The 288,358-nt window shown below is 39.6% G+C and overlaps 3 protein-coding genes across 3 annotated transcripts; 2 read left to right on the forward strand and 1 right to left on the reverse strand.

Annotated features, from left to right (window-relative positions):
- The first annotated feature begins 10,674 nt into the window (after nucleotides 1-10,674).
- Nucleotides 10,675-85,408, forward strand: ALG13 (ALG13 UDP-N-acetylglucosaminyltransferase subunit). The gene is given in 30 exon segments (XM_082864773.1): nucleotides 10,675-10,789; nucleotides 11,744-11,906; nucleotides 12,938-13,076; nucleotides 30,190-30,204; nucleotides 30,206-30,327; nucleotides 30,330-30,409; nucleotides 30,412-30,561; nucleotides 31,120-31,203; nucleotides 33,227-33,277; nucleotides 34,037-34,083; nucleotides 35,500-35,572; nucleotides 40,659-40,740; nucleotides 40,941-41,103; nucleotides 43,233-43,308; nucleotides 44,607-44,715; nucleotides 46,322-46,386; nucleotides 46,711-46,811; nucleotides 47,837-47,964; nucleotides 48,719-48,965; nucleotides 49,543-49,656; nucleotides 49,842-49,998; nucleotides 50,367-50,487; nucleotides 52,986-53,018; nucleotides 53,115-53,170; nucleotides 56,884-56,955; nucleotides 58,234-58,402; nucleotides 66,522-66,707; nucleotides 71,079-71,119; nucleotides 72,880-73,063; nucleotides 84,528-85,408. Coding segments are annotated over 30 exon segments (3,372 nt in total). The 5' UTR covers nucleotides 10,675-10,708; the 3' UTR covers nucleotides 84,791-85,408.
- Nucleotides 85,409-102,060: 16,652 nt separating this feature from the next.
- TRPC5 (transient receptor potential cation channel subfamily C member 5) lies at nucleotides 102,061-236,442 on the reverse strand (the record flags this gene model as incomplete). Its single annotated transcript, XM_082864935.1, has 10 exons — nucleotides 102,061-102,753; nucleotides 104,534-104,623; nucleotides 105,463-105,504; nucleotides 105,741-105,944; nucleotides 139,907-140,102; nucleotides 150,470-150,792; nucleotides 155,203-155,342; nucleotides 156,707-157,043; nucleotides 208,692-209,213; nucleotides 236,065-236,442. The coding sequence occupies 10 exons, from the start codon at nucleotides 236,440-236,442 to the stop codon at nucleotides 102,061-102,063; spliced, it is 2,925 nt and encodes a 974-aa protein (XP_082721061.1).
- TRPC5OS (TRPC5 opposite strand) lies at nucleotides 197,636-197,962 on the forward strand (the record flags this gene model as incomplete). The annotated part of the gene is made up of 1 exon (XM_082865474.1): nucleotides 197,636-197,962. The coding sequence occupies one exon, from the start codon at nucleotides 197,636-197,638 to the stop codon at nucleotides 197,960-197,962; it is 327 nt and encodes a 108-aa protein (XP_082721600.1).
- Nucleotides 236,443-288,358: the final 51,916 nt, after the last annotated feature.

Consider the following 288,358-nt stretch of genomic DNA (forward strand, 5'->3'; position numbering starts at 1 on the left):
TTTCTGCTGGCTGATTTCTAAGATATCTTCAGCTGAGCAGACTGGAGGATTCTGTAGAAGCTGACCAACACAAGTGTAAAGCCCTACAGACACTGATATTTGGGGTCTCCCATTAAAAAGATTGAATTTCTTTCCAGTTACTCCCCAGTGAAGCTCAACAATCCATAAGTCACAACAGTGGAGACAGAACTTCTTTTTTGTGCCTCACTCTTAAATATTTATGGCTGACCAAATCCCTAGATATTTGAGTACATTTTCTAAAATGAAAGACAGAGATCAAAACAACAACAGCAGCAGCAACAAAAGTCAAAGAGAAAAGAAACAAAACTATAATAACATCTTCAGAGAAATGAGGTGATACTAAATTCAAGATACAAGAACAGTGTTCTGTAAAAATGGAACTTTCAATGAATGAGAAAGAGCTCTTAGGAATTCAAAATATAGTAGTAATCTTAAAAATCAATAGAAGATTAAAAATTTTCAATTGATGAGCTCTCCTAGAAAGTAGAACAAAAAGAAAAAGAAATGGAAAATAGAGAAAAGATGAGAAAGTTCAAGGATTCAGTACTGGAGGGCCAAATTGGACCAAAAGAAGTTCCAGAAAGAGAGGACAGAAAAAGCAGAAGGAAGGAAATTACTAAAGAAATAACACAGGAAAATTCCTAGCACTGCAGGATATGACTATCAGATTACAAAGGTCTATCATGTATCCAGAACAGTGAATGAGAAAATAATTCTCAGTAACATACATCATAGTGAAATTTCAGAAGATAGAATAAACAGAAGATTTTAGAAGCTTCCTGAGAGAAAAAAACAGGTCATATACAAAGTATCACAAATAATATTAGGAACAAACTTCTAAACTGTATCCCTAAAATCAAGAAGACAAGTTTTTAGGGAAAAATCATTTCCAACTGTGATAGGATGAATAATGCCTCCCTCCAAAGATGTCCTTGTCATAATCCCTGGACCTGTGGATATGTTACCTTACATGGTAAAAGGGATTTTGCAGATGTGATTAAGTTAAGGATCTTGAGATGGGTGATTATCCTGGATCTTCTGGGTAGGACCAATGTAATTAAAAGAATTCTCATAACAGGGAGGCAAGAAAATCAAAGTAAAAAAAAGGAGATGTGTAAACTGAAGCATGGGTTGGAGTCATATGCTTTGAAGATACAGGAAGGGGCCATGAGCCAAGGAATGCAGGTGGCCTGTAGAAACTGGAAAAAGGAAGGAAAAGGATTCTCCTTTAGGGTCTCTAGAAGGAAACAGCCTTGCTAACACCTTGACTTTAGCCTATTGAAAATGAATTCAGATTTCTGGTCAAAATAGAATAAATTTTTGTTGTTTTGAGCCACTAAGTTTGGAGTAATTCATTACAGCAGCAATAGGAAACTAACAAACCAACCTAGAATTCTATATCAGTCTAACAACTGGATGAGAGATTAGAACAAGGTGTTTTCAGACATGCAAAAATCTCGAAAAAATTTATCATCTTTCTCAGGAAGTTATTGGAGGATATTTGTCCATCAAAATGAGGAAGTTAAAGGAAAAGTGAGGGGAACATAAGGTATAGAAAATGGGATCCAATACAAGAGAAAGGCAAAAGGAATTTTCAAGATAACAGTGAGAGGATACCCCAGGAAGACGGCTATTCAGAAAGATAAACCAGCTCAAACTGAAACAGGATAAAAATCCCTATCACAGACATCTTTAATTAAAAAAAAATTAAGTTATAGTTACCCTGATGTATTTGAACATACAGAGAGGAGCTGTATGGATTTCTTGGGAAGACCTGTTTGGGTATGAGTAAGTGATAGATTCAGAAAAAAGAATCCTAAGCAAATAAAAATTAAATAAAATGTAGCAGAACAAAATTTTTATAGGATAGGAAATGTAATAACAAACTCAATACATGGTTAAACTCTGAATAATGTTTACAAAGTCATAGTAATATAATCACTGAATATTGATTTTACCAAAAATTTGGGGAGGAAGGGAAGTATGTGTTTATGGGTACATAAGAGAGTCAAATTGCCACCTCTCATAATAGAAAGTCAATAGATATTATCTAAAAAGCTGAAAAATCAAGAAATAGCTGTGGAAAATGAATGTTGCCTGCCATTTCAGTAAACAGAGGGTGTTGCAGCCATCAAACAATCAGCCACTGCAGCCCTCCCCAACGGTGCACCCTGAGGGGAACTGAGAATGGAGAAAAGCAGGATACTGGCCCCAAATAGTTAAGATGCATATCAAAGGAATAATTTTGATGAGCCCAGACTCTTGCATCTTCCCATACATAGAAAAGCACTAAATTCATTACCTTGAGATGTCTGTTTTTTTGTGATTATCAGTAACTTTTGATATTCGACTACATGTTTTTTTGCTTTTAGCAAAAACTGCTATATATCCTGGCTCCTCCCTTACCTCTTTGGAACAGTTCCTCAGAGCTATCTGAGAGGCTGTTTCCCAGGCTACAGTCCTCAATAACATCCCAGAATAAAACATAACTTGCAACTTTCAGGTTGTGTGGTTTTTTTTCAGTTGACATAGCAATATAAGCGTGTTATCGATACACAGAAACATGGTAGTAAATATTATAGGGAATAGCTAAAATTGTTTAAAGTTATTGTCCTTTGGAGTGAGAATCAGGAACGGAGAGGGATAGGACAGAGAACTATTGTTTTTTACTGTACTATTTAAAAAAAAAACTATGTACATGGTATCAATTTAATAAAATTAAAATTTTACTTAGAAGTGAGTTATTCCCATGAACAATACATTTTTGTGCTTAGCTTAATTCATCTAAGATGCATTGTGGGCATATTCTAATCTAGAAAGCACAGTTTTTATGATAGGTAAAAATCCTCTTACATATATTGGCACATTTGCACTTACTCAATTCTTGAGGGATACAAATAAAAATCGTTGCTATGACCTATAGGGCTTGTTTAACTCTCTAATCTCATTGCATGCCACCAATTCCTTTGCCTATTATGCTCTACCTACACTGTTGTTTTTCATTTCTCTTTTCAAACAAGAAAAGCACCTTTCCTGATGACCTGTCCAGTCTATTCACTTTGCTTGGAAGGCTATTCCCTCAGTCTTCTCCTGGTTGGCTCCTTATCTTTCAAGCCTCAGCTTAAATGTCACTTGCCCAAAGAAGCTTTCTTTGACCATTGAATCTAAAGTCGGTTCCCACGCCACCCCACCCCTCCTGTTATTCTCTCTTGCATTGCTCAGTTTTTTATTGCACTTTATCACAACATATTTGCATGCTTGTGAGTTTTCATTGATTCTAAGCTGTCTAGTCTATCTGTGTGTAGCAGAGGGACCTGTACATAGTAAGTGCTCAATGAATATTTTTGAATTAATTTGTTTTTATTAAGTGATCTGTCCATACCTCTGATATTTATAGAGAATGGAATGTTATACTCTGTAGTTTTTGCTATAAGTTAGCAAAAATTAGATAGAGGATTAAGTAAAAACAAAATAAAACAACTCAGACCTTTTTGAAAACTTGAGTTCTTGAAAAACATCCAAGTCTTAACATCTTTTGTCTCATCTGAGTACTAGCCCTCTATCATATAATGGATTCTAAACAATGTCTGGTATTATGTTTCATTCAGTATAGTCTCCTTTAATCAAACATTTTATCATTTGTAGTTAAGCTGATTATGATAAGTTTACGAAACAGGGGCTTAATTAACATCACTGATCCATACAGGAGGCATATACTCATATAATTAGGATCACATAAATGTCTTTCCCTTCTTCCAAAAATACTTGGTAGTAAGATGTATAACTTAGTCTTATAGTCACAATAATAGAATTAAATGCTTCATTTAGGTGACTTAAAAGAGCATTTCATGGTCTTTGATCTTTGTCTTTGTAGCCTAGGAAGGAATGTGAGGTAAAAATCACAAAGGTTCATTTTAATTATTTAAGTAATATTGTAGTTTTGATATGATTTGTAGTGTAATTTTTTATAAGCAGCAATTTCATGTACAGATAGGATTTGTAAAAATCTTTCAATTTCAGTCTGATAAAAAGAGATCAGACATGTAATTTGTCTACCACATTGCTTGTCACATTAGGAGTCTTCAATAAAAATTAGCTTTTTTCCCTGCCTGTGAGAACTCAAGTAGTGGTACAGCCAACTCTCATTCATTACAATTCATTAACACCTCAATTTTATACTTGTGTTTTTTTAACCTAAGCCAAAGACCCTGATCTGATTTATTTGAACTCATTGTTTCTGCTTCTTCATATTTTCTTTCATATCTTTTTTTGGGTATCCTTTTGAATCTTGATTTTATCAGCTCTCTTGCACACTCTTGGGTAAATGAATTATTTCATTCTACTCACTAGGATCTTGAAGAAACTAGGAAACCTAGTTGGAATCTTTTAAACATGGTTGAAAGAAAAATATCTATTAGTAAACTGTAGAGGAGGAAAAAAAATCTTTTTTGTCCCTCTACCCTTCCCCAGGTGGGGCCTTGTAAATTAGACTGACAAAAGACAGATTAACAAGAGAACAACAAACAGAAGTTTACTAACATGTGCATCAGGCATACGCTACATGTACTCAATGATGAGTAACTGAAAGGGGTGGTTAGAGCTTGACCTAATACAGCAGCTTAAAATAACAAAAAAGTCTTAGAGGGCTGACAAGACAAAGGAAATGGACTTTGAGTTTTTGGGGTGGCAAATTGGGAGAAGGTAAATATATGGGGGAACTAACGGATCATAAGAGCTAGTTAGTAAAGTTTGTTATGTAGGTTCCTCTGATGCTGATTCCAGGCTGTAAGGGTCTAGAGCTATCTCTGGTGGTTAACTTCTGTCCTTCCTGGTACAGAGGGGAGGTGCATACCCTTACAACTACCACTTTTAGGCAAATAAGGGTAGGGCAGAGAGTTTTTCTTGTATCTGCTTCTTCTCAATTGCCTTCAGCTCAAAATAATTCTTATGTCAACGTGCCATATTTTGCAGTAGCATATTCTGCTAGCTCTTTAAAATTAAACAATTTTCTTTATGGTTCTCCAAAAATTGACTCTATTATAGTAAAATTTTGATGTGACCAGTGTAGGCAAGAAATAATTATTTTTGTGTCCCTAACAGTAAGACAATTACCATCAATAATATTCGGAAGGGGGAGGAGGAAAGGGAGAGTCAAGTTCTGGCAACTCTTCAAGAACACAATGGATCCACAAAGCAGAGATTAAAAACAAATGTTTTATAATATGCAACTTCTCAGCTTTGATAAAAGACATTTACTTTAATAATAAAGGATATATAGAAACTTCTGATGAATGATGAAAAATTAAAGAAATAAATCTAAACACAATAGTTAGGCAGCTCAAGGATTCTATAACGTGCTGTGTTTAAAAGATTAAGAAGAAACATTTCTGGTTTTTCAGACTTTAAAAGTCATATTGCTGTTATTACTTTATACTATAATATAGATACCAATACTGTAGGCTCATCATTAAAGGATAAGTCAGCATAGTATGCCTTGACAAGCATCTGGAGGGTTGGATTCAACCCTCTGCTATTATTATCTTGGGAAAAAATCACAATCTCTGTTTCCTGAATCTCTGTTTCTCTGTTTCCTGTCCATAAAATAGGAACAGGAAAATCTCTGTTTCCTGTCCATAAAATAAAACCAATGAATTCCATGGTTTCTTAATTCTAAAAGTTCACAGGACTGCCCTCGTGGTGCAGTGGTTAAGAATCCGCCTGCCAATGCAGGGGACACGGGTTCGATCCCTGGTCCAGGAAGATCCCACGTCGCAGAGCAACTAAGCCCGTGCGCCACAACTACTAAGCCTGCGCTCTAGAGCCTGCGAGCCACAACTACTGAGCTCACGTGCCACAACTACTAAAGCCCCCACACTTAGAGCCCGTGATCCACAACAAGAGAAGCCACTGCAATGAGAAGCCTGTGCACTGCAACGAAGAGTAGCCCCCGCTCACTGCAACTAGAGAAAGCCCGTGTGCAACAATGAAGACCCAACACAGCCAAAAATAAATAAATAAATAAATAAAATTAATTAAAAAAAAATAAGTCCACAAAACTTTGATCAGCCTATGAACAAAACCATATATTCTTGAGATAGAAAAGGCACTATGTTTTATTTATTGTTGTATTCCCCACAGGGCCTAGCATGGTACCTAATAATGTAACTCTTTTTTAGTTCAATAAACATTTATTTTATGTCCCTAGGTTCCAGGGACAGCACTAAATTCTGGAAATTCAGAGATGACTTAGACACGGTCTCCACTCTTTCAGGATTTTACGTTCCAGAGGAAGAAAAAAGTATACAGGTAATTTAAACATCAAGAATTATGACAGAGGTAGGCAAAGAACAATATTTGCACATAATGCACATACCTTACAAGGGTCAGAGAAGGGCTTCTTGGAGGAACTTGCACCTCTGCTGAATCTTGAAGGATTAGCTAACCATATTGATGGGGAGGGAGAGGAAACAGCAAGAGCAGAAACAGAAAAATATAAAAAGAATATGAATAAATTAATATGGCAAACATTCATCACAATTTCATTCTGAATTATTTAAAAAATAAAATAGATCCTCATTTATATAAAACCAATATGAAACCACCCTAACCATAAGGATAACTAATGCTACTTTATTTTCCATATTTCCTTTAGATTCTCAGCAATAGCTCTGTGTTTATTTTACTGGGCAAGTATATACGATATTTCTTCTAAAATGCATGTCAGAAAACCTGGGTTTCATATGTCATGAAAAACTGAAAGATTTTGAAAGGGGGGGAAGAAAAGGATTACTGGGTAGCTTACAGAAGGCTGGGCATTGCCTAGTACATCCTTCCTGGTTATCTGACTCTGTAGTGTTCTGAGCCTTTCATTGGATTAGAAAGAGTCCTGGAAATCTTGCCTCAGTCCACTGGTGCTGTCTGAAAGTTATCTAAGTGATGTCAACTCAGAAATCTATTCTTTGAAGTGGCAATCATGTGAAGTACCTGGTAAGGTCCTTTTCCATGAGGCTCTGAGATTGTTCTTCTTTGTTGAAGATACAAATTCTAGCCTGTAGTAGAATCTTCGGGTAAGCTTTAGAGTAAAACAAGAACATTAAGAGATTTAATGGCTGTGGTTAATTTATTACTATTGCCAATTCTATCAAAATAGAGGAGCCGTATTGGAGTCCAGTATGTAACTATTTCATAGGAGTTTTGATGAGCGTAAAAGAGTATTATGGAGGGCACATCCATCATGGAGGGCACTGACAAATTGCTGGGGACTTCCTGTAAAGCATGCAATTTCTGAAATTTTTATACTAATATTTTACCAAACAAATGTAATTTAGGAAAGGCTGAATGTCCCTTCTGATCTGACAACTTTTCCCATGCAACTTTACTATAGTAACAAATTAAACAAACCTAATTATTTCCAGTATCTTTTTTTATAAGGTGGCAGCGCAAATCTTTGTGATTCCAAAGGCCCTCTGAGAAGTCTTAGAGGTTTTACGCATAAAAGTTTTAGTTTTATGTATGTAATATATTCTGAAAATTTTATTTTATGTGTCCTAAATTTAGGAACTGATTTTGGGAAGACAAAATTAAGGGTTGTCGGAGGAGATTTGGTCACTTGATTAGGTAGGATCATGAGTGACTGAGAAACAATGCTTCCCTTCCTATTTAATCCAAGTACAAATAATGCGTTTAAAAAAAATACAATGTAACACTATTTACACAATGTAACACAATGTTACACAATGTAAGTGAAGAGTCGCGTTCTATGGGTATTTTCCCCTTAAATAATCAGGGACACAAAAAGACAACTTACGCGATAGAAGATTATTCTTGTAAGACACAGAATCTTTGCTATTTAGGCAGATTACATGTAAGGTAAAGAATAATCTTTCAAATCGTAGGTGGAACCATTAATTACTAAATAAAGGAAACAACCCCATCTAAACTGCGGCCTCTCCCGTTGCGGAGCACAGGCTCCAGACGCACAGGCCCAGCGGCCATGGCTCACGAGCCCAGCCGCTCTGCGGCACGTGGGATCCTCCCGCACTGGGGCACGAACCTGTGTCCCCTGCATCGGCAGGCGGACTCCCAACCACTGCGCCACCAATAAGCCCAGTACACACTTTTTTAAAAGGTGCTTAAAGATCCTGGATATTATCTTCAAGCTGGCATACCAGGAAGCATAGTTACTGTTGAAATAAAGTTTGTCAGAATGCTGATTTAATGTAGTTGAAAAGAAATTTACATTTTTCATAATCATAAACATTTTTAGAAATAATGTTAACTTATTTGATAAGTTAGCCTGTGTAAGTTTAGGAAAAACACACCCAAGTAAAATAAAATGCATACTTAACACTGACAAAACAGAGAAAAGACTTAATTACCAAAATTTTATATCAATTACGTAATCTTGGGTTCTTAAATCGTTTCTGGATCAATTTCTGCAAGAAGATGTTTTAGTAAAGTCTAGAACATTTAAAGTATTAATGTAACCAAGCTAGGGCTTGTGTGCCCATGCCACAGGAAGCCAAACTCTGACAGTGGGAGTTTGCAGCAAAGTAAGGGTTTATTTGCAGGGCACCAAGCAAGGGAGTGGGATACAAGTCTCAGATTCACTCCATCTTGGTCTCTGAGTTGGAGATGTTTTGAAGGGGAAGAACAAAGAAACTGGAATTAATCATTGTCTTGTGATATTTCTGTGACATTTCTTAAGCATGATTTCATGAGTCAAGATGTCTCTGGTTTAGGATTCTCTGGCCATGTGGTCCATGGCTCAGGGGTCTGTGAGCTCATCTTGCCCTGGAGAAACAGCCTGAGTTTTTAAGGTAATGATGATATCTATAACAACAGCAATTTTAGTCACCTGACTCTGGTTGGTTAGTGTTCAGTTAGCATAGGATTGAGGTCAGAGGGCACAAGAAAGGGAAAAAAGTTTTGAATAGAGAGATTAATCATTAACTCGGTAAGGAAACTGTTTTAGCGGGGCTCAGTTTCATCAGATATTCAATTTTCTTATTTTCTGGAAATTTAAGACTATTCAATTTCTGTATGTGCTTATTCTCTCTATGAGCTTATCAGAACAGTGCTCCTTTAATTTATATCTTCCAGATATAGGAAAAGATATCATAGACACAAGATCTTTCTGAATTACAGAATATTTTGGAATATTTTTTGTCTTTATATTCCAATAAATATTCATACTTTATTCCTCTTATTGGGCAGAAAATATGCTTATATTTTATTATTTAACCATGATCTTTCTACATTTATTGTTATTATGAAACTAGTTTTATTAATTCATGAAATTTGGTATCAAGAAAGGGGTAGAGCATACCACCCCTCAAAAAGACATGTACTCAAGCTACAAGATTTAGAGAAACAGTCTTGTTAGAAATAGGCTTAATAGGTTTTTTTAGCCCATGTTCTAGGCTTAATTCACCTCTAATCCTTCTCGTGTTAAGAGTTTCTTCTCATACCTTCCCTTCTGTATTTAACCAGGCAGAGCAAAACATCCATATTAGCTAAACTGAAATTTTAAGTAGGAAATACAGAAAACATTAGAATGAGATAAAGCAGGCAATGATCTTAGTAATGGTGGTAGGACAAAGAAGAGGAGTCTTGAGAAATCGCCTCTCCCCTACCTGATTGCCTAAGTATAATATATATGTGGTATTTATTCATGCTAATGTATAATTTTACATTTTATTATAATTTAAATTTATGGTAATTCTACGTTTTAAATGGTTCAATGGATGGGTTCAATGACAGAGATGTAGGCTTCAGGCCTTAAAGCCTCTCTTTTTTTTTTTTCTTAGAGAATGGACTTGAGGATATGGGGAGGGGGAAGGGTAAGCTGTGACAAAGTGAGAGAGTGGCATGGACATATATACACTACCAAACGTAAAATCAATAGCTAGTGGGAAGCAGCCGCATAGCACAGGGAGATCAGCTCGGGGCTTTGTGACCACCTAGAGGGGTGGGATAGGGAGGGTGGGAGGGAGGGAGACGCAGGAGGGAAGAGATATGGGAACATATGTATAACTGATTTATTTTGTTGTAAGGCTGAGGCTGACACACCATTGTAAAGCAATTATACTCCAATAAAGATGTTAAAAAAAAAAGCCTCTATTTTACACACAATGCTTGCTAATGGAGCTTACTGTTTCTCTGCAGCTTCCAAGACTCTGTAGGGCTCTGGTTTCTTGAGAACCACAGCTGGAAGAAGAGCCCAGGCTAATGAGCGATTTTTAAAAGGCACTTTTTTTTCAGATGCCCTCAACATACTTGAAGTAAAACCATCTCTCAAATGTATCTTGGCTAAAGAATCCCAAACTTCTATATCATTAAAAGAGCTGTGGTACCCGAACAAGGATGCAAACACAAAGGTGTGAGGCTTCATGATTATTTTTTTAAACCCCACTTTTGAAAAAAATAAATTTGTCAATTGCCCACCTCCTTAACTGTGAGGGTCCCATGAGCTTCTACACGCAAAGGGCTTACAACAGTGCCCCGCACATAGGCCAGGAGCATTCTTTGCTCCCAACTCATCCCCGGCGACACAGTTCAGGTGGCTGCTGCCCCCTGGCGGCCACGCCCGACTTCCGCCTCCCGCACCTAGAGCCGTTGCGGCGTCCACGTGGTGTCCGCTACGTCACGTCCGGCCCTTGATATTCGTGGTTGTGGGTCACGCGCGATGAAGTGCGTGTTTGTTACTGTAGGGACCACCAGCTTTGACGACCTTATTGCATGTGTGTCGGCGCCCGACAGTTTGCAAGTGAGTGGGGAAGGCGAGCGGGAGGCAAGCGGGAGGCAGGCGAGCGGCGGCTGGGCTCCCCGCGCTGAGCTCGCCGCTCGCCGCCACCAGCCTGACCGCTAACCTCGGTAACCTTGCCTGACGGTTGCACTCGGGAAGAATCCCTGGCAGCTCAATCTCTGGTGCCGCCGCCCATCAGCTGGCTCCTCCCCGCGCCTGACTGGGCCTTCCTCCAGCTCCCCCGGTGCTTGGGGTCCTCCGCCTCCTCTTCCCGTTTCCTATAGCCTTGCCGGGCCGCTCCTCCCCGTCCTTTTTCCGGTTCCTCCTTTCTCCCGGATTTTCTCCGCGGATTCTCCGTCTCCGCCTCTCTTCCGGCTTAGCCTCTCCTTCCAGCGGCTCCGCCTCTTCGAGCCGGGGTTCCGGCCCGCCTCCCGGGCCCGTGCCTGTGCCCGCCTCGCTGGCCCCTTGGGGCCGCGCGGTCGACGCGCTCCGTCGGGCTCTGCCCTGCCCGACCCGGCCGGTCCGCTCGGCGCCCTGCCCCGCCGCGCTCGGGCCGAGGCCGCCGTGCCTTACTTCCGGCTCAGGCACCCTCGCGGCCGGCGTCCCCCGAGCGCGCCCTCTCCTTAGGGCTCGTGGTTCGCGCAGTCCCAGCCGTGTGCTACGACGACGCTGTTCCTTGCTCTCCCTCCCTAGTTTGCGACGCCTTTTTCAGAGTCTTTGCGTTGGTCTCCAAGTTCTTGCTGGGCTATTTCTGTCACGACGGGATGAGCTGGGGCGTTTAGGTCCCTTAGGGCTAGTGAGGTGCCAAGTCGGGGCCCGGGACGGGGGGGAAAAGGAGCCATTTGAAAAACTAACGGGCTCCAGTTCGACTATTTATTCGGCAGCTCGTGCTCCGATTGGGTGGTTTGTTGTCGATATTACTGTTTTTACAGTAGCCTGTTTAAAAGGCCCGCTTTTTCTTTTTTCCCGTTTCAGATAATCCAGAGCCTCGGTTACAACCGACTTGTCCTACAAATAGGTAGAGGAAAGGTGGTACCTGAACCATTCAGTACGGAGTCATTTATTCTGGATGTTTACAGATACAAGGATTCATTGAAAGAAGACCTTCAGAAAGCAGATCTTGTTATTAGTCACGCCGGTAAAGTGCCGTAGAACTGTCCGGTTTGGTTTTTGATAGACAACAAATAAGAACAAAAACTCGAACCTTTCTGATGTAAAATAAAATCACTAGGGTAACTCACCGGTAGCCATTTTGAATAAAATACTGATTGCAATATAGCAGTCGGGAACATTATTGGAGAGAATTTATAATTCTGGGTGATAGAAAAATGGGAAATCAATCACTGAAGGCCAGCTTTACAGTTTACAGAACTGTAAACTTTAGGGTTTACAGAAACCCTAAACACAGGCAAAATAAGTTATCCAATGACATGTGTCAAGAGTTGTCAGTGGGAATTAGTATCTGGGCTTAGGTCTGCAGGAACGTTCAGCCATCTGATTGGTCGGATTGGTCATTGAGAATTTGGCTTTGGAAGATTTTTTACATTTCTATTAAAAGGTTAAGTAATTTGTCCAGTCAGTAAGCGGCAGACAGATAACAGTCTGGTGCTGGTATCGTCTACCCAAAAAGGATTTGTCTGCTCACTTAGCAGTCCCCTCGCTCCCATTTAAATTATCTAAATGAGTTTAGAGTTAAAAGTTGAATTGACCCAAATATTGTATATATGCATGTTTGTGGAGATTTATCCTTGACTCTTTTGACAAGCAGCCTCATAAGGAGTGGTCAAAGTTTTCCTTTATTGGTGCTTGTCACTACTGAAGGCTTGCTTTTTTACTTGTGTTTGAATAGAAGTGCAGTATGGCTTCATGTACAGTATGTTGAACCTGAATCTTATTTGGATTCAAGGCCCATGCCCAGGGCATACTACTAGAGGGCAAGTTGCAAAGCACTGATATTGTTGGCAGTGATAAAGAATGTGTTTTTCAAGTCAGGTTTGTAACACTAGAGACCACTCATAACTGTTTTTTGTCATTTTGGATGTATAATTAAAAGGCTTGATTTGTAGTGTTGCCAACTAAATTTTTCATCTTTTGAGTTCTAGTTATAAGGCCTGGTGAATCACTAACTTTTTTTTAAACTGTGTTAACACATTTGGTATATTTTTGTAGGTGCAGGAAGCTGTTTGGAGACTCTGGAAGAAAGAAAGCCACTCATAGTGGTTATAAATGAAAAGTTGATGAACAATCATCAGCTGGAATTGGCAAAGCAGCTACACAAAGACGGGCATCTCTTTTACTGTACCTGCAGGTATACTAGAGACTGATTATTTGACCTCTTAATTCCTTCCTAGCTATTCTTACCCACCTGCCTAACCCGCCTGTATCTTTGATCTCTTACCTTCTCCCACTTAGCAAACATTTTGATTTTCTCACCTGTAAAACCTGATCATTTGTCTTCTACTTTGTGATATCTGTGTTGTATTTCTTTCAGTGTCTGTGCTTATTTCATTGCATGTGAATATCTGAATGTGTGTGTGTGCACGTATCTGTGTGTATTCATCTGGGTGTGCAGGTCTCTGAGAATATAAACTTTTGTGTTCATTATTTTTCATTATTTAAGGAAGGCATTTGCTTATTTTTAATTAAGGTTTTGCCTTCAGTAAATCCACTGGAATCCCTAAATTAAATTTACTCATTCATTTATTCAACTATATCTAATACATGGCAGGCATTGTTTTTGGTGCTGTGGATAACAGTGCTAAACATGACGTAAAGTCCCTGCTTTCATGGTGCTTATGTTCCAGTGGTGGGAGATAGACAGTAAACAGTTCATAAATAAGCAGTCGAGATAATTTCATATGGTGAAATGTGTTATGAAGAAAATAGGGCAGGGTGATGTGATAGCTGGGGTGAAGACTAATTAGAATGGTCGGGGAAGGCATAACTGGGTATATGACATTTGAGCTGAGACCTGAATAACCAGGAAGATCCACTCATGTGAAGCTGTAGAGGCAGAAGGAACAGCAGCAATTGCAAAGGCCCTAAGTTGGGAATGAGCTTGGAGTTTGGTGTGTTTGAGGAACAGAGGGTTAGTGTGGCAGGAGTACAGTAAGCAAGGGAGAGAATGTAGTATGAAGATGAAGCTGGGTGGGGATAGTTCACAGAAGAGTTCTGATTTTATTCTGTGTTTAATAAGAAGCCATGGGAGTATTTTAAGCAGAGGAATTGCTTTATGGTAAGGAGTATTATTTTCTAGAAGTATATTAGAATTCAGCAAGAACTGATCAACATCACAATAGAAGGATGAAGAAAATTGCTGGTTTTCTATTAATTTTTCTTCAGACACTAGAAGCTTGCCAAAGGGTCAGGTCAGTAATTCCCAATTGTTGGACTTTAAAAGCTATCCTAATTTGATGTTTTAAAAAGAAAAGACCTCATAGAAGTATTACAAAATGCATATTTCTTATGTTATAATAAATTGAAATTAATTTGAAAATAAACCTTAGAAAAAACTGGTTAGAACATAAGCTTTTCTTTTAATATTACTGCTTCTGTGTCTTAGGCACTCAGTAAATACTTGTTTATTCATTATTTATTGGGCACATACTGTGTGCCAGGCATTATTCTAGGTACTTGGCATCATCAGTGAACAAAAACAGACAAAGTTTCCTATTCTCATTGATTGTTCCAGGAGCAATGGTTGGTGTCCTAATCCCCATAATGATGGAGGAGAGGGAATGTCAGGGTGGCTTTGTAATATAGAAGCGATTCTTAAAATATTGTGAGTCAGGGGAGAAGCTAGATAATCAGAATTATGTGGGCTTCAGATAATGGGCATATCTGTCCTTAGGTAGTTGAGATTGTTAGGGGTTAATACCATTTTTGAAGAGGAATCAATGTTCATCTTCCTTGGTTTATGCAAGTCAATTTTTCCAGACACTTTTGATGAGTATTTTCATTCTAAACATTAAATCAGCTTCGATTTTTATGTTAGTACATTAAAAAGGGGAAAACATTGATTTCATAGACACATCCTGACTCTACTCAGGCTGAAAAAGGAGCTGTACAAATCTCCAATTTTTTTTTTTTTTCAGTTTTAGAATTCTTTTTTTCTTGTATTAGTTTCAAGAAAGTTGCACACGTGGATGCCATAAGGAGAATCAATAATTAGTTGTATTTTTATTTTAGGCATATCATTTATTTGCCCCAAATGTAGGCTGGATGATTGTCTGTTCTAATTTAAGTGGCTGGTTTAATTAAATTTCTGAAGTAATAGTTTTATGTTGTGGGTCTGAACCTTATTTCCAACGTGCATAGCGATTGTATGTTGCTTAGTTATATATGGATTTATGGTAGTAAATTACTAGCAAAAATTATTTCACAATCTTCGTGCATGGTCTAGTAGTCTCCCCAGCTTATTGTTCTTGTCTTGCAGCTGTTACTTTTGGTTTCATTTATTCTGTTTTCATAAATTGAGTTTGCTTCAAGTTATATCTGCCCAGTCATGAGAAGTGTTCCAAAGCCATGTGACCACATCTTTCATGAATAACATTTCTGAAATATTTCAGTTGATGTAAAAGATAAAATGTTGAATTGCTATTGACATGTAATGCGCTTTGTATTATTTTATTATTATTGTGTATACCTATAATATTAAAATACATTGAAATTCACATATACAGGTTGAGAACCATCACAATATTCTTGGAAGTTAGATTCAGTCATCAAATGGGCAGCATTGAATTATGGAATTTTCTCCCATATTACCTAATATTTTTCTTCTTTTGTTTTAGCATGCTTCCTGGGCTGTTACAGTCAATGGACTTTTCAACACTGAAATGTTTTCCTCCTGGCCAGCCAGAAAAATTTTCTGCATTTTTGGATAAAGTTGTTGGATTACAAAAATAAACACTAAACACTCAAACTAAACACTAAACTCTCAAAGCTTTAAAAACACCCCTCAAATTCAACTTATGGAATGTGGTTAAATCAAATTAAATATAGAGTATATATTTGTAGAATAATATAAATTAATAAGTCTCCTACATCTGTAGAATGTATAGAAAATTTTATGGTGTGAATGTTAGCATTTGGGTCCAGATTCTAATTGCAGTTTCACAAATTTATTAGATTTTTCCCTATTCTTCATGTTTTAGTAAAAGAAATATGTAGTGAGCATTCACACGTTTTATTCTAGAATCCCAAATGGATTTGGAATCATGAAAAAAATGAATTAAATATGAAAACTTTGACAAAAACCTCAAATGTAGTTAATTTGATATTAGAGTAAAAAATGAAACAGTAACAAACCTGTAAAAAAAATTTGAGTCAGAATCTTTAGCTTCATAATCCAAGGAACCAAATTAAAAAAAAAAAATGATGGATTGTGTTCTGTGAAATAAAAAGCTCAATAATTACCTTAAAAAGATTAACTATCAAGTCAGTTGATCTGTTGTACTTCGAGAAACTACTGTTATCGTGAAGAATAGAGGAGTGGATGTGTTCACTGTTTTCCTGTAAAATATGAATAGAAAGTGACAAAAATAAACTTGTCCAATGTCAAAGCTTTACTGGTTTGAGAAGAGTAAATCAAAAAGCACTTGTGCCAATAGGACTTGCTGTTATTTTTTAAGGACCCCCCCCCAACAGTGGTGTGGAAACATTTACTGTAGCATCATAGAGGAATTTATGCCCTTATAAAGTTAGTTTTACAAATGAATAAATGATCTGATGTGTGTAATGGCCTAAATATATGGTTTTAAAATTCACATAACTCAAAATAGATACTTTATGATATTCTGATTATGGTGAGTGGTTTCAAGATCTATAAAATAAACTAGATTATCCATAAGTATTGATAGTTTTCTGGTAGAAAGTTTAGATATAATTCATCCATAAAAATAGAGCATTCACTATAAAGATTCATTTTTTATTGCATTATCCCAAAATGTTGAATATTCTAAACATTTTACTTGGGATGCATTATATAATGTTTCTGTAGATTTATTTTCCTGATTGTGTTTTACTTAGGCTAATATTAAAATAAATTCTTACTAATGGTAGAAGGTGGTGGCTGAGAAGTACTCCGGGTAGCAGGAGGATGCCAACTTGGATTAAATTTTGCTGAGAATAACCTAAAAAGTGAGTAATATACACAGTTGAGAATTCATAGCACCATAATCATAATTGTATATTAATGTTAACCTAATGCTGTAGGAAAGGCCCTATTCAAATCCATAGAGAGAATTTCACTTTTCTGGCCTCTCTTTTAAATATGTTTCTCTAGTTTGAGAAAAAATGTGGCTTAAAATTTATGTTGATCACTCAGTCTTTAATTATCTTATGTCATGAAGGATTAACCATAGAGAATCAGAAACAAATGAAAGGGTCTACTCAAACATTAGACAACTAAAGAGCAGCATAGGGCCCCAAATCCTCTGCTTCTTTCCCACAAGAGCACATAACCCAGATTCCATTATTTCATTTAGCAGAGGCTTAAGCCAGTGGTGTCAGTTGTGTGTAGTGACATCTCTTGACTATACCTTTGTAAAATTTTATATCACTTGTGGGGTTTAAAAATCAAAGGATATCTTAGAACCATTTTGATTTGGCAGGAATCCTCAAGATCATGTAGTCCAATCCCTTCATTTCACAGATGAGGAAGAAGGCCAGAGGTTACAACTTGTCTAAAATAACAGCCTTTGGCAGAGCTGCCACTAGAAGCAACTTCTTGACTCGCAGTCCTGTGCTCTTTCTACCATACCATAATATATGTTGTAAGCTTTTTGTTTCTTTATGTTTGTTTGCCTAGTATTTATTTTAGTTACTTTAATCCCTTCCAAGGGAGATTTTCTTCATTTTCAGAAGTTTAATTATTTTAGAAGGAATTTCACAGTTCACTAAATTGGGTTTTCCTTTGGTGTATTGCAACCTTAGCTGGGACTTAGAAACCGGTGATTCCTGAGTTTTTGGAATCTAGCAAAATGCCACGGTATAGCATTGATACTAGATTGAACAAATAAAGACTTTAAGACAAAGAATTGTAGATTTTGGGAATTGGTAGAGAATTTTAAAAATACCTAGTGCAAACCATTCATTTTACAGATGAGGAAAGAGGCTAGGATAAATTAATTGCCCAATTAGAAGGGTATTTCTAATTGGTCCTTAAGAAAAAATTCATGGTAATCAAAATTCTATTTGAAATATTTACCCAATAAAATTTGTTTAGTTTCATTACCTGACAGGGCTTCAGATGTTTGAAATCAGTGTATAAGTGCAATGCAGTTTATGTAGCAGTTTTCTGTTGAGAGGTATTTAGATATCCAGGGATGAGGAAGTGAAAGAGAAAGTTTAGTAGCTTGAGAAATTCACATCATTGGTATGTGCAAAGGTGGACAGGTAATAGAAAGTTGATTGATGTTGGAGTAGGTGAAAAGTGATGTGAAGTTATAGTATGCTTGGGAAGTAAGGATTTTAGATGACTACATGCTTATAATTTGGAAGGAAAGAGTAGGATTTGGTGTTAGGTAAGATAGTACAACTGATGAACTTGATGCACAGTTCTGTAACATTGAAAAATAGTCATCTCAAAAAGTGTTATCAAGTGATGCTAGACACCAAGAACCTGTATTAGAGCACTGCTTTGTATGCTTTTAAAGGCAAATCATGTGGACACAAAGGGCAATATAAAAATGTATACCACTTTGATAATTTGAGGAAATTTTTCAAGACTAAGGATGTCAGGAATGACTAACAGTAATATAGATATTTTTCTTGGTTCTTTATTATAGTATAAGCACTTAATCCCTGTGATTTATTAAAAATAGGAAATTATCAGAGATGACCAAAAATCTTCATGTGGTCTGAGAAATGGGATGTATGGCCAGATTACTTGAAATTGTATTTTTGGGAAAGATTTGCACACGGTGGTCCTGATAGCTGTGTGGTAATCAATTTTCTGCTGAACAATTAGTACCGTATTTTTATGGGGGAGTGGGGAATGAAAAATAACAGTAACAGTTAACACCCTTGCCTGCTTAGTGTGTATCATGTACTGTTTGAAATATTTTACACAAATGAACTCATTTAATCTTTACAGTATAACTCTATGAAATAGTTACTGTTGTTGCATTTTGCAGATGAGGAAACTGAGTTCAGAGCATAATGTGAAAAAGGAGTTAACACTGGGCTTCCCTGGTGGCGCAGTGGTTGAGAGTCCACCTGCCGATGCAGGGGACAAGGGTTCATGCCCCGGTCCGGGAAGATCCCACATGCCACCGAGCGGCTGGGCCCGTGAGCCATGGCCGCTGAGCCTGTGCGTCCGGAGCCTGTGCTTCGCAACGGGAGAGGCCACAACAGTGAGAGGCCTGCGTACCCGGGGCGGGGGGGGGGGGGGGGGGGGGGAGTTACGCTACTGAAGTATCCAAAAGATGGTCTGGGAATTGTAATTGGAACACTGAATTCCAGTATGTTTCCATCATTTATGGGGACAGGAGGACTGTATATTTGAAATCAGGAGACTATTCCAAAAAATTTAGATTGTATGGTAGCCATGGGTATGTAACCTATTTCAGTTTTTACATTGCTATTTAAAAGCATACTGATCACTACTCATAAAACTCCTGTGGAGAAACTCCCAGTCATTTACCTGTTTGCAACTTACTTACCAGGTCTTTTGTTTTCTCTGTAAATGTTTGTGTTTGGGGCTCTATTTTTGGTCCTCCTTGTATATTTTTTTCTTGGTATTTTCATCACTCCCAGGGTTTCTACTATTGACTCCCCTATCCATCCCCCAACTGTGATTTGAGCTTCTGCATGGTATTTCCAGTTGCTTATAGGTCATGTCACTGTGTTAATTCTCTTAAGCACCCTAAACTTGATATGCCCCAAACTAAAATCATATTTCTCCTTTTCATCCTTCTGAGATCCTTATCTCTGTTAATGGTGTCACCATTTAGTCAGTCTTCCAGGCTTTAATTCTTACAGCTCCAACCCTTTATATATGATTGGTCACCAGGTACTCTCAGCTTTACTTCCTAAATGGCTCAAGCCCATTTATTTGTTTTCTTAGTTTTTTTTTTAAACATAAGTGCATGATAAGAATCTACTTTTTACATCAGCAGGACTCAAGACATGATTCCTGCTCTGGAGGAACTCTTAAGTATAGTTGAGGAGGAACTATACATTCATGTATCCTCTGCCTGAAAAACAGTTGGTTATCCGTAAATGATAAACGCACTTCTGTAACTTAGTATTCTTTTCTCATCTTGGTTAGGTATTGGGTCTAGGAAACATTGTCATGCACACATTCATTTCCTACTCTCTTTGACTTGACTTCAAAATATCTAGTATGTCTCTTGTTCAAGAGAAAGATGTGACCATCGCATTATGTGGTGAAGTTTGTAGGATCAAGCATCTATAGGAATGGCATCTAAAACATAGTAGTGCTGATCCTATGTAATGTTCTAATGGTATTTAAGGGTCTGTCAAAGAACGGTTACCTGTTGGGGATTTTCGGACAAACATGGTGTTAAAAATCAGAGGTTTATAAACAGCAGTAGCTATAGTGTTTTCCAGTAAAAGATTATATGGAGAAAGGTTTAGGATAACCACCAAATCACACTTAACTCCTTGTTAAATGGTTAATTCCTTACATGAATATTCTAGCACAGTCTTGTATAGTTCTTTGAATTCTTATGATTTTTGTTGGTGGCTAGATAAAAGGTGAGCAAAACAATCTAGCTTCAAACGGGAAAGTAAAATACATGTTTCTTGACATTGATATTGATTCTTAAAAAATATTTTGAGGGGTTTTTATACCATCATGTCTCATCTATTTTAGTATTTCACTTCTAGATCCTTATTGTCTTTATGAATTTTTACTGTATCCTGGCTGAAATTATCTATTATGATTGACACTCTGTCATGAATTTTCCTTTTTTTATGTCCTCCCTGTGTGCCCTGCGTTGGAAGTGCGGAGTCTTAACCACTGGACTGCCAGGGAATTCCAGTGTCATGATTTTATTTTGATGGCTACAGTCCTGCTTTCTGAGGCAGTAGTTCTTAAGCTTTTTTGGGGTCATGAAACCCTTCAAAATACTTAAAACTATTGCTTCTCTCTCTACTCACACATACACATATTTTGCTATGAATTTCAGGGAATTTACAGGTACCTTGAGGCCGCCCCAGGTTAAGAATCCCTAGACGGAGGCCAACTTCAGTAATTCCTTGGTCATTGTTCATTAATATTTGATGGTAACTGTTAGACTCCTTTATAATTAAACCCTCTGATTAAATACATTTAAGTTTAGTAATTTCCAGTTTTTATAATACAACACAAATTATAAATTTTTCTCTTCGTTTAAAACATGCCAAACAACATATTTTGACACTAACCTTAATACTTTAACTCAGTATCTATAACCCATAATGTCTTGTGTAGTACTGTTTCTAATTGATAAAAGGAACTAAATGAAAATTATTTTCGTTTGTAGTAATTATTTTAGGATATATTACATTGGGCTATCTGGTAAAGCAATACAGTGTTGTAATTTACTCATTTACTGTTAAGTGTGCTTCTAAAGTATTTGCTGAACTGATAGTCACTGTTAGAATGATGTCTGTGAGAGGCCATATATTGCATCTTTGTTACTGTTCATTTCCCCTTTTGTCCAGAACATGGTGGTGGTTTTTCCACTACTGTATGAAGTGGGTGGATAATACACTCCCCAAATTTAGGAGTGAAAACCATTCCTAAATTTTCAGCCTAAGTAATTTTCTGGATTTCAGTTTTTCCATTTGTGAATTAGTAAAACTAGCTTTCCTCATAGGTGATTTCTAAGACATAAAAACAATTGTGTGGCATATTTGAAAATAAAAAATGTTGAAATAAGACATTTTCTCTTGGTTAGAGTTTTTGTTTTAAGAAGTAGGAATAGGCTTAGAGATATTTTCCTAGAATTCACAGTATATTGTCCTAAATGATACAGAAGGCAAAATCTTCATTGAATTTCATATTTAAATTCATATTCAGTCTCTAGTTGGGGTTGTAGTTAGAGAATTGAAGTTTACTTAGAGGTTTAAGTGCCCGAGTCTTTTCAGTGCATCAAAACAAAGAAAAGAATGTTCTGGTCTTTATTCTCCCTTTCTTCAATCCCCTGTCTGTCTATAGACAGATTGGACACTGCAAGTAGCTTAAAAAAAACAACAGAAAGCAACCTTCAGTATTTCTGTGTCAAGATGATATATTTTTAAAGAATACTGTTTTCCTTTTTTTCTAATCTGTATTAGAATGCTTCAGGTGGAAGTAGGGAAGAGAGGGAAATGAAAGCAAGTGGTTCTTGGTAATGTTTCTTCTGTTTTTTATATCTGAGCAAGAATAACTGCTCTGGGAAATCAGTTCTTTTTCTTTATTGTCTCCTTGAGGAGGTTGAATAGGGCCGTATTGGCCAAATTTTGTTTTGGGACCATTGTATTTCTTTTCCTCATTAACCTTGCTTTGCTAGTTCTGTTTAAATGTTCACCATGAAAGGAAGTGACAGGTTCTAGTTTCAGAGTGCTGTTAAAACATGTTTTAAAAAAAGACAGTTTACCATTATATTTTTCAGTAATGAAAGACCTTAAAAAGGTTCTGTAGAGTTGCAGAGCAATTTCCCCCATTGCCCCCATGTTATTTGGTACTAAAAATAGTTAAATGATTTAGTATTATGTTTTTAAAAAAATACTAATTGCCTTTTCAGCAGGTTGTTACAAGTCCTTATATACATGTATCTATTGTTAATTTTTTCAGCTTTGTTGAGATATAATTGACATGTAACATTGTTTAACTTGTATATCATAATGATTTGATGTATGTATATAGTGAAAAATGGTTACCACAATAAGTTTAGTTAACATCCATCACCACATATAGTTACAAATTTTGTTACCTTTAAAAACGTAGGTCTGTTTATTTCGTTTGATAAGGTAAGATTTATCATTCATTTTTATGTGGGCCACAGCCTCACAATTTGCCAGGATGATATGTTAATCCCCCTATAAGCTATTTTTATGGTTAATGTTGATCACAAATTTGATCATCTAAAGGGAGGGCAAATCTGTTACCCACCACTGAATCACAGAGAATCACAGTTCCTTAGACCGGAAAGAGAGCTTAGAGATCATACAGCCCATCTCCTTTATTTTACAGATAAGGAAACTGATGCAGAGATTAAAGTGGCATAACAAAGTTCATAATATTCTTTTCACGGTACCATATTGTCTCTTAGAAATTAAAATAACTCAGAAGCATCATTTTTATACATTTACAATTATACATTTGCAACTATACCATATACACACATTGTCACAGACAATGTATGCTGTTAAAAAAAAATTCCCGGCATATACCTCATATAATTGGTTGCGACATGAAGGAGTGTTATCTTAGAATTAAAACTATCAGTATTTATATGTTGTACTTCAAAGAATTTCCCTACTTCATCAGTGAAAGAAGAAATAGGCAATTCCAGTTAAAACAACAAATCCCATTTTCAAGTTGAATTACAGTATGGAAAGTAGTTGTAAAATTAAAGCACGTCAATTTTATGACAGGTCAAATGATAATTATTTTAAATTATTTTAATTTTCTTCTATTTGTTTTATTTTAATCTGTACCCACAGTACAGTGCTTAAAAGGTCTTTAAGGCAATTATTTTTCTTCCCATTATTTTCAAGAATTCAGGTGAAATTGTTCTGGTTCTTACCATATTTTTTTCTTTTTTTGACCAAAGAATAATTTCTTAGTGAACCACTTTATTTGGCAGGTAGCAGTTAACAGCAGTCAGTACTTAAACACTTATGTGCTACGCACTTGACATGCAGTATCTTATGTAATTATTCCAACAACCTTAGATTTAGACCACAGAAAAATTCCTGGAGTAACATTTCTCAAACTTTGAAAAAAAATTTTTTTTTTAAACTTTGAAAATTTGAAAGCAGTAGCTGTAGCACATTAAAAACCATTAGTAACTTGAATGCTAAAGTTACCTGTTTAACTTTGACTTGGCCTTTTCCTAAACCATTTTTCCCCTTACGGGAAAGACCAGGTCAAAGTTAAGCAGGTAACTTTAGCATTCCTTGACTCCTTCAATATTGCTAATGGGCATATGAACCTCCAAGACAGGATTATGGTAGGTGGCCTTGAAACTCTCTTCTTAGGAATACTTAATAACTTGTGGAACACCTTGTTCTAGAGCACTGGTTCCCAAAATGTGGTCCTGGGCTAGCAGCATCAGCATCTCCTGAGAACTTGTTAGAAATGCAAATTCTTGGGACCCACCCCAGACCTGGCTGAATCAGAATTTCTGGGCATGGGGTAATCCTTTTTCAAGCCCTTCACTTAAGAACCAACCACTGTTCTAGAGGTTTGCAGGATTGGAGTAGTTTGCTGTGGAAAAATAGCCAGTTTGGATTTCAGTGCAATAGATATTTCAAAGGACACTATTAAATACTATGAAATTGCTTTCTGTTATATACAGGATGAATTCTAGTATTGTCCCACAGGTCTTTTTTAAAAAGTCCTATTGTACTAATTTGGGGAACATGACTTGTACTTAACCATCTCTGAGTCCTTGTTCATATCTTTTCTTCTTTAGTATGCAGTTCCTCTTTATAATAATTATACAAGAATCAGGAGACAATATATAGTTCTAGTCCTAGTACTATTGCCAATTGGATGTGAAAACTTGGGTAAGGCTTATAATTATTTGAAACCCGTTTCTTCATCTGTAAAATAAGAGGTCCCTTTTAGCTGTAACATTCTACTTATCATTTATTTTCCCAGTTTATTATGCCAGTCTGTTTCTTGCTCACTTTATTGAATTTTTAATTTTATTATTTCTTAATACGTGTAAATATATAAAATTTTAACTAGTTCTACAAGGCTTATAACAAGAAACAGCAGTTCTATGTCCCATTCCTCCCCATCTCTAATCCTGCTTCCTGTAGGTAACCATATTACATTATTTTATATGTTTTATAAGTGATATTTTCGAACTTGTTTTTTAAATTTAAATATCATCTGTAGACTTCCTACTGTGGAAGAGAGGCTTTATCTCCCTCCTCCCTTGCTTCCACAGTGGGAAGTCTACAGGTGATATTTAAATTTAAAAAACAAAAACAAATTTAGTTTATCAGTTATGGTGAGATCTGTTTTCAGTGTTGACATTATTATGATTCTTTGAGTACAGTATTCACATATGAGCCATGTAGTAAGTGTTGATTGATTACATTTCTATAAAACTGTTTACCTCATTTCTGTTTTTTCATTTGCTCAGTCTTCTATAGAACTATTCCCAAACTCCAACAGAGGTGGCCATCTTTCCTAGTATGTTTAAATATGCTAGGTTATCTATGACTTTTATTATTATTTATGTTTTACTATGTCTGTGCTGGAGTTCTCTTTTCTTTTACCTGAACTGGTTGTTCTCTATCTAGTCCTGCTTAAAAGTCTGTCCTCCTGGGATTTCCCCTTTATCCTTATCTTAAAAATTCCTTTTGCTTCTCTTGTGTTGAATCTTCTGTTTCCAGGATTCTATGTGCCCCACCCCTTTTTGTGGTTTAACTTCTTTGTTTTGGTTTCAGATATCCTCCACTAGCTTTCTGACAGTAAGGCGCATTTTTTTAAATCTTTCAAGTTTGAAAATGCCTTCTACTCTTCCATCTGATTGATAGGTTGGTGTATAGAGTTCAAGGTTGGAAATAATTTCCCCTCATATATTGAACTTCATTGTTTTCTAGCTTCTAGTTCTTCTGATGAGAAGTTTATTGCTATTCATATGTGTGATCTTTTAAGACCTGTTTTTCCTCTCAGAAAGCTATAGAATGTTGTTATATGCATTGCAGATCATCTTTTTTGCTTTCATTGTTCTGGCTACTTCATGGACCTTTTCAGTCTAAATATAGACAGTTATATCCTGCAGTGCTAGAATTTTCCATACATCATCATCATTATTTCTTCCTCTCCGCTTTCTTCATCTCATTTTGAGACTCCTGTTAGTTAGATATTGGCTTTCCTGAATTGATCCTCTAATTTTCTTGTTTTTTCTCTCCAACCTTGTCTGTTTTGTGAGCTCCTCAACTGTAAATTCTGTTCCTTCTACTATTTTTGTTTTATTTATTTTTAAATTTAAATACAGCAAAATTAGCATTTTTCATGTACAGTTCTATAAATTTTGAAAAATGCATAATCGTGTAACCACCACTACAATCAAGATACAGAACTCTTCCACCACACCCATAAATCCGCTCCTGTCATCCCTTTGTAGTCAACCCTTTCCTACAATGCTAACTACTGGCAGCAACCAATCTGTTTTTCCTTCCTATGGTTTTGTCTTTTCCAGTATGTCATATAAATGCAGTCATACAGTATGTAGCCTTCTGAATCTCTCCTTTTGCTTAGCACAATGCATCTGCGATTCACACATGTTCTTGTATATATCCATAATTCATTATTTTTTATTGTTGAGGAGTATTCTGTTGTATGGATGTACCACAGTTTGTCCATTCACCAGTTGAAGGATGTTTGGATTGTTTCCAGTTTGGGAGGAATCATGATTATGAATAAAGCTGCTATAAATATTCATGTACAGGTTTTTGTGTGAAATTAAGTTTTCATTTCTCTTGAATATTTACCCAGAAGTGGGGTTGCTGTGTCATATGGCAACTCTTTTTTATTTTATAAGAATCTGCTAAACTATTTTTCCAGAGTGGCTGTACTATTTTATATTCCTACCAGCAACATACGAGAGTTTCAGTTGCTCTGCGTCTTTGTCAACACTTGGTATTGTCATTAAAAAAAATTTATTTTAGTCATTCTAAGATGTATGTAGTAGTATCTCATTAAAGATATACAAGTGGCCAATAGGCACATGAAGAGATGCTGCTCAACATTATTAGCCATCAGGGGAATGCAAAACAAAACCACAGCAAGATACCACTTCATACCCACATAGGATGGCTGTAATCTAAGAGATGGACAGTAAGTGTTGATAGGATGTGAATCGGGAATCCTCATACACTACTGATGAGAATGAAAATAGTGCAGCTGCTGTGGAAAGTGGTGACAGTTCCTCAAATGGTTAAACATAGAGTTACCATATGATCCAGCAACTCCATTCCTGGGTATTACCCAAGAGAATAGAAATGTCCAAACGAAAACTTGGACACGAATGTTTATAACAGCCTTAGTCATGATAGTCAAAAAGTGAAAACAACCCAAATGTCTGTCAACTGATGAATGGATAAATAAAATCTGCCTTAACTATACAAAGGATTGAAATACTGATACATAGGTGCTCCTTGAAAACATCATGCTAAGTGAAAGAAGTCAGTTACACAGAACTGTATATTGTATTCCATTTATTTGAAGTGTGCGGAATAGGCAAATATGTAGAGACAGAAAGTAAATTGGTGGTTGCATGGAGTTGGTGGGGATAGGAGGATTGGAGGCTGATGGTTGTGGGATGTGGGGTTTCATTTTGGGGTAATGTAAAATTGTGATGGACATACAACTGTAAATATACTAAAAAACCATCGAAATTCACCTTTTAAGTAGTGAATTGTATGGTATGTGAGCTATGTTATAAAGCTATTAAAAGATCACCAGTTTTAAGTGTACAGTTCAGTAATTCTTAGTGATTATGCAAAGTTGTGCAAACGTCACCACAAAAGAGTTTTATAACATTTTTATCCATCAAAAAAGATCCTTTGTGCCTGTTTGCATTTAGTACCTATTCCCATCTCAACCCTAGGCAACCACTAACCTGCTTTCTTTCTCTGTAGATTTGTTCTTTGGTATATTTCATATAGATGGAATCATATCTTTTGGAATCATGCCCCTTTTGCATCTGGCTGCTTTTACTTAGGATCCAGTTTCTCCACGTCCTTGCTAACACTTGTTATTGTCTGTACTATTTATCATAGCCACCCTAGTAGGTGTGTAGTGATGTCTCATTGTGTTTTTTTTTTGTTTTTTTTTTTTTTGCGCGGTACGCGGGCCTCTCACTGTTGTGGCCTCTCCCGTTGTGGAGCACAGGCTCTGGACGCGCAGGCCCAGCGGCCATGGCTCACGGGCCCAGCCACTCCACGGCATGTGGGCTCTTCCCAGATCGGGGCACGAACCCGTATACCCTGCATCGGCAGGCGGACGCTCAACCACTGCGCCACCAGGGAAGCCCTCATTGTGGTTTTAATTTGCATTTTCCTAATGACGTTAAACACCTTCTTACGTGCTTATTAGGCGCTCCTATATCTTTGGTGAAATGTGTAGTCAGATCTTTGCCCATTTTAAATTGTATTGTTCTTTTCTTATTGTTGACTTTTGAGTTCTTTTATATATTTTTGATACAAAGTTTTTTGTCAGACATGTATCTTCCAGTCTGTGGCTTGTGTTTTCACTCTCCTAATAGTGTCATTTGCGGAGCAAAAGTTCTGAATTTTGATAAAGTCCAATTAATCAATTTTTCTTTTATTATATCATATCTAAGTTCTCTTTTCCCAACTCAAGGTCTTGAAGATTTTCTCCTATGCTTTCGTCTAAAAGTTTTGAAGTTTTGTTCTACATTTAGATCTTTGATCCATTTTGAGTTAATTATTGTAGAAGATGTGAGGTATAGGTTGAGGATCATTGTTCTTATTTTGCATATGGATGTCAGGTGTTCCAGCAGCATTTGATAAAAACACTATATTTTCTCTATTGAGCTGCTTTTGCACCTTTGTCAAAAATCAATTGACTGAATTTGTATGGGTCTATTTCTGTGTGTTTTCTTTGTGTGTTTACTTTCCCTTTCCTCTATCTCTCTTTGTCTTCCTGCCTCTAATTTTTCTTCTCTTTGTTTCCTGCTCTTTCACCTATTTTCTGATTCTCTCTCCCTCTCCCAGTTTTCCCTTCTTCTATTCCCTTTTTCAAAATGAAGTGTATGGGTTAATATTGATTGAAGCTTTATATACCATATTTTTAGTATAAATAGCAATAAATATGAAGAATTTATATTTTTCTCTACAAGTAAAAAATGCCAAAAATGAATTAACTTTTTCACTATAATTCAGTTTTTCTCAGTGAATTTATGGTCTTAAAGAAAGATGGTGATCCCTCTTCCCAAACCATGTTTCAGAACTTCTGCACCAGTGTTTTGGTTTCTTTGAAAAATAAATTAGTCAAGGTGATTTCAAATTGGCATGCTAAAGAAAGTCAAGATTTTATTTTTTCTACCATGCTTTTATTTCATTCCTAAATTGTAAAATTGATTATTGATGCTTTTCCTGTTGGAGGCAGTCATGATTACTACTGGAGCCACAGATACCAGAAAAACAATTCTGAAAGCAGCTTAATTTTGCAGCTTCTCCAAAGCCAGCTTTAGATCTATTTATTTCTTAAAACACTTAGAAAAAGTAAGAACGGAATTGGATTTTGGCATTTAAATAACACTTGACAGTGAAATCAAGTAATACAAGTGACCAGTGCTGTTTTTGAACCTTACAAAAAGTACAGTCGTATTTACTTTGGTTTTCTCAGAATTAAGAGCAGTTTTTCCAGAAAAGTGCCCTAAACATTGAAACATGCCTCTCATGTCCAACACCTCTAGTGTGGTGCCACAGCATTTTAAATGTAGCCTATTAGCAAGTTTGTGGGTAAGATATTTCTTCCATTAAGCTTCATTTTAAATTTTCATTGTTTGCATTTTCAGAGAAAGACACTTTTTGCAATTTCTCTTTCTGTAAATGTTGTACGGTAGTTTGGAGACATTAGTCAAGAATTGTATTAGTGTTTTCTAGCATAACTAATGGATTTAATTTCTGTGGTCCCAGCAGAGGGTTATTATTATTTAGGAGAAATAAATGAGATTACTTAAACATCATACCTGAAATATCCAGATAACTTGCTTTGGCCCTTTACTTTGCTTGAACTGTGACCTCTGCCCTTTTAGATCAAGGGAGTCCCCCTCTCCCTCCCATTTTCTTTGTTTCTTAAGATAGTCTTAACACAAACGCTTACTCAGTTAATTATGTTCCAATTTTTTTTCCTCTCATCTACATGAAACTATGATGGGAGCAGAGAACTTGGGCAGAGACTGGTTGAAAATTCGGGCAGAGATCTTAAAGCAATGTACTGTGGGTTGGGCTGCATCATACACACCTGAGCCTTATTGCAGTCCCTTTGCAACCTCGTGCAGCAGTTGCCTTGAGTTAAGCTGCAGACTCGGCTTCCTTTTGGTCCCGAAGCTCAGCTGCTTGTGCATACTTCTCTCAACCTTGGGCTGGTTGGGTTAATCCCACCCTTCCCCAACAAGGTAACTCTGCAAGTTCCTTCTCGCTCCCACATCTCCTTCTCAAGTCAAGTTCTCTATTCCTAGGAGCATCGGCTCTTCCTCTTCTTTTCACAGGGTCCCGACTTATCCTGGGCCAGCCCTTTGCTTCTCCTGCTCCTGAGAAGTGCCAAGATTGTGCAGCGCTGACTCCAACTGCCTTCTCGTGCCTAGACTTTGGGCTGCTTTCTGGATACCTGCATAAGCAAGCCCTGTTACTGCTACCCATTCCTACCTGCACCCTGCTTTTTCCTTCTTGCCACACCTGTGTTACTTTCTCCCCCTCCCCAACTCCACCCCCTGTGCACAATGCATAAAGGATGGAAAAAGTACTGCGGCCAGAAGTCTCTGAATGAGGCATCAATGGATGAATACTTAGGCAGCTTAGGGCTGTTTCGAAAGCTGACTGCCAAGGATGCCTCTTGCCTCTTTCGGGCTATTTCGGAGCAGGTAAAAGGAAAACAAATACATCTTCTTTATGCTGAGTTTTTGGAGTTTGAGATTTGGCACAGTTCTGTAGCTAGAAGACCTGTAGCCCACCCAAACAGAACAACAGAAATTCCCTTTTCCCTATTTAAAACATCAGGGTCTCTCTACTTATTAGCTTGGTGCATGCCTTTGCTGATTAGTTCAAATATATTGCTGTGCCTTTGCTATCTTCTCTGTTTTCTAAATGCCACTTTGGAATGTAAGAGGTAAAGTAATGGGGTTAAAGAAAACTTTGAAATGTATCTTGATCCTTTATAAGCAGCACCTTCTTCCTCTAAATTTTATGCCTAAGGAAAAATTTATAGTAGTAGAAAGGGGGGGGGCATGACAGAATCATACCTCTTCTGTATCGCTAAAGATGACAAAAACAGATTTTAGTAAGATCAGGACTTAATTTCCCAGTTTCCTACATATGTTCTGAATAAGGGGAGGACTTGAGTGTCCAGTTCATAGTTTTGTCTTAGAAGCTTCTGTTTCAAATAACTGCTGACAGTGAGCTGGTCTTTCTCTTCTTTTTAGTTGTTTTGCAGCCAGGTCCATCACTTGGAAATCAGGAAGGCTTGTGTCTCATATATGAGAGAAAATCAACAAACGTTTGAGTCTGTAAGTAGAATACATACCCAAGGGAGAGTTGCTCATAGAATATGTAGCAGGTAGGAAATGAATTTTGAGTGCCTACGCATGAATATTATATCCCGCAATCTCCTCTCAATAGCAAATATTTAATTTTCAGTTGGCTTCCTTCCTCCTAGCTAGTAGCATGCTTCTGGATCTTCTCCCAGAATTAGATTGTTTTGTACTTTAATTAAAAATTAAGAAAGTTAATCTTTATCCTTCCCACTATTTATTCACCCCCACACCCAAAAAGTCACATTGTGACTGTTATCCATATCACAGTTCTCTTAAACAAGTAATCAGTTCACGAGGGGTTTGGCTATGTTAATATTTTTAAATGTGTATTTTTAAATTTGTATAAATGGGAACCCCTTGTGTTCTTTCTTAATTCTATGCACAGTGATTGTCAGCCAGTCAACTTGAAGAATCTTGTAAAACTTAACTCTAAGGAAACAACTTATTCCTGAACATGTCTTTTTCATGTGACAAACTGGTAATTGGAGCTCTGCCACTAATGATTAACTTTAAAACAACTTTTAGAAGGCATCTTCGTATACGTTGAAGTATTTGAATTCTTGTTAACAAAATAAGGTTTTATCAAGGTCTGATTTGAAGTGCGCCCTTTCCTGTGGCTGTTGTTTTTTTTGTTGTTTGTTTTTTTGTTGTTTTAAACATTCCTAGCCCTTCCAGTACTATTTGTTCTCCTGACTATATTATGGGTATTTGCCTGCTGTTCGAGGTTTACTCTTAATTTTCTCAACAGGTTTCTGTGAATTTTAAAACTATATGAAGCCTTCTTGATTTTAAAGCTTATTACCTTGAAGTTAATTAGTGGTCACCACACCTGGGGAAAGGATTATTTGTGAAATTACTTCAAATGCAAGACCATGGTGTAAAGCAGTGCATCTCAAGTATTTTTGTGCATACAAATCACCTGGGGATCTTGTTAAAAAAACAATTCTGATTCATTAGATCTGAGCTGGGGCCCCAGATTTCAGCAGTTAAATTCCTGAGTGATGCTTGCTGTTGTTCAAGGACCACATTTTGAGTAACAAAGATGTCTGTAAAATTTTAAAACCACATGGATGAATCTCAGATTAATTATGCAGAGTGAAAGAAGCCAGACCTCCCCAAAAAAGTACATACTGTATGATTTCCTTTATATAAAACTCTAGAAAATACAAGTCAATCTGTAGTGACAGAAAGCAGATCAGTGGTTGCTTGGGGGTTAGTGAAGTTATAGAGGGGCACAAGGAAACTTACGGGGGTGATGGATATATTCACTATCACGATTGTCATGATGGTTTCATGGGTGCATACGTAAGTCAACTTATTTGTGCCATTTAAATATGTGTGCTTATTGTATGTCAGTTATGCCTCAAAACTGTTTAAAAAGGAAACTGAGAAAAATTAACATAGTTTTTTAAGTCTAGTGATATACATGCATGGAACTAAATGTATATTTCCTGAGTTTAATTTTTATTGAGGTATATTTTACATATCATAAAATTCACCATTTTAAGTTTAGTGTTTTAAGTTTTGGCAATAATATAGTCAAGCAACTGCTACTGCAGTCAAGATACAAAATATTTCCATCACCCAAAAAGTTCCCTTGTTGCCTGTGCTTTGTTTGAAACTAGTGAAATTCCTTTTAAAGTTCCTCAGTTTAACTTTGTAAATGCATGTCTGCTGTCAAATTTGAAATCCTTATAATTATTGTGCTTGCTTGATTTATGAAAATTGTCGTTACTTAAGTTGGCATTTCAAAAGAAACTCCAAAGGCATACTGTTTGATGAAATGCACTGGTATGTGGATAAGCCAGGAGCAGTTCCTGAGATAGTCTTATAGTCCAGCTTTTCTCCACTAACTTTTGTGTATGTACAAATCTTCTTGAGGTGCTGTGCAAAGTAGTCATTTAATACCATAATTGTTCAGCTGAACAACAGCAATATAATCAGATTTCAGTAATGCTATGTATTTGGTTAAGTCAAGTTTGTTTTATTTTTGAAGTATGTGGAGGGATCTTTTGAGAAATACCTGGAACGGTTGGGAGATCCCAAGGTAAGATCAAATATGGGGGTTTAATCTTTTCAGAGTATTTGGAATAGTAGCCTAAGTATCATTCAGCTGTGTCACTTTAGCTAGGCCCAGTCTATTTTCTTAAGTAGCCAGCTGTGTTGAATCAAATAGTTCTTGCAAAAGTTTAGAGGCTGGGAATTGACCTGTTGTTTTGTGTTGAATATTGAAAATTGTGTGTTAACAATTTTATCATCTATAGACTAGTGAAAGAGTATACACTACTTGGGAACAGGACTAACCCAAGCCTTTTCACTTTAATGGGGGAGGGGGGTGGCAATGAATGTTACTAGGTCATTATTTTTTTTATTAAACAATTCTCCTGATTTGTAGTTATCCTTCTTTTATGTGGGAGTAAGATTCCTAAACATATTAAAAATAATTTTATGTGATTAAATTAATTCCATAGTTCTGGACTTAACACATTTACTAAATACCCTGCTAACTTCGTATTCTTACACTAATTACATTTTTATTGTGTCTTTTAAATCTCCCATGTTCCTGTCCTTGTTACTTAATAGCTAACTAAGAAGATCTTTAGGTCCAATTTTTTCTCAGAATAAGTTTATGTTAATAAGTAACTATCACAGTATCCCAAGCCTCAAAGCAAGTTATAGTGTGTTGTACAAATTCTTCACCTACAACAGTGCTAAGCATCTAAAAAAACAATTGTTGAACTTGCGAAAACTTTTACCTCCTAGATACAGAATGCTTTTAAAACCTTTATGCACTGTTTATGTTTAGGAAAGTGCTGGCCATCTGGAAATAAGAGCTCTTTCTCTAATTTATAAGTAAGTTGGATCTCTTTTTTTTTTTTTAAGAGAGAAAGCATGTGTGTGTGTGTGTGTGTGTGTGTGTGTGAGGTTTCTAATAAAGTCCCTTTAGGATTGGGAATATTTGAGATTTGATGTATTGATAGTCAAATGAAGTGGTCTAAGCAAAGTCAATGGCGTAATTTTGGGGTGGAGAACTTCTGCATTTGTGTCCGTTTGAATGGAAGAATAAAGGGCTTTAAGAACTGCTAGTACTATTCCTGTAGAAAATCGGAATACTTATCTTAGAATTTTTGTGTATTTAACTTTGTGCCTTTTGTGCATGTGTGCTCATTGGGGCAATATCACTTCCAAGAGGGTAGAAATTGTTTCCTGAGGACAACAAATATTAGATATTACATTGGTTTATGATCCTTCAAAGGGTCACAGTATGAAAACAGATATACAGTATATCTGTAGTATTAAAATTTTATAGGGAAATTAAGAAACGTATTTTTTTTAAAGGCTCTTTAGAGAGGCAGTAATGGTGGAAAAATTTGAAAAACACTACCCTACTGCTTTGGAAGTTCTGTTTTGGTCTTTAAAACTGCGAAAGTGGCATTTCTGAAAGCAGTAGGTTATATAATGTGGGTTAGAGGCTAGTGGGAATCTTGTTCATTTAAGGAGTTGGATCTGTGTAAGACTCCTTCACAGTTCTTAGGATGGTGAGATAGCATATACCTTGATAGAATCAGAACCCTCTTGTATGGGGACTTGTTCAAGTTACTGTTTTGCAGTCTGCTCATCCCTCACTAAATCCAGCAAGAAGTAGTACAGAAGAGGCATGGAGCAGGCAGCTAATCAGTTGTTGCTTTTAAATCAGGGACAACCTTTTGAATTGGCCTGCTTTTTGTTATTTTGTATGGCTCTTGGCTAAGAATGCTTTTTAAAAATTTTTAAATGGTTAAAAAGAATCAAAAGAATAATATTTCATGGCATATGAAAATTATATAAAATTCAGTTTCAGTGTCCATAAATAAAGCTTTCACGTACATTTGTTTATGCATTGCCTATGGCTGCTTTCAGGCTACAAAGTCGAAGTTGAGCAAATCATATGGCCTGCAAAAACCATGTTTGTTATCTGGTCTTTTACCAAGAAAAATTTGCCAACACCTGCTTTAAATAAATGGGAGCCTCCAAAACTTACATTCCTACAATTGGCAATTTATCTTCTTTATTCCTCTTTTCCTCAAATTAAGATACATTTTAAAAATGCATAGGACTTTAGGGACAGTTAGCTGTCTATGTTGAATTAATATTTATCCTCTTAAACATTTAGGTTATTTTAGATGAATAAGGTAGGCAGTTTAAAAGCACAAATCTTTGTTCTTATAACTATTTCTTGCATATACTGAATTGTCTCTTCTCATCCATCTTTGTTTTCTACCCATGTAGTCGAGATTTCATTCTTTATCGCTATCCTGGCAGGCCTCCAACTCATGTCACAGATAATGGCTATGAAGACAAGGTAAGAAGATAAGTGAATGTTTACTAAAATAAAAAATTGAATGATGCTGCCAGCTTATCATTAAGAAATCATCCTTTTAAACCTAATTAATGAAAAAATAAGCACAGTCTAAAAGCCAAGCTTTTCTACAACTAGCCTTTTCCTCTCCAGTTAGTCAGCCTAAGTATTGTTAGCTATCTTTCTGAACAAACCTGATCTTGTCACTCCTCTGTAATAGGAAAAAAAACACCCAAAACCCTAATTGACTCTCCATTGACTAGAAGATAAGGATCAAACTCTGAAGCTGGACATTCAGTAACCTAAAGGGTCCCAAACCTTCTTTCTAGCTTCATTGTACTTCAACCTTAGTACATCATGTGTCCAGAGAGTCCAACTTTCATGCTCTTTTCCTTTGTATCTCAAATGTTAATTCCTTTGAAACTTTACCACCTCCCCTGGAGTTATTTCCTCCCTTTTTGTTCCCCTAGCATCACCCAGGTAAGTATAGTGTTTATCACCTTGTATATGTTTTCATGTCTGTTTCTCTCATTAGTCTGAAAGTTTCTTAAGTGCAGGGACAATGTGCTACTACTGTCTAGTAAGGTGCTTGGAAAATAGTAGGAGGTTGTTTAGTTGGTTGAGAACTCTCAGCAGGTAAACAGATTGTTTTTTAGCCTACAGTTTTTCTTCCAAAAAGTTTTTAAGAAAAGCCTTCTATCCAGATGATTTGATTAGTGAATGTAGATTACACAGTATTTGAGTTTTGTCTTGTTTCATACCATGGAGCAAAATTCAGGCAGCATTTTGATGGTAAGATAAGACTAGATACTGGTAGAACTGTTAGAATATTACAGTAATCTAGACAGAAGGCCTGAACTAGGCAAGTGGCGTTAGGAATAGAAAAGACTGAATAGGATGCAAGAGATAACTTAGAACATAAGTATAAATTGGGGCATGTTAATTATTTTACTGATGGTACTGCCAATTTGTTCAGTAAACATTAAGCCCCTGTAGTGTACCAGGCAGTTTACTAGGTTTTGGGGATACCACAGTTAATACAGCAAAATCCTTGCCCTCTAAGGGCTCAAGAGGCTATGAAGACAGACATGTAAATAACTACAGTGAAGTGATATGTTTTATAATACAACTATATGCAAAGAGCATATAAGAAAAAGCCCTTCACTGTGCTTTAGGGAGTTTAGAAAGTTTCATGGTGGTTGTGACATTTAAGTGGAGTATTAAAAAAAATGAGTTTAACAAGTATAAAGGGCAGTCTCTTCAGAGGAAACACTATATACAAAGGCATAGAAGCAAGAGACCCTTTGAGGCCAAGTAGCTGGATGGGGGGAAGACAGTGCTGAAAAGATAGGCTAGAGGGATGTAGTAGGCTGTGCCAATAATTTGGCTTTTCATTGTACAGAATAGACAATTGAAGCTTTTTTCCAGTATTTTATTATGAAGGTTTTTCAAACATACAGAAAAGCGAAAAGAATTTTATATTGAGCATCCATAAGCCCACCACTTAGTCCACTGCTAATATTTAATATCCTGTTTTGTCACATATCTAACCACCCCTCTATCCATTCATCAATCCATCTTAAGTTTTGATGTCTTTCAAAGTAAATTCAGACATTAGTATAATTGTCCCTAAACACTCAATTCAGAGTTTTTAAGCAAAGGTGTGACATAATCAGACTTGTTTGAGGAAGAGGCGTGTTAGCTATTGTGTTTTGGCAACTGTACACAGCATTGTCTGAGATGAGATTTAGACAGTTAGATCTTTACCAGGAACCTTTAAACCTGCAGTTATTTTTTTTCTCCAACATTTTATTCTGAAAATTTTCATACAGAGAGAAATTATAAGATTTGTATAGTGAACATCCATATTCCTACCACCTAGTTCCTATAATTATACAGCTCTGTTTTCAAATGAGTCTTATACATTTTACAGAGATATTTTTGAGCTAATTAAGGGGAAAACATCACCCATTGGGAACCATAAGAATACAAAAATGTAAGACCGTTTTAGTGTGTGCAGCCATGAGAATATCATGTGTAAGTCTCATCCATACATATATATAGAGCTAACACTTAACAGCAGTTGGGTATTTGCATTGCACAGGATACTGTATATATGTCTGATTTGGGAATGTATAAAGCGAATGTTAGTTTGTATTGAAATTTAAGTATGGAAGAGCCAGGTGGCAGCAGGGTACTTTTGTTGTGTGACACCTTGCTTTGCCTAAAACTTAGTTGCTGTATCAGTTCAGGCTCCTAAGATTTATATTTGAATTGTTTGTATTTTCAAAAATGACTTTATTAAAAGCAGTGAACATTATTAATAAGCTTTGCATAAAATATATTTTAGAGCACATTTTTGAAGAAATAAATACCTAATGTTCACCCTAGTACCTTTCACCTTTTTAGCTGACTTAATTCTGCATTTTACATAGTTATCCAGTGTCAAAGTGAATGCTACTGGAAACTAGCCATTTTCACTCAGCCAATTTGTTCTATCTAGAAAGAATAGAAAAACACTATATTTAAAACAAAGTGAAACGTGTATCTGGAAATGTAGAGTGAAAAGTCAAGTTTCTGTTCATGCTTTTCAATCTCATGTGCTTCAAAGTAACAGCTATTAAGTTTGGGTGGGTATCCCAATTTCATTCTCTATGTATTTATTCATTTATTAGTTTTTATGTAGATGGGCTCATATTTAACATTCTGTCACTTGTTCTTTTCAGATATTTATCCCCATCAGTAATCTAGATCTGCCTCATTTTTAACTAGTTTACTGCCATTACATCCCACCTTCCCACCCCCAACAAACACACCACCCACAAGTATGTATGAGAAAATTATTATTTTATGTTGAGATACCACCAGGAACATAAAAGCCATCATGCTTAGTTTTGCCTCTTCCAATCAAAATAGAACTTCTTGCCACTTCAATAGAGAAATTGTATACTCATCTTTGTTTTCTTTCCTGCTTATTTAGTCATCAGTTCTGGTTAGCTGGGTTCCTTTAACTAATCCTTACTAACTGCCTCTGGTTATTAACCTTTCTTTGTTGGAGTTTCCAGTTCTTCTAGTCCAAAGTACAAAAGGCTTCTCAGCTCAAAATCTGCTCACTGTTCTTTTAGATTAATGAACTCCTCTTAAATGCAAATACCCCTTGGGGGTGGGTGAAACTTTGCAACTTAAACTTTATTGTGGGTTACTTTAGCTTGATACTCCCTCTCAGTACTTTGAAATGGATTATACTGATAGAGTTGTGATTGCAAAAAAAGACTAGGGAAGAATAATAGACCTGCGGTCAGAGAACTTGTTCATTGGGAGAAGTTAGCCCAGGGTAGTGTAGGAAAGTAGAAAAAAAGAGTGCTTACGATAATTTTCTGCCAAGGAAACTTGGTGGCACTATCCTCTCATAGATCACAGAGAATTGTCTTTAGTACCTCAGGTTGTTTGCAGAGATGGCTTCAAAATAAAATAGACTTAATCACTAGGGATTACATCCTTTACACAAGACAGAGGTTTTTGAAGAAAAATTCAAAAAGGTTTTGGACCTGTTATATAAACAGATTTCATCACATGGAGCCAGGGAGCATTTTTACTGAAATAATTTGGTTAGTAAGCCTCACCTCTGAATGTTGTTTGAAAAAACTAGATATTGAAGGAATCAGCTAAGAGATTAACTCATTTTATAGCCATCTCAGTGCCTCAGTTCTTTAAGGAAGGCTCCCATATAGCATATTGATATATTGCTATTCAATATAGTGGATAACATTTTGAATAAATTGAATGAAATTCCTCCCCCCATAGTCTAAATTTGGGATATTTGACCTGTTTTCTCCATTTTTAGAAGTTCAGCTGGGTCGTTTGACTTCTGTTAGGCTTCCTATTCTATTTGCTCAATTTGTAAAAGTTCCCATCTTTTGCAAATTCGTAAATCGGGACTTGTTTGGTATATTATCAGGAATGTGATTGAGGCTCACAGTGTTGCCTTAGCAGTGATTTTAATCTTGACATTTAAAAGTCACTGTCTTACCTCCCTTAGCATGATAATCTCTAGGTCCATTCATGTTGCTGCAAATGGCATTATTTCATTCTTTTTTATGGCTGAGTAATATTCCATTGTATATATTTACCACATCTTTTTGGAAGTCAACCACATACAAAGATGGTAAGAAGGTTAAAAGACAAAAGTAATAAAATATCTATATCCACAATAAGCATTAAGGGATACACAAAAAAGGTGTAAAATATGATGTCAAAAACAGTAATCATGAGGGAAGGAGAGTAAAAATACAGGGTTGATAAAATGCATTTGAAATTAAGAGATCAGCAGTTTAAAATAATCATGTGTAAATATATATATATATATAGAGAGAGATTGCTATATATAAATCTCATGCTAACCACAAACTAGAAATCTGTAATAGATACACACACATAATAGAGAAAAGAATCCAAATGTAACACTAAAGAAAGTTATCAACTCGTAAGAGAGCAGAAGAAGAAGAAAGGAACAAAAAAGAACTACAAAAACAACTCCAAACAATGAACAAAAATAAAAAAGGATGAAAAATTGTGTCAAGAACCTGGAGTAACTAAAACTCTAATATACTGCTAGTATGAGTATAAATTGCACAACCATTTTGGAAAATGTCTTTTTTAAAAAATTGAAGTGTGGTTAGTTTGCAGTGTTATGTTAATTGCAGGTGTGCAGCAGGGTAATTTAGTTGTACATATATATATATTTTTCAGATTCTTTTCGCTTATTAAAAAAATTAAAAAAAATAAAACTCACTGTCAAGAAAATCTGTTTGTGGCATACAGCTTTCATTTATCTGTACTTGGATTCTAAACTCACTTTTTCCCCAGCCTTACTGAGATTTGATTGACATGTATGCTAAGTGAAATAAGTCAAACAGAGAAAGACAAATACTGTATGATATCACATATGTAGAATCTGAAAGTCACTTTTTTTAAAAAGCAAATTCATTTAGTTTATCAATTTCTGATTAGCAACTTAATTTGAAGTATTTCATGGTTGTAAGATATCTAACATTCACTTAATTGTTCTATGTGTTTTTCTTTTCTTCAGATTCTACTCTGCTGTTCAAGTAATGGTCATTACGATTCAGTGTACTCAAAACAATTTCAGTCAAGTGCAGCTGTTTGTCAAGGCATGTGAAGGCTTTATAAATGTTTGGGTGTGCTTTCAGATGATTTGTTGCCGATCTTTAAATTGAGTGGCCCACCATAAATAGCTCTTTTAAAACTTTGTTGGTACCTATTGAATTCATATACTGGGTTATAGCTATTTTCACATTGTTATAAAAATTCTTATTTTGACAATTGGAGTTTTGGTCATTTTTTCCTTTAGCTGTATTGTATGAAATTCTCTATAAAGATGTGTTTGTTGTGGATGAAGAAGAGTTGAAGACTGCAGTTAAGTTGTTTCGAAGTGGTTCCAAGAAGAACAGGAACAGTGCTGTGACTAGCAGTGGGGATGTCCATATTAACTACAAGAGTTCAACTCAGGATAGGTAATAAAGGGAAAGGGGATGTCAACTACAAGATCATCATGTTTCTGTGTATCATTTGAAAGTGGAAGGGACCTGGCAAGCTTATGACTTAGTGTATTTATACACAGTCATCTCTTGACATTTGTGGAGGATTGGTGCCAGGACCCCTGCAAACACCAAAATGCTTGATGCTCAAGTCCCTTGTATAAAACAGTGTAGTATGTGCAGTTGGCCCTCTCCATATCCATGGGTTCTGCGTCCACAGATTCAACCAATTCCATCCGTGGCTGGTTGAATCTGTGGATGTGGAACCCGCTGAAATGAAGGGGCCAACTGTATATACACACACATGTATGTATGCTTGTATGTGCAGGGATATACGTTTTTTAATGGGGGAAGAGAAGTTTTACCAAAAGATATGTTGCATTGCGAAATGCTCAGGCTTTGGGGGTTTGGCCCAAGTCAGAATCAGTTTTAAATTTGTTTTTCTCCTATTAACCTGTCTTGTGTCAATTTTATTATTAGTCCAGCCACAAGAACTTAAGACGGGTAGGGGGGAAATTTCCCCCTCCTGACACATATCTCAAGTCTGACTCCAGAATCAGTTCTTTAATTGCTAGAAGAGACTTTGGAACTATAATCGCATGATTCTCAAACTTATATATGAATTACTTAGGGCGCTTGTTAGGCAGATTTTGGGGCCTCCCTTCAAAATTGGAGGTCAGAGTAGGGCCAGGGATCTACTTTTTAAACAAGTACACCCAAGTATTCTGATAGAGGTAGGCCATGGACCACACTTTGAGGGAAAAAAACCTGATTCTAAACCAGCACCATCATTTTGTAGATGGTAACTGAGGTTCAAAGTGGTTACTTGACACATACATCCAGCTAGTAGAAAAGAATCTCAGGCTAAAGGGGAGTTTTAGGAGCTTTTAGTGTCTGCCTTTGGTACTCACTAGGAGTATACATTGTGGCCTCTGAGGAAGCAGCTATTATTGAACAGATTTAGTCAAAAACTTTGAGATAATAAAGTAGGTGTTGTCTTATATTTCTCCCTGATTCTTCTGTCTGGAAATTCAGATAGGCTTGGTGCTAGTCAGATATAACCTTGTCTTTTTGTTGTCTTGCAGTTCTATTTCTTGAATGTTTAATGCTTTTTTTTTTTTTTGATAAAGAGGGTTTTTTAAAACTTACAATCGGCCCTCCCGATCCACATGCAGAACCTGGGGTGGTGGAAGGCTGACCGTGAGGGACTTGAGAAACTTGAGGATTTTGATATCTACCAGGGGTCCTGGACCCAATCCCTCATGGATACCGGGGGATGACTGTATTAAGGAATGCGGGGGGGGGGGTGGTGGCAACCATATATATCAGGGTAGAAGTTGCTTCATTCTGCACTGATTATTTGTATTAAGAACTTGAGGCTTACAGAAACTAAAGTAGTAGGAAGGCAGGGTGTATTAGTTATCTGTTGCTGCGTAACAGTATTTCCACAAACTTGGCAGCTTAAAACAACATTCTTATCTCAGAATTTATGTGGGTTAGGAATCTGGGCACAGCTTATCTGGGTCTTCTGCTTAGGATCTCACAAGAATGTAATGAGAGTTTTAGCCAAGATTGAGTTCTCATCTGGAGCTTTGGGGAAGGATCCACATGGTTCTTGGTAGTATTTGATTCCTTGCAGCTGTAGGACTGAGAACTTCAGCTTTTTGCTGGCTGTCAGCCAGAATAACCCTCAGCTCCTTGCCACATGGGGTTGGTGAACATGTCTGCTTGCTTCCTTATAGTCAGCAAGAGAGAGAGATCAGCAAGACAGGCACTACATTCTTATATAGTGTAATGATATACATCCTGTCTATTGGTTAGACGCAAACTTGGAGGGAAATCATACAAGAGTGTGAACACCAGGAGGTGGGGATCATAGTGACCATCTTAAGATTGTGTCCCCACAGGAGGTATGAAATATATAGGAGGTATTTGTAGCACGTACTTAAAAAAAAGAAGCATAAATGTAAATGCTGGGATGAAAATGTATTTGCCTCATTTTTAGAACTGAGCTACTTTACCACTAGATGGTGGTATAGTCATTAGACTTACGACTTAGCTCCTGCGTTTATATAAAGCTCTTTGTTCTAAATCTTTTCAATTAGGACTGAAGAGTGGGGTGCCTGCTGCAATGTTGAAAATATACCAGAGGGGTACAATCAAGGAACAGAAGAAGCAAAGGTTTGAGATCTTCTAGGGCAAAGAATTTTCATAATCTTGGCTTGCAGTATCATAACTTAAACTAGTTAATGTCAGATGGTCCATTTTAGTTATATGGGGTGGGGGAAGAGCTGATGTTTTCCTTCGTGTAAGTCTTGATCTGAAATGTAAAATGTGTGCTTAATGTTCTCTGAATTTTTGTTCCTATGGAATTGTAAATTTTTTTCAAATTTAACTCTGAACACTTGAGAAATTTCAGAAGCTGTTGTTTTCAAGTTAAAGTAATGTTAGAAACCCAATAGATATTTAGTTTGTAATCAGTCTTCTGATGCTGAGGTTTCTTTTTGTCATTAAAGAGAGTAAGGTTTATTCCTATTTTACTCAGAAAATAGGTAGTAATCCTAGTTGGAGAAACAGGAGGAATTTTACTACCTGTATAGGTCTAATATCAAGCAGACCTTCAGTTTGAGACTAGCTAAATAGGGCAAATACTACTAGAACAATCTCTGTGTATGCCCCCAAGTGCTGGTAATTTGGAAACAGTATGGAATACCATGAAATTCTAGGAAAGCAGAAGAAAAAGATAATTCTTTTGGAAATTGTAGCAGATTTTGACCAAAATGAAGTAACCTTTTCAGATTTGTCTAGGTGTCTAGGGTACAGAAACACTTGCACCTCTGTATGCATATTAAGATGAGACTTGTTGAATAGCCCTGACTGAATCTTTAATTCTGGTCTGTGTTGCATTGATTTATGTATCTCCTGAGTTATTGGCTGCTTTAGACAGTATTTCCCTTCTGCCATCTATAACCTTTTAGATTTCTGCATATTGCTTATTTAGACTCCTGATTTTTAAAAAATACAGTAAAATTTATTGTGGCTTTTCTTTTTTTTTTTAATGAAGGTTTATTTATTTATTTAGGCTATGTTGGGTCTTCGTTGCAGTGCGCGGGCTTTCTCTAGTTGTGGTGAGCGGGGCTACTCTTCATTGCGGTGCTCAGTCTTCTCATTGCTGGGGCTTCTCTAGTTGCGGAGCACGGGCTCCAGGTGTGCGGGCTTCAGTAGTTGTGGTGCACGTGCTTAGCTGCTCCGATGCATGTGGGATCTTCCCGGACCAGGGCTCGAACCCATGTCCTCTGCATTGGCAGGTGGATTCTTAACCACTGTGCCACCAGGGAAGTCCTATTTCTTTTAATAAAGAAGGAAAGGCCTATATGTACATAGTTTTAAAAAAGGAAGAAAAGAACCTTATTTCTTCCTTCTTCATAGAATGAAGACTTAAGGATGGTGAGTTTGTAGCATGATTATTTTTGTTTTAGACTCCAGAAAATCCATCAAAGATGCTCTTCCCTTATAAGGTGCTCAAAGCCCTGGATCCAGAAATCTATCGTAATGTAGAATTTGATGTTTGGCTGGACAGCAGAAAAGGTAATGAAACATCAACAGGATATTTTTGAATCCTGACAGATCTAGAATAATTTTGCAAATTTTTTTAATAAGAGGTGTTTTCAAACCACTGTTATAAAAAAAAACCCACTTTTATATGTTTATATGGTACTTTTTAGCCTACTCAATACATGATTTACATCCAAAGGAGGAAACAAATAGGTTTAGAACTGGGGAGGGATCTTTTAGAGTCTGATGTTCATCAGGGACTTCAACTGTGCAAAGACTGTGTGTCTTTAGATAACTTTAAGAGTACCAGAAACTTGTAAGTGGAAATAAGTTCATCTTAAGTTTAATGTGTCAAGACTGCCCTCACTGATAGATGAATAGGTCAGGTGTTGGCAAACTATGACCTGTGAATCAAATCCAGTCTGCCACCTGTTTTTGTATGGTCTGTGAGCTAAGAATGGTTTTTATATTTTAAGTGTCAGGGAAAAATTAAAAGAACAGTGTATTGTGATACATGAAAATTATATGAAATTCAATTTTAAGTGTCCATAAAGTTTTATGACAGACTTGAATAATTGCAAGAGTCTGTATGGCCCACAAACTTTATTTTTTTTAATTTATTTTATTTTTTTTGCGGTATGCGGGCCTCTAACTGTTGTGGCCTCCCCCGTTGCGGAGCACAGGCTCCGGACGCGCAGGCTCAGTGGCCGTGGCTCATGGGCCCAGCCACTCCGCGGCATGTGGGATCTTCCCAGACCGGGACACGAACCCACGTCCCCTGCATCGGCAGGCGGACTCTCAACCACTGCGCCACCAGGGAAGCCCATGGCCCACAAACTGTAAAATATTTACTATATGGCTCTTTACAGAGAAAGTTCGCCAACCCTTGAAATAAGTAATTGTTTCTCTCCCCTTATAAGATAACTAAGTTGATCAAAGTAGGTCTTAAAGTTCTGCCATCAAGGTAGCCTTTAATGTTTCATATTCAACTCCTTGAACCTCGGCGGTGAACCTAGGTATAGTTAATAATCTAGAATGAGGTTAATACCTTGTGGAACACAATGAAAACACAGTTGATCCTTGAACAATGTGGGGGTTAGGGCTGCTGACCCCCTAAGCAGTTGAAAATCCGATATAATTTGTAGTCAGCCTTCAGCATTCCCAGTTCCTCTGTATTCTCAGTTCTACATCCTCAGATTCAACAACCTTGGTATTTGTAGTACTATTGAAAAAAATCCGCATATGAGTGGATACATGCAGTTTAAACCCGTGCTGTTCAAGGGTAAACTGTATTGCTTTGAAGAAGCTACACAGTGGTTTTTTTTTTAAAAATTGAAGTGTGTTACTTTCAAACTGTACCTTGTTGGTATATGACCAACTCTAAGATTACAACCTCCCAATTTCCACCTGTTTGTGTTTTATAGCACAAAACTATTCTGGCAGGTCTCCTTAGATTGACCACAAGAATAACCCATCAAGAGTGATGGAATGACCCGTTAGGACATTTTCCCTCCAGATTTTAGCTTACAGTGGTAGCATTGTCAAAAACACTGTGGTAAAAGTAAATAAGAAAATGAAATGATGTAAAACAGCAAAGGAACCAGTTCGATTGAGCTTGAATCTTCATTTTCTTTCATAGAACTTCAAAAATCTGATTACATGGAGTATGCTGGGAGACAGTACTATTTGGGAGACAAATGTCAGGTTAGTTCCTTCTTTAAAGAATCAGTAATTTGTTTTTCTGAGATTGTGGTTTTAGTCATTAATATGAGTTCAACAAAACTAATTTACAAAATGCTAGGATTTTTTTAATGTTTGGTTAAATTTTAATTACAAACTTGTGATTAGATGTAACACTGTTTCAGAATTTGCAGCCTCCATTGAACTGGACTGGCAGTGTTGATTATCAACTGCCTTAATAAGTAGATACTGAACTTCACTTGGGAGGAGAAGTAGTGTTTTTGTTTGGCAAAAGCCAGATCTGACTCGAGACTAGATGTTTTCTTACTGTCTCTTCCCCTCTTTCAGGTTCATTTGGAATCAGGCGGAAGATATTATAATGCTCATATTCAGGAAGTTGGAAATGAAAGCAATTCTGTAACAGTCTTCATTGAAGAATTGGCAGACAAGTAAGGATATAATAATTTGTTGAATTACTAAAATCTTTGGCTTTTGATGCCTTTTTGTAATATTGAGAGTTACCAGGATGCTAGTAAGAGAACCAAAGTTATATCTGGTACTGGCCTAAGGTGACTTATCGTCAGTTGTAAAAGCATATGGTGAAGTGTGAAATTTCAGTATACCTATGCATAAGTTTCAAAATCCTGGGTAATAGCCAACTTATTAGAAATACTAAGTACAACAGAATTCTGATATAAAACTATACTAACTGGAAAGCTAGTTTGCTAACTGAGCCTCTGCCAATATCAAGATAGGCTAGTCCATCTGTTCTCAAACTTTAACATACCCCAGAATTACCGGGAGAGCTTGTTAAAATACAGATTGATGAGCTCCACCCCCAAAGTTTGATTTAGTAAGTTTGTGGTGGGGCCCAAGAATTTGAACTTCTAACAAGTTTCCAGGTGATGCTAATGCTGTTGGTCCACTTTGAGAACCATTAAAGTAGGTAATGCTGCCCTAACAACCAAAGACTCTTGGCAACTTAAAAGTTCATTTCTTGCTCATTTAGCATGTTCATAGTAGGTCAGCAAAGGGGACCCAGGTTGACAATGGCTCTATCCAGACATATGCTGCCAGGATCACAGGCAGGGAAAAAATGAAAACATGACGAACTGTGTGCTGGTTTTTAAAGCACCTGCTCAAATTTTCCTGGCCAAAATAGGTTACATAACTAAGCCTAAAGTCAATGGGGTGAGAAAATATAATCCTTCTTCAAGGAGAGGCAACAAATATTTGTAAATTAGTCTACCACAGTCTTTCCTCCTGAGCATGATATGTGCTACAGACAGCTGTGAAATTGTACAAACTGCTCTTAGGTTTTTTAACATAAAAAGAAAACCTCAATGAGGAAGCTAGTGTTAACAGGTTTAAGTAGAAAACACTTGAAAATGAAGCAGGAGGGATCAGGTATATGTATCAAATGAGAATTAAGTCTGTGTTGCAATGGCTTAATGGTGGTATCTTTACGTTTAAGGTATGTTGTTCCACTGGCTAACTTAAAACCAGTTACACAAGTGACACCTGGTCCTGCCGGGAATGTTATACCCAGTAGGAAAGGAAGAGGTTACCAGAAAATTTCCTGGGGCTGTGTCCCAGAAATGGGTTTGTATGCTGAAGGTTTTATTATTTCCTCTTGTATTTACCTACATTGCACTTTAAAAAAAAAAGCTGGAACATTAAGTCTTATTCTGGGTTAGAGTTTCTCAGCTTCAGCACTACTGACGTTTTAGGGGGGATAATACTTCGTTGTAGGGAGCTGTCCTGTGCATTGTAGGATGCTTAGCATCCCTGGTCTCTATCTACTAGATGCCAGCAGCATCCTTCTCCAAGTTATGACAACCAAAAATGTCTCCAGACATTGCCAAATGTGCCTCAAGAAAGGGAGGGGCAAAATTGTCCCTGGCTGAGAACTACTGTTTAGGTGACTTTGTTTAAGCTTAAGGTGGAGTGGCTTTTAATTTCTAAAACTTGAAGGAAAAGATTTCTCAAAGAACTAGGAAAACACCTCATAGAAGCAGCCAGAGAAGCTGGAAGCAGCCGTCTTAATATGTCTATTAATAGATGTAATTTTTTGGATAACAGTAACGTAGATGACTGGATGACCGACTCTATGTTTTGATGACCAAAGTTGCCTATACTAAAGGTAGTGCTGAGATGTCCATTGATACAGAAGTTACTTGCTGGTTTTGCCCTTCTGAATGAAAGACCTAGTACATCCTTTGAAAATACAGAAGTTCCTTCCCTGTATTCATATGGTTTTCCTAAGTAAAACATCTGAGAGTCTTAGACATTTGTGGGAGACACTGGACCTTTTGCTTTGGTTTTGAAGCTTATTGCTTCTTTGTTTGCTTGAAAGCTATGTCAGAGATGGACGTGAAACAACGGAGGAAGATGTTCAAGAAAATTAGAGGGAAAGAGGTTTATATGACTATGGCTTACAGCAGGGGAGACCCCCTCCTCCCACCCAGGCTTCAGCACAGTATGCGTTATGGGCATGATTCTCCAATGCACTACTCACAGACAGCTGGCGGTGTTACGTCTAATGAACATTTTCATCCTCAACATTCATCTCAGGGACAAGGTCGGGGATATGGGATGCCCAGGTAGGTCTTAACTGACTTTCAAGATAATGTACATCTCTGTTTAGACATTGGAAATAATTCCTGGGCAGAATTACAGTAGAATTTAGAAATATCTTAATAGTTTAGATTTCTTTTATAATCTCTGCCTGAAGGGAGCGTAACGGATGGAACTGATGTATACTTAAATTCTTGTCAAATTTATTGAAGATTTGTATTCTCATAGTCTAGGAAAATACGATGGAGCAGTTGAAGAGATCCTAGAAGATAGAATGCCATCAAGCTGAGTGCCATGTATATGGCACTGTGTCTGTCAATAGCGAATAGGCCAAACCGTAATGGGAAAGAATATAAAAAAAGAATGTCTGTATATGTATACCTGAATCACTTTGCTGTACAGCAGAAATTAACGCAACATTGTCAAGCAACTATACTGCAATTTAAAAAAAATGAATAGGCCTAATGTCAGTAGTGAGGAAAGCAAAGCTCTTTCTATGTGGTCATTTTTAGAAGGATATGTTAATTCTATTTAACTACAAAGACTGATTACTCAAGCACTAGTAAATAAAGAGTTCTGGTTTTTTTCCCCCTTTATTCTTAGAGATTCACCTCGCTTTATAAACAGGCACAACATGGCAAGCCCTAAAGTTGCTTTTTACCCTGGCCCAGGTAAAAGGTGCTGCCAGAGCTATGATAACTTCTCTTATAGATCTCGGTAAGTGAATTTTAAGTGTTGAAAGAGAAAATGAGTGAGTCTGACTTTGTTGCTGTGCAGTAAATATATGGACTAAAATTTAAAGTGTCAACATTGAGATGTTTGAACTGTTATTTAGAAATTAGAAACAAGTTACTACCATACTTTATCTTTTTTTCCCCTTCTCACTCTGCAAACTACTTAAGTTCCTTTAGACGTAGTCACCGCCAGATGCATTGTATGAATAAAGAGTGCCAGTTTAGCTTTGTTCCAGAGAATGGACAGATACCCAGGGGCTTGGAAGAAACCATTACTTTTTATGAAGTTGAAGAAGGGGATGAGACTGCTTATCCAACTTTACCTGTAAGTAGGTCAAAATTTTACTCAAAAAGCTATTTACTTTTTTTATTGTACTTTTTTAAGTGAAGGTAATATGGATACATTTTAGCTGTTTTACAAATGACCAAATAAAGCCCCTCCTGGAAAACATGAGTTTTCATCCTAGAGCTTTTAAAAATTGCAGAGAATGTGTTTTTAAGCTGTTCTTATAGAGGAGGAGTAGAGGTGGACAAATAATCTTGCCTATATAAGTATGGGCTAAAATCTTCTGTTTTCTTGATCATTATTTCCTCACATATTTTTGATTCTAAAGTAAATTTAAAATATTTATAGCTTTTTCTCTGACTATATAGGGAGAACTGCATGTGTATGTGTGTATTTCTTTGGTACAGAATCATGGAGGGCCCTCTACAATGGTTCCTGCTACTTCGAGGTACCATGTTGCAAGGCGAGGACATAGCTCAGGCAAACAGACTCTGAATTCAGAGGAAGGTGATGGCCAGAATGACAATGGTGAGTCAGTTCCAGTTAAATATTTTTTTAAAAGATGATTCTTGTGGTATTAGCACAACAAGGCTAAAGTTTTGGTTTGGGGGGGTGGTCTCACTCTGTCTGGCAACTCATTTTGAAAGAGTTATCAGTTCTTGTATCAGAGCTTGCTAGGTTTTTGAAGATGTCTTGGTATTTTTCAGAAAGACAGACTTCTATTTCTGTAGGCCACTACATTGTTAAAACTTTCAGCTCTCTGCATAGGTCTTCAGTGAGTTTTGATTTGGTGAGATTTCAGTATGGAAAATATCTGTTCCTTATTAGTGAGGAACTATTCATGTTGTCCTCGCCATTTGTATAACTATTTTAGGCTTTTCATGTGACTCTTATTTTACAAGACTGCTGTGAAATAATTTCGTTGCCCAAAGAAATCTACTTGATCTATAAACATTACTATTCATTGAGTTCTAATGGCCATGTGCTGTACTAAGCAATATAATATTTTATCACTCTGAGGAATGTGGTATCTTTATTTTATTATTTTTTATTAAAAATTTTTTAATAAATTTATTTTTATTTATTTTTGGCTGCATTGGGTCTTTGTTGCTGCGTGCGGGCTTTCTCTAGTTGCGGCGAGCTGGGGCTACTCTTCGTTATGGGGCATGGGCTTCTCATTGCGGTGGCTTCTCTTGTGGAGCACGGGCTCTAGGTGTGCGGGCTTCAGTAGTTGGGGCACGCGGGCTCTAGAGCGCAGGCTCAGTAGTTGGTGCGCGCGGGCTCTAGAGTGCAGGCTCAGTAGTTGGGGCACACGGGCTTAGTTGCTCTGCAGCATGTGGGATATTCCTGGACCAGGGCTCGAACCCTTGTCCCCTGCATTGGCAGGGGGATTCTTAACCAATTCTTCCCACCAGGGAAGCCCTTCTTTATTTTTTATATGAGGAAATTGAGGTTCAGAGGGTAAATGACATGGCCAAAGTCATACTTTTGGTAAGTGGCAGAGATTTAATCTTTTTTATAACAGTTTTATTTAGATATAATCTACATACTATACAATTAACCTAACGTGTACAATTCAATGTTTAAAGTGCAATTCAGTGGTTTTTAGTATAGTCACAAAGTTGCATACATCACCACAATCAATTTTAGAAAAAGAAACCCTGTACTCATTAGCCGTCATTCCTCATTATCCCCCCAGCATCCCCTCCCTCTGCCCCTAGTGGTAGGTGACCATCAGTCTGCTTTCTGTCTTAATGGATTTGCCTATTCTGGACATTTCATATAAAAGGAATCATGCAATATGTGGTCCTTTGTGACTGGCAGAGATCAATTTTGAATTTGGGTTTATCTGACTCTAAAGCATGTATACATAACCTTTATAGTTGTTAGAGTGCCTCTCATCATTGGGTGTGCTTATTTTTTTTTACCACTTTTCTGTAAAATGAAATATGCCTACTGAAACAATTCTGGAGGAATTGGGTAGATTAAGGAGGTAAGAGGCAGTCTGAATGATTTGACTTACTGGTCAATGTATTTTCTTGTGATATTCTTTCTGCTACTTATGTTGGAGAAAATAGATATTTCTAAGAACTTAGTGTGCATGCATGTGCCTGAGTATGCGTATTCTCTGCTCTTTTACTCAGTATGACCCTTTTACTTTTCCTTTTAGCACAGTGGGTATCTTCATATGTACTGTTCACCTATAGTGGCATATTCAGAGTAACCAAATATTCATTCTCACCTTAAATCCTGTTGTCTGGAGGGTTACCTGCATGTGTGTTGGATAAGTGACATGTTTAAGAATCAATCCAGTTTTGACCTTTGGGGTGTTATTTGCTGGAAAACTGTCCAGTTGAAGATTGACTTTCTCTGAATTTCAATGGTGTAGCAATCTTAGAGCAAAGTACTTCAGTCCTCTAAGCCATATTTTGAGAACAAACTGATTGTAAATGTATTATTTACCTGAATCAGGCTGAAAAACTGATGAAGCGTGCCATATTCCTTTAACTTTCACCTAAGCAAACTACTGGTTATTATACTCAGATTACTTTATAATCACCATTTACTATATGCCAAGCATCATGCTATGTTCTTTTCACCCCACTGTGAGCTAGGTACTGTTAACCCTGTTTTACAGTGAAGAAATTAAGACAGAAAGATTAAATAACCTGCCTAAAGTGATATAGTTAATCAGGATTCAAATCTAGACAGTCCTAACTCCAGAGCCAGTGAAGTTAATCACCATACTCTACCACCAGAATTGGACACAAGTGGGTTTTTCACGTCTGTCTGAACTCTTAAGAACTAAGGGAATTTTCAAAGGAGAAATTTGTACTGTTTACAGCCAGTCTCTGGCTTTAATATCTGTTGAGTAGTATGAAAGCTCAAATCACTTGTTTCAAGGATGTATACATTTTAGTTTTGAACATATATCCATAAAACTTGAGAAGAAGCAAGTGCTGGCCATCTGGTTCTCTGAGCAAGAATTCCTACATAAACACACTTTTTCTGTCTTTTTTTTCTAGGGGGATATCATGAAGAATATATTTATCCTTCAGGTCAGTGAGATCTAGGTAAAATCTGATACTCATTATTTATAAAATTTCAAACTATAGAATAGTGCTCATTATTTTTACTTTGGCTATATCCTCTAGAACAAGACTATGAAACTTCAGGTGTTTACAGCACAACTGAATCTACAGCAAACTTGGTAGGTATTTAATAATAATGACAAACACATATAGCTCCTGTGTACTAGAACACTGTTCTGAGTGCTATACATATAAATGTATTTAAATCAGAACAATCCTATGAGGTATTAGGGTATCATTCCCATTTTGTAGATAAAGAAATTAACTCATCCAGAAATTAACTCATCCGAGATCACACCCCTTCTAGAAATTATCCTAGAGATGTTCCGAATATGTGTTGATACAAGAGGAAATTTGAACATTGGCGATGATGATTTTTTTAGAGGATTTTATCATGATCTTTCTAACAGAGTAACAATGGGCCATAAATCTCAGGTACTTAATATAACAAGAGTTTACTTCTTGGTTATGCTACATGTGTAGTGGAGGTCTGCAGGAGGGCTCTGCTTAGGGACTTAAGCTGATGGAAGCTCCATCCATGATTGCTAAGGCAGGAAACAAAAGGTAGTGAATGGTGCACTGGCTCTTACAGTTTCTACCTGGAGATGACACATATCACTTTCTTTTCCATTTCTTTTTTTTTTTTTTTTTTTTTTTTTTGCGGTACGCGGGCCTCTCACTGCTGTGGCCTCTCCCATTGCGGAGCACAGGCTCCGGACGTGCAGGCTCAGCGGCCATGGCTCACAGGCCCAGCCGCTCCGCGGCACGCGGGATCCTCCCGGACCAGGGCACGAACCCGTGTCCCCTGCACCGGCAGGCGGACTCCCAAGCACTGCGCCACCAGGGAAGCCCTCCATTTCTTTTTCATCGGCCAGAGCATGTTTCTCTTGAAGGCTCTAACTTCTCTGTGCCTAGAAGTCAAAAAGTTGGAAATATTTTAACAGCACTAAGGATTACAACATTCAGTGGAAACTCCCACAGGCAAAATACTTCCTTCCACCTCACGAGAGGCAACCCCAGAATCCCCTTCAGTGTGATTAAGCTCAGAGCCCAGGGTTTCTGGGAAGTGTGTGGTACTCTTTGTATTGGTCCAGATGTGGCTCCTCTTGATCTGGAGGCCTAAACCAAATCTACAGAGTTATTTACCCCCTACACACCCGATCTCCAGTGGTAGAGCAGGGACTGAAAAATTGCAGTAGAACTTCCCATTCAGATGCAGGGAGAATGGGAGAAACAGTTACTGGCCCATAGCAATTCTGACATCATGCTGGAAAGACATTTTGAGGGCCCCCAACCTAGGCATGGGGACTGTTCCCTGGAGAGGCTCCCTGGTTCGTTGTTTTCTGGGGCTCTTGATTACTCCAAGGCCCTTCCTTCCTTGGCTATATTTGAAGTAGGCATTGGAGAATAATCCCTCTTGGCAACTGAGCAGCTTTCTCAGCCTGCTTCTTACTCATTGAAAATTGAGGGCCCAAGGGTGGTTTTATCTCAGTTGGATAGTTTTAGTTCTACTCATGGTGTCTTTGGCTATGTGAGTAACTTATTGTGCAGCTTCTCTGATTCCTATTAGTTTCATTTGCCAATAGCCATACTGACAATTCTTTTTTATAAATATACTACTTAGATTTGCTATAATTCTTTGCATTCTTATCCCTGTCTCTACTTGATTGCAAATACCTTTAGCTTATCAGGCATTGATGAAAGAGCCATACCTTTGAATACTTTTCCATGAGCCATTTTGTCCAACTGCAAGGATTCATTGGGTGTTATATCCTTAATGGGACTCTTGCTTTGAGATACTTTAGTGCAATCATATTTTAACAATGATTTGAGTCTTCCTTCAAGGCCGAGTTTTACCTTCTCTTTGTTGTTCAAAGCATTTATCAGTTTTATCTTTTAGAGTTTTGAGTTGAAACGGTTGCCTCTCCAAACCCTACAAGTCCTAGTATCAAGGACTCTATTCCCTTTCATTCCTGCCTACAAACTACTTTTCTGTACACATCTGTCTTAAAATACCTTGCTAAACTCTGCCAGCAGTAATCAAAACACAAAACTAACATTCTGTTTTCCAAACCTCTTCCCTTAAGAGCTACAAATTCATAATCTCCTTCTCAAGTTAGGTTTTTGTTACAGCAGCACCCTAATTTTAGTTACCAATTACTGTTTTGGTCAAGCTAGGTTACGCTGCAGCAACAGTCCACCAAAATCTCAGCGGCTTAACACAGCTGTTCTTGCTAATGTTATAGGTCCAGTGCAGGTTGGTAGCAGGCCTTTGTTCATCAGAGTCACTCAGGAACCCAGGCTGATGGACATGTACTTTCACAGTCACCTTGGCAGAGCTGAAGATAGGGAATTTAAACACTGGCTCTCAATATTTCTGCTCATATTTCATTGTCCAAACAAGTCATGTGCCCATACCTAATTAGATGAGGCCGGGAAGAGCAACCTACCCATGTACCTAGGAGGAGAGCTGGAATATTTGTGAGGAAGTTGAATGACTACCCTCTATTCTCTGTGATTAATCTTAACTTTGATAGCTTCATGTACTGAATTTTTGTTTTTACTGTTTAGGCAATACATCTTAGGAAGGTGATGAAAACTGTGATGTATTATTCTCTTCCCATTATTTCTCCTTTCCTTCCTTTGCCCCTGCTAGAGAAATAGTTTTTCCTCTCAGTCTGTCATTACTATTCTCATATCACATGCTTTTTACACCATTTCTTGAAATAGCCACCCAAGTTGAAAAAGCAAGTAAAAATCTCGCCTTCAGGGATGACAGGAGTAGACACTTTCTTTCTGTCCCTTTAATCTCACTTGTCACGTGTTCCTTTTTGTTCTGAACTTACTTTATCATACATCCCCAGTAGGTTTCAGTCTCTTCATGACATGCTCCACTCCCACTCTCCAGTCACCAAGTTTCTAAGTAATTTTTCTAAGTAATTTTTTCACAGCATTCTGAGGGGAGAAGAGCAATGCAGGACTTAAAGATTTCCAGGCACAGAACCTTCTAAGAAACTATGAACATTTTTTCTTCTTAATTCCACGCCCAACTCTCGCCTAAATCCTTCTCTAGAATTGTTTAGAATTAACACTGGGCCTTCTGAGCCAGGGCTAAAGTTTGCTTTTTGGCCGGTACTTGGGCTGTACTTCAACACAGACTTTTGAAACATGCACTCTTAGGTCCATGTTAAGTTGGGCTTGTCTTTGTCCCAATGTGGTTCCTCTTGTTTCCTGTGATTGTTTCACCTGATTTCCTCTGTGTCCTTATTACCAGCTTCTGCTGCTAGTTTATTTTTCTGTCATGACAGTCTGTCATGCATAATTCTGAGCCTTTTAAAATCATTGTTACTTTCACAAAGACAAGGTCTTGAGCCAAAGGGGAATGGTGTTTGGATTATACTACATCCTGCTTAGGTAGGATGCAGCTGACCAACCAGTTATCCACCCTTGTCCCAAGCTGTTCCTTTTGATGGAATGCTTTCTTTTAGCAACACTGTTGCTGGCCCTACTGATTTTGAGCTTTTTAAGGCAAGAGAGGACACTGAGAAAGTGTTTAAATTACAATTCTCCATTACATTTTAGTATCTACATTGGAACTAGAGTTGGATATGGTCAGGATTTCTGTAGACGGGAAATAGAACAGCCACCTAAGTCAGGCACTAGGGTGATACCTTTTGGAGCATTATCATAGTAGCCCCCTCCAAATTTGAATACTTTTAGGACAGATCACTTTCACTTATCTTTAGGAGATGTTGAAACAAAGCAGATCTTTTATTGATGTATTGTTTAATTTCTTGATTTCCCCTTATTTGTACTTCTGTATTCATTAAAGTCTCTTCAGGATAGAAGACCATGTCCTATGTCTCCTCATGATACAGTTACCTCATACAACTACCCCCAGAAGGTAATCTTTATAGTTTTATTTTACAGTCAGTTGCAGTGGCCTAAACAGAAGAAAATGAATTTTTTCTTTTTGTTCTCTGCCCTTCATCATACTTCAAAGAAGCTGCTTATATTCTTATGTTAATTGTTATTGTACTTCCTGGTGCCTGGCACAAGAATTAGTAAATTTATTAACAAATTGATGGAGCATCTGCTGTGTTCCAGACACTGTTCTGTGTGCTGGCATTGGACTACTCAGTCTACTCTGAACCTCTTATATAATGAGTGAGTTAATATAAATTACCTGTCAAGTCTGTGCCATTTCCTGAAACTTAAAATGTAAAGCTTTCTTATAGAATGGGAAGCTGGCATCAGAAAGGTAGCTGAAACCATAGGAGTAAATAAGATCATCCTGGAAAAAGGAAGAGATTGAGAACAGCATCTAGAACAGAGCCTGTGCATCACCATTTAGAAAATGGGTAGAGAAGGAATAGCCAAGGAGGGAGGAAAAGCAGGAGAGTGTATTATTATGGAAGCCCCAGGAAGAGAATGTTTCAAGGAATAGTCAAGTGTCAGTTGCTGCCAAGCCGTAAAGCAACATAAGGACTAACAAGAGTCTACTATGATTTGTTGCCATGGAGACCACTGTGACTTTGAATACAGTTTCTGAGAACCAGAGAGGGTAGCAGCCACATTGCAGTGGGTAATAAGAAAATGGAGACTACGGTGAGGACAGGGTGTTCATGAAGAAGAATCTGTTATCATTTATTGAACATCTTTCTGTGCACAGCCCTGTATTGGATGCTGTGGCCTAATCAGAGAAACAAGTTGCAGTCTCACGAAGTTAAAAAAAAAAAATAAGCAAAGAACATTTTCTGTTTGTTTTTTTTTTTAAGTGTGCGTGGGGAAACATAGATGCATGTAAAAATAAATATGTACTATAAATTCCTGGATAGTATTCAGGAAACTCAGAGGTTACTTGTTTGTGGAGAGAGGAACTAGGCAGATGGAGGACAGGGGTTGGAGGAAACTTTTCATTGTATACAATTTTATACTTGGTTTTTGAATCATATTAATGTATTACCTTTCCAGAAAAATATTAAAATAAAAAAGTAAATCTCTCAAAGTCATCTGGGGTCTTCTAAAAGAAATAACCTTCCTGTATTAGGTTTACATAAATATTGGCTTCTTGGTGTTTTAGTTATTAGAATACTATTTCCTGAAGTTTAGGATCAGATAAGAGACCAATATTGTTTGTGAAACCAAACTTAGAGTTCTAAACTTTCTTCCACACTTACAGGTGGTGATGGTGAATTCTGCAGCAGTTGCAGCTTCCTGTGCAAATATTGTTCCAGCTCCAGTCTTACCTAACTGTGCAGCAGCTAATCAAGCTAGTAGTACCACTTCAATTTCCTCACAGAATGCTATACAGCCTCTATTTGTATCTCCACCTACACAAGGCAGGCCAGGTAGGTTATTAGTGGTTCCTTACTTTGGAAGCCTCTTTTTCTATTCATGAACATGCCCATACAACAATTCTAGTGATTAGATAAGATTACTTTAATCTCCAGTATTAAATTTCAATTTTTTTTCTTGCAAATTTAGCTTTGGTATGATTTCATAGCTATTGTTTTGCTAACTCCATTGAAAATTTAGAGGACTTGTACTAGTTTCTTAAACTTCAAGTTAAGTTTTATTATACAGAAATTAAGGTAAAGGTATTTCACACTTCACAGAATTAATTCCTGAAAAGTTTGGCTCTAGAATTTAAGAGATCCAGGTTAGAATCTTGGTTTTACAACTTACTAGCTATGTAATTTTGGACAAATTATTGAACCTTTCTTATCTGTGAGCTTGGAGGTACTGATAGTACCAATTTATGAAGTGGTTGTGAAATTCCACTGAGTTAATATAATTTAAAATTTTCAGCAGAATTCTGGGGACGTGGTGGCAGCAACAGCATAGCTTTTCAGTCTGCGTCCCCAAATAAAAATGGAAATAGCAAAACCAATACCCATGGGACAATGTTTAACAACAAAACTAGGGGACAAGGTCTCCCCATGAACCCCAGAATTTAAGCAGGTAGGGACAAACCATCAGTCACAAGACCTGCATGCTGTCAGGGTCAATGTGGGAGCAATAAGACAGAAGCATCGGGGATGTTGTCTGATGGACCTGAGAACAGAAGAACCCCAAAAGAACTAATAAGAATTCACTGGACAGTGGGGCAGCCAATTTGGAAGGAACAGCTAAGACTGGGAAGGGATTTGACCTCTCCAATGCTAGGTGAGTGCTTTGGGTACATGGTAAAGGGACTAAAGGACGTGGAACAGTTTTGCCCCTAAGAACTCTGAAAACTGACCTGGCAGGGCTACCTTTTAGGATAATATTCCTCACTGGGTAGAAACTGCTGGGAGTGGAATCAAAGTTGATGAGGATAGGGAAAGAGCAGGTCCAGACTAAAGCTGAGAGAACAGAGCCAAGGAATCCTGGAAAGCAGTCATGTTTTTAAACACTACAAAAACAATAGAGATCCCTAAGAAGTTAGAAACGCTTTCTTGTATTTCATCTCGTTCTAGAGTTCATAAAAAATAATTTCACATAAAAATGAATGTATATGTATTGCTGATTCACTTTGTTATAAAGCAGAAACTAACACACCATTGTAAAGAAATTCTACTCCAATAAAGATGTTAAAAAAATGAATGAAAGAAAAGCACTAAGGTTGCATACAAAGGTGTTTTAAGAGGAAAACAGAATAGTATCCCTGTTAGACAGTAAAAGCATGTCAGAATGTGCACACTAAACAGAACTTAAACTAAACCAACAACTATTTCAAAATGAGGTAAAGACATTAATAAAATAACACAAAATGTTAAAAATAACAAATCAGGATTAGAAAAACTCGGATGAGGTGACAGAACTCAGGAAAGCATTAGAAATAGAAGAAAGTCATTTCGGTAATGAAGACTAAACTATAAAGAACATGACCAAGTATGTACAACAGATAATGCTTTAAGAGAAAGATGTAAGAAAGGGGGGAATCTAAAATGAAAAAAACGAAGAGAAAGATTCAAAAGTGACATATTGAAGTTAGGCAAAGGATATCCAACACTGATAGAAGTTCCTAAAGAAGAAAACCAAAGTAAGGGAAAAGAATAAATACTAAAAACTATAATTCAGAAAAATTTCCTGAAATTAAAAAACTTTAAAACTACATACTGAAACAGTGCTCTGCAGAATATTGAGCCAGAGCAACCAACACCAGGATATTCTAGTAAAACAACTGGGCTTTAAAGAAAAAGAGCCTATGGAGTATAAAGGAAATAAAATGATAATCGTCAAACTTTGACAGCAATGCTTCATGCTACAAGAAAATGGAGTAACATTTAAGATAATGAAAGGATATGTGAACCAAAGATTTTATATCCAGTCAAACATTTTCAGGCTTAAAGGGTAATGTATAAGAATTCAGAGAATATTATTTGCATGAGCCCTTCTTGAAGAATCTAATAAAGATACGCTGTCAAGTAAGGTAATTGCTAGCCACGTATGACACTTTAAATTTTAATTAATTACAGTTAAGTAAAATAAGTCTTCAGTTGCTCGGTCACACTAACCACATACCAGGTGCTCAAAGCCACACGTGGCTAGTGGCTACTGTATTGGACAGCACAGATACAGAATATTTCTGCCATCACAGGAAGTTGTATTGGAGGAACAGAGTGTATTGGAGAATGATTTTGACTTTTAGACCACCAAAACAATAAAAGACATTAGCTTAAGACCTGATTGTAAGTATTAAATATATACTTAACACAAAATGAGGGCTGAGAGGTTGATGATATACTATGTAAAGCCTTATATTTGAACAATATAGGTACAGTATAGCTATTTTTAAAAATGGGAGAATTGAGAGACCATGTGCCAAGCATTTTTTAATGCTTTCAATAAACACATCAGGTTCTTTTATCTAGATACTTAGATTGTTATTCAGAGACTATAATGTTGGCTAAAACAAATGAGTATGGGATATTCCAGTTTTATCCCTCTGTGTCCTTGCAAACTGGGATCTTAGTATGGAAGAAAGGTAATACACATGTACTAAAAAAGGCTAAGGAGAAACTTTTATGGTATCACATTTGAATTAGAAGTATCAGTATGAACTTGAGGTATTTTATGTTTAAATTTGTGTATTTCCTAGCTCTGTCCACTGAAAAGGCTCAGAAACAATGAGTATCTTTAGCACTCAGTTTGTGACGTTGAAATGCTGCTTCTCACTTAAACAGAAACAAACAGCTTTTTGGAGAAATTTCTGGTTCCAGGTCTGGGCAGGAAATGTTCAGGATTAGCCTGGATCATCTTGTCATGCTAGATAGCAAGGAAGCTATCAACAGGTACTGGGGGTCGTGTCAAAAGGACTCACGAGCCATCTTGAAGAGGTTCCCACTGGCCAAAGATGGAACAGTTTGAGCTTCAATAATGATAATTGCAATAGATTGGAACATGTCAAATATATTTAAAAGTTCCTGATGATATTTTAAAAATTGGTTCCCTTGGGATTAACAACTAGCTATCTATCTATCTATATATATATACACAACTATACATAAAATAGATTAAAAAACAAGGATTTACTGTATAGCACAGGGAACTGTAATCAATATCTAATAATAACATATAATGAAAAATAATCTGAAAAGAATACATAACTGAAAAAAGAATTGGTTCTCTTAAGAGGATGTTAGGAAACCAGTTTACGTTCTTGAAAACGGGACAGTAAAGTGAAAGAATCAAGTATTTATCCTGCCTTTCTTATATGAACTATAATACGGGGTAACCAAATAGTAGATGAGGGGAAATATTTCTATATATTAGTATTCTAATCAGTGAAAAAGAAGTGGCAGAATGTAATCATTTTGCAGTCGTTACTGAATGGATGCATATTAAACAGCAATAGCTGCTAAGATTGCAAAGATAGTGAGACATTACCTATAGACTACCAAAGGAATCAATCCTGAGTCTGATCTAGTCTTCTGGATCTAGCTGCCTATTTGCAGGAAATACAAGAACACATTGAAATGCACCATGAGTATGTAATCAGCAAAATCCAGACTGGGAAACTCAACAGGTCAAGGGGTCTTCAAAAGACAAATTGAAAGGAAATGACAGGGATGGAGAAAGGACCTATAGATTAAAAGAGGTTCAAGATACAGTTTTTAAAAACTGTAGGGATGCACATTTGGGTGACAAAACACTTAAAACTACAAAGAAGTGATTACTATGAAAGTCAGGATAGTGGTTGATTATGGTGGGGGTAAGAGGGTGGTGATTGTGATGGAGTGCATGGAAGTTTTCTGAAATGGCTGGCAAAGTTTTCTTTCTTAACCTGGATAGTGTCCACCTGAAGGATAGTGACCACCTGAAAATAATTCGTTTGATTTGTTTTTTGTATCTGTTTTATTTATAATGTAAAAATTAAGTACTTAGCCACTGTGCCTGGAACAAAACATGCAATATATGTTCATTAATGACCACAGAAATTTTTCATTGGAAATGTTAATGTAGATACTGGTTTTACTACTTGTGCTAATTGTAGGGGAACACGTTGGCTATCTGCTTCCAGCAGATGTCTGAGCTTAAAAAAACAAGTGACAGGTGAAATCAAGCATTGTAATACCCCATTTATGTAGAATCATTGAAAGATTACCCTTTAAATGCCAGATTTATGTTTTTTTGTAGATACTTCTAAAAATGTATACGGCCTTCATTTTACTTTTTGTTGAGCCACTTGTGAACCTCAACTATAACTCTAATAAGTAATGGCTGCTTTTTAGTTGCTCTTTGTCGTTCCTGTCCTCTAGATACAACTCAGGTTTCTCATTGTTATTCATGTGTCTGTCTGGCAGCCCCATCCCATCCTCCTTTAAGTCACTTCCTATCTGCCAGGTAACTAGATGCCATGATTGCTTTTATTATGATTGTCTTCATAGGCATTAAATCCTGTTAACTGAGTTTTTTGGTAACTGTTTCCAAGTCTTTTGCCAGGGCCAGAGCTAGTGACTTACTTGCTCTGGGTACAGAATTTAAGGGAGTATCAAAAAAAACCCCACAGTGATCAAGATAAATAATACTTTAATGCACTATTAAAAGAAACAAAACTAATGCAAAAAAAGAATCCATGATAAACAAAGTATCAAAGTTTTTTTAAAAGATAGGAACTGTGGGCCAGGCTTAGGGTGAGGTGAGTGAGGCACTCACTCTTGTGGTCATGCAAGTGCAAGCTTAGATCCTATCTTTTGCAATTTTGGTATTTTAGTCATCATGAATTTTTTTTTTGCTTTAATTTGGTGGCCCTTTAAATTTTGCACCTCACTGCACTTTAGTACTGGCCCTGCCCTTTGATCTCTAGAGAAGCTGAGTCTTACTGTGTATATTCACGTTCTCTTCTGAAATGTCCTGAAGCAGACTGCAGCTGCATGGACAAGGAAATAAGCTTTTTGAATGAATTTCATTGGTTTCCATTCACTTTTAGAAAAGTTTGCTTCCATTGTTCTGGGTCCATCACTTGAACTGTACCTGGTAAGCCCATAGAGCCCTGTTAAGTCTGCGAATTAGATGCTCATGCATCTCTAGAGCAACTGGAAGTTTTAAAAGCTTTTTCTTATGGAACGTATTATAATATGCATTTTAAAAGAAAGTTGAGGGCTTCCCTGGTGGCGCAGTGATTGAGAGTCCGCCTGCTGATGCAGGGGACATGGGTTCGCGCCCCGGTCCGGGAAGATCCCACATGCCGCCAAGCGGCTGGGCCCGTGAGCCATGGCCGCTGAGCCTGTGCGTCCGGAGCCTGTGCTCCGCAATGGGAGAGGCCACAACAGTGAGAGGCCCGCGTACTGCAAAAAAAAAAAAAAAAAAAAAGAAAGAAAGTTGAGTTCAATTACTAAATAATGGCTATATTTCCCTGTGCTGTACAATATATCCTTGTTGATTAATTTATACATAGTAGTTTGTATCTCTTAATCCCCTACCCCTTTTTTGCCCCTCTTCACTCTCCCCACTGGTAACCAACCACTAGTTCTCTATATCTGAATCTGTTTCTTTTTTTTTTTATAATCATTTGTTTTATTTTTTAGATTCCACATATAAGTGATAATGTAGAGCATTGGCCCCCAACGTTTTTGGCACCGGGGACCGGTTTCACGGAAGACAGTTTTTCCACAGATGGGGGTGAGGGTGGGGGGGCGCTTCAGGTGGTAACGCGAGTGATGGGGAGCGATGGGGAGCGGCAGATGAAGCTTCGCTCGCTCGACCGCTGCTCACTTCCTGCTGTAGCCCGGTTCCTAACAGGCCGCGACCGGTTGGGGACCCCTGATGTAGGGTATCTGTCTTTGTCTGACTTATTTCATTTTTCACTTAGTTGACATCTGTGATTCTCAGCTGGAGGAGAATTTGCCCCTTAGGAAACATTTGACAATTTCTGCAGACATTTTCAGTGGTCCTACAATTTGGCAGGGGAGAGCTACTGGCATCTAATAAGTTGAGGCCAGGGATGATGCTAAAACAGCCTCCACAACAAAGAATTATTGCACCCAATATGTTAATCATGACAAATGAAACCGGAGGTTTGTCCTAGATGCTAATATGTTACCAGTTATATGTATTGTAAATATTTTCTCTCTCTTTGTTGATATTTTCATTTTTCCTGTGGTACCTTTTGATGAAGAGAAATTCTTAATTTTAATGTAATTTAAGTTATCAAAAAAAAAAAAAAAGTTGAGTTCAAAGTAACCTCCACATTTCTTCCGTCCTTGATTCTCTCAGGCCCAGGAGAACTTACTTAGCTACCTCTATGTCTAGTATTTGGTTTTTACCTTGTAATCGTAATCACATTCTACTATTTTTAGCTAATTGAACTTATTCCAGTTGTTTTTGAAAAAAATGGTGTGATTTGAGTGCTAGTTTAAAAGGAATAAGAGTGTGGCTTTGTTGAAGCCATTATTTTATAGAAAACAAATCCATGAATCTTTAGAGCATTTGGAAATGTTCTAAAAATTAAATCCTCTTCTAAAGCTGTAAAAGTGGAGATTTCTACATGCATGACAAAACTCCAAAACTCGAAAGTTATTTGAGCAAATTTTTTATATTTACTGTTTAATTTAGATACAGTAAAATTTATTTTTTGGTGCCCTGTTCTATGAGTTTTAACAATGCATAACATTGTGTAACTACCACCACAATCAAGAGAACAGTTTCATCACCCCAAAAGAGTTGGTTATCAAGTTTTAAATCACCCTAAGATTTAGATTTCCTATTACTGTTAGCCTGTAGTTGTATAAAGGGTATAAATAAATGTGTTGTTAGTATATTTGTTGGTGAATGAAAACAATGTGGATTACTTGTAATACTTGGCCTTAAATTCCTCTTGCTAAATTACCAGAATAACAAATTCAGCTTGTGTGGACTGTTCTTTTACTAAACTAAGTGTTCTAAAACTCCAAATTTAAACCTTTATTGAACAATGAGCCCAAACTTTCTATACTTCTCAGGGGTAAAATTATAATGCAGGCAACACAGTGATAAAATTGAGTACTGGAATTTCTAAGCTAAAATGTTCAATTAAACTTGAAGGGTTGGTATCAAAAAATTTAACAAATTTATGTAACATAGTATGTATATGTGGAGATAATTTATTTTCACTAGGTTGGAACCACATTGCTGCCTTTATCATCATAGAGGAATGTATTGATATTTAAACATAATTGTATTTGAATTTCTTATGTCAAAAACTGTGAAACTCCTAAGTGACTGTGGTTTTTAAACTATAGTAACAGTTATAGAAAGTTAAAGGGATAAGATAGTTCATCTAGCCTGTCTGTTTTAGATTCTGTAGGTCCTTAGAAATGGAACTGTTATGATTTAGAGTTCTCTATATTCCTCTGATGCTACCAAGTAGAAACCTTCAAGGACTGCTTAAATCTGTAATCTGTGCAATTTAGTCTCTCTTATTAGCTTCTACATCTTGTGATTTGGCAGATGGCTGAAAACATCCTTAACTTTGTATTAAGCTCAGTAAAAATTTTGCTTTAGTAGTATTTATTTATGTACATGTTAGCTGATGTTCAAAATCTTGGTAGTCAAGCCTCTGTAGTTTTTCCTTTTTAATGTCAAGTAATTTCCTTAACTCAAAATAACTTGTAATGAACTCCTACTTTTCAACTGGCATGTCTAAAAGAATATGTGCAATTTACCTTCTTTTTTGCGGTACACGGGCCTCTCACTGTTGTGGCCTCTCCCGTTGCGGAGCACAGGCTCCGGACGCACAGGCTCAGCAGCCATGGCTCGCAGGCGCAGCCCCTCTGTGGCACGTGGGATCTTCCCGGACCGGGGCACGAACCCGTGTCCCCTGCATCGGCAGGCGGACTCTCAACCACTGCGCCACCTGGGAAGCCCTAAGTTTTTGTTTTTAAGTCAAACCATAAGACCCAGAGTTGCTTGACCATATTGGGAACACAAAAGAAATAGAGGACGAGCTACTGCTTATAAGATGTTACAGCTGTACATTGCTACTTTGTTTTGTTTCCTTTTTAGTGATTGCTTCAGCATCCTATCCATACCTGGCTGCTCCTATTCCTGCTGTGGCTGCCTCTCTACCACCTCCACCTCCTCCACCACCACCTCCTCCTCCTTCTTCTCTTGAGGTGACAGACACTTCAAACTTACCATCACTACCTCCACCTTATTCCTGTGATCCATGTGGCAGTGATCTGCCTCAAGGTAAGTAGATTTTGAGACTTGGGTGAGGGTTATTTAGGTCTGGTTTTTTTTTTTTTGGTTTTTTAATTTTAAATTTTAGAGCATATCTCTCTTTGGTTGACCAGTGAGGGTAGGGTGGTGGACCAAATGGAAATTGACTTGAGAGCATAATGCTAGGTAAATGACTAAGGAAAGAAGGAACTGAAAGCTGAGAATATCTTCTGCATAATCAAGAAGTGTATGGTTGAGCTGACTCACGCTGCTTTTCTAAGGTAGCTACATGTCTGCCCTGAAGAAGATTCTCAACTGGATATCTGCTCTCAATAATTTCTCTTGAAAAGCAGGAGTTGATAACACAATTTTCTCCATTTCTTTTATTTAATGCCTACCACAAGTGCATGAAATTGTTGCATTCTTGATATTTAAGATTCCAACTGAATTTTGAAGAATTGGAAAAGGTTTTGGGGGGAGGAATTGGGGTCGGGGGGGCTCTGATCTGCCTTGGATTTCAGCCATGTGTTGTTTCCTTAATTAAACTGAGTAGCTTTCCATTGGAAGTCTTTTGTTACCCCTCAGTTTAGCAGTGTATCTCAAAAGAGAATTGTAGTCGAAAGTTGTTTGTAGCTTATTCATACCTTTTTTTTTTCCTGTAACATTCCCTTGATTTTTCTAGCTGCTTTTCTATTCTATTTTGGGTTTTTTCAGCCCCTAAGGTAGTCACCAGGATCTTCAACTCCATTCTGTTCTTCTTCCCTTCCTTAAAACTTGATTATCAACTTTATGTGGATGATTTCTAAATCTATCTGGCCTTGGCTTCTACCTACTTGCTAGACATTTTCACTTGGCTTTCTTACTTTTATTTCAGACTCAGTCTGTCTACAGTGAAATTCCTCATCTTCATCTCCCTTCTTTCTTCTCTTTAGGCCATGCAAAACATTGACTCTTTTCCTTGGTTTTCTATTTTATTAATAATGTATCATTGAACAATGATCCCTTTACTCCTCTCCCCTCACCTACCTACCCCTGCCCGAGATCTTCTCAGCACATAATGCTGATTTTGCATTTTCCAGCATTTTATTTTGAAAATGTTTAGACATACATGAAATTTGAATTTTAAAATGAATATTCATATATCCACCACCTATATTCTGTTGTTAACAGTTAACTATACTTGCATTAGCATTCATTTCTCCATCTTTTCCTCCATCCATCTCTCTGTCCATCAATTAATCCATCTTTTTGGCGCATTTCAAAGTAAATTGTAGACATCATTCTTCCCCATTAAAAACTTGAACATTCATATCATTAACTAGAGTTTGGTATTTATTTTTTCGTTTTTTGGGGTTTTTTTTGCTGTACGCGGGCCTCTCACTGCTGTGGCCTCTCCCATTGCGGAGCACAGGCTCCGGACGCGCAGGCCCAGCGGCCATGGCTCACGGGCCCAGCCGCTCCGCGGCATGTGGGACCCTCCTGGACCGGGGCACGAACCCGCGTCCCCTGCATCGGCAGGCGGATTCTCAACCACTGCGCCACCAGGGAAGCCCTATTTTTTCTTTTGATGTAAAGTTTACATATAATGAAATGAACAAATCTTTTTTTTTTTTTTTTTTGCGGTACGCAGGCCTCTCATGTTGTGGCCTCTCCCGTTGCGGAGCACAGGCTCCGGACGCGCAGGCTCAGCGGCCGTGGCTCACAGGCCCAGCCGCTCCGCGGCATGTGGGATCTTCCTGGACTGGGGCACGAACCCGTGTCCCCTGCATCGGCAGGCGGACTCTCAACCACTGTGCCACCAGAGAAGCCCGAAATGAACAAATCTTAAATGTACACTTGCTGAGTTTTGACAGATGCGTACATGCACCTGTGTAACCCAAATCCCCATCAAGTTATAAAACATTATCATTATCCCACAAAGTTCCTTCATGCCCCTTCCCAGTCTTTCCCTACCCCATCTCTACTTCCCCCCAGAGACAACCACTGTTCTGATATTTTTCTGCCCTAGTTTTACCTGTTTTAGAATTTCATGTGAATATAATCATACAGTATGTACTCTTTTTTTTTTAATTTTTTTTTTAACATCTTTATTGGGGTATAATTGCTTTACAATGGTGTGTTAGTTTCTGCTTTATAACAAAGTGAATCAGTCATACATAAACATATGTTCCCATATGTCTTCCCTGTTGCGTCTCCCTCCCTCCCACCCTCCCTATCCCACCCCTCCAGGCTGTCACAAAGCACCGAGCCAATATCCCTGTGCCATGCGGCTGCTTCCCACTAGCTATCTACCTTACTACGTTTGTTAGTGTGTATATGCCCATGACTCTCTCTCGCCCTGTCACAGCTCACCCTTCCCCCTCCCCATAACCTCAAGTCCGTTCTCTAGGAGGTCTGCGTATGTACTCTTTATGGAAGGCTTCTTAACCTCAATGTAATGTTTTTTGAGATTCTTCCATGTTGCTGCATATTATCAGTAGTCTATTTGCTTTCATTGCTGAGTATTTCGTCGTATGGGTACTCTACAGTTTGTCCATTCTCCTGTTGAGGGACACGTGGACTATATTCTAGTTTGGATCAGTTATGATAAAGCTGCTATGAACATGCTTGTAAAAGTCTTTGTGAACATGTGTTTTCATTTCCCTTGGGAAAATACCTAGGAGTGGAATTGATGGCCCTAGATAGGTGTGTGTTTAGTTTTATAAGAAATTGCTGGTCATTTTTCCAAAACTGTACCTTATCTCCTTCTACTTTTACAAGAACTCCATGCATCTGGTTTTCTACTTCTAAGCCTTTGCTGTCATGGTGATTCTACTCAAATTCTCTCCCCCTCTACTCTTCCATCTAACTTCCTATTTAAATCCTATCATTTTCATGATCCCACCCCCCAGTTGCATTTCAAAGTGATGTTTTTGAGTTCTTACAGTCCTTACCTGCCACTTTTTTTTAACAGCTTGAGACATAATTCATATACCATGCAAGTCATCCATGTAAAGTGTATAATTCAGTGCTTTTTAGTATATTCACAAATTTGTACAACCATCACCACTGTCTAATTCCAAAATATTTTCATCACCCCAAAAAGAAACCCTGTACCCATTAGCAGTTACTCCTCATTCTCTCTGACCCTGGCAACTATTATTCTGCTTTCTTTTTTTTTTTTTTTTTTTTTTTTACTATTCTCTATAGATTTGCCTGTTCTGGACATTTCATGTAGATGGAGTCATACAATATGTGGTCTTTTGTAGGCTGGCTTCTTTCATTTGGCATAATGTTTTCAAGGTTCATCCATGTTGTAACATGTATCAGTATTTCATTCTTTTTTTCGGCTGAATAACATTCCATTATATAGATATACCATATTTTATTATCTATTAGTTGATGGGCATTTGAGTTGTTTCCACATTTTTGCTATTGAGAATAATACTGCTATGGATTTTTTGTGTGGATGTATGTGAATACCAAGGGGTGGAATCCCATGCCATTTGTGGATTTACTTCCTGCTGTTACCTTTTCATATTCTTTAGCTTGAGCATTACGCTTTATACTATATTCCCATGTAATAGTCAAAATACAAGCGCATTCTTTTAAAGTGGCGGTAAATACATTTGTATGTACTGGGAGTCTCCAACTTAAGAAAGAGGGGTTTTCTGAGAGTTTGTTTGTTAGTGGAATCAAGTTACATTATCTTATTTATAAGAATATATGTGAATCCTAGGTCAATCAATAAAAGTATATTTAGAGATATACTTGAAATGCTAAGGCTATTCCCTCTTCTCTCATACATCTACTTTTTGTTCATTTGTAAAGTACTTTAAAGTTTTGTGTCTGAAGAAATTTTATCACCTTACGGTATAACTTATTTCGAGTTACCTTGCTCATTGCCTCCTCTTTTTGGAGTCCTAGTGGTGGTATGTTAGTCATGTTAAATAAAGACAAGGTGAATTGTTTCAAACAGTGCTAGTTATCTTAGTAGACATCACTAATCTTGGCATTTGTAGAACATTAGTTTGTACTATGTATTAGCTCTGAAGACCAACATGATTGCTTTTGTAGTAGATTTGTATTAAAGTAAAATTTTAGTCTTGAGACAAGCAAGAAAATGCCTTTACTAGAGTCTCTCTAAATATTTGCAGAGTAGTATTCCTGTAACATCTGTCTAATATTAAGAATAGAAATAAAATCTGTATTTGTTGATTAAACCTTCTTGGCTCAGAAAATGATCTTAGCTATAGTGATAGGTAAATGGTCATTTACTATAAGGTAGAATTGAGGGTAGTGTTGATGTGGGAAGACAACATTTGTTGTATCTACCTTAATACTGAAAGAGAAGAGCTTTTAAATGGTAAGTTTTAATTGTTTATGTCATCTAGTCACTAAGATTTAAATTTTTAATTTTAGATGCAAAAGTTTTGCAGTACTATTTCAATCTGGGATTGCAGGTAAGAGTCCTGTTAAAATTGCTTTGATTAAAAAAAAAAACAAACCTCTAACTTAAAAACATAAGCCGTTTTGATAATCAGACTCTTGAACCTTAAAACCCAAGAGCACTATGAGGGACCTAAAAGATTTATTTCTGTCTTTATATCTCTGAAGATGACACAGGTCAGTTTTCTACTTTAACCTCCCAATACTTCAGTTTCTCTTATAAAAGAGTTGTAAACTGTCATGAGTGGGGGCCCTGTGAAGTACAACTTCAGCATATATTGGCCTCCATATTTAACATCATATGCCAACCCTTCACTATGTTTTTCTATCTCGAAATAACAAATGGATTATTTATCCTGTTTACTTAAAACATTTTTGTGGCTATTTCTGCATTTTATGTGAAAAGTAATCCGACTAATTCAAAGACATTTAAAGAGCAGTATTATTTTTAAAGCACTTATGTGTTCATAGATATTTGCCAAACACTGATTTTTACCACTTCCCTGAGTTGTAGAAAGGGAGTACTGACAGATATCTTAATATCACTGAAAGGTGTCTCTGATTTCAGGTAAGAGCTCTTTTACTTTATACTTTCAGGGATCATTTTCCCCCTGAAACACACTTCTGATATAATAAGATGACACATTTTCTGAAAAGGAATGATGCATCTTAAGATTGGCATATGACATAGTAAACCAGATAGTCTCCTGGATAATACTCAGATTTTCCAAGACACTGATTTCCCTAAAACATTGGACATATCATTTCCAGAAAACTATCTTTACTGACTGGCACACATTTATAATTTAAGAGTAGTAGAGTGGGTTTTTGTTCTCTGAGACTATATTTCCTAAATGCAGTTTCAAGAATTGAAAAAATAAAGTGCTTGCCCCTTCAGTTATGTTTGTTTATTATAGTCACCTGTGGAAACAAGGTGGAGGCAGTTTATTATTTGTTTATTTTTAGTATTTTTGTTTGTTTTAAATTTAAGTATAGTTGTACAACATTATACGTTACGGGTGTACAGTATAGTGATTCACAATTTTTAAAGGTTATGCTCCATTTATAGTTATTATAAAATATTGGCTGTATTCCCCGTGTTGTACAATATAGTCTCCTATATTTTACATCATGGGAATACAAGGAAACGTAGAATAGATATTTTAATATTTTCTAATATTAAAAGTAATAGCATCCATTATGGTGCATATGGAAAATACTAATGTGTAAAGAAAACCAAAATCACCTGTATAATCACTGTATACTTCGGTATATTTCCTTACAGCTTATTTATTTATTTTATAAAATGTGGACTATGCTATGTAATTTTGTAAACTTTTAAGTTAAACAATATGAACACTTTTTCCTTAAATATTTGACACCATGATTTTTTTTATTGCCTGTATTTTATTCCATCATGGATATATCATAATTCATTCATCCAGTTTCTTGTTGTTGAATATTAGGTCGTTCATTTTTTTTGCCTTTAAAAACAATGCTATAACAGACACCTTTGTATACAGATCATTGTGTATATCTCTAATTTCCTTAGGGTGCTTTCCTAAAATAATTCCTAGGTCCACGTATGAGATACAGAGGCTGCGAAAGATCTTAAAGTTGTTATAGAGAATAGATTTTCTAAATGTCATATCATTTAGTTCAAAAGTCATTGTTATCCCACCTGGAAATCATGGCCCAACTTTTTTTTTCAGTGAAGAATGGTACTAGTTTAAGAAAAGGAATAGTAAAGTGTTTTTTCCCTTTCTTGCCCAAGTGCTATCACCACAGCTTGTGGCACTCCATGGTCTGTATGCCACAGATGCAGGAGCAGCAGCAGCTTCATGTAGAGAATTATCCAGTCTGTACTGAGCCGTCACCTCTGGTGAATCAAACCATTCCTCAATTATACAGTGAGGTGGGGAGACGAGATGGCACACAGGCAGATGTATCAGCACATGGTAAGTATGTAATGAGATTTCCCTGCAAGAAAGACAATTGGATTTTATTGTGTGTAATTTAATAATAGCCTTCAGATATTATACTAGACCAGCATTTCTTAAAGCATGGCATGTGAACCTTTTGGGGTCCCTGAGACCCTTTCAAGGGATCCGTGAGGCTAAAAGTATTCATCATAATACACGGATTTTGTCCCTTTTTGCTGTGTTAGATTTGTATTAAGGGTGCAAAAATCAGTGGCGGGTAGAATAGCTGGCACCTAAGCACAAATCAAGGCAGGGGCACAAAACTGTGCTAGTACTTAGTGTCTTCACACTCATGATATAAAAATGCCAGTTTTATTTATTTTGTGTTTGATCAAAGTCATTCTTATTTTACTAAATTTTTATTCTTTGAATAATTGTACTTAGTATTCTGTATGACAAAATAGGAAGTATTCATAAAGCTCTCTGCATACTGACGTATAGTGATTAACTTTAAAGAAAAGGGTTGTAAGCTTGAGTTTCGAGCTAAACTAGCTGACTTTTCGTGGAACACTATTTTTACTTGAAAGAGTGATAGACAGACTATGGTTATTCAGACTTGGGGATCCGGCAGACATTTTCTCAAATGAACACCTAAGCCTTATCACTTCGAGAAAAGCAACGGATAGTATTTTTTGTCAAAGATAAAAATTCCAGCACTCAAATACATGTTATCCAAAATTCTAATTTTTATCTACCACCATGAGCTTGACAGCTTCCAATACTTCATTAACTCTTCTAATAAAATAGATGGTGGGGGGCTGTTAATGAATGTGGTGTTTTACATTGTATAATGAAATGTGTCAACATTTGGTAGATCTGTATAACTCAGTGAAATAATATTTTCCCAATTACCAATGTATAATCTTACCTGTGCATGATTTAGTAAAATATCTATCCAAGATGCAAGATAAAACAATGGATTTTAATGTTAACAAAGTATGAAAAGTCCACATTGCTACTGACCTCTAAGAAATTACCACTTACCTAGTTGTGGTGTAGCATCAAAGAATATCTACAATTATCTGAAAAGCCTAATTATTAAGACTTCTCTCTTTTCCAGCTACATATCTGTATGAAGCCAGATTTTCTTCATATATTTCAAACTAAATGTATCATAATAGATAAAATACAGGAGCAGATATGAGAATCCAGCTGTCTTCTCTTAAGCCATACATTAGAGATTGCACAAGTGTAAAACAATGCCACTGGTCTCACAATTTTTGGGGGGGAAAATACAAATTTTTATGGAAAATGAGTTTAACATAATGGCTTTATTTTTACATGAGATAATATTTTTAACTTAGATTAATTCCTAATGTGGTAAATATTGATAGATAGAACCCACATAAACAAAAGCTATTTGGGATCCTCAATTTTTTTTTTTTAAATTTTATTTATTTATGGTTGTGTTGGGTCTTCGTTTCTGTGCGAGGGCTTTCTCTAGTTGTGGCAAGTGGGGGCCACTCTTCATTGCTGTGCGTGGGCCTCTCACTATTGTGGCCTCTCTTGTTGCGGAGCACAGGCTCCAGATGCGCAGGCTCAGTAATTGTGGCTCACGGGCCCAGTTGCTCCGCGGCATGTGGGATCTTCCCAGACCAGGGCTCGAACCCGTGTCCCCTGCATTGGTAGGCAGATTCTCAACCACTGCGCCACCAGGGAAGCCCCATGGGATCCTCAATTTTTAAGAGTGTAAAGGGATCCTGAGACCAAAAAGTTTGAGACCTTTGTGCCAGACCATAAGGATGGTTGCTTTGTCTATAAGTTCACAGTATAATATAGATGGGGAGGCATTTTCAAGGATTTAGAGTAGGATCTTTGGACTGCCCTTCTTAGAATCAGCAGGAGGTAGAAGAAACGATGTGGACTAACCTAACCAAATCTGTTTTCCATTCCAGCAACTGCTACTTGATGGTTGTGATTTTGGCTAAGTTACTTAACCTCCCTAAGCCTGATTTTGTGTAAAGTGGGAAATAATGTATTTTATGATTTTCCAGTGTTGTTATAAGAACTATATGAAACCTTATATGTATAAGTATACTGTTCTGGTGCATGTGAGGAATGTGAATTTTCTTTCTCTCCTCCCTTAAAGAGTATTAATAGTTTTAGAATATTAGCACTATAGAATCTTATTCTTCATGTGGTGGTGTGATGTGGCCCATGGTAATAAAAATGAAAGTATCAACCTTTATTACATTTTTGTTCCATGTACCTTTTATAGAACTATTTTTATTGTAGTAAACATGAGACAGTGCCAGTCTTTACTTCACAAAACGAACGTAAGTTATCCCAAGTAATGAGGGACTCCTTTTTTAAAATATTTATATAGTTACTATAATAAGGTCAGAACAGCATCTATTTATTTCCATTGAAACTGGTGCATGGTAGTGAAAGTGCTGTAAATTTTAAATGATGCTAGCGTGTTCATGACATTCAAGAGATGACACTTAAAAGTTTGGTCTTTTGGGATGGTCTTCAGAGTTTTGCCTTCAAGTATAGACCAGACTGTAAAAACACCGGAGTTTTTAATTGCTAAAATAATACAAAATGGTTATTTGGATGGTGTGTGTTATACTGCAAAACTATTTGACAACGTAATTGTGACAAACTCTTATAAAAACTGAATTGACAAGAATGACTCTAGAGAACGTTTCTTAGTGTAGTCTGTTGATATCTAAATCATCCCAGGAACATAGCGGTCTCCAGGTAGAATACATTTGACACATTGTACATACATTTATATATTTAATTTTTCGTTTTTACTTTTTTTTAACATCTGTATTGGAGTATCATTGCTTTACAGTGGTGTGTTAGTTTCTGCTTTATAACAAAGTGAATCAGTTATACATATACATATGTTCCCATACGTATGTTCCCATATCTCTTCCCTCTTGCGTCTCTCTCCCTCCCACCCTCCCTATCCTACCCCTCTAGGTGGTCACAAAGCACCGAGCTGATCTCCCTGTGCTATGCGGCTGCTTCCCACTAGCTATATACCTTATGTTTGGTAGTGTATATATGGCCATGCAACTCTCTCACTTCGTCCCAGCTTACCCTTCCCCCTCCCCATATCCTCAAGTCCATTCTCTAGTAGGTCTGTGTCTTTATTCCCGTCTTACCCCTAGGTTCTTCATGACCTTTTTTTTTTTCTTAGATTCCATATATATGTGTTAGCGTACGGTATTTGTCTTTCTCTTTCTGACTTACTTCACTCTGTATGACAGACTCTAGGTCCATCCACCTCACTACAAATAACTCAGTTTCGTTTCTTTTTATGGCTGAGTAATATTCCATTGTATATATGTGCCACATCTTCTTTATCCGTTCATCTGTTGATGGACACTTAGGTTGCTTGCATGTCCTGGCTATTGTAAATAGAGCTGCAATGAACATTGTGGTACATGACTCTTTTTGAATTATGGTTTTCTCAGGGTATATGCCCAGTAGTGGGATTGCTGGGTCGTATGGTAGTTCTATTTTTAGTTTTTTGAGGAACCTCCATACTGTTCTCCATAGTGGCTGTATCAATTTACATTCCTACCAACAGTGCAAGAGGGTTCCCTTTCCTGCACACCCTCTCCAGCAATTATTGTTTCTAGATTTTTTGATGATGGCCATTCTGACTGGTGTGAGATGATACCTCACTGTAGTTTTGATTTGCATTTCTTTAATGATTAATGATGTTGAGCAGTCTTTCATGTGTTTGTTGGCAATCTGTATATCTTCTTTGGATAAATGTCTGTTTAGGTCTTCTGCCCATTTTTGGTTTGGGTTCTTTGTTTTTTTGTTATTGAGCTACATGAGCTGCTTGTATATTTTGGAGATTAATCCTTTGTCAGTTGCTTCATTTGCAAATATTTTCTCCCATTCTGAGGGTTGTCTTTCGGTCTTGTTTATGGTTTCCTTTGCTGTGCAAAAGCTTTGAAGTTTCATTAGGTCCCATTTGTTTATTTTTGTTTTTATTTCCATTTCTCTAGCAGGTGGGTCAAAAAGGATCTTGCTGTGATTTATGTCATAGAGTGTCCTGCCTGTGTTTTCCTCAAAGAGTTTGATAGTTTCTGGCCTTACATTTAGGTCTTTGATCCATTTTGACCTTATTTCTGTGTACGGTGTTAGAGAGTGTTCTAATCTCATACTTTTACATGTACCTGTCCAGTTTTAGCAGCACCACTTATTGAAGAGGCTGTCCTTTCTACACTGTACATTCCTGCCTCCTTTATCAAAGATAAGGTGACTGGGGCTTCCCTGGTGGCGCAGTTGTTGAGAGTCCGCCTGCCGATGCAGGGGATATGGGTTCGTGCCCCGGTCTGGGAAGATCCCACATGCTGCGGAGCGGCTGGGCCCGTGAGCCATGGCCACTGAGCCTGCGCATCCGGAGCCTTTGCTCCGCAACGGGAGAGGCCACAACAGTGAGAGGCCCGTGTACCGCAAAAAAAAAAAAAGATAAGGTGACCATATGTGCGTGGGTTTATCTCTGGGCTTTCTGTCCTGTTCCACTGATCTATATTTCTGTTTTTTGCCAGTACCATACTGTCTTGATTACTGTAGCTTTGTAGTATAGTCTGAAGTTAGGGAACCTGATTCCTCCAGCTCTGTTTTTCATTCTCAAGATTGCTTTGGCTATTCTGGGTCTTTTGTTTTTCCATACAAATTGTGAAATTTTTTGTTCTAGTACTGTGAAAAATTCCAGTGGTAGTTTAATAGGGATTGCATTGAATCTGTTGATTGCTTTGGGTAGTAGAGTCATTTTCACAATGTTGATTCTTCCAATCCAAGAACATGGTATATCTCTCCATCTATTTGTATCATCTTTAATTTCTTTCATCAGTGTCTTATAATTTTCTGCATACAGGTCTTTTGTCTCCTTAGGTAGGTTTTTTTTTTTTTACATCTTTATTGGAGTATAATTGCTTTACAGTGGTGTCTTAGTTTCTGCTTTATAACAAAGTGAATCAGTTATACATATACATATTTTCCCATATCTCTTCCCTCTTATGTCTCCCTCCCTCCCACCCTCCCTGTCCCACCCCTACAGGCGGTCACAAAGCACCGAGCTGATCTCCCTGTGCTATGCGGCTGCTTCCCACTAGCTATCTACCTTACGTTTGGTAGTGTATTTATGTCCATGCCTCTCTCTCGCTTTGTCACAGCTTGCCCTTCCTCCTCCCCATAACCTCAAGTCCATTCTGTAGTAGGTCTGTGTCTTTATTCCTGTCTTACCCCTAGGTTCTTCATGACATTTTTTTTTCTTAAATTCCATATATATGTGTTAGCATACAGTATTTGTCTTTGTCTTTCTGACTTACTTCACTCTGTATGACAGACTCTAGGTCTATCCACCTCACGACAATTAACTCAATTTCATTTCTTTTTATGGCTGAGTAATATTCCATTGTATATCTGTGCCACATCTTCTTTATCCATTCATCCGATGATGGACACTTAGGTGGTTTCCATCTCCTGGCTATTGTAAATAGAGCTGCAATGAACATTTTGGTACATGATTCGTTTTGAATTATGGTTTTCTCAGGGTATATGCCCAGTAGTGGGATTGCTGGGTCATAAGGTAGTTCTATTTGTAGTTTTTTAAGGAACCTCCATACTGTTCTCCATAGTGGCTGTATCAATTTACATTCCCACCAGCAGTGCAAGAAGATTCCCTTTTCTGCACACCCTCTCCAACATTTATTGTTTGTAGATTTTTTGATGATGGCCATTCTGACCTGTGTGACATGACATCTCATTGTAGTTATCAAAGGTAAGGTGACCATATTCTATGTTTCTGTTTTTGTGCCAGTACCATACTGTCTTGATTACTGTAGGTTTGTAGTGTAGTCTGAAGTCAGGGAGCCTGATTCCTCCAGCTCCGTTTTTCATTCTCAAGATTGCTTTGGCTATTTGGGGTCTTCTGTGTTTCCATACAAATTGTGAAATTTTTTTGTTCTAGTTCTGTGAAAAATGCCAGTGGTAGTTTGATAGGGATTGCATTGAATCTGTAGATTGCCTTGGGTAGTAGAGTCATTTTCACAATGTTGATTCTTCCAATCCAAGAACATGGTATATCTCTCCATCTATTTGTATCATCTTTAATTTCTTTCATCAGTGTCTTATAATTTTCTGCATGCAGATCTTTTGTCTCCTTAGGTAGGTGTATTCCTAGATATTTTATTCTTTTTGTTGCAGTGGTAAATGGGAGTGTTTTCTTGATTTCACTTTCAGATTTTTCATCATTAGTGTATAAGAATGCCAGAGATTTCTGTGCATTAATTTTGTATCCTGCTACTTTACCAAATTCATTGATTAGCTCTCGTAGTTTTCTGGTAGCATCTTTAGGATTCTCTATGTATAGTATCATGTCATCTGCAAACAGTGAAGCTTTACTTCTTCTTTTCCGATTTGGATTCCTTTTATTTCCGTTTCTTCTCTGATTGCTGTGGCTAAAACTTCCAAAACTATGTTGAATAAAAGTGGTGAGAGTGGGCAACCTTGTCTTGTTCCTGATGTTAGTGTAAATGCTTTCAGTTTTTCACCATTGAGGATGATGTTGGCTGTGGGTTTGTCATATATGGCCTTTATTATGTTGAGGAAAGTTTCCTGTATGCCTACTTTCTAGAGGGTTTTTATGGTAAAGGGGTGTTGGATTTTGTCAAAAGCTTTCTCTGCATCTATTGAGTTGATCATATGGTTTTTCTCCTTCAGTTTGTTAATATGGTGTATCACGTTGATTGATTTGTGTATATTGAAGAATCCTTGCATTCCTGGAATAAACCCCACTTGATCATGGTGTATGATCCTTTTAATGTGCTGTTGGATTCTGTTTGCTAGTATTTTGTTGAGGACTTTTGCATCTATGTTCATCAGTGATATTGGCCTGTAGTTTTCTTTCTTTGTGACATTCCATACCTGGTTTTGGTATCAACGTGACGGTGGTCCCATAGAATGAGTTTGGGAGTGTTTCTCCCTCTGCTATATTTTGGAAAAGCTTGAGAAGGATGGGTTTTAGCTGGTCTCTAAATGTTTGATAGCGTTCACCTGTGAAGCCATCTGGTCCTGGGCTTTTGTTTGTTGCAAGATTTTTAATCACAGTTTCAATTTCATTACTTTTGATTGGTCTGTTCATATTTTGTTTTTCTTCCTGATTCAGTCTAGGCAGGTTGTGCATTTCTAAGAAGTTGTTCATTTTATTGGCATACAGTTGCTTGTAGTAATCTCTCATGATCTTTTGCATTTCTGCAGTGTCAGTTGTTACTTCTCCTTTTTCATTTCTAATTCTATTGCTTTGAGTCTTCTCCCTTTTTTTCTTGATGAGTCTTGCTAATGGTTTATCAATTTTGTTTATCTTCTCAAAGAACCAGTTTTTAGTTTTATTGATGTTTGCTATCGTTTTCTTCATTTCTTTTTCATTTATTTCTGATCTGATATTTATGATTTCCTTCCTTCTGCTAACTTTGGGGTTTTTTTGTTCTTCTTTCTCTAATTGCTTGAGGTGCAAGGTTAGGTTGTTTATTCGAGATGTCTCCTGTTTCCTAAGGTAGGATTATATTGCTCTAAACTTCCCTCTTAGAACTGCTTTTGCTGCATCCCATAGGTTTTGGGTCGTCGTGTCTCCATTGTCATTTGTTTCTTGGTATTTTTTTTATTTCCTCTTTGATTTCTTCTGTGATCACTTCGTTATTAAGTAGTGTATTGTTTAGCCTCCATGTGTTTGTATTTTTTACAGATCTTTTCCTGTAATTGATATCTAGTCTCATAGCGTTGTGGTCGGAAAAGAAACTTGATACAATTTCAATTTTCTTAAATTTACCAAGGCTTGATTTGTGACTCAAGATATGATCTATCCTGGAGAATATTCCATGAGCACTTGAGAAAAATGTGTATTCTGTTGTTTTGGATGGAGTGTCCTGTAAATATCAGTTAAGTCCATCATGTTTAATGTATCATTTAAAGCTTGTGTTTCCTTATTTATTTTCATTTTGGATGATCTGTCCATTGGTGAGAGTGGGGTGTTAAAGTCCCCTACTCTGAATGTGTTACTGTCGATTTCCCCTTTTATGGCTGTTAGTATTTGCCTTATGTATTGAGGTGCTCCTATGTTGGGTGCATAAATATTTACGATTGTTATATCATCTTCTTGGATCGATCCCTTGATCATTATGTAGTGTCCTTCTTTGTCTCTTGTAAGTCTTTATTTTAAAGTCTATTTTGTCTGATATGAGAATTGATACTCCAGCTTTCTTTTGATTTCCATTTGCATGGAATATCTTTTTCTATCCCCTCACTTTCAGTCTGTATGTGTCCCTAGGTCTGAAGTGGGTCTCTTGTAGACAGCATATATATGGGTCTTGTTTTTGTATCCATTCAGCCAATCTGTGTCTTTTGGTGGGTGCATTTAATCCATTTACATTTAAGGTAATCATCGATATGTATGTTCCTATTCCCATTTTCTTAATTGTTTTGGGTTTGTTATTGTAGGTCTTTTCCTTCTCTTGTGTTTCTTGCCTCGAGAAGTTCCTTTAGCGTTTGTTGTAAAGCTGGTTTGGTGGTGCTGAACTCTGTCAGCTTTTCCTTGTCTGCAAAGGTTTTACTTTCTCCATCAAATCTGAATGAGATCTTTGCTGGGTAGAGTAATCTTGGTTGTAGGTTTTTCTCCTTCATCACTTTAAATATGTCCTGCTACTCCCTTCTGGCTTGCAGAGTTTCTGCTGAAAGATCAGGTGTTAACCTTATGGGGATTCCCTTGTGTGTTATTTGTTGTTTTTCCCTTGGTGCTTTTAATATGTTTTCTTTGTATTTAATTTTTGACAGTTTGATTAATATGTGTCTTGGCGTGTTTCTCCTTGGATTTATTCTCTGTGGGACCCTCTGTGCTTCCTGGACTTGATTAACTATTTCCTTTCCCATGTTAGGGAAGTTTTCAACTATAATCTCTTCAAATACTTTCTCAGTCCCTTTCTTTTTCTCTTCTTCTTCTGGAACCCCTATAATTCGAATGTTGGTGCGTTTAATGTTGTCCCAGAGGTCTCTGAGACTGTCCTCAGTTCTTTTCATTCTTTTTTCTTTATTCTGCTCTGCAGTAGTTATTTCCACTATTTTATCTTCCAGGTCACTTATCCGTTCTTCTGCCTCAGTTATTCTGCTATTGATCCCATCTAGAGTACTTTTAATTTCATTTATTGTGTTGTTCATCGTTGCTTGTTTCATCTTTAGTTCTTCTAGGTCCTTGTTAACTGATTCTTGCATTTTGTCCATTCTATTGTCCATTCTTTCTCCAAGATTTCGGATCAACCTTACTATCATTATTCTGAATTCTTTTTCAGGTAGACTGCCTATTTCCTCTTCATTTGTTAGGTCTGGTGGGTTTTTATCTTGCTCGTTCATCTGCTGTGTGTTTTTCTGTCTTCTCATTTTGCTTATCTTACTGTGTTTGGGGTCTCCTTTTTGCAGGCTGCAGGTTCTTAGTTCCCGTTGTTTTTGGTGTCTGTCCCCAGTGGCTAAGGTTGGTTCAATGGGTTGTGTAGGCTTCCTGGTGGAGGGGACTGGTGCCTGTGTTCTGGTGGATGAGGCTGGAGCTTGTCTTTCTGGTGGCACGTCCCTGTCTGGTGGTGTGTTTTGGGGTGTCTGGGGACTTATGATTTTAGGCAGCCAGCCTCTCTGCTAATGGGTGGGGTTGTGTTCCTGTGTTGCTAGTTTTTTGGCATAGGGTGTCCTGCACTGTAGCTTGCTGGTCGTTGAATGAAGCTGGGTGTTGGTGTTGAGATGGAGATCTCTGGGAGATTTTTGCTGTTTGATAGTACGTGGAGCTGGGAGGTCTCTTGTGGACCAGTGTCCTGAAGTTGGCTCTCCCACGTCAGAGGCACAGCACTGACTCCTGGCTGCAGCACCAAGAGCCTTTCATCCACACGGCTCAGAATAAAAGGGAGAAAAAGTAGAAAGAAAGAGAGGATAAGGTAAAGTAAGATAAAATAGTTATTAAAATAAAAAATAATTATTAAGAGAAAACAAATTTTAAAGTAAAACAAAACAAAACAAACCGATGGACAGAACCCTAGGACAGATGGTGAAAGGAAAGCTCTGCAGACAAAATCTCGCACAGAAGCATACACATACTCACAAAAAGTGGAAAAGGGGCAAAATAATATATCTTGCTCTCAACGTCCACCTCCTCAATATGGGATGATTCGTTGTCTATTCAGGTGTTCCGCAGATGCAGGGTACATCAAGTTGATTGTGGAGCTTTAATCTGCTGCTCCTGAGGCTGCTGGGCAAGAGTTCCCTTTCTCTTCTTTGTTCGCACAGCTCCCGGGGCTCAGGTTTGGATTTGGCCCCGCCTCTGCGTGTAGGTCGCTGGAGGGCGTCTGTTCTTCGCTCAGACAGGACGGGGTTAAAGGAGCCGCTGATCTGGGGGCTCTGGCTTGCTCTGGCCGGGGGGGGTGGTGGGGGGGCGGGCGGGAGGGGCATGGAGTGCGGGGCGAGCCTTCGTCGGCAGAGGCCGGCATGACGTTGCACCAGCCTGAGGCGTGCCTGCATTCTCCCGGGGAAGTTGTCCTTGGATCATGGGACCCTGGCAGTGGCGGGCTGCACAGGCTCCCGGGAGGGCAGGTGTGTATCGTGACCTGTGCTCGCACACAGGCTTCTTGGTGGCTGCAGCAGCGGCCTTAGCGTCTCATGCCTGTCTCTGTGGTCCGCGCTGATAGCCTCGGCTCGCGCCCATCTCTGGAGCTCCTTTAAGCAGCGCTCTTAATCCCCTCTCTTCACACACCAGGAAACAAACAGGGAAGAAAAAGTCTCTTGCCTCTTCGGCAGGTCCAGACTTTTCCCCGGACTCCCTCCCTCCCGGCCAGCCGTGGTGCACTAACCCTCTGCAGGCTGTGTTCACGCCGCCAACCCCAGTCCTCTCCCGGCGCTCCGACCGAAGCCCAAGCCTCAGCTCCCAGCCCCGCCCGCCCCGGCGGGTGAGCAGACAAGCCTCTCGGGCTTGTGAGTGCTGGTCAGCACCGATCCTCTGTGCGGAAATCTCTCCGCTTTGCCCTCCGCACTCCTGTTGCTGCGCTCTCCTCCCCGGCTCCGAAACTTCCCCCTCCGCCACCCGCAGTCTCCACCCCCGAAGGGGCTTCCTAGTGTGTGGAAACCTTTGTTCCTTCACATCTCCCTCCCACTGGTGTAGATGTATTTCTGATGTATCTGTGGGGAGGAAGGTGATCTCTGCATCCTACTCTTCCGCCATCTTCCTATATTTAATTTTTTTAGTTAGAAAATTTTCATATTATCTTTTAGTAGCCTGTTTTAGTCACTAATGTTCATATCTAAAGTGCTCCTGCTGCAATTGCTATGATCTTTCTTGGAGTTAATGCTAAATTTCATTTTTGCCTGTAAGAACATCCATTTATGTTGATGTTAAAGAATCTTTGTATATGAAGTGTACTGTATGCTTTCTTTGTTTCAGGTACTTTTCCAAATGCTGACCCTGCATCTGTCCCTCATGGAGCATTCTATTATCCAGTGATGTCAGATCCCTGTGGGCAGCGACCTTTGCCAGGTTTTGATTCCTGCCTTCCTGTTGTGCCAGATTATCCCTGTGTTGCCCCCTGGCATCCAGTCAGTGCAGCATATGTTGGTTCTCAAATTCGTGGTGCTATGAGTCCTGGGCCACTTGCCTATATTGCTTCACCTCCCTCACCTTCTCATTGTGTACCTCAGAATATGTAAGATTCAGCAGTATGATGTGTTCTTGCACTGCCATTTTTCTTATTGTTTGGTTTTTAAAAAGTGTTTTATGTTAGTGTTTAAGTGATTAAGAGTGGTTACTGTTGTATCTGTCTTTAAGATTATTTTACCTTTTGATTTAAAATAGTACTTTAAAATAAAGGAATATTTCTTTGGGTTGTGAATAAGGACATTGAGGTGAATGTACAACTAGCCCCATATCTGAGCATATTTCATTGTATTCAGCTGTTTTCCTGTCAGCCAGCTTGTCAACTTTGTATTAGCTGATGGTACCAATTGATAAATGGAGTAAATCTTACAAACTATTGCCTTGGTTCTGATGTCACACATAATATTAAACCATGCAAAATTGGAAAAACTACTTTTTCCTAGAAAATGAAACAACAAAACCAAGAGCATTTGCTTCTGGGTAACTAGCTTAATATTAAGTGAGAGTGCTCTTCAGGTTTCTTAAGAATTGTCTGATCTGAGTTGTGTTCTATGATATTAATCAGTTCTGAAGGCACATGGTGCTCTGCTTTAGATTTATCCCATGTGCTGTTGTTTAATATTGGATTTATGTAACCATTTTCCTGCACAGTATTGATGTCCTTTGCACATTTAGCAGTAAATAAAAATTAGCATTTAAAATTGCTAAAATGAGTGAGATTTTCTTTTGCTTTTTCATGGCAGCAAAGAGTACCAGACATTTGATTGTTCCCATATGTTTTCCCCCTAGTATTTTGGTTGCCAGAAAATGTGAATTTATAGCATGGATTGGCAGGGTCAGTTGAAATGTTATTTAATCTCAAGACATTGCAATGCATACTACCATATCCAGTTCTTTTCCCTTAAGAATGTCCCTTTAAGTTGTGTTTCTGTTTTTTAAAAAAAAATCTGTTAATTCTCTTAGGGAACTTTAATCTAGACTTACTTTCTCATTGTCCTATATTTCTAATGGTTGTTGAATCTTTAAATTGTTGTTTAGATTTATCTTGTATCTCTTCAGGCCTGCCTTGTCTTCAGCTTTCTGTGAGACACATTTTATAAGCCCTTCTGCCTTCTCCCTTCTCTCTCTTTCATCTACTCAAAGACTACAAGATTTTCTCTATTCATTCAGTTCTCCTCTGAGGGGTAATTCATCATGAATGCTTTGCTCTGTCTCACCTACAAATAGCTATTTTAAAAGTGTTCTTTGGTTGCCGCAAAACCTACTTATATTGCCTCCTTTAAAAGTTATTTATGCTTGTGAACCATTCTGTTCTTTCCCACCTTTCAGCTATACCCCAGGCAAAAAAGAACCAATTGAGACTCAGGGCTCAAGGTGCTTGAACAGGTTAAAGAACTAGAGTGGAATCCATTGCAAAGAAGATATCCTGTCTTCAGTATACTGTTCTCAAGATGATTGATAACAATGAGCTTCAAATCAGTCAGTGTACTAGTTAAGGCTGCTTCGTAATAGACATGGAACTGGGTAGTGTTTTGGTTTTGCATCCTGGATCTTTACAAGTCCTTGCTCTACAAGTTGGCATCTGACAACTTTAATAAAGAAAGATGGGCAACAGTGCACTGATCTTTCTAACAACCTCTGTATTAATGTTTCAGCTTTTTCTCTGCTAACCTCCTGGGTTCTCAATTTGTGCAGCCTACAGATTGTTTTATGTTTAAAGGTTTATTTTAGTCAAGTTTGAAACATGGAACAACCCCTCTCCAACATTTTTCAAATATGCCAGCATTTCTGAAATGTACATAACTCACAGCAAGTGATTGTCCTGTATCTTCAACTGTCAGTGGCTCACTAATTAGCTTCTAAGCAGTGTTTTAGAAGGTTGTAGTCTATCTTGAGAATGTGGATCTGGAAATTGTGTGGTTTTGAGATAAGTACATTTGCCTTAGGCTTCCAGTTGATTTGTTTATTTTTTAAACTTGTAGGTTGCTGCCTTGCCTTGATTTCCATTACTAATTTAATGCAGTTTAATGAGATGCTTATTATTAACTTAAAAACCCAGGATCAACCTAATTGTTGTTACCAGTGTTGAAATCAATGGTATGAATGGTCTGTTTAAATCATACAAGTATAGTCCACTTGTTTATGCTTTACAGTCACACTTCTCTAAGAAATAATCAAGGAGTGAGCCCTGACCCTCCTATTGTTTTGTGAGTTGCGAGGGTGAAGGTAACCTGTACTGCAGCAGAAGTCTGCAGCGGGTTTTTTTTTTGCGGGGGGGTGGTACACGGGCCTCTCACAGTTGTGGCCTCTCCCGTTGCGGAGCACAGGCTCCGGACGCGCAGGCTCAGCGGCCATGGCTCACGGGCCCAGCCGCTCCGCGGCATGTGGGATCTTCCCGGGCCGGGGCATGAACCCGTGTCCCCTGCATCGGCAGGCGGACTCTCAACCAGTGCGCCACCAGGGAAGCCCTGCAGTGGTTTTTGAAGGCAGCTTCTGGGTTAAAAACAAAGTGGTCTTTCTGGTAAAAAACAAAAAACAAAAAACCTAAGACTTAACATGTTTAATCAACCTATAGTATAAGCATAGTGGTAGACTTTTTACATATAACCTCTGTAGTTGCTTTTGATATTACAAAAGACATCTTTGTCTTTTTTTCTGTTGTTATACCCAACTTTCAACCATTGAGAATTGTTGGGGGAAGGAGGATATAAAGGCACTGTGGTTTGTTCTGGACCCTTTACTTTCACCGCCTTCCTGAGATAAATCTGGTTTACACCAAAGGTAGAAAGCTGGATCATTTCCATAGTGAGGAAGAACAATTAGAATTCATTTTTATGCTGTGTATATTTATTCTCAAAGCTAATTGTGGTTTTCTGCCTTGATTAAGAGCAGATGAAAATATTGAATCTGTTTTACTGTTGAAATTCAAGACTTGTGAATTTAAAACATCTTTCATTTCCTTAGAGCCTATAATCAAGGCATAACCTTTTAATTAGCTTTGGAAGTAAAAGTATAAACAAATCATGATTTTTTTATGTGAACACCATACATTCAGAACTTAATTCAGACATAAATCTCCATGAATAATGAAATAGTCCATTGGAGAAGGGTAGGGCATGAACTTAATCTAGATTTTTCTAAATCTGGGTCAAATTTTGTCCATTTTACATGAAATCTCTTTGAGGCCATTTATATTTCCATTTATAATAAAAAATTCAGGAGAACTAATACAGCAAAAGGCAACCTCTTGTTTCCCCCATCTTAGCTAGAATGTTAAATTTCAGTTGGAGCAACTTGATTTAGAACACTTGTCTTCTCTCCTGCCTCAGTCATCAAAGGCAGTTTCAGGGATGTGTGGGGTGCCTGTAGGTGGAAAGATGGAGCTTCAGGAAAGGATGGACCTGAGTTTAGGTAACTACCCTACTGAGTGACTAAAACTGCTTTAGAATGATAAATCTGGGTATCATCTCACAATAATCTGGGGGGTGGGGTTTATAGATGAAGATAAGCTGCATGTTTGTAACTGTTGAATAATAACTGTTGAAGATTGAGTTCATTGTGCTATTCCCTCTACTTTTGTGTTTGAAATCTTTCATAATAGTTGAAGAAAAACTACCTTGGTAACTGGCCATCTGGAGAGGTAATGTTTATAAAGTTAGTAAAAGTTCAGGTTTTTAAACATTTTGCCTTGAATCCTGAAAAGAAACAAGACCTTAGACACACTGTCACATAAGGTTCATAGGTACCCTTGTTAAGATATCTGGGGGTTGGGGGAAGCCTATAGTATAGGCAACTGATTCTTAAAGTCCTGTAATTCTCAAGAATATTCACTAGCTACATGTAAAACTAAATTATATTAAACCATGACATTTATTTATAGTTGAAACTAATTGAGCTGAGTGAACCACTTCAGGTTTAACTGCTTCATTGTTTTCTAATAATCACCACCACCACTTCTGAGTTCACTTTTCTCCTTATGGCTGCCAGAGGGGAGCTTGGAAACCAGGAATCCTTTAGTGTTGAAGAGCTTTTTTTTTTTTTGTCTGGTAGGTGGCTCCTGCCACTGGCTAAACCTTTTATGAGAGGAGGGGTGGAGAGTAATTCTACAATATTGAGATTAAACTGAATCAATTCTTATGAATTCAGGCCAGTCAATGAATAAAATGTTAAGATCATTTTAGCCAAATATTAATAATAGTTATTGATATATTGGTGTTATATAGGTGATCAGTCCCTTCACCTAATCAACTAACAAACCTTTTCTTGCAGATCTTATGGCTTTTTCTAAACTATATAGTACAGCTTTTTCAAATCATTTGCAGAATTATAGAAAAAAAATTCTACCCTAATACTAGGGTATTAAAGTTCTTGACTTAAAAAACCTTTTATTTCCTTGCTGGTGTATTAACCAGATCAGAGTAACAATTTTTATCTTGATAAATTTCAGTTATGCAAGATAAGTTCCAGAGATCTGTTCTACAACTTTGTGCCTGTAGATAACAATACTGTATTTTACGCTTAAAAATCTCTTAAGAGGGTAATCTCATGGTAAATGTTCTTACCACAATAAAAGAAATAAAAGTTCTACCACATATATAGTCCCACAGAAAAACAAACTATATTCAGTTGCTTTGTTTGCATCAGCAGTTGAACTTTGTTTTAATTTTCTTTCATTCTTTTAGCTCTGCTAAAAGAGCTTCAGCTACTCAAGAAGTTTTCTTCCTCCTACTTGTTTTGAAGCATGGTATAGATTTGGCTTTTGTTAACCTAGTTCTGTTCTTTTACTCTCTGCTTATTTTTTCCAGCATTTTATTATGAAAAATTTTAAACATGAAAGTTGAAATAAGTGTGCAATGTACATCTGTATATCCACTACCTAGATCATATAATTAACATTTTACTACACTTAACCTTTTCACATAACCATCTATAAATCCTATTTTTTGATGATTACAAAGAAAATTGCAGACTTAAATACACCTCACCCCTAAACATCTCAGCATGGATATTGTTAACTAGAGTTCAGTATTTGTTAAAGGTTCTTTTTTAAAGGTTCTTTTCTTTTTGAGGTAAAGTTTACATGTGATGAAATGCACAAATCTTAAGTGTTTGATGCAATGAATTTTGACAAATCACACATCTGTGAAACCCAGGCCTTTATCAAGATAGCATTTTCATCACTCCAGAAAATTCTCTCATGCTTTTCCCAGTCAGTCCCTGCTTCCCCGATCCCCGTCCCCTAGGCAACCGCTTTTTCTTCTGATTTTTCTCCTATCATAGTTTGTTTTTTAAACTGTATATAAATGAATCAGAGTATGTGCTCCTTTGTGTAAGGATTCTTCAACATAAGGTATTTGGGATTCATCCATGTTGTATGTGTCAATAGTTCTTTTTATTGCTGAGCAGCATTTCATTGTACAAAAATGCCATTCTCCTGTTGATGGATACCTGAGCCATTTCTAGTTTTTAGATACGCGTGAAGCTGCTATGAACATTTTTGTACAAGTCTTATGAGCATTTGTTTTCATTCCTCTTGGAATTACTGGGTCATAGGTATAGGTTAGGTATATGTTTAGTATGGAAATGAAGGAGATTTTTCCAAAGTGATTGTACCATTTTATACTCCCACCAGCAGTATATGAGAATTCCAATTGTTCATCCCCGTCAGCATTTGGTGGTATTAGTCTTTTTGATTGTAGCCATTCTGGTGGGTTTGGTAGTAAGTGGTATCTCATTGTGGTTTTAATTTGCATTTCCCTATGATTATGTTTAACACCTCTTCACATGCGTATTTGCTAGTTGTATATATTCCTTTTTGAAATGCATTCAAATTGTGTTTTTATTATTGAGTTGTTGGAATTTGCTTATACTGGTTGCACATCTTTTCCAGATATATTACTGCTTTTCAGATTGTTTTATCTAACCAATGTATAAATGTTATACACCCAATCACACTTAAAATAATTAGGCCACACTTAAAATACACCCAATCACACTTAAAATAATCCCTGATGGTGCAGTGGTTAAGAATCCGCCTACCAATGCAGGGGACATGGGTTTGAGCCCTGGTCCGGGAAGATCCCACGTGCCGCGGAGCAACTAAGCCCGTGTGCCACAACTAGTGAGCCTGCGCTCTAGAGCCCACAAGCCACAACTCCTGAGCCCGTGTGCCACAACTACTGAAGCCTGTGCACCTAGAGCCCGTCCTCTGCAACAAGAGAAGCCACCACAATGAGAAGCCCGTGCACCGCAACAAAGAGTACCCCGGCTCACCACAACTAGAGAAAGCCCGCATGCAGCAATGAAAACCCAACATGGCCAAAAATAAATTTATTTTTAAAAAAGGCCATATTTTTCACAGAACTAGAACAAAAAATTTCACAATTTGTATGGAAACACAAAAGACCCCGAATAGCCAAAGAAATCTTGAGAACAAAAAATGGAGCTGGAAGAATCAGGCTCCCTGACTTCAGACTATACTACAAAGCTACAGTAATCAAGACAGTATGGTACTGGCACAAAAACAGAAACATAGATCAATGGAACAGGATAGAAAGCCCAGAGATAAACCCACGCACATATGGTCACCTTATCTTTGATAAAGGAGGCAAGAATATACAGTGGAGAAAGGACAGCCTCTTCAATAAGTGGTGCTGGGAAAACTGGACAGGTACATGTAAAAGTATGAAATTAGAACACTCCCTAACACCATACACAAAAATAAACTCAAAATGGATTAAAGAGCTAAATGTAAGGCCAGAAACTATCAAACTCTTAGAGGAAAACATAGGCAGAACACTCTGACATAAATCACAGCAAGATCCTTGTTGACCCACCTCCTAGAGAAATGGAAATAAAAGCAAAAATAAACAAATGGGACCTAATGAAATTTCAAAGCTTTTGCACAGCAAAGAAAACCATAAACAAGACCAAAGGACAACCCTCAGAATGGGAGAAAATATTTGCAAATGAAGCAACTGACAAAGGATTAATCTCCAAAATTTACAAGCAGCTCACGCAGCTTAATATCAAAAACACAACCCAGGGCTTCCCTGGTGGCGCACTGGTTGAGAGTCCGCCTGCCGATGCAGGGGACACGGGTTCGTGCCCCAGTCCAGGAAGATCCCACATGCCGTGGAGTGGCTGGGCCCGTGAGCCATGGCCGCTGAGCCTGTGCGTCCGGAGCCTGTGCTCCACAACGGGAGAGGCCACAACAGTGAGAGGCCCACGTACCGCAAAAAAAAAAAAAAAAAAAAAAAAAAAACACAATCCAAAAATGGGCAGAAGACCTAAATAGACATTTCTCCAAAGAAGATATACAGATTGCCAACAAACACATGAAAGACTGCTCAACATCATCATTAGAGAAATGCTGTTCAAAACTACAATGAGATATCATCTCACACTGGTCAGAATGGCCATGGTCAAAAAATCCAGAAACAATAAGTGCTGGAGAGGGTGTGGAGAAAAGGGAACACTCTTGCACTGTTGGTGGGAATGTAAATTGATATAGCCACTATGGAGAACAGTATGGAGGTTCCTCAAAAAACTAAAAATAGAACTACCATGTGACCCAGCAATCCCACTACTGGGCATATACACTGAGAAAACCATAATTCAAAGAGTCATGTACCAAAATGTTCATTGCAGCTCTATTTACAATAGCCAGGACATGCAAGCAACCTAAGTGTCCATCAACAGATGAATGGATAAAGAAGATGTGGCACATATATACAATGGAATATTACTCAGCCATAAAAAGAAACAAATTGAGTTATTTGTAGTGAGGTGGATGGGCCTAGTGTCTGTCATACAGAGTGAAGTAAGTCAGAAAGAGAGAGACAAATACCTTATGCTAACACATATATATGGAATCTAAGAAAAAAAAAAGGTCATGAAGAACCTAGGGGCAAGACGGGAATAAAGACACAGACCTACTAGAGAATGGACTTGAGGATATGGGGAGGGGGAAGGGTAAGCTGTGACAAAGTGCGAGAGTTGCATGGACATATATACACTACCAAACGTAAGGTAGATAGCTAGTAGGAAGCAGCCGCAAAGCACAGGGAGATCAGCTCGGTGCTTTGTGACCACCTAGAAGGGTAGGATAGGGAGGGTGGGAGGGAGGGAGACGCAAGAGGGAAGAGATATGGGAACATATGTATATGTATAATTGATTCACTTTGTTATAAAGCAGAAACTACCACACCATTGTAAAGCAATTATACTGCAATAAAGATGTAAAAAAAATAAACATGACTTTAAAAAAAAAAAAAAAAGGCCAGGACTTGCAACTGAGTTACTTGGCTGAAAGTGAAGCTGTTCTGGTATGCTAACCGGTGTTCTGGTGGCCTAAAAGTTAATTAAAATAAAAGGCAAAACTTCAGGAATCTGAATTAGGGGAAAGTTAATTGCTGAAAAGTCCATGACTACAGAAAAAACTTTAAAAGAAATGTCAACTGATAACTTCAGAAAATATTACCCAAATGTACTCAGATTATACTGGCTTAATAATGACCACCTTAACCTCAATTTATGTGTCTTCTCACTGACCCACAGATTGAAACTGCTCTGTACGACATGTATCATTCTTTGGTTACTCAGAAGTTTTCAGGATAAGGCCAGTAAGGTTTGTCAGTGTCATACACCATAGCTTTATAGCTGTATTGGTCCCTTCATGTCATCATCTCAAAGTTCTTTATGAATGCTTATTCAATTTTCTAAATATTTAATACAACTTTGTTTAATGGGAAATATAAAAGAATGATAGTAATAATGTTTATTCTCAGTCATGAACTTTTCAAAATATATTCGACTGTGGAGGTCTCCCTTAAGTGTGTCTGCTGGTTAAATGATAGTGTAAAATCCACTGTTGTTCACAAATGTTTATTAATAATAGATGGCTATAAATGATTATGTTGGAAAAGGGAGGAACAATCACCTTAAATCTGAGCAGCCGTACATTTTGGAGGAAAAAAGTAAATGCTTTATTTTTGTTTATACTGAAGCTAAAGACACAAAATCATTTTATTGTACAAGATTCTTTTTAACACATTTAATGACGACAGTAACTTTGCACTTCCTACAGAAAATATTTAAATAAAAGTAATAGTTACTTAAGGAGGCTTTAGCTTTTAAAATAGTAGTCTGCAAAGCCAAATGCCATTTACACAAACACATTTGGAATTTCCCCTTTTCGTGATTAAGCTCGGGAGATACAATTTTAACCTTAAGTTCAACGCATACATTTTCTGTATGGTGATGTGTGATTGGGGCCTCCAACTAGGCTAAGAAAGTGAATTAAACACTGCCTGTTTTCTAAAAGTATTCTTTATTGTCTAGGAAATGTTGGCTCCAAACTACATTCATTGTTCTGAATAGGTAGAAATTCTTCATCCTCAATTTCAACCTGTTTTTGAGAACTCTTGAATCCTGTGAAGAGTTTAAATAGTGATTCTTGAATCCTACCACTGGTATGCATTCCTATGTTATAAGAAACAGACAAATTAAAATGCTTTCACTTGAGAAGGATGTTTATCCCTATCTGAACTGAAATGTCCTTGAGAAGGTCTTTGTCTTTATAGTTGAAATAAGAGAACATATGGGTTGACTTGTACTATGTTAGAAGAGTAATTTGACCAGTTAAAAATTTTAAGTTAATTTATCAAATTGGATTGCCTTTAACATTAAGAAAAATACAGACTAATGTGTTAACCCTTTGAGCTCCCACAACATTCATTTTAGTGCCATTCGTTCCAATGAATCCTACTAGACACTCAAGAATTCTGACTGCTTCTCCTGCCCAAGTATACTAAACACAGTTATCGCTCTGCTTATTGGACTACAAGCTACATTGCTTTGGTTATTTAAACTGATTGCTTAATATATGTTGTAAAAGGAAGTCCTATGAGATGTGACCAAAAATGGATGAATCTGTACTTCATATAATATGACTGGATCTTATACAGGAACTACCTAGTGTGAACATGTGATTTTCAAATGACCTGAAAATTCAGCTAGCTGTTGCCATCCTCCCATTAGAGCCGCCTCCTACTTCTGTTACCAGAGCTCCTCCTGAATCCAAAACCTCCCCTCAATTTCCTGGGAAGGCCAGGGCTTTTCCTTACTGCCCTTTCTTCCTGCTAACAGTCTAGTTGTCAGAGCCTCTGTATTATAAAGTGTGATTTCTTATGGATCAAATAAGGTTTGGGAAGCCAATAGTGAGTTTACTTACAACATAAGCCATTGGAAGTTGGAATGTGTTTTACTGTTTAAACACAAATATTTCAAGGGTTAAGTCATTATGGTTGTTCCCAAATCAGTGGAGATTCTATATCTAAATATGGTGTTCTTTAATGTTTCCTCCTTGGGAGGCTGTAAACTTATTCCAATAAGGCTGCCACTGTTCCAATCATGTTTGAAACTATAATAGATTCCAGAATTGAAAGAGGAACAAGGCCTCATTTGGGGGTGATGGAAATTTTTGTATCTTGATTTTGGTGGTGGTCCTAGCGGTGTATACAACAGTGAAGACTCACTGAATTGTACACTTTAAATGGATGCAGGTAGTTGTACACAAATTATTCCTTAAAGTTGATAAGGAAAAAACTAGATTCCAAAGAGCAGGTTCAGGTCACTTCACAAACCCCACAAGAAACTGTCTTGGTATTTTATAATTGTGCCTATCAAGGTGCCTATTGTGTGATAGCACTTGAAAAATATTTTTTACCAGAAAAAGTAGAACTCAGCTTGATTGCCCAAATTTTTACCAAATATGGATCTAAAATTAGTTTTGACTGTTTCTAAGAATTTAATCTTACAAGATTACGATTTTCTACGATTGAGGGTATTAAGAGGTTGTATTGTGGATTTTGACCATCCTCCCAAAAGCAGAAGTCCACAATGGTTGGAGTAATGTCAGCATTCGAATATGGGTGCAGCTTAAGGTGACTGCTTTGAAGAACAACATTAATTTGGGCACATTAATTCTGCCATGTTTATGAAAATATCAGTCTCATTTTATAATCTCATTTTATATGTTTATTCTAAATTTTTGAGGCTAAAATATGACATCAGGTACAGAATCTAGCGTTCTTCCATACTACCCTCTCCCACCTCTACCTTTTATTTCCCTTTTCTGTAGGGTTTTGGCAAATTCATTTTATTTCTTAGATAAAATTTGGGGAAATCAGTCCTTCCAGTAATTGGTCATAAGCGCATATTTATAAAAGCCAGTCAGTGATATTGCACAATTTAAAATGTAACCTTACTATGAGTCTGATGTGTTGAATTTAGGAATACAGTGGTCACAAGGTGAGAATGTGCTATGATCTGAAATTCAACCGAAATATAACTCAACCTTTGAAAAATGATTTACAGTTTGTTCAGGGCTAGTTTTCATATACTGTTGCACTTCTGGATTTTGTTGAGGGAGAAATGATGATGTTTTAATCCAGAAACTACATTTAAAAAAAAAGAATCGGGGAATGCCACCTCAGTTTGGTTATCTAAAAAGTTTGACAGTATGGTGGTTTAGCCCTACATTTTAAAGTGCTTATCCGTACTAGTCCGTGCTTTGAAAGCTTTTCCGTTTGCCTCTTTACCACACCATCTAAGTACCTCAAGCACTCCCCACAAAAATCCAAAGCCTCTTTTTTGTCTTGTCATCCAAGGGTCAGTTTTAAAGGTTGTATAAGACCAGAGAACTGTCAAGAGGGTTTCTAGGTTGGAAGGCAATCTGTCGCAATGAGTATTGTGGGGTATGTTGAACATTGTGGCAAAAGACACAATGGCCAAGCCCAGCTTAACTGTACTTGCAAATGGTTGGCTACCATAGGCCAAAATAAAAGGCACACTGCCACCAAGGGTGATGTCTTAGTATGTGCATGTGTTGAAGTGCAGCTCCTGGGATGTTAGGTTGCTCTGGAACCTGCTCACAGATAAAGTCAAAGGGCAAAATACTCTGCACGTTGCTGAAAATGGCATTCACACTGTAGACCATTATTTCTTCATCTAGTCTTCTGTGGTTCTATCAAGTCATTTGGCATTGTAAAGAAGGCTTTTCTTTTTGAGGGTGAGGGATGAGGTTAGGGCAGATGCGTGCCACAGTCATGGATTTATGAAGGTTGATTACGATGATCAAAAGTTGCAGGCTCTTTTTGTTACTATACAAATTGCCTTTCATTTGTGTAGCAATGGGAAGTTTCTACAGAGCTGTCACAACTTTCACATCAGATAAGCTTTTGGCATAAGGGCATTCCACTTCATTTTATATTTAAACATTAATAATTCTTAATATGTACATGTCTCTCAAGTACCACAAGCACTGATGGCATATCTTTAGGAAAAGACCACAACTCAGATCCAGTAAACTAACAAGTAGCATTGACATATATACACTCCCAAATGTAAAATAGCTAGCTAGTGGGAAACAGCAGCTTGGTGCTTTGTGACCACCTAGAGGGATGGGATAGGGAGGGTGGGAGGGAGACGCAAGAGGGAGGGGATATGGGAATATATGTATACATATAGCAGAAACTAACACAACAATGTAAAGCAATTATACTCCAATAAAGATGTTAAAAAAAAGATATAAATCTACTCCAGAGCTTAAAAATACTACTAGCCAGCTGCCTGTATCATTCCAGCAATCAACTCCTTTGTTTCTTAATAAACATTCCATTTCTTAAAGCTCTCAAAACTGCCTACCTTCTTCTCTGGACCACCATGCAGCATACAGATGAAAATCCTAGGCCACATATCAACATATGAATAGTAATATCTCAAGTATGCAGTAAATCTGAAGTATACAGACTTACTTAATTCACCAAAAATACATATTTTTATTTTTACAGGTAGGTTCTTTCTTCTGACCTACAAGCTTTATTCTTCAAACCAGAAACCCCAAATCCTGAGAGCTCTCAATATTAACAGTTGTACTACAGTGGATGCTGCTTTGGCAGTTCATTTTAGCAATTCCTCATCACATCTCAGGAATTTTCTTTCCATTGAAGTTCTCCCTGCTCCCCCTCCCTTCAAAATGATTTAGTAATTACCAAAAAGGATGAAAGGCCAAGCCAGAGCGATCAAACGCTATTAAGTTTCATTGCATGTGTGTGTGTGCACAGACAAGGTTCTTCTCACCTTTACAAACATCCCCAAAACAGTGCAAGCCAAAACGCACATCTGTTGGAAAAAGTGATGGAAAGGGTCATTGGAAATACAGTAGAAATAGCATTTCTCTGTACTAAAGTAATGCTCACACTGAATTGGGGTACTCTGTTCCCAATGCCTAGTTCTACACCAACAAAGTGGATATTTGGAACAATTACCTAGATAAAGCAAGCCAAAGAATCTAAAATACACACAGGTTTGAGGCAAAGCCACAGGGTTCGGGGTTGGAGGGAGCTGAGAAGTAGGTATGAAGAGTATTTTAAATGATCCAAACAATTACATCCACTTACGTTGGCTATGTCTATACATGCAATCTATTAACACTGTTTTGAAAATGTGATTACCAAAATAACATGATCAGTTTTTCTTGTGTACTTTTAAACAAGAAAGAATGTCTGCCTGACTTCAAGTACTTTTCACCTGATGATTGAACAAACCAAGGTCTGGGCCACTTAAACTGTTAGTTAAAACACCACTTGAGTCTTACCCACAAGGCAATATGAACATCAGATGGTTATTTATATTATCTGGCTAAGGTATCGACTCATATTTTTCAGTGAAGTCCCCAATGAAATTTGCAGAGGAGGTTTTACAATGCCATAATAACTATAAAGTTCTTATTGAAAAAGTATTTGTTCATTATTTAAGTCATTCAAAACGTAGAGGCTGTAGGGTTTGTGTGTGTGTGTCTTTAATCAAATTGCAGACAGATGTTTAGATGTTTTGGACTTAGCTGAAATGCCCTAAATCAGGTCAGAGTGGAATGAAAAATTACTATGAGAGGCAGAAAGAACCAGAAAATTTCAAGTATTCCCATGTAAGTGGACAGAAGTATAACCTGGAGATTTATATGCCTATAAAATTTGGCATCTTCCAAAAATGATGATTTTGAATCATTCCTTTTTCTTTGTACTTCACTGGATTTAAAGCTAGAAGTGGAGGACATACTTCAACAATGGCCATTTCTGAATATAATTCAGACATTTTCTTTGTATTCAATAATATTTTTACCCTTACTAATGATCAGGGAGGCTTTAATGTAATTATGATGGAATCAAACAAATAAAATAGGTGGCCAGAAATGATAAGAAATTCACCTGTAATGGAGGTGAACCATGGTATAGATACTTAGACAAAAAGTAAATGATTCTTGTACCATTTATAATTGTATTTGACTTTGGAACACATTTTTAACTTTACGTATAAATATGTCAGTCTGAAATTTGTGGAGTTCGTGGCATTTTGGGCAAATGAACAAAAAGGTATCTATAGTGGCCAATCCATTTCCACATATCCTATGTATAACATAATATGTGTGCTTAATAATAAATGTCTTGTTTCCATAATCTAGAAGATTTGGGTTTATTGACTGGTTCTGTGACCTTGAGCAAGTCATTATCCTTCTCTGGACCTCCTTTTTTTTTTTTTTTTTGTATTTGTAAAATAAGACGATAGAATTGAGTAGATCCTCACTAAGTTTCTCTTTTAGCTCTTTTATGTTTATAAATTTACTCTCAAGTTGGCTTATACCTTCTCTGGGGTCAGAGAACATACTTAAACATTTGATTTGAAATATCTTTATTGATAGTAGCTGATCCAGAGGTTAGAGAGGTGAACACAAATCTCCTTCCCTTCCTACTTTCTACTAGAGTTAGAGTTAATAAAAATGTTGGTGTCACCATCACGGAAGTTAGGACAATAGCTGATTAGCTTTAACAGCTAACTGGCTTCAATCCCCAACATAGCTAGGCCTCAGCACAGCTAGTGAAATCTTAAGCCCGAGTCATAAAGACAGTAACCCTGAGAAGATCTGAAAAGGAATGTACTGCCCATGAAATATGACACTGGTTTCTTTCAGTAGTAGAGATTGGCTATTATGATTTACACATATTCTCTCTTTAGAACATAACTGAGAGAAGAGTGTATTTTGGACCATGGCTCTATCTCTGGCTACCCTTGTTTTCCAACAAATCGATAAAGTAACTGCCGGAACAATGAAACCTAGGTCATCACAAGTACATGCATTTGTGAGAAAGACATACTTTTTTTTTTTGATGAAATAGGGCCATGTATTGGTTTCTGGTGCCATCAGTATGAGTTAGGGATGTAGCCCAGGTGCTATTTATCATTCAAAGTGAATTTGACAGTTGAGAAAGTTGACTCTGTAACTTTAGAAACCTTCCTTCTGGAAAGTAACCTGTTACCGATGTCAGGGCCACTTATGATAGTCCCACTTAGAGAAGCAGGAGAGAAGTTGGATTTGAGTAAATGATCACGTTAGGCATGATCGAGGAATTATTTTGTGATAATGTCTTACCAAATGGACCTGATGCAGCTTGTTCTCTTGATCACTTTTTCTTGGATCTGAGCTTTGTTCTTCAACACCTCCTCTTGTTTCCCCATCATCCCTAGTTTGTGTCTTTTTCATGTAGAATATTTTGTTAGTCACCAAAGTTAGGGCTAGAATGGGAATCAATTCAAATAACAGAAACTACACTGTCAAAAACTATCTTGGAAGCATATTTGCATTGTTTGAGAAAGCTTCATTTCACTTAATTTTGCCAGAAAGTATACACGTGAATTTAGATGGTTTCCTATTACTGTTGACATTTATTGAATACAAGAACAGGGTGACAACTAATTAAGTTTCTTACTTTTTTGAGCTACCCATTAATTTAATCACCAGGACCCAGACCTTGGGCTATTTCAGGTCATGTGTTATTGTGTAAGTTGGGGATACCTTTGTGCTAACATTGGTAAGAACCGCCCTTGTTTAGCAGGTAATCAGTTGATGGTTACTGGATCTAACATGGTGACCATATGCATTATGGGCTTCATTTTTTAACATTTACCTATGTGTTCTGATGAGGTACTCCTAAGCTGTGGAAAATAATTTGTTTTGATGTATAATGCAATTTTCTTTGAAGACAGTAGAATTTGGATCATGTCTATAGTTCCATGAATTCACTAAGGTTGTTATGTTGTATATCTAACATGAGTTTACACACGCACTTCCACTGCCCCCACTGAACATTAAAACTGCAACTTGAATCAAGTTATCTAGACCTAAAATTGTTTTTTTGTTGTTGTTGTTGTTTTATCAGAAAGCAATTAATTAAAATGAAGGTGCTGTTTTCAGATTCTGACACCTCAACAAGATGTCATTTTTCTGTTAAAAAAATATTTTCAAATCCAGACTTTTATCTTAGAAATGCTTTTGATAGCAGTGATGATTAAAACTATCAACAGTAGATAGGACCCTATAAATATACCAGCTAATTATTTTTTCTTGCCAATGTATGAGATGTAGTGACTGTTGATCAGAGTACAGTAGAAGTTTTTAAAAAACAGTACACATCCTAAATACTAATCTCGATACTATCAAATTTTAAAATGTAGTAAGCTAACTGAAATACACAAACACAGGAAAGGAATTCACTAACTTATTAGATATGACATATACTATGGGGTAAATATTCATTGGCATACATTAGGAAACTCACAAATCTTTAAGAAACAAATTCAACAGCCCCCATGATAAGGAGAAGTTGTAGTATTTAAAAGCAAAAACAACACGAAGTCCAGTTATACCTAGAAACCACAAGCTGACAGTTCTTTGGAGTCTATTCAGTTTCCCTTTGATGCTGTTCATTGAACCAGAATGGGCAGCATGGAGCACTGAAGGGCAACAAAGATAGGCAAGTTAGTTTGCCTTATCTGATAGCTGGTGGGGACTGCTGAGCACAGCCCTCAGCCCTGTGGGGAAATGGTGTGAGATCCTGAGGAAGGTCAGGAATCTGTGCGGCAGCGACAGTAGCAAAGTGGCACCTGGAGCTTCAAGGAAGCAAGGGTAAGAAAAGCAAAGCCAAAGGGTTAAGCACCCGACTGCACCTCTGCTGATTAGGGGCAAACACCCCTTCAGTTGGTTTTGAAATGGACTTAGTGTTTGTAGGTATAAAAAAGCAAATAATAGTAATAATAATAACAAGAACAAAAAATGAAGAATGTGGCTATAAAAGATGGTGAAAACAAGAGGAGTTTCACTCTCCTGTCTAGTGGGGGGCAGTGAGGGAATCATATTCTATGTCACCTCTGAGAGCAAAGAAATTAGAAATTTTCTGAGTTCCAGAACAGGTGATACCGGCTTGACTTAGAGCCGAGTTGTAACTTGTTCTTCCTGTCCGTCACCCCATTTGTGCATGAGCAGGTCACAAGCCTCTCCCCAAGTTTCAAATACATCCTCTGAGGAGTCTAAAAGTTTAGAATTTGACGAGCAGATGCTGGATGCGCAGTGAAGAGAGCTGGAACAGGCTAGAGGGCATTCACTGCTCTGAGCAGCGCCCCGGGCTTCACCTAATTCTACCTCACTGAGGTTAATTTCACTTTGAGAACAGGACTCTGCTTTCCCTTTCTCCATCTGAGAATATTTGATGTCCTGCCACATATAGTGCGGCTGAACGATTCCATCAGAAATTGTGTACATCGGCTCTGAACTGGGTTCAGACATATGACCATTAAACTTGGAGAATAGGAGACCCAGTTTCTTGAGAGAGGGACCCATGAAGGAGCGTTTGCTTGATGACTCAGCTTTTGACTTCCCTTGGGCACCACCAACTCTTGGCATGGTCCTGATGAGAGGTGGCCCATGGCAGGCTTTTTTCTTGCAGCCTAAATTGAAAGAGACACTCTTGGATTTGGCCCGAGCCCCGCCACTGCCATCATTGGTATCATCTCTCTGAGAGAGTTCAGTGCTGCTAGTGGAAAAACTTCTCCTTTGGTGCTTCCTATTTCCTAAGAGGTCAAGCACTTCATATCGAAAGCTGGAAATGTCCTGCTTTAATTCCTAGGGCAAGAGAGAAGACACGTTATGTTAAGAAGCTTGGTCTTTAGTTCAAAATAGGCACATTGGGCATCCTTCGGAATGTTCCAGGATTTGCCTCACTGCAAATCACAAGGTACATGAGCTACCAGAAAAATCTCACATTATTCAAGCACAAGAAGAACATATTAACAATGCTGTGGGCAGAGCGGGCCATTGGGAAAAAAATGTGCAGTTGGTAAAGTTGATTTCAGAACCTCCCTATCAGGAGCACGCCAACAGACTGAAGTGGTAACCAACAATGAGGGTATTAGAGCAGGGCTCTCATTGGAATCTCAATGGGAGGGAGGGAGACGCAAGAGGGAAGAGATACGGGAACATATGTATATGTATAACTGATTCACTTTGTTATAAAGCAGAAACTAACACGCCATTGTAAAGCAATTATACTCCAATAAAGATGTAAAAAAAAAAAGTACTACTGATGAGGAAAAAGCTTTTAGGACTCTCAGGAATAAAACTAGGGAAGTGGAATGTCAGGAGATGAGACTGCTGTTTTGGGCCAGGGGACCTTGTTTATTCAAGTGCCTGTGAAATGTCTTCTATCTCTAACTGGCTGCCTAGATACTAGATCACGCTTTTAAAAACCATCTTTGAAAAGTTTATATCTGATCATGGCGTCCTCTTGCTTAACACTTTTTAGTAACTTGTCGCTGACCTTAGGAAAAAGGAAAAATGCCATACCACAGACTACAAGGTTTTTCAAGGTCTGGTACATGTCTATCTCTCCCATTTCATTCCTTCCTGCTCTTTCCCCAGGCTTTTTACTGTCCACCTGTATGGACATATTCTCTCTTGCCTCTGGGCCTTTGCACGTGCTGTTTTCTCTGTCTGGAACACTCTTCTCCCCAACTCTTTTATCTGGCTCCTCCTTCAAACCTCAGCTTAAACATGGCTTCCTCTGGAAAGCCTGCCTCGAATCCCCAAGTCCCAGTTGGGTGTCCCCCCGTTTCTATGTCTCTACAGCACCCTGTGTTGATCCTGTTAGAATACTCAGTCATTCGCCTCTATTATTATTGTGTGTGACTCCACGAGAGAGTAGGGGCTGGTTATATCTTGCTCGTGACTGTGCCCCAGCATGTAGCAGAGTGTTTGGCATATAGCAGGCCCTCAATTGATGAGTTATGTCTATGGATTAGGATAACAGCCTTCTTATGTTGCTTAGAAAACATATATGTGTTCTAGGATAGGGTTTCTCAACCAATTGACATGTTGAGTGTGGTAATTCTTTGCTGTAGGGAGCTGTCCTGTGCATTGTAGGATTTTTAGCAACAACCCTGTTCTCTACTCACTAGATGCCAATAGCATCCCAATGTGACAGCCAAAAATGTGTAATGGTAGGGTTTCATAAATGTTAGATTTAATAATAGAATTTTTGTCTTTATCTTATTTAAAGAAGGCCTTTAAATCTCTAGGCATCTTCCCTTCGCTATCTTTCTTCTCATCACACACCCATGCCATATCATTTAAAGCACTCAATTCCCATACTGAGAAAAACCCAGAATATTAAAAGAATGTATATTTTTATTATTCATAAAGCTGATTGTGGTGTGACAGACATTGGTAAAAATCTATCCATCTACTGGATGACAGACTATTCTAAGAGAGAGAATAAGAATTGTAGCTGGTTTTGCTGTATTACAGGCTGTTGAAATTCCATCACCAGAAACCTCAAACACTGTGAAGATTAAATGATGCTTAAGAAATGTGAATGAAGAATTAAACCACTTTATGATCAAATTACCTTAAAATTTTCTTCTGTGAGTCCCTCATTTGTTTTGGAATTTCTTATCATAGCTGCCACATATCTTTTGACTAAATTCCTGATAACTTCCTGGAATTTAAACAAAAACATGAAGAAGCATTCAGTTTCCTTCTTGGACTCTCAGTAAAATAAGAAACATACACAGGAAATAAAATACGCTTAGACTGTCTTTGCATTGGAAAATCCTCACAGGATCCAGGCATTTTCTACAAAACCCCCCAGTTAAGTCCATTGGATAAATGAAGAATTTATTATGTGTCCAAATTTGGTGGCAGAGTGGGCCAGTGAGATCAAATTTACCCGAAAGGAAAATTTTCCACCCAAGCATAAGGTAAACACGGATACACATTCATGGAATAATGACAGCAGAATAATCCTTGAATGGTCACAGTCAATATCCTTTCCCTCCAGGCTAGATTAAACTTGAACCTTCCTAGTAAGATGAGAGTTTTTCTTCCTTTTATAAAGTTGAGAAAGTCATTCTTCAGTGTCACAGAGTCTGATGATTTCAATGTCCACTAATTACATAATCAAGATACTTTTTCTTAGAGGCAAGCTATACTTCTCCTTTACAGGGGTGGCCTCTTTTAACTTAGCCTCTGGGAATGGTATACACATAATCACCCTGCTTTGTGTTAGTAATGGTGATGATGATAGCTACCACTTAATGCAATGTGTCAGGCACTGTGCCAGGACACACACACACACACACACACACACACACACACACACACAAACACACAACCATATATACATACTCGCCACTCAGTTCTCACAACTGCAGTTTAAGTTTTATCATCCTTATTTTACAGACGAGGAAACTGAGGATCAGTGAGGGTAAGTGATTTGTCCAAGTTCACACAACTGACCAAGAACTATTGTGCTTAGTCCCTATGAAGAAGCTTTACCTGGTAATGTTGATTCTGTATCAGGCTGTCAGCATGGCGTTCCTGTCATTGAAAACGGACAAGAGAGGTTACATCAGCAGTCTCCCAGCAGCCCATCCACTCGAATATATTTCTAAACGTTAGGACTGGAACGTGACACAGGAGCTACTGCCTGACAAACCCCCAAAGCATCTGTAGGTTGGAGTAGTTTTAAGATGTTCAAGATAGGGAATGTTACAAAGGAGGAAAAGGAGAAAACAGTTGTGTTTACAAAGAAACAGAATTTTTAAAAGCCTTACTGTGAAGCTTCTCAAGTTGTGCCTTCTCCGTCTACCATCAGGGTCTCTTTGGGGGCAGAAGGTGTTGTTAAACCAGTTACCAAGGTATAGAAATGACTTGGGGCTGGGGATGATGTTGAAAGGAGGTGGCAAGGTGCCGCCTTCATCGAAGTAACTCATCCAGAGCTTCGTCCTTGCAAACTTCCACTCAATATCGGCATGATCCTATGAAAGAGAGAAGTTCAGTGATTCGGGATGGGAAAATGCAAAATGCACCCCTGACTCATTCTCAAAGTTCTACTTGCTTCTACAGAGGGCAATCTGTCAGTAGCTATAAAAATTCAAATTACACTTACCTTACGATGCAGTAATCCTACAATTAGAAATTTATCTTATCCATATACTTGCAAAAAGATGTATGCGCAGGGCTGTTCCCTAGCACTGCAGCTTGTAAGAGCAAAACAACTGGCAACAACCTGAATATCCAACAGTGGGAGACTGCTTAAATAAATGATGTCACATCCACAAAATGGCTTATAATCAAACTATTAAAAAATATAGTAGCTCTATCAACATTATATATGTAGAAACACATATCATATATATGCATTTGTCCATATATTTATAAGACCTCTAAGTGAAAAAAGCAAGATAAAGAGCAATATATATTGTGTAAAATGATACCCTTTATCCAACTGAAAACCCCTTTATATTACATGCTTACATGTTCTAGAGAGGTACATGCTAAATTGTCATTAGTAGTTATTTTTAAGGAGTAGGATTGGTGTGGAGAGACTTTGTTTTTTAAAAAATCAACATTATTGAGGTATGATTTACACAGAGTAAAATTCATCTCTTTTAAGTGTTCAATGAGTTTTGAGGAGTGTATATACCTGTGTAAGCACTGTCATAATTAAGATACACACACACACACACACACACACACATACACACACACACAGGCATACATTTCTAGGAGTTTTAAGACCTGGAAGGACTAATGTAATCACCACCGCAATCAGGATACACAACAGTTCCATCAACACCCCAAATTCCATTGCCCCTTTGTAATCAAACTCTCTCGAACCCCCCCTGGCAACCACTGCTCCATTCTCCATTCCTTTAGTTTACTTTTTCCAAAATGTCATATAAATGGAATCATACAGTAGGTAACCTTCTGGGACTGGCTTATTTCACTCAGCATTAATATCCTCGAGATTCATCTAGTTTTGTATGTATCGATAATCTATTCCCTTTTATCGCTGAGCAGTTTTTTGTTGTGTGGATGTACCACAGTTTGCTTATTCATTCACCCATTAAAGAACATTTGGGTTGTTTCCAGTTTTTAATAATTGTGAAAAAAGCTGCTGTGAACATTCATGTACAGGTCTTTCTGTGAACATAAGTTTAATTCCCCTGGCTTAAATATCTAGGAGTGATATTGCTGGATCATGAAGTAAGTGTACATTTAACTTTATAATAAACTGCCAAACTCTTTTCCAGAGTGGCTATACCATCTTTCATTCTCACCACTTGCTCTGTATCCTTCTTAGCATTTGTCAAGTTTTTTAAAGTTTAACTATTCTAACAGATTAAGTAGTGGTATCTCATTATGATTTTAATTTGCATTTCCCAAATTAGAATGAAGTTGAGCATCTTTTCATATGCTTATGTGCTATATAGATATCCTCTGTGGTGAGGTGTCTGTTCAGATCCTTTGCCCATTTTTATTGGGTACTTTGCTTGCTTACAGGTGGACTTAGATAGTTTTAAAATATATTCTGGATACTAGCTCTTTGTCAGGAATGTAAATTGCAAATGTGTTCTCTCAGTTTGCGTGTTATCTTTTCATTTACTTAATGGTGTCTTTCATAGAGCAAAGTGTCTTAATTTCAATGAAGTCAAATTTATCAAATTTTTAATGGATTATGCTTTGGGTATTATGTCTAAGAACTCTTTACCTAACCCGAGGTCATGAAGATTTCTCTTATGTTTTCCTCTTCAAGTTTTATAGTTGTAAGATTTGCATTTAGCTCTGTGATCAACTTTGAGCTCATTTTTGCTTAAGGAGTGAAGTTTACATGGAGGATTTTTTGCTTGTTTGTTTGTTTGTTTTGCCTGTGGGTATCCATTTGCCATTTGCTGAAAAGGCTATTGTTCTTCCACTGAGTTGCTTTTGCACCTTTGGCAATCAGTTGGGCTTGCTGGGACTACTGTCCATCCACATTCAAAAGAATGAAGTTGGACTCCTACCTCATACCACATACAAAATTCAACTCAGAATGAATCATAGAACTAAATTTAATAGATAAAAACTATAAAACTTTAAGAAGAAAATTTAGGAGTAAATCCTCATGACCTTGGGTAAAACAATGGTTTCTTAGAGATGACACCAAAAGCCAAGGAACAAAAGGAAAAAAATTGTCAAATTGGACTTAATCAAAGTTAAAAACTTTGTACTTCAAAGGACACCATGAAGAAAATGAAGAGAAACCCCACAGAATAAGAGAAAGTAATTAAATATCATATGTCTGGTAAGGGACTTGTGCCTTTATAAAAAACAATTATAATTCAACAATAAAAATACAAATAAACCAATTTAAAAATGGGCAAAGCACTTGAATAGACATTTCCAGAAAGAAGACATACAAATGGCCAACAAGCACATGAAAAGATGCCCAACATCATTGGTCATTAGGTATACTCAAATCAAAACCACAATGAGATACCATTTTATACTTGCTAGGATAGATATAATAATTTTAAAAAGACAAATAATAACCAGTGTAGGTGAGGATCTGTAGATCCACATACTGCTTGTGGGAATGTGAAATGGTGCAGCTACTTTGGAAAACAATATGGCAATTCCTCAAATGGTTAAACATAGAGTTACCATACGACCCAGCAATTTCACTCCTTGCTACATACCCAAGAGAAATGAAAACACATTCTACACAAAGAGTTGTACACAAATGTTCAGCAGCATTATTCATAATAGCCAAAGAGTAGAAACAACCCAAATATTCATCAACTGATAAAAGGGTAAACACAATGTGGTACATTATTATTATTATCCAGCCTTAAAAAGGAATGAAGTATTGATACATACCACAACATGGATGACCCTTGAAAACCTTATGCTGAGTGAAAGCATATTTATTCTGCTGGATCTTCCAATCCATGAACAGAGTATGTCATTTCTTTCATCCATGTTTTGTAGTTTTTACTGTGTAAGTCCTATAATGATTTGTTAAGCTTATACCTAAGTATTACATTTCCTTTGCAACAATTTACAATGGTACTGTCTTTTAAAATTTCTTTCCAATTGTTTATTGTTAGTATATGGTTGATTTTTGTGTATTGACCTTGTAGTCTGTGGCCTTGCTAAATTCATTTTTTTATTCTATCAAGTTTTTAATAGATTCTTTAGGGTTTTCTTCATACAGAATCATGAGATAGTTTTATTCTTCCTTTCCAATCTGTATGGCTTTAATGTTTTTCCTTCCCTTATTGCATTGCCTAGGATCTCCAGTACAATGTGGGATAGAAGTACTGAAAGCAGATATACATTTTTAATTGATCTTAGAAAGCCTTCAATCTTTCACCATTTAGTCAGCTGTAGGTTCTGTGGTTCAGGTTGTGCAAGTTACATTCTATTCCAAGTTTGCAAAGACATTTTTTTAAAAAAATCATAAATGTATGTTGAAGTTTGTCAGACACTTTTTCTGCCTCAATTGATATGATCATAGGGTTTTTCTTCTTTCGACTATTAATATAATGAATTACTTTGCATTCCTGGGATAAATCCCATTTGGTTATGGTGTGTTCTTTTTATACATTGCTGGATTCAATATGCTAATGCTCTGTTGAGGATTTCCATGTCTATGTTCATAAAAGATATTGGTCTATAACTTTTAATTTTCTGTACTGTTTTTTCTGGTTTGGGTATCAATATAATATATATGTAATGTATTTATATATAATTAAAATTAATTTTACCAGTTTCTCTTCACTATATTTTAATGTGGCTACTAGAAAATGTAACATATGTGGCACATATTTGTGACTTGCATAAAATTTTTATTCTACAGAACTGCCCTAGACTAAAGGTGTATTTAGTCCTGCCAAACAAAGCTTAAAAGCAAGCCTCAGTGGGATCAAACTATTTCCAGAATAAAGCTCAAGAATATTTAAAACAATACAAAAATAGCCAGCACCCAATAAGGTGAAATTCACAATGTCTGGTATCCAATAAAAATTTATCACAAATGCCAAGAAGCAGGAAAATATGACACATAATGAGAAGAAAAAAATCTATCAAACAGAACCAGATACAAATCAGTCATATTCTATATAGCAACAATAAACAATGAGGAAATATTAATTTAAAAACAGTTTCATTTAAAATATAAAATCCTTAGGAATAAGTATGACAAAAATATACATGTTTTTTAACACTGAAAACTGTGAAAGATTACTGAGATAAATTAAAGAAGACTTAAATAAATATAGAGATACGGCATATTCATGAATTGGAAGACTAAATATAGTTAGGATGGCAATTCTTTCCAAATTGATTTAGAGATTCAATACAATTTCAGTCAAATCTCAGTTGGCATTTTTGAAGAAATTGACAAGCTGCTTCTCAAATTTATATATAAATACAAAAGATGTAAAGTAGTTAATTTTGAAAAAGAACAAATTGGCATTGAAGATCAATGGAACAAAACAAGACAGTCCAGAAATAAATGCATGCATATGCATATATACAATTGACTTTCAAGAAAGGTGTCAAGGCAATTCAACTTGGAAAGGATAATCTTTTCTTTTCGACAAATTGTCTTGGAATAGTTGGACTTCCACAAGAAGAAAAGAAAAAGAACCTTTATCCTTACTTCACACAAATAAAAAGTTAACTCAAAATGAGTCATGACTTAAATATGGAGAGCTAAATCTATAAATATTTTACTAATAAACAATTTACTATGTTTTTCTTTCTGCTTGCTTTGAACTTAGTTTGCTGTTCTTTTTCTAGTTTCATAAAGGTGGAAATTTAAGTTATTGATTTGAAATCTTATTTCCTTTTTAACATAAGATTTACAATTATAAATGTTTCTGAGGAAGCTTGGCATATACTGTACTCTCCCTTTCATTCATCTCAAAGTATTTTCTAACTTCCTTTGTGATTTCTTCTTTGAACTAGTGGTTATTTTGCAGTGTCTTCTCTACTATCCATTTATGTGTGAATTTCTGAAATTTTATTTTGTTTTTGATATCTAATTTCATTTCATTATATTCCCAAGTATGTTTGCAGAACATACTTTTTATTATTTCAATCCTTTAAAAAAATTAGGGAGGTTTATTTTATGAGCTAACATATAATCTATCCTGGAGAATATTCCATGTGCAGTTCAGAAGAACATATATTCTGCTGTTGTTGTATGACATGTTCTATAAATAGATGTCCATTAGGTCTAGTTGGCTTATAGTGTTGTCCAAGTATTCTATTTCCTTTTTGGTCATTTATCTAGTTCTGTCCGTTACTGAAAGTGGGGTAATAAATTCTTCAACTGTTATTGTTAAATTTCTATTTCTCCCTTCAGTTCTGTCAGTTTTTGCTTCATGTATTTTTCAGCTCTGTAGATAGGTGGAAATGTGTTAATAATTGTTAAATATTCATGATAGATTCACCTTTTTATAGTTATAAAATGTCCTTTGTTTTCTCTAGTAACAAATTTTGTCTTAAATTCTATTTTGTCTGATAATTATTATAGCCACTTAGCTCTCTTTTGGTTACTGTTTGCATCATATATCTTTTCCCACTCTTACTTACATTCTATTTGTATCTTTGAATCTAAAATGTGTCTCTTGTAGACAGCATACAGTTAGAACATGTGTGTCTCTTATACAGAGTCTGGCAATCTCTGCCTTTTAACTGGTTTGCTTAATCTAGTTACATTTAAAGTAATTACTGATAAAGTAGGATTTACATCTGCCATTTTGCCATTTTCTATATGTTGCATGTCTTTTTTGTTCCTCTATTCCTCCATTATTGATTTCTTTTGTGTTAAATAGATATTTTCTAATATACCTTTTAATTCTCTTGTTTAATTTACTATATTAAATAATTATTTTCTTAGTGCTTGGCTCAGGGATTACAATTGACATCTTAAAATACAATCTGCTTTGGATTAATACCAACCTGATTCCAATCATATGTAAAAACTTTGCAACCATATAGCTCCATTCCTTCCCTCCTCCTTTGTGCTATTACTGATATACAAACTGTTCCTTTATATATTATACATTATAACCCCATCAAAACACTCATATAATTATTGAATTATGCAGTTATCTTTCAAGTTAGAGAGAAAAAAGAGTTCCCCCCAAATAAGATTTGTGTTGTCTTTTATATTTATCTATGCAATTACCTTTTCTGGTGCTCTTTCTTTCTTTCTTTCTTTCTTTCTTCCTACTCTCTAGTGTTCTTTCATTTCAGCCTGAAGAACTCTTTTTAGCATTTCTTGTAGGACTGGTCTTCTGGCCATTATTTCTCTCAGTCTTTGTGTACTTGACAATGTCTATTTTTCCCTCATTTAAGGATATTTTTGCTGGATAAAGAATTCTTGGTTGTCAGTCTTTTGCTTTAAACATTTTGTATATGTCATCACACTGACTTCTAGTGCCCATTGTTTCTGATGGGAAATCAGTTATCTTTTAATTTTCCTGCTTTCAAGATTTTTTCTTTGTCTTTGAGAGGTTGACTAAGAAGTGAATTTTTTTGTGTTTATCCTACTAGGAAATATTTGAGCTCTTGGATGTGTAGACTATTTTTGAGAAGTTTTTACTCATTATTTCTTCAAATATCCTTTCTGTTCTTTTTTTCTCTTTTCTACTTCTGAGACTCCCATTATGTGTATGTTGGCCATTTAATGGTGTCTCACAGGTCTCTTAAGCTCTGTTCATTTTTATTCATCCTGTTTTTCCTTCTGATCCTCAGTCTAGACAATGGTAATTGAATTATCTTCAAGTTTGCTAATCCTTCCTGCCAGCTCAAATCTGCTGTTAGGCCCTTCTAGTGAATTTTTCATTCTGTTATAGCACTTTTCAAATCCAGAAATTCAATTTGATTCTTTTCTTAAATAATTTCTGTCACTTTATTAATATTCTCTATTTGGTGAGACATCATTCTTATACTTTCCTTTAATTCTTTAGATGTTTTCCTTTAGTTATTTGAAGATATTTAAAATAGCTGGTTCAGTCTTTACCAAAGCCAACATCTGGGCTTCCTCAAGGACTGTTTCTATGACATCTTTTTTCCTGTGTACAGACCATACTTTCTGTGTGTGTGTGTATGTTTTGTAGTTTTTTGCTGAAACTAGACATTTTAAACAATTTAATATGATTACTCTGGAAATCTGATCCCCTTCTTCTAGAGTTCGGTTTTTAGTGTTTGTTTAGTGACTATCCTTGACTGATTTTGTAAAATCTGTATTCTTTGTTATGTGCAGCCATTGAAGTCTCTGTTAGCCTCGTAGTCAGATAATGATTGCACAGGGATTTCATTAAATGCCTTGAATCAGTAAGTCTCTCACTCTTTGCTAGTGGCTCTGTGTGTGCATAGTGACACATCTTCAATGTTCTTGCAGTTTATCATCTGTAAATGACACATTTGAAAAGACAAGGGAAATTTAAATATGGACTCCAAATTATAATTATAGTGTATCAATGTTAAATTTCTTGAGTGAGATATGGTACTGTGATAATGTAGTTGAATATATACGACAATATTTGTGTGAAATGTGTGATATTGGTAATTTACTTTCAAATGTTCTAAAAATAAGTTCTTGGGCCCCATCATATGTATACAGCAGTAAGAGCTTTGTTTCAGAGGCCACATTAACTTGTGACTTATATCCACAAACTTTTAACTTAAAACAATGCCAAATAAGAGGGTTAGACAATATAGTCTCCACTGTCAAAAGTGCACAGTGTAAGGGAGAAAAAAATATTTCTTTACTAGCACATGAGATCTTAAAAAGGAGAGCTATGCCTTACAGTATTTGTCTTGGGGTGGTTTTTGAGTGAACATTCAGTCAGTGAAACCTAGAATTTGCTCCTTGGCCTTTCAGATATTCTATGAAGGCTTTCACTTTGCTCTCCAATGTAGCAGTGCTTAGCTATGATATTAAAGGATTAGCAGATCATGTTCAAAAACAGCACCACACAGAATAGGGATTTTTAAACCTGGTTCTATGGATGAAGTTAACGAAGTCAATAAATGTATTAAAATTGTATGTGAAATATTGGGTGTTTTGCATTTTTCTGGGCTTTCATCATATTCTCAAAGGAATCTGCCCTCCCCCAAATGGTAAAGAACCACTGAAGTAGAGGATTCTGTTGATTTCTGAGATTCCCACTGCCTGTATCTGAACAGCCGTTAGCCAGCTCTTAATGGATAAATCAGGGATACCTCTATGTTCTCTAGGAGGGACTAAATGGCTTTGGGTTAAGTGAGTAACAAGTTCAAAAGGAAAACGAAGCTCTAGGTTGAATTTAAGGTACTTATTAGACTCAATGCTAGATTTTGTTATTTCATGAGTTAATAAAGAAGCACATATATTACCATTTTTTTGAGATGTTGAAACATCTTTTATTGAGGCATTGTAAAATTATAAATTCCTCCCAAAGTTACTTGAGAATTGGAAGAGTTGCTGCGATGATTAGAGTAATAAATTTTATATGCACACATAACTCTACTTTAAATATATAAAATGAATATATAACAAAGAGCACTAACACTCATCCTCTCTTTTGCGTTCCTGTTAGTTAAATAATTTCAAGTAGTTCAAAGATAAATTGGGCTACGTGAAAACAAAATATATGGAATTACCATAGAAAGAAATTATATTACAATACAGTTATCAAAAATATTTTTAAAACATGGTAATATTTATTACAATACAGTTAAAACATGGTAATATTTATTACAATACAGTTATCAAAAATATTTGTGCATTAGATCTCTAGGACTTACTACTAGTTGCAAGTTTGTACCCTTAAACAACATGAATTGTATGCTTTTAAAAATGAGTTTTATGGTATCTGGATTATATCTCAATAAAGCTGTTACCATAAAATAAACTGTCAGAAGAATACATAGGAATAATTTTCATGACCTTATGTTAGGCAGTGGTTTCTTAGATATCACAGATAACAATGTTGCTGTCCTCATCTTTTAAAGCATACAATTCAGTAGTTTTGAATACATTTACAGAGTTGAGAAACCATCACCTCTGTCTATTCTAGAACATTTTCATCACTCCTAAAAGACCCTGTATCCATTAGCAGTCAATTCCCAGCACTCCCTCCCCTCTCCAGAGCCCCTATCAACCACTAGTCTACTTTTTTTTCTATGGATTTGTCTATTTTGAACATTTCATATAAATGAATTATATAATATTTGTCCTTTGTGTGTGGATTCTTTCTCTTAGCATGTTTTCAAGGTTCATCCATGTTGTAGCATCTATCAATACTTCATTCTTTCCTATGGTTGAATAATATTATATTTCATTGTATGGATATACTTCATCTTTTTAATCTATTCATCAGTTGATGGTCATTTGGGTTGTTTCCACTTTGCTATTATGAATAATGCTGCTATGAATATTTGTGTGCAAGTTTTTGTGTGGATATATATTTTTAATTCTCTTGGGGACATACCTAGGAGTGGAATTGCTCAGTTATATACTAACCCTACTTTTAACTTTATGAGGAATTGTCACACTATTTTTTAAAGTGGCTGCACCATTTTACATTCCCACCAGCAATGTATAAGAGTTCCGATTTTTCCACATCCTCACCAAAACTCGTCACAGTTCATGTTTTTTTTTTTTGTAGTCATGCAAGTGGGTATGACGTTGTATCTCATTCTGGTTTTGATTTACATTTCCTTAATGCTGAATGACATTGAGCATGCTATCATGTGCTCATCAGCCATTTGTGTATCTTATTTGGAGAAATGTTGATTCATATATTTTGCCCATTTAAGAATTAAGGGTGGGGGGCCTCCCTGGTGATGCAGTGGTTAAAAATCCTCCTGCCAATGTAGGGGACACGGGTTCGATCCCTGGCCCAGGAAGACTCCACATGCCATGGAGCAACTAAGCCCATGCGCCACAACTACTGAGCCTGTGCTCTAGAGCCTGCGAGCCACAACTACTGAAGCCCGGGCGCCTAGAGCCCGCGCTCCACAACAAGAGAAGCCACGACAATGAGAAGCCTGTGCACCGCAACGAAGAGTAGCCCCTGCTCACCGCAACGAGAGAAAGCCCGCACGCAGCAATGAAGACCCAACACAGCCAAAAATAAAAACAAACAAGTAAATAAATTTATTAAAAACAAAACTAAGGGTGAGGCTTGGCATTAGAAACAGGCTGATGTTGGAGTTCTGAGATCATTTATACTGGGATGGCAGGAGTGATGACAGTTTTAACAACCTCACCTCTCCATTCTCCAGCTATTGTCAAAGATAAAAAAAAAAAAAAGAAATCACTCAGAGAGAATTCTGTGAAAGTAAAGCAAAAAGATAGGGCTAAAAGAAATACTGAACTCACTTTATTTCATCCAGATGACAAACTCATAAGAAGCCTGCATGCTCTAGCAACCATCTATCTATCTATCTATCTATCTATCTATCTATCTATCTATCTATCCATCTACCTATCTTCTATCTTTTAATTTGTCCATCCTAGTGTTAGAATTTACAAGTGAAATGATCATCATAGGAATAAGTATTGATATACTTATTGAATTGAAAAATAAAGTCATCCTTTTCTTAAAAATTAATTAATTTATTTTTGGCTGCGTTGGGTCTTCGTTGCTGCACATGGGTTTTCTCTAGTTGCGGCGAGCGGGGGCTACTCTTCGTTGTGGTGCGGGGGCTTCTCATTGCGGTGGCTTCTCTTGTTGCGGAGCACAGACTGTAGGCACGTGGGCTTCAGTAGTTGTGGCTCACAGGCTCTAGAGCGCAGGCTCAGTAGTTGTGGCGCACGGGCTTAGTTGCTCCGTGGCATGTGGGATCTTCCTGGACCAGGGCTCGAACCCGTGTCCCCTGCATTGACAGGTGGATTCTTAACCACTGAGCCACCAGGGAAGCCCAAGTCATCCTTTTTGAGACAGAAGAAATATGATTTAGCCAGTTGATTTGGAAATGATGACTGGCTTTGCTAGTTAGGCTATATGACAGATCTTTTTTATCAATTGCTAAATCTGAAGCTCCAAAATTTTGGTAAAATTATATTTAAAATGTGATAAGAAAAAAGCATTTCATAAAGAATGTTCTATTGGTTAAGCTGTATTAAAATTAATAAAATTTCTATTTTTCATTCCATGAACTTTGTTTAGTATGTTGGGTTAAACAAAGTGCCTCTAGGTAAAACAGTAACTGGTACATTTAATAATTATTTGGCAAGTCTTAGTAAAGACTTTTTGGTTTTGTCCCCAAATTTAGCACCTTAAATCAACAAATATTTATTATCTTACAGTTTTTGTGGGTCAGGAATCTGGGTGTGGCAAGTTGTGTGCCTCTGGCTCAAGATCTCTTACAATGGTATAATCCAGTTTTTGGCCAGAGGTGGGGTCTCATCAGAAGCGTGAACTGAGAGAGTATTCTGTTCCAAGCTTGCTTGCATGGTTGTATGGTTGTTGACAGGATTCAGTTCCTTGTGGGCTGTTGGACTGAGGACCATAGTCCCTTGCTGGCATATTGGCCAGAGACCTCTCTCAGTTCTTTCTGGAGTGGGCCTCTCCATCAGCCAGCTCATAAAATGGCAGCATGCTTCCCTCCGAGGATGTGAGAGAGAAAAGCCATTGTTATAACCTAATCTCTCAAGTGACATCACTTTTGCCATAATCTATTTGTTAGGCGTCCATAGGTCTAGCCCACACTCAAGGGGAGAATACTGCATAGGATTCAAATATCAGGAAGTGGGTATCATTGGGGGCCATCTCAGAAGCTTCCTACCACAGTATTACTTTCCAGGAATTGAGAAGCTGAATGACTGTAATCTTGGGTAAAAATCCTTTTCTAAGTCATGTGGTTTCTAATTACTTGCCTTCAATAAAGTTTAAAGAGAACCGAAGCAAGTTTTCAGATTGTTAAAAAATATTATTTTTAATGAGGTTGAACCAATCTTTTTATTTTTAATTAATTAATTAATTTGGCTCTGCTGGGTCTTAGTTGTGGCACGGGATCTTCATTGCCACGTGTGGGATCTTCCTTGTGGCATGCGGGATCTTTAGTTGCAGTAGGCAAACTCTTAGTTGCGGCATGCGGGATCTAGTTCCCTGACCACGGACGGAACCCGGGCCCCCTGCATTGGGAGTGTGGGGTCTTAACTACTGGACCACCAGGGAAGTCCCTAAAACTATTATTTTTTTATTTTAAGCTTTTTTGGCTGCACCATGTGGCTTGTGGGATCTTAATTCCCTTACCAGGGATTGAACCTGGGCCCTCAGTAGTGAAAGTGCAGAGTCCTAACCACTGGACCTCCAGGGAATTCCCTAAAAATATTATGAAAAATCATTGTATAACTTTCTGACATTAACTCAGAGTTCAAGGAAATTGAGTGACAATGACATAATAAAACTCTATTCATTCACATATGCTTATTGATATGAAAAAGTTTTCTTAGTGCTTTTATAAAAATGGAAACTAAATATATAATTGATGCTGAATCTGGTTCCTGAATATTACTCAATATTCTGTGGCTATAATAACTAGCTGGAAGAAAAGCCCCACTAACATCTTTAAGAAACGCATTCATTTCCAGTAAAAATGTATTTTTATGCTTAATTGTTATTTATCAAAATTTGTATTATATTTGTGTTCTTTTGAGCAGTTTTGTACTGCTAATAATTGAATAATAACGATATTCAGAAGAAATGTTTCAACATTTATTACCTTCTGGCCACAGAAAATAAAAAATTAAAATGCAATTTATACTTTTGTTATGAAGAAATATAAGGTAATCAATAATTTATAAAGACTTTAAAACACAAAAAATTTATAACGTTAGGGTAAAATCCTGTGGGGATGTGGAATGCAAATAAGAATTCAAGGAGAGCAAGGAATGGTGTAAACTCTCTGCCCTTAAAGAAAGAAGAGTTTAGCCATTTATTTTTTAAATACATGGTTATGAGTAACAAATCACTATGGTATTCAGATTCCATTGGATACGTTTAAATGAGTAATTGGATAGTTTTATTTTAAATGTCAATATTTACCATATTCCAGAAATTACATCCTTTGCAACTGTTTAAACTTATGATGAATAATCTAGATGTCAACCTAAGAATATATAAGATACCTAGATTTTTTTTCTCTACAAATTGATTAGAGGGTGTGCCTGCACAAGGTCTGAATGCCCTTGATAAGACCTTGAACTAAGACACACTTATGGCTCTAGTAAATATCACTGCCCTAAAATCCTGCCTTGGGAGACAATGTTGTTGTAGGCAACTTGTAATGCAGAGGAAGATAGGAGGCAAGGGCAATATGAAATAGTGAGATGCAGCCTGCCATGGTGGAAAGAGCAGGGGTTTTGGAGTCAAACAAAACAGGGTTTGAAGTACTGCTCTGCTACTTATCAGCTGTGTGTCCTCAGAGCAGTCAATCAAAATCTGAGTCATGGTTTTCTCAGCTGTTAAAATAAAGGAAAATCTCTATCACACTGATTTCTTGTAGAAGTCAATGTAAAATGCCTGGGCTACTGCCTGGTACACAGTAAGAGCTATATAGCTGTTGATCCCTTCTACATTTCTGAGCCTATAATACCGGAAACGAACTTTGAATTTTCATTTTACCCGTTGATGGCCCAGAATAGCCAGTCTTTCATCTGTGGAATGTTTCTCTAGCTCTTGAAATAAAGTTGGTATTTGATAAGTATTTCTTAAAATGAAGTGAGTCACATTTTTAAACACAGGGTCTTTAGATTCTTGTCATCTCTAGACAAGTTCAAAAGGGAGAATGATGATATAGCTCCTATGCGTATTCAGCTATTTTCTAATAAATTGGGCTGGATGTCCTGGTATCTGGAAATGGTCTCACTGCTTTTAATTTTTTAAAATCCCTGTGTGAGTTAGCTTTTTGTTTGTTTGTATGTGTTTTAAACAGTAAACAGTTAGGTCCTTTAAAAAATAGTTTTCTAACTGATTTTGACAAAGAATAGAAACATGCAATGGGCCAAGTTGTAAACCACAGTTTTTTTTTTTTTCTTTTTTAGCTTAAGAGGCTTTCTGGTGCCCACTCATTGCACTTACTCAAATCAGGTGAGGATATGATTTTGGCTAAACATTTTAAAAAAAACCAGCTCAAGAACCCCAGGTGATACCATTCTATTCCCCTTGTGCTCAGGTGACCTCAGATTGGGATTTACTATGTAAATAATTAGCAGAGAAGTTATTGCAAATTATCCTCTCAACTGTCTTTTCCCACTCATTTATCATGTATCAATTCATTGTCTACCTATCCATTCATTTTTAAAATTTAAAAAGTTTTACTTTTATTGAAGTATAATTGATTTACAATATTGTGCTCATTTCAGGTGTATAGCAAAGTGATTTGGTTATACATATATATATATGTATATGTCTATATTCTTTTATTGATTCTTTTCCATTATAGTTTATTACAAGATATTGAATATAGCTCCCTGTGTTATACAGTAGACCCTTCTTGTTCCTCTATTTTATATATAGTAGTGTGCCTCTGTTAATCCCGCACTCCCCATATACCCCTCTTCTCCCTTCCCCTTTGGTAACTGTAAGTTTGTTTTCTATGTCCATGAGTCTGTTTCTGTTTTGTGAATAAGTTAATTTGTACTATTTTTAGATTCCACACATAAGTGATATATAATATTTGTCTTTCTCTGTCTGAATTACTTCACTTAGTGTGATTATCTCTAGGTCCATCCATGTTGCTGCCAATGGCATTATTTCATTCTTTTTTATGGCTGAGTAATATTCCATTGTTTATATACACCACGTCTTCTTTTACCACTCATCCGTTGATGGACATTTAGGTTGCTTCCATGTCTTGGCTATTGTAAAGAGTGCTGCTATGAACATTAGGGTGCATGTATCTTTTCAAATTAGAGCTTTTGTCTTTTCTGGATATATACCCAGGAGTGGGATTGCTGGATCATATAGTAACTCTATTTTTAGTTTTTTAAGGAGCTTCCATACTGTTCTCCATAGTAGCTGCACCAATTTACATTCCCACCATTCATTTTTTTAAATTAATTTATTTTTGGCTGTGTTGTGTCTTCGTTGCTGCATGCGGGCTTTCTCTAGTTGCGGCGAGCAGGGGCTACTCTTCGTTGCGGTGCGCGGGCTTCTCATTGCAGTGGCTTCTCTTGTTGTGGAGCACAGGCTCTAGGTGTGCAGGCTTCAGTAGATGTGGTGCATGGGCTCAGTAGTTGTGGCTCGCGGGCTCTAGAGCGCAGGCTTAGTAGTTGTGGCGCACGGGCTTAGTTGCTCTGCGGCATGTGGGATCTTCCTGGACCAGGGCTCGAACCCGTGTCCCCTGCATTGGCAGGCAGATTCTTAACCACTGCACCACCAGGGAAGCCCTCACCATTCACTTTTTGATTCTTGTGTTGAACAACTACTATGTTGCAGGTACTCTGCTAGATGCTGGGTATAGCAAAATGACTGTCCTCTAATGGTGGTGGGAATACCACACAGAACACAATTCGAATACAGAGGTAGCACCTGAATCCTGAAGACTGGGAAATAACAGACCACCTGGCAGGACTGGTTAAACAGTGTGAGCTGTAAAGTGATGAATAAGATACTTATTCATTTAGACGTTCTTTCATTCAAACAGTATATATTGACTGCCTGCTAGGTGAGAGGTGTTGGGATTTTAGCAGTGCATAATATGGACAACATTATAATTTGGAATGTGGAAATCTGTTTTCTTTTCAACCCTTGATCTACTTTGAATCGTAAGATCACAGATGTGGTTTTTGTAGTCATAGTTGTCTAAAACTTCACTAAATGTATGATGCCCAAGAGATTTTCATTCATCCATATGGAGCTAGCCTTTCACCTTATATGTTAGACAAATCCGACATTGACTTTTTAAAATGTTCACTGTTTGGTGATGATGCCCTTTCCCACACTCTGCCCTACCCTCTATACCCAGCTATGACTTTTGAACATTCTCCGAGATCATCAGCGCCTGCCTGGGTGCTTTTGTATAAGATATAACCTACACAATCATAGCCTGTGGTTCTTCCTCTTCCGAGTTTCCAAAATTTTCAGGACTTTCGTGCTACCGTGATGTGACCTTAATGACACATAGCCTTACATATATGTTCTACTCATGTGTGTGTCCTGCATTGCCTTTGATAACGTCAGCTCCTATAGAGCAGGCGAGAGCTTCTATTTAGCTCCTTTTGCAGTGCCAGTGTAATGTATTGTGACTGTAGATCATACCCTCAAATGTTGTTGACTTGCTCAGATCCTGAACACATGGCCACAGCTAGGTCAAGTGAACATGTCTGTTCAATTTCACATTCCTCAGCAAATCCGAGCTCAAGGTTATTTTTCTTGCAATCAAACTACAAGGCCAATTTCCTACCAGCTTTTGATAAATTCTTATGCACTCTCTCAGATCTCCTGCCAGCAACCATCTTGTCCTAGCAAATTGGAAAGCTTTAAAACATAATGCAAAGGAAGAGTGACAGGCAGAGACACAGCAGAGCAGAGCCTTTAAGGAGGAAAGCTACTTCCAGGAGTCTTGGGCCCACTGGCAGGCTGGTTGGAGGTGTATATTGAGGAGGGGGATATTTTGGCATCCTTCCCATTAACTAGTAGCTGCTTAGTTCATCTGGGCATAAGACTAACTCTGTTTCCCTATGATGGGAAAGCAATACGAATTGCCATGACATACACACTCCATGTTGAGGTGAGACAATACATTTCCCTGGCATCTCAACAGAAGTCTGCCTCACTTTGGACTGCTTTCTTCTGTTGGAATTCAGGGCATGCTTCTCAAATGTTGGTGTGCATCAGAATCATATGGGGCATTTGTTAAAAATGCAGATTTCTGGACCTCCCTAGACATATACTGTATGTCAATTTTAAATTTTAAAAAGATTTAAGCATTTAAAATATATCATCGTTTTTGTAACTCCATTTTTGTTTTCATTCACTTAAACATTAGAAAGGGATCTTCAAAATATTGAAGCGGTCCAGACCTCCCACAACCTCTTGGAGGCCCTGCAGTAGAGAAAGTGCTCTCAGCGAGAATTACCATCCCCCGCCATGCTCTCGCCTCCAACTTAGTGCGCATGTGCAGTGGTCTAGCACCGAGCCAGTTGCTAAATAGTCAGCAACCTGCCTCTCTTCCCCAAGGCTGCTAGGTGGTTAGAATTTCCTGTTTTAATCATTCTGGGGCCTCCTGGGAATTACTTTGATATTGGTTTATCTCGTTTAGAGCCCTGTGGTAACTTCAATCCAAGCACACAAACTCAGCTGCAAAACATAAAGGTCCAAAAGAGAGCCCTCCCTCCAGCTTCAGCTCCCTGCCCATCCATTGCCCCCAACACTTCCTGTACCCTAGTACTGATGGCCCCCAATAGCCCCAGACTGCAAGAGACCCCTCAGTGGGTGTTACAAACAGGTCTTCCTTCCTCCTGACAACTTGCAGTTGTCCTTTGAGCCGCCATTATGTCTGCCTCCTGCCCCACCCTGAGGAATAAAACGGCCCCTAATCCCTCCCCCAGTTATGTTGCTAGGTGGTTGAAACTGCCGCTCTGACCTCTCAAGGACTTGGTGTTACTTTTTTACTGGTTACAAAGTTTCCAGACCCTGTAACAACCTCAGCTCCAGTGCACAAATTCGGGTGGTAAACCTCAGGGCAAAGCTCAGAACCCACACACTAGCTCCACCCAGCTCTCCCATCCTCAGGGTCCCAGCTCCCCTCACATTTCATTACTGATACCAACCAGTCCCCCGTCTCCTTGCTTCATGAGCAATCCCAGCTGTTTGCAGACAGAGACCAGAGAGCAGGGAAGGAGCGACAAAAGAGGTTGTATTTGAGCTGGGCCTGGAGAGAGTGGCAGGATTTCTCCAGGCAGAGATGGAGGGAGAAAAACTTTCCCGCAAGAGGCAATAGTAAGAAAAGTCAGAAAGAGTAGAGAGGTTGAGCGTAGTCATTGAAGTCGAATGAACTACTCAAGATTTATTTACATTAGCAGTTCTCAAATTTCAGGGGCTATTAGACTCGCCTGGGGTGCTTGCGAAAATGCAGATGCCTGGGTCTCACCTCAGACCTGCAGAAACTGATGCTGTGGGGATGGGGGGGGGCTCGAGAATCTACACTGTTTCACAAGCTTCTTTGGGTGATTTTGACACAGGTGATTGTTAACCATCCTTTCAGAAACACTAATTCTGGGATTCCGCCTGCTGGTCCAGATGTATTCAGCAGGCCAAAGCAATGAAACAGCAGGTCTTCCTCATTCCTACCTGTCCCTGTCTTCCCATGGCCAACCCCTAACATCCCTCTGTCATTGGGACGGTGGGTAGAAGGTATAATTTGTGCACCCCCGAAGATAATGTTATTAGGCCGCCCAGCAATATGAAAAAAACTGGCTTACTGGGCTACTATGGAGAGATGACAGGGGAAGGAAGGAGGAACAAAGGCAGAATTAGTAACTGATAGTCTCCCTAGGCATTCTTAACGTGTGCACTGTACAGCCAAAGAGATGACCTTTGAACTAGTGAATGGGAAGGGAGGGGTGCCTGGTGGTTACTCAGGCTTGGCACGCTCTGGTCTTTCTTTGGGGGGAATGCTGATCATGTTTATTTAACATTCTCTGCAGAATTTATTTTTTTCTTTCTGTTTTAGTCAGATGTAATTGACATACAGCACTGTAGAAATTTAAGGTATACAGCATAATGACTTATATACATCATGATTACCACAATAAGTTTGGTGAACATCCGTCACCTCATATAGATACCTTGCGGTGCAGACTTTTTAGGATCTACTCTCTTAGCAGTTGTCAAATATACCATACGGTGGTGTTAACTACAGTTGTCATTTGTACATTACATCCCCAGGACTTATCTTACAACTGGAAGTTTGTATCTTTTGACCACCTTCATCCAATTCCCCCTCTCCCCCACCCCTTGCCTCTGGTCACCACAAATCCTATCTCTTTTTCTATGAGTTTCTTTTTTTTTCTTTTTTAAGATTCCACATATAAGTGAGATCATGCAGTATTTGTCTTTCTTTGACTTATTTCACTCAGTATAATGTCCTCCAGGCCCATCCGTGTTGTCTTTAGCAGGTTGTCTCGTACTGAGGACAATGAAAGTGGCAGAACAAAAGACAACTGCAAATTGATCCAGTGCCTTAGGTCCCTGAGACGCGGAAGGATCTGCTTTCCATCTTCTAAAATGGTCCTGCAAAGTCCTCACAAGTAGTCTGGGTTTTCTTTAGAGACCATTTAGGGTATGGAACACAAGTGTGCTCATGAAAACAACACAGGTTATAAACAATAGAGCTTAATTATCTTTCCCACTCTGATTCCAAGGGACGTGGCAGGGAAAGTAGGAAACAAATCAGTGAGGGCACTGGATCCCCGGAATTCCCTCCTTCGCACTCCACCTCTGACCCACTCTGTTGCCTTCAAATAAATCATCTACTTTCTGAGAGTCAGAATGAAATTTGGGCAGTTTTTAATTCATAATTTCTCATGAAATCAACCAATAGGATCACAGTGCTTCTTCAGTCCCTCACTACGTCATCTGTAGTCATGCAGAAGAGTTTCAGCTTTTCTCCTCTTCTTGTCTTCCCTGTCTTACTACAAGGTGGGCTGGGAGTGTGAGGGGAAGAAAAAAAGGCCTCAGGGAGATTGGATGATACAAATTTTAAAATGTGGTTCTCTCCCAGTAGACACTGCCACTCTCCATTGTTATATGAGGAAGGTGGCGCCTCAGTAGAGCACAGTATGGGTAAGTTTTGATTGAGGAATAGGAGGAAGAGCGAAGTTGGGAGCAGGATGCCGTAGCCTATGCAAGGTCAGAAGGAACAGCACTGTAGAAGCTTCTGGGTAACATAAGATAAGTATATCCTAGTTCAGACTTGGAAATAAACCATGTTGCTTTCTGTAGGTCTCCACTCTGTCACTGCAAACAAATATTCCTGTGATATCTCAGTGGTTCTCAAAGGAAATAAGCTCTAATTGGACTCCCAGGCCACAGTGAGCTCACGTGGTGAAAGAATTGTCCTCCCTCCCTCCTGACCAGGGGTGCTGGCCGTCATGGGATGGGGACTCTCTAAGTGCTTTCTGGAGTTACTGTCTTCTCTACATAAGTGCCTTTCTGGCCAGTTTCAAACATAATGGACCAGAAAATGAAATGCCAAATGTTCAACCTCTTAGCTTGCCTCTGGGAATGGGACATCAGACAGCTAGTTCTTTACATTTATCTAGAGCTTTACGCTTTCCCAAGCACTTTAACATACTTTCTCTCATTTGATTCTCACACCCACCTGCGAAGTTGTCAGGACATCGATTATCCAGTGCAGATGTGGCAACTGAGGTCTGGAGAGAGAAATTGCTTCTTGAGGGTCACACATCTGGTTCGTGGTAAAGCAGCTCTGGAATCCAAGTCTTCTGACCCTAGCTTCCACTCAAATCTGCCACTCACTTGGTTCACTTACTATCTATGGGTATAGTGCTCAGACAGGAGCTTCCCTCACAGGATTCAGTGGGCTAACGCCTGGAAAGCTCAAGCTCTCTTTGACATCCTGCTACACCCCCTCCCCCATCAGGAGCTCTAGGGAGCCTGACCTTCTCCGCATCCTCATTCAAATCCCCGTGTCTGTTCCTCACTCTCCTGCCTTGGTCTGGGCTCACCAATACCCCGAAACAAACGCTCCTTGTGCCCTCTCTCACGTCCCCAATTAAATTGCAACTCAACGCTTTACTCCTCCAAGAGCCTCCCTAGAGTGAAGGAAGGCATGAGGGATTGGGGGAAATTTTTTCCCTTTTATATTTTGATTGCTGTGTTTTTCCTAGATAGGAGAAGAGTGCTGGCTTGTTCTTATCTCTTAGTCGGCAGCTCAAATATCATCTCCTCAAAGAGACCTTCCCTGAGCCACCAATTTAGGGCGGGTGCCTTCGTTACTCTTATCTCACAGCGCCCTGTTCTCTTCTCTCATACCGATTGCCACAAATCACCTGAATTGTTTCGCCTATGTTTGCTTATTCTTAGGCTCCCCCCTAGAAGAAAATTCCACTGAAATTAGGCACTTTGTCCTTTTCAGTTCTGCAGTCCTAAAGCCTGGCGTGGAGCAGGTGTACAATAGATTTTTGTAGAAGGAATGAATTGGAGAGCCAAAGGCAGATATGAAGTGAAGGGAGCATCAGTAATATTATGTATCGGTTTTCAAGTATATCATCTTATTTCATCTTCACAACAGCCTGCTGAGGTAGGTTCTGTTACTATTTCCATTTGATCAATAAGGCTCACCAGAGTGAAGACATTTGTCTAAGGACACACAGCTAGAAACTGGTGGTCCGCAATTCAAATCTGGATTGAGTTGACTCTAGAACCATAGCTCTTAAGTGCTCAGGTACACTGTCGCTTGGGGAAGTGCACTGAGTGGGATTTCACAACGAGCAGCGTGTTTTCTCCTACATGACAGAAACAGAAACGGAGCCTGACCACGGTTCCGAGATTTTGACAAACAGATCCCTCTATATACACTTGGCCGGGCCTCTGTTTGCCCCGGTTTCTCTCCTGCTTGTTTCCTTCAGTTTCTCTGCTACAGAAGTGACATTTGCAGGGTTCTTGCTTTCAGCACTGCAGGTCAGACACTGCACAATTCTGGTAGCGCCATTCATAGCAGATGTGGCAGTCCTGAAACCCACTGAACTGCTTGTCACCTTTTCTGGGCGTCTCCAGAAAGGTAAATAGAACCTTTCAGTCAAGCAGGCACAGATTGTTCTGCCTGCCTGCATCTTGAAGTTGGGGAGTGAGGAAGCTTTTCCTTTGGGAGGACAGAGGCAGTCAGATGGTGGTGAGCATGGGGATTTGCTGAGCTCACCCAGCAGTTTTCAGAAATAACGGAGACTAAGCCCATCAGGGCTTCCATTTCTGAGCCTGGGAAGAAGTGAGAGGTGTGTCTTATCACCTGGTTGTGGAAAAATCTACAGGTCTGTCCCCATGTGGGATTATTACTGGTCTCACGTACTCAGATTGTCATAGCATGTGCCGTCTAACTTCCTGCCTCACTGATCGGGAGCTTCCTTTTAACCTCCCAGGCCATACTTCTATCTTTTAGATTTCTTGTAAATAACACCTCCTGAGGAGTCACTGGGCCTGAGTTCACCCTGACCTAACTCCTTACGCATAGCAGATGCTCAATCCTTGTAGAAAGAATGAATTAACGAATGAACAAACTTGCCATGGAACCCTGGGCAAGTCTCAACCTTTGGAAACCCGTTTCCTCACCTGTAACATGCAGATAGTCGTGCGTACATTCACAGAGTTCTTGTGAGGATCAAACAAGACACTATACGCAAGTGTGCTTAGTAAAGTATAAAGCAAGGTATTAACTATAATTATGAAATCCATCATCTAGGCAGATTTCCTTTCAGTTAGATAATGCCCCTCCCCATTGCCATACATTTATTCAACTCCAAACACTAAACACTTGCAAAGGATATAAACTCACATTATGTATTTTTTAAAACATGGTTGACAAACTATAGATCAGAGATTTTCCCAAGCTTCTCCCCATCAATTAGTGAAGAAGTATGTGTTGGGTACCTACTATGTGTCCCACATTTTACTAGGCATCAGGTGAGTGTAAAGAAAACCTAAAGCAGAGCCCCTGTCTTCACAGAGCTTCGGTCTACAAAGGTAGAAAAGAGACATATTTCGAAATAACTAGAGTAGAAGTTGGCAAACCATGGTCGGCCTGCCACTTGGTTTTGGATAGCCTGCGTGCTAGGAATGGTTGTTACATTTTTAAATGGTTGAATGAAAATCAAAAGTTAGAATAATATTCTTTGAGACAGGGACTTCCCTGGTGGCACAGTGGATAAGAATCCGCCTGCCAATGCAGGGGACATGGGTTTCATCCCTGGTCCAGGAAAATCCCACATGCTGTGGAGCAATGAAGCCCGTGCGCCACAACTACTGAGCCTGCGCTCTAGAGCCCGCACCACAACTACTGAGCCCACTTGCCGCAACTAGAGAAAGCCCGCACGTGCAGCAACGAAGACCCAACGCAGCCAAAACTAAAATTAAATCTTTAAAAAAAATTCTTTGAGACAAAAATTATATGAATTTCCAATTTCAGGGCCCATAAATAAAGTTTTATTGGCACAGAGCCATGCCCACTTTTTAATGTATTTTCTATGGCTTCTTCTGCATTTTAAGAACAGCATTGGATAGTGGTGACAGTGATCTTACAGTTCACAAAGCCTAAAATATTCACTATCTGCCCCTTTAGAGAAAGAAACGTCAACCCCTAAGCTAGAGGACAATAAGCTTAGGTTTGGTCAGCTTGTCAGTTGCTCTGTTTTCACACTTTAAAATGTTCTGGGAAGTCATATGCATTAAAGATTCATTAATTTTGGGAATTCCCTGGCGGTCCAGTGATTAGGACTCTGCACTTCCACTGTCGGGGGCCCGGGTTTGATCCCTGGTCGGGGAACTAAGATCCCACAAGCCGTGTGGCATGGCCAAAAATAAAGAAAAGAATTAGAAAAAAATCATTACTTTGTTCATTTATTCAATAGATATTAAGTGAGAGCCTACTATGTTTCAGACCATGTATCCTGGTTAAGACTGGAGGGACTCCAGTATAAAGTATCTCTGCATTAGTATCAAGGAAAAACACTGTGGCATAACCTCCTAGAAGATTCATCGGGTGATGGAAACTTCTCTGTGCTTCCGGAAGTCTTGAGGGCTAGGCCAATGGGAACTCGATGGAGTCAGTGAGAGGATTCTAATTCCAGTCATTCAAGACTTCTTTAATAATTGGCGCTGATTTTCTAATGAATGAGAAGGCCTATCGTACTTTCCTTTCACTCTGGGTGATTCCCAATATGCCACATTTATTAAGAGCAGCTTTGAGATAAATATATTTCTCATCAAGACTTTGTGATTAGTTCACAGTTTTATAGGCCCAGGTACTTCTAAAAGTTCAAACAGGGGAAATTGGGAAAGAGAACAGAGGAAAAAGCAAGATAATCCTATGATGGAAGAAGGGAGAATAAGAAAGAGAAACATAATTACCTCCCCTCACCCCATTTCTACTCTTAGATCGCTTCTATGTTCCTCTTTTAAACAAAGGCAGATTTACCTTGACAGCTGACATAATGTAATTTTGCTGTCAGATCTCAAGTAAAAAGCAGAGTATTGCAGTAGGTCGTAACCTCCGAGGCTCCTCTGGGGTATTTTGGCTTCTGTGTTGTAGCTAAAGGCCACCTCCTGGCCCAGGCTGTCTCTCACGCTGAACCGGGCTACAACACAGGGCTCTGGTGACCACAGCAAGAGAGAGACCTAATTAATATTAATCACTCAGATCTCATGTTTAGTTTCTAAACCTCAAGCTGCTCAGAAATTAAAGAACATTTGTATCAGATAGCTTTCCAGTCAATTGATTCTTGGTGCCGAGAACAGGAATCAAGGCAGAAGCCAAGAAGAACACATTCCTCAACCATGGCCTTTGGGCCACGGACATTTGACTTTTCCACCAGTATTATTTGTAGCCTATGAAGAGAACATTCAGAAGCCAATCCATAGGAAGGCCAGGTCTTCTTAGCTTGTTTCCATGTTGTCCATCCATAGTTGTTATTTTATGTAGTGGTTGAAGGCACCTTTGGCTTGGGGACTGTTGCACAGACCTGATCCTTTGCAAAATTGTGATGATGGTGACATTTTCCTCCAGTGCCTCCAATCTCTTTCTCTTATTGGTGTCCTATCTCCAGTCTTCTTCGGGTACATTTTCCTCACTCGCTTGGCTCCCCATGAAAACCTGATCTCAGTAAGGGATTGAACTCACACTGAGTCATAAGTCACCTACTAACAACTTAAAACATATTTGCGTTATAACTGGGGACAAGGTCCTAAGGTGAGGGATTTCAGCAGGACGGTGGGAGGATGTCTATGAGTCCTCTGAGATTTATGCTAAATTGTATGCATGTTTTGCTTCATCAGATTATCAAAGCAATCCATGACCTGAAAAAGGTAAAGTGCAGTCTTAAAGTAAAGAATTGAAATGCAAATAGTGAAACTTGAAACTGCAGTTCCATGACTGTCAACCCCATGAGAACAGGGACCACATCTTTCTTGCTCCCCTGTTACCTACTGTATCCCCAGTGCCAAGAACGTAGTAGAGTACATGGTAGTCTCTCAATAATCATTTGTTAAATTCGTTCATTTATCCATCTAAGAGATAGTTACTGTTAAGTGGATGGATGAAGGAGTAAAGGAATCAGCTGGCAGAAGAGCAGAGGTATTCTTTGGACATTAGACCCTACCCATCACTTACATAGTTGGTCCTGTTTCTGTTTGAGTTACCCAAGATAGTCTCCATGACAACTACTGATGTTCCTGATGAAGATCCAGGACAGGTGAGTCTGGGATGCAGAGAAGCAGCCCAGGCATCTGCCCTGTTTGGTTGTCCTTTAGCACAGGGAAAGAAAACCCACTTCCCTTCACTTGTCCTCTTCCCGTTTCCACTTGCATCTTTGTCGGGCACCAAAATCATTACCAGGCAGCAGCAGGCAGGCATCAAGGGCTCAGCAGAGACCTGCCAAAGTATAACCCTCACTATTCTGAGGCAGAGTGCTCTCATCCCCAGCAGATGCGGGCTCTCAGACAGCTTGCTGACAAAACCACGAGTGGGTGTTGATGAGAATCAACAGGAATCCATTTCTGTGTTAGACCACCAGGGGGAGGGCCAGGCCCAGGCAGGGCTGGAAGTCTGAAAATGCGGCCTTTGGCGCCTCCTGCAGCGTTTGCGGAGAGAATGCTCCTCTCTCCTCCCCTGAAGCTGGAGGGTGGATAGTCAGTCCATTTGCTGGTGTGGATATAATTTCAAGTGAGGCTTTCAAGCATCCAAGAGCTGTCTGGGAAGGAACAGGGCTGAGAGGGCCCAAGGCAGGATGTGTAAGTTGAACGAGGAGTTCTTGTCATGCCAATAAGCTTCGTAGCTCTGAACTTTTTACCCTCTGTGGGTGTGATGATTTCAGGTGGGTTGTCTGATCGTTCATTTGGGGAGGCTGGGGGTATTAGGGACAGAACTAAGAAGAAACCAGAAGTTTGAAGTCTGGTGGGCGAAAAAAAAAAAAAGGAAAGAAAAGGAGACCGTGTGTGTGTGTGTGTGTGTGTGTGTGTGTCTGTGTTGGGGGCTGGGGGGCAGGAAATCTCAGCTGAGGAAAACAGAATAAGTCACTTAGTCTCCAGAAACAAGGAGAAGTCTCCTTAGAGGATCCCTCTGGTTAGAAGACAGGGGAGAGTTCGTGAGTCAGTGAACCAAGTAGAAGGGTGAAGCTGGGGGGAGTCTGAGGTTGTGTGGAAGGCTTGCACCAGGGCCTGAGGGGTTGGGATGCAGGCAGGAAAGGAGGAGGTATGGTTTCATTATTACTTTGGATCAGACAGACCTGCTGGGGCCCTTATGAAGAGTGTGCCCTTGGGCCAGTCACTTTGACCTCTGTGCCTCAGTTGCCTCACCTATAAAATTGAATTGTTAATAGTACCTACCTCAGGTAGTTGTAAGGATTTAATGAGAAAATATTCATGAAAAGTGCTTTGTATAGTGTCTGGCACATTATAAGTGCTCAATAAATGGTAGTTATTATTATTTTTTTAACATCTTTATTGGAATATAATTGCTTTACAATGGTGTGTTAGTTTCTGCTGTATAACAAAGTGAATCAGCTATACGTATACATATATCCCCATATCCCTTCCCTCTTGCGTCTCCCTCCCTCCCACCCTCCCTATCCCACCCCTCTACGTGGTCACAAAGCACCGAGCTGATCTCCCTGTGACTAGCTAGCTATTTTACAATTGGTAGTGTATATATGTCCATGCCACTCTCTCACTTCAGCCCAGCTTACCCTTCCCCTTCCCCATGCCCTCAAGTCCATTCTCTATGTCTGCATCTTTATTCCTGTCCTGCTCCTAGGTTCTTCAGAACCATTTTTTTATAGTAGTTATAATGATATGAGATAGAAGGTGCCTGGGATTTAATAAAGGCTTGTATCTATGCCAGATATTCACTGTATTCTTATTGCTGATTTTTCTAAGCCTTAGGAAACTGAGAAAGACCTCAGCTTGGGACTAGAGGTAGAGGCAAGGGGCTTGTCCAGGTAAGGTCTGGGTAAGGTAAGGCAGTCAACCCGGGGTGCTGTGCTAAGCCAGGTAGACAGCAGCATGAGGGCTCAGCATGGGGATGTGGGAAGCCACAAAAGCAGATCCCATCTTTAAAAATTATTTTTCTAAAGGCAGGCTCTAAACTTCATCATCCAGCTCCTAGAGGTGTGACTCTGCTTCATGCTTCTCCTCCTTGCTGGGACATGTTTCCTGTTGGCACAGGAAAGACTTCCTTCCCATCTGAAGATATTTTCATGCGGAATCAAAGAATGGGAGGTAGAAAGGAGCGAGGCCAGCTCCTACACTCTTACTGCCCCCCCCCCCCATAAACACCAGGCCAATCCTTGCTGGTGTGCAAGCTATTTCCCTGCCAGAAATGAGATCTGAAAGCCAGCCTCACTTTTCTGTCTTTCCAGATTTGACCTCAAGGCTCAGCTCAATGTGTAATTTCTAAATCAACCTCACAACAACGCAATCAGATAGGTACTGCTTGGGGGGTAGCCAGAAAAACAGAAATCACTTTAAGCCTTTCAAACATGGAGATTTAATACAGAGGGTAGTCACAGGTGATGGAAGAGCTGAGAAACCAAGAAGAGGGCAGTGAGGCAACTCAGAGATTAGCAGCAACAGGAAGCCCCTTTTATCCCTGGAGTTGGAGGGACGACTGGAAGACGTGGTGAGTGGTGTTTCCAGAGCTTGTAGACTGGGGCTATCTGGTGGGAGCTCGAGCCAAGATGGGGCTGCCCTGCAGAAGCTGGGGCCAAGGAGGGGTGGGATGCCTGGTGGTAGCTGGAGGTGAGCCACGTAGGAAACACAGCTGCTGCTGGGGTTGCCACAAAAAGTGAGGTTGGCGATGGGGAAGAAATATCCTAGCTTCTCTCTTCTTCATACCTTCTGGTTGGTCAAACCCACACAGAAACAAATGGCAAGGGACTGTGGGGAATGTAGTTCCCTGATACAGAACAGAGCAGGAAATGAACAGGGAATGGATCTGAGAGTAAGCAGCAGATGAAAAGCCTAATTATCCATCCCCATTTTACAGAGGAGTCAAATGAGGCAGAAAGAGGTTAAGTTGCCCCAAACTACACTAAGTGGCAGTCCAGGTTTCAAATCCAGGCAGTCTGACTACTCCTGAACCCATGCTGTCTGCAATCACTACCATTATATACTCACGGTAAGAGCACTATTGTTATTTTACTCAAGGCAGACTTTTCCCTCTAGATTTAAAGCTCCCTGAAGGCATCTACTGTGTCTTTACCTTTATATCATTTATAGCGCCTAGGTTTTGTGGATTTTTCCGAACCTACCAGAAAATGTAGATTTTTGACTGAAATGGGATTATCAGCAGGTTTTCATAGGTTCCCCATAACCTGGGGTGAGTGGAGGGGACTATGAAAATGTCCTCTGCCATTCTGAATGTTTGGTTTCTTGTTAGTGAAATGTAGCAATTTCTGATCAGATTCCAGACAATGGTTTGGCAACAGGGAAAAGTCTAAGCGGCAATGAGAAAAATCGGTATCTAGATTGCTTGAGGGCATCCCAAAGGGAAGAGACAGTCATTAAAATTTGAAATGGCTTGGCTCCAATGTCATAAAATTTCTACAACTTGAATTGAGCAGCTCCTTCACTTGGGAAGAGGATATACTATCCCTTAGATGACTTGGCTGGCAGTGTTTATGTTTTATTCTGTTTTATTAAGCAACAGGTCTTGGGTACTAAGAGTACTCAGTTATGTTGGAAGAAGTGTCAGTGATTTCCTATCTAAATGAAATCTACAGGCACAGGAACTGGTAGGACAAGGTGATCGGACAGTTCAGAATGGTGGTATAACTGGGGCAGGAAAGAAGATGTGTTAGAGACCTTGTAGTGAAAGTGCATTTCCAGTGCCTCTTGGCCTCAAGGTTAAGTGTCAATGTGATAGGATAGTGGTTCTGTGCATGGGCCTTGGTGTTAGACTACCTCAGTTCAAATCTAGGCTCTACCACTCTCCAGCATATGGCTTTACCAGTATACTGGGGAACCATACATATTGTAATACAGTCCACTACTCTGGTTTTTCTCCTACCTCTCTGGTTGTTCTTTCTCAGTTTCTTTGCATGATCAATTCTGTCTTTCCAACCTCTAAACATTGGAGTACCCTGGGCCTCATTTTTGGATCTCTTTTCTATGCACAGTCACTCCTGTTGTGATCTCTCCAAGTCCCATGGTTTTAAATACTGTGCACATACTGCGACTCCCAAATCTCTGTCTCCAGCCTCTCTGCTGGACCTGTAAACCACTGCCTACCCAACATCTCCACTCAGATGTCTAATAGGCATTTCTCACTCTACATGTCTAAAACTCAACTCTGGATCTCTGCCCCCTCCCAAGCCTGTTCCTTTCCCACTCTTCCCCAACTCAGTAAGGGATGAATCCACCCTTGCAGTTACCCAAGGCCCCAAATCATGGTGCCATCCTTGACTCCTCTCTTTTGTTCACACCCCACATCTCCATCAGCAAACTGGATCTATTTTTGAAATATATCTAGAACCTGACCATTTCTCATTGCGTCCTTCGTGACCACCCTTGTCTAAGCCACCAACAGCTCTTGTCTGGGTCCATGTAATGGTCTCATAATTTGTCTCTGTCCCAGTACCATTCCATCTTTTTTCAATCAGCCACAACAATCTTATTAAAATGCCAGTTAGATCATGTACCTCCTCTGTTTAAAACCCACAGCTCCCCATTTCACTCAGAGAAGAAGCCAAAGTCTTCACAAAGGTCTATCCGGCCCTACATGATCTGTCCCTCACCCCCATTACCTCTCTGACCTCATCTCTTACTTCTCTCCCCTTTGCGTACTCCACTTCAGTCACACTGGCCTTCCCAAGACTGAAATCAAGGTGTCAGCATAACTCAGCTGTTATCTAGAGACTCCGGAGAAGAATCTGTTTCAAGTTCATTTATGTTGTTGGCAGAATTCATTTCCTTGTGGTAGTAGGACTGAGGTCCCCACTTCCATGCAGGCTGTCAGCTGGGGGCCATTCTCAACTCCTAGAGGCTGCCCATATTTTTTTTACCACATGACTCCATCTTCAAGCCAGCAATGACACATCAAATCCTCCATGTGCTTCAAATCTCTGACATTCTCTTCTGCTACCAGCTGGAGAAAACTCCGCTTTTAAAAGACTCGTGTGATTAGATCAGGCCCACCTGGATAATTTCCCTGAGTAGTAACCTTAATTATATCTGCAAAACCCCTTTTGCCATGTAATGCAACGTAATCACAAGTGTGCTATCTCATCATAGTCACAGTTCTAATGATTAGGGCGGGAAATCTTGGGGGAGCATTTTAGCACTGTACCCGCCACAATAATAGTCAGACTGAGAAACTGACCAATCAGAATGTACGCCAACAATAGCACTGGAGCAGGGGCGTGGATAATACCTGCTGCTCCAGGTGTTACACTTTACTTGCTGGATTGTGAGGTGACCTGGAGGTGTCCCAGAGGCAACAGCCGGAGTGGCAGCTATTTACCAACTGGTATGAATATATTTTTTTTTTTTTTATTTATTTGCGGTACGCGGGCCTCTCACTGTCGTGGCCTCTCCCGTTGCGGAGCACAGGCTCCGGACGCGCAGGCTCAGCGGCCATGGCTCACGGGCCCAGCCGCTCCGCGGCATGTGGGATCTTCCCGGACCGGGGCACGAACCCGCGTCCCCTGAGTCGGCAGGCGGACTCTCAACCACTGCGCCACCAGGGAAGCCCCAAGTATGAAAATATTTTAACAACCAGGGACTGTAATAGTGCATAGCAGTTGTTTATCTAGTTACAAATCATGGTGTAGCGTGTGAAGTGCTGCCTTCTTCTCTGAGCTTTGAGAGTCTGAGGTTGGTCCTGGATGACTAGGGGAAGGCGGGGAGACCACCTGCCCTCCTTGGCACTGCCATGGTGTGCAGTGGCCCCTTCCAGCCTTGCCTGCTGTTTTTGCGGCGCCAGGTATTTTTCTGAAGAATGTCTTCATTTGCATGGTTGTCTTACGCAGTGGGAGAGTCCATCCATCATCTGAGCCTCCAAATGCCGCCACCTCAAGGGAGACAACCAGTCCTACATATATGGCCTCTCCCCAAGCCATCCAGCAGATGTGGCTTAGTGAGGCAAGCGCTGTTTACTTGCTCTCAGCATTAGCGTGGACACTTCACAGCAGCCAAAGAAACCGAGGGTTCTTATTAACTTGCTTAGTGAAGCTTGACCACAGATCATCATGACCCTCATGTTTTCTGAGGACCGATCTCAGGCAACAGAGATGCCCTTTGTGGGTGAGTTGGGGTAGGAAGAGGGCCTGAGTTAAATGACTTTTCTGGGACTGGTCTGTTTCTCCCACCTAATATTTATATATGGGTGAATTTGATTAAAATGGTATCAAGGACAGCTTCACGTGATGGAACTGGGAGCATACACATCAGGAACGACAGAGACAAGGTGGATGTGTTGAAAGAAGTGTCACAGAGGGAAATAAGCAGCTTGAGGGAGATGTAAAGGATAAAGGGAGGAGAGTAAATCACTGCTAATTGCAAACAACACTAATAATAATATACAATATGGCCAGCTTCACCTGCTGATGTTGGCGGGGACCACAGAGCACAGGTGAACAGATTCACAGTGAAGCCTGTCAGTAACTGAGTCTCTACTTAGACTGAGTCAGCCTGGGGTACCTTTTGAAGTAGGAGAGATTTTTGTCTTCAGTGGCTTCCCTTCCTGTAACCTTTCCCTCATACCTGGGCCTTTCTAAAAACTGCATTAATACTGAAGTGGAGATGTTGCAGGTGGAATCAAATCTACTTGCTGGTCTTTGCCATGTAAGCAGAACCAGATATTTTTGGAATCAGGTTGCCCAATATCAGGATCCCACTGGATCCGATTCCAAATGGTAAAGACACATTAACAGAGGATCCCAAAGCAGCGGGTAGTATTCAGGATGGTTGGTCATGACTCTAGATGTGTGATATGATATAGACCCTATTAAGGCCATCTCTCTGCAAACCCCACCCCCTAGCTCTCTCTCAAGCTGAGGTGTTTTCTTCAGGTGCAACAGTAGGTAGCATGCAAACACAACTTACTACCAGCAAGTGAGAGAGCTGGAGTTGAAGATTTCTACCCTTCCTAGCAAAATGTCACTGAGCTCAGTAGGAGACGCTACAGCCCTATCTCCCTTTTCCTCTGCCATTAGGAACAGTCAGCTGCAAGACAACCAGGGAGAAAATGACAAATGCCTCAGCATGAATATTGCCATCTTCGGTAGGAGTAGGGCGTTTGGCTGGTAGGCATAGTGGTGGAAATATAAGCCCCTGAAATTCTATGCCTTTCCCCCTTATAAAGACAGGCTAGGAGTGAGCATAGAGTGTTTCAGAGTTGTTGGCCTAGTTGGGTTTGAAGGAGAGAGAGAGAGAAAGAAATGGAACTATATTCCACTTCAAAAGCAACAGATAGATAGCATTTCAACCTAGAAGGGACCTTGAGAGCCTATCCTATTCACCTGTAGACACTCAGACTCATAGGATATCAGAGCTGGCAAGGATATTAAAGACCATCGAGTCAGACACACAAATGACCAACAGGTACATGTAAATCAAAATTACAATGAGATATCACCTCATACCTGTTAGAATGCCTATTATAAAAACGATAAAAGATAAGTTGTGGTGAGGGTATGGAGAAAAGGGAACCCTGGTGCACTGTTGGTGGGAATGAAAACTGGTGCAGTCATTATGGAAAACAGCATGGAGGTTCCTTAAAAAATTAAAAGTAGAGCTGCCATATGGCCCAGAAATTGCACTTCTGGGTATTTATCTGAAGGAAATGAAATCACTGTCTTGAACAGATATCTGTACCACCATATTCAGTGCAGTATTATTCACAATATACAAGACATGCAAACAACCTAAGTATCCATTGACGGATGGATAAAGAAAGTATGGGTAAGGAAAATATAGTATATATATACACGTACACAACTAAAGATACAAATTCACTGATACTCAAGTAAGCAGGACCTCAGATAGCCAGAACTTCTTTGCTAATACTCCATTTCTAGAAATGATAGTTAGATCATAAGAAAATAAGCTAAGTTTAGATGTTTATTTTGACATCAAAAACCAGGACAGAGCTTGGACTGATCCCATATCCTATACCTTCACCATTTCTAGTTTAGAGTAATAAACGCTACTGATCTAAACGATAACATGATGGTCAAAGATTCAGCGATAGACTCTACTTAAGAGCATGCCACAGTGGACTGCAGTTACTCATACACTGTTGATAAAAAAAAAAAAATAGCCACTCTCTGAGAAGGTTGTCCTTGGCAATGGACTGCTCAGTTTTGGGAGGGAGATGTCTGCAGTGAAGATGGAGATAAAGCCCTCCCACCTACAGAACTGGATCAGCTCAATCGACCCTGGAGATTAGTGAGGGGATATGTTGTAGCCAAACTGCTCATACCTCCTGAGCTCTTCTTACTAAGGCAAGAAAATGGATTCAGAGATTTAAACATAATTTTAACAGGTAACCAAAAAGTCTTATTAACTAGAACATCTTCTAGACTACTGCGATCCAATGGACTGAGTCCAAACTGAGTTACCTTGGAAAGAAATAATTCAATCTAATAGCTGGAAAAGCTAATGTAAAATAACTAAGGCAGACAGACTATATCATTGAGTTTCCAATGGGCTCCAGGCCACTGTCACCACTCCTGAAACCAAGGTAACCGCCCTTATAGAGCAGAGCTACTCACGGCAATAAGCTGGTAGGAGTTGTTCATCATGGCGATCAGCATGTTCAGCAGCACTACCAGGGAGATGACATTGTACGTCCCAAACATGGTCGCTCCCACAAACTCTGTGAACTCGTGTCTGGCTTTTACATTGGTAACATAGAGATTCAAAAGGCCGAATACAGACCAGAAGAGTGACTGAAGGGTTTCAAAGAGCCTAAAAGAGATCAAAGAATAAGTTAGTTAATTCTCTAGGAGGAGCAAGAAAAGAGCAAAAACGTGAGGTGATTTGCTTAATTAATAAGGAGGCTGCCTGATTTGCATCCCAACAGGTAGACTCATGATCTCACGTATTTTGGTCTCTTCCCCAACACGAACCAGCCAGGTCAGTTTGTTTGTTCCCACTTCTATGTCTTACGCTTTGCCTTTCCACCTGGAATACCATCTTCCTCTTCCCAATCTATGCAGAGCCTATAATTTTCCAAGATTTATTTCAAGGGCTACTTCCTACACCAAACTTTCTCCTTCATCTTCAGACCATGTGTTTTACCACCTTTCTAATTACATAGAGGCAGTAAGTGCAGTGGCTAAGAATATGGTGCTTGGATTAGATTGCCCTAGGTTAAAAACTCATCTCTGACACTTGCCAGCTGAGTGAACATGAGCAACTTAAACCATTTCTGATACTTCTTTTGTGGTTCCCACAGGGCCCAGAATGGAGCTAAGCTCAGTGGAGGAGCTTAAGGATTCTTGAATGAACATTTATATGAATTATTTTTAATGATATATTAACTAACAATTATTGAGGACTTACTATATAAGCATACTAGGCACTTTACATATATTAACATTATGATCCTTATAAAAACTTTATTGTTACTGCTGTGGAAACAGAGGTTCAGAGATTGAATAACTTGCCCAAGGTCACCCATTTATATGATTTATATGTGCTGAGCCGGAATTCAAATCCAGGTTCTTCTGACCTCCCCAAACCACTGCATTATTCTACATTAGGTGGCTTCACAAATTATGGTTTCCTCTCAGAGTCTCCACATCCAAATATGTAACTTTTGCAACGATATGTTTTGGGGGTCCAGGGTTTCTTTTGCATCATATTCAGAAATCTGTGCATACAGCAATACAGTGCAGCCAGTTCCTGGGTGGCACAAACCAACCTTTTCCCAAGCACACGGAAGAGGCATAGAAGTTAAGAAATGCTACTTTAAGAATAGATGTAGGGGGCTTCCCTGGTGGCGCAGTGGTTGAGAGTCCGCCTGCCGATGCAGGGGATGCGGGTTCATGCCCCAGTCCGGGAGGATCCCACATGCCGCGGAGCGGCTGGGCCTGTGAGCCATGGCTGCTGGGCCTGCGCGTCCGGAGCCTGTGCTGCGCAACGGGAGAGGCCACAACAGTGAGAGGCCCATGTACCAAAAAAAAAGAATAGATGTAACTTTTCAATTGCTCAAAATGTGTTGTTTTTATAGCCCAATATATTTTGAGAGGCTGAGGGATTGGTTCTCGGGTTCATTTCAGGGGTATGTATGGACAGTGTTTTAAAGATTTCCTCTGTCTGGGAGTGGTCTTACCCCTGATCTCTGCATGGCTGTCTCCTTATCATCATTAAGGTCTCAGTTCAAATGTCACTCCCTCAGACAGGGTCCCCAGGGTCACTCTACCTAAAGTGGCTTCACTGGTTATTCTCTATCCTGTTGTCTTGTTTCAGTTTTTTGGTAGCACTTAAAACTCTAAAATTAATTATTTAGTAAATTTTTGTTTAAATGTTGATTTTCTGTTCATCCCCACTAGAATGTAAGCTCTATGAGGAAAGAGACAGACATACAGCTACTATGTACCTGGCACGTAATAGGCACTCAATAATATTCGTTGAATAAATGAATGAAGACATATTACTATTACAGTTATCACTGGATTAAGGTCTAGAAGATTCCAAACCCATTGACAGTTGCACATTCAGTAGGCTGCACAGTGAGTGTTAGTTCATTTTGATGAAGGTTGTGCTCTGCAGTGGCCTAATTCTCAGGGGGCCTGCTTCGGGGCTGCCTGGGCAACGTGCACATAGCCCTTTCCAACCTGTTAAATGGCTCCTCTCTAATCATTGTGGATAGCTTCCACTGTCTTTTCAGTATCATATTACTTGAGAGCTAGCCAAGAAGGAAGAAATCTGTTTTTTGTTTGATGAAAGTAAGCGCCAGATGGTGAAACATTTGAGAATCAACAGTAAGATGAGAGTCTGGACTTCAAGGGCCAGGGAACAAGAACCAGAATATGGCAAGTCAGACCTATCACAGGATCTGAATTTCCAGGAGATTCTACAAGTCAGGGCCAGGCAATACAATGCATCCCAGACACAGGCAGAGTTTCAAAAATGGGGCAGATATAGGGTTCAAGAGTCTGGTTCTGTTAGGAAGGCCTATCTAGGACCTGGCCGTGTCCGTTTGATGTCAGGGCAGGCAGGAGGCTGGCAACGGCACAAGAAGCTAGCCCAGCAGCTGGATAAACAAAAGCCAGGGAATATATCGTTCAGAGAAACAGAAAGCAGATGCAGCAAGTAGGAATGACGCTGAAGAACCAGAGTCGCTGGAAGTTGAGTGTCCCTGAATATAGAAAGCATTCATTACGTGTTTCTTGACTGCATGACAGACAACAAGGCCACAAGCCAGGGCAAGTATGTCATCAATATGTTGGCAGGGTCTTACTTCATCAGTTGCTTCTCCAGAATGGACGATGTTACACTCCTCCACCCCCAGCCCCGTAACAATGAAGATTGCAGTGGTTAACGCTTGCGTGTAGAGTTTAATACTAGCCATTCCAATGACTGATACAAAGATTCCTAAAAGTGAAAGTCTGGGCATTTAAAATCTGCCCTAAACTGTGGTGATATTCTAGTTAGGGAGACCCTATAGGTATAACTGTACAAGAGATAAGAAAAGGGGTAAAGATTGTTCCTCAGTTTTGGCAGTTGATAGTGAGAATGCCCTTGACATGAGGCACAAAATGTTACAACATAGTCTGGCCATTAGGAGAATCTGGTTTATTGAAAGGCATGCCCGGATAAAATGGGTGACTGACATTTGGGGTAGATAAGCACATCTGATGAAACATCTGTAGGAAGCTCTGTCTTCTAGTCTTCTAGACTCAGTTGAATTCACAGGGAAAGGGCCATTACCTAGGGGTACTTGGTGGTCGGGTCCATAATACAATTATCACAGGGATAGAAAGACTTGTTGACCTAAATGCAGACCCTAATGCCAAAGGAATATTATTTTGATTTTAAAGGAGATGACCTGAGAGAAAACAATCAGTCCATTTTTATTTAGCAGAGAGTCAGCAAACATATGGAACTTGCTAGCTCAACAAGGGGCACAAAGTGAAGATACAAAGATTCAAGAAGACTTGATATTAACTGTTGGGAAGACAAATCCATACCATCTGGTTAAGGGGGATTTGTGCATGTTGGGAGCCATCCATAAATAGATCACAAAGCTAAGAGCTGCTCAGTAGAATAGAGATGGGAACTGTAGTTCTCATGTCCCTTGCTGAAAGTCTTGTCTTTGAGATGAGGACTTAATCTTTCAAAAGGTAGCAGGAGAGACTTCCCTGGTGGTGCAGTGGTTAAGAATCCGTCTGCCAATGCAGGGGACACGGGTTCGAGCCCTGGTCCGGGAAGATCCCACAAGCCGCAAAGCAACTAAGCCCGTGCGCCACAACTACTGAGCCTGTGCTCTAGAGCCCGCGAGCCACAACTACTGAAGCCCGGGCGCCTAGAGCCCGTGCTCTGCAACAAGAGAAGCCACTGCAATGAGAAGCCCGCGCACCACAACGAAGAGTAGCCCCCGCTCACCGCAACTAGAGAAAGCCAGCACGCAGCAATGAAGACCCAATGCAGCCAAAACTAAAATAAACAAATAAATATTAAAAAAAAAAAAGAAAAAAAGGTAGCAGGAGTATGGAGAAGATTTACCCCTCTGGACTTCATTCTGACCAGTGAAGAACTGGAGGATGTACCAGAAGAGAAAGGCTCCTTGGGACAAAGCAGTGCTATCATCCTTTCACAAGTTGTGCTGATAACACACATGGAGCAAAGGCATGGTCATCTCTTTGGTTATCCCTACCCATTTTGCAGTTCCCCAGACCTGCAATTTCTCATTTCATCCTGCCTTTGACAAGCTTCTAACTCTGGTTGGAGTGCTCCCACCCTACTCCCAACCTCTAGTCTCTACTTCTGTCCTGTCTCCTTCTCTGCCCAACTCTTGTTTGACCTGCCAGGCTCAGCTGAAGCCCCACCTCCTCTAGAAGTTTCCCCTGACTCCTTTCCTACAAGGTGGGGTTAGATGATCCTCTTTTATTCTCCCATGGCAGCCCAGCCTTAGTCCATAAAGGCACATGTCATGCTGTAGAGGCAAGAGAGGCGAGTGGCTAAGAGCAAACTTTAGACACATTTACTTATTAACCATATGACTTTGGGAAAGTGGCACAGCCTCTTTAAACTTCAAGTTTCCTCATCTCTAAAATGGTCATTTGTAGGATAAATACTAACTGTTCTCATTTAATGTGCTCTTACTATGTGCCAGGCACACATTGTAATATTTGATTCTCAAAATAACCCTATGAAGTAGCTACTATTCTTTATTTTTCAGATGAGAAACTGAGGCACAGAGTGGTCACACAGGCAGAAAATGGCAGAGGGAGGATTTATACCCAGCTCTTCTGACTCTGGAGTCCAAACACTTAACCACCTTTTTTTTTTTTTTAATCACATAAAGTACTGCATGTAACACACTCGGCACAGTGCTCGGCATATAATAAGCATTAAAAATGTGGCTATTCTAATTGTTCACTTGTGTTCTCCATTAGACTATGAACTTCTTGAGGATAAGGATGCCATTTACTCAGTATCCTCATTGCCTGGCACATAGGAGTTGCTGAGTAAATGTTGAATAAATCTATAAAAGATTATAGAAGCACATAAGTAAGGAAAGTATGAATGAGTGGCACCCTTCCAGTGATAACAACAGCAGGAAGGCTATGAGCTGAAATTAGGAGAAAAAGCTGAGATACTCAATAAGGACCTTTAAAACCTGGTCAGAACAAAAAGAAGAGCCTTTGATGGGGACTGAGTTTGTATCCATATAAATAAGATGGGAAAATATGGGCTGAATGTTGGGTAGAGAAATCACCATTGGTTAAGTAGGAATAGCCACAAATGAATGGTGATGGTTTACAAGGAGGTCCCAAGTGATCTGCTAGGTCATGGCTCTGTCCTCTTCAGCTTTATGTATATTCACGATTATTGCAACTTCACACAACTAATTTTGCATACCTTTACAAAATCAGTCTCACACTTGCACCCCTGGATACAAGCACAGACTGGAACTTGTATGCCTGGATTGAAATCCTGACTCTGTCACTATCACCTTTGTGACTGGGAGCAGTCTGCTTAACTGCTTTGTACCCTAATTTCTCAATCTGTAAAATGGGCAATAATAATAGTGCCTACCTCAGAGCATGACTGTGAGGATTAAATGAGTTAATTCATGTCAGGCTCATTTTTTTAATAGTGCCTGGACCTAGCACTCAGCAAATATGCTATTTTTATGACTTTTATTAACCTCCCACCTAAATCCAACCTTGTTGTTTCACGTTTCTTTATTGCCTTTGTAGATGGTCACTCATTTGCATATCTAGTTGCAGTTATGTTAGTTGCAATCATAGTGTGTACAATTTTTGTGTTTTGAACCCATTATTGACCGGGGCATTTTTGCAGAAACTAACACCTGGGGCCGTAATACATCTCCGGTCAAAAATGTGTTAAAAATCACACATTTCATAAATGTAATTTTAATAGCCACCCAATATTCCACCCAGCGAATACCAAGCCTGAATGACAGTTTTATCAATGCTTTGGATGAGAATAGGTGGCAAGCTTTTTAGATCTTCAGACGATACAAGACTGGGAGAGACAGCTAATAGAGTGGACGGCAGAATCAAGATTCAGCAAGATTTCAACAGCTTGGAGCAAGGGGCTGGAACTAACAAGATGAAGTTTAGTAGGGATCAATGTAGAACTTTGTTCTCTGGCCAAGTGCCCACGTACAGGATGAGGGAGGTAGGAGAAAGGCCAAGGGTTTTCTCTGACAGCAAGTGGATCAGTAGAGTGACAGAGCTGGCTAGATACTTTAGCCATGTGAGGGGGGCAGAAGCAGAAGTGAATCTTCTAGAACTAAAGATAGGATTGCTACTAGAATTCATCCTTTCATTCAGTTGTTCAATGGGCATGTTGAACCCCTTTATGTCTATGGTAGGAGCAAGGCCTCTAAAATGGGGGTCTCAGTCTGGTGGGTAAGAGACAACAAATGACTAAAATATGTTATCTATTACATTATTATTATGACTAGTACCTTTATTATTATAGGTTATCTATTATAACGGAGATGGACTTAGAATGCCATGGGAGACACAGAAGGAGACTATATCTGAGAGTGGGGTCGGAGTGGGTAAGAAAAGCCTTAAAACAGCAGGTGAGGCTTTGGCAGATGCTTGAAGGATGCATGAGAGTGGTCCAGGCTGGCCAGGTGGGGTTGGGCATTCCAGGAAGAGGGAGTGGCTTGTCACATACAAGGGCCTGTAGGGCCGAGAGGCTCTCCTGAAGTTGGGAAGAGCAAGACGTTGACTATGGAGGAGAGGAGTGACAGGCGTGAGAGGCGGGCTCCAGATTCCCAGGCCCTGTGAGCTATAGGAAAGAGGAGAATTTCCTGCTGGAGAATATACAGATACCAGGCAGGCATGAGACCAGGGGGCGACAAGATAAGACTAGTATTTAGAAACTTCTGTGTGGTGGGTGGGAAATCGCTTGCGGGGGCAACAAGACTGGAGGCAGGGAGACCACTTAAGACCACTTAAGACCCAGCAGTTTTGGGGAGAGACGGTTTAGGCCTGAATCAAGACAGTGGGGGGTGTGTGTGTGTACAGAGGATGGGTTTAAGAGATATTTAGGAAGTGAGTGTGAGACAGGATGTGTTGCCTGGGGGAGAGGGGGAGAGTCCCAGATGACTCCTAGGAGTCTGCCTGGTGTCATTGAATGAGATGAGGAATTAAGACGGAAGTGGGTTTGGGGTGGGGCTATAGAGATAAGGAATTTAGTTGTGGATGTTGTGTTTGAGAGGCCTGCGGCACAGCCAGGTGTGTTCAGGAGGCATCTGGAGTTGAGGGTCAGGACCGCAGAAGGAGAAACAGCACCACCAAGTTAGCTTTTTGCCACTTCCGCCCTGTTTCTTCCCAAGCCCCGTGCCCGCCGAAGGATGCCTTCCCAATTGCTCTCAACAGTGGATGAAGGCCAGTATTGAATACTGAACTCAAACCACCCACAGTACTGTCATGTGCTTGTCAGCAAGGATAACAAGGTCCCCCTGAATTGTGTGCCCAGAAAAATTTTTCTTTTTTAAGCAGGAGAATAGCAATGACATCTCTGGAGAATCAGAAGGAAAAGGGTGACAGCAAGCAGATGCCATAGTTTACGTCAGATCTGTTAACAAGCTCCCTTTTCCCCTTCTCTAAAAACAGAGTCTTTCTGACGCTCTAAGTAGCATGTATTTTAGCAGGTATTATAAATGCCTGAGTTGAGGCATTTAAAGGAGAACATAAATCTGAGTCAGACTTCTGTGGAGGAAAAAAGAAATCAACACCTAGAAGGGAAGTTAAGGTAACATTACTGCTGATCTACCCCCAGCATGACAATGCTTCTTTATACCTGACACCCCAAGAGATAACTTCATGTACTACAGGTGCCCATTCTTGTCAATTGTCCCTGCTGGGCAAGTGATGAGAACCAATGTCAGTTGGCAACAGGGGTGTTAATAATCACTACAGACTTACAAGGAGGCATTTCATAAACTTCCTCAGCAGAGTTCATGTGAGAGGGTAATTGGCAGGGACCTGGCCTCCCGGAAGGCGCCTTGCATTCAGGTGTGCAATTCTGTCGAATGCTTTGATGGGAACAGATACGGTCTCCTGGTGCTCAAGCCACTACAAAATTGCTCTTTGTATTGAAAACAGGTTGATGTGAGTTCTGTCTCTAGACTAATGCAGGAGAGGAAGCAGTTCCTAGTCAAGAGGCATTAGCGAGGTGACCAGCTGCCTTTGTCCACTCCTGGTTGGCTTCACCAAAACGGCACTATCTCTTTGTCGTCCCATTTTGGCCTCTTTTCCCCTTTCACATAAGTCTGGTTTCCCCATCCAAGATTTTGCCCTGAGTTCTGGGAGGACAGGGAGGGAGTGTGGCCTAGTGGAGGGGGTAGGTGCTATAAAATGGGCAACGCGGCGAGGCAACATTTTCCAAACTTTATTCACGGGAATAGCATCTTGGTCAATACATTTGGGAAAACCTCTCCCTTTACTGTAGATTCACAATGGAAAATCTCTGAGAAGCCCTGCAGTGGAGAAACCTTCTTAAATTTGTCCCAGCATTTCCAAAACTCACTTGATCAGAGATCTTGTTTTCATGTCTATTCATATCCCTGTGAACTGTGGTTATCTGTCATCTATTTTAGGAAATGCCGCTAAAGGCAAATAATAAGGGTAGGCTACATTGCCTTGCCTTTTCTCCTCTCTATTGGTGCAACTTGGGGTCGGGCAGAAACCCTTTTTTTCCCCCCTGGCCTTTGTTACTTAACACATTTCGAGAATGTCTGAGTCCATTGATCTGCCCTAGTTTATAGAGTTAAGGGGGAAAATTGTATCTCAATTTAATGACTAAGAATCTCTCACGACCTTGGGGTAATTGCTGTGATTACCAGATGACTGGCTCTCTCCAGAACAGGGGCTAGAGATGGACAAGGTGTAGGACACTGAGTCCGGGGTAAGCTCAGGACTGCTCCTGGAACCCAACACTTTTCCTGACATGTGCTTATTTTCTTTCTCTTGTCTGCTTCCCCTAACAGTGACTTGTGAGAAAATAAAAGCCATTCTGGAAGCTTAAAGGTCCTAGAGAAGTAGGTGTTGGGTTTACAAAGAAAAGGCACAGGGGTTCCATAGGTCCAGAGGCAGTGGACTCATGGACAGAGAGTCATGAGCTGTCTCCTGTGTCCCAAGTGGGAAAAGGAGACATTTCTAGTCACTGCTTGGTGCCTTTTGGCCCACCTGAAACCTTAATTTAACCCCAGAAGTTGAGCTGACTCTCATCTTACTTTTAGCCTGTCTCTTCTGCATCTAGGAATCAAAGATTCGTCATCCCCCTGCCCTCTTATTTATTTTTCTCTTCCCAAACCACATGTTTCCGTGAGCCAGGGCTGTTCTAGCAAATCCCATTGCTCTGACACCATCTAAGCGGTCTTAACTCAACTCCAGCCTTTGGGTATGGGGAGATATTTTCCCCCCATATCACCAATTCTCTGACACCAGCTGGGTGTCCTACAAGTCAACTCAATTCTGACACCCCTGGGAGATAACGTCAGATTCCATGGATTCAGAGCTCAGTCCCACAAGACTACTTCCCTTTCCCCCATTCCCAGATGCCAATTACAAGTCCAGGTTGTCCCCCGTGCTTCTGACCAGCTGGCTATAGATCAGAGCTTCCCACAGCCCTCTCCTTGGCTTTGAGTACCTCACAAAACTCAGAGAAACATTGAAATGACTAGATTACTGGTTTATTATAAAAGGATACAACTCAGAAACAGCCAGATAGAACATGCATACGGCAAGGTATGTGCGGGGTTGCAGAGCTTCCCTGCCCTCTCTGATCACCCACTCTCCCCAAATCTCCACGTGCTCACCAACTTGGAAGCTCTCTGAACCCTGTCCTTTTGGGTTTTTATGGAGGGTTCATTACATAGTCACGGTTGATTAAATCATTGGCCATTGGTAACTGAACTCAATTTCCAGTCCCTCTCCCCTCCCTTGAAGGTGCAGGGGTGAGACTGAATGTTCCAACCCTCTAATCACATGGGGGTAACCGGCCCCCATCCTTAGGTGAGGTCCAAAAGTCACTTTGTTAACACAGCCAAAGACACCTTTGTTGTTCTCATCACTTAGGAAATTCCAAGGCTTTTTGGAGCTCTGTGCCAGAAATGGAGACAAAGAGCAAATACATATTTCTTATTATTAATCACAATATCACAAGGTGCATTCAGATAATTTTGCACTCTCCCTTTTTCTTTGTTCTTGATTCAGAACAGTTACATTAGCTTTGGCAATCACTTGTTGAGAGGTATAGCCTTGCCGTTTCATTTCCTTGGTTAGTGATGCTTTTTAGAGAGAGGAATTATTTACCCCTTCCCATGAATTCCTTTAAAAATATGGGATGTGACCAAAATAGTTCAGAACTAACCCTTTAGATGAGTTCCTGGGAGCCCCTGTGTGTTTGTCTCTTTCCTCCCTCACCTAACTCTACTTCCCGTCCTGGTCCCCTGCAGGGAGGGAAGAACCTTCCTTCACTTCAGACCCTTCGGGTTGATCCATAAGTGAGCTCTGCATGCACTGTCAAGGGGCACTGATGAAGCTGTGGACGGAAAATAGGGCAAAGAAGGAGAAAGCAGACAAAAGGCAGAAGAGGAAAGCGGGGAGTCTTACGTGGAGAAGGCATTGTTCTGTTTCTCGCATCGGATCCCCTTGCAGTTGTTGGGCTCATCGATTGCTCTGGTCTCATAATAAAAGTAAAGCTGGTTCAATCCATTGGCAAAAGCCAGCAGTACCAGGCAGTAGATAAAGAGGAATTTGAGGATATCAAGCAACATGCGCCCCAAAGAGATCTGCAGAGGCCCTAAGTGGGAGTTGGCTGTGAAGAGGGATATGAGACGCAACGAACTTAAAATGTTGGATATCGCAAAGAGAGCTTCTGCAATCAGAGTTGGGTGCCACATTTCCCATTCTTCCCTTGGACGAGAACCATTATACTGGAAGAAACAACAAGTGCACAAGATGAGAGGTACAGCGAGCATTTAGAAAACTTTCCCCTCTTTTCTCCCTTCTGCACCCAAATAAAGCCACGAAATTAAGCATCAAGCATTCATTTATACAACAGCTCCCCCCGTGATTGGCACTATTTGTCTTTTTTTCCCACCCAATCAATACATGATGCTAATAACACTCGTCCTCCCACTCTCATCGAAATATATACCCAGCACACAGATGTAGAAAAATGAATTTCAGAGCAATTATCTGGAGTAACCACCTGTAGTTTATCAACAGACATTTTTGAAGTGTGAGTTGACCAGATTGTTGAGAAGTGTCCCTGGAACAGAGCCACAGGTATGCCCAAATCGCTCTGCTTCCTAATGAGATTTCAAATCAACTTTCCTACCCAATCCCCCATTTTGTTCTGAGCACTGCAGACGACTTGTAGTTACTGAAGGACAAGCGACAGGTTCAGCCTCCTCAGTGTGCAGTGTTCATGTTGACTTCCCTGCTGACTGCAGTTTGGGGCTGATAGAGCATCCTTAGAGGGTCATTACTCAGAGTTTTCTGCCAATACGCTTTTCTCCCATACTATTACAAATGGCACGTCAACCTTCCAGGTAGTAAATTTAGTACTGTCCGCACAGTGGTGTATGGATGTATTTTATTGTTCCTTTGACAGTCTGACAAATTGCAATGTCCCTCTAGCACAAATGAAGAACCAGGGGTTGAAGAAGGGGAAGAGCCAGGATTTCTGGGGTTGGCTGCCCATTTTTCAGTCTTGCCTGAGCTTTCAGCTCCTGGAACATTAGATGTCGCCTCGTGGAAAGATGGCTTCGACGTGAGGCCTGAGCTCCAATTTGGGCTTTGTCGCTTAAAACTGCCTCTCTCTCTCTCAATCTCACCAGAGAATGAGGATAATATCTACTCCTACCCACTGCACATGTCTGTGATTATGTATCCATATGTGAACGTCTGTGTACTCCATAAGGGGAGGTGTTATGGAAATATAAGAAATTGCTTTTTACCTTCCCCAAGACAGAAGTAGATTTTGCCTGGAATTCAATCTGAAGCATATTGCCTTGAGCACTCATCTAAATATCACAATTTCTCAGGACTAAATGTAAACAACTTTCCTGAGAAAATGTTGCATCGAGGGCCAAATTACATTGTTAGCATTTCTCAAATGTGCTTCGCTTCCAACAACTGAGGAAACTGGTGTTGTTAAAATCATTGTGTGTATCCAATATTCTTCACTGTCAGAGGAGTTTGGAGAAAACTTGCTTCTGTTTCAAATAGACTTGGGGTGGCCAATTGGTCTTACACACTCTTGGCCAAATCTTGTATCTCTCTGTTTTTCTTTCTAAAGAAAACATTTGCTGCATCGTTGTGAGGGGTGGACATTGTTATGCCTGTTTTACAAGTGGAGGAGCTGAAATCCAGAGAGGCAGAGTGAGTTGCTTAAGGTCACACAGCAAGTTGGTGGCAGAGCCAGGACCAAAACTCAGGTCTCTGCACACTCAGTCTAGCACTATTTCCGTTAAATATTACATATATGATAGTTGATATCACAGCACATATGTTAGATAGGCCTTTACAGGTTTGGTGGTCTATGTGAAAGATGCAGATTCTTTGCTGATAACAAAACAGACCTATATTTTAAAACTAGGTACTCTCAACTGGAACATGCATAACTCATAATTTAGGGTTTTCTCTCTCCACAGGCACACCTGTAACCACAGGGAAGTCTTCTGCCCATGGGCTGGTGAGTTTGGATTTGCAGGACAGTCAAAAGTGTGAAAGGTGATTCTCGTGGCAAATCTATGCTTTGCATGTATATTTTTGGAGAAAGATATTATAGAATATGATAGCAGGGAATAAACTTGGAGCTCGTTTAGCCTGCGTAGAGGTCAGCAGACTTTTTCTGACAAGGGCCAGATAGTACATATTTTTGGCTTTGTGGACTATATGGTCCCTGTGGCAACTACTCAACTCTTTCCTTCTAGAACTAACAGGCAATACATAAACAAACAGATGTGGCAGTGGCCCCAGTTTGGCCTGCAGATCATAGTTTGCTGACCCCTGATCAAACGCAAATGGTTTTCAAATTGCGTTCCTTCAAGCCTGAGGGTTCAGTGGAAGCACCTGGTGGCTACTGTGGAAACCAAAGAGGAGGCCTGGAAGATTGATTCCTCGATTCAAATTCATTCCTTTGAGCTCCTTAATATATTCAAGTTCTGCATAAGTTTTAATTTCAAGATGTGGTTCCATGGAAAACAATTCAAAGCCTGAAATCCATTGATCTAGTCCAGTTTTATTTTTCAGAGGCAGTGTCTGAGGCTCAGAGAGGTAGAAGGATGGCCTGTGGTAATCCAGCTAATCTAGCTCCTAAATATCAGAGCAGGGATTACATTTACGTTTCCTGACTCTTGAGTTAGTGATATTGGGAGGCAGGTGAGTTTTCTCATATTCTTTGGGATGGAATGCAGCTTGAAAATTGGCCTCTACGCTTTTCAAAGGGGGGTGAACTCAAAAGCAAAATAATGTGAGGTGGAGTATATATACTGTTGACTAGTTTTTCACGCTAATGAAGGATTTTCTTAAGGCCAGTTTATGCCATGGTGCTTCTGTACTGCCTCAGTACAATAGTGATCTGAAATTTTTCAAAGGGCCTGGGGACCAGCCCTGTGTCTTTACCTCGTAGAGGTTGGCTCTGCCTACTTGGAGAAGTTCATTTCAGACTGGTGTGCCTCTGTGCAAGCGTGGACCAGACTGCCCATTGATAGTTTCTCAGTGCAAATCCAGTCTGCATGTGGAATGTCTTGCTTGGTAAATTCTCCTTTCTTGAGAAGGACTCTAACTTCTTGGCAAATGTCTTTTTTTGGGTTAAATGTCAGTTGAGGGGCATTTACTCAGCTTAGTGGAGCTGATTTATCCTTACAGTCTATGGTGGGGAAGTATCTGGTCCTTGGAAGGCTTGCCAGTGAAATTGGACAGGTTATGTGATTAACTAACGTTGGGCATCTGTTGACACATTTTCACATCCCCAAGGGTTAATCCTTTTGATCATTTATTCTAAACTTTCCTGTTTAAGCAGAACCCACCAATTTCTAGATTGATAATTTATTGTCCCTTCAGGATATAAATACCACTGCCAAACGAAGAATTTTTTTTTTTAGGCAAACAGTGTTACTTAGTCAGCAGAGTGCCAGAATGACATGGATTTCATCCAGGCACATTAACCAGAGATTCAAACATTTTCCTTACCAGCTTTTTCTTGTAACGAAGTTGTAAGTATGTGTTAAACGATCACCACCAGTGAAAGCATACTCTTAGGCTTTCAAAAATGTTTCAGGACTGCATTCAATATTCACGCTCCATGTAACTAACTCCAAAGGTCTTAAAATTTATGCAATATGCATATTAGGGATATAAAAATAAACTAAGTTGGCGATTTGGGGGACAGCCATATTCCCATTCTAAAACTCCTTCATGTGGGATTTAGTGCCAAAAAGCATGACTGACTAGACAATCTTGGAGATGGGATTGTCAGCCTTTCTCACGCTGGAGCAGTTCAATTCAGGGTATAGGGAGCACAGCCATTCCATTATCTAATGAGCACCAAACTCGAACTCAGAGCCTGTGACTACCCAGCATGAGGTGTTGGACATGAAGCTGTTTTTCAGGATAATTCAGGCTGTACATTGTGCAGGGACAACATCAAGGTGGTGTGTGTGTGTGATCTAGATTCGTAGAGAGACATAGATTGGGTGATACTCGAAAGGCGGGATTCATAACAGCTTGAATGATCATCCTGGTGGTGGCAGTGATGTGATTCTAGGGTTCTGCTCCCTATCCAACGAAGAACACTTGAGGGAAGTATGAATATTTAGCTCTGGGAAGAGACAGCTCAGCGGGTTAGGAAGCCCTTTATGGAGAAGGAACAGCCCCGTTCCATTTGACCCTATAGGGAGGAAGGATCACTAATGGATGTGTCACAGGGAGAATAATATTAGAAAAATACAAAGTAGCACTTTTTAATGAAGTGACAAGTATTGAGAGAGGCTTCTGGAAATTCAGTGAATTTCCTAGTCTCTGCCCTGTGCAAGCATCAGTGGGCCATCTTCTTGGCGAGGACATTGTAGAAAGGCCGTAAACGCTAATTGAGATGGGCGACTGTCAGAGTTGAAGAAGCTAAGAATTCATTTGCAAATTGCTCCATTCTCCACTTTCTTTGGTTAGGTGGACACTGCTTACAAACCACTGAAAGAATGTCTGTTTTGTGGTACTTTTCCACATGGACTGAACTGTCATCAGCACTTTCCTCCTAAACTTTTTATGCTCCCACAGCTAAAGCTTAATGTAACCAAAATCACTGTTTAAGAAAAATGGCGAACATTCCAAGTTACCTTGACATAGGCCACGATCTTCAAGGAAATAGTTGCCAGGTAGAGTGAGTTCATTGCAAAATCCATCAGGTTCCACCAATCATGGATGTATTCAGTAAATCCACCATCCCACATTTCCTTAATCTCCCCCCAAATGAAACCTGAAGAATGGAGGCAAAAGGTTTATTTCTTCACAGCGTCAGACTAGACATCATAGCAGGATTCTCCCAAATGAAGAAAGAGGAAATCAATGAATGAATTGGGGGTCAGTGGAGCCCCTAGAGATAGTAATAACTTTCTTCTTTCTTTACTACCTCACCTCCCTGTCTTGAACTTACCAAGGATAGGCTTTACCTAAAGATGCCTATATGTTATAATTTTCTGGATACTACTCACTTTTACATCATTACCACAGTTACTGGAATGTTGTTGCAATTCAGGGCGTCTGATTCTACCCTCTTCCCATTTTAGAGTAGGGGTAATTTCATCAATGAATTAATTAGGTCAATATTATCCCATAGTCCTTAGTTTCCACTATGTGCTAGAGGGAAAACTTCTCAATGAGCTTTGAGGTGAGCAAAAGCTGGCCACGGTCCAACGTACTGGATGTTGGGACTGGAGCTAGGCTATGGGGCCCAGAATAATTTAGAATCCTCTTTTCTCCTCTCTCCTCTCATTGCGTGTGGGTTTCATGGAATTCTGCCTGATGGCATAGATGTTTCTTTAGCCTTGGAATGTGGAAAGCAGTAAAAGGTGTGGCCGTGGTCTAAAGCAGTGAGTCTCAGACTTTAAAATATGCGGGAATCTACCGGAGATCATGCAGATTCTGATTCCACAGACCCAGGGTGAGACTTGAGATTCTGCATGTCTCACAGGTTCCCAGATGATGCTGACGTTGCTGGTTTGGGGACCACAGTTCGAGCAGCAAGGACTTGGAGGATGGAAATGCATTGGAGGGTCCAGTGCAATGGAATTATGCCTGGAGGCTTCTGGTAAGGCTGCTTTAACCATGACTTGTGTGAATTTCCCAAGGTTTCCCTCTGGTTGTGAAATCAGTATCCAAATAGGATGTGGACCCTGAATAAGTAGTGGGATTGTGTGGAGTAGTCACAAGAAAGCAGCAGATCCGAGTGCCACCCCTGCCCCCCAACCCCAGTTATGGGAAAGAAGGCATTGAATAGACTGACCAGCACTTGCCCTGCCTAGCTTACCTGAACCTGTCCTGACTTAACACTTGGCTTTCCCTCTAAATCAACTGACAGACAACTTCCTTGTCCTTGATGATGTTAGGTTAGCTGAAACAAGCCTTGGGTACACTGTCAATCTCACGGTGAACCCTGTGGTGCTGAGCGGCCAGGGCCTGGGGAGGAAGGAACCACATTTCTGACACTCCCAACAAAGGACAACCCCACTGCACAGAGGGAAGGTGCCCGAATTCAGGGCCAGTCCAACTGCCTATTCCAGTAGTTTCTTTAGACAGGACCAGCAGGCAGTCTGGCCATAGCTCCTGGTCTCTTTGACTCACCGAGAACCCAAGGCAATATCATCCATTCCACTACAGTCGGGGGAGGCCCCTGCACATGGAGGTCCGTCCTGATGATGTGCTGAGAAGCCAGGAGAAGCATGAAGAGGAAGGTCAGATATGAGGCTGTGTGGCAGATAAACTTGATAAAGGGTTTCTTGATGAACAGCCCAAGGTTGCTCCTGGGTGAGATCAGATAAGCAATAGACAGCATGGGAAACAGGAACCCAATGGTCATGCACGTCAGAAGCTTGACTACCCAGTGTTTCCGCCGCCATCCAGGGAAGCCATCGTACCACAGAGTGGCAAGCAACTGTTGGCAGTTGGGCTGGGCCACAAACTGGGAAAAGAAGAGAACGAGTCAGGCATCTGGGATGTCCAGGTGGAAGTCTACATTCATAATAGCTCTCCTAGTTTAGAGCCAGCTGCACGGCCAATCCCCAGAGGAGGCCTGATCTCCAGGCTCCCATGCATGGGTCTAACCTCAGAGACAGCTCTACATGTCAAGCTAGGAGACTGGATCTTCCTTAGGGTTGATTATCTGTTTCATACATTAAACAGAATCAATCACTCTGGTTTGTGCTTTGGCGTGGCCCCCTATTCCCCCTCCCATTGTGTTAGAGAGATGCTTCCCCGAACCTGGCTCTGCGTCAGAATCATCCAGGGAACATGAAAAAAAATCCCAATTCCCAAGTCACACCACAGCCCACTAAATGAGCCTCCCCGGGGAGTAGAGCGTGGGCAGCTGTTTTACAAAGTTCTCCTGGGAATGTACATGCCTCTTAGCAGAGAATCATGGGGATGTTTCATTTCAAATGGATTCACTTTTACTCATTCCCCTAGCTTACATGAGGTCATCAACAAATGTGTACTCTGGGCAAACACGAACTGGCAGCAAATAAGCTCATGCCTGTGGCTGTGGTTTGGAATGGAAATGAGTTCCCTTTTTGATGTTTTCTTTTTTCCCTTTTGGTTCTGAGCACCTCTTGGTTGGCTAGCAAAGAATCAGGTTGCTACTTTGCCATTTATTTAACACGCTCCCTAGTCTAGACATGCAAAGGAGGCAAAGCTATTTGGGGGCCAAGATTATATGACAGTGTCTAACTCAGCTGGGATTTTACTTAAAGGCAATCTACAGAGTGTCAGTGATTAATAGTTAAGAGATCATCAGCATTGCAAGTCACCCTCCGGCTGTTACGTCCTGGTAAGCAACTCAATAGGGAGCTCAACTGTCAGCAATGATTTTAAAGATTGCCTCTATCTGATTACTCCAGCTTCCCATGGGAAAGGTTAAACAGCACTGCACCATACAGCTTACTAGTACAAAGGAAATAAAATTCTTCCATCATTTACCTAACACCCAAGGTAAACTAGCCCAATTTTACTGTCAGTATATCTGTGAAGGTCACTAGCTTCCCACCAAAACCATTCTTTCTTCCTTGAGCACAAGCTGGACTACATCTCCCAGGCTCCCTTGCAGTGAGGCGTGGCCACATGAGCAAGTTCTCAATAATGGAATGTGAGCAGAAATGATGAGTGGCACCTCTAGGCCTGGACTATATATGTCCCCCATGTGTGCTCCTCCATGTTCTCTCCCCTTTCTTGCTGAGTGGGGTGTGGTAGCTCAGGGTGGCCTAGGGGCTTCTGTCAGCCCGTGTCCTTCAGTGACGATGTGGAGGAGAACTATCTTGTTGACCAAGAATATCTGTCTTGGACAGTTACATGACTGAGATAATTCTATTGTGTTTGAGCCATTATCCGTTTTAGGGACTAGCCTACCCTAAAGCAGGTTACTATTACTAGATGACCAAAAAAAAAAAAAGCTCTAAAGTCTTTTTATCATGTGATCTCATTTTCTCCAAAGATGTTCACGATCCCCCTTATGTCCTCACATCTCCTTTTCACACATTTACACACAAAAGACAAAATCCCATACAGTCCCTTTCTACTCTTCTTGGCATTATAGCTTATGCCAAAGGCTGGGACGAAAAGGTCCTAGAAAAAAAAGTATAGAAAAGTAGGAGGGTAAAGCAAAATATTTGGATGCAACGGGAGAAGCACTGGAAGCACCCAGTCTAGTGAGGGAGACACATATATAAAAAGACAGTTATGAAACAGTCTAGTGAGGGCATGGAAATGGATAGGAAAACAAGGCGTAATGGGAGCACAAAGGAAGGGCAAATTCGGACTGCTCTGCAAAGGCTTCCTGGAGCAGGTAAGACCTGAGTGGAGCATTGAAGGATGTGTAGAAGCTGGCTAGGTGTAGTGAAGGAGATGGGAAGAGAGTAAACAGCCAGAGTAGCGGGGATAACATGACTAAAGGCATGGAGGTGAAAAAGAGCGTGACTGGTATGGGGAGGTAGAGCCGTCTGGGGAGACTGCTGCTTGAACTGCAAGGCTGTGGATGGCAAGAGATGAGGCTGGAGAGGTAGGCAGGGGCTACAGGAGATCAAAATGATAGTCTTTGGCACAGTTGTGGCAGTCAGTTTTTGGAAAGTAACTTGTGTAGCATTTACCATATCCTGAATTTGCACTCCTTGCACACTTGTGCACATATACTCCGCTTTCAGAATAGTTTTGCAAATTGTACACAAACAAACAAAAAGGGTGGAAGCTTTTTAATAAAGAAATTGCATTTATAAATGATCTGTATTAGAATATAAAAATCTCCAGTTATAGTCAATTACTACCCGTGTTGTACAACAGATACCTTATATTTTAGTCGCTAATAAAGGGCTACACAACTCAAAAAAAAATGATAGTCTTTGGCCATTATAAATAGTATGACTCATTTTAAGAGCAATGAGAAGCCATAAATGATAGGTTCGTGTGTGTGTGTGTGTGTGTGTGTGTAGAGCAGTATAGTAGAGTAGTTAAGACTATAGACACTTGAGCTAGATTGCACTGGTTCTCTCTGCTCTTCAAAGTCTTCATCTAAAGAATGGAGTTAATAACAACATCTGCCATATAGGATTCATGTGAGGATTAAGATCAGTTACTATACATGAAGCACTTAGAACTATGTGTAGCAAATAGTAAGGGATCATTAAATCTTAGCTGCATATATCATTATGTGTGTGCCAGAATCAGATTTAGACATTAGAAAGATCCTATGATTATTGAGTAGAAAATGGATTGGGGGCAGAGGGTGGGCAAAACTAGGGGCAGGAAGACCAGTTAGAAAGCTGTTGTCAATGTTGTACAAAATGATCGTGACTCAGACTAAGGTAATGGCAGTGGAAATGAAGAGATGTGCTCAGATTCAAAATATAGTGAGGAGGTAGAATTGGCAGGATGTGGTGATGGGTGGGAAGTGAAGTAATATAAAGGGTGAGAGGATAAAAGGGAGGGAGGCTTCTCTTTTGGGTGAATTGGTGGACAGTAGTGCCATTAATCGAGAGTGGGAACACTGAAGCTGGAGCAAGTTACGGAGATGCATGCATTTTTATACCTGCTGAGTTAGATTTGTCTGTGGGACATCTAAATGGAGATATCCAGACTGTAGTACTGGTGTTACACAGCAGGGGTCAGCAAACTTTTTCTGTAAAGGGCCAGATAGTAAATATTTGGGACTTCGCAGACCATATCGTCCCTTTTGCAAAGACTCAATTCAGCTGTTTCAGCACAAACTCAGCGATACATAATATGTAAATGAATGGGTGTAGTTGTGTGCCAATAAAACTTTATTAACAAAACAGGCAGCAATTTGTAGTTTGCTGTTCTACAGTACTGTCCCCCAGCTGCTGCCAGAACCAGATATTTGGACCATTTTGCCATGGTCTTTATGGTCTCCTAGGACTTCTTCTCCTTGTGTATCCCCAATAACTCTGATCCCAGAAATCACTCTCCCCTAAAGCAAAAATGCAGATGTGAAACTTCTTTTAATAGTGGATATGACCACCCAACCTTTACATTCAATGCCTCTGCTCTGATTTTCGATTTGTCTGAACGTAATAATTTTAAAGTTGAACAGGTTTTTATTTCCTATGTTTATATCTGACAAGAGTAGTATAGGGTGGTATGGACTCTGGCAGAACAAACTGCAATTAGAATATTACAAAACAAACTTGTCTCAAGCCACCACGTAGTATCTAATCCAGACACATCTGTGAGCTTTGAAAGCACAGTCCTAACTCCTGCTCGCATATTGAAGTTCCAATTTGAGTCTATTTAATCAATCTCTAGTGGATTTCGAGAATGCCTCACAAAGAGGGGCTGCAGGAAAAACAGCAGTGCCCGTGTGTTGTATGCTTGATCGCACTATAAAGGCCGAACTGTACAGAGCCTAGAGCAACAGTTTTTCGTTTTGATGAAGTCCATTTTATGTTTTCTTTTGTTGCTTGTGCTGTTGCAGCCATATATAAGAAACATTGCTCGATCCAAGGTCACAAAGATTTACACCTATGTGTCTGTCTCTGAGTTTGATAGCTTTACCTCTTATACTTAGGTCTTTGATCCATTTTAAATTAAGTTTTGCATATTGTATGAGGAAGGGGTCCGACTTCATTTATTTGCCTGTGGATATTCACTTTGTCCTGAGGCAGGAGATAGATGGACCCCAGGCTGAGCAGCTAGAGTCCGTCCCCTGTGGACAGATACTCCAAGACAAAGATAATAGCAGGAGTGAGGAGGAGCTAAGCCCTGCCCAGATAACAGATAAAGAGACCATATATTTCTCATTCTCGAGGTCAAGGAGACCTTCCCAACTACACGAGCGCAGAAAGGCTCCTTGGGGGGTCAAAAAGGGAGGAGGCGCCACCCCATAGTAAGTGATGTCAACCTACCCATAGACCTCTTCGCTAGAATCCATCTTGGTTAAGAGGTGTGCTCGCACACAGGGGAGAACCCTGAGATAGACCAAATACAGACTCAGAGCCAGGCAAAGCGAGGTGATTGGCCACAGGAAACCCGGAAGAAATGCCCCATTTAAGTGATTCAAACTACCACGTGGTGTAACTCTGTCTCTGAGCCTGCCCGTGTGTCTATTCATGCGTACTCTTTTTCCTCCTAATAAACACTTGTTTCACCACTTTCCGTCTCTTTGTGGAAATTCATTTCTGCAAAGCCGACAGGCCAGGGCCTTGTCACTGGCTACTGTCCCTGATGGTCTAATGATTGGATTCAGTGTTCTCACTGCTGAGGCCTGACTTCAATCTCTGGCTGGGGAATCGAAATCCTGCTTCAAGCCAGTACAGGCCGAGGCCACCCAAGATCAGTCCCAGCACCATTTTTTGAAAAGACTACTATTTCCCCATTAAATCGTTTTGGTACCCTGGTTGAAAATCAACTAACCATAAATATAAGGGTTTATTTTTGGATTCTTAATTCTATTCCATTTATCAGTAAGTGTATCCTTATGCCAGTACCCCACTGTCTTGATTACAGTAGCTCTGTAGTAACTTTTGAAATTGAGAAGCACGAATCTTCTAAATTCTTCGCTCTTTTTCAAAATTGTTTTGGCTTTTCTGCCTCCATTGCACTTCATGTGAATTTTATGATCTTCTTGTCAATTTATGCAAAAAAGGAACCTGGGTTTTTAATAGCGATTGCCTTGAACCTGTAGAACAATTTGGGAAGTTTTGCCCTCAGTGTATGTAGGGGGTGAAGTCTGATAGGTAAGTCACGTCCCTTAGGAGTTGCAACTAGGAGCTATTCTTAACATAGATTAACTACCATACAATGAGCTCTTATAGTGTGCCAGACACTGTACCAGATTTTCACACAGATCATCTCGCAGCAACCCTAAAGGCAGATATCAGTGTCATACCCATTTTATAGACGATGAGACTGAGCCCAAGCTCACATTCTTAGTAAGTAGTGGAGCCAGGACGGGAGCCCTCGCTTGGCTGACCATAGACTAAGCTCTTAAACACTGTACTCTATCAATCTCTGGATGGTATGAGCTGAGGCCTGCAGAAAGCTGAACTTTCCAGTATCTTCCCCATTGGCCTTGCCACAGTGACTGAAATGCCCACATCATTTGTTGCTTTGGGTTAAGGCCTTGAAGTTATATTCATGTTTGTAGGAAGTGGTAATATGTAAAACTACTAACCACCCTTAACAGTTTAAAGTGAGTACCTCAAAAAAAAATAAAATAAAGTGAGTACCTCATATCAGCCAGTTATCTAGCTATAACGGACCTACCTGCCAGCTGTCTAAATAATCACCTGACTTTAGTGCCTGATTCCCATGCTGAACCCAAGGCAGAACAGAATCTGACTTGCTCATAGCCAAGGGGATGCAAGGTCCACGTGATTCAGTTCAGGCATTTTAACAAGTAGCTCTGTACACGTGCTGTGCCCGGTTCTGTGTGGCGCACAAGGGGAGAGGGTCCCAACAAGAGAGAGTGACAGTGATTCTGCCTGCAGGATCCCACTGAGAGGCCAGCCGAACTCACGTGAAAGAAGTAACGGGACGATAAGGTTTGTGTTCAGACTCCTGCACAAGCGCTACAGATGGTAAAGGTGTCAGGTTCCCAGATGGCTGGCTCTCAACAGACCAGTGAAGGCCACTCCCCTCCAAATCCAGAGATTATTTTGCCAAGTAAGGACATGAAAAAAAAAAGAAAAAAACCTATGCCCCTTTGATCTTCTGTTACCACCATTTTATAAAAAGAAAAGTCAGAATAAAGTCTAGTCATTCAAATCAGATCCATTTAGCATTAGGAAAAGCTCATGACTTTGTTATGAGGCACCACAACGTAGGCACTCAGGGCATTTACAGGACAAATCAGCAGGCACTTAGAGTCATAAGGAAAGGCTACAGAGAATTATTAAATCAGAGAACATCACTTCCTTTTGGAAGCCTTCCCTGATTGCCCCAGCCAGAGGCAATCCCTCCGTCTTGAGCCCAGACCACCTTGCTTCTTCCTTGTGGTATCACTTAGAGATTACCTCATGTTACATTTATACCTAGAACCCTTGACTTGGCCTTTTTACAACGGTAAGCTTCTGAAGGGGAGGAACAATCGTGTATGTTATGTAACATTTCACATCCCCAGGGGCTTTACAGGCATTTACTATATTCGTTAAAGTGAGAAAATTTCCTCTCTGCCTCCCTGCTAAACTTCAGACCTAAATGTTCAGCTGCGCAGTGGGCATTTCAAATGCATAACCCAAACAGAACTCTTTTCCCCCAAAGTACCCCCAACACACACACACGTTTCTCTTTTCACCTCACATTCTGTGTGCTCTCAAGGCATTAGTAGTAGTCATAACCGTCACAGATTAGATGTATACAGAACTTCCTTTGTTTTGGATACTTTTAAAAGCATTTTCTATATATTGACTAAGCCCAGGAGGTTGGTACTATATTTACACCCATTTTACAGATGAGAAAATTGAGGCTCAGAGAGGTTAAATAGTAACAACAACAACAACAATTAACATCTAACAATTAACACTCAGATGCACTGTAGTTAGAAAGTGCAGAAGCACTTTCCTTCTGCTTCCAGGAAGCACTGTAGTTAGAGCTCGTTTAAGAGTAGTGAGCTAGGGACAGACTTCCCTGGTTATTGATTGAGTCCCCACTTTGCAGAGATAATGGAAAATGAGGGAAAGTCCCCTGGTAGGAGCAGAGGATGTGGGGTGGGGGGTGGGGTCTTGAGAAGTAAGCCAGGCTATGAGGCAGAGAAAAAAAAGCCAGTAGCAGTGAACCTTTAGTGGAGAAAAGTCTTTCTTAACTCCCGCCATCTACCATGTCGCCTGCCATGGAGGCTGTCAGCAAGAGAAAAATTAGATCAGGATCAAACAAGTCAGTCCCACGTTTGTGTCACCTAACTGGTTATTGTCAGATGATTTTAAATTGTTGGGTGTGTACAAAAGTGCAATAGGTGAGGCTGGAAGGAAGGTCACCTTGACATATGTTTCACATTCAGGGGTTTGGAAGGCAGTCTGGGCCTGTTGTTCTCTGAAGTAATTGGCAGTGAGTTATCTTTGTGTTTCCTAAAAGCGATCAGCTGACTTCAAGCTGGGGGATCCACAGCTGCAAACACTTCTTCCTTTAGTTCATTTGGAGGAAAAGAAAATCTAAAAGGTGAGAATGAGTGGCTCCCCCCGCCCCAGGGGAGACGATCAGGTTTGGGAAGAAAAATCAAGTTCCTGGCTATGGCAGGATCTGAGATAAAGGGCCTTTCTCGGTGGTTTGAAAAAGTCTACTGATCTTCAAGAATCTTCTTCTGCTCCCTCAGCAAATGGCTGCACGTTGGAATAGGCCCAACTTTCATTGCCTCAGATGTCAGTTCTTCAGAAAATAGTCTAGTTGTGTATAAAAGTGTATTTAAAAGGCCAGCAGAAATGACCCGAGATAGAACGACTTTTGTTGCTTTGTTTTGTAGTTGCCAATCAAGCTGGGCTCCGTTGAGGAGAAAAAATGCTCACAAAGGAAATCGGTAGCAATGCAAGATTTCCCAAAGAGGGAGAAACGTTCAAAACACCTTCCTTCCCTCACCAGTGCGGGAGCTTGCTGAGCTGTACTTTCATTAAGCGGTTCTGCTTTTTTTTTTTACCACCGCAGCAGAAATTTGAGACGAAGAAAGAGGTTTTGGCAAGTAGTTTAGTTCCAGATTATGAGGCGAAGTAGCCCCTATATTTTACATGTAGTCTCTGTCTAACACAATTTGCTATTTATCTGTTAAGATCATTAATCCATGGTGATTTTTTTTTTTCTGAAAGAAAGGAGCTGTGTGCTTACCCAGGGGTTACAGAGACATTTGGGACTCAGCTGGCTGTCGTTGCACTTCGCTAGTCAACTTGGTTCCCGAGCTGGGCTCCCAATAGCAATGGCAACGCAGGTGCAGACGCACAAAACAAGTCAACTGGCAGTCACACCTCTAATTTCAAACTACAGCTAAACTTCACTAATTTGAACTAAATGGAGGAAAGTGAGCTAGATGCTGAAAACTCTGTTTTAGAACACATTTTAAAAATATATAATTTTCCATTTGCAAGTATACACAGCAGTCAGAATTAGCTAAATGGGGTTTCCTGGTAGCTGCTATAGTTCTCCTGTGTTGGAGGTAAGGGGCTCTGAAAGCATCTAGTGCTGTGGAATTAAATCCAATGCAATGGTTTGTTCTAGCCATGAGATGGCAGCAGAGGGTGATGGGTGCTCACTTCCTACTCCAAAGAGGGAAGTTCTAGAAAGGGAGCCTACATGGGAAAACGGCTCACCTGGGAGGGAGCAAGTGACCTAGTGTGTCAGGGCAGTTGATGAAGAGCCTGGAAACCCACTAAAAACCAAATACGAAGTCAGACAGTACTGTATAGTGCAGGGAACTCTACTCAATAATCTGTAATGACCTATATGGGAAAAGAATCTAAAAAAGAATAGATATGTGTATATGTATAACTGATTCACTTTGCTGTACACCTGAAACTAACACAACATTGTAAATCAACTCTACTCCAAAAAAAAAACCAGACAGGATGTGGTTGGGGGTCAGCTGGGAGTTGCGATCCTACTGGTTTAAATCGAGAGGCTGGAAGGGGAAATACCTCAAGGAATAAAAATATCAAAGCATAGAGCACTAAACCATTGTGAGACTTAGATGAGGAAGCATTCAACAATGTTAGCTATTTTCAACATTATGGCTATTGTTATTATCATGAGATGCAGAACTGTTGCTTCTTGGATGGACAGTCTTGAAGTGACTTATATATGTGACCTGACACAGTCTTTGCCTAGACAGTTGGCACACATCAGCACTGCTTCCATGATCAGCTCCTCTGAATGTTCTGAGGGTGTGTTCTGTCATGCCAGTTACTGACTCGGAATTCTGGAAAGGAGACTGATGGCGGCGGTAGCAGGGTTAGGGAGGGGAGGTGGGGAGGAATAGTGCATTGGAGAAGTACATCCAGTTGGAGTCAGTACCGTCCTCATTGTACAGTCAGATCCTATAAATACCTCTAACAAACTCCAGAATGAAAACTGGATTGTTATGCAAGGCATCTTAGAGGATGAGAGACAGCTTGGTAGGTAAAGGAGAGAATTTTTCATTGAGAAAGACTGGCAAGTCAGGATTGCAGGAAGGATGGCTTTTTCGGGGCTGGCTAACAAGCTATAGTATCTCAGGAGGTTCTTTAAAGCCACGATGGAAGATTCCAAGAGTATGGTTTTGGCTCAAAGCAAAAAAACTTGCTCCGAGTGGCTTTCACTGGGTGATTATTCCGGAGCAAGGCTTAGAGAGACCAACGGAGCTTGGCTCCTGTGTGCTTAATGTAACCCCCCCCATACTCCTACACCTCTCCTTCCCCCCCTTCTCTCTCCCTCTCTCCCTCTCTCTCTCTCTCACACACACACACACACACATACACACACGCAGGCGTGCTCACATGGGCAAAGAAAACATGAGTCCTCAGTGCTTTGAGGGCTTTTAGGAAGTCACTTTCCTTCTGCTTCCAGGAAGTACCACTCCAAAGCCAGTTCAATCAAGCCAGCAACATTTACTGAGCACCTACTCTGTGCCAGACATGACTCCAGTGACCAGAATCTCATTCCTGAAGGAAACACCTAGCAAATAATGACAAAATCATATTCCTGCCCTCCCTTGAAACCACGAGACTCTCACTAATGACTAAAATAGGAATGTAAACTCAAAAAAGAACAAGGTTTGTGTAGCTGGTGGGAGCATAGAATTAGCTGGCATTCTGAGGGAGTAATTATTGCTGCCGACTATCAAGACTATTGGAGCCTGGTGGCTTAATTTTAAAGAGAGCGGTACCTATCCTAACCCATTTCCTTCCTCCTTCCTTCTAGGGGCCAGCCTTATGGTGGGCTTTTAATCATGACTTAATGAGCACTCTACTATGTGCCAGGTACTTTGTATTTTTGTTCATTCCTTTAATCCTTATTCCTCATGATGACTGTATGAAGGAGGTATTATTACTATTCTACAGATGAAGAATCTGGGCCACAGAGAGACTAAAGGACAAGTCTTGAGCCCAGGTCTGAGTACACCACTGATGCTCTAACCCAGGGGCCATCAAACTGGGGGCCAAATGGAGCCTGTCTCCTGTTTGCGTAAATAAAGTTTTGTTGCAATATAGCCACGCTTATTTTTTACATTGGCAGAGTTGAGTAATTACAACAGAGACCTATGACCTATGCTGCCTAAAATATTTGCTATCCGGCCTTTACGGAAAAAGTTTGCTAACCTGCGGCTCTAACCATCATACAACACAGTCTCTGGTATGTAGACTTTGGAGTTAGAGCTGAGGTCAGACTCTGGCTTGGCCATGTATTCACAGTGTGCCCTTGGACAAGTCCTTTTAGTTCACAGTTTTCCTTATCTGTAAATGGAAATAATAATATTGCCTGTCTCCTAGGATTGCTGTGAGGATTAAATGAGATACTCCACATGAAAAGTCATTGACACAGTGTCTGGATGCCTTGCACATAGTCAATTCTTTAAAAAGCGGTAGCTGGATTATTTGGAGTATTAACGACAACAGATAGACAAAAGTTAGCTCTGTGCTAGGCACAGAGTGAGTGTTCACTTAAATACCAAATAGTCGTACTTGTCTTATTCTTGCTGATTTGCTAGGGCTTTGGAATGCTGAAAAAAGACTGAAGTTTAGAGCTGGAGGTAGAGGTGTGGGAATCAGCAGGGCAGTGAACATAGTGGTTTTGGCCTAGAGGGGAGCTGACAGCAGAGGATTTACTCTGGAACAAGCTGTTTAATGCTTTAAGCCTAAATAAGCTTGAACCATATTATATGACAAAAGCAAGGTGTGTGTGTGTGTGTGTGTGTGTGTGTGTGTGTGTGTGTGTGTGTGTGTGTGTGTGTGTGTGTGTGGTGTGTATGTGAGTGTGAGAGAGACAGAAAGCAAGTCCCAACTCTGTGAATTTTTTTTCTCGTACCTTCAAAACCTCTCTCCCTGTGTTACACCTGAATGAACTCTAATTCCATTCTTTGAAAAATTTAAAGTTTTCTCTTTTTTTGCACTTTAAAAATCAACTTTATTGAGATATAATTTATAATAAAAAAGCAGCTATTTTAAGTGTACAGATCAATGACTGCAGTTTGAGTTCATCTTCATCACCCTAAAATTGTTCCCTCATGCTCCTTTATTTTTTTGAAATTTTCTTAAAGATTCCAGTGTTATTTGTCCAAGTTACTATAGCAACTATAGAAAAAAATGACTATGCAATCTACTTCCTTGCTGTTAATCGTGCTTATTGGTCTCCCTGATTAGACTCTAAACACCTGTAGGGCAGAGACCTTGGCTTATAATCCCCCGGTTGAGAAGTTGTGTTGCTGCTATTAAATGATGAAGGAATATATATTTGTTCATGATGTATGCGTGTGTGTTCCTGACTAGGGAGGTCCCTGATGGAGAAGGGAGAATGAATTTCAGAAGCAAGGTCTTTGGGAGATGAATGAAATGTGTTAATGTCTCAATGCCCCATTAAGTGATGGAAAAACTAGAAAAAAAAACGGGCCCCCCAAAAAAGAAAAAACAAAAAACGAAAGGTGGGACCCTAGCTGGGGGGAGCCTTCTTCTGATGGGCGGCTACATCTCTTACTTACCTAGATGGACGAGGAAGTTACCTACAATGCGATGGAAATTCCTATATTAGGGAGGTAAACCGTTGGGTTATGACACTGCTTTTTCTCACAGCCATCTTTTTCTAATGCCTTTGTGAAGGTCAGCTTTTCACTCCCAAGGTGAGTTCCTTTGTAAACAATTTACCACCTGCAAGTGTCTGAGAGGAGACAGAGGACAGTTTTGTTTTGCTGAGGGAGGGAGGGAGGGAGGGATGAGCTCTCTTTCCCCTCTAGGGAGAACATTTGGCTTTTTCTTTATCTGGCAGTCTTCACTCTCATAATCTAAATTTGGTTGCCCCCCATCATTATTCAAATGGGACACATATTTCCTGACACTGTTGTAAACGTCACTCAAGCAAATTCTCCTTTTTCTCATCAGGCTGGATGGAAAGCCTATAGCTCTTGTATGGGGGGGGAGGTGATTTGAAAGTCGGGCCACAGACAAGTTAAAACTTAGCCTAAGGGAGCAAATGTATTCTCTCACAGACTATCTTAGTTTCTGCATAACGTAACTTCCAGTTGATTCTATGTCAGATGAATATCAAGGCCATAACTGGTCTATACTATCCGGAGTTCCCTGGCAGTACTTAATTTACCTTAACTGTGGTTGTCATATACTTCTCTGAAAAAGTGAGAAGATGCAAAACTGTAACCGACAGACTCAAAATTCTTGGCTTCTCAAGACTATGGTGGTTGGTTTGTTTTGTTTTGCTTTTCCCTTTCACTTACAGCTCATATTATTACTCGGTGCATTTTAGTCAGTCATGGCGACATTTCTAAGGTATTACACCGTGTAGTCGTCATGCTTGAATACCCCAGAGCCTAGGTTTAATACTGTTTTGGGGGTTCAGTCTGTAAGACTTCCATGTTGATGAGATGATTACGTATGCACGATCAGATTTGTGTTTCAGAATGATCCGTCTTGGCTGTACGGAAGGTGAATTGGCAAAGGGGATGGGAGGGAGGGGACTGAGTAGGAGTCTTTTGTAACTTTCCAGGTGAGAGGCAATAAGGGCCTGAATTAGAGCAGTGGGAGTTGAAAGGAGGCGATGGTGACAGAGATATTTTGGAGATAGAATTGACAATATTTGGTAATAAATTGTGTGTTGGGGTGGAAGGTAATGAGGAGTTGAGGATACTCTGCTATTAAACGGTATATGGGAATCAGGAGATCAGGACGAGAACTGGAGTTGGGATAAATGTGATGAATTCATTTCAGATACGTCTGGTTGGTCTGCTGTTGAGGGAATTCTCAGGATGTGGGGAATTTCAGTGCTAACGCCGGGAAAGTCCTGGGCAAACCAGGACTATTTGTTACTCTAAATTTAGGATATGCTGGATTTGAAGCGTCTGCAGACAGTGGCCCGGAGGTGGTTGGGTATGGAGGAGTGGTGTGTAGAAAGGACATCAGAGTCAGAGGTGTAGGAGAGTTGCTGATGTAGAGATGATGGGTGAAACGTAGGAATGGGTATGAGAATTAAGGGAAAATACAGAGCATGATATTATAACTACCTCAAATCCCTTGTGGAATTATATCTATATCCTTGTGGATATAAATGAATGAATAAAATAATTAACGAAGAGAAAACAGTGAATGAGAAGAAGACAGCAGACTGGAGTTTGAGGCCCACCTACCTGTTGAGGTTAGCTATAGAAAGAAAGAGGCTGAGCCCCAAGAGATCTAAAGGGAACAAGATGATGATTTCATAGAAGCCAAGGAGGAAGAGAATTTCAAAAAGGTGGGAGTCAAGGAAGATAAATATTGAGGATAGGTGATTGGGTCTGGTGATTAACATGTCACTGGTCACCTACAAGAGAACATTTTCTGTGGAGTCCTCCAGTCTGTGGAGTCCTGAAATCAGATTACAAGATGCTAATTAAATGGAGAACGGGAAGAAAGGAAGTATGGGTAGTGAGCATAGACTCATCTTTCTCCTAACAACAAGAGTAATTTTCTCCATCGAACACCAACTCAAGATTCAACTCTTCCTGCATTTTCCTGAATGATTGCCATGCCTCCTGCTCTTCTCCTCCTGAAAGTTCCTTTAGTACCTGGGGGCTAGACCATACTATGTAGGAAAAAATAGCTATGTGATATACTTTTTTATTTTCTGGTAGCTTCATTGTGCTTGGTTAGTCTCCATATTTGAGTCTACGCTTCCTTAGGGCAGAGACCATGTCTTATATCTCCCACAGTGCCAAGAAAGGCTTTCAAGAATATTTGCTAGTTATTAGGATAGGAAGGATAGAAAGATTTTCTAGTGTAGATTTTCTCACTCTCGACACTATTTACATTTTGGGTTGGGTAGGTCTTTGTTCTGGGAGACTATCCTGTGCACTGTAGGATGTTTAGCAGTATCCCTGGCTTAACCTACTAAGTGCCAGTGGCACCTCCCTTCCGGCCTCCAATAGTTGTGACAACCAAAAGTATTTCCAGATAGTGACAAATGTCCCCTGGGGTGGGGGGAAACTGACTCAGTTGAAACCCATTGCTCTAGGTGAGTTGGGCCTAGCTTATTTATTTCCCTCGTACTTCAGCAGGGGCAATCCAAAGCCATCTCCCATTGAGAAACATTGGTGTCCAGTTCACAGCCTCCAGAAAGGGACGGATCTTCTTCCTTGGTTACTTGCTTTCAGTTCTGAGACCCTTACACTCATTTTTTTCTCTGTCTCTTCCCTGGAGTGAATGAATGGCTCAGTACTTGCACTGAAACACAAAGTGCCGAAACGGTGTCAACATACTTCCCCTAGGATCCAGACTATCAAAGCAAAGCTGGAGAGAGATTTAATTACAGCAGGGGTTTGTAGCATTTCTGCAACTGTAAGGGAAGCATTTATTAATTTGTTTGCAAAGTCCAACTAGTAGTTAATAATATTCAATATTTTTCTTTTCAAAGTATGTTTCAAGTATATTGTATGTAGCCTCCTCAGAGATTGGCCAGAGGTTGGAGAAATCAGAGAAAGAGGGAATGTATAAAATAAAGGTACAGAAGCTTTCAGTGCCCCAGCAGAGCAAAGAACCCAGGAGTCCTTGGCTCTCATTCCTTAGGCTAAACCTGAAGTGTCTCCCTGACACTTTTAGTTATCCCAGTGGGGCCTATGGTTCCGGGAAGACACTTCTTTGTTGTAGTTCAAAGCAATGACTATATGTGGGTTGAGCTCAACTGGGGGGGGGGGGGTGAGGATAAAGAAAAACTCTAATATCTCGTCCTGTTCTTTCACCCTGTTCCAGGCTTCTGAGGTTCCTTGGTAGTGCCCTATGAACCTCCCTAGTGCCCTACGGGCAAGTCCGATATACCAGTCAGTACATTTTAATCAAGTGCCTGATAAATACTCTTAAGACACCCAAAAGTGATGCAAATAAAAGGAGTGAGGTTGCACAAGGGTCATGTTTATTTATTGAACTAAGCATCTTCCAAGTAGTCTTGGATTTTGGCCCCATAACAGCCCGTGAAATAGGTATTATTACTCTCCACCCCCTTTTTACAGAGAAGGAAATGTGAAGCTCAGCGAGGTTAAATGCCATGCCAAGGGCTTATAGCGACAAGGTGACAGAGCTGTGATTCAGACCCTGATCTGTATAACTCCACACCCTGTTCTCTTATCCACTATGCTGATATGATTCATTTATCTAGTCCACTTTCCCCCTTTTTCAAGTGGGTAATTTACTGCATTTTATAGAAAGAAGAACTGAGGACCAGAAAGTATAAATGACTTGTTTAGGATGGCGTGGTGGTGGTAGTGGCGATGGTAGGCGTAAAGAGCAGAGGGAGAAGCTAGAAAACACACTTCCTTCCTTATACTGCATGTTTTTTCTACCTACCACATTCTTTCTAGTTCAGAAGATAAGATACTTCTCATTCTGGGAAATAACTGAAGAACTAGAAAAAGCAGTCTGTCATTAATTGTGTGATATTGAATTTCTGGATTCTGTGGTACAGACAAATCAAACGATAGAGCCATTTTCTTTCCCAATGGACATTGAAGACCATTAGTCATACTTAGCCTGCCAGCAGGCTTTGAGTGGGGAGTACATTGCATCCCTGTGGGATCTTCCAGGGAGATGGAGGAGACCAAAGAATATATACACTTTGACCAGGGAACTGGGCTAGAGAATCCAGCTGCCATAAAAAAGAAGCTTGCTATAGCATTACTAAGTTGCTTCTGAGACACTTTGAGGGGGGGTATGAGAAGAGATGCAGAACTAATTGGTATTTTCCAAGATTTAACTGAGTGATGGTGGCAGTACTGAACAACCTTGGGAGTTCCTTGGCCTTGAAGCAGATTGGCTTCCTATTCTCAACAGGACTTGCCCTAGATACCATTGTGCAATGAACTCCCTCCCGTCATTGGATCAAGGTGACTAATCAGAGGGATGGGGCTAGTCTCTTGCTTCCAAGAAACTAAATTTTACTTTTGCCTGATATAGACAGTCTATTTACATGCAAGAATTTGCTGTTTTATTGGCAGACTATGGACTATTAAGCATTAGCATTCCTTACAACCCCAGGGATTACTATAAATCCTCAGAGAATTTTGTTACATTGGATAAGTCCTAAACCTCCTGGTTATTTTCACCCCCTCTCAATAATTTACTGTAAAAGAATCCTCATGAAGTAGTCTTTTTTGTTTGTTTGTTTTCCCACAAAAGTGGTCATAGCCCAGAGGTTTTATACAGTTGTAACCATCTCTTTCTTTTCAGCCATTGCCCACACCACACTCCTGGAGGCCTGTCACCAGATTTTCATGCCTCCCTCCCCATCAAAACCATATGCCTACACTACCAAACGTAAAATCGATAGCTAGTGGGAAGCAGCCGCATAGCACAGGGAGATCAGCTCGGTGCCTTGTGACCACCTAGAGGGGTGGGAGGGAGGGAGACGCAAGAGGGAAGAGATATGGGAACATATGTGTATGTATAACTGATTCACTTTGATATAAAGCAGAAACTAGCACACCATTGTAAAGCAATTATACTCCAATAAAGATGTAAAAAAAAAAAAACATATGCCTGCTCCATTGGGTTTTTTTGATGATTTTTTAAAAAAAAATTATTGGAATATAGTTGATTTATGCCTACCCCAGTGTTGAGAAGCAGGCAGAACTGAGGAATAAGGACTGAGCTGATGAGGAGTGGTTTAGTCAGCATCTAAGGATGCTTAAAGCTCTTTGCTCATTTCCTGAGATTTTTAGGGCCAGAAATCAGTCCTGTAGTGTGACGGCTCTGGAAAGCACGGGGGTTCTGGAGTCAATTAGTTCTAGGTTGATATCCTATCTCTGTCACTCACTAGCCAGGTGATCTTCAGCAACTCTGTTTTCATACTTATAAAGTGAGGATAACAACTCATTTGTTGCAGCTGTCTATTTTTCCGACCTCATGGCCATTCACCTAGGTCTTTCCTCCTACTTGCTAAGCTATTCTGTCATTTTTGAGCTTTGTCCATTATATTTGACTTTGCCCTGTGATATCCATAGGGTATAGATGGTTGTAATCTAGGCTTCAATTCATGACTGTGCAGACCCTCTCTTTGTTTTGTTTGTGGAATGAAAACTCCATGAGGGCAAGGGCTGCGATTATTTGTGCTTACTATCATATTTCCAGTACCTAGGACCATATCTAGCACATAGCAGGTGATAAATAAAATTTGTGGGATGAGTGAATGAATGCATAAACTCCCTGGTCCCGGTGCCCAGATCAGCCCCATTGCCATAAGGCTGCACACAGCCTGATGTAAGGAGTGGTTTCATCCTACAGGAACAGGTCCTGTTCGGGCACTATCCAGTGAGCAGGGCTACTTACTTGCTTTGCCCTGGATAGTACCTACAAATTTCATTTGGTTCATTCAGGGCTGATACTGAGTCACCCTGTACTGAAGGGGTTAATAGGACTATACAGGCCTATTTAAGTTTAACTTAGAACCTGATAAGGATGACAAAAATGATTAGTTGGCCGAAGTGACCTCCCAATGAGGAAAGAATCAAAAGTATTTTACTAAAAATTGAATTATACAAATACATACTCCCAAACCAAATAATATAGCAGGGTTTTGGAACCAGTAACCAGTCTCTTGTCGCTAGGGTATTGATGAAACCATTAGACAGGAATTCATGGTTCATGCTCTGAGCTGCATTCATCATCCTGTTCTTAAGTCATCAACTGAGGACTTCAGTATCCTTTAATAGTCCAAGCCAGTATACACCAAACTGGCTACTTCTTCACATTAGGCCTGATAAGCTAACTGTGGAGAGTTCACAGGGTCTACACATGCTCAGAGTTCAGCCTTGTGAAGCTTACACTCCCTTTACTGCAATTGTAGTGTGTCAGCTCTCTCTTTTCTTAACTGCCAATTGCACATTATAGGCAAAAGCTGTGGGTACAGCTCCTGTACTTGGGAACACTTTCTTCTCTAGCTATTAAAAACTGGTTACAAAATGTAGGTGTCCTGGAAAGAGTTATATACACCATCTTGACTGGGTGAAAAGGAAATGTACTTCCAGGTGGTGTGTTACCTAAAAAAGTATCCCCCGGTTTCTTGGGGGGAGGTGAATTCAGTGGTTGCTTCCTGTGTTACATTATAAATACATCTGGCTGCAACGAAGCTAGAAGTAGTCTATTTCCTGTTGCAGTGAGGATACAGTGGGGTCATGTCTGTTTCCTTTTTATGACTCAGAGGGCAGCCTGAAACTACAGGAAAAGTGAGGTACTGGCAGATGCAAACTAAGTGAGCTAAAGGCTGAAAGGAATATATGATTGAGGTTACTCTTAGTAAAGAGTCACTGAGATGTAGCCAAGGCCTAAACAGTAATTAAGGCAAGGCCAGAGTCTATCCAGGACATCAGGCTAGATAAGGCCTAGCTGGGGCTTAAGTTCAGTTAACTTATAGCCATGGCCTAGTCCTAGTTACACCTAACAAGAGTGTAGCCAGGTTCAAAGCCCAGTTTAAGGCTAAACTAGGGCTAAGCCTATTTAAGGGCTAGTAAGCCCAGTTAAGAGGCAGCCAGGGCCAGAGCCTGCTTATGGCCTAGTTGCTCAGTTAAACTCTAGATAACCCAGATAAGGCCTAGCCTAAACATAGTTAAGGTCTAGTCAGAGTCTAGTTAAGGTGTAGTCAGGGCCTAAGTGTAGTTAAGTACTAGCAAGGACATAGTTAGGCCTGCCCAGAGCCTAAGCATAGCTAGACTTGTCAGAACCTTATTAAGGTGGAGCCAAGACGTAAGCCTAGTTAAAAGCTGGTTATCTTGGTTAAGGCCTCATCAGGGTATTGTTAAAGCGTAAAGAGTGCCATAGCCTACCTTAGGTCAAGTCAGAGCCCAGTAAAGGTCTAGATAGGGCCAAAGCCTAAATAAGTCGCTGTCATAGTCTAGTGAAGTCCTAATAGGAGGATAAAATTTAGTCCTAGTCAGAGCTTAGTTAAGACTTAGGCAGGGCCTAAGCCTAGTTAAAATGTAATTGAAGCCTAGTAGGTCAAGTCAGAACCTCAGCCTAGTTGTGTTACAACTCCGTTACACCTAGCCATGGCCTAAGCCTAAGCTTATGTTTGGTCAGAGCCCAGTTAGGGCCTAAACCTAATTAAGTTCTAGTCACAAATCAGCTGAGGTAGAATCCAGAGCGTAAGCTTATTAAAACCTATTCAAAGCAGAGTTAACGCTTAGCCACAGTCTTATTAGGGTACAGCCAGGCTCTAAACCCAGTTAACTAACCAAAATTGTTAAAATCTCCTCAGAGCATGTTAAGGAATAGCCATGGACCTAGCCTAGCTTTTGTGTCCACTGAGATTTATCAATTGTAAACTGAGGCTCCTGCATTACAAATGCAGGGTATTCTCTCTCTTTTTTTTTTTTTTGCAGTACGCGGGCCTCTCACTGCTGTGGCCTCTCCCGTTGCGGAGCACAGGCTCCGGACGCGCAGGCTCAGTGGCCATGGCTCACGGGCCCAGCCGCTCATGGCACGTGGGATCCTCCCGGACCGGGGCACGAACCCGTGTCCCCTACATCGGCAGGCGGACTCTCAACCACTGCGCCACCAGGGAAGCCCTGGCCTAAGCATTTTAAAGCCCAGTTATTCAGAAGCCAGGTAGGGGCTAAATCCACTTCAGTTTTAGTCAGAAACTGGGTGAGGTAGAATCCAGTGCTTAAGCTATATAAAGCCTAGTTACTCAGTTGAGGGGGACTTCCAGGAAGATGGCGGACGAGTAAGACGCGGAGATCACCTTCCTCCCCACAGATACACCAGAAATACATCTACACGTGGAACAGCTCCTACAGAACACCTACTGGACGCTGGCAGAAGACCTCAGACCTCCCAAAAGGCAAGAAAACCCCCAGGTACCTGGGTAGGGCAAAAGAAAAAACTGAGACAAAAGGATAGGGACGGAACCAGCACCAGTGGGAGGGAGCCGTGAAGGAGGAAAGGTTTATACACACTAGGAAGCCCCTTCGCGGGTGGAGACTGCGGGTGGCGGAGGGGGGGAAGCTTCGGCGCCGCGGAGGAGAGCGCAGCAACAGGAGTGCAGACGGCAAAGCGGAGAGATTTCCGCACAGAGGATCAGGGCCGACCGGCACTCACCAGCCCGAGAGGCGTGTCTGCTCGCCCGCCGGGGTGGGCGGGGCTGGGAGCTGAGGCTCGGGCTTCGGTCGGAGCGCCGGGAGAGGACTGGGGTTGGCGGCGTGAAGGCAGTCTGCAGGAGATTAGTGCGCCACGGCTGGCCGGGAGGGAGTCCAGGGAAAAGTCTGGACCTGCCGAAGAGGTAAGAGACTTTTTCTTCCCTCTTTGTTTCCTGCTGCGCGAGGAGAGGGGATTAAGAGCGCTGCTTAAAGGAGCTCCAGAGACGGGCGCAAGCCGCGGCTAAAAGCGCGGACCCCAGAGACGGGCATGAGACGCTAAGGCTGCTGCTGCCGCCACCAAGAAGCCTGTGTGCGAGCACAAGTCACTCTCCACACCCCCCTTCTGGGGAGCCTGTGCAGCCCGCCACTGCCAGGGTCCCGGGACCCAGGGACAACTTCCCCGGGAGAACGCACGGCACGTCTCAGGCTGGTGCAACGTCACGCCGGCCAATGCCGCCGCAGGCCCGCCCCGCACTCTGTGCCCCTCCCTCCCCCTCCCTCCCCCCGGGCTGAGTGAGCCAGAGCCCCCAGAAGCAGCTGCTCCTTTAACCCCGTCCTGTCCGAGCGAACAACAGATGCCCTCCGGCGACCTACACGCAGAGGCGGGGCCAAATCCAAAGCTGAGCCCCCGGGAGCTGTGTGAACAAAGAAGAGAAAGGGAAATCTCTCCCAGCAGCCTCAGAAGCAGCGGATTAAAGCTCCACAGTCAACTTGATGTACCCTGCATCTGTGGAATACATGAATAGACAACGAATCATCCCAAATTGAGGAGGTGGACTTTGAGAGAAAGATTTATAATTTTTTCCCCTTTTCCTCTTTTTGTGAGTGTGTATGCTTCTGTGTGAGATTTTGTCTGTATAGTTTTGCTTCCACCATTTGTCCTAGGGTTCTATCCGTCCATTTTTTTCTTAATAATTACTTTTTATTTTAATAACTTTATTATATTTTATCTTAGTTTATTTTACTTTATCATCTTTCTTTCTTTCTTTTTTCTTCATTCCCTCCTTCCTTCCTTCCTTCCTTCCTCCCTCCCTCCCTCCTTCCTTCCTTCCTTCCTCCCTCCCTCCCTCCCTCCCTCCTTTCTTTCTTTCTTTCTTTCTTTCTTCTTTCTTTCTTTCTTTCTTTCTTTCTTTCTTTCTACTTCTACTAATGCTTTCTTTCTACTTTATCTCCCTTTTATTCTGAGCCATGTGGATGAAAGGCTCTTGGTGCTGCAGTCAGGAGTCAGTGCTGTGCTTCTGAGGTGGGAGAGATAACTTAAGGACACTGGTCCACAAGAGACCTCCCAGCTCCACATAATATCAAATGGCAGAAATCTCCCAGAGATCTCCATCTCAACACCAGCACCCAGCTTCACTCAACGACCAGCAAGCTACAGTGCTGGACATCCTATGCCAAACAACTAGCAAGACAGGAACACAACCCCACCCATTAGCAGAGAGGCTGCCTAAAATCATAAGTACACAGACACCCCAAAACACACCACCAGACATGGACCTGCCCACCAGAAAGACAAGATCCAGCCTCATCCACCAGGACACAGGCACTAGTCCCCTCCACCAGAAAGCCTACACAACCCACTGAACCAACATTAGCCACTGGGGACAGACACCAAAAACAACAGGAACTACGAACCTGCAGCCTGCAAAAAGGAGACCCCAAACGCAGTAAGATAAGCAAAATGAGAAGACAGAAAAACACACAGCAGATGAAGGAGCAAGATAAAAACCCATCAGACCTAACAAATGAAGAGGAAATAGGCAGTCTACCTGAAAAAGAATTCAGAATAATGATAGTAAAGGTGATCCAAAATCTTGGAAATAGAATGGATAAAATGCAAGAAACATTTAACAAGGACCTAGAAGAACTAAAGATGAAACAAACAATAAAGAGCAACACAATAAATGAAATGAAAAATACTCTAGATGGGATCAGTAGCAGAATAACTGAGGCAGAAGAACGGATAAGTGACCTGGAAGATAAAATAGTAGAAATAACTACTGCAGAGCAGAATAAAGAAAAAAGAATGAAAAGAACTGAGGACAGTCTCAGAGACCTCTGGGACAACATTAAATGCCCCAACATTCGAATTATGGGGGTTCCAGAAGAAGAAGAGAAAAAGAAAGGGACTTAGAAAATATTTGAAGAGATTATAGTTGAAAACTTTCCTAATATGGGAAAGGAAATAGTTAATCAAGTCCAGGAAGCACAGAGAGTCCCATACAGGATAAATCCAAGGAGAAATACATCAAGACACATATTAATCAAACTGTCAAAAATTAAATACGAAGAAAACATATTAAAAGCAGCAAGGGAAAAACAACAAATAACACACAAGGGAATCCCCATAAGGTTAACAGCTGATCTTTCAGCAGAAACTCTGCAAGCCAGAAGGGACTGGCAGGACATATTGAAAGTGATGAAGGAAAACAATGTGCAACCAAGATTACTCTACCCAGCAAGGATCTCATTCAGATTTGATGGAGAAATTAAAACCTTTACAGACAAGCAAAAGCTGAGAGAGTTCAGCACCACCAAACCAGCTTTACAACAACTGCTAAAGGAACTTCTCTAGGCAAGAAACACAAGGAGAAGGAAAAGACCTACAATAACAAACCCAAAACAATTAAGAAAATGGGAATAGGAACATACATATCGATAATTACCTTAAATGTAAATGGATTAAATGCTCCCACCAAAAGACACAGATTGGCTGAATGGATACAAAAACAAGACCCATATATTTGCTGTCTACAAGAGACCCACTTCAGACCTAGAGACACATACAGACTGAAAGTAAGGGGATGGAAAAAGATATTTCATGCAAATGGAAATCAAAAGAAAGCTGGAGTAGCAACTCTCATATCAGACAAAATAGGCTTTAAAGACTATTAGAAGAGACAAAGAAGGAAACTACATAATGATCAAGGGATCAATCCAAGAAGAAGATATAACAATTGTAAATATTTATGGACCCCACATAGGGGCACCTCAATACATAAGGCAAATACTAACAGCCATAAAAGGGGAAATCGACAGTAACACATTCACAGTAGGGGACTTTAACACCCTACTTTCACCAATGGACAGATCATCCAAAATGAAAATAAATAAGGAAACACAAGCTTTAAATGATACATTAAACATGTATATGTATAACTGATTCACTTTGTTATAAAGCAGAAACTAATACACCATTGTAAAGCAATTATACTCCAATAAAGATGTAAAAAAATAAATAAAAGACTCCAAGAAAGTATAATTGGGAAATAAATGCATAATAAATGTCAAGTAAAAGTAATTAATTATAAAAATAAAAAGCAAGGAAAAAAAACCTAGTTATTCAGAAGCCAGGTAGGGGCTAAATCCACTTCAGTTTTAGTCAGAAACTGGCTGAGGTAGAATCCAGGGCCTAAGCATTTTAAAGCCTAGTTATTCAGAAGCCAGGTAGAGCCTAAATGTAAAGTTTTAGTCAGAAACTAACTGAGGTGCAAATTAGGGCCTAAGTATTTTAAAGCCTAGTTTTTTAGAAGCAAGGTAGGGCCTAAATATAGTTAAGTTTTAGAAACTTACTGGGGTACAAATCAGGGCCTATGCTTATTAGAACCTAGTCAGATCCAAGTTAAGTTTTAGCCAGAGTTTTGTCAAGTTATAGCCAGGGCCTAAACCCATTTAAAACTTAGCCAGCATGGTTAAAATCTGTTCAGAGTATGTTTAGGACTAGCCATGGCCTAAGCCTAGCTTATGTTTAGTCAGAGCCGTTAGGGCCTAAATCCACCTAAGTTTTAGTCAGAAACAGCTGAGGTAGGATCCAGAGCCTAAGCATTTTAAAGCCTAGTCAGAGCTGAGTTAAGGCTTAGCCAGAGTCTTTTTAAAATACAGCCAGGCCCTAAACCCAGTTAAGGTAACCAACATGTTGAAGATCGCCTCAGAGTATGTTAAGGACTAGCCATGGCCCAAACCTAGTTTACGTGTAGTCAGAGCCCAGTTAGGGCCTAAATCTACTTAAATTTTCGTCAGAAACTAGTCAGGGGTAGAATCCAGGGCCTAAGCATGTTAGAGCCTAGTCAGAGCCGAGTTAAGGTTTAGCCAGAGTCTTGTCAAGCTATAGCCAAGGCCTAAGCTTACTTAAGGCTTATTCATCCTAGTTAAAGTTTAGCCAGTCCAGTTAAGGTCTAATCAGGCATAAGCTTAGTTAAGTCCTAGTCACAGCCTATTTAGCCTACTCAGGGACTAAGCCTAGTTTACATCTATTCAGAGACTATTTAAGGCCTAGCTGGGACCTAAGTCTAGAGGAGGCATAATCAGAGTCTCATTTAAGGTGTAGCAAGGGCTTGAGCCTTTTTAAAGCCTATTTAGCCCAGTTAAGTCCCATAAGGGGCTAAACTTAGTTATGTCCTAGTTAGAGTGTAATTACAGCTTAACCAGGGGTAAGCCTAGTTAATGCCTAGTCAGAGTATAGCTGAGGCTAAGCCAGGGCCTAAGTCTAGTTAAGGCCTAGTCTTCCCAGTTAAGGCCTATTCAGGCCCTTGACTTTGTTAAGGGCTAATCGAGACTTAGGGTAACCAACTCTTTCCAATTTGCCCAAGATTTTCCATATTTAGTGCTGAAAGTGCTAGGCCCTGGAAAATCCTTTGGTCCCTGGCAAACCAGATTGGTTGGTCACTCTAGTCAAGACTTTTTAAAGAAAACTTTTCTTTGCCTTGGAGTTTATAGTTTATAAAGCATTATTTCAACAGTATTTGATTATTGTAGCATCCATTTGAGATAGGTGTCATCATCATCCCCATTATATAGACGAATAAACTCAGGTTTAGAGAGAATAAGTGCCTTCCTCAATGGCATATAGTGAATAAGTATCAGGGGTAGAGTTTATATCTATGTTTGAATTCCCAAGCCATGCTCCTATTTTTTAAACTAAACAGGCATCTCCCCATAATTAAACATTGTCTAAATCAGAAAAGTAATACTTGCTTAAGAAATTATCATCATCCTATTTTCAGATCAGGAAAGTGAGTCACAGTGAGTCACAGTGAGCTTAAGCGACCTGCCCAAGGTAAGAAAACTTTTAAACTTGAACCCAGTTACTCTGCCTCCAAATCTCATATTTTTCCCCTTAAAAATAACCTCTTTTCTTCATCCTTCCTACTTCCCCAGTGTCAAATACTTCAGCACATGCCTGTGTGGCTGAGGTTGTATGTTTTCATGTTTCAGTGATGCTTGTGTCCATTTATTATCTGAAGTCCATCAAGCATTTGGTAAACTATGCTTGAGCGGATGCTTCTGTTTTCAGTCTGAGGTTTCTATATTGATGGTTGCTGTTTCATTAGGGGTTGTTTGTTGAGCCTGGAAGCAAAGCCGACGTGGTAGTAGGGTCAAGCCTCAACCTCTTGATTTGCTGTGATCAAAGGAAAAGGGCACTGAAGACAAACTTGATCTACTTAGTAATTCTTGGAAGGGTTATGGGATACATACATCCCTGTCATAATGACATTCTGGGGACCAGGGAAAGAGACCAGGCCTCCCTCGCTGGTACCGTGTATTCACCTGCCAGAAGGCACTGAGGACTTGGCTTGCCTTTTCCTGGCTGTGCCATTTCTGTTGCCTCCTGTGAGCTTACCAGGGGTGACAGGCATCTCTGTTAAAAAGCCTGTATGTAAATATAGCTGTATCTTCCACTATGTTATCCTGAGGACAAAATAGCTGCCACCCCTGCAGAATGTAGCAGCTTCTGGATTGGATGCCAATGGTAGCAGTATGCCAAGCATGAAGTATCCTGTTTCTCTCCTGCCAAGTAAACACCAGCTTCCTCTTCAGTGGTACATTTAAAGGGACAGTCTGCACTCTTCTTGTGCGGCAACGGCAGCGGGGGAGAGCTTTCGCCATGGGCAGTCAGCGGCTTAGATGGTGGCGCAGTGGAAGCGGCCACCAGGATGCACCTTCCATGGCAGATGCCATCTTAGACTGTAATTTCCCCCTTTGTGCGGTTAAGTTGCTTTGGAGAACTATTTGGTTTAGTGTGGAATGCAAGAGGAAGGCAGAGCTGGTTAGGAAGAAACAAATGATTTATTCCACTGAGCAGCTGGTATAGTCAAATGTTGCTTTCTTTCTTGGAGAGAGCACCATTTGGAAATGGAATCATTTTCTCTGACATTCACATGGCTATTCCCCACATAAACTCAGGTCTTTAGATAACTTCACGTGTTTGTATTCCCATGAGCAGGTGCAACACATTCAGCTTCAAGGCACTGGGTTAATGGCAGAAGCAAGGCGTGTCTCTGTCCTAACAAAAAATCTGGAAGGCCTTTCCTCAAGGACTGTGGGCTTTGCAGTAGAATGTTGGCAGCTCTGGGAAGAATGCACAGAACTAGGTTCCAGTTTCTACCACATTCCAGCTGTGTGATTTTGGGTAGATCTTTTTGCCTTTCTAGATGTTAATTTTCCTAAATGTAGAATGGAGATGATAAACTCTGGGTTGCCCTACCCATGTTATGTGGTAATTGTGAAGATCAGATGAGATACAATGTGAAAACACTAAAGTATAAAACACTATAAAAAATGTAAGGAGTTATTAGTCCTGTTATTCGTTCAACAAATATTTATTGAGTACCTACTACATGCCAGACACTCTTCTTACACTTGAACAAAATAGAGATCACTGCTTTCATGGAGCTTACCTTCTAGAGAGGGCAGACATAAAATAAATAATAATCATAATAAACAAGTAAACCATATCATATGTACATAAGGTGATAAGTTCCAAGAAAATTGAAAAAGTAGAGCAGAATAAGGAAGCCTAGGAGTGCCAGGTTGGGAGGGGGAGGTTCAATTTTTGAAACTGTGCTAAGTGTAGCTCTCATTGAAAAGGTGAGATGTAAGAAAGGGTTTGAAGTTGGTGAGGGATTTAGCCATCTAGATATCTGAGTAAAGAACATTCCGGGCAGAAGGAATTGCCAGTGCAAAGCACCTAAAGAGGAAATGTGCCTGTTGAGTTTGGGGAATGACAGAGGCCAGGGTGGCTGGAATGGACGGAGGGAGAGAGAAGTAGAAGATGAAGTTGCAGATTATATCACGGGGTGCCATGTAGGCCATTACAAGGATCTAGGTTTTACTCTGAAGGAAATGCAGAGACAGTACAGGAGGAGTGACATGATCTGACTCACAGTCTAAAGGGATCACTCTGGCTGTTGTATTGAGAAGAGACTGGAGTGAGGCAAAGAGAATCCTGTTAGGAGGCTGTTGAAATAATCAAAGTGACAGGTGGATGATGGTGGCTCACAATGACAGGTTGTTAGATTTTGGATATATTCTGAAGGCAAAGCCAACAGGGTATCCTGGTGGATTGGGTGTGGATTGTGGGAAAAAGAAAAGAGTCAAAGATAAACTCAAGCTTGTATAGCCTGAGTAGTTAGAAGGACAGAGTTGCTATCTACTTCAGATGGAGAAGGCTATAGGTGGAGTAGGTTTTGGAGCGAAGACCAAGGACCCAGTTTTGGAAATACTGAGTTTTAGATATCAGAAATCATTGTGAAGGCACTTAGATACACAAGTATGAGATTCTGGAGAAGGGTCTGAGCTAGCTAAATAAATTTGGGATTCATTGGTAGATAGGTGTTATTTACAGCCTGTATGAAATCATCAAGGAAGCGACTATAGACCAAAAAGAAGAGGACTTGGAGAGTGGTCATGTCAGATGCTGCCTGTAGGACAAGCAAGATGAGAACTGGGAATTAACCACTGAATTTAGTAGTGTGGAAGTCACTGGCAACTTTGACAAGCAAGGGTAGTTAGGTGGAGTGGCCATTATATTTAATTAAACGTATGTTTGGGCTTCCCTGGTGGCACAGTGGTTGAGAGTCTGCCTGCCGATGCAGGGGACACGGGTTCGTGCCCCGGTCCAGGAGGATCCCACATGCCGCGGAGCGGCTGGGCCCGTGAACCGTGGCCGCTGAGCCTGTGTGTCTGGAGCCTGTGCTCCGCAATGGGAGAGGCCACAACAGTGAGAGGCCCGCGTACCGCAAAAACAAAAACACACACACAAAAAAAAACAAACCGTATTTTTTAGAGCAGAAATATTTAACATGGTAATATCAGTCACAAAAGATGAGAGATTTTGTTCTTGTTGAGCAAAACTGCCTTGAGAATCCCCTGCCTCTAGGTAATACTAAAAAGGAAACCCTGTAAGGAATCCTATCAGGACAACTCCATCCAGTCCTTTGCTTGAGCAGCATGCTGGTCTGCTATTGGGAGGGCTCTCGCCAGAGGACAGGGCTGTGGCCCTAGTGTGCTTTTCTTTTTTTTTGCGGTACGCGGGCCTCTCACTGTTGTGGCCTCTCCCGTTGCAGAGCACAGGCTCTGGACGCGTAGGTTCAGTGGCCACTGCTCACGGGCCCAGCCGCTCTGCGGCGTGTGGGATCTTCCCCGACTGGGGCACGAACCCGTGTCCCCTGCATTGGCAGGCGGACTCTCAACCACTGAGCCACCAGGGAAGCCCTCAACCTGGTGTGCTTTTCTGAGTGTTAAGCATATAGGGGATGGGGTTCGCTCTTTAGCCATGCTTAAAATGCTAACTGTTGGCCTCTTTATGAACCTTGAGAGGTAAAAGAATGAAGTCTTCAGAGGGAGAGGAAACAATAAATTCATGCCCAAGGGCAAAGCATTTTTCTTTTTGGGATATTAGGAAAGATTTTTTTCTACCTCACTTCCTCCAATTTATTCTGATTATGTTTATCTCAGAGGTCAAAAATGGAGAAGTTTGAAAACAGGAGACCAAGTACTCTTGTCTTATTTTTAATTTTCGTAGGTCAGCATATGGTCTTAAGGTGATTTGAATGTTCGTTTAGGTTTTTGGTATCTTTTCTTTTTACTAGAACGTTCTAACTGTAGGTACACTCTGAGAACAATAGTATTGAGGGATGAGGACAATGAAATGGTTATCCTCAAGGGGGCCTGTGGCCTACAATCCACTTGGTAAGCCACCCACCACAGCTGTATTGTGTTCTTGTTGACATCTTAACACTGCTTCATATTCTCCTGGTGATTTGGAACTCCCCAGAGCATCACTAGGCAGACCACAGTGTAAGGGAGAGCACAGAGGGCTGAGAGGCTGAAGAATCAGATTCTTACTCTTGCTCTGCTACTAACCAGATATGTAATCTTGGCACATCTCTTACCCTCTTTGGTTCTTCACTTCCTCAGCTGTAAAATAGGGATAATCCTTGCTGTGCGGGATTGTTATGGGATTAAATAAGTTAATGTATGTGAGGGTACTTGAGGATATAATTAGCAGAAGGAGGAAGCTATGAAACACTGGAATGAGCTACCAAGGGAGGTTATGGAATCTTATTTTGAGACCATTAAAAACAGAAGCAGTTTCCTTTTGGTGGATAAGCAGTAAGTGCATTTGCAGGCAGAAGGAAGAAATGTATGACTTCTGATCTTCTTTCCAGGTGGTAAAATAAATGAACTGGGTCTCTCCTGGCAAGCTGGCATTTGCCACGGAAACCGAGAGGAGGCCACTACAGGCGCTTTGTCTTGCTCTTGTCAAATTTCTGAGAGGTATTCTTGAAGCTCAGTACTAAATCTGGGCTAGGATGGTAAGGGATACAAAGTATACAATGGTATTTGTATGATGCTTCCTTTCTCACCCAAATGATTCACATAGGAAGAGCTGAGAATCTGGGCTGGTTCAGGTGAAGCCTTTCTAGACACGAGGTCATGGCCTTCATTATCTTGCCAGTTACTTTCCAGGTACGGTTGATCCTTGAACAGTTCACTTATATGCGGAGTTTTTCAATAGTATTATAAACACTACAGAACTACATGGGCTGTCGTTGGTTGAATCACCATATGTGGAGGAACCACGGATGTGGAGGGCCACCTGTAAGTTATAGGTGGATTAACCCCCGTGTTGTTCAAGGGTCAACGGGGGATGTTTCCAAGGAATAGCTAGTTAATGCGTTGAAAGATTCATTGCCATAATACCCAGTGGAGGGCCTTCTCCATGCAGCTTGCAATGTGTGGGAGGAATAACCAATGGGCAGCCTGAAGTGTAGTCAGTTTTCACCCGCCAGAGCTCAGGGCCAGAGTGAGCAAGGGCTTCAAAGGGGAGAGTGAAGTAGGCCAGGAAGATCCACTAATCCTCAAGGAGTCCCTATGTGACTGGTCTTACGTCTTCCGAAAGGGTTATGTGTGAATTAGAGCCACAAGACAGTGTTGCTCCCTCACATCTTTATCCAAGTGTATAGTCATGTTGGTTCTAACTATGAGATGACATATCTCTGGTACTTCCTTCCAGTTTCTGTAATGCCTGCAGTTGTCTCACCCTGACTGCCCCCTCCACCTTCCAGGGATCAGTAGTCAGTACCCAGGATGCACCACACACTGTCTCCTGGATCCCAGAATTTTCTCCAGAACAATTATATTAGCTAGCATTTATGAAGAACTTATTATATACCAGGCACCATTCTAAACTCGTTGCATGTGTTAACTCACGTAATTCTCACAACTTTTATTATCTTCACTTTACAGATGAGGAAACTGAGGCAGAGTAGTTTAGCAAACGTCTAGTTCGTAAGTGAAAAATTTATAATTCAAATATAGATCTGTTTGACACAGATCCTACTATTACAACCACTAGCATCATTTTACCGTGTCTCCCAAAGAAAATATACAAACAAACAAAAACAATTTTCTTTTTCCCTCTCAGAAAGCTGAGGGAAGACTCGGGAATAAAATCCCTTTTCCTTTTACCTCGAAGTTTTTTTTGTTTGTTTGTTTGTTTTTTTTTCTGCATTACGCGGGCCTCTCACTGTTGTGGCCTCTCCCGTTGCGGAGCACAGGCTCCGGACGCGCAGGCTCAGCGGCCATGGCTCACAGGCCCAGCCGCTCCACGGCATGTGGGATCCTCCAGGACCGGGGCACGAACCCGTGTCCCCTGCATCGGCAGGCGGACTCTCAACCACTGCGCCACCAGGGAAGCCCCGAAGTTTTGTTTTTATTTCCCTTATATTAGACCTCACCTTCTGCACTGGTAATATTTAAAAGCCAAGAATCTTTCTGGAAGCATTACAGCTCTTTTCAGGCTCTCTGGGAGCCTGTGGGTTTCTCATAATAGCCGAGATTCAGGGACAAGCCGGTGCAGAGTCCCACCAAGTCAAGATGGGGTTGCTGTCCTCATGTTTGAAGACTGAGGAAACTATTTGTCTGTCTAGGAAAATAACCAAGAGATATATTTTCAAAAGTGGCTGTTTTTCTCCAGTGACGAAGTTGTTTTTCTGAAGGGTAAGCAAGAATCTGTGATTCTTTCTGCAGCAGTGAACAACTTTGGAGGAGGAAGAAAGTAATTCAGTAGAATCTGGTCTAAATTGACCATAAGGACATTTCCTACCCTCCATTTTTTCAGTTTCTGTTTTGAATTTTTCATATATTTTCAAGAAGGGGCCATGTTTAGCTCTTCAGCCACACAATTCTTTCCTTTCTTTCTTGATAAATTAAATATGGTTCATGGGGATTTTAAATGTCAGATCCTATAACAGGCAAATGCCTTATTGCACACAGTTTTAAAATTTTTTTTTTAACGTAAAGGATGGTAGCTTTTATTTTTCTTTAAAAAAAAAGAGTTTAAAGGGTGGATCCTGTTGCTTTGTTCATTGTAGCCCCTCAGAGAGCTCCTGCTATGTCAAAATTATAAAATTTGCCCTTTGGGAACAAGGCCCTCTTGATGTTTCCTCAGGGGTGGGGAGGGCAATGAGAAGTAGCGTCTGGGGGATGTTTTTATTTTATTTATTTATTTAATATCTTTATTGTAGTATAATTACTTTACAGTATTGTTGGGGGTGTTTTAAAAAAAACCTGTGTTGAATGCATGTATCCAAATGGTATTGCAGCATTAGAAATGGGGCATTGTTAAAAAATTTACTGTTTGTAAATAGGAAGCTGGCACCTATACTCACCAAAGGCACGTTTTAATCTCTCCCATATAACTGCCTCTCTTCCCGTTGGATATGAACTAATTTACCTTGCCTGATGCAGAGAAACTTATCAACTATAAACATAGACCCAGAGGATTTGGATTCCTTTGCTCCTTTTCCACCCTACTGTTAGACACTTATTGCCAGTTTGCCAGCTACGAGCATCACAAAATAGCAGGGTAGGACTGTCTGCTAAAAGAAAACTGGTGGCTTTTGATTAGTTTTGCTGACAAAAATGTTATAAGAGTGAGATTAATAAAAGTCTACGGGGTTAAAGATTCTAGTTATCAGATAGACAGCATGGCCTCTGCCCCAGCTGTCGTTCTGAGCCACTTATAAGATGTGGCTTATCTCATCTGTCAATTTACAACTGCATCCAGCTACAAGGGTCTCTTGCTTTACTTAGCTCTGCCATGAAGTAGGCCAAGGACCCTTCTCTGTACCTTCAGACTTCATTCCATTTCCATTCTGTGATGACCAGCTTGCTGAACCCTGACAAGACTCTCATCACTGTCTTGCTATCCTTACTGGTTTTATAGGAAGGAAACTCAAAATTAAAAAAAGAACAATTTTTTGAGCTATAGCATACATAAGGTGAAATACATTAATTTTGAGGGTACAGCTGAATGCTTTAAAAAAAAACATACGTAATTATATTGACAGAATATTTCCAGCATCCCAGAAGGCTTCCTCACATTTCTTCCCAGTCAATAACCACCCGCCCCCCACAAGAGGTAACTACTACATTCACCTTTGTTCTACAGATACATTTGCCTGATCTTAAATTTCATATAAATGGAATTATATGGTGTGTACTTTTAGGCATCTGGTTTCTTTCAACATTCTCGTACGTGTATTTTTGTGGACATTTGTAATCTTTTATTTTATATACTTAGGAGTAGAATGACAAGGCCATTCAATAGAGGTATGTTTAGTTTTAGTAGATACTGCCTACCAGTTCCAAGGACGTTGTACCAGTTAACACTTTCACCAATAATGTATGAGAGTTCCAGTTGCTCCATGTTCTTCTCAGTGCTTGGTATTGTCAGTTTTTTTTCTGTTTTTTCAATTTTAGCTATTCTGGTGGGGTTTTGTGTGTAATTTGCATTTTCCTCATGAGCAATAATGATGAAACTCTATTCATATGTTTGTAGGCCACTTGAAAGTTCTCATCTGTGAAGTGCTATTCGATTCTTTGTTCTATTTTTAAAAATTGGACTGTTTTTTTTCTTACTGATTTGAAGGAGTTTAAAATATATGTATATATTAGATACAAGTCCTTTGTTAAATATATGTATTGTGAATATTTTCTCCCAATCTGTAGTTGGCCTTTTCACCCTCTTAAGGTGTCTTTTGATAAATTGAAGCTCTTAGTTTTAATGAAATCCAATTTATCAATCTTTTTTCATAGTTAATGCTTTTGTGTTGAATAAGAAATCTTTAACTACTGAAGGTCACGAAGATATTTGCCAATGGTTTGATTTAGAAGATTTACTGTTTTACCTTTCATGTTTAGGTCTATGGTCCATTTCAAATTATTATCATTATTATTATTATTATTATTATTATTATTATTATATCCAGTGTGAGGTAAGCGTCATGGTTCCACTGATTTATTTTTTTGTTCTTGTGTCAGTACCATGCTGTTGTATAACTGTAGCTGCATAGCTAGCCTTGATATCTGGTAGTATATGTCCTCCAATTTTGTTCTTCCTTAAGATGTTTTGGCTATACTAAGCCCTTTATATATCCTTATACATTTTAGAATCACTTTGCCTAAAATGCCCTTTGGGGATGGTTTTGAGCTTATTAATTCATTAGCCTCCCCACGTCTTCTCAACTTCAAAATTGTTTGAGGGAGAGACCAGTAGTGTATTTGTGGCAGTCTCCCTCCCTCTAGTGAGAATTTGTCTCCAAAGTACCGCGAGGCTTGGGAGACTTCACTCAGACTTTTCCACTTTTCCATGTGCTAGGCTAGAACTCAGCTAACTTCAGGTGAGGAAAATTAGCCCTGCATTTCAGGCTTCTCAAATTTCCAATCCATTATGCTAGCCTCAACCTTTATGCAGATTTCTCATTTTCCTCAGTAGACTCCCTCTGCCTTGGTGCCAAACCTCATCTTCAACTTGTGCCCAGAATTAGCAAATGTCTCAGTGAAGAAAAAAAGTCTGTGATTATCAGCATTCTTACGAAAGACTCTTCACTCTCTGAAATTTTAGTTCATCTTGTCCTTGTTTCCACAGATCACAGATATCTTTAAAACCTGTTAATTTTGTAGTTGATCATTTTGTTGTTGTTTTTTAGTTGTGACAGGAGCATTCACATCCCATTTGAAAGCGAAAGTCCAGTAAACATTTGATAGGCATAACCTTGACCCTCTCATCCATCTTGGCTCTATCACAGGTGAGTAGTTTATGAGTGGGCCAATTCAGTAGGTCAGGGGAAGGGCAGGTAAAATGGACACAACATTCCTGTCACAGATGATGGAGATTGCTGAGGGGACTGAGCTGGCTCTCTCCATCCCTCTGCTTTGGGACTCACAGTCAACTTGGAATTCAGCCAGTTTCCAGGGATGGGAAATGAGATTAACATTTTGAGTTCTATTCCTGCTTAGAATGCGATGTCAGCTCTGGCCTGAATAAGGCAAATTTTCCTCCTATAGGCACCTGAATTTGTGCCCTCTGGCACAGGACTTTAGGAATCATACCTGGGCTGACTTCCAATTCTGTGTCTTCACTTACCATGTGGCGGTGGGCAATTTATTTAATTTCTCTGTTCCTCAGTTTTTTCATCTGTAATGTCACAGGGTTATCAAGTAGATTAAATGTTCTAATATTAAAAAAGAAAGTACCCGAAGTGTAATAGATCTTCAATAAATGTGAACATTTATTAGAATACTTAGGCCATGTCATCTCATCTGATATATAGTTTTTGAGGCTGGGGATCATGCTTGGTCACCTTTTGGGGGTGAGTAAAATTTACATACAGCGGGATACACAAATATTAAGAGTACCATTCAGTGAGTTTTGAAAAATGCGTAATCTTGTATAAACCATCACCTCAGAAAGTTCTCTTAGCCTCTTCCAGTCAGTTTCCACTCCCCTAGATGCAATTGCTATTTGGATTTTTCCACCGTAGATCGTTTTGCATTTTCTAGGATTGCATATGAATAGAATCGTACAATATATATTCTTTTGTGTCTGGCTTCTTTCATTAAGTACAATGTTTTTGATATCCATCCATGTTGTTATCCCTATCAGTAGTGGCTTTCTTTTTATTGCTGATTAGTATCATATTGTATGAATATATCACAGTTTGTTTATCCATTCTCCTTTTGATTGACATCTGGGCTCTTTCCACTTTTTTTGGCTATTATGCATGAAGCTGCTATAACCATTCTTATAAAAATCTTTCTGTGAGCTTTCATTTCTCTTGGGTAAATGCCTCACAGTAGAATTGCCGGGACTGGATAGGTGCTTGCCTAGTTTTATAAGAAACTGCCAGACGTTTTCAAAGAGGTTGTATCATTTTATACTCCCATAAGCATGTGTGAGAATTCTGGTTCCTCTACCTCTTTGTCAACCTTTGATGTTGTCAGTCTTTAATTTTAACCAGTCCAGTGAGTGTATTGTGGTATCTCATTGTGATGTTAATTTGCATTTCCCTGATGACTAATGATATTGAATATGTTTTCATGTGTTTATTAGCTATTTATTTTTCTTCCTTTGTGAAATGTTTGTTCAACTCTTTTGCCCATTTTTAATTGGTTTGTTTGTCTTTTTATTATTGAGTTGTAGGAGCTCTTTATATATTCTGGTTACAAGTTCTTTGTCAGATATATTTTTTGTGAGTATTTTCTCTGTCTGTGCATTGCCTGCTCATTTTATTAACCATGTGTTTTGATGAATTGTTTTATCTTTATACCCCCTGCTATCCATGAATAGTTTGTTTTTGTTTTTGTTTTTTTTGTGTGTGTGTGTGGTACGCGGGCCTCTCACTGTTGTGGCCTCTCCCGTTGCGGAGCACAGGCTCTGGACGCGCAGGCTCAGCGGCCATGGCTCACGGGCCTAGCTGCTCCGAGGCATGTGGGATCTTCCCGGACCGGGACACGAACCCACGTCCCCTGCATTGGCAGGCGGACTCTCAACCACTGCGCCACCAGGAAAGCCCTATGCGTGAATATTTGACACGATAATATTTACTGAATGAAAGAGTTAAAAGTTGTTCCTCCCTCCCTTCTTCCCTTCCTTTCTTTCTTTAACAATACTTACCAGTTACCTACTATGCGGCAGCCTTTCTTCTATGCCTTGGATATACCGCAGAAAACAAAACAGACACGCTTCCTAATCTCATGGAACTTAATTTTAGTCTATATGTATGTGGGGTGGGGTGAAAGACAGAAAAACAAATGAATAAACAAGAAAATATGAGGTGATTATAGGTGCTATAATGTAAAAATGCGCTGTATGCAAAACGAGAAAGGGATGATTAAGAGGCTTTTTCAGGTTGGAGGGTCTGAAATCTGAGGAGATGATATTTAAGCTGAGACCAGAATGACAAGAAGCCATTTTTTTTTTTTCTGGGGGAAAGGGATTCTAGGCAGAAGGAACAGCTAATAAAAGCGTCCTTAAGGTGAGTTGGGGCTAGGTGCAAACTATCCAAAATACAGCTTTAGGCAAACAACTTAGGTTCAGGGTTTGGTTGCTTTGGAAATTATCGTAACTGGAATAAGCTGATGGTATACTCTTACTATTTCCTAGCACTGCAGTACTCGCTAATTTCTCAACACCCTCCCTGCCCTCGCCCCATCCCCAGCTCCTAGGTTCCAAGATGCTTTGAAGATAGGAATTGTGGATTAGCTAACATAGTGGTTAACAGGGTTAAGGCTAGGTCAGGAATGTTTTTTTCCCATCAAAGGTGACCAAGAGATAGAAAAAATAAACCAAGGGTTGCATAAATAATAGATAACTACATTTGTCTTTATAAGATAGCAACATATGACGTGTTCTACCTCTCCGCTTTTTACATTTAGATTGTGTCTTCTAAAACTCTGTAAATACATCTATTTGATTAATGGACTATAAATTTGTTTCTAAATTTTGGCTAGCTTAGTGAGAGATGGAAGAAAAGATGATGGGAAGGGGTAGTGTAAGATGGAGATACAGAGAGAATGAAACACATAGGTGAATAAATGGAGGTGTATTGACAAAGAAGATTAATAACAGAGTCCTAGAGGGAGGTAGAGAAGCTGAGAAAAGAAACTGGGTGAAAGGGAAGCCAGAAGTTAAATAGGTTTTGTGTGAGTATGTTCCTATTACCCTCTTGTGCCCTTGGGCTATGGGCACTGTAGTAGTTTATTGCTTCCTTTGAAAAGTTTGATGGTGCTCTCTGCTACTATTCAACACACACCTTACTTCTGTGTCTTTCTTCTGATGAGCTGATTCATGCTCTACATTAATGCCAAATTCCTCTCATGATTTTTTACCATTATTTCCTTCCACTAGATTGCTTTTTCTCTAATCAAAAACAGAGATCCTGTGAGTTAATAAACTGCCATGCATCTAGTACCGATTCTCCCATATTTCAGATGGAAGTTGCCTCCAGCCAAAATCATGCCTTCTGGTTATTATGGTTAGGACCCTTATCATCAGGGCAAACCCCATGTCTACTGTCAGGATTTTGGGCGAAAAAAAAAAAGTGAGGTTCTGATAGGACTTATGCTAGGTGAAGATAGTATATAACTGAGTGGGTCAAACCATACCCTGTGGAAACTAGCAAGCTCCATGTGAAAATCACAGACCATCTGGCGGATGATTTGCTCTACTCCAGTAAAGGCCTAAGGAGTACAAGTCGCTGTGGTAAAGCTTGTGGCTTGCTGGGCCCCACTCTGGTCAGAACTGTTGGAAACAGGGCAAAGATAGATTTGGCAGTATCCTAAAAGAGGGAGGTGGATGGTTGCTTCCTAGTACTCTCCACTGGGAAAAATTTGACTGAGGCTGGAGAGAGGAAACCAGCTCAATTTGCAGGACTGCTAGCTAGAAATTTAATGTGTATATATGCCCAAGAAAACAACTGGCCAAAAGAACATAGCTACACTAATCAGCTGTGGACTTGAGATATATATTCTAATAAACAGAAAATTACAGGATTACAGAATTACAGAAAATTACAGAAATTTACTGCAGGAAAAAACAATCTGGTGAAGGGAGATATGAAAAGAAATCAATGAAAGAAATTTAGCAATTCATGTAGGACATGTACGAGCTCATCAGAATGGAAAGACAGAATAATCTATTTAGAATAAGAGAGGAGACAATCTTGACCCCCACCAAAACTAATACAGACTCTGCAGTCTTGGGAACTCCAAGTCTCAACTCAGGTCCCTTTTCAGTTCAATTTAAGGTTGCAGATTGGGCATGTGAAAGCTCAGGGCATGTGGACATGAATATTCTAGGTAAGCAGAGGAGAAAGAGTGGACAAAAAAAAACTATGAATCAAAGAAATGAGTAAGCAATATGAGCTATGTTGAATTACTAAAATCTTGAAGCCTCAACAAACTCATTTTTAAGGGGAATGGGGGATGGTAAACCAGACAAATGTGATAGGCAGATTATATTGGGCCATTCTCTAGATTTTTAAACAAGGAATATTACCTTAAAGAGGTATAAACTTAGGAATAGGGCTTGTAGAGCACTCAGACATACAGATGAGAATAGTATGACCATGGCTTTAGACAAATTTAGGAGAAATAGCTGCTAGATATGGAATATTGGCAGTGATAGGAAATGACCAAAGAACTAATTTTATAACAGAAGTTATATAAAATTTGGGAAAAGACAGAGAATGTGGGACTTTCATTTACCATAAATTCCCCAGACTGCAGGGGCAATCGGAAACTTTAATGAATGAATTATTAAAAACACAGAAAGAACTTAGCAGCACCAGATATAAATGGAAATGAGGCAAAGGTACTAATAAAACAGGATTAATTGAAAGACTCTGAGTGTATGTATCCTCCTCAATAGAGATGTTCAAGAAAGATAGACAAACTACCTATGCTCACTTTGTTCTCAAATCCCATAAGAGGTAAAGACCATGAGAAGTGTAAAGGGGACTATGAGTAGTAGAGCCTCATAAGGCCATCAAAAAACGAGGAGTAGGACTTCCCTGGTGGCGCAGTGGTTGAGAGTCCACCTGCCGATGCAGGGGATGCGGGTTCGTGCCCCGGTCCCGGAGGATCCCACATGCCGCGGAGCAGCTGGGCCTGTGAGCCATGGCCGCTGAGCCTGCGCGTCCGGAGCCTGTGCTCCGCAACGGGAGAGGCCACAACAGTGAGAGGCCCGCGTACTGAAAAAAAAAAAAAAGAAAGAAAAAAAAAAAGAAAAAAACGAGGAGCAATAGCTAGGGGTACATTTTCAACGTTATCCTATAGCCAGAAACTGTATGATGGAGAAAGGCTCAAGGATACTAACTTTATATTTCTCTTTTCTATTATTAGATCTGCTTTTCTGTTTTCTCTTGGCTGTGTCAATCTGTCTGATGGTCATTATAATAGCAGTTCACTACCAACACAAACAAGAGAACCACATGTAAATTTTGTGGAAGGTTCACCAAATTTATCAAAAGGTACTGTAGGACCACTGGCCTCATTCTGTACTTGATCATCATCATCATCGTCATATCAACAGCCTCATTTCTCAACCAAACCAACCACAGGACCATTGCCAGCTCCATAGGATCCATTGTCACCAAGAGCCCATTTACTACAACTTTTAGTAATATTTTATCTACTGAGGAAAGCACAGAGGAATGGAGTCTGTGTCAACCCCTGTACTAGTTGGTGGACTTGTTGATTGTGTAGCCCAGTTAGTTAGAATAGCTGAAGAGCTTCTACGGTTGATTTCACAAGAACCAGTTCCTTGTGAAGAGCAAGATGACAGAGCAGAACAGATAGAAACAGATGCACCTCTTTCCGAGGAAGCTTCACTACCAGACCTTGCTGATCTCCCAGACTTAGAATCGATACTTACACAAAGAGAAGACGAAGACTTAACCTTTGATACAGATCAACCTATGTTAGACACAGAATTATATGAAGAAGCACTCTCTAGTATTAACAATGACTTAAGTAGATAAAACCTCATTTGCCTCCACCAGCATGTGAAAACTGATCATTTCTCTGTGTCAAATATATTCTAATTTTTCGGGATGTTAGCAATAACAGTTTTTCTCCAAGTTTTGCCCAGGTTCATTACTAATCTATTATAGAACAGGCACTATTTGATTGGCTTCTGGCAGAGGCTGGTCTCTTTTCTTCTTTGTATTTATTTATACGAAAAGCTCTGACTTTAGCAGTAGGGTTCTTTCTTTACCTGTACTTGTTCTCCTGTTAGGATTCCTGATAATAGGAGCAAACACTAGCAAAGAAAAGAAACTCCTTACCTAACAATAGAGTGAAGACCTGATGAACTCTATCACATCTTGGGACCCAATTTCACCATTCTACAATGAGTGGAAACTAAAAGGGGAATATCCTCCAGGATGGCAGTATAGTGAATACATTCACATTAATAGGACAATATTGGGGCACTTTTACTTGAAAAGATAGAACTACTTACTAGGCCTTTCGGACAGAATGTGTCAGCCAAAGGATGCTGTAGCAGACTGGGGGGAAGTAATTCTAAAAATCAGCCATCTACCAGATAATAAAACTGCAGAAAGCTTTACAGATAACTTTTGCCAGGGAGAAACCTTTGAAAAAGCTGAGGCCAGGAAGTTCCAATACAGGACTGTTCCCTCAAATGCTGACCCATATCACAACTACTCTGCAACATTGTTGCTCAAATGGAAATGGCAAGTTACACCAAATAACAACCGGAGAGAAGTACTAGTACTGGAAGGGCTAGACAAAGCCCTAACAAGGACTATTTGCCTATGGAAAAGTCAAACACTTAGGGCATAGGCTTAGAGATGATGGTCCACAAGTAGAAGCAGATAACGTACACCTTCTTGGGTATAACCACATTTATAAAGAATAGCTGATAGGCTTATTATAAGGGAAACTGCTTCAACCTTGACAGAAATCTTTACTACTGAGAAATGGGAGCAATAATGATTTTAAACAAAATGGGGACTGGTTATACCCACAGTAATTCTACAGCTACCAGAGGGGGGAAATGCAATAGTTGGAAGACCCCCATATCAAAACAGAGAGGGACTAAATACACATTCAGGAAATTCACTGATCATACTAATTGCATGCCATAGGGTACCCTTACTTCCATTTGGAAGAATAGCTACCTTTCATACAAGCCTGTGGACATTACGGTCCTTCTTCCTAGAGAATGGCCTTTGCATCTTACAATATGGGCAACAACTAGGTAAAGACATAGAAGTATACCGTTAGACAAAGTGATATATGAAAATTGTGAAGAAATGACATGTAGAAGTCAATCCACATTCGTGGGAAACCAGATTATACCAATTTACATAGAGTCCTAAAGTATATTATAGTCAAAGGGATTAAAAAGACTTTTAATACAGATGGATTCAGAGCTAACCAATATGACAGATGCTGCATCTAATACTAAGTGAGCTCTGCATACACAGATTATTAGCTACCTTTAAAGGTAAATGGGGAAAATTATAGACTGTATAACCAGGTCTTATTTGGATGAGCAGTAGCAGGAGAAACATAAGTCAGTTTTGCCACTGAATTTCAGGATAAGTTTATTTAACAAATTTAAGAAAGAGATAGCTAATAGCCAAGGCATGGAAGCAACCTAAATGTCCATCGACAGATGAATGAATAAAGAAGATGTGGTGGGAGGGGGATGAGGGAGGGAAGGACTAGGAGTTTGGGATTAGTATATGTAAACTATTACATATAGGATGGATAAACAACAAGGTCCTACTGTATAGCACAGGGAACAGAGAAGTATATTCAGTATCTTGTAATGACCTGTAATGAAAAAGAATATATATGTATTACTGAATCAGTTTGCTGTACACCAGAAACTAACACAACATTGTAAAGCAACTATACTTCAATAAAAGTTAAAAAAAGATTGCTGTATCAAGAAAAGCTACAGACTCCTTTTTTTAACTTTTTTTTACACAGACTCTTAAATTTTTTTTAATTGAAATATAGTTGCTGTACAATATTATATGTTACAGGTATACAATATAGTGATTCCCAATTTTTAAAGGTTATACTCCATTTATAGATATTATAAAATATTGGCTATATTCCCTGTGCTGTACAATATATCCTTGTAGCTTATTTTACACCTAATGGTTTATACCTCTTACTCTTCTACCCCTATCTTGCCCCTTCCCTCTCCCATCTCCCCACTGGTAACCACTCTATATCTGTGAGTCTGCTTCTGTTTTTTTATATTCACTAGTTTGTTGTATTTTTAGAGACCATTTTGAAAATCAGAAGAACTTATGGAGCTACTGAAAAATATTAGTTTGAGAAAGTTTCACAGTACACTGCTGCGTGGGAAGATTGATAGAGTAGGTGAGGATCCAGGAGACTTAGAGGGGTGAACAAAGACACAAAGAGTAGAAATAAAAGTTATATTACAAGCAACTACTGTGGATAATTACAAGCCATACCAGACAGCAGATTGAGGGACTTTACTGCTGCAATAACTGGACAAACTGAGCCTTACTTGCCCAGGGTAGGCCACTCTATACACTGTGTCCAAAGTGGTAAATAATAGATGCAGTGCAAAGGAACTATGCCGATTAACCTAAATAGAGCAGTGGGAAAATAAGAAGTAACCATTTATCCCACCATTCCAATAGGAGCAGTTTTATAAGGAAAAATAGTGATTAGAGTTAAATAAGGAAATCTATATATGTAGCAACCAAGAAGAAGAATAACAGAGTACCTGGATAAAAGTTTAAAAAGAGAATCTATGCTTTAATTAAAGGTTTAGAAACAGTCAGGGAAGATATACACTCTCCACTAGAAATTTGGACTTCAGGAAATAGGGCTATAACTTTGTGTCAAAATGAAACTCAAGGCATAAATACTTGTGCAAGATCAGGAAACATATCCAAGGAGAGAACATCAATCTGCTATGAATTCTATTTGATGAGCAATTTAACTGTAAATGGAAAGATCTGGTACACCTCAAATAAGATGGATACTGAAGGGTAGCTATTCTTCCAAGTAGAACTCTAGAATATGGACTTCATAACAATTCCACAACAGATTAGTGAGCCTGTTAAAATTGTTAGTAGTAATGAGAGAACACAATCAACCATACTTACTCAAGCAAGTCATCAAAATACATCAAAAGAAATCTGTGAGACTACTCCAGACATTGAAACAAGATAAAGCTTGAACCAGCCTATAAAACACGTAATAGTCAACATGGTCCTTAGGTGTCAAACGGGAAGGTGCTACAACAGTGTAATATGTGGAACTATCTAGCCTCTTGGCTAGATGGGTTCACCTGGAAAGATTATACTATAATGGCACCTTGGGATTAGATAAAATATATAGCAATGTTTGCTTTGATTGTGTGATTATATGTTTTTGAATTGTTAAGATTGTTACCTTGCTCCAAGCAATGGATTGTTGTATTAAGTATGTTTGCTCTTACAGAACAGAATTAAAAGTAAAGTTAATAGTGATAAGAAATAAGTGCAGGAAGTAAGAACATACTTAGGAATAAGAGCTAGTAGGGAAGGTATTTTTAGGAGAGAGAAGAAAAGTAACAAGTCAACAGTTATGCAGTTTATGGTGGAAAACCATGGTATAGAGTTAGTTCCTAATCGCATTTATGAACCAAGCCTTGTTTTTGTCATACGCAAATTAGACAACCCTAAGTTGTTAATATTGATAGAAATAATTGGTTGGCAATTGACACAGGTCATGCACTTAAAAGCCCAGTTAGAGGAAGATGGATTAACTAACTTGGCAGTCCACTGATTGGATACCTCTGATTGGAATCCTGTGTCTCCCCTCCAGTCCTTTATCCAAACTTTTCTGGATCTTCCTGAGAACAACACCAAAGTCAATTCTTGTATGGCATGGAGGGATAGAGAGGGGGATAGGCTCACCATTCTAAGACAAATTTAAGGTGTGAAAACTAAGGGAGATAGGCTGGTAGATTGCAGTGAATTAGGAAGCATCTAATTCTTCATCCCTGTGTGCTTTGGCTAAATGTGTGGGAAGTTGTAACTACATAAGTTGCATTCTTTTATTATTTTTTAGTTGTATTCTTATGATGATTACTGCTAGTTATTAGATTATAACTGAATATAGTCCTTATTAGCTATTGGTCCATACCATTTTATTGTTACGTGTTTTAACAAATTTTAACTAATAAACTTTCATTCACAAATCAAAGAACTTGGGGTCATCTTAAATTACCTGGTGGTGAATTTGGAGGCTACCAAACCAGCATAAAAGAACTCCTCTCAACAGAAGGTGGAATATACTCAGAGAAAGTATTATACCAGGAATCTGAAGTTCTTCTGGCTTTGTCAGATAGATAGTCTTAACACATCTCTGAAATATAGTTCTTTCCTGTTTGTCAAATGATAGTTATAACCTTTTTGCCTACCTTCAATGGTAATAAGGAACACACAAAATGATATAGTTTTCAAAGACTTTGGATGATATATCTGACACTGGGAAAGAATACATGAAATCAGAACTTTTTAGGAATAGCTGAAAAATGTCTATATGAGAATACCTGAAAATCTGTGTGACATGTAAGGATTATCCAATAGTTTTATACCTGTTTTCAAAGAGATTAGAGCTTCCTTATTTTACTCGATGTCGAACTTATAGTTGGAATCAGTTTTTGTTTCATTCTTTTGAGCTTTTTTTTCCCCACCAAGTTAACTTCTTCTTGGGAGCCTACTCAGTTCTTCTAGGAATAGTAATGAGGAAAAAACAACAATGAAAAAGCCACCTTTCAAGAAATAGTGAATTATATTCCATTTAAGGCTAAGATTTTGTTCCTGAGGAAGTTATGTAACTCTGCACATTATTAACCCACTATTATCCAACTAGATTTATTTTTTACAGCAAAGCTGACTATTGTGTTCTTGTATTGACAGCCATATCTTAATAGACTAGTGGTATTTAGCCATTTCACCTAGGGTATACGTCTTATTTTTTTCAAGGACCCTACCCCTCATTTAAAACTTGTTTTTCTTCTGACTATGTATTCCTTAGCTCACAAACCAACCAACCAACCAACCAAAAAACCCTAAAAAAAAAGAAAAAATAACCTTTAGTTCCTGAAGTTATTTGGGAGCTATTTGTATTGACAGATACAACTATCCATGGGTCTCAAGTGTCACATCTCTTCAGGGTAATAGTCTTTGAAGGTGATCTCCATTTATACCTCTGAAGAATGAAACTGCATTTTAGCAAGGTAAGGAAAACCACTGAACTCTTTACCCCTTGTCACAATTTCGTCTTAAAGACCCTAGTAAAATGCTGAAAGCATCTCAAGAGGTATTTTTTAATTTAACACAAGTATTCATGTAAAGTAGACTAGGGAGTCACAGGTAGGAAACACAACTTCAGTGTTTCAGATTCCTTTAATCAAAGATGCCATTAACAAAATCTGTTGTTGAAAACACATAAATACACATGCCTCTAGATGATAAATTCTGGCAATACTGATCATTTTTAAATAGTTTTATTCTTACTTAAACTTGGGGAAACATTGGCTTTTCTTGAAACCATTATCTTCTAAATTTTTAATATTGGCAACTCCTAACTTCCAGTTTTGGAAAATCAGTTGTGTTGCAGCTCATTTTATAGAGAAAAATATTTTGTTTTTTTGAATAAAGCTTTTTAGCTCAAGGTTTAAGAGACGTAGAGACATATCGTCTGTTTGCAACTTTTGATGTGAACAGGCTTATCTTTGGGTACTTTCACCTGATGAAGGAGTCTCTAATGTTCCTCCCTTATAATACCTCCACCTGTTGAGAAAATTTCGATTTGTACTGGGAATTTCTGCCCTGTTGGAATCACAGCAAGCTTTGAAAGAAGACTGAACAGGGTGTCAGCAGACATGACACTAGAAAGTGGAGAAGTGGTGTATCTGCTTTTTCCTGCTCTGAGTATAGACACTGAGAAGAAACCTATCTATTCTTGAAGATAGACCCCCATGGTCCAACTGGAATCAAGCATGTAATCAAGTATGAAAAAGAAGACAAAATTTCTGTTTTTGCTTAGTTGTCCCATTCCCATCTACAGGTTGTTTCTCCTTTGAATAATTCTGGTCCTGGGAGATAATTCTTGTCTAGCCTTCTTAAGGGCCTGAAGGTCATCTAGAAAAGTCTAGACACCTTTAAGAAAGTGTCTCCAATTTTTTAGGGGCTCATAACATGCAACCCTCAAATTGAATGTGTTCCACCAGACCCTGGAGTGTGACTCACTTAAGATGTGAATATATTTTTCTTGATGAGTAAGCACACATAAAGTATATGCCTCCAAGGAATCTGAGGAATTTTATCTAACGTAGCAAAGCTGAGTTCATTTGCTATAAATATAATAGAAGGATAAAGTTAGTTTTCATTTGTTTATTTGTGTCCATCACATTCTACAAAAGGAGTTTGTATGATGAGAATTGATGATCAATGATCGTGACCTTTTTTATGCTTGTGGCCTTAAGCACTGTGTGTATGTTTCACTTTTTTAATGGCTAGATTATGGATATTTATTGAAAAAACTTATCAGTCTGCTTCCTTAGATCAAGAGCTTCTGAGAATGAAGTGCTCAGAGATACCTGAATTATTAGAACCTCAGTAACTCACAGGACTTTGCTTCTTATCCAAACACACTAAACTTGAAACAACAAAAACACCCCTAAAATAAGGACATTGCTAATTTGTTCAAGGTGAGAGTATTCAGTCTTAAACTTGACATGTGGATTTGAATAGAGAAAATTAGAGACTGTACTCATTTGAGACTCAATGGAACCACAGATTTAAAAAATCTATAACTCACAGGTTGGGAAGGATTACAGAGTTCTTTAGCAGAAATGAAGTTACAATTCAGAAGAGAAACTAAACTAAAATTTATCTGTGGTCATTGTTAAGATAACTTGTCTAGGTCCATCCACCTCACTACAAATAACCCAATTTCTTTTCTTTTTATGGCTGGGTAATATTCCATTGTATATATGTACCACATCTTCTTTATCCATTCATCTGTCGATGGACACTTAGGTTGCTTCCATATCCTGGCTATTGTAAATAGAGCTAATGAACATTGTGGTACATGACTCTTTTTGAATTATGGTTTTCTCAGGGTATATGCCCAGTAGTGGGATTGCTGGGTCGTACGGTAGTTCTATTTTTAGTTTCTTAAGGAACCTCCGTACTGTTCCTACAGACTGTCATACAGAGTGAAGTAAGTCAGAAAGAGAAAAATAAATACCGTATGCTAACACATATATATGGAATTTTTAAAAAAAAGGTTCTGAAGAACCTAAGGGCAGGACAGGAATAAAGATGCAGACATAGAGAATGGACTTGAGGACACGGGGAGGGGGAAGGGTAAGCTGGGACGAAGTTAGAGTGGCATGGACTTATATATACTACCAAATGTAAAACAGATAGCTAGTGGGAAGCAGCCGCATAGCACAGGGAGATCAGCTAGGTGCTTTGTGACCACCTAAAGGGGTGGGATAGGGAGGGTGGGAGGGAGACGCAAGAGGGAGGAGATTTGGTGATATAGGTATATGTATAGCTGATTCACTTTGTTATAAAGCAGAAACTAACACCACATTGTAAAGCAATTATACTCCAATAAAGATGTTAAACAAATAATAAAGTATATTAATAATCACCAACAACAAAAAAAACAAAAAACAAGAACAACAAAAAGAGATAACTTGTCTTAGGAAATGTGGAGCTAAATATGTAAATTCTGAAGTCTCTGGCCATGGGACTAAACTTTGGGCCATATTTGAGTTTATGTGACTCTATGAGGGTGTATTATTTTTCATGAAATCATTGACATTGAAGTTGACAGTCACTCATTATCCTTGCTGCATTTGCTGCAAACCTGGAGTTGAAGTTTGATGTGGTCTGACTGGAACAGTTCAGTCTGTCAAATTCCAAAGTTCTCATTGATTTGATTCACAGTGATGAGTGAGTACCACCAGACCTAAAATTGTTGATCTCTGCATAAATACAGTGGTTTTTGGATTACCTTTGTATTACTGCTGAATATCCATAATTTTAATAGCTAAAAGATGCTACTTTGCCAGTGTTATGGATCGAAAATAATGTGGTCTGCAAAATATGAAACTCTAATTGTATGGGCTCACTATTGAAAGAAAAAGTAGACACCCCAAAACTTGCCTGTTCTTCAAAAAAATGACTCCTAGTGGTCATGATTGCACAACATGAATGTACTTAATGGCACTGAACTGTATATTTTAAAAATGGTTAAAATGGTAAATTTTGTGTTATGTATAGTTTACCACAATAAAACAAGTGATCCTTTCCACTTTAACGTACACAGCAAATAGACTCTGAGACCAACTTTGGAATCTCTGATGTTTAATTGAGAGAGCAAAAGGAAATATAAACCTTTGCCACATTCAGGTTGGTCTAATGATAGATAAGAAATATATCACATGAACATATAGAAACATGGAGATATTCTGTAATAACAGTAATAAGAGAAATTATGAAATAAGGGACATGGAGGACAAAATTTTAGAAAAGTAAAAGGGCTAAAACATGAGGGAAAAAATGATGAGAAGCTTAATGAGGGCTGGAGGGCAGTGAATGTAGAACCCAAGGATGACTCCATGGTCATATGCTAAGCAGATCCCCAGGAGAGTGAGGAAGTCATCACAATGGTTTCCAAATGGAGCAGAAACTGAAACTGGCAAATGATGATTATAGGAGCAGAAGGGATCAAGTGATAAAGTAACTGGTAGATGATCTACCAATGCAAAATTGATGAAATATTGTAATGAAACTGTTTGCAAATAAATATTTTGTCAGTTTTCAGGGGGATGAGGCCCTACAATTATGGAGTTTATCTGCTATCTAGTGAGGGAAGGAATGCAAACTTTAATTGTATTCTGCAATATCCGTTTTTAACACTTCTATTCCCATTAACCATTTTGTCATCTGGAAGCAATTCGTATTCTAAACATACTTGTTATTTCTTTTCTTACAGTATTATAACAATTTATGTAAAGTGAAAACCACACTGAAATCATAATGTACATCATTAATGGAAATATACACATATATAAAACTGAAGAAAAGTCAATTAGACCTTATAGCAGACAACTTAACACAACTGCTACTACATATCAACAGTAGGGTGGCAAGAGAGAGGAAGGGGTAAGGGAGGGGATGGCCATTGCTGTATCTATTACCTACAATTTTAGTACACAGAATCAGATCATATACCCTGGGTCCCCTGTGTGTAACAATAAAAATGAATAATAGTAGCAGGTAATATTTATTGAATGCCTAATATATGCTGAATCTTGTGCTATGCATGAGCATATTACCTGTTTTGTTTAAACTTTATATTTCTCTAGGGAGGTAAGTACTCCTATTATCCCTATCTTTCAGAAGAGAAGAGTGAGGTTGAGTAACTTCAGGCTTAATGAAATTACTTAAAGCAAGTAGTTGCAAAAACAGGATAAGGAGACTCAGGGGTGGGTCTATCCATTTACTGTCTCCCCCATGGAGCCGTTAAATCTCCATGTTGCTCTTTTGTCATATTTTATCCCCTTCGAGGTTGCCCCAGTACTCATTTCTGCCTCATTTCAGAGGGGTAGTTTTTTTTTTTTTCTTGTCTGGGAGAAAGGGACCAGGTGAGCACACATGTGATTTGCCTCAGAGCCTGGACCCATGAAGGGATGGCGCTGCTCGTTGCCCTTCCGACAGCAAGCACTTCTCGGTTCAACCCATTTGAATCTGACTCCAGGTGGCGTTGGAAGAGAGATGGAAATGGACATTAAAGTACATTTATTTTCATAATAGTCCTATGAAATGGAGGAACTATTGTCATCTCCATTTTATGAGAAGACTAATGTCCTGAAATTTGAGGGACTTTCTTCAGGTCGTACAGCTGAAGGCTATTCCATCCTCAGTTGCTCTGGCTCCAAAGTCCCTGCTCTTTCTACCATGCTTCCTCCTTAAAGAGCTAAATGAGGCCTGCTAGAAGGCTCCCCAAAATTGTTTGATAAGATGGCATAGAACAGGGCTTCCCTGGTGGCGCAGTGGTTGAGAATCTGCCTGCCAATGCAGGGGACTCAGCCTTCTGCAGAACCACACACCCTCTGTGTGACTCCATCTTTCAAATGTACGTCTCAGCTTTCTTGCTGAGGGACTACCAAGGACTTAGTTCTGTCAACAACTACCAGCATCCAGACGGCAAGCCCTTTGTGATCACTATTGCCATGGCCCCGGTATATAGGGTAGGATCCTTTTTATGTGTTCTCAGAAGTTCTTCCTCAGAGCCTGATGTTAGTTTGTAATTATATATTCACTAATGTGATCATTTACTTACTGTCCACCACTAGCTTGTAAGCTCCGTGAAGGCAGGGTTATACTTGTTTTCTGTATCCCAAACCCCGAAAACAGTGCTAAATAAGCATTTGCTCAATGAATGAGTGCTTTCCCATCATAGAATCAGATTTTTCCCTACTTATCTGGCCATAAAGAAAATACGCAGAGGTTGTATGTGCCTTGGATAAATATGGGCCTCACTGTTTTTGAAGCCTGTCTAACCATTTGTTTGGTGGAGAGCTAAGTGGTAGGAAAATGCTGACTCTTGGTCTCCTGCTCTGGACTCTGGAGGGCTTAAGCTTCCCCAAAAGCAGAGAAGAGCTCAGCTTACCTCTTTCTGATGGTATTTGATGGCCACCTTCAGCTTGGCTAGGTCATGGTACTTTTGAGGGTCAAGCTCTTCACTGTGGTCGTCTCGATGGTTGAGGATGATCTCCAGTTCCCGGGAGCTCCGAGCCTGGTCCAGCAGGTCTTTGGCAAAGAGCTTGCACTGCTGGGAGAGCTCCTCATACTCAGCCTTGAACTCATTCTCCATCTTGCTGAGCTCCTTGAGCTCCCAGCCCAGGCGGAAGGCAGTTAGGATGGGGTCCTCGCTTGATAAGGCGATGAGTGAGGGGCTTGCCAGCGCTTTATAGATGTTCAACCGGGAGCGGGAGTGGCGCAGGCTGTCTACCTCTGAACTGGACACACACTCCACACAGTTGCAGCGGATCTGGTGGGGCCGGGGGATAGTGACCCGTTTTTGGACGAGCAATTTGATGATTTCGTAGTTGTTGGTGTGGGCAGCAAGCATGATGGGAGTAATGTCCGGTGTGAACTCAGAGAACTGGGTGTCCATCATCAGAGTGGGGACCTAGGTACAAGAAAATGAAAAACACATAAAAGGGCAGGATTAAGGCTTGGAGCATAGAGCCCATCAAATGTTAATGATTCAGGAACTGGGGTCACCAGTTTTTTTGTCAATTCTTCTCCTTATCAGAATAGCTAGTTGTGAAATGCTTACTGTACACCAGGCATACAGCACTTTATGTATATTTACTCACTTAATCCCCACAACAACCTCATGAGGTAAATATTCTCCCCAAATGAAGAAGCTGAGGCACACAGAGTTTAAAGAACATACTAAGGTTACTCAGCTTTAGGTGCAGAGCCAAGATTCAAACTCAGACAATATGACTCTGGAGCTTGGCCCTTAAATTATGCCAGTTCTGTCTGAGGCACAATGAGGGGTTGTACAGAGAAGTAAAGGGCATTTTTCTTGGAATCTGGTTGGGTATATCAGACTTCTATAAATTGGTAAGTAGGAGTATGTGTTCAGTTCCAAATGAGCAGTAGAGACTGCAGAAATATTTGTTTGAAAGGCTAAAGACAACCAGTAATCTTAAAGCCCATGCCACTAAATCAAGCCCTGGGGGCTGAAGAGAAGACATTCCCAAATTGTGACACTGTAACTTCAGGGGACCAAAGACCAAAGCCAGACAGTGTTCCTCCAACTTCCTGTCGATCCCAGCAAGGTAGAGAGAATCTGTTATTGTCAGGAAGAATTACTCTGTAAATGAGGACCTCCAGGCTTGAGGTTACCAATAGCAAAAAGACGTCTGATAAAATTGGTATGTTCAAGTTTCTATTTCTAAACTTTGTTCCAAGGTAAATATTATGCAAATAAAGACTGGCTCACTTTCAGCTGTGGAGTTTGAACTCTGTAACAAATACACAAATAAACAATTGACTCTTGACACTCAAAAAAAAATTGGTATGTCCATGATGTGATGCTTGGTGTAAATAGCAGCTATAGGTGAAAGGTATGGGGTTCTTTGGGTGTGCAGGAGCATACAGGTCTGGGTGAGTGAGCAGACTCTGATCAATGAATTAAAAACAAATCTTTTGACTTTAAAATGTGTGCTTTGGGACACGCTACACCTAACAGAAGAATCTCAGTGTGATAGAATCTGGAGCTGGACAACAAGGAGAACTGGAATAGTCTGAAGAGTCTTCATGGAGGGGTGGAGCTGAGGATTCAAAGCATGGATAAAATTCCAGGAAACTGTGAAATATTGATCTTAATACATTTTTAAATAAAGTTCCAAATACTCAGTTTAACTGGGGAGAGCAGAACGTGGATGATGGAGATTCTCATGGAATAGACAAATACTGTTTTAATCGCTAGTTTCTTTTTACTCTTAAAAAAATTATTTTGGAAACCCACAGTTGCTGGCGAATTGACGGAGGGCTGAGCTACAGTTTTCATCATCTTTGCCTCCTTCCCATCTTGGATGAGGGATTCCCAAGCAGGGAAGTGGCCAGAAAACAGGGAGTGGGAAAAAGGCAGAGGAGAAGAAAGTGGAGAAGTTTGCAAGAAATCTGTTTCCTTCTCGGGGTGGTTACATCATCCTCTGAATAGTTGAGAGTTCACTACACACTGGTCATCGATTGCTTGGATGGAGCAGCGAGTAAACATTGTTAAACATTTAGAGGGAGCAGCTACAAACAAGCAGCAGGAAGTGAGCAAGTGACTCAAAGTAAATCGGACACAGGAAAGAATAATCTCAGAAATTAACATAAACCTGCAGGCTAAGGAAGAAGTAGGTCTGAGTGGGACTGGTAATGAACATAAACACAACAACCAGCATAAAGCCTAGAGGTGGGAGAGATGGCGAGTGAACAATGTATCATAGTCTGCCTGGGAAGAAAGGAGCTCAGATCCGGAATCTGCCCCTCCTCGGTGGGCAGGAGCATTTCTTTCTTTCTTTCTTTTTTTTTTTTTTTTTTTTTTTTGCGGTACGCGGGCCTCTCACTGTTGTGGCCTCTCCCGTTGCGGAGCACAGGCTCCGGACGCGCAGGCTCAGCGGCCATGGCTCACGGGCGCAGCCGCTCTGCGGCACGTGGGATCTTCCCAGACCGGGGCACGAACCCTTGTCCCCTGCATCGGCAGACGGACTCTCAACCACTGAGCCACCAGGGAAGCCCAGGAGCATTTCTTATCTCTGTCATGATCTAGAGGTGGAGGTGGTGGGTGGAGGGAAGATGGCTTATGGCACAGGATTCCCTGGGTTAGACTGGAGGTACATGTCTGCTCCCTACCATGATGCTCTTCCTGTCCACTCTCTCTACCCACTTCCTTGCTCTTTCTTTTCCTACTCTTTCTTTCTTCTCCTCTATGTCAATGCTGACAGACCTGTCCAAGACACACAATGGTACTTGTGAATAATGCTCAGCCCCGTTTGTGTCATGGAGCTGAAAGGTTGCTGTCTATGCCTAGAGTATGACATGCTTTCCAGAGCCATCTGATTCTGTTGTCTTTGACTTGGTGCTCAACAAGGAGCCTCTGATTCTCCATTTGTCTTTCTGGATACATGACACCAGAGAGTAAATCTTTTCAAAAGAAACTGGTCGGCAGTGCCCAACCATGTCCTCCTACCAAGACCACCTTTTCTCTTCCAGTCAGCCTTATCATTCACAGATTGCCACACCCACCTCATTCACTGCTCTCTGTATGTATATCCTTGTGGCATATCCTGTGTGGATCCCCACTTCACTGCCACTGAAGGGCCACTGTAAGCCCTGACTTCTTCCGTAGATCTCCCCTTAACTTGATCCCACCCCTTACTGACCACCCAGATGTTGTGGGCACTAGGTTATATCCAAGATGTCACTCTTCTGATGCAGGCTTATATTAGTTTCTAATTATTTGATATAGGTATTTCTTGCTTCTTCAGTCAGGCTGTGAGCTCTCTGAAGGCAGAGTTGTCTTAGTCCGCTCTTGTTTTCCCCATAGCCTCTAGCACAGTGCTAGACACACAGCAGGCACTCAGCTAAAAGGAATTGGTTTTTATTCTCAAATTAAGACGCTGGCTCTTGTTTAGAAGCCTGGATCCACACAGCTGGAGTCCGTGTGAGCTAGTGTCCTTGGGTCTTTCCTTTCCATGTCTAGCTGAGAAGGTAGACATTCTAAGACTCTCAGGAAGGTTAGCAAATGGTCTCTATAGGGAATACCTTGAGGTCACAAAGACCCAGGACAGTCCCTGCTTGTCATGTTCACAGTGCTATTGCTCCAAGATGGAGACTGTGACCCAAAGACGACATATTTCTACTCCTCTTCCCCCTCTGCTGCTTCTCCTCATCCTGCTGCTCTTCCCTTTCTAGACTGTGCAGGGACCATGGACTCTCATCAGGACAGCCACGGCAAAGAAAGAGTCTATCATTAGGGTCAGAGGTTTCTGATGATAATCAGGACTTTGTAATATGGTCTACAACAGGGTCCAAACAGATAACAGGTCACAGAAATAAAAGCTACATGTGGGGACATATGCATAATTTGGATGAGTAAATGGTAGGCGTTGGTGAGCTGTGGAGCACATACTGTCTCAAAGGGGGCATCTGCTGCTCAGCCCCTTGTTGTGATCAAATTGCTGTTATGTGCATGAATGAGGACCCAGTGTTGTCATCTTTCAAGAAAAGTCAGAAATATGGATTTGGAGGTAGAATTTCCTAAAGTCTTCAATGTTGGCTCAAAAGAGTTAAAGATAGTGTGCATGCCAAACAAAGTATATATATGAGGCAGTTGAGGCTTGAGTGGGCCACTGTATGACCTTTGAACTAGCACAGAAGTTGCTAGGAGGAATGGGAGAGGAAGCTGGACATTTAGGCAGGGGCCAGGTAATAAAAGGCCTCATATGCCATGAGAAGGAACTTAATGTGATCTGTTGGCCATAGGGAGCCACTGAAGAATTTTAATCAGGAGAGTAGTGTGGTTGAACAAGTGTTTTACAAAGATCAGTTTGGCCGAAGTGTGGAGAATTGGCAGTGGTATATGTGCCGATAAATGTTTAACAAGCAGCTTTCCATTAAACAAAACAAAACAAAAACAACAACCTTGATTTGTAGTGTTTGCCGATTTCTGTGGTGTAAATACTCCCACTGTGGCCAGTTTCAAGCTACCAATATGACATGCTGGAACACAGAGTTGGGAAGAGATGCACACAACCAGTTCTCACCAGCTGGCATAAGCCAGCTCCGGCACACCATTGGATGAGTTTCAGAAAGATAAAACTACTTAAAAGATATCAATAGTCCAGGTGAAAAGATGGCAAGATCTTAAACTAGACAATGATTCTAGAGATAGAAAGGAACAGATTTAAGACATTCATTGGATGTGTCAGGTAGTACTGCAGGGAGAAGGAACCAAGGATGTCAGGTTTCTGCATTGCATGCCTGATTGAATGGTGGTGTCACCGTTGGAGATAGTGAATACAGGAGGAAGAGCAGGTTTAGGGTTTAAAAGAAGTTCAATTTTAGACATGTTGAGTTTGAAGTACCTATTGGGAGAGTAGCAGGAAATTGTATAACTCTAGCATGAATGTTGAAGGAAAAAGGTCAGGGCTGAAAATGTATCAACAGATGTGACCGTCTTCAGCCTATAACAGTAGGTTGAAACCAAGAGAGTGTACGGGGTCAGCCTCTGCCCACCTTGGCTCCCGCACGCTCTGCCTCAAGGACTCAGCCCTGCCCCAGTTTCCAGGGCAATCAAGGCTTGAGGTAGGAAGTACTCAAATGACCAGCCTCAGCCTCCTCCATTCCAAGTTCCGATCTCTAAGGCTCTGCATTAGGGTACTTTCCCCTTTTGAATAGTTTCTGAATTCCAGCTTCTTCCCTACCTGTGCCCTGGTTCATAAAACAAGATTTCTCCCTGGATCCCTAGTCTTGAGTTTCTGTTCACACAACTGGCCTAACAGCCCAGGTCTAGTATATTTTCTGGATTGTCCATGCCTTTGATTATCTTTGAGTTGTTTTACAACTCTGCAAATTGTAATGAAAATATTTCTTGCCTGGCAAAATGCGATTGATTTGTGCATCTATATGCAAATTTCTTTGCATCTATTTGTAAATTTCTTTCAGCATTCCTGATGGCCTATATCAAGGGTTAGCAAGCTTTTTCAGTAAAAGGCTAGATGGTAAATATGTTACGCTTTGTGGACCTTACAATGCTGCCACTGTAGCAAGAAAGCAGTCAAAGGCAATATGAAAAGGAATGGGTGTGGCTGTACTCCATAAAATTTATTCACAAAAACAGGTGACAGGCTGGATTTGGTTTACAGGTCATAGTTTGCAGACTTCTGGCCTCCTGGTTTCCTCACTAATTAATGAGTGAAATAAAATATTAGACATGTATCCACTTGTGTTAACTTTAAATCTGTATGAGGATCAGGATTTAACTTTTTTATTTTTTTTATTTTTTTTATTTTTTGCGGTACGCGGGCCTCTCACCACTGTGGCCTCTCCCATTGTGGAGCACAGGCTCCGGACGCGCAGGCCCAGTGGCCATGGCTCACGGGCCCAGCCGCTCCGCGGCATGCGGGATCCTCCCGGACCGGAGCACGAACCCGCGTCCCCTGCATCGGCAGGCGGACTCTCAACCACTGCGCCACCAGGGAAGCCCACTTTTTTATTTTTAAATTATCCTTCAACAGCAATTTTGTGTTCAGATCGAGGACAGGTGGCAAACTGAATTTTATTCTTTTCTTATCAAGTTTTGCCTTCGCTTTGAACTCCAAAATTATACTGAACGATCTGAGCTTCCCATTAAAAATCATGTTTTTTTTAAAAGGTAAAAAAGGGTGGGGGTGGGCTTCCCTTTTGGCACAGTGGTTGAGAGTTCGCCTGCCGATGCAGGAGACGCGGGTTCGTGTCCCAGTCCAGGAGGATCCCGCATGCCGCGGAGCGGCTGGGCCCGTGAGCCATGGCCGCTGAGCCTGCGCGTCCGGAGCCTGTGCTCCGCAGCGGGAGAGTCCACAACAGTGAGAGGCCCGCGTACCGCAAAAAAAAAAAAAAAAAAAAAAAAAAAAAGGGTGAGGGTAGGGGGAGAAAAGGGAATGAAATCAACACACCAATAAATTAGATTTGGTTCATATTATCTACAACTGTACTTCTAAACAAACCTGGTACATGAACCGACTTGATTGAATTTTTTAATTTGAAATGATGTGGGCTTAGTGCATGGCCACTAAAGAAGTTACATTGCCTGCCTCTTCCTGGGGCTTTGCATTCAGGCCTTAATGAGTTTGCTCCTGGATCTGCCCTAGGTCTCCCTGTTGAAAAGCTGGCCTTATATGCTAGGATCCTTTTGGATTAATGAAAATGAGACAGAGTCACTCGGCTCAGAGCTCATTGCATAAAACACCTGCAGTACAGTGAACACCGAGCGAAAGCCCGCTTCTTCATATTTTCAGCTAAATTCCATTGCCAGAGGACACAACAGAGGAACAGGTGATGCTCTACTTCCACTCCCAGGACTGGCTAGGGCTTTTGCAAGGTTACTGTTCTCAAGGGGCCCGAATGATACATTCATTTCCCTTAACCTCATCACTGGACACAATCTGCTAATTGGAATTCTCCTGAACCCTATTGTTACCAGCTTTAGGCAGACACACTTGCTGGAGTTTATCACAGGCTTCTGAAATTAAGCCCCCCATTTGTAATTAATGGGCAGACCCTTATCAGGAGCCACCTCATTCATACCCACAATGCTGTCTGGTCATAGGCTGAACCTCTCCGAGTGGTACTTCCTCACACAGCTAGCCAGATAGCATCATGTTGGAAATGAATCTCCCATCTTGTGCCAAGATTTAGTGAAATTTCAATACCTCTTTTCCACCTACTGGGTCTCCTCTTCCCCACCCTAACATGCCAGATAAAAATCAATGTTCAGTCTTTTTCATCAGTCCAAGGGACTGTTGGAAACGAATTTCATTTCTCTGTATTACTCAGAAATGAAGAACACTAGCATCTAATCACGTCACATGACCAGCTGCCCACTCTGCTGTACCCACAAGGTCAGTTAGCTAGTAGTGGTGCATGAGATACTTTGGAGCAGCCATTGGTGTCAGATGGGAAATAATTTGTTTCCCAGACTATGGTAAAAAGAGAACCATTATAATCAGGATTCCCTGGATCATCTCAGCTGATTTCAAGGTCAAAGTGTATATAATTTAGATTGGAAGACTAAAATGGACAGAACTTATTTGCGGGCAATGTCACAGAACGCACCTGATGTTTTAAAAAAGTCAATATTTACATGTAAAAATAAATAATGTATGTAACAATGGCCAGCATTAGCCTGATGAGCAGGGGTGAGTATAATACAAATGGCTACTGGTTATTGAGCACTTTCCATATGCTAGGCATCATGCTGGAGTATCTCATTTAGTCCTTGCCATGGCTCCGTGCTATAGGCATAATAATTATCCTCACTTTACACCTGAGGAAACTCAGCCATAGAGAAGCTTAGTGCCTTGTCCAAGATCACATGGCTAGGAAGTAGGGTGACCAGAACTTGAACCCAGGCAGTTTGGCTCCAAAGCCTGTCCTGTTAACCACTATACTACTTCACCTCCAACCAACAAAAGACCAACCATTTGATTTATTACATCAGCAAACAAATCTACAGTCCCAACATTGAATATTCAGACATATTAAATCACAGGTTATATTGGATATTAATTAACCTCATCAGGTAATGTTCTACCTTAAACCCAGATAAATATTATATAGTATAGCTCAAGGTTTGGGAGCCCACAAAACTATTCTTGATTTCTCATCAGATGGGGGCTCTTAATTTTTCAAAAGACAGCAGCTAAATCTATGAAAAAATAATACATAGCTAACTCCATAGGTTGTGAGGGTTTATAATTTCAGAGTTCTAGTTGTAGGAAACCTGGAAAGCCATCTTTCTCAAATCTAGATTGTCACAAAGAATTAAATGAACCATTCCATACATTTTCTTTTGCAAAATACGGGTTATAATGAATGGTGAGGGCATCAACTCCAAAAGTAAGGTGAGTGTTTGGATGGTTATTAGAAATAACGGAAGAGGTAAAAGAAACCAAGGTAGGAAGGGGATACGTCATGGGTAGCTTTTAGGGAGCCAACCCTCTCTGAAGGATCCCTTTGTACTGTTAAGATATGCCATTTCCCAGGAAATTGTGAAAATGATGCAATGAGTTGAAAAACAATAAACCAGAGGATATAGGTTATTACGGAGATGGGAAAAATGTCAGAAGTAAAGGTCTGGTCGTTGTGTCTCTAGGGCTGCACAGAGGAATGGAGCCCCAGTGTGCCAATGTGAGTGTAGTTAGCTTTGCAGGTAGCCCTCTGGTGGAGCTTGAAACATATAGTTGTTTAGGAAAGCCATTGTTCTTGATTCATTTTTTTATAGGTCATCATGTAATTTTTAAATTAAATTTCTCTTGTAGATTGCTTTACTGGAAAGAGGATGCTGCCAAGCTGATTTAGAGTTTTCCATGTCATTGCTTATCACCTGACTAGTGGAAGTTTGATAAAGATTTCTGGAAAGCGCTGAGAACCCAGGTGCAGAAACCTTGGTGATCCAACCAGGGCACAGGACCATGTGAGGGCTAGGGTAACCAGATTGGCATCAGATATATCGCAGGATTCAATACAAATAAAGGTCTATTATTGTATACTTTTTCCAGTGGGTAACAATCTTGATAGGAGCACATTTGCCAGCAACACAAAATCAGAATGAACAAAGAGGGTCTTTCATGCAAAAAGAGGAGTCGGGAACCTCTCTTTTGTTTTAAGTAGTTCATAGCCATAGAATTGAAAAGTATGTTCATTGCCGTAAATTGAAAATTGGTAGATATCACCAGGAGACCCGGTTTAGGCCTAGAAGAGCTCGAGTGATACAAATTAAGCTCAGTTGGTTCTCAGAGTGTAAAGGATTATAAAAGGGTAATTTCCACCATTATTCTCAAAAGCTGTGTGGGATAAACGTGAATAAAGAAAATGACCTAAAGTCAGCTAGTGGTAGGTAAGAGACATTTTAGAAAGGTATAAAGAAAACCAGACCAGAAATCTAGAATTCATGTTAAATAATGTCAAGAGTATTCCCTTTGCCAATCATGATTTTCATTTCATGCTCCATACACATGCGAAATGATGTGTTGTTTTAAAGTTGCTCAGTTTATATGCAGACATCGGACTGAAGCGTTATATGATTGGAGGACGAGCTTGAGAGAGGAGACTGTGTCACACTCATGAAGTAATTATTGAGCCCCACCTTCCTGCTTCTCTCAGTTATCCACACCCGAGGCAAGCCAGGCAACTGGCACCAACCTCCAGAAGCAGAATACTACCTACCGCTCAACAGCTATTTATTTATTTATTTTATTCTTTAAACACAATTAAAAATTGTTAGACTTTTTTTCTCACTAGTTATCTATTTTATACATATTAGTTAGTGTATATATGTCAATCCCAATCTCCCAATTCATCCCACCCCCTCTTTCCCCCCTTGGTGTCCATATGTTTGTTCTCTACATCTGTGTCTCTATTTCTGCCTTGCAAACAGCTTCATCTGTACCATTTTTCTAGATTTCCCATATATGTGTTAGTATACAATATTTGTTTTTTTTCTTTCTGACTGACTTCACTCTGTATGACAGTCTCTAGGTCCATCCACGTCTCTACAAATGACCCAATTTCGTTCCTTTTTATGGCTGAGTAATATTCCATTGTATATATTGTACCACATCTTCTTTATCCATTCGTCTGTTGATGGGCATTTAGGTTGCTTCCATGACCTGGCTATTGTAAATAGTGCTGCAGTGAACAATGGGGGGTGTGTGTCTTTTTGAATTATGGTCTTCTCTGGGTATATGCCCAGTAGTGGGACTGTCAACAGCTATTTAAAATGTGGGCATAGTCCCTGAGGAGGGAGGAAGTTAATTTTTCTTTACATGACTATCCTTGATCTTTTCAGCAAAGGAAACATTATAAGGTCATCAACTATCTTCCATTTTCCAAGTCTCCAAATAGAGGTAAAGCATCTATCTGTAGGGTTGAATTTTGCATATCTGGCCTTGCTGGTTGCCAGAAACACCTCTAGACATTGCCAAACGGTCCTCCTGGGGTGCAAAATTGCCCACAGTTTAGAACCAGTAAAGTGGAATGTAAAGCAGAGGCTTGGTTACACGGCAGCAAGGCAAGGGCTCAGGCATAGCTACCAAAAATACAAGATTCAGAGGGGACCAGCAGCTTAGCTGACTGGGTACTGAAGTGCTGAGCTGCTGGCCTCCAGTTCTGAGAGCCTCTGTGACTAGGAACAGGATTAGTCCCAGAGCCTGTACTAGAAGAGTCACCCACGGGAATGAAGGGTCTTCATCTGGGGGTGGTGGTACTGAAGGGCTACAGTGGCAGGAAACTGGGCAGGTCATTATGGAGATGACCTTTCCATGGCATGGTGCTATGATTCTATTATCTTCAGCACCACTGAAAAGGGGTCAAGGCACATGCATCTCATGGAAGTAACATAGCTCCCTTGGTTATCATCAGAATGGAAACTCCATGAGTTATGGATGTTTTGGGAAAACGTGAGACAAACCAACAATGAACACTCATGGCAGGAAACTTGTTTTATTGGTTGGTACTGCTGGAGGCACCTTGGGGGAGTTTTGTATTTAGGTTCTTTCTTCTTGAACTCTCTACCCGGAATTTCTGAGTGGCTTCTCTCAGAAACACCCATGCAACAAGGAGCCCCTTGCTCTGCAGCAGGGCTTGGCTAGAGCTGGGAAGCCTTTGAGAAAAGAAGCTTGAGCCTGGATAATGCCAAGAAGCTTAAGCTGAACTAGCACAGACATCTCAGCAGGACTCTTTCTTCTTTAGCGGAAAAGCAGGCACCATGACAGCACACATCATAATGAGAAGTTGATTTTTTGGTATTCAACGGCCAGGATTAAATTCCTGGGTCATAGTAATAAATGGGGGCATATTTAAAAAAGAATACGTAACTTTTGATTGACAGGAAAAGTAGCTTAAATCATTTTGTGATTGAAACCGTGACTATCACGTGGACATCATCAAGTGCAAGCAAGATTTTTTTCCAAACACAGTCTTTGACAAAGTTTACTAATATCCATGTAATGCATTTACTCATATATTTTCCCTCTATTACATTTCGAGAGGAAAAACTTAAGAAAAATGCCCCCCCCCCCCCATAATTTCTCCCTCTTTCACACATTACTTTTAATTGTATTCCTTTGAACTGGCAGCTGTGTTGTCAATCGTGCCTTCTGGAGCGGATTGCCTTTTGTTCTTGTCAGAACAGACCAAGTGTTAAAGGAAAGGAGAAGCAGCTTGGTTGCCTCTGGCTGGAGATGGGAGAAGGGAGAGCGACTCTGGGTTTCTAACCCTACTGCTACTGCCTCTTGCCTCTTTTTCTCCCAGTATGCTTGCATGCTAAGTGTGGGCTGCTATCTTCCCTTGAGAACAGTAAGCTATGTGCTGCTCTCTGCTGAATTAAGAAAACATCAGCTATCTTGTCCTTATTTCCCTGAAGTCAAACATGCCCCAAATCTGAAACTTGGAAAGGCAAAGATATTTTCAACGTAAATATGACCTTTCAGGGCTTCCCTGGTGGCGCAGTGGTTGACAGTCCGCCTGCCGATGCAGGGTACACGGGTTCGTGCCCCGGTCAGGGAAGATCCCACGTGCTGCGGAGGGGCTGGGCCCGTGAGCCATGGCCGCTGAGCCTGCGCGTCCGGAGCCTGTGCTCCGCAACGGGAGAGGCCGCAACAGTGAGAGGCCCGCGTACCGCAAAAAAAAAAAAAAACAAAGAAACCCCCACAAAAAACCTTTCAACCACTTGCAAAACATTTCCCTCTCTTTGAAAGACACATGTAACCAGATACCTTAGTGCTGCAAGGAAGTCTTTTCCTCTGTAGCACCTTTTCAGGAATGCAGGCCAGGGCTAAGGGAAAGGAGGCCTTGGAAGGGACAGAGTTCCAAACTAAATTCACTACTGCTTAATTTTCTCCTTCATATTCAGTCAATAGGGGTTAAGAATCTCAAAGAGTGACGGAAAGTTGCAAGAGTGGTAGTGATCAAGGCTCCCAGATGCTTGGTTATTCTACCCCCGATTTCTACTTGGGGAGGAAACAGCACTCAGCTCTTAGAGGGCTTCGCAGACACAGGGGATTGTTTGTCTATTGTCAGAAAAGAGCAGCAAAGTAGATCAGGCATGCAAGGAGGAGGCTTAGTTCCAGCAAACTCTCCTTCATCTGTGGTCTCATGATACTGTTCGTTCATAAACTCGAGACTCTCTGGAGGCCCCAGACACACATTTGAGAAGTTGGGGCAACTGACCCTTGCACAGAATTGTGTTGGGACTTCTTTCATACCTCGCCAAGCTTCCGTTCCATCAAATTAACATGGGGGTGTTGAACTCTTTCAGAGGCTAGAGATTACTATACCATGGATTGGTTGCAGTGACAGAAGAATGACTAGATTGCCACTACGTTTCAATTAATCCTGATGATTCTATGATTATGTGGACCACAGCCAAACAGATATCCACCAGAACTCCAGAGGTTTTATTCTAGAAATGCATCAATGGCATCACTCCCTGTGGAGTTATTAGTGAACTCCCCTGTGGTTTCTGTATATACTGGGGCTCTGTATTCTTGCCTCTCTACTAAACCAGTTATGTGTCAGGCACAGTACCTATTTAATGTGGGTTTATAAAGTAGTTTTAAAACAATTTCAAAACAGTTTTCATTTCTCTCCACTGCTGAAATCATGGTTTTGAAATTGGGTGGCCACATTTCCTTCTTCCCCATCAAACGCTCCTCAGCACCTTTGGGCTGCTCTCTCTAGTATGAAATTCTTTATTGAGAATGCTTTCCTAGGTAGCGATGTGGCACACAGCAGGCTAAGAGGATGTACTCCCTCCTATTCCTTGACTCCGTCTTTGCGGCAGCGGCAGTGGAGGCTGCAGTGGATTCAGTAGCCAACATACAGTTCTTTGTTCGTGTCCAGGAGCTACACGCCCTATAACCGACTAGCCAGGAGACAGCTACTCAGATCAAGGCTCTTGGAGGCTCACTGAAGGGCATCACCCTGGAAAATCAAATGGTGCTCCTGGCAGGCATGCCTATGGAAGCTACCCTTGGCCAGCATGGGGTGGAGACCTTGACCGCCCTGGAAGTAGCTAGCCATGTGCTTGGAGGTAAAGTCCATGATACCCTGGCCTGTGCTGGGAAAGTGAGAAGCAAGACTCTCAAAGTGGCCAAAAAGTATGAAAAGGAGGGGTGGTGAGAGGAGAAGGAGATGCTGATGGGCTGGGTCAGGTGGCAGATGTAGTACAACTGTCGCTTCATCAATGTTGTAGCCACTTTTGGCAAGAAGAAGGGTGTGCCAATGCCAACTCTTAAATCCTTTGTGACACCGTTTTTTTTCCAACAAAGCCACTTGGTGCAGTTAAAAGAATACTTTCCTATATTACAGTTCATTCCCTCTAGGTACAAGATGTGTCCTTGCTCCTCTGACCAGCTTACGGATGCTCAAGGGTCTTTCAGGAAATATTTAAATCTGGTTCTAAAGAAGCAGCTCAGGATTGAGAGTGCTAGCTCAGTGTTCTCGTTAGACCATAGTCTTCGGTCTGGTTGCTAGATTGAATTCTCCAATCCTGAAGACCAAGGGGCATGGAAATGATACTACCACCTGAACTGTTTAGTTGAATCTATTAATTCAGGCTTCCTCCTAGGTAGTTTAAATGTAAAAGTAGTGGGAATGACCAAAGAACGACCTCCAGTTAAAGATAGCTTAGCTCATTCGAGTAGCTGCCCCCAAATAAGACCTATGGCATTTTCTCCCAAGTAAGTTCCAGGATCCAGAGAACACTTTCCATTCTAATCAGACAAGCTATTACCCAGAAAAGCTTAGCAATGACGGCAGAATATGCAAGCCCACTTTGTTGGGCTTCCTGGTTTACAAGTGGGAACCAGCTAATTTAGAAATCAGCAGTCTCTTATTAAAATGATGGAGACTTTAACACTGGAAGAAAGAAATCATGTTCCCAACAGGGAAGGTAGAAAACTAATGACAGCAAGGTCAAGTCAGGGCTTACCACTGTGTACCCCCTCCGTAGGCCAAGGGAAGGCTATTTGGCTAGCAAAAGCTGTGAATTATGACCACATAATAACAGCCAGGGGCTGTTGCTTACAAACTAAATAGGTTTGGTTTTTAAACACAAATGTGTCTTCACATTGGCAAACTCTAGCTAAAACAGCCATATAGACTTTCTTTCCTTCTAACGAAGATACTTAAGCACTAAACTGGAAACTTAAAGATAAAAGAATGACGAAGCATGAATACTCTTTCACCCAAGCTCTCTTACATCAGAGAGAGACACTAAGACATTTAAAGCATCACTTAAAACAACCCTGTACTTTTATGCAGAAAAGTTAAAAGATTTAGAATACAAATGAACTTTGCTCTTTGCTGCAGACTTGCTGTAAAACTCAGGGTAAATCATTGTTTTTTTAATACATCAGGGTGAACCTTTTTAAAGAATGAACAAAGTGCTAATGACCTTAATATACAAAGAGTTTAGACAAACTGTAAGAAAAAGATGGAGATTCTAGTAGAAGAACGGGTTAAAAAATTAACAGTAGATACAATGGAGAAAAGACAGCCTCTTCAATAAGTGGTGCTGGGAAAACTGGACAGCTACACGTAAAAGAATGAAATCAGAACACTCCCCAACACCATACACAAAAAATAAACTCAAAATGGATTAAAGACCTAAATGTGAGTCCAGACACTATAAAACTCTTAGCAGAAAACATAGGCAGAACACTCTATGACATAAATCACAGCAAGATCCTTTTCGACTCACCTCCTAGAGAAATGGAAATAAAACCAAAAATAAACAAATGGGACCTAATGAAACTTCAAAGCTTTTGCACAGCAAAGGAAACCATAAATAAGACCAAAAGACAACCCTCAGAATGGGAGAAAATATTTGCAAATGAGGCAACTGACAAAGGATTAATCTCCAAAATTTACAAGCAGCTCATGCAGCTCAATATTAAAAAAACAACCCAATCCAAAAATGGGCAGAAGACCTAAATAGACATTTCTCCAAAGAAGATATACAGATTGCCAACAAACACATGAAAGGATGCTCAACATCACTAATCATTAGAGAAATGCAAATCCAAACTGCAGTGAGGTATCACCTCATACCAGTCAGAATGGCCATCATCAAGAACTCTACAAACAGTAAATGCTGGAGAGCGTGTGGAGAAAAGGGAACCCTCTTGCCCTGTTGGTGGGAATGTAAATTGATACAGCCAATATGGAGAACAATATGGAGGTTTCCTTAAAAAACTAAAAATAGAACTACCATACGACCCAGCAATCCCACTACTGGGCATATACCCTGAGAAAACCATAATTCAAAAAGATACATGCACCCCAATGTTCATTGCAGCACTATTTACAATAGCCAGGATATGGAAGCAACCTAAATGTCCATCAACAGAGGAATGGATAAAGAAGATGTGGTACATATGTTCAATGGAATATTACTCAGCCATAGAAAGGAACAAAATTGTGCCATTTGCAGAGGCGTGGATGGACCTAGTGGCTGTCATACATAGTGAAGTAAGCCAGAAAGAGGAAAACAAATATCATATAATATTGCTTATATGTGGAATCTAGAAAAATGATACAGATGAACTTATCTGCAAAGCAGAAGTAGAGACACAGATGTAGAGAACAAATGTATGGATACCAAGGGGGGGAAGTGAGTGGTGGGATGAATTGGGAGATTGGGATTGACATATATACACCACTATGTATACAATAGGTAACTAATGAGGACCTACTGTATAGCACAGGGAACTCTACTCAGTGCTCTGTGGTGACCTAAATAGGAAGGATATCCAAAAAAGAGGGGATACATGTATACGTATAGCTGATTCACTTTGCTATACACCAGAAACTAACAGAATATTGTAAAGCAACTATACTCCAATAAAAATTAATTAAAAATTAACAGTTGATTCACAGAAAAATAAAACAAATTATTTATCATATGAAAAGATGTGAAATACCACTTACAATAAAAGAAATTCAAATGTAAAACAATGAGATAGTATTTTTTACCTGTCAGATTGACAGAGATGTTTTAAAATTGATTTTTTTTGCAGTCTGTGATTGCAAGGATGTGAGAAACAGGCAATTTCACATACTGTTGGTAGGAGAACAGTTTGGCAATATATATCAAAATTAAATAATGCACATACTCTGTGATTCCATAATCTTATTACTAGGAATTTACAGATAATAATCACACAAGTGTTCAAAGACATATATACAAGGATATTCATCACAGCATTGTTTAGAAAAACAAAAACCAAAACCTAAATATCCTTGAAACAATTTAAATGTTCATTAATAGAGGACGGGTTAAATAAATAAGGCACATTTATATGATATAATACAGTATTGTCATTAAAAAGAATACAATACATATGCATATCCTCACAGGGAACGATGTCCACAGTGTATTGCTAAGGAAAATAAAACAAGTTGCAGAACATTTGTGAAGAGATGTCTGTGTGTGTGTGTTTGTGTATATTTGTTTCTGCTTGAATATGCATAGAAAATACCTAGGAGGGCGTACCTATATCATTAATAGTGATGACTTGTGAGAGTGGAAATGGGATGTTTTTCTTCACATGCTTTTATACTCTTTTAATTCTTATAGTATTACTTTTATAGAAAAAACTCCAAAATAAACAAATGGATGTGGAGCAGGGTGGTGGTGACCTTGGACCCTGATACTTGAATAATTTCATACCTCAGTTTAAGAGTTAAGAAATAAGGGAGGGGAGAAAGTAAATATGACAAATATTCGTTTTGGTTGGGTAGACAAAGCCCAAACTGTCTTAGACACCAAGTGTCTCAGTGGGGATAGAAGCCTTCCCGCTGCAGGCCCACTAGAACGTGGGGAGACAACTATCTGCCTATTTGATGACGACAGTATGGATTGGAGGATTTCTAGAGGTCATTTTTAGCCCCAAAGTTCTATCCACTATTCTGATACAGATAATGGAGCTGATGATGTCACAAACATCAAATCACTTCAGGTTGCCCTTGAAGAGCAGAGGGGTATTTGGAAATGACACTCTCCAGCTTTAGAGGTATTTTTTATGGGTCATCACTCCCCTTCTCTTGGGGAGGAGGCAAAGGTGGTAGACTCACGAGAGATTCGTCATGGGACCGGCTTCATTTCCTTCTCTGATTTGGATTTCTTTGGAAGGTTCTTTCAATGCCTTTTTAATATCTGGCTCGCAGCCCTCCTTTACTAATGGACAGACAATAGCAATCCACTTGATAGCAAGGTGAACCAGGAAAATTTCCCTCATTCAAGCCCCTGGTAATCATGTGCTGATTACCTTCCCTCTACCGAGGACTTCAGAGGGCTGACATACTTCTTAGAATAGACTGGCTGCTGGAGTGGGGTCACTTAATCCTGCCAGAGGTAACAAAGTGTGCATTTATCGGTAGGTCCCTGAATCTGGGATGGCCCTCACTAAGGTGGCTTTCCTTCTGACTCCAGAGACTTTCTGCCAATACAAAAAACCACTTCCTTCATCCTGTCTTGTCTGGTGGCTTCACTATCCTTCCAATCCTAGGCTCGATTTATCAGTGACAATTCAGCATGGTTTGAGGGGTCATTAACCAACCCTCTTTCCTCAAACTATCAACCCTGTGCCTGTAGTTTGAACTCTATTCTACAGGAAATAAGGAGCAACTGTGGTCGTTTGACTGACGTGATCAGATACCTATGCTCCCACATATACAGCACTTTCTTATCTCTCACAGCATTACACTTCGACTCATTGTATGTTTGCCTCTTCACTTCAATTAAGTTATTCAAAGGGAGTTGGTATCCAACTGGGTGTGGGTGGCTGAAGGAGAGAGTGAAGATGAAGACATCTGCAAGGTTTCAAATCTACATAATTGAAAGGATAAATGGAAGGGTAAAGGTGCTATCACCTGAGAAAGGATACACCGGATGAGGAAGAGGATTTGGAGGGCAAAACGAAGCTGGCACGAGGATTAACAACACAGACTCTGCTGCCAGACTGCCTAGGTTTGAATCCCAGTTTGTCCACTTACTAGCTGTATGAGCTTGGGGAAATCATTTAACCTCTTTGTGCCTTGATGTCCCCATTTGTAAGAATGGATAATAGTATTGGGTTGGCCAAAAATTTCATTCAAGTTTGTCCATAAGATGGTACAGAAAAACCCGAATGAACTGTTTGGCCAATGTAATATCCTGCATCACAGGATGGTTGTGAATATTGAATAAATTAATGTAGGTTTATGTACTGGTGCCTGGCACCTAGTAAGTGCTAAATTAGTGTTTGTTAGTGTTTGACACAGGGAATTTCAATGTTTGAGGTACATTTAAAATGTATTCTGAAATTTTGAAAATAAATTATGGATCTTCTGATAGATATTGGGCTAGAAAAGGAAAAGTCACAGAACTCTGGACAGCATGGATATTGAAGCAAGAGAAAAGATAAAGATTTTACAAAAGAGACTAAGAGGCAGTGGTCAGAGAGGGAGGAGGAATCAGGTAGCCTTGATATCCTGGAATCCAAGAGAGTTGTCAACCAATGAGATTAAAATGGGACACAGACATTGTACCCGTGATTATGGGGAGGTGTTGGAAGAGAGGAGAGAGAGAGTACCATTTGGGGAAGAAGATAGATAAAAGGAGAGAGAGTCAAAGATCAATATGGTCAGCTCCTCACAAATATTTTTTGAGGGGCAGACCTGTCCAAAAGGCCCCTGGGTGATCAGTGGGTCCAGCTTCTTTCTTTCATCCCACATCACTCCTCTCTGTCCCAACTGCCAATCAGAGGACCAGTAGCAACCAGCTGGGATAGTGGAGAGTGTTCACCAAGGTCCCACCTAAGGAGCTGCTCAGCCGGTGGCCATACACTCATTCTCCTTTACTACAACTGGGATCAGAGGATAAAGAGGGAGGGCAGATGAGCACAGGAGCCCAAGAACTACTGTTTCTGATAAGACTCAGGGCCCACCTCACCCAGTGTCCTGACTCTGAGTCGGGTATCTGGGGCCTTCCTCCATGAGGTTAACCTCATGAGGGTAACAAGAGTCCCAGGCATTGCTTTCATCACCAGCCCTTCACTCCAGCACCTACTGTGAACAGGCCACCATCATTCCCACTACCCACGTCATTGCTCATTCACTTCCATCTGACAAATGTCCCGTCCCCTTCTTTCTTCCTTTCCAGCTCAAAGTTTATTTCTTTTCTCAAATATTCCTCCCCTGAAAGCTCTTTGTCTACTTGTAACCAGAGTGGCCTTCTATATTGTCCACATCACACGTTTTGGATAATGTAACACATATTTCCTTGCACCGTTCTATTTCTGTCCCATGTTTGTTGTTGGCATATGGAAAGGAATCAGTACAAGGCAACATTTGGTGCTCTGGGGTAGGACAGCTGGAAGGAGAGATGGGAGGAGAGTGCTGAGTTTTGCACTGATATTTCACACTTGAACGGAGTTTGCAACAAGAACCATAAGTTGAAAAAAACCAATATGATGAGCAGCCTGGGGTGAAAAGGAGACAGAAGATGGCTGTCCTCTACATAACTGCGCATGTGAGGTGAAGGAGGAGGGGGTCTGTTATACACAGCTGCGATCCACCTACCCAGAGGAGAGGAGAACAGGAAACTCCCTAACTGGACATGTGTATGTGGGTCAGGGCCGTATACAACCATAAGCATGAGGCTACAGAAAGGAAGCCCTGTGCTGGTGGGAACCCTGAAGGGGGAGGGGGGGGTCAGTCATGGCTAAAAAACCTCATGTGTTTTTATTTAGTGACCTGCTTTTGAGATTATCTCATAGTCTCCTCCTTGTGAAGTATTATGCAGCTAGCTCCCTTGGTCTACTTGGGACCAAGTTTAAATAATTACATTTTTCTTTCTGAAAGGTAAGCATCACTAGCTTAGGTTTTTTGTGTCCCTTGGGAGCACAGGAGGCCAGGCCCACTGAGGGGGCGGACTGGTTGGACAGCCTGTGCATGTCTTTTCTCCCCATGAGACTATCAATGTCTTGAGCACACTCACTGTATCTTTCGTTTTTATCATGAGGCATATGATTAGTACTCACACATCCTTAGAAAACTGAACAGAACGAATCATTTGCTGGAACTTTGTTATGAATGAGTTCTTTTAGGTAGACACTACTTGTAGTTGCTTTGTTGATTTTCAGCTTTGTCGTAAGTGTTACTGCTTCTGATGATTCCTCAGAGGCAGTGTGGGGTGGTAGAAATAGTGGCTCGGGAGACAGGAAGCATTTGTGCCAGTTCGAGCTCGGCTGAGCGACCCTGGACATGTCATTTCAGACCAAATGATCTCTAGACCCTATGATTCTGCTCTGTGAGTGAAGCAGCCCATGTCTACAAAAAGTCAGCCCAGGTACAGGAGAGGAGAGAATTCACTTTATCAGTTTGGCCAATACGATGCCGTGCGGTCATTCTGACATTTTCTTCCAATGAAGTGGCTGATTTATTTTCTTGACTTGATTGACACAACCCATGTTTTTGGCCTAGAACTTTGACTTTGGAACGAAACTCATAGAATCAAAGCTGTGACTCAGATTATTATAGCGATAAATACCTATTGTTATATTGGGCAATTCAGGTAACAAAGACGTAATAATATTTTGTATTAATTCTAATGATATGAGTATCATTATTGAATGCTATGTGCCACAAATTATGCCAAATGTTAAAAAATAATTCTCATTTAAACCTCGCAACCACTTATGATGTAGGTAATATTAACCCCATTATACAGATAAGGAAACTGATGCTCAATCAGGGCAAACAACTTTCCTAAGGTCATGCAGTCTGAACTCTTAGCCACTATGTGCTAGTGGGTGCTTAATACATATTTAAAAATGAATAAATGAGATTAGCCAGCAGGAGTTCTCAGCATGGCTTCAACTAGTAGGAACAGGAACAGTACTGCCTCCCATGTATTATTCACTATGTCAGGCACCCGTTCTAAGTAATATACATGGATTATTTCATTTCATTTTCACTAGAACTCTATGAGGTAGGCTCCATTATTGTTGACATTTACAGATGAAGAAACTGAGGTTTGGAGAGATTAAGTGACGTGTGCAAGGAAGCACATCTACTAAAACTGCTAAGACTCCAAAGTCTCTGTTCTTTCTACTACTCCAGGCTGCCTGTAAATAGAGTGACTTGTGCAGTTCTGTTCTTTACTTTCTGCTCTCCTGCTGAGTCCTTGAGATTTATAGGCTAGACACTGTAGGCCCCTTTTGTTGCACCAGTCACCTTTTCCTAGGCCCTCAGTGTCCCCTCTACACTGTGCCATCTCTCCCTGGGACCAAGGATCAGATAGGGGAAGGGGTAAGTGGAGTGCTTTGTTGCTGATTTTCTGCAATCTCAACGCAAACACTTATCGGTGTTGTTGAGACTTAATCTCGCTAGCTCATCTGTGAGACCAATTTTAATTTGGAGCCATCTGCCACAGACAAATGAGTAATTACGGCAGAGCCCAGAGGGGCGGGACATGGGGAGAAGGCTGGCTTAGCCTCTTGCCACCTCCCTGCATTGACGCAAGTGACCAAGAAAGAAAATGCCTTGGGTGGGCTGTTGATGCCGAGGCCCGCAGCTCTACCTCCCTGTTGCTCAAATCCTTAGACTCCAGTGAACAAGGAGGGATGAATGTGGGGTCATGGCAGGAGAAGAGGCTCTCCCCGTCACCGTACTGGCGGTGCCTTGTGGTGAGCACCACTTACCAGCTGGGCTCTCCACACACTATGACAGGCCAAGTCAAACTGATGGAGTGGAGCTGAAGATAATAGTCATTGAACTCTGTCTAGCATTAACTTCTGTTGCAGAAGACTTTACTATATCTTTACCTTACTTCTTCCTCACAACAGCCCTCTATATTAGGTAGGGGTGGGCATTGTGAGCTTCGTTTTATAGATGAGGAAATTGAGTTGTAGTGTGATTCTATAACTGGACACTTGTAAAAGACCTTATGACTTGCCCAAGGTCACCCTGTTAGCTACAAGCTGGCTAGCACCTCAAACTCCAAATTAGAGTTTGTCATTCTGTCTTCTAGACCAGTGGTTTTCCAGTTATGCTTTCTTCTCAGGGCCAAGGAGTTATGGGTGTGTGTGTGTGTGTGTGTGTGTGAAGAAGTGGGGCTTTTGGCCCTGACCTGCACTTAAACTAGGGCAGCTCTGCTTGGGTCTGTTTTTTTACGTCTCCGTAGGATTTCATTTAATGAGAGACTCCGCTACTGACAATGTTTGAAAACTACTTGTCTAGGCTAGTATTTCTCATCGAGAGTGTAGTGGGTTGAACTGTATCCCCACAAAAGATATGTTCAAGTCTTGACACCTGGTACCTGTGAATGTGACCTTATATGGAAAAAGGGTCTTTGCAGATGTAATCAAGTTGAAATGAGTTAGTCCTGGATTAGGGCGGGCCCTAAATCAAACAGCTGGTGTCTTTATAAGAGACAGGAGAGGGAGATTTGGACACAACCACACAGATGAAAGGCACAGAGGAGAACCCCATATAATGACGGAGGCAGAGAATGAAGTGACGCAGCTACAAGCCAGGCATGGAACAGATTCTTAGAGCCTCCAGAAGGAACCAGGCCCGTCAACACCTGCATTTCGGGCTTCTGGCCTCTTGAACTGTGAGAATACATTTCTTTTAAGCCACCCCGTTCGCCGTACTTTGTTATGGCAGCCCTAGGAGATGAATACAGAGAGTCACATAGACCTCTTACCTAGAAACGGGTTGGGGGTGGGCTTATTAACATGCTGATTCCAGGCCCAAACCCCAAGATTCTAATTCTGTAGGTATGGATTGGGGCTCAGGAATCTGTATTTAGACAAGTTCTCCATATGCACAAAGCTTCATCTTTGAGCTGGTTTTGACCATAGACAGACACAAGACTCCTCTCTGGATTGGAGCTGGATTTGCGCCCCCTGCTGACGATGCTCCTCTAGTGGTTCCAAGAGTCAGTGGGCCAAAGGCGGTAGGTTTCATGGACAAGCAATAGGCTGGTATTAAACCTTCTGTAGTCCAAAATTTTTTGAGAGACTACAGAGAATAATGAGAACTATTTGAGTGTTTTCCCCAAGGAATCACAAATCCCACAGGTGGCCAACATCTAACCCTAAGGAAATAGGCTGTAGTGGTTAGGGAGTGGGTGCTTCCAAGAGGGTCGGTTTTCTGGAGTAGCAAGAAGACCACAGAATAACACACACGTGCACACACGCACGGAGTCTTCTACTTGTTGTCTGGTGCAGGAAATTCTATCTGGTAGAGCATCACCCTTTTTACTTTAAGATTTGGTACCTATTAAAAATGCAGGTGTCCATGTGAGTGAAGATACTTGAAGCCAGGGTCAGCCATGTACACCCAGCCTCCAGTCTTTATCTGAGAGCAGTTTTGATAGGCCAGAAGAGGAGGAAAAGCATGATGGGCTGGGGTAAGGGTACGGCAGAGGGGGTCTTACTGCCAACCTGAAGCCAAACTCCTTGCTCAATAAAGCCAAAGAGGGGACTAGTTTAGCCACCCAAGATGGATGGAGGTCAGCTGTGCCCAATCCTTTGGCGAGCTGGGGGAGGGCCTCCATGAAAAGGGACAGGTGTTTGGATTCTGTGTGTGTGAAGAGTGCCTTCCTGGGAGTAGCCTGCCCAGCTGGACCCAAGGTCCTTCAGGAGTCCTGTGTTTGCTCACATCCCTGACTGCTCCCAGGTAAACAAATCTTGTTTCTATCTCCCAGAGAGGCAGGGCTCCAGCACTGTGGCAGCCTGTTGTTATAGTTACTGATATATGACTTACCACAGCAATTGTCAGAGCAATGGAAGAAAATGCAATTTAGTAGCGGCCGGTGGTGGAGTTTAGGAGAGAGGAGAGAGGAGAAAGGGAGGAGAAGGCTGCTGAAGAGACTTCAGTATGATGTACGGTGGACAAAGGAGGCAGTGAGTCTGAAAGGCCCTTGGTGAAAAACAGCCTGTCCCCAGTAGCTTCACCCAGGTTTCATCTGCCCGACATTCTACCAGTGGTGCTTCATGTGAGGTAAGCACTGCTTCTATCCAGGGGAGGTCATGCCTTAGATTGTACTTTTGAGTGACTTTACCTGGCGCCTTTCTTCCTCGGGGTTTGCCAGAGCAATGGGGAAAGATGGGAGAAAGGGTTGGCCATCAAATAAGGACTTGGCCTACTTTCAAAACTCAGATAGGGCTGCCATTGCTAGTCCCATCTTTGCAAATTTCCTCTCTGCTCTCCCCTCTTTCAAAACAGTTATGAAGCTAAATGGGATTGAATATGAAAGTCCAGGATGTCTTGTTCAAGCAGCTAGCTATGTGCTTTTCTGGGAGATACACTTGACTCCTTCTTGTTCATCAGCAAGAATTTATCACCCATTATATACTAGGCGCTGGGTCAGGTGCTGATGGGGGATGCATGGAAACAGTTGGCCATTAGAGTATGCTTCACATTTAAGAAACAATCTAGTTACAGAGACTAAACATTTATACAAGTAAGGCTGACCGGTAGTATGTATTAGTGTGTGACTGGTGTCAAGTGAAGGGTAGAGCCAATGGCTACATAATCTGAGGTGGACAAGATCATGGAGCAGAGTAGCTGGGTAAGCCTTAGTTCAGATTAGCACATGAAATCACTCAGACACTTAGCAGGGCTCTAGGGAAAAGGGGCCCAGAACAAATCAGTTGTGATGGGGATGGAGACGTGGCCTGGGTAGGGAACATGCTTACACCTCTCTGCTTAGCTATATATCCAAATCCTATAGGCATGTCCTTTCCAGAGAGGTCATCCATCCTCCACTCATCTATCCTGTCTCGGAACTCCTGTGCTGGGAGTTCTCAGACTTAACTCAGACTTCCAGGAGAGCAGGATAGCCTAGTGGTTAAGCGGGTGGGGTTAGGAGCTAGGCTGCCTGGGTTTGAATTCTGGCTCTGACATTTATTGTGACCTTGAATAACTGACTTAACCATCCAGTGGCTCAATTTGTCTCATCAGTGTCATGGGGACAGTAATAATAGTGCCTGCCTAACGGAGTAGCTGAGAGGATTAAATCGTGTAAAATGCTTAGCACAGTGCGGATGCATACTATTCATTCATAAAATAAATATTTACTGAGTGCCTTTGCTATTGCAGGCACTTTCCCAGTGCTGGGATACAGCAGTGAAGAAGAGAGATAAGGTCTCTTCTCTCTTGGCACTGTGTTAAATGTTGATTCAGGCCCTTTACCCAAGGAACTTTTAACCTAGTACCTTGCTTTCTGCTCTATCAATTCCAATTCCTAGTCTGCGAGTTATCAGCTAGCTTATTTTCATTCCTTCTTGTTTAACTAGGCAAGTATTAAAGCTATTAATTCCCTTTAAACCCAGCTTTGGTCATGTCCCATACGATTTGATGTTGAATGTTTTCATTATCGGTATTTTTTAAGCACTTTGCAATTTTGGTTTTGGTTTGTACTATTTCTACTTTTTCATGTATTGTGGTATTCCATGTTTGATGACTGTATTTTCTTTGTTCCTACTACATGCGCCTACTGTGCTCCAAAGGAAGAGAGACAGTGGAGACCCGTCTAACTTGAGGGGTTTAGAAGGGACTAAGGGGGAGACAGGACTAGAAAAGACCATTAATGAAGGGTGTTCAGTGCTAGGCTTCATGGGCTGGTTTCTCTTCTAATGAAGAGACATTGGAGTCACTGAAAGGATGGACAGGAATGACAGGATTGTTATGCAATCCGGGAAAGAATAAGCCAGTATCATTGTTCAGGATGGCTTGAGAGAAAGAAAGAGGCTAGAGGCAGGGAGTCCAGATAGAAGTTCTCATGTTAGTTTAGGACAGGGATTCTCAAACCCGAGTGGGCATCACGGTACCCTGGAGGGCTTGCTGAGACACAGCTTGCCGCGCCCCACCCCCAGAGTGTCTGATTCAGTCAGTCTGTGGTGGGGACGGAGACTTCTGCATTTTCTAACAAGTTCCCCTGGTGATGTTAATGCTGCTGGCCCAAGAACCACACTTTGAGAATCACTCATGTAGGGGAGAGACGATGAGAAGCAGAGATGCAGTGGTGGGAGCTGGGCTAGAGAGGAAAGAACGTATGTATCAATACAAGATATTGGGAAGGAAGAACTCGCAGGGCTTGGGGATGGAGCATGGAGACAGGGCAGAGGAAGGACTCGAAGATGACTCCAGCGTGTTAAACCTAGGTGCCTCAGAGGACAGGAGAATCACAGAGGCAAACCCCTGAACGTCTGAGGGTGGAATGCATTCACGTGAGTGGAACTGGAGAGGTGTGTAGGCCCCTGTATCCATTTGCATCTGTGCCGTGGCACTCAAGTTGAAAGGCCTCCTGTCCTTCTTCAGGAGAGAGTGGGTGAGCAAGGGAAAGCTCAGGTCTGTGTTTGGTTTCTCCTTGTCCCCCCTTTCAGTGAGGAAGGAAATGAAGATGTGGGGCAGGGGGTAGGGAGGGTAGAAGGAGCTTGACTGTTCTGGAAACAGAGAAGATGCTTTTAGGTCGAGTGTTGAAGGTATATGGGCAAGTACTAATAAGGAAAAAGCAAATGAGTAAAACTCAGTGTGGGCCATGCGGGGTAGTTCTAAGATCCCACCTGAGATCACTGATGCTATTCTTGAGAGCAGAGGGCTGCCATGATAGGGCTTCTCAACTGCAGCCCGCCTATAACCTTCCTTAGTTTCAAGGCTTCTGACCCTGCGGTGCTCTGTTGTCCCTGGCTACCTCCCCGGCTGTAGGGGCTTCTTACCTGCTTCTCTCCACTGGGCCGCCTGTAGCTGAGCAGAAGCTCCACAGCGCCCACCACTTCCTTGCGGATGGCGTAGAGCAATGCGTCACCGACGTACACGCTGTGGTTCAGCAGTAGCTCCATGATCTCCAGGTTCTCATTCTCAATGGCGATGAGCAGGGCGCTCCGGCCCAGTGGGTCCATGCAGTTGATGTTGACATTGTAGTAGATCTCGGCCTCCTGGAGGGCCTGCTTCACAGTGGCGTAGTCCCCCTTCTCCACGGCACTGAGGAAGGCCTTCTCCTCTGCGGAGAGCTCCGTCTCAGCCCTCACAATTTGCAGGGGGATTCGGTCTCTGTAGGGTGAGTAGTTGACCCTTTTGTAGTACAGCTGGGCCATGGTTCATAGCAATTTAGAAACCTGAATGAGGAGAGAGAGGGAGACCAAAGATATTCTTAGATACCTGCAGGTCTCAAGTGGCCAGTTATGGAGGCAGCCTTGCTAATGACTTGGAAAATCCTCACCTGTTTTAAAGCCACAATCTTTCTCCTCTTGCAAAGGAGCATAGCAGAAAAAGCCCTGGCTTCTGGGTCAGAAAGACATGGGTTCAAATCCTGGCTTTACCAGGTCTGTGACCTTAGGTAAGTTACTCAAGCTCACGGTGTTTCAGTTTGTTATTATTAAGCTTATCGATATTAATAATACTAATTGTGCCAGGCTCCACACTAAACACTAATTCCCACCTCAAGGCTACTGTGGGAGTTAAATGAGACAATGACTGATTAAAGCAACTGGCCCAGAGGAAGCCTCCTGAGACATGGCACAAGTTAGTTTCTTCCTTCCCTTCTGCTGTCTGGAAATACTCGTGATATTACTTCTGACTGGTGATGCAAAGTTGGACCTCATCTTTGGCCAGTTTCCTTTGGACCCCGGGCCTGTGGGCCTGTGCTAGTTTGTAGGATTACATTTGCAGCTGCCCCAGATGCAGATCCTGGACTGAAGCACTGCTGTAGTGCTAACTGAAACATTCTTCTTATTGCTGTTCACTGGGGAAGGGGTATTGACTCCAACAGATTAAGCCACTACCCCCTCTGCCCACTCATGATTTTTCTCCTCCATGATTCTAAACCAGGCAGCTGACAGATATGAGAATCTGTCTGATTCAATTAGGAGAAGTGAACGGCCTGTTTTACATGTACCACATCTAAAGCCAGATTTTAACAGAAGTGATTTCAAAGCAAAACCTATTATTGAGTTCCTACAATATGTTTAACTTTCTCTGGGAGACCAAGAATAAAAGACAGACTTTGCCATTAATTGCATAGGATGAATCACAGTATAGAGCTCTTGCCTTGCAGGTTGCAGATTAAATTCATGTACATTCCTCATTGACTCCTTGTACTAGCCCTATAAGATGGGAATGGTTACCCTCCCCATGGGAGAAGATGCGGCTCAGACCCATTAGGTGATTGACTCTCCTTTCCCTACCATCCTTGGGACCTCCAGAACCCTCTGGAGGCTGAGTTTGGATGAACCCATTTAAGTGTCTTTCATTACCGAACTGTTTTGCCAGCAAAAAGAAATGGAAATGTGATAAAGGGCCTCTTGTCTCATCTCCTGGATGTAAGAGCAGATGAAGACATGCAGCTTCCACAAACATTTGCCTTACTCTTCCAGGTAATTATATCTCTGCTTTGGCAGAGTGAGAGGCATATATTATACCAAGTGGCATTTGCAATTCATGTGCTTGTGATCTTCTGGGAAGTTGGTATTTGAAGGTTAGTGTTGCCTCTTGCCCTGAACAGGCCCAAATGACAAATTTCTCTCTACATCCAACTCTCAGGAGAGCAGAGTGCTGCTTGGCTGTCTTGAGAAGCACTGATATTTTCTTGTGCTACTTTGAAGTAACTCAGCAATGACTAAAGGAAAGTGGCGTTTAGAGGAAGCATTCGTCACTAAACAGCAAATTACTTTAATAACACTAATTGTAGAATGCCTCCTTGTCTCCGTTATAAAGAAAAAAGGGAGGAGAAAGAAGGGACAGTGTGACCTCCTGAAAAGAGACTCAACAACCCAATTCAGTTTATATTTATTTATAATTAATCAATATGAACACAGTGGAAGCCTTCCATGTGCCTAGCACTGAGCTAGTCACTTTTGGAACAGAAGAAAGAAAAGGTCCCTGCCTTCATTATCTCTCACCTGGACCATTCCACCTCCTTATAATTAGTTATCCTGACTCCATTCTCTCCCCATCCAGATCGTCTTCCACACCACCCCCAAGTTATCCTGTGAACCACAAATCTGATCCCGTTTCACTCTCCTTGGTTAGTATCCCGCTGCTCTTGTGATGAAATCAACACTCCTTTCTGAGATCTACTAGGTCTTGGCTTGTGCTTACCTCTCCAATGTCATCTTAAGCCACTCTTACACTCTTATCCACTATTCTTTAGCCCTGTGGAGCTTCTTTTGATTCTTCCAACATGCCAAGCTTTCTCCCACCTCAAGACCTTGGATCACCTCCTGGAATACTCTTCTCCAGCTCTTTTCATCTTTCAAGCCTCAACAAAATGCCACCTCTTCAGAGAAGCCCTAATTAACTACCCTGTATTATAAAGTAGTTCCTTCATATTCTTCTCTCCATTGGAGGCTTTTCTCTCCCTTCTTGATGCTAATCAGAATTTCTAGTTACATAGACATATTTCTTTGTCTTCCTGGGTAATCGTCTGTTCAGTCCAATTTGCTTTAAAGCTCAAGTGCAGTTGCATCTGTCCTGTTTTTCACACCCTGGATACATATTTGATGAATGAATGAGTAAACCTTCCATGATATTCTCTCCTCTCTCTCCATCTCTCCCCAAGTTCTAGCCGTACTGAGTCATGTTCTCTGAGTTGCCCTTTCATGACCATGCGTTTGCATGTGGCTTCATCCCACCTTCTCCACTTAACTAACTTCTCTCTACTTCAGCACCTTGCTCATAGGTCCCCTTCTCCGTGAAGCCTTCCCCCAAGACCCTCAGAAAGTTAGCCAATCTCCCTCTGAGTTCCCCACTGGCACTCAGATCACATTTCTCCAATGTCACTCAACCGCGTGTTTGTCTTCCTGCCATTCGGGTAGGAGTACCTTGATTCCTGCCTTCCTAGCACTTACACAGGCTCTGGAACATGACGGGTGCTCAACAGATGGATGTTTGACGAGCAAATACAATCTAGCTGAGGAGGTTGGTGCAGCTACAGAATGAAGGGCTAAATTGTGTGCTACTGATTTGATGCTTTGGGGTTTCAGAAAGGGCTCTGTGAGGCTGGAAGTCTCAGAGAAGGTTTCATGGAGAAGGTAGCTGTTACCCAGTCCTTGGAGGACGAATTTAGTGTAAAAATATGAGGGTAGTTCAGGTACCACACGAACAAAGGTGGTGAGATTGATCATAGCCTAGTTGGGAGATAGTGGTGGGGGCATATTTTTAAGGCTATAATAGGATACAGGGACTAGAGGTAAACTAAAATTATAAGGCAATAGCTCAAAACCTCACTTTCCCCATATAAAAAAAAATGACCTTAGGCACCTGTTGCCCATTTGCCACTTAAGGGGCTAACATGGAAGAGAAGGCTAGATGTCTTCTCATATGGTGTCACTTGTGGTGCTGGGCTAAGCATTATTGCTACAGGAAGGTCTGTGCCCACTTTAGAAAAGTGCGGCTTGGGGGGAAACCAAAGACAAATGTATCCCAGGGAAAGGTGAGAACAAAGGGAACTAACTCAGTCGGTGCCCTATTGTATGCCAGGCACTATGCCAGGAGCCAGTGCAATAAAATAATTATTACAGTTCTGAATAATTAATATGTCCTGGGCACTGTGCCAGGTACTGGGGCAGCACTAATACTACTACTGCTTCTAATAGTAATAATAATGAAAGCAACAAAAAGTACCATTCATTGAACTCTCACTCTATGCCAGATGTGTGGGTTACAGTAGCAAAGAGAGAGGACAGTAAAATCACTGTAAATTTGTGACTTGAAGTGAGTATGATTGGATGATATATAGTCAATTCAGAGTCTAGTGTTACTTTTCACCTCTTGCATTTGAAATTAATCTGGTCTATTGTGTGTCCAGCGGGCTGTGTTATGAGAAGCCTCATGGTATTCCTCTGTAGAGAAGAAAAATCTTTCCTCCAGAAGTTTGCCTGAGATGTACTATTAGAGAGTCACTCCTCTGCTTTAAGGCACTACATCTCTAAAACTACCCCTGGAAGGAAAAATAAATCATGTGGCCAATAGCTAATAGCACTTTAATGTGGATTCTTTGATTAGGAAAGTTGCTGTGGCCTTGGGAGTAAAGAGATGTATGTTTAGTAGGACATGAAAGATGTGATGGAGGGGAAAGGAGAGGCCTTTTATGGTTTCATGCCCACCTCTACACTACACGCTGAGAGTGATGTAAAAATGGGTTCCCTATATAGTTTGTCTACATGCAGGCTTCTTTAAATGTCTAATGACTTTGCCTAGTTTCCTGCCCTCTGCCAATCCCCAAAGCTGGCGCCATTTGACCCTCACTTACAGTTTTAGCCTCAGCCTTGCTGCAAGCTCTGAGGCTAATTCTTTCTCCATATGCTTGCTATTAGTCCTACTCTGTCATTATTCTGGGAATAAGTAACTAATGATGGAATTTCTGGCATCTCTTGAAGATGGATTATAGGGAAGTTTCCCCTCCATCAGCCTTTACCTTTCTACTTGGCAGACTGCACTCATCTGCCATTAACCTAAGCCAGGAGGTGAGGCTGGCTTTCCCATCATTATGCACTGGCCTTGAGGTGTATGCTTAACTGAATGAAATGAAACCAGCCAGCACTTCGTGCCATTCTACGAGTGAACCCTACTCCCAGTGTAGTCCCCCAAGCATGAAAGATTAGGAATGGTCAATCAGGCTGCCTCAGGGGGCTTATCGTGTTCCTTCCTTTCTGTGCTGCTAGCCAGAGGAGTTTGTCTAATGGGATCTGTGACATTTGTGGTTTTAACTGATGCGATTTAAAGAGCTACATCAATGGGCCGGGCAGAAGGCCAGGATGCAAAGTATTCTCACCAAATGCCAGCCCAGATCGTTGCCCAGCTCAGGACTTTGTCTGTGAGAAGGAAAGCCTGGCTTCCCATGTAACTAAACAAATGGACATGGGATCTGTGTGTGGCTTGCCCTCTGTGCCATGAGGATTGAGTTTGAATGGTGAAACCCTTGTGACGTCTTGCCCTTATCCAAGCTTATCTGTCTACTTGTCCATCTCTTCAGAGTCCTTTAAGGAAAGTCAGTTTAATTTGATAAACTTGTACAATCTCAAGTGGATAATAAACATTCAATGAATATGTACCAGGCACTGTGATAGAAGATGATGAGAACAGCTAGGTTGCTTAAAGCCATACCTCATCTAGTAAAAAATTACGTTTGAACAAGAACCTTGAATGCCCAATCCAATGAGTGACTAAAGTGGAAACTTCATGCACATAGCCACAGGGGTGGGCTGGTCGGAGGAAGATTATGTGTAGGTACGTGTGTGTGTGTGTGTGTGTGTGTGTGTGTGTGTGTGTGTGTGTTGATTTCGAGAGCATTTTGACTCCTTTAAGAATACCACTTTTAGAACTTCCTAATTTTAATGTAGTAACACTAATCTTTCCCAGAAAGGTCCAGATCTTGAGCCTCCTGCAAGGGACCTCAAAGGTCATCTAGAATAATCCCCTGTCCAGTGAAAAAAACCCCTTGACAATATCCTTGTTAAGTGATTGTTCACTTAATGAGCACCTCCACTGATGAGAAACTCACCACTTTCTCACCTTCATGGTGAGTGCTGACATTCAGCAAACGCTGGTTTCTGTCCCGCTGAAATCACCCACCTACAGCTTCTATTCCATGGCCCTAGATCTGCTCTCTAGAGCAGTATTGAGCAAAGCTCTCCTTTCTTCTATATAACAATCCTTCACGTGTTTGATTTCGGCTCTCAGGTTTCTCTCTGCCCCCAGGACTCTCCCCTTCTCTAGAATTATAAGCATCCTAGTGGTCTGATTCTAATTGTACTGTACTTTGTTTTTCTTAAAGTTTGCTGCTCAGAAATGAACGCAGTTCTCTAGAATGGTCAGGCCAAGACAGATTACACTGTCGCTGATTTTTTCTTCATTTCTCATTCAGCAAGATCAAGACACCATAATATCTTGTTTCAAAAGGCACTTTAGACCATCCTGCGTAGTGGTGTGTTTGTAGTATTATGCTTTTCATTTGTATAAATCTTATCAATCCAATAATTTCATTAATTTAGAAATAATAAATTAACATGAAGCACTTATCATGTGCCAGATATTGTGTGTGCTAAATGCTTCACATACATTATTTAAATTATTCCTCACTTTCAGGCAGTTACCATTATTATCTCCCACCTCACAGATAAGGAACCTGAGGCACAGAGAGGTTAAGTAATTTGCTTAAGTTCACATAGCTAGTAAGTGTTGGGAAGGGGATAAGAGCCAAGCTTCTGAGTCTAGAGTCTACATTCTGAACTACTTCAATGAAGGTAGATTCTTTTGTATGCTCCATGATGCTTATAATAGTGCCAAGAATAGTAGATATTCGATGTTTCAGTTTAATACTTGTTATGCAACTAGTATTTGTCATGGCCAGAACACTTGGCGGTAGGGAATACAAATATACATATATAAATGACATAGCCCTTGTCTTCAAACATTTCCAAGTCCAGAGGGAGGGATAAAAATGAAAATAAGTTAAATGTACTATGGTCTGATACGGAGTCTAATATATAGTAGGCACACTATATAGTAGGAGGAAGTGTTTAACTCTACCTGGGGAGAAAATTGAAGAGAAGTATTTGAGCTATGTCTTAAAGGGTTGGTAAGAGTTTGCTAGACAGCAATGTAAGGATGGTCATTCTAGATGACGGACACAGCAGGTGCTCAGGTGTGGGTATATAAAACACAATGGTATTTTATTTTTATTGGAGTATAATTGCTTTACAATGGTGTGTTAGTTTCTGCTGTATAACAAAGTGAATCAGATAAACATATATCCCCATATCTCCTCCCTCTTGCGTCTCCCTCCCACCCTCCCTATCCCACCCCTCTAGGTGGACACAAAGCACTGAGTTGATCTCCCTGTGCTATGTGGCTGCTTCCCAGTAGCTATCTGTTTTACATTTGGTGGTGTATATAAGTCCATGCCACTCACATCGTCCCAGCTTACCCTTCCCCCTCCCTGTGTCCTCAAGTCCGTTCTCTACGTCTGCGTCTTTATTCCTGTCCTGCCCCTAGGTTCTTCAGAACCATTTTTTTTTTTTTAGATTCCATATATATGTGTTGGCATACGGTATTTGTTTTTCTCTTTCTGACTTACTTCACTCTGTATGACGGTCTCTAGGTCCATTCACCTCATTTTAATAGAACATTGGCTGTCTTTCTATTCTTCAAAACTCTCAAGCACGTGATCACCTTGGGACCTTAGCGCATGTGGTTGGTTCACTGCCTATAATACTCTTCTACTAGACCTTCAGTTTCCTTCTTACCATGTAGATTTCAGATCAAATGTCATCTTTTCAGTAAGCCTCCCAAGAACACATTTCTAATGGAGCAAGTCCCTTCATGTCACCCTTTTCTTATTATACAGACTTGATTTTCTTGAAGAACTTATTACTATTTGAAATACTCACATTTTTGTTTATTGTTTTAACATCTAGTTCCCCCAAACAAAATGTAAACTCCATAGTAGCAAGAACCTTATCTGTCATGTTTGCTACTCTATATACAAAACCTGGCACGTAGTAGGCTCTCAATAGTTACGTATTAAATTACTACATGAAACAGTGGTAAGGATAGAGATGGGGGAATGCTCTGTCAGTAGAGCTCTGCTTTTTCTTTTCTGTTTTTTTTTTTTTTGCCACAACACACGGCATGCGGGATCTTAGTTCCCTGACCAAGGACTGAACCCATACCCGCTGCATTGGAAGCATGAAGTCTTAACCACTGGACCGCCAGAGAAGTCCCAAGCTCTACTTTTTCTTGTATGTTTAACCTCCTCCCCTCCATGCAGCCAAGTGCTTAGGCAAGAAGCCACCCTTTCACCTCAAGGAAAGAGTCTTAATTAGTCTAAGACTAAGTCAATATTGGTAATTCCATTTCTTTGGGCAGTGATTTACCTAGATTTGAGCAGTTGGTACAGTTCTACCCAATGAGATGTACTAGAGGGCTTCTGGGAAAAGTTACTTTGTTCTTAAAAAGAGATGTAAAAAAAAGAAATATTTCCCCTTTTTGCCTCTGAATGTTGTTATTTGCATGTGACACCAAAGACTTTGGTAGCCATCTGGGGACTATGAAGAGAGCCAACCTAAAAGATGCAGCTTCCACATTGAGAATGGCATAAATTGGGTCCTTTGTGATGTCTTTGAGCTATTGAATTAACCAATCTGGGAGCTGCTCAACCTCTAGACTTCTAGTTGTGTGAGATGAAAACCCCTTTTGTTAACCCACTTTTAGGCATGCTTTTCTGTTACAAGAAGCTGAACACAACCTAAGTGATAGCATTTTCTGGAAAAATTACCAAATTAAACCACAAACAAATAGAAAACCTGAGCATATTAATAATCATAGAGGATATTAAAATAGTTTGAAATATCTACCAATTAAAAGTCATTCACCTCAAGAGACACCAAGGAAAGCACAGCAGAGGGAAGGAAATAAACGGGTCCTTGATGACATATTGTGTTGTAGGATCAAGCTTCACCTGAAGCCAGTCAGCCTGTGGACTTCTCATTCATGCATACTTTGGAGATATTGTGGGTTTGGTTCCAGGCTTCCAAAGTAAAACGAATATTGCAATAAAAGATACTGAAGAGATGAGACCTTAAGCCTTGAGAAGAGTGAGCAAATGTAGGACCTGTGGACTAATGGCTGGAGATTGGTTCAAGATGGCAAAGTAGAACTCCCTCTTTCGAGAACACTGGAATCACAACTAACTGCTGAACAATCATCAACAGGAAGACACTGGAACTCACCAAAAAAGATACCCCACATGCAAAGACAAAGGAGAGGCTTCAGTGAGACAGTAGGAGGGGCGCAATCACAATAATATCAAATCCCATAACTGCTGGGTGGGTGACTCAGAAACTGGAGAACACTTATACCACAGAAGTCCACCCACTGGAGTGAAGGTCCTGAGCCCCATGTCAGGCTTCTGAGCCTGGGGGTCTGGCAATGGGAGGAGGAATTCCTAGAGATTCGGACTTTGAAGGCTAGCGGGATTTGACTGCAGGACTTTGACAGGACTGGGGGAAACAGAGACTCTACTCTTGGAGGGCACACACAAAGTAGTGTGTGCATTGGGACTCAGGGGAAGGAGCAGTGACCCCATAGGAGACTGAACCAGATCTACCTACTAGTGTTGGAGGGTCTCCTGCAGAGGTGGGGGGTGGCTGTGCCTCGCCGTGAGGACAAGGACACTGGCAGCAGAAGTTCTGGGAAGTACTCCTTGGCATGAGCGCTCCCAGAATCCGCCATTAGCTCCACCAAAGAGCCCAGCTAGGCTCCAGTGTTGGGTTGCCTCAGGCCAAACAACCAACAGGGAGGGAACCCAGCCCCACCCATCAGCAGACAAGCGGATTAAAGTTTTACTGAGCTCTGCCCACCACCAGTTCCTCCCATCAGGAAACTTCCACAAGCCTCTTAGCCTCATCCATGAGAGGGCAGACAGCAGAAGCAAGAAGAACTACAATCCTGCAGCCTGTGGAACAAAAACCACATTCACAGAAAGATAGACAAGACGTAAAGGCAGAGGGCTATGTACCAGATGAAGGTACAAGATAAAACCCCAGAAAAACAACTAAATGAAATGGAGATAGGCAATCTTCCAGAAAGAGAATTGAGAATTATGAGAGTGAATATGATCCAGGACCTCGGAAAAGCAACGGAACCAAAGATCGAGAAGATGCAAGAAATGTTTAACAAAGACCTAGAAGACTTAAAGAACAAATAAACACAGATGAACAATACAATAACTGAAATGAAAACTACACTAGAAGGAATCAATAGCAGAATAACTGAGGCAGAAGAATGGATAAGTGACCTGGAAGACAGAATGGTGGAATTCACTGCTGCGCAACAGAATAAGGAAAAAAGAATCATAAGAAATGAAGACAGCCTAAGAGACCTCTGGGACAACATTAAACTCAACAACGTTCACATTATAGGGGTCCCAGAAGGAGAAGAGAGAAAGGACCCGAGAAAATCTTTGAAGAGATGATGGATGAAAACTTCCCTAACATGGGAAAGGAAATAGGCACCCAAGTACAGAAAGCACAGAGAGTCCCATACAGGATAAACCCAAGGAGAAACACACTGAGACACACAGTAATCATATTGGCAAAAATTAAAGACAAAGGAAAATTATTGAAAGCAGCAAGGGAAAAACAACAAATAACATACAAGGGAACTCCCATAAAGTTAACAGCTGATTTCTCAGCAGAAACTCTACAAGCCAGAAGGGCGTGGCATGATATACTTAAAGTGATGAAAGGGAAGAACCTACAACCAAGATTACTCTACCAGGCAAGGTTCTCATTCAGATTCAATGGAGAAACCAAAAGCTTTACAGACAAGCCAAAGCTAAGAGAATTCAGCACCACCAAACCAGCTTTACAACAAATGCTAAATGAACTTCTCTAAGTGGGAAACACAAGAGAAGAAAAGGCCCTACAAAAACAAAAACAAAAACAAAACAATTAAGAAAATGGTCATAGGAACATACATATTGATAATTACCTTAAACGTGAATGGATTAAATACTTCAACCAAAAGATACAGGCTTGCTGAATGGATACAAAAACAAGGCCCATATATATGCTGACTACAAGAGACCCACTTCAGACCTAGGGACACATACAGACTGAAAGTGAGGGGATGTAAAAAGTTATTCCATGCAAATGGAAATCCAAAGAAAGCTGGAGTAGCAATACTCATATCAGATAAAATAGACTTTAAAATAAAGAATGTTACAAGAGACAAGGAAGGACATTATGTAATGATCAAGGGATCAATCCAAGAAGAAGATATAACAATAATAAATATATCTGCAACCAACATAGGAGCACGTCAATAGATAAGGCAACTGCTAACAGCTCTAAAAGAGGAAATCAACAGTAACACAATAATGGTGGGGGACTTTAACACCTCATTAACACCAATGGACAGATCATCCAAACAGAAAACTAGTAAGGAAACACAAGCTTTAAATGACACAAGAGACCAGATAGACTTAATTGATATTTATAGGGCATTCCATCCAAAAACATCAGATTACACTTTCTTCTCAAGTGCGCATGGAACATTCTCCAGGATAGATCACATCTTGGGTCACAAATCAAGCCTCAGTAAATTTACGAAAATTGAAATTATACCAAGCATCTTTTCTGACCACAACGCTATGAGATTAGAAATGAATTACAGGGAAAAAAACATAAAAAACACACAAACACATGGAGTTTAAACAGTACATTACTGAATAACCAAGAGATCACTGAGGAAATCAAAGAGGAAATCAAAAAATACCTAGAGACAAATGACAATGAAATCACCGTGACCCAAAACCGATGGGTTGCAGGAAAGCAGTTCTAAGAGGGAAGTTTATAGCCATACAAGCCTACCTCAAGAAACAAGAAAAATCTCAAGTAAACAGTCTAACCTTACACCTAAAGGAACTAGAGAAAGAAGAACAAACAAAACCCAAAGTTAGCAGAAGGAAAGAAATCATCAAGATCAGAGCAGAAATAAATGAAATAGAAACAAAGAAAAAAATAGCAAAGATCAATAAAACTAAAAGCTGATTCTTTGAGAAGATAAACAAAACTGATAAACCATTAGCCAGACGGATCAAGAAAAAGAGGGAGAGGACTCAAATCAATAAAATTAGAAATGAAAAAGGAAAAGTTACAACAGACACCGCAGAAATACAAAGCATCCTAAGAGACTGCTACAAGCAACTCTATGCCAATAAAATGGACAACCTGGAAGAAATGAACAAATTCTTAGAAAGGTATAACCTTCCAAGACTGAACCAGGAAGAAATAGAAAATATGAACAGACAAATCACAGGTAATGAAATTGAAACTGTGATTAAAAATCTTCCAACAAACAAAAGTCCAGGACCAGATGGCTTTACAGGTGAATTCTATCAAACATTTAGAGAAGAGCTAACACCTATCCTTCTCAAACTCTTCCGAAAAATTGCAGAGGAAGGAAAACTCCCAAACTCATTCTATGAGGCCACCATCACCCTGAATACCAAAACCAAAGATACTACAAAAAAGAAAATTACGGACCAATATCACTGATGAATATAGATGCAAAAATCCTCAACAAAATACTAGCAAACAGAATCCAACAACACATTAAAAGGATCATACACCACGATCAAGTGGGATTTATCTCAGAGCTGCAAGGATTCTTCAATATATGCAAGTCAATCAATGTGATACACCATATTAACAAATTGAAGAATCAAAACCACATGATCACCTCAATACATGCAGAAAAAGCTTTTGACAAAATTCAACACCATTTATGATAAAAACTCTCCAGGTAGTGGGCATAGAGGCAAGCTACCTCAACATAATAAAGGCCATATATGACAAACCCACAGCAAACATCTTTCTCAATGGTGAAAAACTGAAAGTATTTCCTCTGAGATCAGGAACAAGACAAGGAGGTCCACTCTCACCACTATTATTCAACATAGTTTTGGAAGTCCTAGCCATGGCAATCAGAGAAGAAAAAGAAATAAAAGGAATACAAATCGGAAAAGAAGAAGTAAAACTGTCACTGTTTGCAGATGACATGATACTATACATAGAGAATCCTAAAGATGCCACCAGAAAACTACTAGAGCTAATCAATGAATTTGGTAGCGTTGCAGGATACCAAAATTAATGCACAGAAATCTCTTGCATTCCTGTACACTAATGATGAAAAATCTGAAAGGGAAATTAAGGAAACACTTCCATTTACCATTGCCAGAAAAATAATAAAATACCTAGGAATAAACCTACCTAGGGAGACAAAAGACCTGTATGCAGAAAACTATAAGACACTGATGAAAGAAATTAAAGATGATACCAACAGATGGAGAGATATACCATGTTCTTGGATTGGAAGAATCAATATTGTGAAAATGACTATACTACCCAAAGCAATCTACCAATTCAATGAAATCCCTATCAAATTAGCAATGGCATTTTTTATGGAACTAGAACAAAAAATCTTAAAATTTGTATGGAGACACAAAAGACCCTGAATAGCCAAAGCAGTATTGAGGGAAAAAAACGGAACTGGAGGAATGAGACTCCCTGACTTCAGACTATACTACAAAGCTACAGTAATCAAGACAATATGGTACTGGCACAAAAACAGAAATATAGTTCAATGGAAAAGGATAGAAAGCCCAGAGATAAACCCATGCACCTATGGTCAACTAATCTATGACAAAGGAGGCAGGGATATAAAATGGAGAAAAGACAGTCTCTTCAATATGTGGTGCTGGGAAAACTGGACAGCTACATGTAGAAGAATGAAATTAGAACACTCCCTAACACCATACACAAAAATAAAGACAAAATGGATTAGAGACCTAAATATAAGACCGGGCACTGTAAAACTCTTAGAGGAAAACATAGGCAGAACACTCTTTGACATAAATCACAGCAAGTTCTTTTTTCATCCATCTCCTAGAGTAATGGAAATAAAAACAAAAATAAACAAATGGGACCTAATGAAACTTCAAAGCGTTTGCACAGCAAAGGAAACCATAAACAAGATGAAAAGACAACCCTCAGAATGGGAGAAAATATTTGCAAACGAATCAGTGGACAAAGGATTAATCTGCAAAATATATACACAGCTCATGCAGGTCAATATTAAAGAAACAAACAACCCAATCCAAAAATGGGCAGAAGACCTAAATAGACATTTCTCCAAGAAGACATACAGATGGCCAAGAAGCACATGAAAAGCTGCTCAACATCACTAATCATTAGAGAAATGCAAATCAAAACTACAATGAGGTATCACCTTATACCGGTTAGAATGGGTGTCATCAGAAAATCTACAAACAACAAATCCTGGAGAGGGTGTGGAGAAAAGGGAATCCTCTTGCACTGTTGGTGGGAATGTAAATTGATACAGCCACTATGGAGAACAGTATCGAGGTTCCTTAAGAAACTTAAAATAGAATTCCCATATGACCCAGCAATCCCACTATTGGGCATTTACCCAGAGAAAACCATAATTCAGAAAGATACAGGCACCCCAATATTCATTGCAGCACTATTTACAATAGCCAGTTCATGGAAGCAACCTAAATGCGCATCGACAGATGAATGGTAAAGAAGATGTGGTACATATATACAATGGAATATTACTCAGCCATAAAAAGGAACGAAATTGGGTCATTTGTAGAGACGTGGATGCGTGTAGAGACTGTCATACAGAGTGAATTAAGTCAGAAAGAGAAAAACAAATATCGTCTATTAATGCATATATGTGGAACCTAGAAAATGGTACAGATGAACTGGTTTGCAGAGCAGAAATTGAGACACAGAAGTAGAGAAAAACTTATGGACACCAAGGGGGGAAAGCGGCAGTCGTGGGTGGTGGTGGTGGTGTGATGAATTGGGAGATTGGGATTGACATGTATACACTGATGTGTATAAGATGGATGACTAATAAGAACCTGCTGTAAAAAAAGATAAGTTAAAAAATTACGTAAAAGTCATTCACCCTAAGTGGTTTCATATTTGTATATAGAATTTAAAAAATGTAAATGGTTATCTTGATATTAAAACTATTTTCAGATTATAGAAAAAGGAAGAACACTCCTCAATTAATTCTACAGAGCTAGCATAATCTTTTATTTTTTACATCTTTATTGGAGTATAATTGCTTTACAATGGTGTGTTAGTTTCTGCTTTATAACAAAGTGAATCAGTTATATATATACATATGTTCCCATATCTCTTCCCTCTTGCGTCTCCCTCCCTCCCACCCTCCCTATCCCACCCCTCCAGGCGGTCACAAAGTACGGAGCTGATCTCCCTGTGCTCTGTGGCTGCTTCCCACTAGCTATCTATTTTACATTTGGTAGTGTATATATGTCCATGCCACTCTCTCACTTTGTCCCAGCTTACCTTTCCCCCTCCCCATATCCTCATGTCCATTCTCCAGTAGGGTCTGTGTCTTTATTCCCGTCTTACCCCTAGGTTCTTCATGACATTTTTTTTTCTTAGATTTCATATATATGTGTTAGCATACGGTATTTGTCTTTCTCTTTCTGACTTACTTTACTCGTAGCATAATCTTAATGCCAAAACCTGATAATGATACTCCAAAATGAAAACTATAGACCAATTTCAACCCTGAAAATAATTCTAAAAATTCTAAATAAAATATTAGCAAATGAAAAGCAGAAGTGAATTGAAGAATAATACATTATGACCAAGTGGAACTTATCCTAAGCATGCAAGCAGGGTTCAATATGAGAAAATTTCCAATACATTTAGTAAATAAGTCAACCACTTAAAGGAAAGAAAACATGATTATATCAGCAGATGAAAAAAATTGATATAATTCAGCACCTATTTATTTAAAAAACTAAGTAAAATTGGAACAGAAGTAAACTACCTATACACAAAAGACTATTTACCTCAAATCAACAATAAATATCATAATAAATTGTGAAATACTGGACCCACTACCATTAAAATCAAGAATGCCATTATCAGCTCTGTTATTCAGTTTTAAGGTTATGACTAATATAATAAGAGAAGGATGTGAAAATATTATAAACATTTAATACAGGAGACAAAATTACCTTTATATGCAGATAATATAATTGTATAATAGAACACCCAAGAAAGTTTACAAAAACCTGTTAAAACTAGGAAGAGACTTTGGTAAGGTCACATAATGCAAGAAAAAAATACAAATATCAATAGCTTTAAAATTTTATAGCAGTAATAATCATCATCACTCAGAAAGTAAAAAGGAAAAATTCAGGGCAGAATAGTGACAACATCTTAAGACATCCAGGAATAAATTTACCTAGAAAGGAACAGGATTCACGTAAAAGAAGTTAATGAAGGAGAGAATAGGGAAGTACACTATGTTGCTGAATAGAAAGGCTCAACCTAATAAAAGTATAACTTCTTCCCAAATTAAGAGATAAATTACAAAAACTATCCCATTTGGGTTTTATATGCACTTGGGAAAAAATTAAAGTTAAATGAAAGGATAAATGTATAAAAAATTCTACAAAAATTTTGATTAAGAAAAAAGGGACATTATAAAAATTGGCAGAGTAGGGAACTTCAAAAACCCATCTCTCCACTAATGCAACGATTAACCTAGCAAAACCCATCAGTTCAAATCAACCTTTTCTGAACTCTGGAATCTAATAAAAACTTATAATAAGTAGTGCATAATGAAGAAAGAAGCTACTACATTTTGGTAAGAGAGTTTTGTGGCATTTTTACTGAACTGCCTACCATCCCCCACTCCTTAGCTTGGGGATAGCCATGGGGACAGTGGCTCAATATATTCCTAGTGTGGCTTGCTGGTGCTGGGAGGGGGAAAATATGGATTTTGTTCTCAAAGAATTGTGATTGTATGTTTTGACTGGTCAGTACATAGGTATTGAATTTCTTTGTGGAAAAGGAGGAATCAGCTCAGAGGATTGCCTTTTTTTTTTTACACCTCTTGGAATTTTCTCAGAGTTGGAGTAGCCTCCCCAGCAGTGTTAGCCAAATGCAGAACAGCAGATTTGAGAAAGTAGAAGAAAGAATTAATGAAACTGAAGATATATACATTGAAATTTTCTAGTCTGAGGATCAGAAAATAAAAAAGAATGAAGAGAAATGAATAGGACATCATAAGTATGTGAGACACTATCAAGTATACCAACAGATGCATAATGGGAGTCCTAGAAGGAGAGGAGAAAGAGAAAGTGGCAGAAAGTATATTTGAGGAAATAATGGCCAAATACTTCCAAAATTTGAGGAAGTACATGAATCTACATCTCAAAGAAGGTGAACAAATTCCAAGAAGGTTAAACTCAAAGAAATTCCACACCAAGACACATAATCAAACTGTCAAATGACAAAGATAAAGAGAGAATCAGGAAAGCAGAGAGAGAAGCAACTGGTCACAGACAAGGGATCCTAATAAAAATTAACAGCCAATTTCTCTTCAGAAACCATGGAGGCCAGGAGGCAGTGGGTTGATATATTTAAAGTGTTGAAAGAAAAAAAGAAAAACCTCTCAACCAAAATTTGATATCCTGCAAAACTACCCTTTAAAAATTAAGGTGAACTTAAGACATTCCCAGATAAACAAAAGCTGAGGAAGTTCATTGCCAGTAAACCTGTCTTATAAGAAATCCTAAATGGAATCCTTCAGGCTAGATAGTAATTGAGAGTCATATGAAGAAATAAAGAACACGGGTAGAGGTAACTACATAGCTAAGTCTAAAAGCCACTATTACTGTACTTTTGGTTTGGAAGTTTTCTTTTTTTTCTTTATGATTTAGAATACAAATGTGTAGAACAAAAATTATAATTCCATGTTAATGGGCACACAATATATAGAGATGTAAGTTGTGACAATAACAACATAGAGGAGGAGGGATGGAGCTGCATAGGAAAAGAATTTTTTATATTATTGAAGCTAAGTTATTATTAATTCAAACTAGCTTGCTATAAACTGAAGATGTTAATTGTAATCCCCAAAGTAACCACTAAGAAAATAACTAAAAACATATATAGAATAAGAAATGAGAAGTGAATCAAAATGATACACTACAAAAAATCAGACACAAAAAAAGGCCATAATGAATTGAGGAACAAAAACTATATATAAGACGTATGGAAAACAAATAGCAAAATGTCAGAAGTAAGTCCAGTAATTATAGTTTGAAGGATTTGGGGGAGGGCAATGGACGTAATGGTGTCCTATTTTGATATGTTGGTGTTTGAGGTGTTTATTATTTTTCTGGACATCAGGAAGGAGAGATCCAGTCAGCATGTGGAGCACAGCATTGGGATCTGGTGATATAGAATTGGGAGTCATCAGCATATTGATCAAAGGTTCTCCACACTGGCTGCACGTTAGAATCACTTGAGGAGCTTTTAAAAACCACTCATGCTTTGGTCACAATACCCCCCACCTCTCCCCACATACACACTGACATTTAAAACAGATCCCCAGGTGAATGCAACATGCAGCCAAGATTGAGTACCATCATTATAAGTGGTAACTGGAGCTGTTAGGAGTGGATGTGATTATCAGGGAAAGTGCACTAAGATGAGGGGAACTACTTAGAGTGATAAAGGGTCTAGATCTCCACTGTCCGGTACAGTAGTCACTAGCTACATGTGGCTCTTTAAATTTAGATGAATTAAAATGAAATAAAATTAAAATTCAGTTCTATTGTTGCATCAGGTACATTTCGAGCACTTAATAACCAGAGGTGACTCATGGCTACCATATTGGACAGCACAGATATAGAACATCTTCATCATTACAGGAAGTTCTATTGCACAGTGCTGGATGACCCAAATATCTCTTCCACCTCTAAAATATCTGTAATACAGAGAATTCTTCCAAATTCTGGGTAGAAATATACAATATCTATGTTAAAATATGGGTACTTTCATTTGCATAATGCATTTTGATGGCTATGGACACATGGTGTTTTTATTTTTGTAAGGTCTTCAACTCTTTTTCACTTCTCTTCGAAGTCCAGGCAAGTTATGTAGATCCGCTGGCAGCTGGATTAAATCAATGCTTTTCATTTTCTCTAGAGTGAAGACACAAGCGAAAAATATATATTTGTCTCCCTCAAGTCACTGAGCTACATGGGAGGGTTTAAATCTGTTGTTCAACACTCTATCACATTGTCTGCATGATGTTCCTTGAAGTAGTCAAGGGAAAGGAAGAATGGGATGACACTGATTACAGCAAATAATATGCAGCGTAATTGGTTAAAAGTCTTGCATCTGATTATTAGTCTTGGGGTTGGCTTTCATCCCAGATCCCATAGGCTATGAGAAATGAGTGTCCCCTTTCTGTTACCCCTGCACTTTGGAATCTAAAGTGGCAATGTTCACATAGGAGCTTATTGACCAAATCCTCTTAAAATGGGGCAGAGGGACTTCTTTACAAGTTTTTTATGCTAACAATTAGGGAATATAGGTGAAGAGTACACAGGAGTTCATTGGACTGTTCTTACAACTTTTCTATGTGTCTGAAATTATTTTAAAATAAAAATTGCAAAAAATTTACTTAAACCAGCAAATCATGAATTCTCATAAAAAATCAAACAATGTGGCTTAAGATAAGGAAAAATTTCCAGTCTTCCCCCCATGCATTTTAAATGAGTTCATCTTTTATGTACATTTTCTATCCAGTTTTCTTCAGTTAATATTTTGTAAGAATTCCCCACACATCATTATCTGTAATAACACTTTTTAAAACTCCTGCCCTTCCCACCACCAATTTCCCTCATGGAGAAGTGGCTCTGCTAGGTGACACTGACACAGTATGTTTCATGCCATCATATGTTAAAATATCATGTTAAATGGCTACATAACATTTCATTGGGTCAGATCAGGTATACCATAGTCTCCAGTTGGGGATACTTAGGTTTCTTCTATTTATCTCTACTGTTATAAATAAAGTGGTGATAGATACTTTTGTGCATAAAGATTTATATATATATATTCAAGGTTATTTGCTCAACTTCTCAGAAGTCAAATTACTGGGTCAAAAGCCAGGAGCATTTTTAAAGATACATACTGCTGAACTTCTTTCTAAAATTGTTTTAGTAATTTATCATCAGTGGTTTTCTAAAGGGAAAGAAAACATCAGAAAGCACAAGAAATAGAAATGGACCTCAGATTTCTCATGTATAATGTATAATTGATGATCCAAAGTTACCTCTCACATATTCTAAAATTCTCACATAGTGTAACAAATGGGTGATGTGTCATGAATGAAGTGCAGTTTGGATGTTCCAATAGATGTTACTTTCATCTTGGAAGGAAGAAAATTTGGGGAACCCTTCAACTGATGGTTTGGCATTCTCCATAGTAACAGACATCAAAGGCTATATGAACATTTGTCCATCTCTCTGTTTCAGAGCAGGACTTTATTAAATGGGTTCAAATTTTACCTGTTAGTTTTTTTTTTCATTTCTTAAGAAGCGAGGAGATCAGTGCCTTGAGTATAGCTGGTACTAATTAAAATTGTAAAGATCAAGTTTAACTGGAATTATTGTGAGGTGGTTAGGAAAGATATGCAGAAGAGGTAGAACCTGAGCTAAATCTTAAAGGCTGGGTGGGATTTAGACAGGCAGATGTGGGAGGCGGGAGAATACCTCTGTTATATATCGGGTGGGGATAGAAGCCAAGGGTGGGAATTGGCACTATCTTGGGCATGGCAGTATTTGGGAGGAGAAAGAAGTATGTAGGAGTAGGTAAACTGGACTCGTTTGTTGGCGGATATGAATATATGGTTGAGAAGCTAGGACTTGATCTTATGGGCATTGGGGAGTCAGTCTAGGTTCTTAAACAGAATGTGATCAGATCAAGAAAGCTGTATGTTATAAGGTGACTCCTATGGTTGTACAAATGGTAAATTAGAGTAGGAGAGAATGGGACTGTTTCCATAAGATAATGGAGTCCCATGTATCAATAGATTGCTGGCAGTCAAATGGAGAAGAAGAGAAGAATTTTAGAGTTATTTCAAAGGAAGGAAAAACAGGACTTGGTAATGGATAGACTTTAGGAGGTGAGGTATAGAAAAACCTCAAGATGATATCCAAGTTTAAGCCTTAGTGACTAGAAAAGTGGCAGTGCTGCTATCCATGTGATTGAGGAAGGCTTTTCACTAGGCTGGTTACTAGGTCCATGATATTTTCATGGTAAACTGAGTTTCTGTCAAACATATCCTATTTCTTCATGACTTCCATTTTACTTCAAAGATGCTTATTTTGCCTTCTTCTTGGTCTTCATCTGGCACTGGCTCTTATTTTAACTTTCTCTGTCCCAGAAGGTTTTGCCAAGTAATCTTACGTGCATAAATGTACTCAAGAAGTTCTGCTGAGTATCCCCTTATAATGCAGTCTCCTTCAGTGTGACTGTTTTGTAACTTTCTCCTTTTGCATATTGGGATCTATAAGACCAAGTCACCCTTGTTGTTACTGAGAGGGTTTTCCTTTTGTACAAGGATCTATTTCCTGAAAAGTTGATTAGTTCTCCACCTCCCTGCTTGTCCCAGCATACAAGATTAGGACTCGAAATGTTACAAGAGTACAATTTCAAAACAAAAGATGCAAATTGTCAGGGAACTTACCTGGAAATAATGGTACATACCTATATGTGTAAAATGGTGCCGTTTAAAGAGTAGTGTCCTGGGAATTAGGAGACCTGGATTCTAATCTCAGCTCTTCCACTAATTTGAAGTATGAACTTGAACAAGTCACATTTCCTCTTCTTTGTGTCTGTTTCCGTTTCTGTGAAATGAGGAAGACAAAAAAAGTGATTTCTGAGATCAATGCCAGCCCTAAAATCAACTATGTATTAAAACAATAAATGTTTACATAGTATTAGCCACATTTATGATACTTAGAGACCACTGGGTTAGATACAGCATCAAGTGAGGGGCACATTTATCAGTTAACCATGTGTTTACTCCATAAAGATAGGACAAGAGGATGATTCAGGCTAAAAGAAAGGAAGTTTGAGAAAATTACTGGTTTGGTCTGTTTTTATAGATGAAATAAACTAGATAATCCAGATTGAATCACCTCTTCCTTTGACATTCGGGTCAGCCCAATACTATATGTCTGTATGCCTAAGGTAGAATAGAATAGGACCCAAAGATGGGGTTCCTCTGATTTTCTGAGGTCTGTGCCCACAGCCTCTTGAGGGCTGATTCCCAGAAATAACAGTTATACTGCTGAGAGCCATCTTAATGAGTCCTCATTGTTTCCATCATAAGGGAACCAGCCCAAGACCGTTCTTCTAATAGAGATTCCAAAGACTGTGTTGTTAGGAGAGGGTTTTCCTCCATTGTGCCCCTTCCAAGAACTGACTATTGCCAGAGTATCTCTATTGCCTGTTAATGATCCCCTATGGCTTTGTCATTTACAGTTTAACCTTAGTGCTCCTCAGATCTGGATAGCAGATCACCTGGAAATCAGGATGCTCTCTGTGAACCCTATAAAATATTGCCATAACTTTAATCTAACTTCTTTAAGCATTTGCATCCATTACCTCAAGATGCTCTGAGCACCATGTAAATAGAGGAACATGCTAACACATACAAAAGCTCTGCTTGGCAAATCCTTCATCTCCTTACTCAGCTCAAGCCCTGTTCTCTCGTGCTGTCTGTTCTCCCAGCTACCCATTCTATCCACACCTTGCTCTCTGGATTAAATGCTAATGTGAACTGTGTTCTTTTTGGCTGCCAACTTCTTTTCAGAATTTTCTGCCTCCAAGACTGCCTCAGGTTGCAATTACCGTGTCTTGCATCTCCTGCCCTTTCCCCCACCTATTTCCCTAGTGGGAAAGTGGCTTTTACAGGTGGGATTGAGACAGTGTGCTTCATACCATCATATGACCACAGGGAATTTTTGCTAGCAGTTTAAAGTGCAGACCTAATTATATGAGCACAAATGGATAAAAGCACCTGATAGGCTTCCCTAGGTGTTCTTTTGCTACAGGTTAATTTGTTATGCTATCTGCCAGCAGTCACTAAAGGATTAAGAGGAATTTGTGACTGAAAAACTTGAAATGAAGAAAATTCTCCCCATGGATTAAATTGTTTCTGCAAATCAATAAATGACTGCCACAGATTGATTTTTGTAGCATAACACCTTGGTGCCACCTAAAGAACATCAGTGATTTGTGGAACCATAGTGTGATGAACATCAGTTGATCAGAAGACTTTTTTAGTGTTATTTGTGTAACTAGTCGTCCTATACTACTTCTTATACTAAGCAGTTCTGTAAGTTGTATTTTCAACTTACTGTGCAGTGTGGGACTTTTATTTATCCTCACATTTCCTCTAATACTAGTATCCTGATTAAAAAGGTCCCTCTTGGCATTATCTCTCTGAGATGAAATGTGTCTCTGAGTCAGGAGGCTATTAAGCTCTCCCTGTAGTTTAATGGTCCCTGACATCTATCTAAGGTTTTATGATTACAAAGTTCTTTTACATACATTATCTGATTCAATTCTTTCACTTACCTTGCCTATTTCACAGAGCTGTTACCTTTTTAACTAGATGAATATTTTCTAACACCACAGAAATTAATAATTTGCTCTAAAACCCACGGATTAGTAAATGGCAGAGACAGGATTATAACCCAAGTCCTCTGATTCCATGTTCTGTGCTTTTCCCACTTCTTGGTCCATTCAGTGTAAAATGGAGAAATGAAGGAATACTCTATGAAATACATTGATTAAAGCAAGACCCTTCATGTGAATTTTACCTCTGCATTCCATCCCAGGGCTGTACTTCACATTGTTTTTGAGAACAGAGCCACCATGTTTCAGTTGAGCTTCAGAGAGGATTCTGCCCTTGGGCTCTTTATCAAGTTGGACCATGTTTATAAACCTTTTTAGTGACAGAAACCTTCCTCTTTGCTGTGGACTGAATTATGTTCCCCCAAATTCATATATTGAAGCCCTAACCCCCAAGGTGACTGTATTTGGAGTAAGGAAGTAGTTCAGGTTAAATGAGGTCATGAGGGTGGGACCCTGATAGGATTGATGCCCTTATAACAAGAGACATCAGGGAGTTCTCTTGCTGTCTCCACTGTCAGGATACGGTGAGAAGGCACCACCTGCAAGCCAAAAAGAAAGCTTTTGCCGGACACCCAACTGGCCAACCCCTTGATCTTGGACTTCTCAGCCTCCAAAGCTGTGAGAAATAAATTTCTGTTGTTTAAGTCACCCAGTCTGTGGTATTTTGTTATGGCTGCCCGAGCTGACTAAGACATCCACTTTGGTTTCTTCTTAATTCGGAAAAAATTTAAAAATCTCAAAAAGATATTCATATTCCAATAGCTGTGCAGATGGGGATAGGTAGATTCTACGTATTTCTTTCTGGAGTCATACATCTAACACTAGACTCCACTCATGGTAGGCATTGACAAGCTGCCCTGGGTATAGGGTTAGGAGGAAATGAGGAGGCTTTATTGGGCGACTTGGGGGAGTGATACTTTATTTTTTTTATTGTGGGAGGGAGTCAGTACTGTCTGTCCCTTGAAACTCCATGTAGTTGACTGGGAATTTGCAAGGCATGCTTGGTGGATGGGCCTAATAGCTTTGTACAGGAATTGTTGATTTATAGTGAGAGGGGCTTGATCTTGCTTTCAGCACTTTTTTTAAAAAATTAAAGTATAGTTGAGGTACAATATTATATTAGTTTCAGGTATATAACTTAGTGATTCAGTATTTTTATAGATTATATTCCATTAAAAGTTATTATAACAAAATAATAGCTATAATTTCCTGTGCTGTACAATATATCCTTGTTGCTTATCTATCTTATACATAATAGTGTATCTCTTAATCCCATACCCCTATCTTGCCCCTTTCCCTTTCCCTCTCCCTGATGGTAACCTCTAGTTTGTTTTCTATACCTGTGAGTCTGTTTCTGTTTCCTATATACATTTGTTTGTTTTATTTTTTAGATTCCACATATAAGTGATATCATACAGTATTTGTCTTTCTCTGTCTGGCTTATTTAACTGAGCATAATATTCTCTAAGTCCATCCATGTTGCTGCAAATGGTAGAATGTCATTATTTTTTATGGCTGAGTAATATTCCATTATATATATATATATATATATATATATATATATATATATATATATATGGCACATCTTCTTTATCCATTCATCTGTTGATGGGCACTTGGGTTGCTTCCATGTCTTGGCTATTGTAAATAGTGCTGCTATGAACATTGGGGTACATATATCTTTTCGAATTAATGTTTTTGTTTTCTTTGGATATATACCCAGGAGTGGAATTTCTGGATCATATGGTAGTTCTATCTTTAGTTTTTTTAGGAACTCCATACTGTTTTCCACATTGGCTGCACCACTTTACATTCCTACCAACAGTGTACAAGGGTTTTGCTTTTTCTACATCCTCACTGACATTTGTTATTTGTGGTCTTTTTGATGATAGCCATTCTGACAGGTGTGGGGTGGTATCTCATTATGATTTTAATTTGCATTTCTCTGACTAATAGCAATGTTGAACATCTTTTCATGTACATGTTGGCCATATGTATGTGTTCTTTGGAAAAATGTCTGTTCAGGTTTTCTGCCCATTTTTAAATAGGGTTGTTTTGTTTCCTTGATGTTGAATTGTATGAGCTGTTTATGTATTTTTTTAACATCTTTATTGGAGTATAATTGCTTTACAATGGTGTGTTAGTTTCTGCTTTATAACAAAATGAATCAGCTATACATATATCCCCATATTTCCTCCCTCTTGCGTCTCCCTTGTTTATGTGTTTTGGATATTAACCCCTTTTTGGTCATATCATTTGCAAATATTTTCTTCCATTCCCTAGGTCATCTTTTCATTTTGTCGATGGTCTTCTTTCCTGTGCAAAAGCTTTTAAGTTTAATTCAGCCCCATTTGTTTACTTTTGCTTTTATTTCTTTTGCCTTAGGAAACAGATTCAAAAAATATTGCTACGATTTATGTCAAAGAGTGTTCTGCCTATGTTCTCCTCTAGGAGTTTCAGGGTTTCAGGTCTGGATTTGGTATCATATTTTACATCTTCATATCTATTCCTTCACTCTTTATTGTAGTTATAGATGCTTTACAATTTTTCCTTTAGTCTTTATACTACCATATTTAAGCAGTTGATCCTCAGCCTTTATATTTGTCTTTATGAGTGGGATTTTTCCTTTCCTATAGTCTCTTACTTTTTTAAAAAATTAATTTATTTCATTTATTTACTTTTGGCTGCATTGGGTCTTCATTGCTACACACTGGCTTTCTCTAGTTGCAGCGAGCAGGGGCTACTCTTCATTGTGGTTTGCGGGCTTCTCATTGCAGTGGCTTCTCTTGTTGAGGAGCATGGGCTCTAGGCGTGCGGGCTCAGTAGTTGTGGCACGTAGGCTTCAGTAGTTGTGGCTTGTGGGCTCTAGAGTGCAGGCTCAGTAGTTGTGGCACATGGGCTTCATTGCTCTGCGGCATGTGGGATCTTCCTGGACCAGGGCTCGAACCCGTGTCCCCTGCATTGGCAGGCGGATTCTTAACCACTGCACCACCAGGGAAGGCCCTATAGTCTCTTCTTATTATAGCCTTTTCTTTTCCATGTAGTGAAGAATCTAACATTTCTTTTAGAGTAGGTTAATATTAACTCTTAGTTTTTGTTTCTCTGAGAAGTTCTTTATCTCTCTTTCAATTCTAAATTATAATCATGCTGGGTAGAGATTCCCAAGTTGCAGGTTTTTCCCTTTCAACACTTTACATATATCATGCCACTCCCTTCCATCCTGAAAAGCTTCTGCAGAAAAAATCAGCTGATAACCTTATGGGAATTCCCTTGTATATGACTGTGTTTCTCTTGCTGCCTTTAGAATCCTTTCTATATCTTTAACGTTGCCATTTTAATTATGATATGTCTTGGTGTGGGTCTGTTTGGGTTCATCTTGTTTGGGACTCTCTGTGATTCCTGTACCTGGATATCTGTTTCCTTCTTCAGGTTTGGGGAGTTTTCACACATAATTTCCTCAAATACATTTTAATCCCCTTCTCTCTCTCTTCTCCTTTGGGACCCCTATAAGGTGAATGTTGGTAGACTCAATTTTTCCCAGAGATTTCTTAAACTGTTTTCATTTTTAAGATTTGTTTTTTTCTTTTTGCTGTTCTGATCGGGTGATTTCCGTCATTCTGTCTTCCAGATCACTTATGCATTCTGCTGTATCACTTAGTGTGCTATTCATTCCTTCTAATGTGTTTTTTTTTTTGGTTATTGAATTCTTCATTTCTGATTGGCTCTTTTTTATAGTTTCTAGTTTCTTGTTAAAATTCTCACTGTGTTCATCTATTCTTTTTCCTAATTCAGTTAACATTCATATTACCAATGCTTTGAATTCTTTATCAGGTAAATTGTTTCATTATTTGTATTTTCAGGGAGTTTTTCTCTTGCTCCTTCATTTAAGAGCAGTTCTTCTGTCTTTTCATTTTGCTTAAGTTTCTCTGCCTCTATGAATTTAGGTAAAACAGTTACCTATTGTGGTCCTATGTGGGATCATCCTTATACACATTTGGTTGTACAGGAGTGTTTTTGCCAGTTTCCAGTTAGCTTTCATTGAGAATTGTTCCACGTGTGGATATAGTTTTGATATGTTCAAGGGTGGGAGGTGAGCTCCATATCCTCTTACTCTGCCAACTTGATTGAACCTCTGCTCTTAGTACTCTTCCTCCTCAAAGGTGTTAAAAAGATTGCATATATTCTACATGTTTATTAGTGAGCTATTGTACATCAATAATTTATAATTTTATTTTTTAATCCTGAGAAAAAATATTATTTTGAACTGAAATAAAAAATGATAATTTCATGACAAACCTGGTTTCTGATAGCAAATTCTTCCTCATTTTTCTCTGGCTTCTCATTACAGTATTTCTTTTCTTCACTTACATGAACCACTGGACATTCCTAGCTTTGATATATGGTTACTATTGTAAAGGTATTTTATTTTATTTTGTAAAGGTATTTTAAACGTTTGAAGTTTATGGATGGTTTTGTTGTCATTTTCTTCTTTCATTTGTTTTCCCTAATATAAGAATGTTCTTTAGGGGATGGGCAATACAGACTGGTCAGCAGCTCATATAGTGTTCTCTGCTAGTATTGTAGGTAGTCAGTCCAAGATAGGAGAAGCTACTGGCTAGTCTTTTATGCAGTCCCACATGCAGATACACTGGAGCTGACCTTCTGAAAGACTGAAAAAGGCAGTTTGGGAGGGTATTTGTACTTTCCCTTTTTTATTTCTCTCTCAAATCTAACCCCACTACCTGTGCTAAGCACAGAGCCTATGGGCCAATGTCACAGAGCCTTTTTCTCACTTAGCTGCCTGACATCCATAAAGGTGTTAGCTGATTAAAAGGCTTAATGTATTACCACTAACAGGAAATACCTTGCCATTTTAAAAGGGGATTCTTAGAAATTGAAAAGACTTTAAGACCCATACTAATGAACTTTTAATGATGTAATTTTGAGGATAGCTGTTTTTATTCTTGAGAGGAAAAGGTTTGCTTTATGTACAATATTTGTTAGGGTGGCCTAACACCCTTGGTGAGCAGGGAGGTTGCATACCTGTTCCTAGGTAGATGAATTCTGCTCCTTGCACACCGCTTTATAGTGATGCTTTCACAGTGATTCTAATCTGTCTTTTTCATAGTGATAGAGGCAGTAGTGTACTGCAGATGGCTCATACTATCTCACTAGAACTGATTGTTAAATTATCAGGAATTTTTAAAGCTGGTTTTTAAATATAGCTATTATTAAAAGTTAAATTATATCAACTTACAATTAAATAAATTATTTTAAAAACAAATTATTACTTAAAACTCATCACTTCTTAGTTACTTTACTATATTTTAGTGTAATCTATACTCTTGAGGATATTTATATCTATTTTATCTCAATGGTGGAACTATTACACGTTAGTAGCTTAAAATTGGCCATAGTGAGAGTATTTACACCACCACGCAAATTGGCAAAATGCTATAAATCAGGGCTAGATTTATTGTTTTGTTGATGGTCTAAATTTAAATGATAACTAATTATACTTCAAGTAACTGGAAAGAAAAAGAAATGATGGAGAAAATGTTAATAATGCAGATTAAACTTAAAAATATGTCATGCAGGGACATCTACTTCTGGCCAAAATGTAATAACAGGGGCTGAATTTGACCTTGCACTTGAAGCAACCAAAAGATGAGATGAAACATATGACACAATGGTTTTCAGGTCTCTGGACATCAGCAGTGAAGGACAGTTATCTCTGAAGATAAGAAACAAGTGAGGAGAATTCTATGATTGTCCAAGATTACTGCCTTCAGAGAGTTTCCAGTCCATAGTATAGGGAGAGGAAACTGAGGCAGAGCCTGGTAGACTCCCTGTGATGAGATAGAGATAGGAGTACAGGGAAAGCAAGACAGCTAGAGATCACAGGATAGAGTACTGGTCAAGAGAGAGAGTTCCAGAGAAAGAGAACTCCAAATATATGCATAGGGTTCTCCATAGGTATTGAGGAGAACACTGATCAGTACATGTATATAAGAAGACAATTCAAGGCTGGAGAAAGAACCACCCGAAAGGTTGATGGAACATTACCTGGTGTTCACACAGAGAGGGGAATAGATCCTATTGCTACTATCCAGACTGGAAACCTTCATATATTATGGGGCACTGAGGAGAAAGGTCTTACCTTGGTAATGAGAAATAATTAGCCCTAGACTAAACAAGTCTCCGATACCATATAACAAATTTTAAAAGCAGGACTGGAAAGGATCATTCTGTTTCAGTGTATACTACCTGTGTCCCTAACAAAGCTGAAGAATATTTATAGGAGTATGATAATAGCCAGAATGGGAGCACTTCTGGCATGATGGTGTAAGAACCTCTGAAAATATGATCATCCATAAAATCAATGAGAACACTGGCAAAAAAAAAATGTTAAAAGTGACATGCTCTGGAAATTAATCAAAGGCTTGCAACAATTTGAGGAGCATTTATTCCAGAAAAACAGCTAAATCTCGATAGGAACAGAGAGCATTTTACTTGTTCTAGTCCCATTGCCCATTCTCCACATTTACAGTAGGCTTGAAAACCTGCAACCTCAGAACTGCAGTAACTGAAAAAGTCAGCAGCATAGTAGTCATTACAGATGACAGAAGGGGTTTGGAGCTCACCAAATGCCCATCCCCAGAGAATTGTCACTATTTGATCTGCCTGGCAAATCTCTGGAAAAACTCCATTCTCAGGATTTGCCTTTATCTGACCTTACTTCAGGGCTTTCTCAGTGAGGAAAGCCCTATCCCCAGGCTGTCAAAAAGAAATCAGCTGAGATTGTTTAACACTATATTTCCCTGAGTTAGTTCGGGCAAACAAAAGACTGATCAAAAACTCAAATGTAAAATACGGGGAATGAGATGTCCATCGGGGTCTTTGAAGATCTCTGAAATTTTTCTCAGAATCTAAAAGGTGATACACATTCAGTGATGTGTGTATGCCCAGAAAAGACCTGAGAAAAGCCTACCCACTCACATAAGACTGACCTTGAGGCCCTGCACAACTAGGAATTAAAGGTTAAGGCATAATTGTTAACTGCCTCCCATGGCATTGAAGGCTTGCCCCAGCACACACAGAGCCCTATGGCAAAAGCTGGGAGAATTAGTAGTTCAAAGCATTTAAGGAAACCTCTAATTATTAACTGACCACTAAGCTAACTGAGCATAGACTACAGTGGACACATACAACATAGAATACAAACTTTACAGAATTAGTCCAAGAAATTCACTAAATAAACAAACAACAGCAACAACAACAAAAAAAACCAAAAAACAACAGCATCAGACACTGGATAGGGGAGTAATATAATTTTCACAGCTGCTGAAAAATATTATTTGAAATGTCCTGTTTTCAACAAAAATTTCTAGACACACACAGGAACAGGACAGTATGGCCCATATATAGGAAAAAAAACTAGTCAATAGAAAATGTCCCAAAGGAAGCCTCATAATTGGACTCCTAGACACAGACTTAAGTTGGCTATTATAAACATGTTAAATACACTAAAGGAAACCATGTCTAAAAATTAAAGTATGATAACACTGTCTTACCAAACAATGAATATCAATAATGAGATAGAAATTAAAAAAAAAAAAAAACAGAAAATTTGAAGTTGAAAAGTATAGTAACTGAAATGAAAAGTCCACTAGAGGGGCTTAACAGCAGATTTTGAGTTGACCAAAGAAGAATCAGTGAACTTGAAGGATAGGTCAATTGAAATTATCCAGTATGGAGAACAGAAAGAAAATAAAACATGTGGAAAAGTGAACAGAGCCTCAGAGACTTGTGGGACACCATCCAGTGCACCAACTTACACATAATGATAGTCTCAGAAAGAGAAGAGAGAGAAAGGGGCAGAAGAAATATTTTAAAATAATGACCAAAAATTTCAGAAATTTTATGGGAAAACATCACCCACATATCCAAGAACCTCAACAAAATTCACATAGAATAAACTGAAAGAACCTAGACACACCACAGTCAGAGATCAAAAAACAAAGAGAATCTTGAAAGCTACAAGAGAGAAGCAATCCATTATATAAAGTTCCCTCAATAGGGTTAACAACTAAAGTATCATCAGAAAGAACTGAGGGACTTCCCTGGTGGCACAGTGGTTAAGAATCCACCTGCCAATGCAGGGGACATGGGTTCACTCTCTGGTCCAGGAAGATCCCATGTGCCACGGAGCAACTAAGCCTGTGTGCCGCAACTACTGAGCCTGCGCTCTAGAGACTGCAAGCCACGAGTACTGAGCCTGCATGCCACAACTACTGAAGCCCATGTGCCCTAGAGCACACGTGCTGCAACAAGAGAAGCCACCGCAATGAGAAGCCCACGCACCGCAACGAAGAGTAGCCCCCGCTCACTGCAACTAGAGAAAGCGTGCACACAGCAATGAAGACTCAACACAGCCAAAAAAAAAAAAAAAAAACAGAGTTGAGGTCAGAAGGTAGTGGGAGATATACTCAAGGTGCTGAAAGAAAAAGACTGTCAACAAAGAATGCTATATACGGCAAAACTATCCTTCAAAAATGAAGGAGATATGAAGACATTCCCAGATGAACAAAGACTGACTAGACTTGCTCTAGAAGAAGTAATAAAGGGATTCCTTCAGGCTGAAATAAAAGGATACTACACAATAACTTGAATGCTTACGAAAAAAATAAAGAACACCAGTAAAGGAACTATATAGGTAACTTAAAAAGATACTACAAATGTAGGTTGGTTGTAACTCTTTTCTTCTCCTTTTTGATTTATAACATAAGTTCATAAATCAATGATTTAAAAATGTGTCCATGAACATTCTCCAGGATACATCTATCTTGGGTCACAAATCAAGCCTTGGTAAATTTAAGAAAATTGAAATTGTATCAAGTATCTTTTCCGACCACAACGCTATGAGACTAGATATCCATTACAGGAAAAGATCTGTAAAAAATACAAACACATGAAGGCTAAACAATACACTACTTAATAATGAAGTGATCACTGAAGAAATCAAAGAGGAAATCAAAAAATACCGAGAAACAAATGACAATGGAGACACGACGACCCAAAACCTATGGGATGCAGAAAAAGCAGTTCTAAGACGGAAGTTTATAGCAACAAAATCCTACCTTAAGAAACAGGAAACATCTCAAATAAACAACCTAACCTTGCACCTAAAGCAATTAGAGAAAGAAGAACAGAAACCCCCAAAGTTAGCAGAAGGAAAGAAATCATAAAGATCAGATCAGAAATAAAAAGAAATAAAGGAAATGATAGCAAAGATCAATAAAACTAAAAGCTGGTTCTTTGAGAAGATAAACAAAATTTATAAACCATTAGCCAGACTCATCAAGAAAAAAAGAGAGAAGACTCAAATCAATAGAATTAGAAATGAAAAAGGAGAAGTAACAACTGACACTGCAGAAATACAAAAGATCATTAGAGATTACTACAAGCAACTCTATGCCAATAAAATGGACAAATTCTTAGAAATGCACAACCTGCCAAGACTGAACCAGGAAGAAATAGAAAATATGAACAGACCAATCACAAGCACTGAAATTGAAACTGTGATTAAAAATCTTCCAACAAACAAAAGCCCAGGACCAGATGGCTTCACAGGCGAATTCTATCAAACATTTAGAGAAGAGCTAACACCTATCCTTCTCAAACTCTTCCAAAATATAGCAGAGCGAGGAACACTCCCAAACTCATTCTACAAGGCCACCATCACCCTAATACCAAAACCAGACAAAGACGTCACAAAGAAATAAAACTACAGGCCAATGTCACTGATGAACATAGATGCAAAAATCCTCAACAAAATACTAGGAAACAGAATCCAACAGCACATTAAAAGGATCATACACTGCGATCAAGTGAGGTTTATTCCAGGAATGCAAGGATTATTCAATATACGCAAATCAATCAACGTGATACACCATATTAACAAATTGAAGGAGAAAAACCATATGATCATCTCAATAGATGCAGAGAAAGCTTTCAACAAAATTCAACACTCATTTATGATAAAAATCCTGCAGAAAGTAGTCATAGAGGAAATTTTCCTCAACATAATAAAGGCCATATATGACAAACCCACAGCCAACATCGTCCTCAATGGTGAAAAACTGAAAGCATTTCCACTAAGATCAGGAACAAGACAAGGTTGCCCACTCTCACCAATCTTACTCAAGATAGTTTTGGAAGTTTTAGCCACAGCAATCAGAGAAGAAAAAGAAATAAAAGGAATCCAAATCGGAAAGAAGAAGTAAAGCTGTCACTGTTTGCAGATGACATGATACTGTACATAGAGAATCCTAAAGATGCTACCAGAAAACTACTAGAGCTAATCAATGAATTTGGTAAAGTAGCAGGATACAAAATTAATGAACAGAAATCTCTGGCATTCCTATACACTAATGATGAAAAATCTGAAAGTGAAATCAGTAAAACACTCCCATTTACCATTGCAACAAAAAGAATAAAATATCTAGGAATAAACCTACCTAAGGAGACAAAAGACCTGTATGCAGAAAATTATAAGACACTGATGAAAGAAATTAAAGATGATACAAATAGATGGAGAGATATACCATGTCCTTGGATTGGAAGAATCAACATTGTGAAAATGACTCTACTACCCAAAGCAATCTATAGATTCAATGCAATTCCTATCAAACTACCACTGGCATTTTTCACAGAACTAGAACAAAAAAATTCACAATTTGTATGCAAACACAAAAGACCCTGAATAGCCAAAGCAATCTTGAAAATGAAAAATGGAGCTGGAGGTATCAGGCTCCCTGACTTCAGACTATACTATAAAGTTACAGTAATCAACACAGTATGGTACTGGCACAAAACCAGAAAGATAGATCAATGGAACAGGATAGAAAGCCCAGAGATAAACCCATGCACATATGGTCACCTGATCTTGGATAAAGGAGGCAAGAATATACAGTGGAGAAAAGACAGCCTCTTTGATAAGTGGTGCTGGGAGAACTGGACAGGTACATGTAAAAGTATGAAATTAGAACACTTCCTAACACCATACACAAAAATAAGCTCAAAATGGATTAAAGACCTAAATCTAAGGCCAGAAACTATCAAACTCTTAGAGGAAAACATAAGCAGAACCCTCTATGATATAAGTCACAGCAAGATCCTTTTTGACCCACCTCCTAGAGAAATGGAAATAAAACCCAAAATAAACAAATGGGACCTAATGAAACTTCAAAGCTTTTGCACAGCAAAGGAAACCATAAACAAGACCAAAAGACAACCCTCAGAATGGGAGAAAATATTTGCAAATGAAGCAACTGACAAAGGATTATCTCTAAAATATACAAGCAGCTCATGCAGCTCAATAACAAAAAATCAAACAACCCAATCCAAAAATGGGCAGAAAACCTTAATAAACATTTCTCCAAAGAAGATATACAGATTGCCAACAAACACATGAAAGAATGCTCAACATGATTAATCATTAGAGAAATGCAAATCAAAAGTACAATGAGATATCATCTCACACCGGTCAGAATGGCCATCATAAAAAAATCTAGAGACAATAAATGCTGGAGAGGGTATGGAGAAAAGGGAACCCTCTTGCACTGTTGGTGGGAATGTAGATTGATACAGCCACTATGGAGAACAGTGTGAAGGTTCCTTAAAAAACTACAAATAGAACTACCATATGACCCAGCAATCCCACTACTGGGCATATACCCTGAGAAAAACATAATTCAAAAAGAGTCATGTACCAAAATGTTTATTGCAGCTCTATTTACAATAGCCCGGAGATGGAAACAACCTAAGTGCCCATCATCGGATGAATGGATAAAGAAGGTGTGACACATATATACAATGGAATATTACCAGCCATAAAAAGAAATGAAATTGAGTTATTTGTAGTGAGGTGTATGGACCTAGAGTGTGTCATATAGAGTGAAGCAAGTCAGAAAGAGAAAAACAAATACTGTATGCTAACACGTATATATAGAATTTAAGAAAAAAAAATAAAAGTCATGAAGAACCTGGGGTAAGACGGGAATAAAGACACAGACCTACTAGAGAATGGACTTGAGGATATGGGGAGGGGGAAGGGTAAGTTGTGACAAAATGAGAGAGTGGCATGGACATATATACACTACCAAACGTAAGGTAGATAGCTAGTGGGAAGCAGCTGCATAGCACAGGGAGATCAGCTCGGTGCTTTGTGACCACCTAGAGGGGTGGAATAGGGAGGGTGGGAGGGAGGGAGATGCAAGAGGGAAGAGATATGGGAACATATGTATATGTATAACTGATTCACTTTGTTATAAAGCAGAAAGTAACATTCACACACACACACACACACACACACACAGACACACACACACACACACACACACACACAAATGTGTCCATGTCCTAATAACATATACATATGTAATTTGTTTGACAATAATAATGAAAAGGAGAGTGGAGGGAACAGAAGTATGTTGGAAGAAAGTTTGTATTACTGTTGAAATTAAGTTGCTACTAATCCACGTTAATTTTTTAAAGTTAAGATTTAAATCCCTTATAGCAACCACCAATAAAATAACTCAAAAATATAGTAAAAGACACAAAAGAGAATTTAAGTGGTAGACTAGAAAATATCTATTTAACACAGAAAAGGCAATACTGGAGGAATAGAGGAATAAAAAAGGTATGACATGTGGAAAACAAATAGAAAAATGACGGATATAAACTCTACTTTATCAGTAAATACATTAAATGTAAATGCATTAAATATTTGAAATAAAAGGCAGTGATTGGAAGAATGGAAAAAATCTAACTATATGCTGTCTATAAGAGACATTTTAGATTCAAAGACACAAATAGATGAAAAATAAATGGTTAAGAAAGATATACCATTGCAAATAATTATGAAAACCAGCTGGAATGGTTTTACTTATATTAGATAAAATAGGCTTTAAAACAAAACATGTTACTAGAGAGAAAGCGGGACATTTTATAATGAAAGGGTCATAAAGATAGAGCAATTATAAACATATATATGCCTAATAACAGAGCACCAAAATATGTGAAATAACAACTGTCAGAAATGAAGAGAGAAATATAAAATTCGACAATCATAGAGTTATTAATACTATACCCCACGTTCAATAATGAATAGGTCAAGGAGGAAGAATATCAACAGAGAAATAGAACATTTGAATAAGCCTAAAAACAAACTAGACCTAAAATAACAACAACAGCAGAATGCACATTTTCACAAATGCGTATTGAGCATTATCCAGGACAGACCATATACTTGGCCATAAAACAAGACTCAATAGATTTAAAAGGATTGAAATCATAAGAACTATGTTCTCCAAGCACAATGGAATTCAATTAGACATCAATAGAAAAGGAAATTTGGGAAATTCACAAATATGTTGATACTTAACAAAACATTCCTAAGTAACCTATGGGTCAAAGAATAAATCATAAGGGAAATAAAATATCTTGAAATGAATGAAAATGAAAATATAACATGCTGAGATAAATGTAATACTCAAAGGAAATTTATAGCTATAAGCAACAATATTATAAAAGAAGAAAGATCTCAAATCAATAACCTAAACTTCTACCATAAGGAACTAGAAAAATAAGAGGAAATAAACACAAAGGAAGCAGAAGGAAGAGAATAATAAATATTAGAGTGGATATAAATAGACAATGGAAAATCCATTGAGAAAACAAACAAAACCAAAAGTTGATTCTGTGAAAACTTTAACAAAATTGACAAACCAAACATTTTGAGAATAATTAACACCAATTCTTCACAAAAATAGAAGAGGGAACACTTTACAACTCATTTTATGAGGTCAGTATTAACCTAATACCAACACCAGACAAAGACATCACAAGAAAGGACACTACATAATAATATTCCTTAGGAATATGAAATACTAAGAAAGTGAATTCAGCAACATAGAAAAAGGATTATATACCATAACCAAATGGGATTTATCCCAGGAATGTAAGGTTAGTCTAACATATAAAAATCAATAAATGTAGTATACCATATTAATAAAATGAAGATCAAAAGGCACATGAACATCTCATTAGTTGCAGAAAAAGCATTTGACAAAATCCAACACACTCTTATGATAACAACACTCAACAAACTAGGAATAGAATAGAATGTACTCAGCTTGGATTGGGTGTCTACAAAAACCAACCAACCATGGCTAACACCACATTTAATGATGAAACGCTAATGGCTTTCTCCCTAAGGTCAGAAAAAAGACAAGATTTTTTTTCACTTCTATTCCACATCATACTGGAGGTTCCAGCCAGGGCAATTAATTAAGCAAGAAAAAGAAAAAATAGATTGTAAAGGAAAATGTAAAACTATCTATATTCATAGATGACATGATCTTATATAAAAAAAACTCATAAGGAAGCCTCACACACACAAAATTATTAGAACTAATAAAACCTGCAAGTCTGCAGGATATAAGATCAATACACAAAATCAATTGTATTTCTATACATTAGCAATGAATATTCTGAAAAATGAAATTAAGAACACAATTTCATTTATAATAACATCAAAATAATAAAATACTTAGGAATAAATTTAACAAAACCTCAAGAAGTGTACACTAAAAAACACCTCTGAAATAAAGACCTACATGAAAGGAAATATATACCATGTTCATAGACAAGAAAACTTTATATTAAGATGCCAGTGCTTCCCAAAATGATCAACAGATTCAATGCAATGCCTATCCAATCCCAGTTGGCTCTTTGTAGAAAATGATGAACTCATTCTGAAGTTTATGTGAAATTGCAAGGGACCTAGAATACCCAAAAACATCTTGAAAAAGAAGAACAAAGTTTGAGGACTCACTCTTCTTTATTTCAAGCCTTACTACCAGGCAACGATAATTAGAATTATTGTTACCATAATTGTGGTACCAGCAAAAGGATGGACATATAAGTCAATGGAAAAGAGTTGTAACTCCAGAAATAAACCATGTGTCTCTGGTAAATTAATTTTTGACAGAGATGTCAAGACCATTCTATATGGATAGAATAGTCTTTTTTAAAATGACTCTGGGACAACTGCAAATTAAAAAAAAAACAAGCTCAAACTGAACCAAAGACCTAAATGTAAAGGCTAAAAGCATAAAATTCACGGAACATAAAATAGGGGTAAATCTACATAGCCTCGAATTTGGCAAAGGATTGCAGAACAAGCAACAGCAGGAAAAATAGATAAGTTAGACTTTGTCAAAGTTGAAAATTTCTATGCTTCAAAGGCTGCTACCAAGAAAGTGAAAAGATAACCCACAGAATGGGAGAAAATATTTGCAAATCATATATCTGATAAGTGATTTGTATCTAAAATATATAGACCACAAAACTCACTAATAAAAAGATAAATAACCCATTTAAAAAATGGGCAAAAGACTTAAATAGATATTTCTCCAAAGAGGACATGCGAATGGCCAATAAGCACATGAATAGATGCTCAACATCACTAGTCATCAGGAAATGCAAATCAAAAGAACAATGAGATACCACTTCCCATCCACTATGATGGCTATAATCAAAAAGTAATATAATAAGAAGTGTTGATGAGGATGTGGAAAATTCAGAATCTTCATACACTGCTGTTGGGAATGTAAAATGGAGCAGCCACTTTGGAAAACAATCTGACAGTTCCTCAAAGGGTTAAAAATAGAGTTACCATATGATCTAGCAATTTTACTCCCAGGTATATACTCAAGAAAAATGAAAACATATGTTCACACAAAAACTTGTACACGAACATTCATAGCCGCATTACTCATCATAGCTGAAATGTGGAAACCACCTACATGTCCATCAACTAATGAGTGGATAAACAAAATATGGTTATAGCTGTACTATAAAATATTATTCGGCCATAAAATGAATGAAGTACTGATACATGCAACAACATGGATGAACCTTAAAACATTATGCCAAGCAAAAGAACCCAGTCAAAAAATACCACATAATATATTATCCCATTTTTATGAAATGTTCCGAAGAGGCAAATCTACAGAGCCAGAAAGTAGATTAATGGTTGCTTAGGGCTGAGAGAGATGGGGGACTTGGCAGATGGTAGCTAAGTGTATGTGGTTGCTTTTTGAAGTGAAGAAAATATTCTAAAATTTACTGTAGTGATGGTTGTACATATTTGTGAATATATTAAAAAACAATTGAATACTTTAAATGAGCGATTTTTATGCATACCATATATTAATTATATCTCAGTAAAGCTATTTTAAGATATAAGTTAAGTATAGATATTGCAGATATAAAAAAGAAACAAATTGAACTTCTAGCAATGTGAAGTACAGTGTCTCAGGTGAGTACTGCACTGTATGAGATAAATGGTGAAGAAGAAGGGATAAGATTATGAAGAAGAAAACATTAGTTAAATTGAATACACAGCAATAAAACTATCCAAACTAAGACTGTCATCAATGAGCCTGGACAGACAACTGTTGAGAAATTCATCTGCCCCTCACCTAAGACGTGGCTTCTCGTTCCGATTGTGCAGAAACATATATTAGGCCAATCCTGTAACTTCTCTGACCCTCAGTTCTCTCTGTATAAAGAAGACTTGTAAATGTCCATCAAGAGGGAAGTAGATAAAGAACATGAGGTACTTTCACACAATGGAATATTGAACTGCAGTTAAGAGGAATGATGTAGATCTCAAAACAATGCTGAATGAAGAAAGTCAGATGCATACTGTATGATACTTTTTAAACAAGTTAAAACACACAAAAATAATACTACATGTTTTTATGTATGTAGAAGTATCAAAAATGGTCTGAAAGGAAAATCCATAAACTAGTAATAGTTCATTCCTTTGAGGGGAAAGGGAGGGCACAAGGAGGTGTCCCAGATTGGGAGGAGGTCATCAGTTTTATCTGTAATGTTCTACTCTAAATTTTAAAAATTTTTAATTATTAATTTTTTATATTTGCTAAACAATTTTCTGAAATAAAAAAAATATATATATATTTTAAGTGGAGAGGGTTAGACTAGGTAGTCCCTAAGGTCCATTTAAGCTCTAAATTCTGTGGCTGTAAGATAAAAGGAGGAATTCAGTAGTGGAAGGTCGCAACACTCAAAATTCTCATGGGATGGGGCTTCACACTTTTCTCTGGGATAAATGGTTTATATTTAAATGGCCCTGAGACAGGGAGATAAACAAGATGACCTCTCGGACCTCACTTTAGCTAAAATTTCCCCTGAGAGATCAGAGCAGACCACCTTTAAGATTTATTCCAACACTGAGTATCTATGAAAACAAGTGAAGATGGACTCAGCTCTCTTAAATGATTCATCGCTTTCTGGACTCCTGCATAAACTATGTCCTGCCTTTAATGTAGGAGTTGAGGATCAGAAGTGCTTGACTACCAGATGTCCTGTTACAGAGAGGTCAAATTGTCTTGGATATTTCCCCACCATGGAATACTTCTATCTTTTGAAAGGAAAATCAAGGGAAAATGTTTTCCCTGCACAATTTCCTTCTTTTGCTTACTTTTTCTTTTACACTAACTGTTGCTGCTGAGTTGAGGATCAGAAGTGCTTGACTACCAGATGTCCTGTTACAGAGAGGTCAAATTGTCTTGGATATTTCCCCACCATGGAATACTTCTATCTTTTGAAAGGAAAATCAAGGGAAAATGTTTTCCCTGCACAATTTCCTTCTTTTGCTTACTTTTTCTTTTACACTAACTGTTGCTGCTAATAGAAACTGCTCTAAGCTGAATTTCTTTATCTTTGATGAGTAGACGAGGGCTTGTCTGAAATTAAAAGACCCAGACATCTGATTGCCACTTATTGTGGTAAAAAGACAGAAGAACTAATTGGCAACTACTCTCTCACTCCCATCAGTTGTCTGTCTCTTTCCTCTTTCTTGTGTCTCTTTCTCTTCTAGGTCAGAAATGCAGGGCCGTTAGATACCTTCAACCCTGAACACTGGGGATACTCTCTTTTCCTGTATACCCACTGAATTTGCTACACTCATTCCTGCCTCTAACCCAGTAGTCATCCCAGCGACTAGATGCATTTGGAATACTTCTTCCTTCTCTGGGCCCATGCCCAGTTGCTCCTTCAAAAAGCCTTTTCTGACCACTTCAGTGCACAGTGACCTCTCTTTCCTGTACTCCTGTGGCATAACAGCTGTACTATTTAGATTAATCCTTATGTTACACTGTTTCGAATTATCTCACCACTTAAACAATATTTATTAATCTTCTTTGCTCATCATCCCATTTCATCAGTAGGGCTGGGAATTGGATGGATGGGTGATAGTGAACAAGGGCAGTGGTCTATTAGGGCCCAGACGTTCACATAATCCTCCATCACTCCCAGTCTTTTCTTCCCATTTAGAGTGGAAATGTTAGGTTAACATGGGTGGAGGACACACATGAGCAAATGAGCAAAGCTGATAGATAAGTCGAGTTGATAAAGAAAAGCCCTTTAGGGCTACTATGCATCATTTTCTAAGAACTTGGTGGCAATCTATCACTTCTAGATTCATTCATCAAATAAATAGGTAGTGTATGTTTTATTTAAAAAGTGAATTTAGCTGCTGACTGGCTCTGCTACCTTTGTCATAGCCTAGGAATGTCTCTACTGGGTAAATTAGAGATTTTTCAAAATCTTATAAATGCCAAACTTATTTTTCCTAATACACAGAAGCCCAAAAGGATACCTAGGGTTTCTGTCTATCTGATGAATAATCTGCATCTTTTGGGTCTAAAAAAGAAGAAATCAATCAATACAGCTGATTTCTTAGATTAGCTGTCTAACTCAGAGAATTTATCATAACTCTTCTTAGTTTAGTTAGCCTGGATGTCAGCCTGAAGTTGAAGTTGAGCATTGAGAATCCCAAGTCACAGGTCAGCAAATTGCGACACTAATCAAATGAACCTAGTATATTAGGGACAGAGATAGTATGATCATTGGGCAAGGAGAGACTTTCCTAAGTTACTGCCTTGAACATTCAAAAAATAATTTGTGCTTGGGGATGGGGTAGAGGGCAGATAGGAGTTGGGATGAAGGCTTACAAAGGGCATGGAAACTTTAGGGGGTGATGGATATGTGCATTATCTTCATTGTGGTGATGGTTTCACATGCGCATGCATATGTCAAAACTAATCAAGTTGTACACTTTAAATATGTGGTATTTACTGTATTTAAATTATACTTCAATAAAGCTGTTAAAGATAATTTGATGATAATAAATTTTTAAAAATTGTACACTCATTGAGATAAATTCTTATAGGGCATAATTTCCACTTTAACCCCTATGGTTAATAAAGTTGGCTTTGGAGTTGGAGAGGCCTGTGGCTTTGTCATTTATTAGCTGAGTGACTTTGAGGAGTTTTTCTAAACCTCTCTGTGTCTCAGTTTCCCATCTGAAAAATACAGATTGTAATGAGAGCATTTAATTCATACTTTAAGGATTAAATGAGATAATGCACGGAAAACATTTAGTACAGTATTGAGCATTAATTAAGCCTTAAAGAAATGACAACGGTTAGTTTACCTGTAAATGTGATATTAATCTGGTCTTGGGTGAAAGCATACAAAATCACCAACAGATTCCTAAAGCAGTTTATTGATGGCAGTCGATCAGCTACTTTTATTAGATCCTCACTTGTGGGCAGATCCTCATAAATGAAACTGCTGGGAAGTGAAAAGGTAATCAAATCAGGCCTCCTGACCTCAGTGAGCTGATACAATGAATGGGAGAGATGGGATACGTGCTTGAATGAGATTGTACCAAAGATTAGATGAGGTAATGCATTTTTACAATATAGTAAGCATTGAACAAAAATGTGAGCAAGTTCTATCGTTAGATCTCTAAATCTCAGGGTTCTTTTTTGCTTTTGTTCCCACACATTTCTTTCCACTATATTGATGGGAGATTTCCATAGAAGAATCCTAGGGCAATTTCACTAACCAAAATGCTCCTGATTTGCCTGGCAGTGTGTCAGCTTCTCAGCAGTCCTGATGATTTCTGCCCTTTTGAATTCTGCTTAACCATTCTAGTGGGTAATTAGACCTAACACTTACATGGTGCTTATAACACAATACTTTGTGTCAAACAATACAGGACATTTTAGAGAGTACTCCCTGCCCCAAATCTTGCTGTGCCTGGGTGTATTAGCTTGGGCTGCTATAACAAAATACCACAGATTGGGTGGCTTAAACAATAGACATTTATTCTCTCAAATTTCTGGAGACCGGAAGTCCAAGATCAAGATGCTGGCTGATTCAGTTCCTGGTGAGGACCCTCTCCCTGATTTTCTAGGCAGCCACCTTCTCACTGGGTCCTCACATAATGGAGAAAGGAAGCAAGCTCTCCAGTATCTCCTCTCATAAGGACACTAGTCCTGTCATGAGGGTTACCCCTTCATGATCTCATCTAACCTTAATCACCTCCTAAATGCCTTATCTCCAAATATCACAGTGGGGGTTAGGGCTTCAATATATGAATTGGGGGGGGGGGCACAGTTCTGTCCATAGCACCAGGCTACCAATTTATGTTCAGTATCAAGTAAATGGAAAGAGCAATCTTGCACGTTTTCTGGGCCAAATCTTTGAGTCATCTAGCAGTTAGGATTCCTGCTTTGCATGCATGTGGTCCAGCTTTGACTCTTGGTGTTGGAATACTGGCCTGGTAGAGAGGCTGTGGAGTGGAGCGGTTTGAACTCAGACTCTTGAGCAGAACTTCCTGAGTTTGAAATATAGCTTTGCTACTTATCAGCTGTGAGACTTCAAAGAACTTAATTATCCCCTCTGTTTACTCATCTGTGGGATGGAGATAATACCATACAAACACATCTTATTGGATTGTGGTGAGGATTCAATGAGTTCAGAAAGTGAAGAGCTTAGAACATAGGAAGTACTTCATAAATGTTAGCTATTTTTATCCATTAGAAGGCAACCTTGAGAGCAACAGCCAGCTCTACCCACCACCAGTAATCCCCATCAGGAAACTTGCACAAGCCTCTTAGATAGCCTCATCCACGAGAGGGCAGACAGCAGAAGCAAGAAGCACTAAAATCCCACAGCCTGTGGAAAAAAACCCACATACACAGAGAGATAGATAAGACAAGATGAAGGCAGAGGGCTATTACCAGATGAAGGAACAAGATAAAACCCCAGAAAAACAACTAAATGAAGCGGAGATAGGCAATCTTCCAGAAAAAGAATTCAGAATAATGATAGTGAAGATGATCCAGGATCTCAGAAAAAGAATGGAGTCGAAGATGGAGAATATGCAAGAAATGTTTAACAAAGGCCTAGAAGAATTAAAGAACAAACAATCAAAGATGAACAATACAATAACTGAAATGAAAACTACACTAGAAGGACTCAATAGCAGAATAACTGAGGCAGAAGAACGGATAAGTGACTGGGAAGACAGATGGTGGAATTCACTGCTGCGGAACAGAATAAAGAAAGAATGAAAAGAAATGAAGACAGCCTAAGAGACCTCTGGGACAACATTAAATGCAACAACATTCGCATTATAGGGGTCCCAGAAGAAGAAGAAGAGAGAGAAAGGACCCGAGAAAATATTTGAAGAGAAGATAGACGAAAACTACCCTAACATGGGAAAGGAAATAGCCACCCAAGTCCAGGAAGCACAGAGAGTCCCAGGCAGGGTAAACCCAAGGAGAAACATGCTGAAACACATAGTAATCAAATTGGTAAAAATTAAAGATGAAGAAAAATTATTGAAAGCAGCAAGGAAAAAACAACAAATAACATAAAAGGGAACTCCCATGAGGTTAACAGCTGATTTCTCAGCAGAAACTCTACAAGCCAGAAGGGAGTGGTATGATATACTTAAAGTGATGAAAGGGAAGAACCTACAACCAAGATTACTATACCTGGCAAGGATCTCATTCAGATTCGATGGAGAAATCAAAAGCTTTACAGATAAGCAAAAGCTAAGAGAATTCAGCACTACCAAACCAGCTCTACAACAAATGCTAAAGGAACTTCTCTAAGTGGGAAACACAAGAGAATAAAAGGACCTACAAAAAAACCCCAAAACAATTAAGAAAATGGTCATAGGAACATACATATTGATTATTACCTTAAACGTGAATGGATTAAATGCTCCAGCCAAAAGACACAGGTTTCCTGAATGGATACAAAAACAAGACCCATATATATGCTGTCTACAAGAGACCCACTTCAGACCTAGGGACACATACAAACTGAAAGTGAAGTGATGGATAAAGATATTCCATGCAAATGGAAATCAAAAGAAAGCTGGAGTAGCAATATTCATATCAGATAAAGTACACTTTAAAATAAAGAATGTTAAAAGAGACAAGGAAGGACACTACATAATGATCAAGGGATCAATCCAAGAAGAAGATATAACAATTATAACATAGGAGCACCTCAATACATAAGGCAACTGCTAACAGTCTAAAATAGGAAATCGACAGTAACAAAATAATAGTGGGAGACTATGACACCTCATTTACACCAATGGACAGATCATCCAAACAGAAAATTAATAAGGAAACACAAGCTTTAAATGACACAATAGACCAGATAGATTTAATTGATGTTTATAGGGCATTCCATCCAAAAACATCAGATTACACTTCTCAAGTGCACACGGAACATTCTCTAGGATAGATCATATCTTGGGTCACAAATCAAGCCTCAGTAAATTTACAAAAATTGAAATCATATCAAGCATCTTTTCTGACCACAGCATTATGAGATTAGAAGTGAATTACATGGAAAAAAACGTAAATAACACAAACACATGGAGGCTAAACAATACATTACTAAATAACCAAGAGAGCACTGAGAAAATCGAAGAGGAAGTCAAAAAATACCTAGAGACAAATGACAATGAAAACACGACAATCCAAAACCTATGGGATGCAGCAAAAGCAGTTCTAAGAGGGAAGTTTATAGCCATACAAGCCTACCTCAAGAAACAAGAAAAATCTCAAATAAACAACCTAACCTTACACCTAAAGGAAGTAGAGAAAGAAGAACAAACAAAACCCAAAGTTAGCAGAAGGAAAGAAATGATGAAGATCAGAGCAGAAATAAATGAAATAGAAACAAAGAGAACAATAGCAAAGATCAATAGAACTAAAAGCTGGTTCTTTGAGAAGATAAACAAAATTGATAAACCATTAGCCAGACTGATCAGAAAAAGAGGGAGAGGACTCAAATCAATAAAATTAGAAATGAAAAAGGAAAAGTTACAACAGACACTGCAGAAATACAAAGCATCCTAAGAGACTACTACAAGCAACTCTATGTCAATAAAATGGACAACCTGGAAGAAATGGACAAACTCTTAGAAAGGTGTAACCTTCCAAGACTGAACCAGGAAGAAACAGAAAATAGGAACAGAGGAATCAGAAGTAATGAAATTGAAACTGTGATTAAAAAATCTTCCAACAACCAAAAGCCCAGCACCAGATGGCTTCACAGGTGAATTCTATCAAACATTTAGAGAAGAGCTAACACCCATCCTTCTCAAGCTCTTCCAAAATACAGCAGAGGGAGGAAAACTCCCAAACTCATTCTATGAGGCCACCATCACCCTGATCTGATACCAAAACCAGACAAAGATACTACAAAAAAAGAAAATTACAGACCAATATCACTGATGAATATAGATGCAAAAATCCTCAACAAAATACTAGCAAATAGAATCCAACAACACATTAAAAGGATCATACACCATGATCAAGTGGGATTTATCCCAGGGATGCAAAGATTCTTCAATATATGCAAATCAATCAGTGTGATATACCATATTAACAAATTGAAGAATCAAAACCATATGATCATCTCAATACATGCAGAAAAAGCTTTTGACAAAATTCAGCACCCATTTATGATAAAAACTCTCCAGATAGTGGGCATAGAGGCAACCTACCTCAACATAATAAAGGCCATATATGACAAACCCACAGCAAACATCATTCTCAATGGTGAAAAACTGAAAGTATTTCCTCTGAGATCAGGAACAAGACAAGGAGGTCCACTTTCACCACTATTATTCAACATAGATTTGGAAGTCCTAGCCATGGCAATCAGAGTAGAAAAAGAAATAAAAGGAATACAAATCAGAAAAGAAGAAGTAAAACTGTCACTGTTTGCAGATGACATGATACTATACACAGAGAATCCTAAAGATGCCTAGAGCTAATCAATGAATTTGGGAAAGTTGCAGGATACAAAATTAATGCACAGAAATCTCTTGCATTCCTATACACTAATGATGAAAAATATGAAAGAGAAATTAAGGAAACACTTCCATTTACCATTGCCACAAAAATAATAAAATACCTAGGAATAAACCTACCTAGGGAGACAAAAGACCTGTATGCAGAAAACTATAAGACACTGATGAAAGAAATTAAAGATGGAAGCATCTCCAACAGATGGAGAGATATACCATGTTCTTGGATTGGAAGAATCAGTATTGTGAAAATGACTATACTACCCAAAGCAATCTACCGATTCAATGCAATCCCTATCAAATTACCAATTGCATTTTTTACAGAACTAGAACAAAAAATCTTAAAATTTATATGGAGACACAAAAGACCCCCAATAGCCAAAGCAGTCTTGAGGGAGAAAAGCAGAGCTGGAGGAATGAGACTCCCTGACTTCAGACTATACTACAAAGCTACAGTAATCAAGACAATAATGTACTGGCACGAAAACAGAAATATAGATCAATGGAAAAGGATAGAAAGCCCAGAGATAAACCCACGCATCTATTGTCAACTAATCTATGAAAAGGAGGCAAGGATATACAATGGAGAAAAGACAGTCTCTTTAATAAGTGGTGCTGGGGAAACTGGACAGCTACATGTAAAAGAATGGAATTAGAACACTCCCTAATACCATACACAAAAATAAACTCAAAATTGATTAAAGACCTAAATGTAAGACTGGACACCATAAAACTCTTAGAGGAAAACATAGGAAGAACACTCTGACATAAATCACAGGAAGATCTTTTTTGATCCACCTCCTAGAGTAATGGAAATAAAAACAAAAATGAACAAATGGAACCTAATGAAACTTCAAAGCTTTTGCACAGCAAAGGAAACCATAAACAAGATGAAAAGATAATCCTCAGAATGGGAGAAAATATTTGCCAACGAATCAATGGACAAAGGATTCGTCTCCTAAATATATAAACAGCTCATGCAGGTCAATATTTAAAAAAACAAATAACCCAATCCAAAAATGGGCAGAAGTCCTAAATAGACATTTCTCCAAAGAAGACATACAGATGGCCAAGAAGCACATGGAAAGCTGCTCAACATCACTAATTATTAGAGAAATGCAAATCAAAACTACAATGAGGTATCACCTCACACCAGTCAGAATGGCCGTCATCAAAAAATCTACAAACAACAAATGCTGGAGAGGGTGTGAAGAAAAGGGAACCCTCTTGCACTGTTGGTGGGAATGTAAATTGATACAGCCACTATGGAGAACAGTACGGAGGTACCTTAAAAAACTTAAAATAGAATTACCATATGACCCAGCAATCCCACTGCTGGGCATATGCCCAGAGAAAACCATAATTCAAAAAGATACATGCACCCCAATGTTCAATGCAGCACTATTTACAAAAGCCAGGTCATAGAAGCAACCTAAATGCACACTGACAGATGAATGGATAAAGAAGATGTGGTACATATATACAATGGAGTATTACTCAGCCGTAAAAAGGAATGAAATTGGGTCATTTGTTGAGACATGGATGGATCTAGAGACTGTCATATAGAGTGAAGTAAGTCAGAAAGAGAAAAACAAATATCGTATATTAACGGATATATGTGGAACCTCGAAATGGTACAGATGAACCAGTTTGCAGAGCAGAAATTGAGACACAGATGTAGTGAACAAACGTATGGACACTAACAAGGGAGAGCCGCGGTGGGGTGGTGGTGGTGGTGTGATGAATTGGGCGATTGGGATTGACATGTATACACTGATGTGTATAAAATGGATGACTAATAAGAACCTGCTGTATAAAAAAATAAATAAAATTCGAAAAAAATAATAAGAAGGCAACCTCCATGAAGGTAGGGATTTTTTTTTTTTGCTATGTTCACTGCTCTGTCTCAAGCACACTGAACAGCACCTGGTACATAGAAGGTGCTCAGTAAATATTTGTTGAATAAATGAATAAATTTTTACTTCCTTTCTTTCACACCTCATATTCAATCTATTAGTTCTACTTTCATAATGTAGCTACAATTTAACCAGTTTTCACTGCCTTCTCTGCTACCATCTGGTTAATATCTTCCACCTCCTTTCACTTGAATGATCACAACAGCATTCTAACTTGAATTCTAACAGCATTCTAATTCACTTTTTTTTTCTTTACCCTCCAAAACCTGCCTCCTTGCTCCCTGCCCAGAATCTTGTCTTGAAACAGCACTCAATGTGATCCCTTTTAAACATGCTGCTCCTCTCCTCAAAACCCTCCCATGACTCCCAGTTCATTCACAGCAAAGGGCAAAATTTTTACCTGATCTGCTCTTACCTACCTCTCTGATCTCATCTTCTACTACTTTCCCTCTTGCTTGTTGTATTCCAGGCACATTGCAATAGAATAGAATTTCTGTAACACACCAGGCACATGCTCCTGCCTCAGCATCCTCGTACTTGCTGTTCCTCCTGCCAGGAATGCTCTTCTCCAAGATATGCCCTTCGTTTAGTTCCTCACTTCCTTCAGCTCTCTGCTTAAATATTGCCACTAGAGAGACCATTTCTGATCATTCTATATAAAACAGCATCCCAATCCCTAGCATGCCCTAACCACCTTACTCTGATTTAGTTTTCTCCATAGCATTTATCATCACCTGACATATTTAGTATGTGTTGATTAGTCATTGTCTGTCTTGCCTCATCAGAATGTCATCTCTAACATGGAAGGTACTTGGACAGTTTTGTTCACTGCTACATCACCAGTGCCTGGACAGTGCTTGGAATATTTTGATTCTTCAATAATTATTTGTTGAATGAATGGATAAATGGTCTTTAAAAAGTAATGCCCCTCGCTGGAGTCTTCTTACTCTAAGGAACAGTTTATATTCTATATAACCGCATTCCAGGGCCAGCTATATTTGCCTTTGATTACTGGAGAGTGGGAAAAATAAATCTTTTCTTGATAAGATCAGTTTGGTAGGCAAAATATAGGAAAACATGGGGTTCATGGGGGGGAGGAAATATTAGCAAAAGGCCTTGGGGATGAAAATTTGGAGGGGCAGTGATCCTACTGTGGCATCACTCTTCCAAACTATGAGCCTAGTTAAAACCTTGCCAGCATGAGGCCAGAAGTACTGAGGGTCAGTTCCCTTTGGCTGTATTTAAAAATCATTCTGAAGAGTCTGTTCCATTATTTTTATAAAATAACATCTTTCAAAAGACTCAAACTGTTAATGGTGCTTTCTGGGAAATTTTTTTTTTTTTTTTTGGCAGAGGAGTATGGGTGCAAGGGAAGGGACAAGCAGGCGTGTATATAACTCTGTATTACTAATTACATAGAGCAACAATTAGCTTTTTCAACAAGAATGCTTTTCTATTCTGACTTTTTTCCCCTTGGGGGTAAAACCTTGGAAAATAACAATTGATGACAACTCTTTCTATTCTATTTTAAAAAATTGATGGCATTCTAACTTAAAAAAAATCTTTATGGTGGGCAAGTGGCAGGAAAATTTTAAACCTAAAAGCTATTGGCGAGGTTATTGAAGCTTCAGATTATTTAAGTTTGTTGCAGCTTCAAATAAAATGTTTGATTCATAGATCTTTGTTTGGGGCTGTGAATTTATGCTCTGGAGAGGAGGGGACTTAAAAATTAGGAAGTCTCTGGTCTTCCCATCTATGTTAAATCCATAGAATCAGATGAGTCACAATGAGCTGTGGGGAGAAGGGGGAAGCTCTCTGCTTTTACAAAACACAAGTCCACCAGAACTCTCTGAGCCTCTTCTTGGGGTTTTGCACACAGTGGCTAACAGTCAGGGAGCAGCGCTAAGCTGGCAGACTGAACAATTCAGGGCAGAGCCTTCAGCTTCTTTGCTTTTGACCCAAATTGTAACTACTGAGGAGAGGCAAGGCGGCTGCCCAGAACTCAGGCTTGGGGGTGAGGATGGGGAAAGCAAATAGGGCCAACTGTTTTCTAAACCTGACCTCACCTGAATGCTACTTCCTAGATGTCCAGGAAATGTCCTTCAGTAGTAGACATCCCATAACGCACATACAGCTTCCCCTGCATCCGGCAAGACTGTCAGTGTGCCTTGTGTCACCATTTTCTCCACTGATTGGCACCACTGTTCTTTAGGCCCAGTGCCTATAAAGTGTGTTTCTGCTCTTCTCAGCAGCTCCTTTCCCATTGTACACCCAAATATACCTCCTGCTCTTTCTTTCTGATTGCCTAGACCATGGAATTAAAAAGACAAACAAACCAACCCAAACCACTTAGTTTTGAAGCCGCCTGTTGCTTTGATTTTCAACACAGAGCTCACTAGAGAGTTGAGGTGTACGTGGCTCCACCACTTGTAGTACCATGTTTCAAGACTCTTAGACTCTTGTCAGCGTGTTTTTCAAATCTTCCCCCAATTAGACAGGTACACGGCATGTCTTGAAAACGTCAAAAAGTGAGTAGACAACATGCTTTAAATACTCCTTCATTTGTTTTAATATAATTAGGTTTGGGAGCCAGCAGTCAATCAGAGTGTCTATGTGTAGCATTTTGGAAGCAGGAAGAAATTGGAAATAGAACCATTGTGACTCCATTCTAATCAGCTTGAATGCAAGCATAATAATTCCTCTACTGCAAAGAGCTCAGTGG

This window comes from Leucopleurus acutus (genome assembly GCF_964270905.1).
Source record: "Leucopleurus acutus genome assembly, chromosome: X".
In the NCBI taxonomy this organism is placed as follows: domain Eukaryota; kingdom Metazoa; phylum Chordata; class Mammalia; order Artiodactyla; family Delphinidae; genus Leucopleurus; species Leucopleurus acutus.